Raw genomic sequence first — 224453 nt, forward strand, 5'->3', positions numbered from 1 at the left:
AGCTGCTAGCCCTCTTCAAAGTGCTTAATTGAAACACCACAAGTTGCGGAAGTCTGTGACCGCTGTTCCTAGTATTAACGAAATCATGTTCCTAGTATTAATGACATAAAATACAGCCACGGAATTTACGCGAAAAATCACCTATATAGCTTTTTTGTATTTCTGAATTTGTATCTGACTCAGTCAAACAAGATAAAATAAAATTCGATCGTTAACAAAGCGAAACCAGTAAACAACTTCGTGACCGCAAGCTGTACTTCGAAACACGGCGCAGTGAGAAAAGTGTAACTGCAAGTGAACAACACAGACTGAACTTACGGGTGCTTGTAATCAGCACCAGCACTGTATCTGACATCGTTATGTGCAGCGAAACGTTTTTCGCAACTACTATTTAGGTCGCGTTTACACTTAATTCTGGCATGCCTCACAGGCATTGCATCTGACTTGTAATAGATTTAGCATCGCGCGAATTGAAACATGGTAAATACGGCATTCCACCCATCTTTCTGTCGTTTTATCATCTAATTATCGCCTTATTGGTGGAACAAGTGGTGCAAGTTGTAATTAGCACAAAACAGCCAGATTGAATACCTGCGTTGGATGTAATCGCAAAGTATTTAAGCTATAATTCACCTAATCATACTTGGTATGCTACACACTATGTATCACATAGTTCGGTGCTCCGACAATTTGCGGAAGTGATCAAAACGCAGGAAATAGCTTCTGCATAACACGTCGATTCGTCAGCTGTCGAAACATTGTCAGTAAATTCACGGCGCTGTGTATGAAAAAGCACCGTACTTGGCGTACTGTTAGGCCTAAGATCAGTAGGCTTAAGTCGTGACGTAGCCCTATAAAGAGCCACAGGCAGAACTATACTGCCGCTATCTATTGCTAAGCTTACACCGTATTCAGCACAGAGGTAACTCGAGGACGCTAACATACCTAAACTAACTAGAAATCGCTTGTTATCTCCGCTAAAAAGGCTGTAGTTTTTGCAGTTTGACTATGTCATTTGTACATTCACACTGATAGAAATTGTAGTATCGTTTAAGACTGTTCGTTAATCATAAACGCTTTTACACAGCCTTTTTCGACTACGATGGCAACTGGGCGTGCTTTCTGCATATCACCACATACCGCAGTGCAACGAGCAGTTTACGTTTTTCCAATATGGCTGCGGTACGTTGCCTTGCCCGCGTTTCCTAATGTTGCTGCGTCAGCCGCACTCTGTCCTACAGTAGCTGATGTATATAACTGAATCGCTGGCACCAAACGGCTTGTCATGTGTGTATATAGCGAATCCCCGCACCGAAATGATTACTGGACTGTGTAGGCTTGTCCAGGCATTGTCTACAATGAAACCTGACCATATGTTGTTTTTACCGGTTGCGTCAATATTTACAAATATTTGTGTTGTACGCTGAAAATGCAAATGCACCCAGTAGTGGCATTTCCTATTGTTTACTAAGAAATGTTAATGTAAAAATTGGTATTCATGGGGGTTCAAATAATAAAGTACATAATTTTAAGTCATTCTGTATGCCCTTGACCAATCTAAGGCAATGATTTTTAGACCCACGACACCCATAGACATAGTAAGGTAAAGATTTACAGGTAAAATTTATGATACCTTTTTGGCCATCATGAGCCATTAAGGTACTTAAATAGCAATTAAGCATCATAAGGTGTAACTACGGGAGTGCGGGTGTAATTTAAGCCTCGCTTGTTCCTTTAATTAACATGACTGGCTAGCCTGTCATAATAGAATGGCTACGACACACATTTACAAAAAAAACATCTTAACGCCTATATATTAGGAATTAAACCTTTCTCAAAATAAAGTTCTACAAATATACATGTCAAACGCGAAATATCATTGTATGCGATACTTGCTAAAATTCAGTTTTACTGGGTATCAAGCAGTGTTGTTATGATTTTAGTGAATGACTTCGCTTGTAATGACTTTAGTCAAAGACTTAAAAACAATTTCCTAGCTATCTGCTGCGTTTTTGTTATTTTTTATTGCTCATATTCAGACAAGTATGGTGGCCCATGACTGCCATCCTGTGTTTTTTCAATTGAACAACAAAAAAAATTAAAAAAAAATAAATACATATAAATAAAATAAAAAAATTAAAAAAAAAAATAAATAAATAAAAAAAAAAATAAAAAAAAAATAAAAAAAAATTATTAAAGAAAAAAAAAAAAAAAAAAAAAAATCATAAAAAAAAAAAAAAAAATTCGACGTGGCCCAGGACTGCCATTCCCATATAAAACGCATTACGGTCGGACCATCACTGCCATCATAGAATACTTGAGTATATGCAATTTTCTATTGTGTGCTGTTTAAGTTCCAAGCCAGCGCATGGAGGTTTGCCACTATATTCAGTAATATTCGGCCCTTAAATTAAAATGTGCCCTAAGTGACTTACATAGGGTGATAGCTACGAGTCTACTCTTCAAAATGAGATATGACTCGACCGCCAATTATTCGGGGATAAGTTGTTAATATTCCTTCAAAAATTCATAAACGTCGAAAGTTTCAAATTTTGTCAAAACGTTTATAGGCTGCATCACTTAAGTAACCTGACCGATCCGCCCTATAGCTGACATCACCGCGAATATAGCGATGACAAAAAAACTAAAAGTCGCTAGGTCTTTTATTCTTATCGTTGGTGATAAGACAATCGGTTACTCGATGCGGTCACAATTTAATGCCACTTCTTTTAACTGTTTTCTCTTAATCTTCATCATTTTAACTCTACTCCTCTAAACGTTGTCTTCTACACTCGCCTCTTCTCTAAACTGTTTCTCCAACTCTTCCACAAGCTCTTCAACTCTTCCTTCATATTTCCACAAAGTGTTCCCCCTGCTCTTCCCCCAACTCTTTATCCAACTATTTCTTCAACTCTTTCACCAATCATGACTTCTAATTTTTCTCCAAATTCCAACTCTATAATTACATCAGCTCTGTAACTAATTCTGATTCTTTTGCTAAACTCTACCTCACACATTGTGGATAAAATGATCGCATCCCTGTCTTAAGTGCCGGAAGTAGCCAACAAGCTTGTTTTACGCATGTTACCAGCACGTAACGTGTAATCGGTGGTCGGCGTCAGGGTTTAAGTAAGAAAACAGTTAAAAGAAGTGGCATTACATTGTGACCGCATCGAGTAACCGATACCATCGATAAGAATAAAAGACTTTGGCGAATCGGGGTGTTTAGTTAGGGGTAAGAAGGCTGCTGGCTCTGAAGACGAGAGCCGACGGCTGCCTAGTCTCTTACAAGTTCTTAATCCGACTCCAAAGGAGCAGGCCGCTAGAATACCTGTCCTTAACTTCTTGTACTCTCTAGACAAAGACGCTTCACTCAGTAGATGTTGCCCGTCGAGTATATTAACAAATCTCAGCAGTACATACGATAAACGGAGCGGTGATTCAAGCCGCTATTAGTAAGACGTATAAAATAGAATGAATGCGAAACGTTGAAAACGCACAATTCGGCGTTAGGTCACGCGTCAGTGAACAACGGTCACGTGTATAGTGACGTCAAAGTAGGCTAAATGCTACAAAGACATAGCGACTTTTAGTTTTTTTGTCATCGCTATATTCGCGGTGATGTCAGCTATAGGGCGGACCGCGCAAAACCAACTTAAACCTGATAACAACTTGTCAAGGTTTTGATAAAGCCTGATTAAAAGATCGGCCAGGTTGCTGAAGTGATGCAGCCTATAAACGTTTTGACAAAATTTGAAACTTTCGACGTTTATGAATTTTTGAAGGAACTTATCCCCGAATAATTGGCGGTCGAGTCATATCTCATTTTGAAGAGTAGACTCGTAGCTATCACCCTATGTAAGTCACTTAGGGCACATTTTAATTTAAGGGCCGAATATTACTGAATATTAATATTCATAAATATGAATATTTTTATGTTTTTTTTTTTAAAATCAGATTTCTGGCTAAGTTAGGTTGCTTTGAGTAATGTGTAAAAAATTCTAATCGATATCTTGTTTACTTCCGGAGATATTACGCAAAGAATTTCGAGCTGCCAATTTCCCTTTGGTGAATCCCACCAGAAGGCCTAAAAGACTAAGTGGCAACCTCCATGCGCTGGCTTGGAACTTAAACAGCACACAATAGAAAATTGCATATACTCAAGTATTCTATGATGGCAGTGATGGTCCGACCGTAATGCGTTTTATATGGGAATGGCAGTCCTGGGCCACGTTTTTTTTTTTTTGTTAAATTGAAAAAAAACAGGATGGCAGTCATGGGCCACCATAGACAAGTTTATCAATTTAACTTTACTTTGTATAACAAAGACTTGACATGGAATTGACTTAATTGCTGTAAATTATGACTTGACTTGTTATTTAAAAAACTTGACTCAGACTTAACTTATTTTACAAATGACTTAACTGAGAGGAGTATTGCTTGGGAAGTTTTAAAATCTTTTAAAAATCGCTTAACAAACCTACATTGCAAAATAAGTATTTATCATTACCACACTTTAATTTAACGTGATTTTAATATAAAAACGTACATACAAACGAACAACTTTTGTTAAAATCGTGCTGAAGTTCGGTTAAAATATGAGGCAAAATTAACTCGTCGCAAAACCAATGAGGTTTTAATCGCAAAAACAATTTTAGTTTAAGCTCCATTTTGCAGTGCCACTATGAACGAACGTAGCACACTCTCTCTATCGTAGAAATCTCTCGTGGTATGGAGAGAAGCGGGTTTCCTAAAGGGCGTAAATCATGCGCCGTTGACTAAATTAGGGTTGAAAACTCTGCAACAAGACATACATCTGTAGAGGAGCCATCTAGCATAAAGGGTAATCTAAATGCCAGTTGTGAGTAAGGTATAGTACCAACTATTAGAACGGATTATAACTTATAAGCTTGGACTTGTGCTTAGGTAAAATAAATCGTGAAGAACAATATTTTCTTATAAGCTAAGAAGGTAAAGTGCCCCAGTAGGTATAGCCATAACGAATATCCAGATTCGAAAAAAAATATCTAAAAAGTAGCGTGTTGTGTTCCAATATTATCCACATGGTTTTAGGAGTCAAGGTTAAGAAAAAAAGAAAAGATTCAGGAAAAACAGTGAAGGGTTACGCATCAATTCTTGGAAGCGATCTCGACTCGTCGCTTGTAGTGCAAACGGGCATTTACTCGCATACTACAATTGAGCGAATTTACATTGACAAGACTTTCGATTTAAAGGTGACCAAGGTTCCAAAGACAGCGTCGTTAAAATGAAAATAAATCGTAAAATTGATTCTCGTTTATTGATGCCAAACTGTTGTGATTCAAGGATTGTAATTCAAACTATACCACTCGATAATACTATCATTACTGTGTTAACTGTATTTCTTTATTTATCTGTATTTCTTTATTTATTTGTGAACACCATTCAGGAGCAAAATTTTTGCCTGGCAATTTTATAAACATATAGTAGGACGTTTTTTTTAAAGGTTTTCGGTTGAAATGAGTTTTTATACAATTGTTCAAATTGTAGCTTAACTTTAAGTTCGCGCAACCAACACGCATGACGCATGTGGTTTTCATATTGTATTGTTTTTTAATGTTCAGTGTACATTATTACTAGTCTATATTTATTATTGGGATTAGACACTTCTCTCAATCAGCACTGCATTAAAATAATGGCACCGTATAGTTTACAATTCCGGACGCCAAAACGAAATGTTTTAAAAATGTCAGGACTGTATAAAGATCTTCGCCACATTTTATCACAAAGGTTTACATGAAAAATCTGCGACTGTTTTGCTGTCGACAATCCAAATTATGCGAATTTTTCAAATTCATGCAAAAATGTATTTCCATTTTTCAAAAAAGCATTTTGAATTCACATAAGAAATAATTATTGCGTGTAACAAGGTTCTTCAAAAACGTACATGGCAAAACAAGCAAAAAGTAGCAGTAAGGACAACAAAATACTCTGGACACTCACATGTCGTTCCCTTTATGCAAGAAAAACAAAACACAAAACTGAATTTCTGTAAGCGTTTCTAAAGCACGCGAAGCGCTGCATCTAAGCTACAATTAAACCCAATGTTGTTCGTTGCGCAAAAGCGGTTGATTGGGATAGGTGATGCCGGGAATGAAGTACTCCATCCAATGGGTCGAACCGTAATCGAAGTCGTACGGATCCCACTCCATGGTAATATGTAAAGCAGATCGCTCGGGCCCAGCAATGGTAGCAGGGCGTCGTCTTGGGGACCGGCGCATCAAACTCGGGTGGTGCGCGAGGGGTTGCAACAAAAACGGAGGTTTCCTTGAAATTATTCGACAAGAGGGAAGTATTACAATCTCGGAAATCAGTATTTTTCGTGGCGTTAGGGCAGTCTTTGTCAACCTTTTATAGCTGCATGGCGGCACCCCTCAGAAATAATAAATATATTGCAGCACCCCTATAAGATTTTTTCGTAGGTAATTCACTACAATATCACAATAAACGGATTTGGAACAACGCACATCAACTCAACACAACGTAAGAAGTTATAATTGAGTTTATTCCACTCTAATCTTACACAAAAAGTCTAAGAGTTGAGCTAAAATCAGATTTTTAAAGATTACCAAATATGTCGCGGCACCCTTGAGCATTAGAAATGGCACTCCAGGGTTCCGCGGCACCCCGGTTGAGAACCACTGCGTTAGGGCTTTAAGCAACAGTTTGTTTGGTTGCTCCAAAAAGGGCGACCGTATTCCTACTTTTAAGTCAGTGCCAAGCTACGTTTTTAAAGTTCGGCGGTTTACTTCGCCGCGTGAATATTTGATTGGAGTCTATTTTTTTTACAGGGCGTTAACTTTTCGCAATTACACTATTACAATGTTCCAAGCGACTAAAATAACACTTTGAAAAACTAACTTAGCTTTATGACGGAGGCAAATTCGTATGTAAATAAAAAAAACGAATATCCACGCGTTTTTTTTTATGTCAAAGGATAAAACCGTACAGATAAAACGTAATGAAGCATTACAAACCCAGATGTTTTGCTAGCATCAGCCTGGTTCAGAGAAGCAGCCAGATTAATCCGCGGACTCGGCCTTCTTTTGTTTTTGCCCCTTGTCGATTGACCCCGTGTATTCATCGATCCCGGCAAGGGACCGTCTCCCCTCTTTTTTTGGAAATGGGTGACGTTCATACTCGAGTAGTCAGACGAGACAATTCTCATTTCAACCCCTGCGCTCGCTCCAAAGTCGCTGTCGAAACCGGGCCCGTCACTGACATCACTGTTTAAAAACTTATTTATGAGATATGGTGCAAAACGGCGTATAGCGCTGACCGTTATTTACACAAGAAGCCCATTTTAACTGCGAAACGCCGCAAACTAGACCAGAACCCTTTTGAAGATCTATCGGCATTTTGAATTTTCCTAGAATCCTATACTTATAGACGGTTGTATAAGACATTGCCGAGGTTTAAATGGCACTTATGGCCTTAGCTATCGGGTCTTAAAGCTCTATCTAAACAACAAAAGATCCTTGGCCCCTATTTTTCTATAAATAAAAATACTTTACACAGACAACAACTCGGTGTAGGATACGTTTGCATTGCTTAACAGGAGGCTAACCTTGTTATGAAAAGCGCTCGACGTCACTGAAATATCACAAATGAAATGTACATTTCTAGATTATTATATCAAACTAATACCCGGGAAGCAGCCTGTCGTTGTCGACCACAGTACACGGGATAAGGCTATTGTTGTTTAAAAGCTGGCCGCCCTCGAACTGAGCCAGATACTCAGGCGGACATTGCAAGTAGCCTTCCACTGGTAGCTGCTGGTCGTTACCCAAGAAGACCGAGTCGTCACTTGCGTCGCTGTATTCCGGATGCTCGCGCAGACTTTCCAAGGGCGTTATGCCTAAATAAACAAAATTATTATTGAACCGAGGTTTCATGTGACATTCGTCTATCTACATTGTTATTACGGATTGATAAAGTCAGGACAAATTGTACTGGTAGTTTTTAGGCTTTGCGTAACAGGCAACAAGTATATTTTGCGTAACAGGCAACATAATATACAAAAATGGGTATTTTTTTTATTTTTAGCTATTCCACTGATTCTTGAACTCAGTACCGCGGTACATTTTAGAAAATATATTTTTTGTGTTACAAATAGGCTTACAGGAAACATTCAATGCAACATTAAATACACCCCTCAATATAACCGATGATATTGTGGTTATTACCTCTTGTTCGATTGTCAAGTTATAGTAATATAATTGTTTTATAGATAATGTGCCTCGAAAATTATTTGATTTTCTAAGTGCGCATAAAGCCAAAAAAGATTAACAACCACTGGTCTATACTATTTAGGTAACTATGCACTTGATTTGCTTTTGAAACAAGGAAACTTTTGTAATTTAAGTGTAAAATATTTTAGGTAGCTTACTGCAAAACGTATATGCGGAAAAATATACGAAATTTTGATAATGAAATGAAATAATCTTTACTAATTTGCGTATTATACTGTGTCCAATACCCGCGTCACACGTATACAATTTATGACGATTGATTGCAATATACCCACTACAAGATCTTGTGCGAGATGACATAGTGCGGGTCGTACCAAGGATTCCAACGCAAATTGAAAAAAAGTATATTTATAATTACCTGATAAAAACTGGCTGTTGACCGAATTGGGTGGCGCGTCCAGGGTGGCCATCGTAGCGTCGTTGTGCGTCACAGGTCCCGGCACAGACATTTCGTCGTATAGTTGCTGCTGTTCATGCTGGTGGCCGCTTGTCGCGTGCGGCGCGTCGTACATCGTGTCGCGCGCCACCGAGTCGCACCGACTGGACGCGACAATGCTAATGGGGGCGCTGCGGAGCGAAATGGTGGACATCTCGGGGCAATCGAGGATTTCCACGCTGTTGCTGACGCACTGGAACCCTGAAGGCTTGGGAAATCGTGAAGCATGTAGGCAGTTTAACACAGAATTATCAATCGAATAATAAACTATTAATTATAAATGTTAGTTAAGTACAAATTGAAAATATTTTAAAACCCTTGAAAATTGATAAGAAACAAAGTATTATCATATTAACTTACCTCAAGCTACTTCCTACATAAAAATGGTATTGCAAACCATATGACGGCTCTTATAAAATTAAACCGCCATTCAAGTATCCCTAGAAGTTTTTCCGTGGTCCCTTGTGGGTTAAAGAAGCACAGGTCAAAATTCACCATAAGTACCTCACGTTTTTACGTGTAACGTCCATCAACTAAGTACCGTTATGAAACTATAAATATAGGCCTATATATATACAAACTGTAAATATATAAAAAGTAAAAGCTAAATTTGAACCCCTTCCTTCGATACGCTAGATTTATCTCACAAATACTTTGGTATCAGAAAATTGATATATAAATTCCAGCTACGATTTGCTATTCAAAGCAGTGATTTAGTACTTCAAAGGTTAATTTATCAACACATATAGCCAGTTAACAACTACAGGCAACTAAATTTATTACGACGAAAGCAAATTTTATCATATAAACCTGAAAATATTTTTGAGCACAGTAATGGCATCATTTGGTATCGAATCGGACGACTTTTGTCAAAAGTATCGGTGTCAAAATTAAAAAAAAATGTTCGTATCAGACATTCCTAGTGTTTTTTAAATGCTCGCCTAACACAATTACATGTCACATATTAGCAACCAAACGTACCTTGGTTTCGGTGGCATTTTGTGCGTCGATTGCGAACCGCTCCTTGGAAGCGGTTGACGTGCAAGCAAAAAATGTTGGGTCACTTGCCGCGGTGGCCACTGATCGGCGCTGCTCGTATTGACTTGCTGCATCTGTACAATTATAAAAAAGGTAAGAAAATCATGATTTTTGCTTCACCAAATTCATTTACACATTTAATACAGAACTGAGTTTAAACTTTTTAAACGTATGATAAAGGCTAATTTTATTTGTGTTGTCCTGTCGTTCAGAAATACTTCAAAGTATAAAGTTTTGAAAATTATTGTAAAAAAACACTTTTGAACGGATTTTTAACACATATTTAATAGAGCTAAGTGGGTGATAGTGTTCTTTACCACGACAAGTTCGATTGCCGATGACAAATAAGACCTTTCTAGTATCCAAGCGGCAAGCATTTGACCCACCTGCAGTCGTGCCTTTGTTTAGCGGAGGCAAGGTTGGTCGCATGGAACGTTGCGAGAAGGTTCGAACCGGTTCGATCCGGATTTGTTGCTCGTTGCGTCGTCCACCTCTGCTCATGTACACGATAGGCGGCGCTATGGTTTCGTACATCGATTCTTCAAAATTAAATCTGCAAAACGTATATACGGCATAGGTGTTGCACGGGCTTCGGTAAGGGGTCTGTTTCATAATTTTTTTACGAAAAAGCTGCTTTTGCTTGAGGTATGTAGTCTATAAAAACACGCAATTTCAAGACAGCTATGAGGAATACATTTTTGCCTTATTACCTGTTGGTGAACGATTTTCTGTGTCCTCTTCTTTTGAATTTTTCGCTTTTGCTTTGTGACGAACATTTTGCGCAAGACAGTGAACTCATTTTGCTTCCCATGTTCCTTTGCTACTCGAATTAACTGCATCACTATTTTCTCAGTTACCATTCGCCCTTATCATTGCTTTTTTATCGCAAGTGTGCATCAAAAATTCTGCAAAATATGAAACACCTTCACAGGAAGCCGATATTTCTTTCGCAGTTGTGTTTATTTTGTAACAAAATTTGTTTGACTGTTTACAAAAACAGAGCCTAACTTTTCCCTCTATCAGATGATGGGTGTTTATTGTAAGTTTATAACCCCCAAATATGCGTCAGCAAAATATATCTTAATAATCAATTTGACGGCCATAAAAGCCGCTCATCAAGCTGACTCCAACAGTAAAGTTATACCTCTTCACTACCTTGTTCATCGCTCAAGTTGGCAGCAGAAACTGAACCGCTCTCAGTTCGAAGGTGTAAGTCAATTGCAACGTTGTCTGATAAGAAATCACGAGACACGTTGAAACCTTGGATTTTTGCCCGAAGCCGTCTCTTCTCAATTTAAATCTGCTACCCAATGATATTATGAAAAGTAGTTCTTGTAGACTTAAAAACCGTAAAAAATTTTGACGTAAAGATTTTAGATACACGAAAATCGCATTAAAAGTGACGAAAGGGGCTTGTTGATTGTTTTGACTAACTAAAATAATAAGTGTACCACTAAACCGTTTACATTTTCAATCGCTTTTATTTTTTGCTCGTTCCAGACCTTTGGTGCAAAGTTATTACATTCTACACCCATGTTTATCATATTTATATGACCGGGTTTAGTAAACGGCGACCGTAAAACCTCGAAAAGCCCGTTACAAAATGAAACAAAATGCTAGGTCTGTTTTTTTATTCTGCACAACTTCAAAGTTCGACAAGTCGACGTCTATTACAACACTTTTTTGTAGGTGAGCGAAGATTTTCGTTAAAAGTTTGTGAAACACCAGTTCAGCCCGTAAGTAGCAACCTTGTACCAAGTTCTACGAGACAAATACTTAATGAAAGCGTGTATATGACAGTAACCGAAGCCCTTTGAGGCATACCTTAAGCAAGCGAAACTCGAAAGGTATAAACTATACACAAATGCCAAAAGGGGTGGGTTCAACACAGGTGGGACAGAAAGAGGGCGACGAAATCTCCCACGGTTTGCGTGTCGGCGTGCATGCTCGCCTGCGACCGACATGTCGTCATGTCCCATGTGTCAATCACCGTGACGTAGGACAGATCGCGGAAGACGCGTCGCAGAACGCGATCGGCGCGCAAGTAGTACCACTCGCTTACTATGCCGGGCCACGTGCCATCGAAGCGAATGTTGCCGCGCAGGAAAACGGCGACGTCTGGCCGGCGTCGATTCAGAGCCACGACGGCCGCCTTGATGGCGTTGGCTCGTTGCAGCAGATGGACCGGGTCGTATTCGAGGAAGTGCGCGCCGACGTTGAGCACAACCGCAGCGTCACCGTCGCCGATGCTCGCCAGACTTGCAACAATCGACGGGTGGCTCTCGGGCGGACCCGGGTTGTTGAAGCGGTTGCCGTGGCCCTTGTAAAAGAGTCTTGCAACGCCGCGCGCATCCACGCCAAACCTTGGCATCGACCAAAAGCGTCGCGTCAAAGGCGAGTGGACGTCCCTGAGGTCGAGAGCCTTGGCCAGCCCGGAAACGAACCACTGGCGCATTGTCGAGTCGCCGAGAAAATGGACCGACTTCTCTTTCAGGCAGCGTTTGGCGCCCGAGATGTCCTTCACGGAGTTCTTGCAAAGCAGCGAGTGCCAGACGTTATCTTGGTAAAACCCGGTCGGAAGGTTTCGGTTCTCATTGTTATTTCCCAGAATGCATTTCGGCAATTCCAAATCCTCTGGCTTCTGGCCAACTTCTGACGTAATAACGTGCGAAGCACTGTCCTTAATTGGAACCTTCCAGTTTACCTCGGATGTGAACAGCGGATGACTTCCCAACTCGAACGACGAGAGCGTAAGTCGCGGCAGGTTTGTGACGTCATCGGGGCACGTCACGTTGTCGGGATTGGTGCAAAACCAAGTGATGCCCTTTTCGCGACTCGAGAAGTCGCAAACAGGGCCCGTATAATTTCTGCAACATATTTTTGTTTTAAGCGTTAGTTAAGATCCCCTTATGTAAAGCTACAAGTTGTCATTTTATCGATATAGATTTTAAACAACCTAAAGTAAGGTAATTCGACCTGAGTCTATTTTGCTGCTGAACATTTCTAAAATAATTTAATTTACAGAATCGGAGACAAAGGATTTTAGGTCCATAAAATCCGTTTAAGAGTAACTTATTTTGTTATATAAATTTCGCCATTACACAAGCATCGCTCCAGCAGTTTGACGCGGAACCACGAATAGGTCCTCAAAACGCCTTTTTTAAGGCAATTATATATATATATATGAATATATATACATTAGTTTAACGTCGCAGTCCTGTGCCGGTCCAGTGTCGAACTTGCAGCGAGGACCGTAAACTTGGTTCGTTAGCGTGGCTGTCCTTTCAACCAAATCTACCACAGCTTCGCTCGGGTGAATGAGTGTGACTTCGAAGACACTTCTTCCGATCCAAGGCACCACGGTTCTAAGCTCGTAAACTCCTTCTTGTTCGTAGGAGATGATGCAGGAAACAGAATCATCAGTCGCGCTTTCGTGTTTATCCAGCCTCACAAGTCTTAAAAAGTAATACACCAGTATATAGTTTACACCAGCGCTCCATACACAAACAAATGCTAAAAAACGTCGTCTAGTTAAAAGAAATGTTTTTTGAAAAGCTTTAATGCAATACAAAATTAAAAAAAATTAAATCAGAAATTTAGCTATGGATTGAAAAAAATGATTATCGCTGACCTGTTGGTCAATATCGTTACCAAAGTATAGTCATATCAAAATATGTAGCATTTTTAGATAATTGTAGCATATTCCTACCTTGCTCGAAAATGATCACCGCCGTAGGTTTTCAGTTCGCCCCTGAAGTTTCTGGTTTGAATATATCCGCGAACGTCCTCGCCAACACGATAATTGGTCTTTTCCAAGTGAAGCGTCGTCGACTTGGGGTCGGTCGTTTCGGCAAGCGGAACCGGCCACTTTATTGAACCGTTTTCTATGTTGTCAAGCAAGTCCTTTAGATCAGGAAAGAGCTCTCTCCAAAACGCTGAGCCGAAAGTCGGGTCGACGTCTGGCAGTGGAAAAGGTGGCGCGCTAAACGGATCCGGAATCGTTAAATTTTCTGTCTTCGCGTAAAGCAATACTTCAGCTAGAAACTTTTCATTATTTTCCATAAGCTGCGTATCGTCCAGATGGACTCCATTAGATTTATCTCCATGGCTGATAGAGTAACGATGGGCCACTCTCGGCCAGTGAGTCAGCATGAACAAAGACGCAGCTAATTCCAGCAGGAATATTACAAGCAGTATATTTATTTTTCTCATTCTTTGGCTGTACAGAAAGATGGGCGCTGGTCTAGAATCCTACCACAGTTCTAAAATCAACGCAAAAAATTTGAGTTAGCATGCGGGTTAGCGTTTGGGTGTGGGTGGGTCAAGTATTATTATATTCCAAATTTAATAATAATACTTGACCTACCTTAACCCAAACGCTAACCTGTACCCTAACCCAAATGGTGTTTCGTTGTGGTAGGATTCTAGACCAGCGCCGAAAGATGTGTCAGCTTAATGCTGCTTAATGAAGTTAAGTTCGGTCGAAGAACAACCGCAAATGTTTCCTAAACTGGTTGCCGTGAGAGGGTTAAGTATAGCGAAAGCTTCGATTTCGTTTTGCAAATAGTGGGTTCAAAATAGTCCAGCAACACGCTAAGAAAATTCATGCTTGCCCAGAATAATGTTGCTGATAAGCTGACTTTACCAACTGTTCTGGCTAATTTTAACATAACTTAAACGCGAGGGCTACATCTAAATTCTTAAATCAATATATAGTTATAGCAACTATAAACTCTTTCTCAATTTAATTTCTAAGCCTAACTTTAGGTAAAACAAAAATAGTACGGTACTCGAGAAAAGCAAAAGGTTTAGATTTAATATCAACATTCAATTAACGACTACACTTTTTACACCTAGGCGTTGTGACAAAACAATGGCATTTAAACGAACACAAGCAGCGCAATAAATTACCTTGAAAAAATATTATTTTTGATTTTTGTCGTGAAAAAGAGTACTGAATAGAATATATACCTTAATATAATAACAAGGTCGCTGATTTTACCGAATTGTAGTAGACAAACTTAACGACAGAACATAGGGTAACCTACCAAGAATATCTCGTTAGCACACATTTCAAAACCATTGATTGTCCGCACAGAAAAAAAAATTAAAAAAAGGATTTTATGAGAAGAACAGGGCCTTTGAAGATTTATTAAACCAAAAATCAATTTTGTTTTAGCCAGCCGTGTAATAAACGGAGAGATGTGATTATTGAACGACATAGAAACAAATTTATATATCGTTGGTTTAATTTTATATGTTGTTGGATTAATTAAACTCTTTATATGTTGTTGGTTTAATGGCCTCGCAATTGTACACTGCACAGTGCACAATAATATTTTCCGGTCGTCATTTTTACGAAAACAGGAATTGTTTGGACAACATGTACATCCTTCTATAAGTTTTAACATCAAATACAGCGCAGGCTTTCGAAGCTCTTTACAACTACTAAACAGACCTTATAAAAAGGATTGTTACCTAGGCCTATTTGGAAATCTTGCTTTTAATATTTTTGTTTATTAGCGAACGCGTCGCATGTGCAAACATGTATGGAATTATGGAGCAAGTTCTAGCATAGTGGTTCTCAAAATTTGGGTCGCGGGTCAAAAATGGTGAATCAACCTGCGCAAACTAACTTTTTTCATTTCATTTTTCAAGTATTTTCAATTCAATCATGACTGAAATATTGCATCATACGCATTTCATGTGGCAACCAGGATTATTACATATTAAGTGGTTTTCTGAACGTTTTGATGGCAGCCAGCTTCAGTAGCTGCTAAGGCTGGTGTAAGCGGTAGCCGCACAGTTACTTTATTAATTTTTTTAGAAGATTATTCGGCACTGGTCTAGAATCCTATCACAGCATTCAAACAATTACTAAATTGCCGCACAATGTTTGAGTTAGGGTGAGGGTTAGCGTTTGGGTGTGGATCAAGCATTATTATATTTATTAACCCAAATGCTAACCCGCACCCTAATCCAAATAAAAATGTGCGTTGTGGGAGGATTGTAGACCAGCGCCGATTATTTTGCTAGCTCGAATTACACACATATAGCTCAGAATTCTGTTAGACTAGCGTTTTTATAGTTCTGTTTTAGTCACTGATAAACTTGGAATTATAATTGAAAAATTGTGTAATATTTATTCGCAACTTGAGGTCCTGAGCAGAAACTCATCCGTTTCAGTTCGAGCGATACGGTTTCGGGCTATCGGTTTCGATTCGGGCTATAGGTTCGTTTTTTTAAAGCGATCTATATAGGTTCGTTTCTTTCAATGCGAGCTATAGGTTCGTTTCTTTCAATGCAAGCTATAGTTTCGTTTCTTTCAATGCGAGCTATAGGTTCGTTTCTTTTAATGCGAGCTATAGGTTCGTTTCTTTCGATGCAAGCTATAGTTTCGTTTCTTTCAATGCGAGCTATAGGTTCGTTTCTTTTGATGCAAGCTATAGGTTCGTTTCTTTCAATGCGAGCTATAGGTTCGTTTCTTTTGATGCAAGCTATAGGTTCGTTTCTTTTGACGCGAGCTATAGATTCGTTTCTTTTAATGCAAGCTATAGGTTCGTTTCTTTTAATGTAAGCTATAGGTTCGTTTCTTTCGATGCGAGCTATAGGTTAGTTTCTTTCAATGCGAGCTATAGGTTTGTTTCTTTTGATGCGAGCTATAGGTTCGTTTCTTTCAATGCAAGCTATAGGTTGGTCGTGTTTGATGCAAGCTATAGGTTCGTTTCTTTCGATGCGAGCTATATGTTCGTTTCTTTTGATGCAAGCTATAGGTTAGTTTCTTTCAATGCGAGCTATAGATTCGTTTCTTTTGATGCGAGCTATAGGTTAGTTTCTTTCAATGCGAGCTATAGGTTCGTTTCTTTCAAAGCAAGCTATAGGTTCGTTTCTTTCAATGCGAGCTATAGGTTCGTTTCTTTCAATGCGAGCTATAGGTTCGTTTCTTTCAATGCGAGCTATAGGTTCGTTTCTTTCAATGCGAGCTATAGGTTCGTTTCTTTCAATGCGAGCTATAGGTTCGTTTCTTTTAATGCGAGCTATAGGTTCGTTTCTTTCAATGCGAGCTATAGTTTCGTTTCTTTCGATGCGAGCTATAGGTTCGTTTCTTTCAATGCGAGCTATAGGTTCGTTTCTTTCAATGCGAGCTATAGGTTCGTTTCTTTTGATGCGAGCAATAGTTTCGTTTTTTTCAATGCGAGCTATAGGTTCGTTTCTTTCAATGCGAGCTATAGGTTCGTTTCTTTTAATGCGAGCTATAGGTTCGTTTCTTTCAATGCGAGCTATAGGTTCGTTTCTTTCAATGCGAGCTATAGGTTCGTTTCTTTCAATGCGAGCTATAGGTTCGTTTCTTTCAATGCGAGCTATAGGTTCGTTTCTTTTAATGCGAGCTATAGGTTCGTTTCTTTCAATGCGAGCTATAGTTTCGTTTCTTTCGATGCGAGCTATAGTTTCGTTTCTTTCAATGCGAGCTATAGGTTTGTTTCTTTCAATGCGAGCTATAGGTTCGTTTCTTTTGATGCGAGCAATAGTTTCGTTTTTTTTAATGCGAGCTATAGGTTCGTTTTTTTAAAGCGATCTATATAGGTTCGTTTCTTTCAATGCGAGCTATAGGTTCGTTTCTTTCAATGCGAGCTATAGGTTCGTTTCTTTCAATGCGAGCTATAGGTTCGTTTCTTTTAATGCGAGCTATAGGTTCGTTTCTTTCAATGCGAGCTATAGTTTCGTTTCTTTCGATGCGAGCTATAGTTTCGTTTCTTTCAATGCGAGCTATAGGTTCGTTTCTTTCAATGCGAGCTATAGGTTCGTTTCTTTTGATGCGAGCAATAGGTTCGTTTTTTTCAATGCGAGCTATAGGTTCGTTTTTTTAAAGCGATCTATATAGGTTCGTTTCTTTCAATGCGAGCTATAGGTTCGTTTCTTTCAATGCGAGCTATAGGTTCGTTTCTTTCAATGCGAGCTATAGGTTCGTTTCTTTTAATGTGAGCTATAGGTTCGTTTCTTTCAATGCGAGCTATAGTTTCGTTTCTTTCAATGCGAGCTATAGGTTCGTTTCTTTCAATGCGAGCTATAGGTTCGTTTCTTTCAATGCGAGCTATAGGTTCGTTTCTTTCAATGCGAGCTATAGTTTCGTTTCTTTCGATGCGAGCTATAGTTTCGTTTCTTTCAATGCGAGCTATAGGTTCGTTTCTTTTGATGCGAGCAATAGTTTCGTTTCTTTCAATGCGAGCTATAGGTTCGTTTTTTTAAAGCGATCTATATAGGTTCGTTTCTTTCAATGCGAGCTATAGGTTCGTTTCTTTCAATGCGAGCTATAGGTTCGTTTCTTTCAATGCGAGCTATAGGTTCGTTTCTTTTAATGCGAGCTATAGGTTCGTTTCTTTTAATGCGAGCTATAGGTTCGTTTCTTTCAATGCGAGCTATAGTTTCGTTTCTTTCAATGCGAGCTATAGTTTCGTTTCTTTCAATGCGAGCTATAGGTTCGTTTCTTTCAATGCGAGCTATAGGTTCGTTTCTTTTGATGCGAGCAATAGTTTCGTTTTTTTCAATGCGAGCTATAGGTTCGTTTCTTTTGATGCGATCTATAGGTTCGTTTCTTTCAATGCGAGCTATAGGTTCGTTTCTTTCGATGCGAGCTATAGGTTAGTTTCTTTTAATGTAAGCTATAGATTCGTTTCTTTCGATGCAAGCTATAGTTTCGTTTCTTTCAATGCGAGCTATAGGTTCGTTTCTTTCAATGCGAGCTATAGGTTCGTTTCTTTTGATGCGAGCAATATTTTGTTTTTTTCAATGCGAGCTATAGGTTCGTTTCTTTTGATGCGATTTATAGGTTCATTTCTTTCAATGCGAGCTATAGGTTCGTTTCTTTTGATGCAAGCTATAGGTTCGTTTCTTTTAATGTAAGCTATAGGTTCGTTTCTTTTGATGCAAGCTATAGGTTCGTTTCTTTTGACGCGAGCTATAGATTCGTTTCTTTTGATGCAAGCTATAGGTTCGTTTCTTTTAATGTAAGCTATAGGTTCGTTTCTTTCGATGCGAGCTATAGGTTAGTTTCTTTCAATGCGAGCTATAGGTTTGTTTCTTTTGATGCGAGCTATAGGTTCGTTTCTTTCAATGCAAGCTATAGGTTGGTCGTGTTTGATGCAAGCTATAGGTTCGTTTCTTTCGATGCGAGCTATATGTTCGTTTCTTTTGATGCAAGCTATAGGTTAGTTTCTTTCAATGCGAGCTATAGATTCGTTTCTTTTGATGCGAGCTATAGTTTCGTTTCTTTCAATGCGAGCTATAGTTTCGTTTCTTTCAATGCGAGCTATAGGTTCGTTTCTTTTGATGCGAGCAATAGTTTCGTTTTTTTCAATGCGAGCTATAGGTTCGTTTCTTTTGATGCGAGCAATAGTTTCGTTTCTTTCAATGCGAGCTATAGGTTCGTTTCTTTTGATGCGAGCTATAGTTTCGTTTCTTTCAATGCGAGCTATAGGTTCGTTTCTTTCAATGCGAGCTATAGGTTCGTTTCTTTTGATGCGAGCAATAGTTTCGTTTTTTTCAATGCGAGCTATAGGTTCGTTTCTTTTGATGCGATCTATAGGTTCATTTCTTTCAATGCGAGCTATAGGTTCGTTTCTTTTGATGCAAGCTATAGGTTCGTTTCTTTTGATGCGAGCAATAGTTTCGTTTTTTTCAATGCGAGCTATAGGTTCGTTTCTTATAATGCGAGCTATAGGTTCGTTTCTTTCAATGCGAGCTATAGTTTCGTTTCTTTCGATGCGAGCTATAGTTTCGTTTCTTTCAATGCGAGCTATAGGTTCGTTTCTTTCAATGCGAGCTATAGGTTCGTTTCTTTTGATGCGAGCAATAGTTTCGTTTTTTTCAATGCGAGCTATAGGTTCGTTTCTTTTGATGCGATCTATAGGTTCATTTCTTTCAATGCGAGCTATAGGTTCGTTTCTTTTGATGCAAGCTATAGGTTCGTTTCTTTTGATGCGAGCAATAGTTTCGTTTTTTTCAATGCGAGCTATAGGTTCGTTTCTTTTGATGCGATCTATAGGTTCATTTCTTTCAATGCGAGCTATAGGTTCGTTTCTTTTGATGCAAGCTATAGTTTCGTTTCTTTCAATGCGAGCTATAGGTTCGTTTCTTTCAATGCGAGCTATAGGTTCGTTTCTTTTGATGCGAGCAATAGTTTCGTTTTTTTCAATGCGAGCTATAGGTTCGTTTCTTTTGATGCGATCTATAGGTTCATTTCTTTCAATGCGAGCTATAGGTTCGTTTCTTTTGATGCAAGCTATAGGTTCGTTTCTTTTAATGTAAGCTATAGGTTCGTTTCTTTCGATGCGAGCTATAGGTTAGTTTCTTTTAATGTAAGCTATAGATTCGTTTCTTTCGATGCAAGCTATAGTTTCGTTTCTTTCAATGCGAGCTATAGGTTCGTTTCTTTCAATGCGAGCTATAGGTTCGTTTCTTTTGATGCGAGCAATAGTTTCGTTTTTTTCAATGCGAGCTATAGGTTCGTTTCTTTTGATGCGATCTATAGGTTCATTTCTTTCAATGCGAGCTGTAGGTTCGTTTCTTTCGATGCGAGCTATAGGTTAGTTTCTTTTAATGTAAGCTATAGATTCGTTTCTTTCGATGCAAGCTATAGTTTCGTTTCTTTCAATGCGAGCTATAGGTTCGTTTCTTTCAATGCGAGCTATAGGTTCGTTTCTTTTGATGCGAGCAATATTTTCGTTTTTTTCAATGCGAGCTATAGGTTCGTTTCTTTTGATGCGATCTATAGGTTCATTTCTTTCAATGCGAGCTATAGGTTCGTTTCTTTTGATGCAAGCTATAGGTTCGTTTCTTTTAATGTAAGCTATAGGTTCGTTTCTTTTGATGCAAGCTATAGGTTCGTTTCTTTTGACGCGAGCTATAGATTCGTTTCTTTTGATGCAAGCTATAGGTTCGTTTCTTTTAATGTAAGCTATAGGTTCGTTTCTTTCGATGCGAGCTATAGGTTAGTTTCTTTCAATGCGAGCTATAGGTTTGTTTCTTTTGATGCGAGCTATAGGTTGGTCGTGTTTGATGCAAGCTATAGGTTCGTTTCTTTCGATGCGAGCTATATGTTCGTTTCTTTTGATGCAAGCTATAGGTTAGTTTCTTTCAATGCGAGCTATAGATTCGTTTCTTTTGATGCGAGCTATAGGTTAGTTTCTTTCAATGCGAGCTATAGGTTCGTTTCTTTCAAAGCAAGCTATAGGTTCGTTTCTTTTGATGCGAGCTATAGGTTAGTTTCTTTCAATGCGAGCTATAGGTTTGTTTCTTTTGATGCGAGCTATAGATTCGTTTCTTTCAATGCAAGCTATAGGTTGGTCGTGTTTGATGCAAGCTATAGGTTCGTTTCTTTCGATGCGAGCTATATGTTCGTTTCTTTTGATGCAAGCTATAGGTTAGTTTCTTTCAATGCGAGCTATAGATTCGTTTCTTTTGATGCGAGCTATAGGTTAGTTTCTTTCAATGCGAGCTATAGGTTCGTTTCTTTCAAAGCAAGCTATAGTTTCGTTTCTTTTGATGCGAGCTATAGGTTAGTTTCTTTCAATGCGAGCTATAGGTTCGTTTCTTCTAAAGCGAGCTATAGATTCGTTTCTTTCAAAGCAAGCTATAGGTTGGTCGTGTTTGATGCGAGCTATAGTTTTGTTTCTTTCAATGCGAGCTATAGGTTCGTTTCTTTCAATGCGAGCTATATTTTCGTTTCTTTCAATGCGAGCTATAGGTTCGTTTCTTTTGATGCGAGCTATAGTTTCGTTTCTTTTGATGCGAGCAATAGTTATGTTTCTTTCAATGCGAGCTATATTTTCGTTTCTTTCAATGCAAGCTATAGGTTCGTTTCTTTTGATGCAAGCTATAGGTTCGTTTCTTTTGATGCGAGCTATAGGTTCGTTTCTTTCAATGCAAGCTATAGGTTGGTCGTGTTTGATGCAAGCTATAGGTTCGTTTCTTTTGATGCAAGCTATAGTTTCGTTTCTTTCAATGCGAGCTATAGGTTCGTTTCTTTCAATGCAAGCTATAGGTTCGTTTCTTTCGATGCGAGCTATAGGTTAGTTTCTTTCAATGCGAGCTATAGATTCGTTTCGTTCAATGCAAGCTATAGGTTGGTCGTGTTTGATGCAAGCTATAGGTTCGTTTCTTTCGATGCGAGCTATATGTTCGTTTCTTTTGATGCGAGCTATAGGTTCTTTTCTTTCAATACGAGCTATAGGTTTGTTTCTTTTGATGCGAGCTATAGGTTAGTTTCTTTCAATGCGAGCTATAGATTCGTTTCTTTCAATGCGAGCTATAGGTTCGTTTCTTTTGATGCGAGCTATAGGTTCGTTTCTTTCAATGCGAGCTATAGGTTCGTTTCTTTTGATGCGAGCTATAGGTTCGTTTCTTTCAATGCGAGCTATAGGTTCGTTTCTTTTGATGCGAGCTATAGGTTCGTTTCTTTTGATGCGAGCTATAGGTTCGTTTCTTTTGATGCGAGCTATAGGTTCGTTTCTTTTGATGCGAGCTATAGGTTCGTTTCTTTTGATGCGAGCTATAGGTTCGTTTCTTTTGATGCGAGCAATAGTTTCGTTTCTTTCAATGCGAGCTATAGGTTCGTTTCTTTCGATGCGAGCTATATGTTCGTTTCTTTTGATGCGAGCTATAGGTTCTTTTCTTTCAATACGAGCTATAGGTTTGTTTCTTTTGATGCGAGCTATAGGTTAGTTTCTTTCAATGCGAGCTATAGATTCGTTTCTTTCAATGCGAGCTATAGGTTCGTTTCTTTTGATGCGAGCTATAGGTTCGTTTCTTTCAATGCGAGCTATAGGTTCGTTTCTTTTGATGCGAGCTATAGGTTCGTTTCTTTCAATGCGAGCTATAGGTTCGTTTCTTTTGATGCGAGCTATAGGTTCGTTTCTTTTGATGCGAGCTATAGGTTCGTTTCTTTTGATGCGAGCTATAGGTTCGTTTCTTTTGATGCGAGCTATAGGTTCGTTTCTTTTGATGCGAGCAATAGTTTCGTTTCTTTCAATGCGAGCTATAGGTTCGTTTCTTTCGATTCGGGCTATAGGTTCGTTTCTTTCAATGCGAGCTATAGTTTCGTTTCTTTTGATGCGAGCTATAGTTTCGTTTCTTTTGATGCGAGCTATAGGTTCGTTTCTTTTGATGCGAGCTATAGGTTCCTGCGTTTACGGTCGACCAAACAAGAAACGAAAAACAGTGTTTTGCGCTCGATCGATCTTGGTTTCGCATTAGCTTAAGACTCGTGACCCAATTACATCAAAAAAACACGCAGCTTCGGACAAAAAAACGATATTGTCACTTAAGGGGGTGGGGAGGTTGTGGGCCGGAAGAACTTTATCGGCGGGCCGTAGGTTGCCGACCCCTGAACTAGGACTACGTCATTGTAAGTTGCAGGTAGTATTGTTAAAATCAATCCTTTGTTTGTAATAATAAATCGTTGTTTCATAGAATTGTGTAAACTGCTACATCTGGTTGTCTGTGTCTTTTTCTATTCCATGCATGCCTGAAAAATACATTTTTTGATGTTTGTGAATTTATCTAGAGCGTGGTTCAAGTTTACTTATTCATCAGCACAAACTAATAACCGAAAAGTAATTATGTACCGGTAACCATTTAGGCTAAAGGTTTATTCCAATGTTCCAGATCGTCATGCCAGAATTAGTTACCTCCGTTCTGAAAACCACAAGGCTATGGTAAAATACCACACAGAATTTGGTTCCAAATGGTGAACAGACAATTAATAATTTCAATTACAAATTTTGTTTCAATTGACAACTAAACAAGTATTAAACTATATATTTTAGTGTTGTGTGATTTCGGAGCCAAGAAGTCTTCCCAAAATTATCTGGTTGTAATACAATATGTTAATTGCCTGTTGCTTATTTACAAGTGAACTAATTTCCAAGTTTGTGTGCTTAGGATGAATGTCCAACTTCTCGATAAAAAATGTTTATAACCAGACCACTAAATAAAAAAATGTTGGACAAGTAGAACCGCCTAGCCTAGTACGTTGCTCTAGCGGCGCACATTTATTTTATTTAGCATCATTATACTTTAATTGAACTTAAATTTATAGTGACAAAAGGCGAACAGCTGAATATAAATAACACATAACAACTTAAAATCAGCACAAATTTCTAAAAAATATATTTTAAGAAAATAAAAAGCATTTCACAGCGAAAAGTTAGGAACAACCCTTTTTACAACATTGCAGCTCCACTGAATTGGTTGAAAACATATATTGTAAACAAATTGAAAGTGACTTTTTATAGAAGCGTTTTAATGCAAAATTTCACAATTTATTTAACTTTGTAACAATTAGAACTCTGAGACATTGATCAAATGCAACACAAACGCACAGGCCTAGCTTATCTGGGCTCCAATCAAGGCCACAAATTGGCTGGGTTGAAAGCGTTGAGTTCTGTAGATGTTGCAAGGTGCCAGCCACTCCACTTTCAACTCCTTCTTCGACCTTCTTACGTTTTGCTGGGTATTCATACTTCCATAAGGTTAGCGATCCTGAACCACCTGTTGTCATGAATACATCTCTGTTTTGAGGCAGGTGCTTGGCAAGCCAAACTGTGGATTTGTGGGCGTTTTCTGAGACTGAAGCAAATCCTGTTTTGGGATTTTGTGTTCTAGCGTCAAACACTTTAAACTTGCCCTCAAGTGTTGTGACTACCAACTTGTTCATAGCAATATCCTTGCGGTCAAACTCTACACAGCAGACGCCGTTCTTGACATTGGTCTCCCACCTTATACCCATCGTTCTCAGATCAAACATCTTTACATCTCCGTTGTCATATCCTGCACAGACAGAGCGTTCTTCTGAGTTGTATGAGTCGCCAAAAGCAACAGCCCAGCAATCACGACAATCTGCGCCTTCCTCTGGTTCCATGCAGGCAACAGGTGAACCCTTTTGCCTCACATCCCAAACCTTGACGGTGCCATCACGAGAACCAGTGGCAATTTCAGGCGCTCCTTCTCCAATACCCAGGCCAGCGACACCGTCAATTGCATTTATAATTTCTGAATGTGCATCACAGTTGTAAGTTGATTTCATTTTTTCCAAATCCCACACATCCAATCTCCCTTTGAAATCACCAGTAGCAAGATGGCGATTTTGAAGAGATGATGCAGCAAATGTTCCACACTTAAGTGATGACGGCGTTTCAGTTTGTGTAACATTCTTCAGCTCACCATGAGAAACTTCATAAACTTGCAAAGCACCAGTGCCACGTGGATGACTGCCAATCGTCACAAACTTAGCACTTCTTGGTATCCATTTACAATCATAAAGTGTGTGGTTCATGGACTTCTCAATGTGTGCAATGATTTGTGGTTTATCCATTTTGCAATCAAGAGTTTTTTTTATTAGTTTCTATAAATATTGACACCTGAAATCATAATTGGTTGGTTAATTTAAAATAAATAACCCCAATTGCTTTAAAGAACAACTTGAAATCAGTCAATTTTAAAGTTGCACTGTCAATCAATAACAGCCTTACTTAAAATATAGAAACTTTCTAAAGTGGTTACCATCAGTTGACAAATACATTGTGTGTACACATGGTTTAAGTAGAATGTTTAGGAAGTTGATCAATTGACAGAACAACATCAGTAACACACTGGTTAAAGTAAAATGTTTGAATCTCATACTAGGTTGGACTTTTTACCCATACAGCAATCTGTAAATAATTTTCTAAAGTGCTTAGTTTCTCGAAATGGGTGAAGTTCCTCTTGCTCATTAGACAGATGCAGGCTACAGGTGAGCCATACCTGACCAAAACAAAAAGAAACGATTGTACCAATACGTGGTTATTTATAGATTTGGGTTGGGGTTAGCGTTTCTGTACATGCTTTTTGACTGGATTGCTCTTTGCTTATACCGTTAGTGATTATATGTTGATTTAAACTACTTTGGTGTCTGGGTGAACAGCCTCTTTCAAACAATAATCAAGTGAGTACAAGATATTTAGGCGCTGATCTGGGATTCTTCCACATTTTCGTCTCGTGGGGTTTATTGATAACAACATTTGGGTTAGGGTGAGATTTAGCATTTAAATTTGGGTGGGACAGGTATTATTATTATATTCACTCTTACATATTTATGCCTTCCTTGTATTTTTACTACTTGTTTGGTTAGTGTTAAAATAAATGTGGAAGGATTCTAGATATTTACTGAATAGGGGTAATACTAATTTACGGAATGATGAATGGTCGGAACGCTCACTAATTTAAGTGTTACCCTTTTAAAACAATTATTAAACCAAAGCACAATATTTGGGTTAGGGTGAAGGTGGGTCAAGTGTTATTATATTTAATAATAATACTGTGAACGTTCCGACCATTCAACATTCCGCAAATTAGTGTTACCCCTGAATAGTCTCCAAAACAACATTTATTATACTTTAATATGTGTATCATGTTTTACTTATATAAAAAAAGCTTCATAATCAATTAGTTACTTTTGTTTTGTAGTAAGTATACACCAAATCATAAGCCAAAAACTATAACGTTATCACTGCTAACGGCGCTGGTCTAGAATCCTACCACAACGAAACACCATTTGGGTTAGGGTGCGGGTTAGCGTTTGGGTTAAGGTGGGTCAAGTATTATTATTAAACAAAGAATATAATAATACTTGACCCACCCACACCCGAACGCTAACCCGCACCCTAACTCAAATTTTGTGCGTTGATTTTAGAACTGTGGTAGGATTCTAGACCAGCGCCCTGCTAACTGCTTGATCTGTTGTTATACCGCACGCGCCCCCTTTTATGAAGTACGACTAACGACACTCCGTTAAACTGAAGTTGGTTAAACAAATTGCGCAGCTGGTTTTGAATCCAAACAATGGTGCTGTGAAAATTTACAAAACCACGGATAACTAAATTAACAAGAAATATGTCATATTTAAAAATGTAAACAAACCCAAACAAATCAAGCATGTTGAAATTTAAAAACGTTAGTACTTTGTAGGTCCGGATTAAATTCGCTAAATTATAAAAATATTTATGTTTTTATTTTACGTTGTCAGGTAAAAAAATAAGATAAAGCAGCTTTAGGATTATTGATCATACTTGTGTTTTCTTTTAAACAAGTGAACCGTTGGAACCTTTTCGACTCAAAACAAAGCCCAGATTACAATTACAAAAAACCTAGCTTTTGCATAAAAAATAGATATTTATTATTTTATCTTATGTTATTTCTCGATTATCATCTTCTAAATATCAACAGTTAAGTACTTACATCATTTATTCGACATCACTGCCTTAACATGAAATAGCTTCTGTAAATTAAACTGCAAATTAAACAATACTTCAGTTGACTGACAAAAAATGTCACAAAGTTATCAACAATAGCGCTTAAGATCGCGCAAAAATGTTTTCTCATTCAAAAACGACGTTTTTTATTGTTCAGTGACTAAAATAAGTAACTCCCTTTTTTTATGTGTTACGTCTATGAAACTTAGATTTAACCTGAACTATATCTATTAGTGTAAAATATTTATATCTAACCCGAACTTTTTAAACAGGTTTAATAAAATAGCACTGCTCGATCCGGAGATGAAACGGAACTTTTAAATTTGCTTCAAACCGAAATAGGACCCGAAACAAATTCTGAAAAAACGTAAAATATGGCATTTACATAACTTTAAATTAGTCATTAAACCAATAGTCGTTTCCCAAAAATACGAACTTACGAGATATCTTCTAAGTTGTCTATTGGGAAACCTTTTCGAGAGAAATTCACTTGCGCATTGAATGTATGTTGCACTGTTGCAGTTTTTTTACATCAATATAAATGTACCAAGTTTTATTATAGATTTCAAACAGAATTAGAAATAAGACTAAGTGGATAAATTTTCCGTTAAGTGGCGCTAAATAGCTGTCTGAAAAACTTGCCAATGGGGCTGCCATGTGATTTGGGTCAACCCTTTTGCTGTTAAGAAGTAAAACGGCACTAACCTTGAGTCAAAGACGCAAAACGAGTCAAACCTAACTCCTTTTTGCAATGTTTTGTAAAACTTTTTAGCAACCTTTTGTCATAAACAGACCGACTGCTTTTAAAAAGATTATGTAAAACTGGCGTAACTTCAATTATTGTTCCTTCCAGTTAGACTTATATTGTTTGCAATAATTCTAAGCTACAGCTTTTCGATAGACATTTTGTTATAGCGATTGTGTACGATTTTTTTTAATTATTTGTTGTATTATACCTACGCGTTGACTACCGCCTACTAAACTTTTCTATAAAACAAAGTTTTTAAAGCTGGAGCAGAATTTCTATGAAAAGTGTTTTTTAAGATGCTCTGCGGCAGTCCAAAAAGGCCAAAAATGCATTTGTCTAGAAAATCTATACTGTACTTCTCCTAAAGGCACATTTTTATATCGGAGAGCGCGATAAACCGAGTATGATTAGGCAATACATTTTTACAATTTTAGTTGCTTTTCGTTTATTAAGTTTTGTTTGTTTTTCTTTGATTTAGTTATATTGCTTTGGTCACTGACGGGTCGCAATCAAGGAATTCGACTTTTGTTGTTTGGCGGAGGGACGCCTCTCGCCCTTCGTGTTGCGCAAACCTCTGTAATACAAGCGTTGTAGTCGCGTTACCTTCGAATCGCCGGCGAGTAATAATAATTGCCGGGCGGCACTGGTCGAATTAAATTTCAAGCCACCTCGACGTCTGAGGCTCGCCATTGGCCAACACGGGCTCACAAATCACGTGACCAGCAGTTGTCATGAGGACGGCAACGGTAAAGGTGGGCGTGATTGGGCATGTTAGCCGGAGTACGCTTGTAAGCGACTCGGATAACAAACAGAATCGGAACGCCGGCCATTCAGTGCCTTGTTATTGGCTATTGTCTGGCGCGGCTCGCCTTACTTTTGTGTTGATTCCGCGGCGCGATACGGCTTTGTGTTGTTTCTATCCGCGCAAACGGGAAATAGTTTTGCCGAAGTGCACTGCGGTGACGCGGAAGCTTCAGGCTGCGTCGTGTCGTTAAACATTTATGCGCAAAACGATGAGTCGCTGAGGTGAGGTTTGCAAACATGCCTTTCGACGATTTTCTGATTCGATTTGTGTTGACTTTGTCGTATTAGTTTTTACTTTGGCCTTGGTCGAGTCCGAAGCAAATCAAAAAGCTATGACCGTGTGTGTACTGTATTCTGATACTGCATTGACATGGTAATCACCTTCTATTTGCAATTTGAGCATGGTCTAAAATTGCGTTTTGCCGATGTCGACAAGTGATGGTCTTGAAAGTAAACATCCAAAATAATTCACTGGAATGCCATAGTTTACTCAAAGTTTGATTTTGAAAGCGTTATCCAAACTAAAAACCTAATCATCAATCGCATCACCCAACTTAACGGTTGAAGTATTTTCACGTTTACAGTGCGGCCCAATAAAACGGTACCAGTGCCGAAATGCTACCTATTTCTAAATTTATATAATCATCCATATTTTTATCAATCCATGTTGTTTTAATCGATTACACCCTGCAACGTCTTCTACTTGTAAAACTCAGTTATACAACCCAAAATATATTAAAACAGAAAGGGCAACATTCTATTATAAAACATCGATTGCGATCTGCTGTTGTAGGTGCTTATGTTAAAAAAATTCCATGGGCACATGAAAGAATACACAATAGCAAGTAAAACTGTCTTCGCAATATAGGGCAGGTAACATATGGAAAGCACCTGAAAAGAAGAATTGTCCGACAGACCTAAATTATTGATCATTTTATCCAGACGGCCGGCTTCTCGTCAGCTACATCCGAGCAGCACCGAGCACCCGGCAATGCCGTAAATTAATTACGTCATCGTGACCGGGGAGCCATTTGCGTTGCCCAGAATCCCCCACGCTCCCTCGAGGTTTAAGGGAAATGTGTCGTAATTTATTCGCGATGCAGAGGCGCGCGGAGAAAATCGAAATCTTGTTTGCGACCGGGGGGCAATTTTGCAGTGAGGCATGAGCGTCGAACTGGTTTTTAAGTGGGGCAGGATCGAAACAAATGCATCTGAGACGGCCTGGTGTCGGTTTGGGATGCGCCTCTTACGTGCTTCAATTTACATCGATAAAAAACAATCGATGTTAGAACAACAAGCTACGTCTAGCAGGTTTAAATGATGGATTGTCTGATAGACGGTTCCTAAATAATTTTGGGGAGGGTGTATAATTTTATGTCATAACGTGACGACATAAAATCAAAAAAATTAGAAGCTTACTGTTTGGTCGAACCTCCTGATATGCGACGAAAATGGTGTCTATATTCGTCCAAAACTTCAAGTAGAAAAGCCCAACCGCAAAAAATTTCGTTAATTTGGTGAAAATCAGTCTACAAGTGACGTTCAATTTTTGACATACTCAAAAACGCACATTGGTCGATATAATGTCATTTTGTAAAGATAATTGTGGCAAACATGTTGTGCGCCATATAAAAAAATATAGTTGCACATTAAATGCTTGGTCCCACCAAGCACAAATGGCATACACTGGGTTAAACTTTATAATCTTTCAGGATGGCGAGGTAGTAATTGTGATACAATGACAATCTTCGAATGGTGCAAAGTTCGAAAAACTCAATTCACTGGATTAATTTAGCATAAACTGTATTTGTGCTTTAAAATCCCTAAAGTTCAGTTCATATATAAAACATAAAAATATTAACAGGTATCAGGAAAATGCATTTGTTGAGTTGCCAAAACTTTAATATAAGTATTATTACGCACGGCGCTTTTTGGTTTAAAACTGTTTCCTAAAACGGGCAATAAACAATGCAAAGCTAGATAAGATTCACGTTTTTTTGCGCTATTTAGGCATATTTGTGAAGAATACGTAATTTACGAATAGCAACAACAAAAAAGCCATTAGTAAATTGAATGATTGTTTGTGTGTTGTGAATATTGTTGAACTTACAAGTCTGTTTTTAATGCCTACATTCAACACGTAAGTTATAAATACACTGATTTTAATTCGTATTATGAAAATGTTATTCACTTCCGTCGACCATTGTAGACAGGGGGAAATTTCATTAAAGCTCAAAGGGTACGAGCACTAAAAAGGTTAAGAAACACTGACCTAGACTCATTTCTAGAGCATTCGTAAAGCCACATCCAAAACCGACACGGCGACACATACTCATGTTTCTCTTGTGAGTCGTTATGCTCAGTCATTTAATGTTGATCACAAGTTTGGCAAACTCAAAGGCACAATTTAATTAATATATATTTGTGTGTTGGTTGATAGTGGGCAATTCGGGGTTGTCGCCTTAAATGCTTGCCGGGGTGAAAACATGTGACCATACTTCAATCCAACACTCCACAACACGCACTAAGCAAATACGACCCTTGTATCGTTGGTGAAATACATGACGTAAGGTAGAGGGCAGTGAAATGAATAAACAACCGGCGGATATGGCCTCGTTAGAAAGCAGGCCTCTTGCTTGCTCGGATTCAACAACATACCGTCAAAAATGTTTTGTCAGTCCAGTATCAGGTCTTATATTGTACCTCGAAAGTTGCCATTTACAGATAAAAATGCCCTAATCTTACGCTTACTGTAAATTAACCTATAGTTTTCGTGCTACAGCTCTGCAGTTATGGAATTTTACTATAATTGAAAATCAAAATATTTGTTATCCCGCTGTGTTATATACATGCCATGGCTTATTTATGTCGTATAACAAACTATTAACGACGGTACTGTTGTGATAAAGGTTTTTTCGTCCTTTGTGAGCTCGCTTACACTTTAACACGGGGATTGCGCGTTTGGCGTTAGCAGCAAAGCTGGTGGGAATTGAAAGCTTATTGTTCGTTTTGGAAACCTTGTACCGCGAAAGCAGCTGGTCGGTCCCAAAAGGCCAACTGCTGGCACTGCACATCGATCAAAACAGGCAGACACTTGTTGCCAATGGCCTGCACTCCTTTTAAAACAATTGCTCTCCCGCACTGCGCACTTTCATTAACTGTAAGTCGCAAAAGAAGCGCCATTGGTTAACAGATCGGTGCACATTATTTTAATTAGGTCGTTCAATTAATCCGATAATAACAGCAGAAGCGTTGCCAACCGTTACGATTATCATTACTGGACGCTTGTGTACAACAAGTGCATTGGAAGGCATGTAATACCCAATTATGAACTGATTAGTAAATCACTAATTTACATTTTATAAGGCAGTGTCGTGCACTCTAACAAAAAAATGCACTATGTAACTTCAATGTTAAGTACCCGATGTGGTGGTTGGATGACTTCCAGACATACCAAATTTCCTAATAGATTATGTTTTGTTGCACCAAAACTTTAGTTGCGTTCTTTTTTGCAAAAGCTACACAATACATTGTACAGATAATAATTAAAGTGTTGACTACCGTACACCATATAGGAGATTTCTCTATAATACCACAACAATGTATTGCACATTAAAGCCTTATCAAAAGTACAAAGCTCGAAGCACAATACGAGTTGGAGACGTTCAAACGTTGCCTAAGTGACGCAGGTGCTTTGGCAACTAGGCGAGAGGCGCCCCTTGGCCACAGGTTTCGCAGCAGGGCAAGTTGCGAGACGCCTGCGCTAATCAAATACCGTTATTTAGGCGGTTGCTTAGCGATCTCAAAACTCGTGGAGACGGTGTTCCTCCGCCGAGCCGAAGTAGTACCGCGCGCGCCCAGTTCGATCGCCTCATCGAACCGGCGCGCAAAAAAGGCAGCGCGCCCAGTCAAAGAACAAACAAGAATTACGTCACCGCGCGGCGAGGGCGGCCACCGTTTAAATATTGGCGCTCGCCGGCTTTTCGTCATTCTGTGACTGAGTTCTAGAAACGATTTTTTTCTATATTTGTGCAGTGTTATTTATATCTACCTTTCAAAATGCGCGAAATCGTCCATCTTCAAGCCGGCCAGTGCGGTAACCAAATCGGTGCCAAGGTGAGTTTTGAAACTATGCAGTTAAGGAAACCTTACGGCTAAGCTAGTGGATTACTAATGCGTTTCACTGAAGCCACTGCTTGTTCCAATATATTTGTCGAGCGCTTTTAATGATACACGTCGAAGCGGACGTAGTTTAGTAATTTGGGTTAATAGTTTGTTTATTTCTGTAAATTCGTCAAATCGTTAATAAATTTACTGGCAAGATCCACCCAAGAATTTCCACGGTTTGCCGAAATAGCGGGAACTCAGTAGCACGCGGATGAATACGGAGAAAATTCAAAATGTATGCGTTCACGCGTTGCGCCAGCGCCAGACGAGTCGTTCATTTCAAACGCTTTGTGTTGTACTGATAGTGTCGATTCTGTTTTGTGTTTTAAAATTTTAACGTATTATAATGCGCGAAATCGTCCATCTTCAAGCTGGCCAGTGCGGCAACCAAATTGGTGCTAAGGTTTGTAAATTTATTATGTTTAATAGCAATTGGCAAAGGCTTTATTTAATTCGTTTTATTGATGTAATAAACCATTGGAAAGATTGAAATATTGTGCGTTACATCATAAAAAATATTGCGTTTCAAATTGTGTGGTCAATTAAATGGCGAAGCACCTGCCGCGTTTTTGTAATACATTCGCTCAGCGTACATTTGCTCGGCGAAATTGTAATACATTCACACGGCGAACTTTGCGAATAAATAAGAGAGTTTGACAATTGCGCTTGCTCTCCGTTAGTCATCCCGCGTTTAAGCTGTTCCTAGAGCGGATATGCCAACTAACCGCGTGACTCCTTTCGACCAATCGGAGCTCAATGTGGCGCAATGTGTGTGTGAGCGCGACTCGCTAAACCTAGGCTTAAAAGCGTTCAACGACATGGCGCTTGAAACTGCTGTAAATACCGTACGATTTGATCCTGTACAGTTCCTTCGACGATTGCCCAACTGTGTTGAACACTTGATAAAATTTTCAAACAATGAGATTATTTTTCATAGTTCTGGGAAGTCATTTCCGATGAACACGGCATTGACCCAACCGGTACCTACCACGGTGACAGCGATCTTCAACTCGAGAGGATCAACGTTTACTACAACGAGGCAACCGGTAAGACCCCATCGCACATTTACTCTTAACGTGCAGCACTTTGGCTACTGCAACTAAGTGCAGCCAGTTTGCCACGCCTTTTCCGAAAGCCTAAATTATTCATGTGTGATCTGCGGTATGGCTGGCGTACGTGACTGTGGCCGTCGCCTTAAAAGGCCATATTCGCTGTCGCTGTAGCTACAATCGATTATATCTACTGCTGTTTCCACGCTACAGCTTTAAGCTGCGCGTCTGCCTTAATTTTGCCCTCCTGCATTTAACAAGCAGTGTCGAAAGTTTTACTGTGATACCCATCATACTTTCTCTTAAACCTTTATTTTGTTTTTAAGGTGGCAAATATGTGCCCCGTGCCGTCCTTGTCGATCTCGAGCCAGGTACCATGGACTCAGTCCGATCCGGTCCCTTCGGCCAGATCTTCCGACCAGACAACTTTGTCTTCGGTAAGTTTCAATTACGGCAGTCAACGATCAACCCAAAATTTATGCAAAAGACTTGTTTAAATGTCTAGACAAATCCATAAATTTACATACCGATTTGTCATCGTCAAAGCTATTTAATCGTAAAACCTTAACAGAAACAACGAATCCACTTAATCGTTTACGTGTTTGTTCTGCAGGACAAAGCGGAGCTGGTAACAACTGGGCCAAGGGCCACTACACCGAGGGCGCCGAGCTCGTAGACTCGGTCCTCGACGTTGTGCGCAAGGAAGCCGAGAGCTGTGATTGCCTCCAGGGATTCCAGCTCACTCACTCCCTGGGCGGCGGCACCGGATCCGGCATGGGAACACTGCTTATCAGCAAGATCCGCGAAGAGTACCCAGACAGGTAATTTAGGTCGACTTTGCGACATATGCGAAAAACACCACATACTGCCCGCATTTACGGTGTTGCTCAGTTCCTCTTTTAACTCAATTTTGTTGCTACACATAATTTTATTTAACTGGTAAATACTTAAACGATCTTTTAATCGTGTACTTTTCAGTAGCCACGACGTCAACCAAGATGAAGGTTTCTTTTTATGTATTAACGGTTCCATGGTTTGTTTTCAGAATCATGAACACCTTCAGCGTCGTACCATCACCGAAGGTGTCCGACACCGTTGTCGAGCCCTACAACGCCACCCTCTCCGTCCACCAGCTGGTCGAGAACACCGACGAGACCTACTGCATCGACAACGAGGCCCTCTACGACATCTGCTTCCGCACGTTGAAGCTCACCACACCCACATACGGCGACTTGAACCATCTCGTCTCCGCCACCATGTCCGGCGTCACCACCTGCCTCCGATTCCCAGGTACAATCACGCGTATTTGGTTGCCCCTGTTTGATTTTGTAACTTTCTCTGTACGGTGCACGGTTGCTTTGGGATGACTATTTAACACCCTTTTCTGTTTCCAGGTCAGCTTAATGCCGATCTCCGAAAATTGGCAGTCAACATGGTGCCCTTCCCCCGTCTCCACTTCTTCATGCCCGGCTTCGCCCCGCTCACCAGCAGAGGCAGCCAGCAGTACCGCGCCCTTACCGTGCCCGAGCTCACCCAGCAGATGTTCGACGCCAAGAACATGATGGCCGCCTGCGACCCGCGTCACGGACGCTACCTGACCGTCGCCGCCATGTTCCGCGGACGCATGTCCATGAAGGAGGTCGACGAGCAGATGCTCAACGTGCAGAACAAGAACAGCTCCTACTTCGTCGAGTGGATCCCCAACAACGTGAAGACCGCCGTTTGTGACATCCCACCACGTGGACTCAAGATGTCCGCCACCTTCATCGGAAACAGCACCGCCATCCAGGTAAACTACAGTTTCTTAGTGTTGCTTTTCAAGAGGTTAATCCAGATTTTTAATATGGTGTTTTCTTTCGCTTTTAGGAGCTCTTCAAGCGTATCTCGGAACAGTTCACCGCCATGTTCAGGCGCAAGGCTTTCCTCCATTGGTACACAGGAGAGGGCATGGACGAGATGGAATTCACAGAGGCCGAGAGCAACATGAACGACTTGGTGAGCGAGTACCAGCAATACCAGGACGCCACCGCCGAAGAGGAAGGCGAATTCGACGAGGAAGAGGAAGAAGAGGGCGAAGGCGCTTAAGAAGCTTGTCAACGCGAAATCCCCTTAAAAAATTCGGCCCCAGTTTATAAATTCTCCCCCAAACCGGTATTTCTTTTTCGCGTGTCCATGCATTCTTTTTTCCAGCTTACTTTCACATACCACGTTTTTAAAACATGCCCCACCCTTTTCACTTACTACTTCTGACAACGATATCGGATTGACCTGCACTCTCGCAAGTTCTCTTTTTTTCTATCACACGTTGCAACTCGCACATACCAACGCACCACCATTCTTTCGTTCTGTCTTTCAATTTTTTGATTCCAGTTCCTTAAGCCTCCGCCGTGACGCGATTCTGGCGCTCCAGCGGCTGAAATAAATACAAGCAACAACAACATAAAAGTTGTATTTTGAGACATTAGTGTTAGTGTTGAAATACAAGTGTCCGGTTAAGTTCGCACCCAGCCGCTAAATGCAAGCGTAGTACGTGATTTCAAACGTAAGTGCATCCTTTGAAATTTTGCTAATATGTTGGCCCACGAAGATTTCTTTATTTTGCTTAGCTTATTGGTGGAATCTTTTAGAGAAATTCTAAACATTTTGGAACTCTATACATTCCTGGAGTGACACATCTCTAGTAAAGGCTGTACAAACCACTCTACAAAGCCGAATTCGTTTTGAACTTTCGTTAGATTTTATAAACTTCGTTTGCCAACATCTTCAACTTTTTGGGAGAATTCACGACTTTATTGAGAAATAAGTAAAACACGCATTGGGGCATCCTGTTGTACAGGTGTTCTTGCTAAATCTAATTTGGGATATACAGTTTTACTTTTACGGTGTTAAGATTTTCTATAAGCACATTGACAAGGCAACAATACCTACCCTTAGTATGGTGTTCTCAATACAACGTGGCGAAAAATGCATGGATAGTGTTTGTGGGCCACGGACCCCCAAGGGGTCCGCGAGTGTAATGAAAACTGACACAATTTTTAAGCGTGTAAAATAACTTGTAGGCACTAAAGCAGGGGTGCACAACATGAGGCCACACGGATGCATGTGGGCTTTGACTATACCTTTAGCGGCCGTGCGCAAAAAAAAAAATACAAAGTTTTGGTTGATACAAACTTATGCCCACCTAATGCGTAGATTAGAACTTTGAAAACAGTTCTAAAATTAGGCAGGGTTTTTATGGTATAGGCCAGGCAGACATCAGTCTCCCATTACCCATTACTGGCCAACAGATTCTGTAAGAGCATTTTGAGCACGTTCGGATGCAGTAGGGGGTAACTGGCCATGCCCCCTTTAAAAATATTTTGCGCCAATTTCTACCATATAAATTCGTATCAAAGGCACACAAACAAATATAAACCAGAATAACTTATTTTAGTATAGTATGCCTGGTAACAACAGGATATTTAGGAGATGAGGATGTTCCCAATAAAACAAGCATCAATTAGCGAAGCATAACGTTACCTACATTAGACAATAAAGAATCAATAGGCTACTAGGCTAGCTTATAATTATCAGTTAATCTGAACTAGGAAAGTCGGCATATTTTTAATATTTTGATTGACAGCTCATTTACCTCCTGGGGTCAATTTACCCCAGGTTAAAAAAAGGCTGCTTTAATCCGTTATAAATCGACGCTATCAAAAAGCATTTCACTGCTAAGGATTTAAACATTTTTAATGGTAAACTTACAGCGCTACAAGAAACAAAAAGTTATTCAACGATATTGGTCGCCTATAAGAAAGATCTGCAACCTAAATTGGCGCGACCATTATAATACTACTGGCTACTCGAGAAAAAACAGTCCGACGTGTGCGTGTTGTAATGACTGAAAGTCAATAACTTCACTTAAGTCATTCTTTTCAAATGACTTGACTTGACTTCTTTTTTCGGGCAAAATGACTTGACTTGGACTCAAATCTTTGAGTAAATGACGTAGATAGAAAGTAAGTGTTTTCCTTTAATAAATGTTTTTTTCCCTTTTTAAAACCGTTTTTGTTGTTCGTTAGTTCATTTATTGCTTATATTTGGATGATTTTACTAAGTGTAATAGTTTTATGTTTATGTAAATTACTTGACTTTGAGCTGGGTTGCCCTATTGGTGATTTGATTGGGACATGACTTGGGCAATGGACGACTTGGACGAAGACTTACTTTACTTTTTATTTTGTGGAAACAAACTTGCTTGGACTTACGCTATTTAAAAAAAGCTTCACATGAACTTAATTTATTTCAAAATGATTTTAAAACTGCATGCCATGTATTAGAAAACTCTTTTTTAGCTTCTCACAATCCTAAGGTCAGTTTCAGAGGCCTGCCAAGAAGTTGTGCAAGAATAACATTCAAATTGTTTATACTGGATAACTTGCGCCGTTTATAATTAGTATCTGTGGACTACCGAGAATAATTTGTGGTGATTTAATTCACACTGTGTTACGTCGTTTGGGGCAGGCCTGCGGAGTCGTTTAAATACAACCCTAATCCGACTCCGGCCTTAAAGAGTCCGACTCTTGACAAACGTGCGAGTTTGTCCTGTCCTTTTCCGGCTCCGACTCTACAGCTTGTACTTCACCGATCTGCGTAACTAAATTAAGGTGGATTTTCAGCAATCGACTGATAGAGTCTAATAGAGGGGTCTAATAATTCATCCACTCACAATACACGGTTTGAAAATTTGCTGGAATATGCTATTTCAACTTTGCAATTTACGATTTTAGTTCTTATTAGGTTTAAAATTTGAAAATACAACTACTTAACAACAAATACACGTTTTCAATAACATTTCACTCTTTTAATTGTGAAGTAAGGTCGCCGTAGACATTTCGCTGAAACCGATTGGAAAAATTATCACACTGAATCAAATTATCGCACGAATTAAAAAGCGATCTTAAAATGTTAAACGCGAAAAAGTACGATTGTAAACGTAAACAGGTGTGTAAAAATAACAAAAATGGTGAAGGAAAACATGCATACTGTATAATAATTAAAACGAATACCGAACTGCATTGATACTTGGTAAAACGTAAAAGTAAAGAAACAAATTTGCATTAAAATCAAACGATACAATCAACGACAAGTTTCGCGTACAAATAGTGAATACGGATATATAAAGGTGATAAAACCAAAATATGCATATGCATTTCATTGTGCCTTTCAAAATCGAGAGTATAAGCTTACGAATAAAAAACTGTACATGGTGGCGATAGTGTTAGTCAGCAGCAATGGGATACTTCGTTATATGGGATACTTCGTTTATTTAGAATCTGAAGATTTGTTATTATTAGATTGGCTTTTGTCTTAAATCGTGCGCATAGGTTAATTGCGTCTATAGCTATACGACACGGATTTAAATACGCTTAAACACCCCTGCACTTCATACAACACATAAACAGGCACGGTTGCATATTAATAAAGTAGTAAACAAAAATATGTGTACACCTATAGAACACGCCAATAACCCACGATAACTATTGTCCTAAGCTGAACGGGATGGAGTCACCTGTCAGGACTCTTAGTCAAATACATTTAAAGTCAATACTTGACAAGACTGGAAAAACTCTTTTTATCCTAAATCATATTTTGAGCTTCTTTCTTTTTAAAATGATGTTAACTGTATTTATTTTTTGGAAACCACTCAGTTTTGGAGCAGACAATCAATCACTTCAGCGCGAGTTGCGAGTGACGTCATAGTGACTGTGGAAACTTGGTCGAGGACGATTGGCTTTCGCAAAACAAACGCATAACTTGTGTGACATTTCCAATAGCGCAGGCGTGATTACATGGTTGAAAGGAACCGGCCTTCAACTGTTATCCTATAGATCAGGGGTTTTCAACCTTTTTTACACCGTGGCCCTCTTTGAAAATTAATAAAATGATATAAATACAATATGAATATTATTTATTATTTTTCAAGTTTTAATTGCCCCCCCCCCCCCCCCCCCTGTTAAAAATGCATGTACCTTATCAACACGACATGTCGGCTAATGGTTGGTTTACAATCATCTATGCTAATAATTAAACTCGTGGTGGCCAACCTATAGCACATGCGTTAACAGTGGCGCGTTACATGACTCGGAGTGGAGCAATATTCCCCAGGAATAATACAAAAAATTATACATGTTTGCTTGTAAACAAAGAATAATACGCGGTTTCTAAAAAAAGGTACGTCAGGAATCTATAAGTCAGCCTTTTTACTAAGATTATTTCTAACACGTATCAATTTGTAAGTGTATCGTAGCAGGGTTGTCAGATTTAAATTTTGTTTCAACACGAACAGTACGTAAAACCTAAAAAAGTATTTAAAACACATTTAACTTCGTTCTAATAGCCTACTACTCCATGGTTGTTTGGTATGATAAAAAATGCAAATTAGTTTACAGCTCTCGTGAGGTTCAAAACAACTAGTGTTTCCTGGCCATATGCGTTACATAGATCGTTCACAACATCCATAATGAAAATTGTTATTGCAAAATCTATCGAAAAATGGGCTAAAATATCATGTGATTTAATTTTAAGCGTGCTCAAGTACAATAGAATTTCATGCAAAGAATGTTTATAAACTATGCCCCATATTGAAATAATTTATTATTTTGATATTTAGGCAGGAAAGTTTTCGAAAAAACGTATGTATATTAATTAGGTTTAGCCTGTATAGTTGTAATGTGGACTCTATAAAATGACAAAAAAGTCAAAAGCCTAAAGATTTTTCTGACATCATTCTGGCAAGCCTTGTACATATGTCTATCCCATACTTTTCAGGTGTCGGTCTGTGGTTCCTACGTTTTCCATTATTTTTTTTGTTTTTACAATACATAGGCTAACTATCAAAAGTGTCTTGTAGGGCCTGGTCAAAAATGGGATCATACATTATTATATGTTATACAAAAGTGTGACTTCTTTTGAAAGAATGCTTTAAATATCCTTATTTTGACAAGCTGGTAAGAATATAGGAATTGGCAATAATGGTATACAAGTGTAATTTAAAAAAAAAACGTGAAGGCCTAAAAGTTTTATTGAAATGAGCCGCGGTCTGCGGGTTAAACTAAATTGTTTGGCTGGCCGGATGCCGCCCTGTGGTGTCAGTAAGTTCAATAATTCCTAGATGGGAGAACCTTTTTGCGGCAAAACAAGCATAACGTTCGCATTAAAAGTTGCAATAAATTTCCTTTCCTGAACATTTGTTGTTTTTTAAGGCCGGTCCGCGACAAAATTTTAGTTTTAAACCGGTCCGCAGTGCAAAAAAAGTTGCCGACCCCTGATTTAAACAAAATAATAAACAATAAAACACGTGTACATTCAATGGTACCCTGGAAAAAATTCCTAAAACGGAAAAGGTGTTTTTCAGTATTACGCTTCCACCACTAAGTTCCTGCACAAGAAGTGCAACGCCTCATTTTTAACTGAAGGGTTATTTCTTTGGAGGTCGAACATCCACTGAAATGTTAGTAAAGAAGTGCTCTCGGGTAATCAGGGGCTTCTTGTATTCCACCGAATTGAGACCATCAGTGTAGCTTCGTTCGATGGTTGTCTGCAGCAAGCTAAATCTAAAAATAAATATTCAATTTTCGCTTAAAAAATGTTTATCAGATATATATCGTGATAGTACCATAAGTAGGCTTGACATTTTTTAGAAACGTAAATCCCGGACGCTTATTAAAAACTGCAAATAAACTTAATGTAGACCTAATTTGATGCAAATAATTAACTTAATGGGATTGCGGTTGTTTGTCAGATGCTATTTTTCAGGGCCATATTTTTCAGGGTGGTTTGCCTAACTCTAAGTAATTTAAATTGTAGCCGAAAGTAATGTTCTGTATTGTGAATAAAATGAGTCGAGTAAATACTTTCTACAATTAAAGTAGGATGTGGCCATCGTAAAAGCAGCAACAATATTAGGCCGTACATGTTGGCAAAGGCGCTGTGTCCATAACAAATTGGTATTTCCCGGACCAAATCATTCTCAAGTAGGGGAAGGCGGGGCAAAACGGACCCCTTATGAAAAAATTGATATATTTCGAGTTTCACCAAATGTTTTTGGATCAGTAGGGTATCAACTGAAAAGTATTGCTTTACTCCTATGCTAAAAAAAAACAACTAAAAGAAGCATAATTTCTGAATGAATTACCCTTTGTTGTAGATTTTTATCCGCGTGTTATTTATGCCGATGATTTAAAAAAGTAATTTTACCATGTTACTAAAAAGTAATGTTACGAATAGCGTAATATTCTGGCTTGAGTGGTAAATAGTGTGTCAAATGGTAAACATTTTAATTTTTTCTAAATAAAACAATTTTATTTCTCTAATCGCTAATTGTTATGCAGCATATTTGTTTGCCGTCCCTTGACTATTTTTGGGCTTATTGTACCTGAAATGGGTTAACTAAATGCTTCCCCACAAATGGAGTCACATTCTTTAGCCTGTGTGGAAGCAGCATTTAATCGGATGGCGTGTTATAATTTAACGCATTTATCTGCGTGACTGTGAAATATCTAATTATTCGTCTTCGCAAACTGTTGAAGTAAGATTGCAAATAATGTGTGCTTATTTGAAATGAAACGACTAAGCACCCAACGGCGAAGCACGTCAAACATCTTTTACGTAACGAAAACCAGTGGCATAAATCAATAGGGAACCACTCACTAACGTAAAACCTTAAGTTGTATAGTAGCCATTGTTCGCGTGATTTTCAGCAAATACGTAATCCATGTACCATACTGCGTCCAACGAAAGTAAAATCTCGTTTGAAACTGAAAGTTGGTTACTAGCCTATTAAAACCGCCACACTAAATAGGCCTACGAAATTTTTTGAACGCTACCTAAATTTTGCGCGGCAACAGACATTACGAAGTTGTAAAACGGTTAAGTCTTAAGTTGGAAACATTAAAACTTATTTCTATTAAAGCAATTAGTCTGTTATGACTTCAATTTACTTTGTAATGATGAAAACCCGCGACATTTATCGATCCAGAATTACTAACAAATGTTAAACTTTAAGTTGTAACAACAATTGTTTAGACTTGCGTAATATTCAAGCAAATAATAGTCCGGCACCAAACTGCGTCTAACTTAAAAATCCTTGAAAATAAAAATTGCTTAACGGTCACCGGTTTGCGACGACGCTCGCTTACCTTCCTTAAAACGATATCTCCCAGCACCCGCCGGATAATATCCATTTACATTTTTCTACCCACCACAGACAAAAAAGAAACTAGCCCCAGCAACTTCACCCCAAGAAAAATATTTCTTATTACCACTGGAAAAATAATTAATTGATGATAACAATTTTCCTTGAGAGTCTTACCAAACAAGTAAAAAGTATTAGTTTTGAGAAAGAATTGCTAAATGGCTCAAAAGTAATTCAAAAAAACTCAAAAGTTTTTACATCTTTTAATTTTTTTTTTGTAAATCTTAAATTGAAAAATCCGGGACAAATTGGTTAACAGGGCGGGACACCGGGACAAGGCCTTAAATCCGGGACTGTCCCGGCTAAACCGGAACGTATGGCAAGCCTAACCATAGGACATGCAATAAACTAGAGTACAAAAGTATTGCACTTACAGCATGAAAATGTAAATATAAAACGTTTAGGCAAATTGTGCGTATTGCATGCAATAACTCAGGGATTCCCAAACTTTTTTGGACTGTGGCCTAAATGTATATTTAATAGTGATTCATGGCTCACCACGTGCTCTAAATATGGACACAAACATTTTCTATGAACATTTAACTCAAAAAACAGGCGAAATGGTTTCTATCGATTTATTTTTAATGAGATACCGGTACATGCTCTTGAAATTTGGCTACAAGATTCGGAATTCTTGGCTTTGTTGAATACAGAGCGAATATCTTGCTCAACTTCAAGACCGTTACGCTGCTTGGACTATATATATGTCTTGTTGGCCTAGTACTGGGCCATGGTCCACAGTTTAACTAGATGAGTAAAAATGTGATTGAAAATGATAACAAATAAAACAAAATCAGCGTATTGGGCAAACAGTGCCAAACTCAACAAAAGAGCAATACCGACCTTCCTAAGAACTGTGCTTCTTGCGAGTGATGCTTCACTATTGCCGTGTACCTCCCGTAATTGTTCGGGGGTCGTGAGATGTTGTATCCGTGATGCTTAATTCTGCGATAAATACACAAAAACTTGAATTTACGAAAAGTTCTAAACGAGTGGCGACCAAGCTTTTTGTTTAAAATTTTCCCAAAAATTTGCAGGATTTTTCCCTAAGCTATCTACGACTTACCATAAAATCACCGCAAGTAATGGCCACGTTTGTTATTTTTATTAACCAAGATTATTTGTCTAAATTTAATTATTCATAAACACAGTTTTCAGAGACAACAGTGCTTCATCAGGTCAAATTTTCTACCTGATGAATCACGGTTGTGCGAAAGCTTGTCAAGATTTCAATACAATTTGTCTTTGTATATTGCGACCTGATTACCCTATTCCGAATTATAAACAAATGCGGCCGTTTACAAAGATAGCTAGGATAGTAAACTTTAGCCATCAACAAGTTAATGTTATCGTGAGTCAGTGGGATCCTCAGTTTCTATATAGTGCAAATCATTTGAAATAAATTGATGGCGAAAAAGCCTTTCTGACTTTCTGATATGTCATTTTTAAACTACAAGTGTTACAATTGTTTCCTAATTTATCGACCATACAGTCTCAAATTTTAAGTGGTTGCTATAAAAAATCTTTGATAGCCAGTCAAAGAACATTATTATTCCTACCCACACGATATACTCTAACCCAGTGTTTCCCAACCTTGTTGACACTAGTGCCCCCTCGGGCTCAATATTATTTCATATCGCCCCCTTCATCTTGCTTTAAAGTGAAGTATTATAATAATCATTGTCTAACATCATATTGTTTTCACTTTCGTTTCGATAAGCTGTCAGTCATATTTTAGGTTGTCCATACATTCACTATAGAAATTTATGGATACATTAATTCACCAGGTTAGGTCATAACCAGGAAAAATTCAACTTTCGGCACCAATACTTTAAATCAGGGGTCGGCAACCTTTTCTAGTCACGGGCACTAATCAAACTCTGAAAGGTCTCTGTGGGCCGCACAAAATGTTAACTGAGAATTGTGCTATTTAAATGTTAAGACAACTGTGAATCAGGCGGACCTCGGATTTTTTTTCATCCACACTACTAAAAATATATATGTCTAATATTTTTGAATACGTTTTCCGTTTGTCCGCAACGGTAAAAAGGGCTAATCTATCGCAAAGACAGTATCAAAACGTAAACAAACTGGACGTAGTAAGATCAAAATTTTTGCCCGTACTAAGTTAAAACAGTCAAAAAGTATTTAAAATGGACTCGTGTCTAGTTTTCAAAGAGGTGGCGGGCCGTAAGTTGACGACCCCTGCCTTAAATTTGAAACAGACCCAAAACGCCCCCTTGTAACTCGCCAACGCCCACAAGGGGGCGGTACCGCCCACGTTGGGAACCTTTGCTCTAACCTATCCAATTTTGCGCCTGCGATAGACCCAAAGAATTAAAAGTAAGTGATTACCTTGAATAGAAATCGTCGTCCTCTCCACCCCAGCCCCAGAATTGATTGGAGAAACCGTTCACCTCCTTGAACTGTTCCGCAGAAACTCCGCTCACTCCACCGAAAAAATCTTCGTACTCTAACCTGCATAAAGTAAACAAGCATTCCAACCTTTAGGTACGGCCTACACGTATTTTGAACTTTGAAATTAATGGTTTATTTCATTTTGTCAACTCCAAATTCGACATCAGTCCACTATATCAACATTGTTTACGGTGGCTTTCTACTAGTAACGCTGTTGAGCAATTCAAAAAGATGTGGTTGCAAATAAGGCTTATTTGTTCACTATAGAAGGTTCACTGCCGTGCCTTTTCTTGGGAAAATAAGTGGAAACACATTGTTCGTATAGGTTGTCAGAAATTAGGAAGTAAGTTTGTCAATAAAGTGAAAAAAATATGTTTAATAAAACGTTAAAACTAAAAAGGTTGCATCAAATTGAGAAACTAGTCCAAGCTAATTATACCAGTTTCGATTCGACATGTGATTTCAGACGCACACCCGACTTCTAAAAGGATTTCTCAAAATAGCAAGGGTGGCATCAAAAAAGCAGTTCTTAATATCTAGGCAAAGCGACTCTGCAACAACGAACCGGTATAGATGAATATCAAGCTGCTCGGCGAAGTGCTTTGGCATGTCGGAGCAGCCGTAGTAGATGCGGTTACTCTCCGGGATGTGATCGACGTCGTGAAAGATGAAGCAGTCGAAGCCTCGTCCATCCTTCTCCGCACCCAACTTCTGCGCCTCCAGGAATCCGATGTTAAGGAGCATTGCGCGGTTGAACGGATAATCACCCTCCTATGGGAAAAAAATCGTCCAATGACTATAGTGAGAGATGTGAGAATTTGGTTCAGTTTTACAACGCAGAGTTAAGCTGAACCTATTGCAAGTACACAGGTATAGTCTATCTTCGGCTGCACGGTTCAACAACGCCTATAGTATAAGCGGGAGATAGCAGTTCGTTGCCCTTTTATTATTAATCCCTTATGGTACTAATGCATAAAATTTTAAGCTGCTAAACCAGTGTTTCCCATCCTTTTTTTACACTAGTGCCCCATTGGGCTCCATACTATTTCATATCGAACCCATTATCATGCTTTACAGTAAAGTTTTATATTAAACGTTGTCTAACATTATACTTTCAGTTCGATGAGCTGTCAGTCATGTTTTAGATTGTCTAACACACATTCACTATATAGGAATTTAGTGCGCATGTGTATAAATTGAACTTAATTAATGGCGTAGGTGCATAACTCTAAAAATTAGGGCATGAAGGTAGAAGGACATATAATTTACAAACAAAATAATTGCGTTAAGGTTTAAACACATTTATGCAAACTACTTTGCGCTACTGCAGTTAAAACGGCTGACGATTCAACATATAGTTTCATAGCAATCCAGTTTTGTCGTTAGCTTAACAAAAAGATAATTCGTAATATACGTACATTATTTCACAAAATATGTTATTACCAGGAAAAATTCAACTTTCTACACCAACACTTTAAATCAGGGGTCGGGAACCTTTTTCTAGTCGCAGCCCAAAACCAAACTCAGAAAGATGTTAACTAAGAATTGTGTTATTAAAATGTTAGAACAAGTTCTGTGAATCAGGCGGGCCTCGGATCTTTTTTTGCACCTGAAAACGTTTTAAATTACATTTAAGGAGGCAGTAAAGTGTTGGCACAAAGTGCAAAAAGGCGAGTCCACACGTCGTCATCCGTACTACTAATGAAAAGTGCAATAAACCTTATTTGAGGAAACTCGATAACCTTGATATAGTTCAGTGTTTGTTAGTGTTTTTAAGTAAGGGTGCACCTGGCGAGCGAAGCGGGCCCGATTTTACTCACTGGCATTTCTTTTAAATTAAGTACTTATTACATTGCCGAAAATAAGGAATGAAAAAAAATGTTAAAAAATATATGTCCAATATTTTTAAATACGTTTTCCGTGTCCGCGCACTTGGCAGCCTTTCACGGCGCAACGGTGAAAAACGCTGATTTATTTCAAAAGACAGCATCAAAAATGAAACAAATTGGACGTAGAAATATCATTCGCGCGAACGTTGTTAAAATATTCCAAAAGTATTTGAAATGGACTCTTGTTTGTCAAAGAGGCGGCGAGCCGGGTGAATTACATTGACGGATCCGCGGACCGTAGGTCCCCGATCCTTGCTTTAAATATACAAACATTTGGCAGCGTATAACGCAACAACAACCAACAATATTATATTAGAAACCAATTATTACGCCAGAAACTACTACAAGATCGCATTACAAAAGTTGCCATTTAAGCTTAAATGATACATATTACAGTGATGTTTGTACCATTTTCATTAATAAAAACAACTGCGGAAACGTACTTTTATGTAACGCCCCTTTATGTGCGTTCAGCGCCCCCTAAATGAGAAAGAGGCCCAAAACGTCCCCTTGCAACTCGCTAACGCCCACAAGGGGCCGCCCACGTTGGGAACCTCTGTGCTAAACGCTTGCAAAATCAAATCAGGAAGGAGAGTAGAATCATTTTCTCGCCAGAACGCATGAACAATATCAAATAGTCGTAAAGTTATGTTATAACACGACGTCTAAAAAATAGAAATTCGGAAACCTAAGGTTATCGTTCCCTAAGGTGCGCGAATATGCAACTGAAATCCTAATTTAAATACATTCAAGCATATAGTGGAATGGCCTGGTAAAACAACGACATTTGCCCGGTAATAAAATAACACAAAAAATTTTTAACACAATTGACAACTTTTTTTTTACCTGCAAATGTCTTACTAAAACGCCGCTCTGATTGTTCCGGTTTACTTTACCCACTGATTCAAACCGTCCGCCACTCAAGACTAGACTTGACGTCAAGGACTTAAATTGAACTTAAGTAATTTACGCAAACGAATTCAATAAAACTTATTAAATGTATTTTAGTAAAATCGGGCTATTTTAGTCAGTTGTTAAATGTAAAAAACCTAACTTTTTTATTTATTTCATATTTTATGTTTGCTATGCGCAACATTGCTGACAATTGAACGTGTTTAAGGATGTGATAAGCTTAATATTTTTTGTTAACGATGCGGTGATTTTGATCTAACTTGTTCTTTTTAGTTTTATGTTGTTGTATTTTTTTAAAATGTCAGAAAGTTAGTAAGATTCCATTAAGACCCTAAGAATGCCTTACCAAAAGACAGTTTAGGAGCCAAGTATTTTTATCAACTAAAAGCTTTCATTTGTGTTTCACGTTATTCGTTGTTTAAAATCGCACTAGATGAAACCGTAGATCATCAATATCGCTGTTTGTTATTTTACCAGTAACTGCTGGTGCCCAAGAAATAGCGTGCCCGGTCTAGCATGAAGGCCCTGAAGGTCGTGTTTACACAAAACCACGAAGGGACAAAACACATTTTCCTCAGGCTTTGCCTATCGCCCAATCTTTTAAATATAATTTTATGTAACAAATGCAACTAAAAATTGGATAAAAAATATGATGTCGGGTAAAATGGGTCGGATGACAGAATAAACGTTGGTTTAACCCTTACGCTTTCGTATAAAAATCAAATATTTGTAGACATTTAACAAATAGTAAACGAATTTAGTAACGTTATAGTTGGCGCTGCTAAGCCTCGCAATTTTTTCCTTGACATTATGTGAAATAGTTGTAGTTACATTGCGTTATATTTACTTAAATACCAGAAAACGCAAGTTTGTGCAGTTCACAATTTGCTGGGGCGTTTGGCAAATTTTAGTTGAACCTTGGACAGACAAATTGTTAACCTTTGGGAGGCAAGAAACTTTTTGTTTTAATTCAAATACCGGTGATTCTTTAAGAAGGAAAACTATGTCCATATATAGGTTGTCCTAATGTTTAAAAAGTATAGTCGTTTCTCCATACTAGTAACTCGCGAAAACTACTTATTTTAATGGCTAAATCATGCGCATGGCTCTACAGTTCCGTCAAAACGTCAAAAAGTTGCTTAAGACAAACGATTAAAAGTTGGTGTCGACAACGATTAAATGGGTTATTTACGTCATATCAGTAAGGCATGAAAGCATCTTTGGTAACTGAATTAGCCCACCCGCCAATGTGCATGATTTATACGGTGTTGTAGTATTTATAAACTATTAGATACAAGCTAACATAACTCTAGTTAATGATTTATAAAATGTTATCCCCTGATACAATGTCAAAAAACGCAGCTAAAGTGTTAGTTTATAATTACCTTTAGTTTAAAATTACAACATAATATTGCGAAACCATTTTTAACAAAGCATTTTAACTTTTTTGATTGTACAATATTTATATTCCTAAACATATTTACCCCAATCAGTTTGAGTAGAAATGCCTTATCAACAAAACATAAGGGATCATTAAAACTTTTTTCAGGGGATGAGTAGCCTCCCTAAAATAATGTTTCACTCAAGTTAGGAAAACTCGGCCATTGAACTTTATTCATTTTTTGGTTGTGCTAAAACCCAGTATTGATTGACAAGGTATTGTTTTATTTCAACTTAATTCGGTCACAGTTACTGCTCTATAGAGTTATAGATTAGTGGCGTAGCTTTTTTTGCAAACAATATTTGTCGCTCAACCCTAAACAACGCACCAATAATAATTTCCTGTTCTCTGCATTAAATTTTCCACGAAAATAATTTTGTATAAATTTACACGAACCAGTAAAATAGTTTCCTGTACTACCAAGATTACTTTAATAAAAGCATAGAAATTTTTTGTTAAAGTTCTTATGCCTAGTACGTAAGTTTTTTATTCTGTGAGCAAATTAAATAAAACACTGGACTATCGACCAAATTAAAAAGGACTTCAACGTTGATTTTATATGGCTATAACTTCTTAAAAAGTGAGTCACTTTACCACAAAAAATAATCCTTTTTGTTAACTAATGGAGAATGTTTTGAATGATTAGCCTCTTTGATAGGACAGTTTTACACAAACAGATTGTGCGAACGACAAAATTCCCCAAATGAAAAAAGGTGTACACACCATACTCAAACAAATGTAGATTTTGTATCGACCTAAAGACATTTCTCCTTAATTGAATTGAGAAACCAAAAGGCAAACTTTTATTGGGTTAAAGTTTATTGGCCAACTTATAGCAGGCCTTGAAAGAAACAATGGGCGTCATTTTGACACAACGTCCGGATTTTGCCCAACCCTATACTATAGTGCTTTGTACACGCCCGACTGTCCAACAAAGCCTCAGTTTTTGTGCTCATACAACTTTTGCGTTCGGCGCCTAGGTTAACACAGGTCAAATCCTACGGCCCAATGCTTGCCACCAACGCGCCTGTTTGAATAAATAAAGGGGCGGGTGGGAAGGATGGTTCACTCACGCGGAAAACAGTTAACCAGGCCGTGACGAATAATGGGCACACGTCCCAATGCGACAGATTTATAGAACCCCGATTTCTAAAAAAAATTCGAAACTTAGACAATGGTTTGAATTAGATTTAGAGAAAATTCGTGTTAAGCACATTTTTATTATATCCGAAAACGCCTATGTTAAAGCGTAAATTGCTATGATTTTACTCTATTACAAACTTTACCTGCCGGTATACTTTTATCTAAATTTTCACAACAACGATATAAACGTTAAAACGAGGAATACATCCCTGATAATGATAACCAACAATCGCATTTTACGACTTCAATGTCAAAACCCACAAAACGCAGCGGTGAGTTAAAACAGTCGCTAAAACGAGTATAACTTTTAATAGGAGTTGGTACGTTTCACGCTGTAGTATAAGAGAACATTCCGCAATGCTTGAAAAGCGTGACCGTATTCTGCGTTCGTCATGGTTCGTTTCAAGAGGACAATCTCCTCATATTATTGAGAATATATGTTAAAGGCGTTTTTAAACTGTATCATTTAAAAAACAAAGAGTTTTATATTCGTCGTTGTTTTCGCCTACAATTTTCCACATAACATATTACACCCATAATTCCAGCAAAATTGAAAATAAACAACTCAAAGCGAAGTGAATTATCTTATTTGTTTGAATTTGGAAAGACGCGCCCATTTACGAAAGAATAGCGCGAGGGTACGGCGTGCGATACTCACCAAAATCAATATTTGTTTCCGAATTTCGAATAAAGAACGGCAAATGAACCCTTGTGAAAAATTACACACTTCGTTTGAGTTATTCTACCGCTAACAAAGGGACGCCTGAAACGCCTGAAACGCATATAGTACGGTCATACAGTCATTTCGCGATAAACGTGTGGTTGACGTTTGGCCCAAAGAAACGCATAAAAAATAATAAGCTAAAATCATGCAAATGTAGCGTTCTCTGTAACGTAAACATTAGTGTCATTGCCTCCCTTCAAAATTTGCCGAGTTATATAACTGTTACTTGAATGAAAATACACTATAATAACAATAAAATACTAAATGAATGGCATCAACGGCAGCGTGGAAGATTCAAGGCAGTTGAATAGCCTTTGCCACAACTTCGGTAAATATTGGGAAGAAAAATAGTGTAAAATGGGATGTGACTGTACAGTATGGTGTATGCGTATGACCATTTAATAGTTTGTGTATGACCACAAATACAGTCGGCTCCCTTTTCTTCTTTCTATAGTTTTATTTTCGATTTTACGGTGTAAACTAAAAACTAAACTAAAACCTGACTTGGAAATACCTTTAAGCGATTCAAGTTCATATTTCTAGACATCGCAAATTTTTCCTTAGAATATAAAATAACCAAAGTTTCTACCACAATGTTGTTTAGTATTCGTTTAAATCAGTATACTTTACGTTGCGTTTTGATTTGAATGCTAAGTAACTTAACAAAGCGTGTCCATGCCGTCTATACTGAAAACATAAATGACTTACAAGCTTTGAAAATAAGAAATATTTAAAAAGAGCTGTAATTCCTAAATGATTACTTACAGCTTCGCGGGCGAATCGAGATATTGAGTCGACTAAAAAAGGTGTGTCCCCGAAACAGTACGTTTAATTTCAAAACAAGTGTTTAAGATGTTTTCGTAAATTCGGAAAGTGACGTTGACACTAAAGTACACCTAGCCATACCAGTCCTATCTCGCATGCATTTTCGCATTTATATTTAATACGAAGACATCAGGCTTACCTGGTTTATGATGAAAAACGTAAAATCGACTCGCTGCTTGAAGAGAAGTGGAAGCATGTGACGTAGTAAAATGGGAAGATGTTGGTGCCGATTTCTGAACGGAATCAGGAACGCGACCTAAACATAATAGCAAAGAAATTGTAATATTTTGTTTACACATTCTATTCTAAGTCCGTGTAGAGCTAAAATGGCCTTTTAAAACGAGCTAAAAACGTATATTTATTCACATCTAATTAAGGAAAGTCTCGCCAGAAACTACTATTCACATGACTAAATCGCTGTATTGCGTTTTAATAACGTTGAGATTAACAAAGTTAAAACAACCAAGTCTAAATCAATGTAAGTGTGTTCAGTAAACACTGTTCACGAGTAGTTGATTCATGTCGCGTATGCAAACATTGGCAGAGGGGAAAGAGTACTTTGGTATTTTAAAAAATGCGTCAAGTAACTAGTAAACTTGCTACATCATTTTATTGTGGTAAAAATATTATTGGGAATGTTTTTTGAAACGTTTATTCACCATAAATAAATTACTTTTCAATAATAAGACAGGAAATAATAAATTAATTAAGCGAAAATAAAGCAGCTCATGCGGTAGATTAAAATGCTTTATCGCTATAAAAATAAAGACTTTTTTGAATTGGGATATTTTAAATCGCAGCTCAATTTCGCAAAAAAATCTTTGCTTTTCAACGGTAGAATTTTCCACATATTCGTAAGTGGCATTAGCGAATTTGTTTCATGACCGACGTGGCTTAGCACATACTTAATTTTACGTTTTTCTACTTGATTTTACCCTCGATTTCGCAATACAGTCATGGGGTGTCCAGCTTCCGCCGATTGATACTTGTTCCGTTAGTTCCGACGCCATTTCACTGAGTGTAATCTCGCTTAAATTTACAGCGATTGGACCAGCTGCGGAAAAAGTAAAAACAAATTTAAAACTCCGGCACAAGTTTGTTTCTAACCAAAGGGGTCCAATTATGTAACATGGGATCCTCTTGACTAAGTTTGCGAAGCTTTCACGGTGGAGTTTCTGGTTGGCAATCAATAGAAAAACTCACATAGAAAACTTGCTGCATACCAATGAAAAGAGGAATATCGTTTTTTGCTGGGGCTACACTTTATTTGTATTGGACGAAAAATATTGTTATTTTGTTAAGATGGATATATTTTAAAGTTACTGTGTGTCGAATTGTGATACTATTTGCTAGAAAAACCAGAATATTGGTAGTATAACAAAATAAGTGTAATAGAAAAAGCAAGTTTAATGGTTCGACATGAAGATTGAATTAGGGCCACTAGTGTTGACTTTTCGAGGTTTCCAATGAAATAACGTTTCTATATATCACCAGTAAGAACAACAAATGGACCAATTGTTGTTTAGCGTATATAATCGATTGCTATTTAACCGCGATTCCGTAACACTTCTGCTTTCTCAAACAGCACCTTATTGATGTAAATATCAATTTTGTATGTACGTTTGCGCAATTTACTACGTCTACTATTGATATAAAAGTGTAAAAATTCGTGTTACTTAGGTATTTTTTAGACGTGAAATTTACCTTTACGGAGATAAAACAAGTATTGTGGCTCTTTAAATCGTTGTCTTAAAACTATTAGACAGCTCGATATCTGCATTTAAAGTCCATTTTCTGAGAAGTGTGAATTGCGATTTTTTAAACTCAATTTGTGAGCCAAATAACCTAATCTTATGGTCACCACATGTTATGCGACTTTAAAAGCCAATATACACTCTAAAAGTGCAACTAATTATATACTATTGAAACATTTGTAGCATTAATAAAAATATTTAATTGTTGTCAGACTATTAAGATGGGCTTTTTAATCGAGTGAATATTAATGCTTACTCATTTCCAGGAACTTTTCTGGACAGGTTTCGTTGTGAAGAAAGTGAAAACTTGGAGGAAGGTAAGTTCCATTTTCAACTATCCGGGGAATATAAATTCGCTCTGAAAAAAAATATATATATTTCCCGGGGCATTTATTTTTAACGTAGGCCTATAAACTAAACAAAATAAAGGCGATGCATCTGCTATACTAACCTCGATCTGCCATTGCCATGTGGATTTGTAGTCTGTAGAGGTAGGCATTCGCTAGAAACAAGAAAAAAGGTTTAGTGCAATTCGAAAAAATTATTAAGGGTAAAAGTAGTTTTCTTAAGGTTGTTTGAACGAGAGTTACCCAAACTGAACATGTCAAAGCTCTATGGGGTATCTTACTGGGCTTTACACTGCGCTTATAACAAGTTGGTTTAGCCGATAACATTTACCTGGTACGAATGTAAAGGCTCAGAATGTACGCTATTCGCCTCAGATTGAATTACGTCACGCATGATTCATGTTGTGAAAAGCAGATTATACTTTAATCGTGGTTAAGGCAAATGTAAGTGTGTTACTTACGACCTCAAAGGGTTTAAAGCCTGATTAAACCTATGAAATACGACTGGCGAACAAATAATTTACGAAAAATATTGTCTGGGTATAGTCAGTTACCTGCTCCAGGTGCTGTATAGACGAAATGAACAATAGAGAACAAGGTTAGAAAAGCCGCAGCAAAAAAGACAGTCAAGAAAGCACATCGTAGAGAATATCGGCCATTCGAAGCCAATAAGCGATGAGCAAACATTTTTCTATCAACTTTAATAAAACAACATAGTTTGAAATTACGGATATTAGTATTTGTCTTTAATAAAAGCTAGAATATTCGTATAACGCAATCAAACTATTTTTACTTGCTTATTACATGTAGCCTAGTTTACCAAGCGTTTTTAAAGCTAACTAAAACCTTTGACTATCTTTTTTATTCTCCTGTACAATGTAGTAAAATATCGTCAAAATAATTGCGATGCGTACTTAGTTGCCAGGAAACTACTAAGGAAACGAAAGTTAACCTGCTGCATCGCGCAGCGGCCCATCATCGCAATGTCCTCGATCCTTTCTCTTTTGTGCGGGAAGCAATTTTTTCTCCTTTTTTCTTTTCCGTTTTTTTCTCATTTTGAGTAAATATTACCAGCTTAAACCAATCATTACTTTACCCAACACTTTAAAAATGTAATATGAATGCTTGTGCCATATTACCGTTGTTAAGTTTATAGTTATAGACTTATAGTGATTAAAGATTTTCAGCATATTAGGCCACTACGATTTTGGCATTATTTCTTCTTTTCCGTTTTTTTCTCTTTTTGAGTGAATATTACCAGCTTTAACCAATCATTCTTTTAACCCAGGGGTTCCCAACCATTTTACGTTCTTGTACCACGTGGACGATCTGTACTGCCACGCGTTCCACTTCTTGCAGAACAACTCATTTGCTGGAATCTTATTTTAATGTATTTTTAGCTTACAACTAGCATTATTTACCGCTATTTGTAAATTAAGCTATGCCTATAAGACGTAGTTTATATCTAGCAAGCAATCGTGTGACTGACGCCCACTGTCCCACAGCGTTGTATGGCTTTACAAAACAACTGTGCTCCTTGTCGACAATTGACATGGACTGTATTTTTAAGATCGTAATGGTACGTAACACCAGGGATAGTAACGTAACAATGAATGGGCTCCGCAATTTTTTTGTAAACAAAACCAGATAAACAAAATATAAAGTTGTGAATCCATTTTTTTGTGAAAAAATCTAAAGCTACTCGCGTACCACCTGAACAACCTTCGCAAACCACTAGTGGTACGCGTACCACAGGTTGGGAACCCCTGCTTTAACCAAACCTTTAATAGTGTAATATGAATGCTTGTGCCATATTACCGTGGTTAAGGTTATAGTTAATGGTGATTGAAGATTTTCAGCATATTTAGTCACTAGGTTTTTTTCATATTTCGCAGGCCACCCACATTAGTCTATGAACTTCCTTGCTTATGTTTATTTATTTTGTTGAGGTTTTATAGACTTTTGCGATTTTTTGAAAAATATGGGTGATACACAAACGCTGTACGCAACTTTATTACGCCAATATAGAAGAGTTTAGTCATTCTTAAATAAAACAGTGATTAATTGCTGGCAACCGAATGATATAGACCAGGGTTTAGTACTATCCTGGGTAAAGTTAGGAAATAAAAAACTTTCACCATTATTTTACTCAACGAATTCTACATCACAAAAGAGGCACGATACCTGCGACATAATCGGAATACTGTGAAATAAAAACTAGACGAACTAGTTTAGGTTAACTAACAATTTCCAATGGTCAGGTAAATTTGCTTTGTGGTAAAAAGAAATCAACGGGAAACATTAGGGCAATATTTTGAAGAGTCGAAATGATTAACAAGTTATTCTTCAAAATACATTTTTACAGGGTAAAAATACACGTTATTTTATTTAATCGCAATTAAACTAACATCATGCTAGTAATTTCTTAATGTCGACATATTATTTGCAAATTCCACAAAATTTAAAACATATTTTGAGAGCACAAACCATACTTTGGCATAGCTATCGAATAGTGTCAAGCCTCTACAATCTCGAAACTGCATTATCGTGAAGCCATTCGAAATTGACGAGAAAATGCATACTAAGGAATTTGCTAACGAGCAAACTATTTTCCTTTAACTTTTTGCAGTGCGTTGACTTACATAGCATTTGTTTTTCTTTTCTTTGTCTAAAAAATGTACAAAAGGGTCCATATCTCACCTGAAACAACATTGTCATCAAATGTTTTGGGACAACATTGTCATTTAATGATTGGAAATGTAACAACATCTGGGAGGCGGTAAGAAAGACCAAAGATCAATGTTTAGCGTAACATTTCTTTATTCTTAAATATAAAGTAAACCAGTAAACCATAGGTCGCAACCGTTTGCCAGTCGCCGGCCATATAGCCTGCTCAGATTGGCAAGGGCTCGCCGGCCGTAATAAATATCCACTAACAACTTTTTATGCGAGAAAATGTTTATGTCTTTCATTAAAGTGACCTAATCAGGGAATAACTTTAGCATTCAAAACTAAATATATAAAAGCAGCAATTCAAAAAAATTTGTGAATTTGATTTTATTGGCAAAATGTAATTCATGAAAGCTAGAAATACGCCAGCACATTTACATATTTGCAAGGTTCTTAATAACGCAATTTTGCAACAATGCCTTATTATTTCTTTAGAGACGCATGGGGCACATAAAAATCACGAAAGCATCCGTTAAAAAACTGTTTATAGGTAAACCTTCTGTGCTACGAATAATTGCCAAGTTTCATTTATAATTTAGGCCTACACTTGAAAAGCCTTCATGCAAAATGGCGCCTTTGGGGTAAAAACATAAACCCATACCGTAAATATACTTAAAATGTAATTATTATTCGAGCAAGCGCGGGACGTAGGTTGCCGACTCCTGATCTAAACTTTGCTAAATCAACGAACTTGATTTAGTAAAGACGCTTTTTCGTGCAGCATGAAAATATAAATAAAATCACATTGTCCCGGCTGAACTCCATTTGGTATAGTTTTGCCTCCTAGTGTAAAACGTGAAAAAATCCACATTGGTAAGGATAAATAATTTATGTGTTCAACTTAACCTAATTGTAGGTGTAATTAAACTAAAGATTTAGGAACTGTGTTGTATTTGTTGTTTTTAGCCATTTGGCCGAAAATGAATTTTATAAAAGGGTCATTGGTCGCTAGAAATAACGAAACGTATATGGCCCCGAAAATCTGGGGTAGAAGCAATGCATTGCTGTAAAACTGGTTTACAATGACATTAGTTTATTGTAGCACTAATAACTTTAGAACAATTTTGCCAAAAGCACATGCGTTAAACACATTTTAAATATTAGAAGCGTATAAACGCAGTATACCTTAGGCATTTTTAAATAAGCAATAAAATTTCAGGTTTGACACAAACTGTTATGAAAGAAATTCAAAGACATTTGGAAAATTTAAAGGCTTTTAAAGACCTAAAATTGGATCACTTGATATATCTTAAACTTACCTGCCCTTAACTACTTGAAATTTAGAGGTCACTCAGTTGGTATTGCTTATTGAGTATATATTTACAAATCTCAGTACACACCATAACATAACACGGTGAATTAAGACGGTCGGTCTATAGGACGCATCAAGTCGAACCCTCCGCGAAACGCTGATAACGATCGATTCCGCTCTTGGTCACACCTCAGTGGACACCGGCCACGTGCATTGTGACTTTAAATTAGGCAATGTGAGTAATAATGTTTAATAAAGGCTACAGCAGCGCAGTAACGAATCGTTAATAAATTTGTTTTGCTACAACAGTTTCTAAACCCCTTAAAATTTATTAAAAAAAAAAAACTGAGATTCGCAAAGAAATTCAAAGACATGAAAGATAAAACATTATTAAAATACTTTGTGGCGACATATAGTTACTTTCAAGTCATCAATACATTTCACTACCTTCTGTCAAGAGAAGAAGCCAAAACACATATTGCTAGTTTAGAAAATATAGAATAGAAATATATATCTGTAAAAACAAAACAGAAACAGGGTCATCTACTGTATAATGCAGTTCTCAAGATAACTGCAGTAGACCACTATGATCTCCCTTGGTTAGCAGCACTTAAGGAAGGTAAAAACAAGTATCAAAAAACTTCAGCTCAAGGCCTGAGAACCAACTGGAACAGACGTGACATCTGATGGGGTGACATCATAGCCAAGTTTCTTCATATCTCTTGTCACAATATTAATGCTAACCTAAAAAGACAAAATTGGTTTTAAAAAATAATAGTAAATTTGACATAACAATTAAGTCGGTAAATAACCTTGACATGTCCTTGTGATCTTACTCTTGTTACTTCTCTTCCTTCACCTTGAGACACGACCTTGGGATCAACAAACTCAGGCCTTCGTCCGATAAACCAACTTAAAACAACAATGACACACTGACACAGTGTGGACTAATTTTCTAAATATAGATGGGTGTACAAAAGTATCATACTATAAACCAGGGGTGGGCAAGTTGATTGTATGGACTTTCCGCATCTTATAATAACCACAGTGACAGTTAATCAGGGATAAAACTAGGGTATTTTGCAATTTACAATCGATGGAGGAACAAAATTTTGGCAAAGTGCCAAAAAATATTTGCTTTTTAGTAGTTGAAATAGCCAAAAATAAATGAGAAATGGCCTCGTGCCCAGTTTGTTGAATGGGTCGCGGGCCGGATGATTTGTCTTGGCGGGCCGTAAGTTGCCCACCCCTGCTATAAATTAAAAATATATTGTATATTTTTTTCTCAACACACCTTGTTATTTTTTGAAAGCGAGAAGTCGATACAGGAACATACATGGGAATGTCAAGTTCATGTTTCCCAGGAGTTATGGGCAAGTGAATTGCACCATAGCCCCGGACAATTTCACGGCCAAATGCATCTGGTCCATAGCAGCTTACCACAAGCTGTGGCCCTTAAACATATTAATAAAACATAGTGACAAACAATAATATCATATAGTTATAACTAATATTTTTATAGACATAGCCAGTGTTTTTTTTAAGGTGTTTTGGGGGACCGAAACGGCCCCCCAAATTTCCCCAGCAGTTTCCCGAAATTTGGACTTGCAACTACAGTAGAAAAGTAATGGTTCTCGCTATGTCTTGTTGGTAATACGAATATAGCCGTCTCTTAAAACTACTTAGCGGCCACCCAAACCAAACCTTAAAAAAAAACCTGGACATAGCCTCAATGTGATACATTACTCAACAATTCAACATTATTTGTCAAAATACCAAACTTAGTATTGTGTTGCCAGACCCAACTATAACTGATATTTAATAACTGTGTTTAGATTCAGAAATTAAACAGTAATTTAATATTTTTTTCATAAATGTTGACGATTTGACAAACAAAACTTATTTATATCGGCCGGTTGGGAAAATAGCAAGGGTTTAAATTCTTACATCCGTAGGGATTGGTGCTTTTGTATGTGATGCTTAATGGAAAGTTCCAAACAAAAATTTGCCTCTCGTCACTGCTTTTGCGTGTAAACTGGGAAATTCCTTCCTCTAGTCCACTTGTTACCACCCAATCCTGGCCATGCACAAACATGAAGCGACAGTACAACTCATCGCAGTCTGGAAACTTTATAGAAGAAAACAAATCAACAAGGAAATTGTCAGTTAAAGGTCTAAATTGTATGCTAGAAAACTATTTATTTACAATTTCATGATTTAGGTAAGTTTATTTTTATAATACACTTTCACTATTAGTTGTTAAACCTGTAGCATAGCATAACTGTTGTAGTGAAAACATCTTTAATAAAAACATGAAACCAATTCTATACATTTAAAATTTTCTCCAATAAAATGTTTGGTATAAACCTATTTGTTCTTCCTTCAAGTTGTAATTGCATACACAGACATACAATTATGGCAGCAGTAATGTGTTACATATCAACATAACTTTAAGGTGTTTAGGACGGACAAAGCTATTGACATAAAAAAAGTCCCGAGTATTTTCTGCAAACTTTCGAGTATGCAAAGATCTCATATTTACGCGCTGGTCTATAGAGTGCTACCACTTTTGTTACAATAACGAAACGAGTTGCCAAAATTAAAATTGCAAGAAAAATTGCCCACCCCGGACGAAAATGTGGTATGATTCTAGACCAGCGCTGTGAAGTTTAACAACCTAATCACATGTATACAAGCCATACTACCAGGTCTATTTTTAGAATGCAATAGTTTCTGGCGCTCTTTCACTATTGTACGTGAAAATTAATAAAAAAAATTTTTCTTTCAAATACCGCACCACAACACATATTGTTTGGGTTAGGGTGCGGGTTAGCGTTTGGTTGAGGGTGGGTCAAGTTATTATTAATAATAAACATAATATCACTTGACCCACCCTCACCCAAACGCTAACCCACACCCTAACCCAAACAAAATGTGTTGTGGTATGCGGTATTATTATTATTTTTTTTGCATAACTTTTTACGTACAATAGTGAAAGAGCGCCTAGTTTCTGATTTCGTAAAAAGAAAAAGTAACCATAAAACTTACCTCAGCGGTTTGAATTTGACCATTGACCATTACCAGAAATACAGATGGATTTGGATTTATTCCAGTCATATTACTGGAATGTTGCTATACTATAAAGCCAATAAAATGAATATTAATATTAGCCTCCAAATAAACTATAAAAGTTCGTTGTTTCAAAACATTTCGCGTAACAACAATTGTGCCTTTATCCTCAGCGCTAGAGTTAATAAAATTATTTTTTTATTTTGCGGGGCTAACTGCATTTCTGCATTGTTAAAATTTGACGTAAAATATATGTCTGTTAAAATAATTTAGTACTCTTGTATATTAAAAAAAACTCAAAACGCAATAAAAAAGTTTATAATGTTACAAACGTATCGTCACAGCATCAAAAACATTAGGGTAGTTTGTTTTTAGCGAAGTGTGGTTTCCAACCATTAATCTCTATGAAACCTTAATAGAAATCGGTGTCTCGCCAACACTAACAATGTATGTTCAGATGACATTGGTTTCTTTTTAGGCGAACGACCTAATTTTTTTATTGATTTTTAAATAGTTTTATGTCACACCCATTAAATTATAAACATTGACCTGTTCAGTACCCATAAGTAGCCTAACACTTTTCAGCCTAAAAAGTGTGAGGTGTTTTAGGAACTTAATAAAAACCAAACATAATGTATCGTGTTTTTTTTTAAATGAGTAGCTTTGCTTTAAACTAAAGTAAATTATTTTAGGAACTACATTCATTTTTTGAATAAAATTGCTAACATGACATAACTTGACCCTGTAAAATACAAGCTGTGACGTCACAATATAGTAAACCGCTTTCTTGACTGGTTAGGGTTCGGTTAAGGTTCAGCTTTTTTCAAAATATTCGGTTCAGTTCCAGTCGCTTCCTTAAAATGTTACAAAAAACGGTTTAGCCTCGGTTGCGGCTCGAAAAAATGGTCCAAAACTGGTTAATAAAGTTCCGGATCGGGTCCGGTTCGACTTCGTGATTAAAGCACCACATCGCAAAATACGTGACAGTAAATAAAGACTAGAAGGCAAAACAATTAGATTAGAGAGCGTCAGAACAACTAGCCTATGTCATTCGAGAAACAAACAAAATAAACAACACTTTTATTGCATATTTAAAATAAGTCTGAGTACTTAATGTAAATTTAATGCCCCCTTGCTGGACAAGATGCTGGACTTGCTGGTGCAATCGACAGCCAAACGAATACCCTTTTTGACATTGATTATGCCGAAAGCGCATGAAATGCCTGTTTTTACATAAACTCGTATAATTCCAGACCAATTTATACTCATGTTGGTCGCTTTGATGTTCTATATTATGCCCTATTGAGTTACTGATTACCGCCAACCCCCTCCACGGACCCCCTCACATGCCACTTGCATCTGCTATTGAATGGTATTCAACAACAAATTACAAAAATCACTATGGGTTATCCCCATAGATCTCCATTAAAATCAAACTAATGCCCCATTTAAAATCAAAGTAATGTAGAACAGTGCCTTTGTGGAAACAGTATTTGCGCGTCGTTCAAAACGTAAAAAATCCATAAATGCTTTATTACTGCTCAGTGTTCACCTAATTGTTAAAACACACAATCGGATGATCGTGAGGCAAACTTAGCGAAGATACTGCACAACAAATAATTATGGCGGACATGAAATTAATACACGACGAGACTAAAACAAGTTGATTAAAATATTAAGCATGAAGAATTTATGAAAGCTATCGCAAAATTAGTCCTACTTCGCCCAATCCAGACAACTCATTCATGTAGTTTTGAGACATAAAGCTTGAGACAAAGAACTTTTACATTGAAGAGAAAATATAACTAAACTTGCTCATTTAATAACGAAATTCCACTAGAATTTGCATAAATACAGTCAACTTTAACACTAAAACTTACAGTGATTAATCAATACAAATACGAGCTATTATGTGGAAAGTTTCTTTTAAGTCAGCCTTAAAACTTAAACGTAAGCGGTACGTTTTTGGTTTTGTACGCTATTGACTTTCGCGCGCATTCGACGTGCTTTCAGGTGACTTATGCTTAAAGAAATCGACAAACCGTCCCCTGACCATCTTCCAGTAGTGAAACGAGTATATGAACGGGTTCAAGGCGCTGTTTATCGGCAACAGAGCGAGGGTAATCAATGGCATTACACGCTTCCAGTCGGGGTCGAGGTGATAATCGTCTTTGTAGGTGCTCGACTTGATCATAACGAAAAGGGCTATCACACAGAGCGGGATCCAGCACAAAAAGTCAGTGGCGATCACGAACACAATGCGCATCTGAATGTCACGATTCTCCCGATTCCGAGCGTCAGTCGCGCTGCTACAACTGCTGCGAGACGAAGGTGGCGCGCTGCTGCTCGGCAAGCAGCTCCAGCACTCCAAGTTGTTGTTTCGCGACCTGGACGTGTTGCGCCATATGGCAGTGTACGCCATCAAGATATAAACAAACGAGGCAAGGTTGAACAGCACCACTGTAACGAGGGTGAAGCAGAACGAGCGGTCGGAGAAGGCAACCAGGTACTTGGCGGTGCAAACACCCTGCTGGTTGTAGTAGCCGTAGACGCTTACCCGCGTTTCGTTGATCAGGCCCAGCCTTCTTCCCACATCCTTCCAATTTGTCCGCGTCTCAGCGTCGCCGCAAATCTCGCGCAGAAACGAATGAGACTTGTCGAGGACTTGTTTCAGGTGCTGATAGGGCACAGTTTCCCGGTCGAAACAGGAGGCGTCCTTCAACTTGACCAAGTTGTCGAAACTCAGCATAAGCGCGTCGACGGGCAAAATGGGCAGCGCGGCCAAAACGATCCAGATGGTCCAGGAGGCAAAAGTTACCGAGACGGCGAGCCGAAACTGCTTTCGCTCGTCGTTAAAAGGCGACACGACGCTGACGAGACGAAACGAAGTGATGATCACAAGCATAGTGACCGACATCTGGCTGGATATGAACGAGAGAACGCCCATGACTGTGCAGGACGTGCTGGCCAGCCATTCCTCTTTCCGCTGGCGACCGTACTCGCCGTGGTTGTCCTGATGCGCCAAGCCATACATGCTGATGTAAATTCCCATCAGCAGGTCGGACACCGCCAGGTTGAGCACCAGCCAGCGGTGCACCTTTTCCGCCTTGGCCAGTTTTTTGAAGTCGCGCAGCAAGATCGGCAAACAATGAAGGATCACGCCCACGTTGCCGAAAATGGCGAAAAGCGCGAAAAACCAAATCACCCCCTGCGCAACCATCTTGTGTCCGAGTTCGAAGTCGTGCCCGTTGTCATAGTCCAGACCCTCCTGGAAGTGTTCCAAACCGCCGCAAACTGTTTCATTCATAAAGCTCACGCTGACGGCTCCATCGCCGATTTCCTTCACGCACGCCAGTACGGGCGTGAGGTCTTGCCGCACTTGGTGAACCATGGCGCAGTAGACCGAGAAGTTCTGCTTGGACGTGTTGAAGGATACCCCGTGATGCATGGGGTTGCGATCTATGTCCAAATGAAAAGTTGATGTGTTCTGGGTGGCGTTATCGCTATGGCAGAGTTTGAACTCCATCGTCCTATTATCGCTTCCTAACGTCTGTAAGAGAAAAAAAATATATGTACATTTGGACATTTTTACTTGAGGTTCTCAGTCATTTCTAAGCAATAGTAATGATATATTAACAATACCAGTGATAAGCAGAATACCGTGTCGGATTAAGGGTTAACGAGGCTGGTGGATAAGCTAAACAAGGTTCGTGCTATCCTGAGGCATGTTATTTGAGGTAAAAGGAAAATACAGGTTTTAAACCTTATTGAGGCCAGAGCTTAACCAAACTCGTGGTTACCCTCTGTGATTGCTGTACCGAAGCTAATTGCGAGTGATACTTATATCATGCGTTTTGTGCTGTTCGCCCAGCCGTTGAAAGAAACAATACATGCGCTGCATGTTTAAAAAAATCGAGACGTGACGCAGAGGAAAACCCGATTCCAACGCACCGCGGTATATGCTGTTTCGACAGCCATTTTACACAGTTTACTAAATTTGTTAACATTGTCAATAAACACGGAAACAGGTTGATAACTAAAGCTTAATTAACGTTTCAAATAGATCATACTATTATGCGGCTTAATGCTAATTTGTTGATTCATCCGAACGCTATTAATACAAAGCAACTAGAATAGCTCTTATACGTGTGTACCGGGTTTATTGCCTTTTTTGCTGTTTTACCACATCTATTGGAACATAATAAAATCCTTTTTTTAGTGAATAATAATACTTTTTCGTGTGTCGTTGATGTAAAACACTGGTGCCAATGGGCGGTCCACAATTTTAATTAACTTTTGTCTTCTGCTACATTCCTTTATTACTATTAATTTCTTCTACTCCTTTATTGCATTACTATTATTTTTATTAGTTTCTTCTACTCCTTTATTACATTAACCCGGCTGAAAGGGTGTTCTATACTGAACGAAGATATAGAAAACTGAAAAAAATATAACAGCATCGTGCGAAATATATTGTTGTACTGATGCTTTGCTGCTACGCTGGTGCTTGTTGGCAGTTAACAATATTCATTATACGCTTGAAACATGCCAAACCAGTAAAAAATCTACCGCTTAGCATTGTGGTTGGCCCCAGGGTCTTTTTGCATGACTGAAGCGCTATTCAACTGTTTCGGTTATGTTATAATGCAAAACAAACCCTAGTATTTTCGACCTTTTGAAGCTGACATGCTTTTATGGAGACTAATTGAGTAAATCGATTACAACAAGTTACGCAAGTCGCAGTTCTTTTTTTCGTATTGTTTAAATTTAAATGCAGGCCCGCACAGCTCAAAATGCTGTAAAGTGCGCAAAAAGCAAAAAAATCGCGAGAGGCATTCTGTTGCATGACAATTTGTCTAGAATGACGTTAAAAAGTTACGTTATAACATAACGTCATAACAAAATAAATCTAAAAACACCTGTAGTTTTGCAACTCATGCGCCAATATGCAAATAAAATTAGTCTAATCGCGGCAATCGCAAGAAATGCGCTTATTTTTGGTTTAAAGTGACAAAACTTTCGATTTAAAAGGTGGTGCATTAGACCAGGGTTTCCAAACTTTTTTGGCATTTGCTTGGTTTAAAATTGGAGTCCACACGTTGTTATTCAAATTGAAAAGTGTAATAAAACCACTTTGTGAAAACGCGATAACCTTAATGGTTAATCTAGTTCAGTGTTTGTTAACCTATCTAAGTCCGGGCGCACCTGGCGAGCGAAGCGAGTGCGATTTTTTGGGGGGTATACCAGCATTTCTTTCAAATTTCTTGCAAGTTTTTATTACATTTTGAAAATAAAAATTAAAAATGTATGTCCAATAATTTTGAATACGTTTTCCGTTTGTACGCGACGCACTTTGGCACTTGGCAGTCAGTCTTCCACAGCGCAAGAAGCGCTAATCTAGTTCGAATGACAGCATCATAACGTAAACAAACTTGATGTATAACGATCGTTAACGCAAAGCGAAAACATTTTTCGCACTTACGTAGTTAAAATAGTCAAAAAGTATGTGAAATGGACTGGTGTCTAGTTTGGCAAAAGAGGCTGCGGGTCGGATAAATTACATTCGGGCCGTAGGTTGTCGACCCCTGCTGTACAACGTATAACTTTTTATTTTCTTGACATAACGCCACGGATCACCTGTGTAGTCGTCGCGGACCACCAGTGGTTCGCGGACCACAGTTTGGGAAACCCTGCATTAGACACATAAGATATTCGCATATTGCATGAAATACCATCATTTATAATCTCATTTAACAGAAATTATATGGATAAAACCATAGTAAAAACAACAAAATGTATTTACGGACTGAAATTTAGCAATAAATTTAGGATGTGGACTTTGGCCTGGTGACCCCCTATATAATGTCTGGATCCGCCTTTGATTGTGACCATGATTTTACAAACTCACTGTTCCACTCCAGCTACTCTTGTGCGCAAAAAAGTCTGTACACGTCAAACACTCTATGCGACTCTTTATTAAACCACTGATTTTTTAATGCGACTCGCGAGCTAAAACGTTTGCCCACCCTTGGATTCATCTATTTCACTAAACCTATTTTATAGGCCTACAGTGACTTCAACTAATATACGCATAACTAAACTATGCGCATTGTTGCCTTCACCAATCATTGCAAATTATGTATGACTATATGTAATTCACATTTAAGTCCGCACTGATTCAAAATAGAAGCAATTTAAACCGAAATATGTTATTAAATCGTGGGTCGCCGTTTAGCCGCATAGTAAAAAGGTTGGGCGGACCACTCTATGTTTTAAACGTATACGATCTAACCACATAATCAACAACTCAAGCATTACATATTAGTGTTCCTCTGATTACGCTAATGCAACACATGTGGAAAGATGCAATATACAAAATATTTTTTTTGTGGTAAAGCCAAACCCAGCCTATAATTTACCAATAGTTAAACAAACTCAAAGTAAAACAAATACCATAGATGTTCGATAAAACCGGATCCTTCGCCCTTTATAATGCTTAGTTTAAACTAAACTGGATACTCTTGGATACAATAATTAAAAGCGTTATTTTTTTAAATATAATAAAACACAGTTTTTCGGATAATAAAGTGGTATTAAATACAGTTTACTGTACAACAAAACTAAATTTCGTTACTGAATAGCTAGGAGCTCTAACTATATCTTTCGTGAAAGTACAATACACAATTAAAACGATAGCGGAAAACTGAAAAGGTTATCGGTGATTGATACAACCTTGGATTGCATTATCATTTAATAAATGATGCACTAACAAATACAACGTATCATCACCGTCATAATCGCTTTCATGTAATTGCCTTTATAATTCCAGGTAAAAAGCTGAAGCGACATTGATTATGCATCTGCTCGTTGTGCATTTTGTCTGCGCCTGCCATTTAATTATGCATAGTTAAGGCGCACCAACTGGCCGAATGCATTGATCCCCAACGCAAGGTCTAACTGATATGAAAACTCCATATTTGGTTTATATAAGACCGAAATGATTTTTCGTCTAATATATGACCGAAATTGAGTTTAACGACAGGAGTGATAATTTCGTGGAACAGTCTTTGTACCTACAGCTGCTATATTTTTAAGTAAATTACCTTCAGTCGTAAAATTTGCGATAAACCTGCATGGTTTCACTTTACGCCCATATAACTAACTGACTCAGTTTGTCTGGCGTTGAAATAAATGGGAGTTTTGCAATTAAACTGTAAATCATAGTCACTATAATTGCTACAATTAAGCGTATTAATAATTCTGAACTACCATCCGATATGGTTTTCTACAATATTATGTTGGTCAGCCTTACTATCTTTAACTTAAACAAAAAATGCAATCCATACGTTTTCACTTGAAGCATTTTTAAGTCGCACCACGCAAACAAAATCTAACACCTATTTTCCACATACACAGTTTAATTACTCATTCATAACAAACAAATAGTTATTAAATCATACGCTTGATTCCCAATGGAATGCAGTTAGCACCATAATGATTTAGGCCAGGGCTTGGATTTCCGCCATTGCAAAATATGCGTCATGAATATAGTCAGTTTAATCATATTGCAAAAGGAATACACCATGTATTAATCATGGCATGCCTTTAACTTTAACTATCTATTTAACAAAATATTGCGCCTATTTAACACATACAGTATTATTAATTATTATCATTATATTACTTTTGTTCTTAAGAATTGTTTTATTATCAGTGCAAGAATTTCCAGGATGTACGTAAAACAGTCATGAAGAATGTCTATTTTTATAAACCTAACCACACAAGGGGCGGAACCAGTAAAGGTTGGCACCACGTTTTTTCAACTCTAACCACTGTTTTATGACGTAACTTTCTAAAGTGTTCTCGCTAACAAAACCGTGGATCCACCCATCGTATATAGCCTGCCACATTATCACCAAAATGGGGTGCGTTTTCTGAAATACATAATAGGACTACTACTATAAACGAGGTAAAATAATACTTTGTCACATGCTGTGACCAAGGTTTAAAAGTCCGATTTGCTCAGTTTAAATTTGTGCAGTACGTAAAATTCGAAGTAACGCTGATTGAAAGACAATTGCCGACATTTTTCTACCTCTTTAACTAACTGTGGTGTTCCTAAGGATCTCATCAATCACTTAAATTGGATCAATTTTAGTAAATGGATCTTTTATAGGGTAACTAAACAGACAAAGCATACTTGGACTGTTACGCTACACATTTAGGTGGTTTGAGAATTCAGCCTTACTTGCACTGACGCCTAAACGTTTCCAATAAATAATAGTGCAGGTACCTGCTGGCGATTTATAATGAGTTTCCAAAGAACCAATTGTGTAGTCACAGCAGCTTGACGCTATTGTAAGGACTTCGGCCATTATGACCTTTTTCAATTATGAATTGGGCCATTGTCATGGCAAGATTGGAACGCTTTACGTAATAAATGAATAAAGTTGATACAGGTTTTTTTTTAAATAAATAATGCAGTACCAAATATAAATAACCTTTCTAACTTTCAATATAAAGTTTTGTTTAAACAGAATAAATGTTAGGTCAAATTATCAAGTTTAAGAACTCCTGCTTTAAATAGAGTAGTTTGTAAATTTAATGTCGTAGTGTTAAATAATATGTTTTTATTTACCTTTCCGTCAAGCCATAACACCATGAAACGTCAGTTTTGAACGTCAAAATGATAAAAAACGACTTTGTCACTTAGGCAAATCGTACCTTTCCGGTTTAATAATGCTATAATGTAAACCGTACAGACTCTGCACAAATAAAAACACTATTTATGTTTAAGTTGGCAATATGGATATTTATTAGGTTGTTATTATTATTATGATTTTAATTGTAGTGTTACCACATAAAGTACACATCGGAAAGCATCCCATAACCGCCTCAGGCAGTAATGTCTTAGGTTTTAGCGATCGTACCTGCACAAGTGCACAACGTTGGATATGAAAAACACGAGGCGGTAAATACCCTATCGTTCGGCGATTCGGCCTAAATACCTTTTTAAATGATAGCTACCCAGTTGTAAATACGCTGAAAAAAGAATCAAATATGGTAACTTCTCACCCTATTTTAAATGAAATGCTGTATCTTAATTAACTTTTAAGTATGCAAGCATGTGATGCAATCTTCTTGCGCTGGTTCATCTGTCACCGAACTACGACCCGCGGGTTGTGGGGTAATTCTTCTGTCCGCTAACTGTTGCCTTTAATGAGGTTAATTGCTCTTATTAATAGTTTTTAACGAAAGTATAGTTCGGATAAAAATTTAACAACTCAAGTGACAAAAAAGAGTTTTAGCCACAATTTTGGTGAACACAAGGACTACCCGGCAACTCATGCGAAACAACTGGGGATAATGACTGTTTTAATTACTCGTTATCGTACTCCAAATGGACACTACTTTCACTATATGTCAAAGGTTATGATGAGTGGCGCTTTGGACCACAACACGCTGGATGCCATTACGTATTCGTCCAATTATAAGGGATGCAAAAATCGTTTTAATCCCCAGATTAAACAGAAAATCTGTGTCGAGGGACTTAGTGCCCACGAACTGCGGTTCGCACGTGCCCATAATGATTAGTCTTGCAACAATTTACACTGGGCGGAAATCGATAAAGCTTTGCATCCAGGTTTATTTGTACCGTGAAGACCAAAAAATAAGCCCATGGCTCTTTGATAACGTTATAGTTTACCGCTAATAAAAATCATAAGGATACAAGCTTTTTTGTTATGCTTTTGAAAAATGTTTTGATTTTGAGAACTTCGAACTATACCACAGTTTGGAATAACGTGTTATATTGGGATTCCTTATGCGTATGAAGAATTGTATTGTTGCTTTCAAGAAAAAATTTAAACTAAAAAAACCGACATGTCCAGTTCTAATTTGAATTGAATTTGGGAAATATATTTTCATATTTAACACGAAAAACGTGTTTAGTTGTTCAGTAAATTACGTTTAGTCCGTAAGTGTTTACCTAATCAAGGGAAATGTTTTTTAAACAATGATACTTATATATTTGCTAATGTAGTATAGGAACGGGCAAAATGAACGAATGGATAAAAATATTCTTGAACTACGAACACAACTCAAACAAGCACGATGCTTAGAAATAAGCACATACGTTTTTTTCTAAGCCCCAGTTACTAGAAAATAAGCACGAATCGTAGAAATACGCACGATATGGCATCACTTTTTATATGGGTTACTGATACGATTTTAACAAAAAAGTATCATGTGTGCGAAATAGCATTATATATAAGTAGTTTTGCTAATACGAATAAGCGTTCGCCGCCGGCACTAACCCCAAATCAGTAGTAGGCCTACTTAAATTGTGATGTGCCGTTAACGCTCAGCTGTTTTGGCACTGGATTGTTTGCCCATTTTATGGGTTAGAAAAGGGTAACGGAAGTAGGGTAGAGTTGAGATTATTAGGGGAGACAGTGATTAACTTGGGCGTGTAGTTTGGAGTTAGTTAAAAGTTTGTATATATCCTGTTCTGGACAATTAGGTCTTATTTCGAATTTCAAATTAGTCCTAGTTTTCTCTTATTACAAACGTTTTACTCCGACGATGATGTTGTTCTAATTTTGGCCTTAAGGCTGCAGTCCGTAAGTTTAAGTGAGACCAAAGTTGATTGTTGAAACTGAAGAAAGACCGTGGTTTCGTTATACACTGATCACCGCGTTTTTACACTATGTGCAGTTGATTTTTAATTTCAGGTTATTTGCAGCTTTACATTCCAGTCGTTTGCATGGTAAACTAGATTACAGAGAAATACGACTTATGACTTTAACCATACATGCAGCCCTACAAGGCATTGGCGTAATTGTTCCTGAATTGGCTGTTGTTGACGTAAATGGTCCTGAATTGGCTGTATCAGTCCACTGTGCCAAAACAATTTTAATATTCTAAATACTACGCGTCTTTGGCCGTTTTGCAAAACTATAATGGCCCATACAAATAACGGCTCCCGTCAGACCTTATCGGACTATCTATTAGAAAACTCTAAAAAGGCTCATTCTGTGTTTTCTCTAGGGCAAGAATTAACAATGATTTCATGCATTGACTCATTTACAGCTAACTCTCCTTTAAATCTGCATAAAATAATTTAGCTTTGCGCGAACTGGTACATAGCTGAAAAGCGAAAATTTAACAAATATTCCACTACATTTACAAACTCTGCTTACAGCACTTTACAAACCTGCTGTACACTCCATGTGCACCTGACCGTAACAGAGCAGTCTTTTGAATAGGTGCGATTGTGGAAAAGCTAACCACAATTCGCCGTTGAGGGATGCTTTTTAGGTTCTTACAGAGTTCAACGAAAAATCTCGCAAACTAGATAACCATATTTTCTTATATAGCTATGCTTGATTGTCGCAAAAGCTTCTAAGTGCCTAAATACAGCAAACATTATGTCTTGTGATATTATCCCATACGTAAATCAAATTAAACTTGTAAAATAAAAGCGTTAGACACGTAAAATATAACAAAACTGGATTTTAATCTTTTCAAGGTACAGCCGACGTAACCGACTGACAAACGAACTTATACAAATGCACAAAGTGCTTTGAAGCACATCGATCTGTCCAGTTGTAATCACGGCTGCTTAATGTCAAGTGCTGGGCGCTGTAAACGACATCGATGCAAGCTTGCATAGCGAAAGCATCACGAACGGTAGGAGAATAAGCAAGAAGTGAGTTTGATGGAAGAGTTTGACCATCAGGCTGACGTCTAACAGGGTGTAGGCCACGACCAAAAAGGCAATAACGAATGTTTTGAACATCCAGTGACACCTGGAAGCACCATAAATAAAACTTAACTACGTTGCTTTTTGTTTGTTAATTGTACAAATAAATCGCTCTCGCATTATACATAGCTCAAAACAAAACAGGGGAAATTACAATTAAATTTCAGTTCAGGTATATTACGACGTTACGCATTAACCTAATAGGGCTAAGCAGCAGTTTACCAATATTTGAAAGGTTATCGCGCTGGAGAATCGCGAATAACTATTTTTTCGGGACAAATGTAAAAGGGTTTACGACAATTTATTTGCCAAACTGCAGTTAAACGAAACGGGGTTCAAGTTGTTGAACTATTGTACACCAAGAACGACGGGAAGAAAAATCGTTTAACACTTACACCACGTAGAGTTGAGCGATCCAATTTCCGTTGAGCTGGTTGCCCAGCAGGCGCCTACAGTATTTGTCCATTGGTACTATCAACGCTGTTGGTATCGCCACAGCGATGTAGGTCAGCTCGATGCCGTGCCAAATCGCGCTCACCAAAAACACCAAACCCATCCTAAACAGTTTTGGAAATACATTATTTTGTTTGTCGAACTATGCTGGACAATAAAAACACAAAGCATGACTGACTTTTCTGTTTCAGTTACTACCGAATATACGTAAAGAATGTTATTACGTCAGGCAACACGTCACCCACCTTGCCGACCTCATGGTTTTCGGGATTACCTCAGCCTTGTATACGAAGCTCACCAGCCACCACTGTACGGTGCGGTTCCAATCTTGAAAGGTAGTGCTGTACCAGGGAGTTCCAAGGAAGTGCGCAATGTTCATTGTTCTCAGTGTGTTGCCGTCACACTCTGGCTCCTTGGCGGCGTCATCGGTGCGGTGCGAGCTTCAAATTGCAATTCGATTAAAAATTCGCTTTACCTTGGCTGCCGCCTTCGCGCAATTAAAGACGACCGGGATGTCGCTAAAATAGAGCAACTTGACAAAATATTATTGACTGTTAGAGCAGCGAAGTATGCGATGCTATATATGTATACAGTTTTGTTGACTGGATTACGAACATTCGACTAACATGGTTCTGAAAAAATATATATTTAACCGGTCAAAAAAAAGCGAACAATGAGATATTTCTTAACAATTACTCTGAGTATGGGTATCGTAAAACTCATGCGACTTATGTCCTAGTCAAGTCATTTGTGAAATAACTTAAATCCAAATTAAGTCTTTTTAAATAATAACAAGTCGAATCCCAGTAAAGTCAGTTTAACAAGTCAATTCCTAGTCAAGACCGCCCTACCAAAATTGACCGCAAGTATTACAATTAGTAAACTTGTTCAATGATGTGCAATAATTCAACTTATTAACAACGAAAACGCAACACATAGCAAGTAAATTGTGTATGTGCCAAAATTAGAATAAATAAGACAATTTAATAAATTATTTCTTAATTGAAACACTTTCTCAACTGAAGTGATTTGATCAAGTCATCAATTTAAAAACAAATTTAAGTCAAGTAAGAAAACAGTGATTTAAGTTTCAAGTCATTACAACACTGGTGATTTCAACCTTTTTCTAAGTAAACTTATCAAAAATAAACTATAGATAAACAACCGGAGTTAAAAGTCCTAACACAATAGCAAATTTTTTCCAAGGGACCTGTAAAAATTAATAATTGTATATAGACAAAAAAACATACCTATCATGGTGCTTGGCCACTGGTCCCTGACCAGGGTTGGACTTACACTCAACTGGATAGACGCCAAGTCCAAAAAACAGACCAGTTGTATCACTGAAAAGCCAAACGGATGTATACCTGCACACATGATGTGTTGCGATCAAGTGAAGGTAGAATAGCCTGTGTGGAGGAGAAAGGAGTTAAGCGGTCATTTCAGTGGCTTGGGTAAAAATGCGGTGGCCATTGGGGCATTGCTCCTAAAAATATTTTTCCACAACTTCCACTATATAAAGGCAAACATTTTTCGCGCTTCGATTGAACTTTTTCCCTTTCTAGTATGTTTTGGACCGTTTTAGGGAAGCCTTTTCAGCCCAAGGGAGCCATGAAAAATAAACACTGGTACGATGGGCCTTGTTAGCTCATAAACTCTACAGCAGTGATTCTCAAGTGGGTAACCTTTTGTTATTTAAAAAAATAACTTATTTGTATCTCCCTTGCACTATTTTTTGGCTTGCTTTTGTGATTGCTTTTATGCTGTCCTACAATATACTTCAAACAACCGCATGTAGAGTTAAGTTGTCTCTACCCCAAGGAAAAGCACAATGCAAATGTCGCAAATCTTTATAAGGTTCGTCAGATGTACTGTATCGCAGAGGTCGGCAACCCCTGCCACGCGTGCACCAAAGAAATTAGTTCCATATAGTTTATTTTAGCTATATTTTTATAAAATTAAAGATCTAGTATGTCATTAAATTAAATATTTTTAAATATTTAGTTTCGAGTGTGGGCAAATTTTATATATACCAACACTTTTGCGTCTAGAACAAAATTAGCAATCTAGGTCTCGGCGTTTCGAATTCTTACCAGATATACCAAGCATCGTTTTGTATGTCATTTCTCCTGAAATAGTTTATGTCAAAGAAATGTGATGTAGCTAAAAAGATCGACATGAAGGTAATAATCTTTGACAATTGCCAATTCAGCAGAGTTTTTGTAGGCTTGTAAGGTTTTTCGATCATGTCGCTGTACGTTCGATATTTATAGATTGGCCCTGTTAACAAAAATAAATCGAATATTATAACAATAAATCAAAGAAAAGTGTAGGTTTGTAAAGAATTAACACTAAAAGATGACAAGAGGATCATCCATACTACTCCATAGCTTGACATCGGCTACTCATCTTGCGTACCGCTAACCTTTGAAGTGTCAAATGCGAACCTCAACTATGATTGTACACTGTAATGTCCAATTCAATCTCAATAAATGACTAAGTACTAGAGCAACAAAGAAGCATACATATCCACAAGCTGATTAAAAAAACAATCGCCCTGTTCCTTTAAGGTTTTCAAACTGGGGTAAGCTACGTGAAAGAGAGTTCGGGGGTACGAGAGCAAGGTCATTTTACTGGTACGAACTTTATGTGACGAGCGAGCAAATATGTTAAGCCAACTTATTGCAGCGTTTAAGATAAAACCAAGCTTGGAACGGTGATTTGCTGTTGGACAAACCAGTGCCATTAAACTGCTGACATATGTAGCAAACTATCTCACAAACATAATTAAATCTCACAAACATAACGTCTAAAATATATCTATACTAAGTTTTTACTTTTATTACAGATAGACAAAATTCATTATTTTTAATTCATTATTTTTAACAAGTAAAGAATTAATTAATTACAGAATTTTAAATATTACTTACTTAAGAATTTTTCCATTTAATTGACATTTTTAAGTAATTTGCTTTAAGAAAATAATGTTTTAGTTTTGAATCTACATTACGTTTGCTAGTATCGAGTAAAATATAACGCGTCGTTTAGTTACGCAATCGTTAATTGCTGAACACGAACCATTTTTTTAACAGGCACTGTCACACCATCGTAATTTGCTAATATCAAGGGGATCTAAGTTTTTTTAATGAAATATGCAGCAAAAATCCGGTTTAATCGCGTAAAATGCAAACAAAATGCATTTCATTTGAAAAATTGTACATTTACATTTAAATTAGTTAGCTGTTAGCACAAATTAGTTAGCTGTTAGCACAAGAGCGTTCTTCACTAAAACAAGGAAATTTTAGCTAGGCAAAACTCAGCATGAAATTAAAGGCGTTTCAAAAATGGGACGCTGCTTTGGAGAATATACCATTTCAATTGATTGATATGATGCTTATAGGTTTAATACTTTGTAATTGGTGCGAAGTTATTTAAAATTTAAAAAAACAATTGGTCCATTGGTTTGTGATTCAATAGATGTGTATTTTAACAATTTCGATGTTTTTTAGTTGTCATTTACCACTAAACAAGTTTGGTTACCCCTAGTAGCAATAATAAAAAAATATTTAACCGCATTATTTCATTAGACTAAAGAAAAATGTCAAGGCTTATTTCGTACAAACCTTTGCTAAAACTATAGTTGAGTAGCCCTGGTCTAGGATTTTCGATCGTCGGTTTTATAATACAACTTAAATATTATAAGTTTTAAGTTCGAACCTATACTCATAATAATTGTTATACTTTACCGTTAAAATAGCGGCACGAAATCCAACTGGGTGATTTTGAGCTGTTTCGGCTGTCAGACTAGTTTAACAACAAAACTATACTGAGCGAAATACTTTACGAATTACGAAAGTCACCTGTTACTAGTCCAACGCAACAAGTCATGTAGCAGGCAATGTCAAGCACACTTGGCTCTTTTTCCAGTTTCAGAACTCCAAACGTGCATTTGCTTGGTTCCTCGCTTTCCTTACTTTTTGTTCTAAATTCTGCAACCTCATAAGCAAGAATGACAACCTGCGTCAACCAATAGACGTCACTATAAGAGTAATATAATTTCCTTTAACTGCTTTGTTTTATTTCAGACTCGACATCACATACCTTCATTGTAGTAGTAAATATGAGGCAGCCAATAAGCATGTTTGTTGGATCGTTGGTGCGAAGTCCATAATAGGATAAAATATTAAACACAACTTGGAAAGCAGCTACGAACCCAAATGCAAACCGCGGCCTGTTAAAAAATAAAAACAATTGATGCCACGATGATCTTCATAACTTAAATGAAAGTTTTTTAGAGAGACGTCGACATCTTATACAAAATTTTGACAGTGTAAGGTTTGATGCATCCACACTTTTGATACTAAATATTTTTAAACAAAATTCTTATATTGGTGATCAGGAAGTCGGAGTCGTAGTAAAACTCAGGTCTCGACGGAGTCGGTTTATTTAGCTGGGGTAGGACTATCCGAGTCCCGAGTCGAACGTGCAAGGTTTCGAAACCACAGTTATTGGACAACACTATGAATGGATTACCGTATATCAAACTTTTCTTATACGTAAAAGGGTGTAATACAAACTATAGAGTCGAGCCGGAATAGGGAACAGCCGGAGAAATTTGGCCGGAGTAGGACTCGGCGTCCTTGCTAGGAAATATGAAAAAACTTGTCGAGTTAAAAACACGATAGGGTTTGGTGTTTGATTATAAACTTTACCACGCGCAACTCGTGAACAATTAGGAAACATATACATCAGTCTCAAGTTTTTTTGCGGTGATGCTTTGGCAACGCAATTCTCCCTCGATTTTTTGCAAGCTTAAAGTGAACAAAAGACAATATAAAAATAGCATAAATAATTTTAAATTAATCAATATTAGCCTTATCTTCGTATTGTTTCCGCAGCTATTTCCTAAATTTTGTATAAAACCTGGCTCAGAACTAGTCCATACATCGGCATGTACGATTGGAAAAAGATGGAATGACCAAATTACGCAATGCTCGCGGATCACAGACAACGATGTTGTGGGTCTCAAGTTGTCTGAAAGATCTTGGTGTAGCACACAGTGTTTCTCAACCTTTCATGAATGTTTAGCCCCTACTATAAGCAGATTTTTTTCGCTTTGTGGCTTTCTTGTTCATGTTTCGTTTAACTGCCTAATAATTAAAATTTGACAGACTCGTTGCCATGAATGATGGCTCCGCAGCCCCCAACGCGGCCGAAAACCACGGCTGAGAAACCCTGCTCTAGCATATAAATTTTGCTGCACTAAAATATATTTTTCAAGTTGTCCACTTTAACTATGAATTCAAAAAATGAGCCGTAGTTGTTACTCACCAGGGTCAAATCCAGCGCAATAAACCAGGCCACGGATCCTTAACCTATATTTTTTTGTTTTAAGAAAATATATCCAACCCCAAAACGCCATTCATACTATATGGCGTGTTACGCTGTGTAAACTTACAAACTCGGTTATCTCGAGTTTTAGGCGAATTTGTATTACGAGTTCGTGTAAAGCACCCTTTTAAATTGAAAGTTTTATCTTAACGAAACAATAGCATTTCGTCGCGCTAGCGGCATTAGACCGGATTCAGCTGGAACTTACACACGAGTTCGCTCGAGAACATGTTGATTGACGCCTCGCCAAGAATTAACTTTGTGACGTCATTCCTAAAAAATTTCATGGCTCTCTACCCCAAACAAAAATACTGGATTATTCCCTGTTACTTACCCTACAGAGCTTTTGATGAGAAAAATTCCGCCGACCAGCAAAGCAACAAAAAAGAGCGCATCGAATTTGCCGAAGAACACAATCAGAATTGTTCCAATGATGGACGTCGACGCTTGAACGTATTTTTTTATCTCAAGTAATCTGTAGACGATTCCAACGGCAAAACTGCCGAATATACTCACCGCCATGTCCATTATGAATCGCGACTATAGATTAAAGCGGTCCACACTTTACGCTGACTGCCCAAAACTGTAGCCTGAACAAAATTTACTGCCTTTACGAACAGCTTACAGGCGTGATTCAACCAGTATTTTGAACATATGAGTCAAGTCGGCTTCTCAATGTTTAGCAGTATATAGCCTATAGTAGGCCAGCAAACTAACCGCATCACAACAGCCTGTTTTAATATTACGCAGTATGGCTTCCGTTTAGCGAAGCCTTTCCTTCCGACAGTAAATACCCGTATGCTCATCGTAAACAGCATACAAATTTCGCCGACTGAACTGCAGCAAATGAAGCATTCTATAGTCAAAAAGGCACGAAATTATTTGCTCGTACACCAAGCTTACATTTCCGCATTGCGATACAAATAAGGACTCGATAAGTTTTTAGCTATGCTTAAAATACAACGTTCCCACAAACAAAATTTAGGCTTTGGTAAACTGTATAGTTCTACGAACTCTTCGCTTGTATTATTTACCAAGGTTTTCCAAATTACCACAAAGGATTTTTTTACGTTTTTGCTGTTGGCTTGCATTTTGAGTTTTAATCCGGTTGAAGCCTTTTAGATACTGTAAAGGTAAAAATGCCTGAACTTTATTTTTCAGACAAATCTGTCAATGTTTAAGGTAGGTGTCCAAATAAGTCACTTAATTGACAAACGTGACTCATTTTATCAAAGCTTCGTTAATGGTACCTTATTTTCGTTTTTACCAACCCATGCGCTTTAACTTTAAAACTTTTTTCTGTTACAAAATGCCGAGCATCTTATACACTCTATTCATGCTACAATTGTACAACGCTGAGTTTAACTTTAAACTGGCAAACTAAGGACCGGAAGGTGTCGATTTTATTTTATATCTGCTCTTGCGTAATTTATGAACTGCATGAATTTAACTTGTGTTAAACTGCTTAGTTCAATCGATGAAACTGCCTTCAGGGACTGGAAAATATTTCCCAAAAACAATTCCTCAGTTGTGGAACAAAATAGTTTAAAAATGTTTTTCCAAGACGTTTTTAAAGGGCCTTATAAGGTATTGTTGATTCAGTTTTGTTGTTTTAAATACGGACGTTTTAGTGACCTTGCATCCAGTGTTGTAATTACTAAGACAATAACTTAAGTCACTGTTTGTAAAAGACTTGACTTTCATTAGTTTTTTGAGCAAAACTACTTGCAATGACTTAATTTTTTTGAATAAATGACTTAGCTTTGACTGTGTCATTATGTCAATTGTCTTGGTTTTAGATTAAGTGCCTATAAATTTAACAATTTTTTACCAAATTGGCTAATTAATTTTCATATTTACACATAAAACAATTTGATTGCTTGATGTTGTGCTTTTGTTATTTTTTAATTAAGTTTTTGCTAAAAATCAGACGAGTTGAACTAGTTTAAAAATTGTTTTTTGCTGGTATAATTTGTAGTCTGATATAGTTTTGAGACGCATTCGTTACGCGAGTTTTCAATTAGGTCTCATCGCAACATCATAAATGAAAGTTTTTACAACATTAACAATAGATTCTAAATGTATTTTTCGCTTTAAGCGGTTTCATGACATCTTTGTAACATATGGATTTTGTATTAAATACAAGACCTCTCCAGCCTAAAACAAAATAAACGAACTTCGTGGCGTTCTTAATGTCACTTCTTAATGTCCCGTTTAGATAAGGTTTTATGCATATTCTAAAATAAATCATGATTCCGCGCATGTATCCTGGTGTGCATAGTTCATATAGTTTCTGCGTGCTTTAAGGCTAAGATGTTTCAACGTGAGAATCGTTTATAGAAAATTTTGGTGATCACATCCAGGACTCATGTCACTTCAATTTATTTCGGTCGAAGTAGAACTTTCACCCATCTTCTATGTAGCGTTGACTAATAAAATCAATATTTTTTATACATCAGAATGGTCTTGTGTCTTGCTTCTTTCCGCGGCTCCTTTGTATTGTTTACAATCTCCCGAGCTGATTTTAAATACACTAAAAAATTTTTTTTTATATAAATTAAATATATTTGCCTTGTTTTTTATACCGTTTGTCCACTTAAATCTTGTTGTGTGTTACACAAAATCTTGTTGTAACACTTTTAACCAGGGACGTGCAGTCAGGGGAGGCAAGTGAGGCACTGCCTTTATTTTTTCTTCTATTTCTGTTGTGTCATTCATATCAAGCGTTCACGCAGTCAAAATCATTGAAATACGCAAAGTGAGGCAGCGCCAAGCTATGCCTCTCTTCAGATGACAGAAGTGCTATACACTGCATTATGCGTGCCTTTTTCTTTCGCTAATTCTCTCGGAAAACATGATAAACGATTTAGCTATGATTTGAGGCAGTGGTTCTCAACCGCCGGTCCGCGGACCGGTGCCGGTCCGGTGCCGGTCCGGTGCCGTGACCAGCCATGAAACCTTTTTCGTCCAGCTTGAATGCATGGTTGCCAGCATAGCACGTGTACTTCTTGTAGTGTAAAGTTCTAAAGTTGAAGTCATAAATAAAGGCAGACCTGTTGCAAATTTTAAACTTTTGTATCAGACGACTGGACAGTAAAATAACACGCAACTTTAAAAGAGATTGGTTGAAAAGGAGTATATGTGTAGCTGTCATAGGCGTAGCCAGGGGGGCCATGGCCACCCAAAAATTTATAAATATTGTACTCTTAATAATAATTTTTTTTGTAGCTTTTATGAGCAGTAACCTCCACAACAGTCGATCACAGGCAAGCCACACCTTCATTGGTCATGCACTGTTACGTCATAAACGATGTACCGGTAGTCATTAATACGTTTGCTACATTAATGTACTTTTTAGTCGTTTTGTTTATGATCTCTGCATGGTTTTTGAGTTTATTTATTTTTTATTATTACGATACCGTTTTTTGAGTTAAATATAAACGTGACTCGAAAAAATTTGTGCCTCACCATCTAGGAACCTCACCGCACGTCACTCCTTTTAACATATATGACGATGGAAAATTACGTCATAAAACTTGTATCAAGTTTAAATAAGTCGGGCGCGTCACTTATTTCGCGCGTAGAAATAAAAGCTTTAGGCCTAGCTTAAATACAGAAATATTTTAGTTTCTAAACACATTAAAAAATGAAAGCGAACTAAAACATATGCTACCAAAAAGCCAAACAAGATTAGCACATGACAAAAGTGTATTTAGATTTAGTGTAAAATTGACAAAAAATAAACGTTTTAAGGTGAGCTTGTCTGTAATTTAGTATTGATGATGATTATTATGGGTTAATAAATATATTTAAAAAAACAAAGTAATAATTAGGGGCAAATAAAGACTAATACCATTACAATTTACAAAGTAAAGCTTAGTCGTATAATTTTAACTAAAGTTAATGTACTTTTTGTTGTTTAAAATTGTTGAAATTTAAAAATTATAACAGTGTAATAATTTCTCCACCCTCCCCTATTGTGAAAATATTACATGTGACGCATGGTTGCGCATCGTGATACTATATCACTTCGTTTCGTCATTTTTGTAGGCTGTTTCAGATGAATTCGTTAAAAGTTATTTTGCTTGTTGTTGACTGGTAAATGTATACGCAATACCTAAAGGTGTTTAAGTAAAAGTAAACCATCAAGATAAGTTTATTTAAGTATCTGTATTTGTATACTGCAGATGTACAATATGTAAATTGTGGCTGTAAATGCAGTGAAGTGTTATGCCTGAAACTGTCGATAACTCGGTAAGATAGTTTGCATTTTTTACAAATTCTTGGTTGCTACATAAGTGACTTAGTTAAACTGAATTTGTGATTTATTTCCAGTTTGAAGTTTTGTTGACCAAACTCTTGGTACTGTTTGGTTATTTTCCTTCCACGTTTTTGGTGAGTTGAATTGCACACTGTGACGTCAGTGTTGCGTTGTGCTAATGATAATTATGTTTTCACAGCTTGTTACGCTGCCACTGTGGGCTATACGTCACGGTTTTGAAACTGTTGGTGATTACTTCACTGAAAATAAAGTAATTCGTTTGAGGTTTTACGTTTTCCGTGGAAACTTCGATCACGATTGGTATTAAACCATGAAAGCAGAGGCAGCGTGTGGCGCAGCTAGGAACCTAGCCACTTCCAATACAGGCCGCGTTACAAACAGTGATCCAGTTGGTTGTTTTTTCAATATTATTTGAAATCAATTGCTTTTTTTGCTGGAATCGCTGATGATCCAACACCATAAACCAGAACTCAACATAGATACAACCTCGGCACCTTTATACCTTTTTAACACCTAGCAGTATGAACTGACCCATACATCGCCTTTTTTCGCTGATATTTTTTGTCCTTTTTTCCTTTCTTTTTACGTTTTATCGCTTTTATCTTCACTTGATTTTTACACTGATGATGGCATGAGTTATTGCTGAAACGTCTGTAAATTGCGAAATGTCGCTTTTATCAAATATTATGGCTTTTATATTTTTATTGAACTTACTTTCTTTCTAATCACAAACAAGTGAGAGCAATGATTTCTATGTATGCCTTTTGTGGACATGTCGGTGCCCAATGCATAATAGAATCGCAAATTCTACATCTGGTTGGACGTCCAGATTTATCAAGAGGATTTTGCTTATTTTTGTTACTATTTCTTGAAGTATTTTGCTTTACAAAAAACTTTGAGCCACCAATATAGGACTCTTCTTTAATAGACGGAAAATATTCTGCATTATAAAAAACTCTTTTTAAAGCAGACTTCATTGTTACAAATTGCAAGTCACTACCCACTGTGAGAGCCAACTGTCTTTCACTTGGTTCTAGATTAGCACCATCAAGTGCAGACCCTAATAAAAATATTCTTTCCAGCAATAACTGCAGGAATCACAGCTTGTTTTAACGAAATGACTTTTTTTCCATCTCCAAATTTGAAGATCGATCTCTGTTTATACATTTTAATTTTATTTCGGAGTTACACCTTTAGTGGTCACGGCGCAGTACAACTTTCCAAAGTCGTTGCCAATTTATTATGCGCAGCTAGTGACAGTTAACAAAGTACGTAAGGGTGGAAATAACACACTTGGTCTTTTGCTAGTTGGCTACCCCGACAAACAGGCTTAAACAATACGTTTCATAATAATACTTGTAGGCTAACAGGAGTTCTGTAAACAGAAAACAAACTTCAAATGAAGCTTGTTAGTTCGTGATACGATAAAATGTTAAGAAGGCCCCCTTTTGTGGCTTTTGCGACCCCCCAAATCCAGAAAAGACTTACGAAGCCACCTGTAACTCATAAACATTCGCAAGGGGGCGGCACCGCCCACGTAAGGAAACACTGCACTAGAGATGCATGCATCAAAGGAGTCATACTTTCTTTTGGAAAAATTCCGTGGAAAAAACGTTTGCGACTGTGCGAATGTAGATGTATGTAAAGTGACGGCGTTTGACCAAGATGCCTTAAACAAGTTAAAAAGTTGAAGGTACCCCTTTTCAAGCAGGGTATACCTTATTGACAGTTCTCCGATCAAGAAACTAAGTATAGGCTACGAAAAGTAAAAACCATTTGACCATCATAAGTAAAAATATGTTTACCACGTTTTGCGTGATGTTGGCTCCGAAATAATCTAAAATCTCAGTTAAGTGATTCTTTTCGACATGACAACCACAAAGTATACATTTCAAACAAAAAATACAACGATAAAAAGGTAGAAACCTGATATTAGGTCAAATATTCAAATAATGCACAACATTGAAGGCGTCATTTAAAGGTTTTAAATCGAACTTTTTGTATGCACATTACGCATACGAATCGGATATGCAACCAACCAATGGTAAAATTGATTTTATCCAAGTCAAGAAATCAGTCAGATTTTCGAAGGGGTGCAGCTTGAAAGAAGCAAAATACCTTACACAACACCCCGATCGCTACCGGGAAAATGTACGCTGCAAAGTAGGTCTGTCGCAAAATATTCCAGACCAGTCTATAGTCGTGCAAGACGAATGAAGTAAGGACGAAAGAGACGCCGAACAGCTTTAAAAACGCCCAGTGGAACCTGAAAAAAAATTGGGTTTATCGTGGTAAGTTGCGGCACGTACATCTAAATTAGTTATTGTATAAAAACATTTATAGGGTGCCAAGGCCAAGAATGAAACAGGAAAATTTTAAATTTGTAAAGCCGCATTCGAACTAGTTTTATTTTAAAAGTCACATTCAAAATTAGTTTTATTTTAAACTTTAGTTATTACCGCAAGGGGTTATCCCGTCAAAACTTTTTTAATTTAAGCCTAAGCGTTTATAACAGTTTGTACAGGAGGGCATTCCCTTATAGTCCAGCGGTCGTCAACCGGTTACCATCTACTATTGGGTAATAGAAAACGAACAAGTAAAGATACAAAATATGCTTAAACAGTTAGGCTACAGAACGCAGGGCAAAAGCATTTGCCAGTCTAACAATGGCTTTGTGACGTTACCTTCAGAGTACCAATCGCGTTTGTCACTACTGCGCTTGTTTTCAATTTATAGCCAAAGCTCGGCTTCGGCCATATATTAACAACAGGACTGCAACCTTAAACGGGTAAAAGGGCCGCAACAGGTAAATAAAATTTCGCGGGCCGCGTTCTGAAGTTGATATACCCACTGTAATGTGCATATCATGTTTCGGAGCAAACTCGTACGCCAATATGTGGCTGATAATCTTTGTAGTCGGGCGAAGCGAAAAAAAAAACTGGTCGCATCAGGATTAGGCCACGAAAGAAATTCGAATATTGTTCGTATTCGTATTCTAATTTAACAGACATTGCGGATCCATTTCTGACAAAAACTAATCTCAGTTCACAACTGGTAAACATGGTATTCATATTTGGCGTCATATGCATCCATTTTGTGCCCTCTAAGCCAAGGCAATATAGACTAAAAACAGTGGGCTTTTAAGCTTCTAAACGTGAGCTAATGCTTAAAACATACATACAAACACTTACGCAAGGTATAGTTTTTTGATTCTATCGCTCTGGATGTTGCGATCAATTAGCTGCATACAATATTTGTCGACGGTCAATCCTAGCACAATTCCAGGGACCAGCAGAAAATTGTCCAGCTCTATTCCGTGCCAGAGGGCACTCATTAAAAACACGGCCATAATTCTGAAACAAAATTACGCTTTTTTTCTACACGAACTTGTACGGGCAAAATTAAGCATAACTGAAAGTACAATCTAAGAAATATAGATACAGTTTTAAAATTTTGTAAACAATTATTTTTTAAAAGAACCCAGTCAAGTCATTTGGCAAATAACTTAAGTTAAGTTCAAGTCCCCAAAGTAAATCAAATCCATTAAAATAAATGTGAAACCTTTAAAATCTGTTAAATCGTCCGTTTTAAGGAAGTATTTTGAAAGGCAAATAACCAAACCAAAACATAAAATAAGCAAACAACTTCCGTGCAGCAATTCAGAAAGTGCAGCAATTCAAAAGGTATTATAACCAAGTCAAAGTCAAGGTGTTTGTCCAAAAGATTTAAGTCAATTTAACTATACCTAAAATTCATTACAAAACATTTTTCTTGCATAGGTTGCCAGTACGTTATAAAAATAGTCAACCTTAAGGCTCTCATTCTCCTCGGCAGCAAGTCGCTTCTGTAAATAAAGTGAACGAGCCACCACTGTACGGCGCGGTTCCAAGCGGCAAACGTGGCGCTGAACGACGGACTACAAAGGAAGTCGTACGCGTCCATGCTGTTCATTGTCTTGATGTCGTACTTCTGCTCTGCCTTGTCAGAGCCTTTAGTGGAGCTTAAAACATTTAATTTCCCTTTTAACTTAAAGGTCTTGAAAGAGACAGGTTACAGGTTTATATAGAGACGCAACAGAAAAAACATGATTCACGAAGACGAATAGTCTTTTGGGGAAAATAAATTGCTCATATTTTCCCAAAGGTTTTTTCCACACAATTTTTTAAAAACTGATTAGACCTTATCAAGCAATAAGGTAAACTCAGAAAATATAGTGGGACACAAAAAACTTTGTTTGCTGAAGATTTCATTTCATTTAAAAAAAGATTAATTTCATTAAAAAAAACTATACGTTTCGAGAAACACATTATAAAAACGAGTAGTTTACTGCAAAATGGCTGTAGATCCTTACTCAATAGGTAGCTCGACAGTGGGTCCCTGGCAACAGTTGGATTTGCATTCCACAGGGTACATTCCAAGTCCGAGCAGCAAGCAACTTGCTTCCGAGATCAGCCAAGCGAACGTAAACCTGAACACTTGATGAAGCGTGACTAGATACACGTACAAAAACCTGTAGAAAATAAACTCAGAGTTCAGTTACTTTTGAAACGAATAGTTGACAAACGCTTTAAATCAGCCTTTCTTAACCTGGGGTAAATTTCCTCACTTTAGGGGGTAAACTAACTATCAATCAAAATGCTGACGAGACAGAAAAATATTGCTGACGAGACAGAAAAAATATTGCCAGCTGTAGGTATTGGTAGCACAGTTTCCTAGAACTGCTTTTTTGAAGCTATAGTACCCTATTGATTTTTATCGCCTTGTATCGATAACGTTATGCTTCGCTAATTGATCATTTTTTTAGTTTCTTGGCAATATCCTTATCTTTCAGTTACTTCATTAATACGCCATTTACTGTTTTAATAAATCAGGTTATTCGGCAGTCATGGCATAGATTAAGGCAGTGGTCTCCAACCTGTGGGCCGCGACCTCAAGTGAGGTCGCCTAAAATGTTTGTGGGGTCGCCGTAACTCACCATATTCGTAATGTTTTAGTACGATTTATGTATTTAGTTTTCTTTACAATGAGGTCCCACTAATAAATGTGACTGAGTGCATTTTCAACATAAAATGGCTGATTTTAGCTCTTAAAGAGCTGCTATATCAGTTAACGTACATTTGACAAAATTTGTGTTTTTTGATTTAGCGCAGCAGTAGACGGAGATGTTTAAAATCGTCCCTCATTTGTAACATCATAACAAATGCTGTTGATTTCTAGTAAAACATCCGCGTTTTCTGAGGTTGCATTCCACAGGGCAAATTAGAAAGCATATCCACTTAGAAACACAAACAGGCGAAGAGGCTTATCGCTAAAAACATTTTTCACTTGTCATTATGAATACATCCCCGGCGAAGTAGGTGCCCGTCTGCTGCTTTCTAGCACTTGTTTTAACATTGCCTATAATTGTCTAAAATTATTTTAATTTTAGATTTACATATTTTATTGAGAATGGTCTTTAAGTTCCTCAGTGTGTCTCGTGCGTGGAAACATTTTTAAACAGTACCATGAAACCGGCTCCTTTAAAAAGGCACCTAGCAAATTCTCATCCAATTATGATGAGCAAAAACTGGCGTTTTTTAGTCAAAACTGTCCATTCTGAAATGAAAAAAAATAGACCAAACTGGAATGTTTTGACAACAACTCGTTGCCAAACGCAAGGGAACCCGTCCCATTGATTATACCTGATGTAATTTGTTACTTTCCTTTTTCTAATAGATGAGAACTATTTTATATAATGGGGGGTAAATCTGATATTTATCGTTGTTAAAGGGGTAAAACATACAAAAAAGGTTAAGAACCCCTGCTTTAAGTGCTTGCATTTTTTTAGTTTACAAACCGGGACGAATGAACTCGAAAATGCATATTTATAAAAATAATTCTTTTGTAAACTATCGTAGCGAAAGAATACTGTAAAGCTAACTACAATAGTATCTCACTGATTTCTACCAAGGCCAAGTAGAAATCTGAAATTTAAAATGCGCATCAATGTTTGAAACGTTTTGTATAGTTGTTCTCGGGACAAATTTAACTGCAAATCGGGTCGTCTGCGGGCCGCAGTTTGCCCATAACCGCTTTAAAATGGATGGTAAAGTAATTAAACAGTAATTTTGATGGGTCAACGTCTTTTCGTATATATTGGTGGAATGATAGAGTTTTAGGACTTTCAAATTATCTTACAGTTTTCGTTTCAAGTAAATAAAAAAAACCTTGGCGTATGGCGCTAACAATTTTTTAGGGGCCAAAAGTTAGTTAAACAAAACGCTAACCTCTTTATTACAAACATGTTTTTTTTTGACAAATATATTGCAAGGCAAAATAACGGAACGCTAATTCTACTCTGGTCGCATTTCTGGTAGTACACAAGTAAACAGAACACAGTGTTCTAGACCAAGTAGGTAACAATCAACAAAGCACCTACAGTGGTGCAACATTTAAAATTTAAAGAAAAGTTTCTTATCTCGAATATGATTTTTGCATATGTCGCTTACCGAATATGCAGCGCATCGTTCTCAATGTCATTTCGTCTAAAATATTCAACATCGTAAGATTTCATAGTAATCCACCAGAGAAAACCAAACAGCGCGGTTTTTGCTAAATGCGGAACCAAGAGAGCCTTTATTGGCTTGTAGGGTTCTTTGATCATGTCGCTGTAAGTTCGATATTTGTAGAACGGTCCTGTAAAAGAACGGATGAGGTAATATCCCATCATGGCTTGCATTTGATGTACTAAGTAAGTGTATAATTATACAAACTTTTTAGCAACAAAGCAACGCAAAAACTAAATAGGCAATCGCGTGATTTATGTGGTTTGTAAGTTACTAGATGAAATAACCGGCGTTGTCTAGGTTAAATGGAGTAATTACAAGTTTAATTCTAACTGAAAAACGACTTATGTAGTGTACCGGCTATGTCAATTAATTACACCTGCAATAAGCGAGATAATTTGCGAAATAAACTGAATTTTGTGTGGTTAAACAAAATGAAATAATCCATTATGCCGTGAAGTTGTCATCACTATTGTATATTACGTTACTCTAGTCTAGACTAGGGCTATCATATTTTCAGCACCTTAAAAGAGGACATTTTCTTGTCTGCAAGTAAAACGAAAGTAGAATTGTTACGTTTAAGAAAAACGTGCCATATCTAAGTATTGCATTCAGCTTCGAAATTAACACGTCCTTTTCTGAAACACGGATACTTCTGGCGTAGCTCATCAGTAAACAGAGTTTTCCTTTTTAGCATTATAATGTATAGCTTATATTTTGCTTTATTGTTGTCTAAATTTAAAGAAAACGTCTGCTGAGAACCACCTGATGCCATAGACAAGTGGTTCCTAATCTTTTTCAGCCGTGTCCCCCTTGGTAATTTTCTCATGCCTTGCGCCCCCTCTCTCTACGAAAAGCACTTCGGCATTTTTAATTAAATATCATTGAGACAACTTGAAAATAGAAACATTTGTCGTCGATCGCGAAAACGCGAAAAAAATTGGGTTTAATTGGCGCTAAACTGTAAATTGAGGAGGATTTTAGCATTGGACACACAATAAATTGCTCGTGCACGAGATGATTTTGACAAACGTGTCGTGAGGTCATTTACTCCAGAGTTGTACGGCTGCGATGTCAGCGCAAATAAAAATTTAAGCGCAAAAATTAAACTTTGCGTTATCGTGTTTCAATAGATGTAATAACACACAACAACAGCACAAATAGTGCAAAAACATTATCGATTCGCGCGAAAAAGTTGGAGTCCCCTGTTGCTAGCCTGTTATCCAATTAAATAAAACATGGATAAAAACAGTTCTAGCGGTGGATGAATTTTATCGTTTATTTACTGAATATACACGTTATATTTTCACACTGTCTTGAAATCACTGGGCATCAATGACTTAACTTCACTAAGGAGTTGCCTTTAAATTGATTTTTACCGTCACGCAAAAGCTGCGGCCAACGTCATACAAACCCGTAACCCGTTTGAAATAAAAATTGAAAATTGCTTTCTTTTAAAACTGCCGCAATAAACCAGTTAATTCTACCTGGCAAAGGACTATAGGCTTTCTTTCGGCGATGTTAATTTATTACAACTGCAATGCGCAAAAGTTTGCGAAATCTATTTCAATTTTGCGTAATTATACAAAATGAAACAGTTCATTATGCTGTAAGTGTAAGTTCTTTATCACCTTACGTTGTATCATACGTGTAAATTTGCTAGCCCCATGAAAAAAAACAGGTCTATGAAAGATAAATGTGGCAAATCACATGAAACCCGAACGAGACGTTACAGATTCGTCAGAGGGCTAAATAATGCGAAAATATATTTTTAAATGACATAACAGTTTTACTTCGATACAACGTGCTAGAAAAGTATATTACCAAACCCGCCTCTATTCTCTATGTAAGTGAAGTGTTTATGTGCTTTTATCTCTGCCGATAAGCCCTCGAGCTACAAGTGTGTCAGGTTAAAAACACCTTCACCTGTTACAAGTCCAGCGAAGCTAGTCATGTAACAAACGATGTCCAGCGTACTGGGTTCGCTTTCAAGCCTGAGAACTCCAAACGAGCATCTATTTGGAGATTCACTTTCCTTTAGCTTGGTTCGAATCTCGTGAATCTCGTAAGAAACGATAACGAGCTGAAATAGAACACAAGTGCGCGCTTAGTATGCACAATGACGTCATCGTCACGTTTCTAACGCATTTTTCATTCACCTTCATTGTAGACAGAAATATCAGGCAGTCGATTGAGTTGTTGCTAACATCGTTGGCGCGTATTCTCAAATAAGTTAGAGTATTGAAGAAGACTTGGTACGCAGTTGCAAACGCAAAAACATACCGCGGATTTTCACTGTAAGTATAGAAATAACGTGCAATTTAGATTAAAAAATTGTACGTTGAACTGACTGGTCTTCTGTGGCGAGAAGTTTTAAGACTTCTTTGTTACTGAGGGTCGAACTTAAAACTTTACATTTATAGTTTAGCATTCGGAAGCGTAATGGAAACACAATTAACATACTTTTGAACAAGATTTCCCAAATTTTAGGCTGCGATACTTTTTCATTTCCTAAACTTTTAGCCATCCTTAACGGTTTACACATGTAAGCCATATACATTATAGTTCTTTGGTTTTCGGTACGCATTTTATAAGCACAGTTAACGAAGGCCTACGCGACCCCTGAAATACTTTCGCACGACTTCCAGTTTGCGAAACCCTGCTTTAAACAGTTGCGCTATAAAGGCCTATTAAAATGTGGCGAAACATGTATTTAATCCTTAAATGTCTGATTATGTTTCGTAAGAGAAAAATAGGCACGTCATTAAAAACCTGTAATGTGTCACTTTATGACCCGCGGGCCGCCAATGTTCGCCATCCCTGGTGTAGGCTATTTCTGGCATTTTTTATAGTATAGAGGCCAAGCAAGGTAATTTGAAACTTGCAAGAGCCTAACATTTTAAAACAGTGACCCTTTTTAGTTAATTTGACTTAGACCATATTGCACAATCCAGATATATATTAAAAATACTTACAGTTTTCGACTTTTTATTAGTAAACAACCACCGATTAACAATACAACGAAGAAAATAGCGTCGGTTTTTCCAATCAGCAATATGAGGGTTGAACCAATAATTGACGTCGACTCTCGCACATATGTCTTTATATTAAAGTATCTGTACACAATTCCACACGCAAAGGCTACCAGTATACTTGCAACAAGCTCCATCCTAACAACTCTGCATGCAGTTTGAATATTTGTTAACAGTCAGACAAAAAACGTCTTAATGGCCGACAGGAAATCAAAGGACAGTGCCAGACTACTCGCGCGAGAAAAAAAAACGTTCAACATTATTTCTAAATTAGCTACAAACGTAAACATGCCGGACAATTTCCGCTTACCTTTTGAAACGCCACAGTATTTGGACGGTTTTAAAACTAACTGTACAAAATTGTATGTAAGCAACTACTGTTATATCCGAACTATATTAGTGGTAGTTGTTATAAAATGAAAACAATCAACATGACCTTGCGTTTCTTCAAATGTTTTAGGAAATTAAAAACGTAATTTCCGCCTGAATAATCCTGCACAAAAGCAAACAGCATATAGCCTACTGCCATTGCATTTAAGTTGTGATAGAACTGTACAAAATACTCCCTTTGCTTCTGTTTGTTTACGTACAATAGCGACTCCGTCAACTACAGAACCGCAAATAATGCCACACCAAGTACAGTACATGAGTCTACAAAGTCGAATGCCGCCGGGCAGACTAGACTTACACCTTTCACAAGCCCTTGGGCCTTCTTGTGGTATGATGTGGACATTTTTATTCATTGGCAAAAGCAAAAATTGTACTGGATAAAAAACTAAAATATTGTGTGGCGCATACGTTTGCTGACCCTAATGTTGGAATTCAGAGCTTGTCAGCTGTCTTTACTTTGCTGACGCGACCAGAGCGAAATGCTTACGACAGCAACTACCATCAGTGTTGTAAACAAGTCATTTTGACAATACCTCAAGTTCGAGTCAAGTCATTTGCAAAAATAACAAGACAAGTCCCAGTCCAAGTCATTAATTGCCCAAGTCAAGTCCTAGTCATGTCAATATTAGAACAATTCATTTCATTACTACTAAAAATAAACGTTAACCGGTTAAAATTAGTAAACTCGTCCGTGTATAAGCAACTATTCAAATAAAAATAACAAAAGCGCAACATAAAGAACGCATATTGTTTAAGGTGGAAAAATTTAGATAAATAACCTAATTTGATTGAAAAACTTTTAATCAAACACTCAAGTTGAACCAAAGTTATTTGATAATGCCTGAAGTCGAAGTCAAGGAAAGTCTTGCCAAGTCATTTAAAAATGGTGACTTCAATATACCCATGTCAAGTCATTGACTTGTCATTATAAAATGAGTATTATTTACATGAAAAACATCGTGTGTCTGTTTATTAGGCTAATAACTCTGGCGAACGCTTTTGTTAATTCATTTTCCTACCTCGGTTTATTGAACTGTACTGAATGTATATCTTATACTCTTCACCTGACTGCCCTCCCTCATTCGATGTTGCATACATTTATCGTTAAGCATGCAATATATACGACAGGCTATAAAACTCACAAAAGCGTTACACTAGAGTCTAGACTAGACTAACTTTCAAACCAGTTTACAGCTACAATTGTAATTGATTATAATTATCTTTGCGTGACAAATTGTTCGGCAAATGTTTACGGAAGTATCCACTTCAGCAAGCGGCATATTTGGCGCTACTGTTGGAAACGCAAACTCAAAACATTTCAACAACCATCAAGTCAATCTTAAAAGCAAGGTAAGCACGTAGCGGATTTAAAATATTTGTATAGATTATAAATATATTTTATTACAGTTTTTTCGACCCGCACATATAACTGGGCATATACGTTTTTGTTTTCACGTACACAAATAGCTATAACTTTTAAACCGTGGGTAACTAACATAGTGACACACTCCCCTAATCGTAAACCAACGAGCTAAGCCGAGAGCAAAGTAAATATAATTGATAAACATATATGTCCAATATTTTTTCACTGGCCACGGAGCACCTTTTTACTGGCCACGGCGCACCAAAGTGCACTAGTGTAATGAAGACACCAAAGCAATGTTACCTTATAAACTACATTTTAGAACAATAGAGACAATAAAAAATACAACAGATCTGATATAAATATTAGAAACACTGCTTTATGAAACGAAAAACATGCAAGACTATATTTTCCAATTAGTTTGCATTAGGGCTTTTTAAATAAAATGTCTAATTATGAGTTGGATTTAACATAAAAGGCAATACACACAGTAAGTAGAATCGCATGTGATCATGCTGCTTTGCGGTCCGCGTCTTTTACATGATCCACGCCGAAGATAAAGGAGACAAGTGCACACGGGATCATAAACGCCAGTGGGAAAAGGAAAATGGCGAAGTGAGTTTGCACGAACATGTTGGTGACAAGCTCGTAGTCCAACAATGGGAACGACGCCATTATAAACGAAACGACGAACATTTTGACCAACGCCCAGTAGACACTGCGAAAACAAAACGATATAATTCGCTATACGTCTATATACAGTGGTTCTCAACCTCATACTTTTGCTTGCTGCGTATCACCTAGTTTAAAACCAACATTTTGCTCAAATTGACCTACGTTTATTAATACCTACAAAATAAAAGTAAACAAAATCTCGCTCCCGGCACTTGCGAGATTAAAGGTCAATTTTGCGGTTAATAGATAGTGTAAATTCCGCCATACATCAAACTGTCCTTAAATTATAGCACGCGTATTGCGAGCTAACAATACTTATAGTTTCCATTACATGTATTGATAGTTAATTTCCTTTTTATTTCCAACCATTTGCTTTCTTTTTGAGTTTCGGTTTACTGTAATTTATGTAGCCAGTATGGGTTCTACACATATTGCGGCAGCAGCAAAATAGTCTAAAGACTCGCGTAATTTAGTTCAGGCTATTTTTACATATGTCACTAATAGGGATACTTTTTAATCCGATACAAATTACCTACATTTTTGACAAACAATGTCGTAATCCGATCCGATACCAAAGACGTCATTACTAAGCTTAAACAAACTAAATAGATTAAATTCAAACGCTCAAAGGTAACTTTTATTATGTTATGAGACCGAAATTCGCTTTAGTCTGAAGAAGTTCAATTACCTCCAGTTGTTAACCTACTATATTTTGATGAATTTACCTTAAACGGTAGAAATAACTGTATTGCGTGACAAATCGTGACTAATATACTCATATTTGTTTAGTATCGGATCGGCACCGATACCACCTTAGTATCGGACGAGGACCGATACAACCAATTGGCATCGGGTTATCGGCTCTGATCCGATATTATTAGACATCCCTATAGATACCAGTCCAATTTATTGGGACAGGTGTAAGTAATAACAGCCATGCAATTTTTCTCGTAAAAAGTACAATGTTTAAACAAATTGAACACATGAGATCGTCCCAAAGTTGGCTTTGTTTTCGCAAACTCGCAACCGTAAAGGATTTATAAAAAAAAGGTTGCTTTGCCAGTTAACAGATTTAATTGCATTATGGTGACATAGAGATCTGTTGTTTGTATCACCAGTGTTTGGAAGGGTGTGCTTTTATATGTATTTAATTGAGATAACTAAACAACTCACATTAGAAATACTCTCTTAGCCCAATTCACTTTAATACATTCACGTCCAAATCGTATGCAATAGTCGTCCATGGGCAGTACAAAGGCGAATGAACATATCACCATGAAGTAGCTCAGGTCCACCCCGTGCCACAATGCACTCACGAAAAACACGATCAAGGTTCTAGAAATAAAACAAATATATAGCAGAAAGAAGCGATTGCCTTTCGTCAGAAAATAAATCTAAGGGTAAAATGCCTGTTTTAACAACAATTTTAAGACCTTTAAAACCGAGCGTTGATTTTATGGCATTCGCGAGGTACCTCAAAAATTTCATGCGCCTCGGCACCAGGTCGCTTCGATAGACAAACTGCACAAGCCACCATTGGACGCTGCGGTTCCAGCAAAGTATCCCACGAGACACCGACGAATCGAAGTAGCCGTTAACAAAGTCCACATTCTGAATGGTTTCGAAGTCGTACTCTTGCTTAGGCTTGTCAGTTTGGTCCCTGTAAACTCAAGGGTTAAAAAAAATTAAAGAACGTGCTCTCCGCAAGCATAAACGCTCCGCTAAAAATCTGATAGCGCTCCAACACCGCGTCTAACCTAAATCCAAAAGTATGTTAACGGTATTAAACAAAAATCGACCGAGAGTATTTTTATCCTTATAGCAGATAGGCGACTCTCTTGGAGTTAAATTATAGTAGTTTTGATACGTACAGAGTATATATACCTTGGTTGGGCAGCCGCGATGATGGGACCTTGAACGATCTTTGATTGACATTCGCTGGGGTACATGCCCAGGCCCACTAGAACCATGGATATCTGGGCAATTGACCACACAGCGGCGTACTTGTACACTACAGCTAAGCCGATCGGATATATGTGAAGTAACCTATTGCAATTGTTAAATATAGCGTCGAAGGAAAATGTTTGTAACGTTTTTGTTACAATTAAACGAAATTCATTTTTAGTGTTATTATTTACATCATGCAATCCAGCGAAATGTGACGGTTTGCAATAGAAATGCCGATTATATCTAATCTGAGCCGATACTTGATTCGAAGTGATAGCGTCGGACCGGTGTCGATACCAAACTAATTCGTGCATAGAGCCATGAATAGCGAACCAATATTACTTTAAAAAATAGTAGATGGATATGCTTCTTAGTACAACACCGAATTTCAGGCTAATATCGTGAAAATACATTGTGCTCAAAATACAAAAGTTAGTTATGTCCAGTTTATTATTCCGAAATTTGCTTATTCCTTAGAAAGTTATCTCAAGTTGTTAACGTACTATTTTTTTGATAAATTTACGCTTTAGGTAGAATGGCTGCGGTCGATAGCAAGTTATGTCTGAAGTTTCTATATTGGTATGGTATGGGATTGACTCAGATACCAGTCTTATACTGAACGAGTACCGATATTACAGTTAGCATCGGGTATCGGCTCCGATCCGCTATTATCAGACACTCCTAGTGACAACTAATGTAGACTAAATATATACATTATAAATTATAGGTATACTACGCCAAATTTGACAAACTATCAGTTACTGGTAACAGTCTGCAATAGATTTGTTTGTATCTTTGTGGATGAACATTGTACACTATAGTTATACAATACTTTTACCTTATGTAAATAGGATCCGAATTATATTCGAATGATCCAAAGTACTTCGTATCAACCGATACTTCAGTAACTAAGTAGGCAACGAGAAATCCGACAGCTTGCAATATTTGACGGCGAAGTGCGAGACTTATCGGTTTGTAAGTATTTCTTAGCATATCATCATATGTGCGATACTTGCAAAATGGTCCTGAAACATCCAAAAACACGCATTACACATGAATAGTTTGGATCACTTTTGATTTGAGTAAATAGAAGCTTTCATCTGTTGGACCATAACACATAATCGTTTTAGAATTGGCATTGACAGATTTCTTTGATTTTTATTATACTGGCGCTAGCAGGAAAATGTTACCTTTTTTCAGAAAGCTACTAAAGCCGATAATTAATTTAGATTTTTAATTTTACGTCATCATAGTGGTCGGGATATAAGTGTGTTTTAGTCAATTTTGTATATTAGCGGTTCTCAAGCTTAAAACCTGACGGGCCCATTTTGCTTCATTAAAGTTAAGGCGTCCCTATTTATTTAAAAACAAAGTAAGGTGAAAAAAATAACGGAAAAATAATTATTGTTTAATTAAAATGGATACTCATACAGGTTAATTGCTTTACACGTGTTGTCAAATAATATATTTAAAAGATGTTCTGCGGACCCTTCTTTCCACAGACCCTAGGTCAAAAGCTACAGCTGAATATTAATAATACCTTTGTTGGCATACTGTATGTTACTATGTACCAGTTTTGTATTAAAGTGAATTGCACATGATGTGTGGTTTTGTTTAATCTTGTAGGCTTTGGTTTAACCTGTTGTTAAACGGGGGCCTGTTGCCAAAAACATTGGATTTGCTGAGATAGATATGCGCTTTGCTGAGAATTCCCACAGATTGCGTTATTAGTTTTTGCAAGGCGGAATCAAAAATAAAACTAACATTAATGGCAACAAGAGATACAGGGCTTATGAAAATATTTCTTTTATACATTTGCTTATAGATTCCACAACCTGTAATCAGTCCAATAATGCAAGTCATATAGCAGCAGATGTCCAGAATACTTGGCTCCTTGTCCAACGTAAGAACGCCAAAGGGGTGCTTCTCGGCAAAATTACGTTCAGTTTTGCTTGTCCGCAAGTCGAAGATTTCGTTAGCTACGATGACGATCTTCAAGAAAAATAGTTAGTTTTGTTAGGCGCTTTGGCCAAAAAGCTTCGTTACAACTTGTAGTTTTAAGTACTTTAGGCCATTTACCATGATTCACGTCTTACACCAATAAATTTACCACTAGACCAACGTCAAACAATACAAGATTGTTGGTAACAACAAAATATTTGTTTTGTTTTACGTACCTTCATGGTAGCCACGAATATTAAAGCGTCAGCAACGTTGGTTTCGCTGTAGCGAAGACCAAAATAGGGCGATGCTGTGAAGAAAACTTGAAACGATATTGCAAACAGAAAAACCGCTCGAGGATTTGCCCTGCGCATAAGTAGTATAAGATGTAATAAAACGTATCAGCAACATCAGATTTCCTGAATGAAGGTTTATGAAATATAATGTACTAATAAGTATTTCGTGAAGAAATGTCTTCTAAATAGATTCTAATAGAAGTTTTGTATGTATAGCACAAGAAGGTTGATCAAAACTATGTCTGTTTTCAACAAGAGTATGTTTTATTTACTAACTCGCCGTCTGTAGCCAATATACAAAGGGACTTACAACATGAATTTACTCTTTATAATAATGCACCCGCCGATGAGCAAAGCTGCGAAGTAAATTGAATCCACGCTGCAGAGCAAGAGAATCACGGCTACGCCAGCCAATGATAAAATGTATCGCAGGTGACGTTTAATTTCGAAGAGCCTGCAAATCGAAGCGACAAGCAGTACGCAAATGAGGTTGATAACATGGAGAAGTTCCTTCATCGCACTTCTTTTTTCGTGTAAGCGTTTTTAGAAATTGTTGTAAAATCAGCTTCGCAGTACCTGCAGGTCAAAGAACGAAAAAAATAGTACTTGGTGTTTCTGTGGTTTTAGCAACATATTTGTGGCTCTTCTAGTAAAGACGATGCCCGCTCGGCAGATAACTTATAATTTGCAACACCTTCCCTTGATGTAACTAAGAATCCTAAAATACATAGGATCAGAATAAACTACATTGCCTATTAAACTTCAGTAAACCACATGGAAATAATCTTTACTTCGTGCAGCATGCTTGCAAGTGTACAGTAGGGTTAAAACAATAACACAAGCGCATATGTGAGTAAGTATTCCGATCACTACTTTAACATGCCTTTGACCTGTACGGTTGGTTAAGTATTGCTACGATTTGAATTTAAACCAGGGGTCCGCATTTAGCGATACCATTTATTTGGAGTCGAAAACCTTAATTTATACTCCTACCAACACTATAACTTAAACCTGAACACGCAATTGCCTAAAGTTTTTCGTTTTTGACAATTTTTGTAACATTATGTCGTAAAATGTCTTGCCAACATTGTTCTCAAAACTTCTATTTGACTTTCTCGCAATTATACATCAGTATCGCCCGTATTTGACATCATAAACAATTAATCTTTAACTACATGTTGCTTTTTTAACTAACTCCTCCGCCAATAGTGAGACGAAATCCAATTTAATGACGCGCTAAGTAGATAAAAAAATTATTTACTTTTGCATGAAAAGCTTGGCAAAATATAGTATGGCCTAAGCCTAAGGCACCGCCCTACCCTAGACCCGCCCTAAATCACAGTAAGTCGTGTTACTTTAACAAGATTAACGACCTTGCTGATCTTTGATACCAATTTTTTTATTATTTAAGCTATTTTACGCAGGTATAATCGCAATTTTACCCCATTTAATAAAGCAATGGCGTTACGGCTAAAATGTTTTTAAGGTGAGGATATAATATTTTTCGAGTAAGCGCTATCGCTCCCCTATTTCCACGCCAAGATTTTCGCCCCCATTAAATATTTTTTAACAAAAACATTAAGCGTTTACATTTTTTTAGAATACTTTGTGGTATAAATTACTCTTGTAAGGCCTCCTCACCTATTTCCGTAATCTTGTAAAATCAAGGATATTTACAGTTGTTTTTTTTAAAGGCAGTTGTTTTTTGAAAGCACATTTTTTATGTGTATATTTTCAGATCCTACCTTTGACCAGGCCCCAAAATATTTTCTGTTTTTCATGCGCCACTATGTTTACCCTGCCTTGACTGAATTAGCCTTCAGATGGTCAGAATGCTAGTCAAACGAACTACAGACAATCGAGGCTGAAGTTGTCATTGTTCGTCTGGTGCTTAAACCGTTACTTTCTGCATCACCTAAAACGGTTGTTTTGTTATCTGATAGCCAACTGGCCTGGCCTGACTTAACTTAACATGCAGGACTGAATGTAGCCTCTTCGATTTAAAACTCACTAACCACCATACGGGGTGTATGCTATGATGTAAAGGTATTTCTGTATGCTGGCGTCAACCTTAAACTTCCGGCGCAATTTGCAATCAATTCATATAGGAAATCTTAAACAATTGAATGTACGAACAACCATTAGCAACAGTTCATGGATTTTTGTGGTAACAACACATTGCAACAAGTATAAGAGTTATCTTCTATATCAAGAGATAAACATGAACTTAAGGCTAGTAAAACATACAAAAGCCGTAGGTATCAACGGATCTTAAGCAAGAAAGAATCCCACTACATTGTGCAGCGTCAAAGGCAAATTTAAAAAATCAAAACGTATAATATCACTACCCTACCCGAGAATCAACGCTGCTAAACCTCACAATTTCTTTAAAACGCCTTGTTTAACTGAATGTGTTGTCTGGAGTACGAGACAACACCAAACAAAATCACCCATGCGAAAAAATTGGACTGTAAAAGCCTTGGTCATGTTTTATAAATATAAAATTCAAAGAAGGTAAATTTAGGTACAAACTTATGCTAAAAAATAATGCATAGATAAAGTATAAAGCATTTCCTTTTGTAGGTTAGTAAATATGGCAACTCTAATTGGCCACTTTGTATGAGGATACGTTTGTACTATCAGTGCTCTGACGCTCTGTGTAACGCGATTGCAGAACATAAAAAAGCCTGGCGTCTAACTGTCTGCGGCATTGTATACCGGTATGTGTCTTTTCAGTTATAGCTTCGTTAAAATAATATAAAAAAATCCTCAATGTAAAACATACCGCCTTTTTCAATAACTTAACAATGAAATATGTGTGTGCAAAATTTAATGAATACGGCAAATGGTTTAATAAGACACACTTACCTAATAGCTGCTTGAATTTGATAAATTGTTTGAAGTGGTTCTGGATTTAGCAATTTCCCATTATAAACCTTTGCTGGGTGGCGTTGTCATTTCCTGAAAAGTCTCTCTTCAATCCATATTATAGCGGCTATAGTAGGCTATATACGGATGTCGGATAGTATAGGGTCGGAGTCGATACCCCAATGTTAAGTAACAGTACATACTGTTATCGTTTTCCGAGTGTTATCGCTTCCAATCCGACATAAAATTAATTTGTGCTTTTCAGCCATAATTTCGGATCTGACGTAGAGTTTTCGACCACGAAAAGTAACTTTTAAGTTAAATAACCTTGTTAACGCTAAAGCCAATTCGGCATAATGCCTTAAAGGTATTCTTATTGCACTTATCATCTTATCAATATTTTTTATTTAACTGAAGTCATTATGTGCGTTTTATCTAAAATATAGGGGCGCGGACACCCTTGTAAAATAGTTTGTTTTTTTGGGCATTTTTCCCGATATAGCGAACCTGAACGGATTTCGTTTGAAGTGTTTTAAGTCTCAGAGCAGGTATTTTTGCAAACTTCTGTTTTGTTTAAACGAACCTGACAAATATCAAGTCACTTGCCATTTTCGCCAACTGGTTGTCAGATCTCTGATAACCTGAAACAAGGTAATGGAATGTAACACCTATAAATTACTGGCTACTAAGGGAGTTGAATTTATTAGCCACCAAAATTTGTTTAAAGATTTTTTATCCTTGAAGGACACTATAGCTGATGATAACAATTTTCTGTGTAAGCAACGTTAATGGTTAATATACAGTTTTTTTCGGGTAAAAAATATCCTTATAATATAAAACATGCGATTTTGAAAGAGAAAATTATAGAGTTTGGCAGCCTTGCGCCTCATAGAGTAATTTTATGTTCTTTTTACTAACAACTTTCTACGTGTGTTTCTAAAGAGTGGCTTGTGAAATTGTTTAAATTTAAAGCGAGTACCATTACATGTCACAAAACACCATTCAAAAAAACTTGATTAAATAGCAAAGAGACTATTTAACATCTGTTTTTTCATTAAAAATCGTAAATATTAATGGTTCAATGAAAGTTTGTGATGCACCCTTATAAACCTTTTCGTACTGGTGCACCCGATGCATATTTTGGTGCACCGTGCACAACGGTTGGAGAGCACTGGTTTAACCATATGAATCACTTCGTTTATGGTAAATGAAAAAAAGTGTAGCAGTTAGGGATAGTTTTGCTTTTTGCTTTTTAGGTGCTACTGTAGAGAGCATCGGTATTTATATTAGTAACTATAAACGTTGTGGTATATTTCCTTTACCCTATAGCAGGGATGGCGAACCACTGACCCGCGGGTCATGAAGTGACCCACCACAGATATTTAATGACCCACTTGTCTCTCTAAAAAAAACGATATGTTTTCAATCATTTTCAGGAAAGGATAAATGAAAGAAAAATTCTTCGTTAGATAGCATTATACTTGTAAATCACGGCTGCCTATTCTGTTGATTGTGCAAAACTGTTTTGGGGGTAATGAGTAGGCCTATTAACTGCACTTCAACAAATGCGTCCAGAAAAGCAGACAAATAAAAAATGTTGTTTATCGCTGTAAAACGTAAAGTCGATCGTTTAAGGAAACTTAAGAGCACGCGGACTAAAATCCGTGTTAAACCATGCCGAAAAGATTTCTACTCAACTCCTGCAAACCCAGTAAAAATTTAGAAGCAGCAGCATTTGTTTACTATTAGGTTCCTAATATTCGCGGGAATCCTGTTTGGAAATCGCCCAAAAACCTTACTAACCCAGACAATAAGATTTAAAACAATGCAGCAGCAAAGTTTCGCATAAAATTAGCATCTAAGTTAAGTATATGACCCACTTGAATTTTGTTAGGAAAAAGGTCGTGTTTGTGACCCGCGCTATAAAAAGGTTCGCCATCCCTGCCCTATAGTATCCATCCGGCCTACCGAGGTACATAGCTTACCAGCATATCCGTAACGCGATATTGGTTTAAACCAAATTCTACTGTAACACACATATAACTAAACGCCATGCTTGCCAGATGTGTTTTTGCTGCTCTGTTATAAATTATATATTCATCAAAAGCGCATTTATGCCGATTTTTGGAATGCAAAGTTACCTATCAATCTGACGATATGCACTTTAAATTTTCAAGGCAGTTTGTTTAGTTTCGATTTAGTGGAGTTAGAAAGTACGGTGATCAATGTGTCCCTTGTTAAAACCACTCGCCCAATAATATGCCTACTATTCGCATAGTTATCTTGAAATAATCTTAAAAAACGCTTGTTATGCCTTGTCTAACATTTTGTTTGAGTGTGCCATTTTCTCTTGGTAAAACAACGCTGAACAAGCCTATTGCCGAATTATTTTAAGGGGATGTCCCATATAAGCCCGTGTTTAATAATGAATACGTGTTCTAAACGTAGAATGATCGGATAGAGCGCATGACTGTAACCTCTTAAGCACAAAACTGATTTCCATTATTTTGCTGTTCATGAAAGGAATTAAGAAAATCTAGTTTGTAAAATCCTTATGTATGCAGGACTGTAGGTTTATTAGACGCGCACATGTAATAAGATGGCTGAGTGCTGTCTGTATCAAGCTACGTGCTGGAAGCGTAAATGTTTGGTATTACGCAGCATTTGCCCTGCTTGTCATTACAAATTGCACAAAGATCGCCATGAATGTAACCTCAGAATTTCCGTTTAGAAGTAATTGCTTATTCAAGCCAGTCGAACTTTGCACTGGCTGGCAGTTCTACTCACATGACAAACTGGAGTTTGTTTCCAATCGTTTTGCAACGACACCCGGCGTACTTCCGCAGAAAATTTGTGCCTGCCCTGAGTGTGACTAAATCGTGTCGCTCAGCTTGCTATGCCCGGCGTAAAAGCTAGGGATAACAAGCAGAATCAGCAACTTCTATTGAACAAGTTACCGCGTTTGCCGGGGTTACAACGGAGGTTATTATAGCCTCAGCGGATGTATCCGTTCGAAATCGTGATATATCGTTGCGTAGACAAGTCGACAAAGTAGTGCCACTCCGTGGTTTATTTTGGATTAGTGCTCGCTACCATAATATGCTGTAAAACTAGGTTATTATTTGCAAAAGTGCTGGCAGTGCAAGAAGCCTTTACTATAAATCAGGTTTGGTTGTAGGAGGATTTAAGTTAATTTTGAAATGTGGCGGCTGGCGGGTTATGTTGTGATACGTTTCTAGTACTGTTGTGTTGTTACATTTTTCTCGTAATAGTTTTTGTCTTGTGGTTTGTTGAATTTTCCAGCGTTGTGTATGACGGTTAAAGTTGCAAGCCTATGACATTTGAGGTATAAGTTATTATGTCATAAAAATAGTAATTTGATATCTTGTCCAAGGCTATGTGGGGTTTAAACTGAAAACCAACTAAGTTAGTCTTGTTGCAGATAACGTTTCATCAGCTGAAATGCCCCAAAAAATAAATCAAACTAATAAAACAGTTTTAAGGCAAGCTGAGTACATAAATGTTGCTCTGCAAAGCTATTCGACCGGTTATATAGTGCAGGCTATTTGCACTGATAAGGTAATCTGCTCGCTTACTTTAAACCGGATGAAGTTAGGAAATACGATTATTGGTTGATAATTATAATTTAACCTGCAATATAAAACCTTTCCGGTCGAAAGGTTTTACTGAGAATAAATTGTGCAGACTTAATTTGTTTTCATTTTTAATAATATGAAAATGAAAAGAAATTAGGCCAAGAGTAACAAGACAATCAGACTCTTACAACGCGCCATTTTTTTATTTGATATAATTAGTATAGGCTACACGAATTTAGGAAGGTATTGTCATGTGCACAAACCCATACACTAAATACTGAATCCGAAATAAGGGGTGGGTTTTTTTTTACGCCAACGGCTTCTTTACCCGCGGCTTGCAAACCTCATGCAAAACGTGCAGTGTACAGTATAAGTCTCTTTCTTGTCTAAGTTAATTATTTTTCGCCACCCTCAAACCTATACCAACAGCTTTAGTGTCAGGTTAAATAGGCAAATCAGAATTGGCTGTTTGCCTGCGTCTTATAGTTTACGTTTACTCGTTGTAAGCATATTGTATATTTCAAAGCATTCACTTCTCATCAGAAAGTTTTTTTTAATGGGAATTCAAAAATGTTATTCAAAGTATTACATGACTTCAGCAATAAGACTGAAATTTAGGGAATAACACATAGTCCCAACAGACTAAACACTATTTAACCTAACCCACAACCCAATCCCTATAACTTCACCACTAACTCCCCTAATGACTTCAACCCTAACCCAAATTGTAGCCCGACCAATTACCCACTCCTGACCCCAAACAGGGGCAAACAAAGCAGTACCGAAAAAGCGGCCGATGACCGGTGTCCCATAAAATGCAAGCAATCGCCCTACAGTTTTAGGTATTATTTTTGAATTTAAGACTTTTTTAATCCGACAGTTTTAGGTGTTATTCAGACGATTTTTTACTCCCCTTTTTGAAAGTAATATTATCGTTTTTAACAAACTGTTTGAAGCGGCGTGCTTTTTAAGTAATTGGGTCACGCGTCTTAATCTAATGCGAAACCAAAATCGAGCGCAAAACGCCGTTTTCGTCTTTTGTTTGGTCGACCGTAAAGCAGCTAGTAGTTTTTTTCTTTCGTTATTTGTTTAGGTTGACTGATTAGAAAGCGTGTATTTGACAATTGACAACGCTAAGTCAAAGCTTCTTTCTTTTTTTCTCGCTACAAAACGTCGAGTTAGTACGTCGAGCGCAGTATGTTCTTCGCTGTTCGGTCTCTGCGCTAATATCCAATGTTGGTGTAACAACCGCATTTGTTTAACTGAAGCAGATTCTTAAAAGGAGGTATAATGGTGACTAAGTAATGATAGGTAACGCAAAATTGTGCTCTTTAAGCATACTTTAAGACCACGTGCTAAGTGTAAAATTGACACAACTTATTTCCCCTCAACCGCAGCTCGTAATTTTGCTTACTTGGCACATTGTTTGGCGCAGATGTTGCTGCGCTAATCGTTGTAACACCCTAGAAAAAGTTCTTTGTTTAGTATTGCAGTTGGCGAAAGGCGTGCTTGTAATTTAGCGCACATATTTCACGGTCTTGGTTTATTTTTTCGCCTGAAGTTAACGATTGCACACTTTGGTTTCGCAGCTGGCGCCTGACAGGATTGTCGACAACGCACGTGTTCCCTTTTGCTGGGCGTATTTGACTTAGGGTTCCTATCCGGGAATGTTTCGACGGGAAATTCCCGGGATTTCCCGCGAATTAACAATCCCGAATCCCGGGAAATTTTTTTTATAATTCCGGGAATTCGGCAACCTAACAAAACTTTAAAAATATTACCGTTTTTGACTAATATAATAAAAAAAATATTACCAACCTTGTTAACGTCGTTGCCTGAGTTGTTTTATTTGCGCTTACCAACGGAAAAACCTAATTAAATTTATTCTAACAAAAAAATGCGTCATGCATGCGCTTTTTTCAAATAAAAACAAATAAGGGTACTGACTCGTATTAGAGAAGGTTTGGCGCTCCTTCGGTTAAGAACGTATAAATTAATAAAAAATCCCGGGAAGTTTCATTTTTCAATCCCGTTTCCCGGGAGTGAAAAAATCCGGGAAAAAGAGGAACCCTAATTTGACTGTTTCTGATTAATTTTTATGACGTCTTGCAAATTGCAATTACCATTCTATGACGTCATACTGTCACTGTTTTTGACGTCAGTATTCATTAATGTCAGACGAAAAATAGGGGAATTCCCTAAGTTGAAAATTCAGGACCTCCTTTTTTGATTTTCTGGTTACGCCCCTGATTGCCCCCCCCTGGAAAAATTTCTGCGGGCGCCCCTGTTACTGGGTATTTAGCTTAATTAGGCCTATGTCTTTAGTTGTGTTAGGCTACTATGGTTGGCCTAATTTAGATTATTCCGCTTTAAATATTGCTGCTTTATAGGTATTAATATGTGTTTCCATCTAATAATCGTTACCTATAGCATCCTGTAGCATATTTAGAAATATTTTTTTAGGTTAGTTTCATAATTAAATATTTTACAGGTGTAAGTTATATTTTTTAGTCTCAAAGTCTTATAGGATGTTAGAAACATCTGAGTTGCAGCATCTCTTTACACTTGCATTTTGCTGTCTTGTTGGACTCGGGTTCAGACTAGTGGGTACTAAACGACACATGAAAATTACCCTATTTTTTGTTGGATGTGTTTTGATTTTTTCTTGTTGCGGTTATGAATCAATGTGGTATATCTCCATGGTCGCTGGTGGATGTTTTCTTATTAAAAGTTCCTTCGTGTAAGTTTTAACAACCAAAGTGGCATTTCTCTATTTTTTAAGTACATTCAGGTCTAATTAAAAAATATGTAGAAGTTTACTTATTTAGGTTTATTATAAAGATAAAAATGACACAAGGGGCGTAGTTTTATGAACATTTATTTACACAGGAAAAGTCCAAGGGTAATATTTGTTTTTTGCGCGATTTTACGGATCTCCTTTCGCTCGGCGCCATATCTGGGTTTCCCTCTGAGGAACGACATCACCAACGAGCTTTTGATGCTCGGAGTTATCAGGGTAAATATGTTTTTAGTGGAAATTGCCTGCTTTTTCAAAGTTATTCAGAGCCTTTGAAGGTTCACATCAACAGAATTTATACCCTTTTACAAGTTGGAATGTTAAATTGGTCGATTTATGTCGCACTGAATATGTGATAATGGAAATCACCTTGACCCTTGCTAGATAAATGTCGACCTTAATTTTCTGATGAGTAACTGCAGAATAATCTAGCAAAGCTAGCAATTCAGGTCAGACACTACTAAAAAATCTTAAAAGATAAATATATTTCGCCAGCAAAGTTATCGTATTATACTGACGATGCCTATATATATATATATATATATATGATATCTTTATATCATTTTTTAGACGGATACTGATACACTACTTTTTTTCACCCGATACCGATTGTTTTCTATACCTGGGTTATGGTAATTATTTAAATTAGCTAGAAGTGAAATCAAAATAGCACTCAGTTTAAATACGTAGAACTCTTACTTGACATATTAAATTTGCATGATGCTAAACGCCACAAACCAAGTTCTATCATTGCAATTAACCCTTGGACAAATTTGCAAGTTAAAAAAATAGATATATCAGTCTTTTTTCTTTTTTTTTAATTGTTTTTAAATAAATACGGATGCATGAGGACTAATAACTGGTTCAAAAAAACTGAATGATTGATTTGGTCAAAACACCTAAATATTGAACAGGCAAATATTATGATCTTACAGTTTCCTACGTTAATGCATTATTATCACTAAATAATAACTCAAAACCTTTCATACCAATTTATTTTGTTATCAAGTTTTAGTGTGGTGGTCTATAATGACTCGGTAATCCGTTACACAAGACACTAATACACTTGCCATTTTTAGATGATCACAGTAACTTATGAAATCTTCGAATTTCGATCGGGGAAAAAAGACAGTGAATCAGGCGAAAAATGCACTTTTGGCGCACTAATGTTGGAATCTGAACCCAGTGCATTTGACATAGTTTGTTACATGACACTTCCTATAGGAATATTTACAGGTGAGCGATTACTTATTTTTTAATTTTCTTACAATATTAAAGGCACATACCCAAGGAATAAATCAAACAAGTTTTACAGGTCAGGGTTGTTAAAAATGCCAATAATTTCCACCGTTTATGGTGATGTTGTGCTACATGGCAGAAGTAAACTGCTTAGTTTGTTGTTAACTGTTTTTGTCATTACCATAGGCATTATAATAGGTAAATTGGATCGTTTGTAAAAGAGGGCTGCTCGGTTAAAAGAACGTTCGAAACAGTATGTTTTACGCTAACGGCTTCTTTACTATATATTAAATTATGCCTGACAAAACATTACAGGGCCGATTTGCAAATTTCGGACTTATTCTGACCTGCTTAAACACCCGTACAAGCCGGCGAGCAACTTCATCCAAGAACGCTTTTGGCAGTTCGTGCTTAGTCTGGTGGTTTTTGGTGTTTTGATGATCAACGGAGGTTACTTTAAGAGCGCGAAATATCTGATTGATCCACTACATTATAGGTAACGTTGGTCGAAGAAGGCGTCTTTATCCTTTAGTCATCGTATTGTTTCGATGTGACCAATCATTGACGGATGCATGTAGGCTAAATCAAAGTATTTCTTTAGTCTTTGCTTCCTTGATCAGTCGACCAGGTCCTAGTTAACGCGCTAAAAACGTTAGAATTTTACATTGAAAAACAAGGTTCTTGAATAACATAGATTTTGATAAAAAATTGAATTGTCTACTATTCGAAACGAATCTGTCCTTGTCAGGAAATATAATACCTGTATTGTAGAAAGACAATTGAGTTCCTTGGGCAAAATGGTCCGATTTTCTTTCAGACTAGGATACGTTTATTTGGTTGGATGGTACCACCAGATGACGTATGTACAAGCTTGGTTGTTTGCCGAACTTGCTTGCACATTGATTGGATTGGGAATGTACCCGGTGGAATGCAAATCCCATCCGACTCAAGGTCCTACTGTCGCTTTCGAACAAAGGTAAGATTAAAAACTGTTGAGTTTTTAAAGATTAAAAAAAACGATTTACTTTCGTCTGATTTATCAAAAAAATGCGCCATTATTTTTTTATCTTATCATTTACTGTAGCAAACAATGTGCCATAGAAGCAAACAATGTGCCATGGCGTCACATTTACGAAAAAGTATGTGTTCGTGCTATCGTTGACTTTTAAACGATGATAGCCTACCGTCCGAAAGTAAAGTTGGACATTTAAGGAAAAGTTGGACAATTCTATCCTTAATCTCACAAGGGTTAGGCCAACCGATAGTAATAATAGGTCGTGTAAAACTCTACACGGATCTACATAGCATGGTTGCCATTCACTTTTATCGTATATTGCATAATATAGCGCTGTCGCGAATCAAAATGAGACCAAGCGATACAACTACGATGATAAAGACGCGGAGTCTTCCGATTTCGACGTCAACTGCGTTAAAATTGTCTACATTTCGAAACTCGTGCGGAGTTCCACATTCGGTCGCACTATACCCAACTGGAACTGTGGCGTGCAATGGTGGCTGGTGCACTTCATCTACCGATGCAACATAATACCGCGCAACTTGAAACTTCTAAGGTATTATCAGTACCCAGTCTAACGATTTTACTAAAAGAATGAATTTTTTGATCTTTTTTTCTTTTTTTCATTTATCCGTTAAAACATCGATCTAAATTTCGTAGCCTACTTTAATCCGCCGACCCGTCTTGGCCTAAGCCACAAGTTTAATCACTAAAATAAATGAAATAGTAAACAAAAGTATATATTTGTTCTTGTTCCACAGAGGTATTTCTGTTTTTGCCGTAAGCGCAATCTGGCATGGAGTAAATCCCGGCTACTTTATGGTGATTCTTCCGTTTCCACTGGTTATCGCTTTGGAAGAAACGTGTATTGCCGTTGAACGGGACAATATCAACGGATATTGGGCAAAGAAAATTTATTTGTTGTAAGTTGCTTTTCTGACTTTTTGAATTATATTTATCTTTCTGTTAAACATAGCACACAATACAAAAGCTAGCCCTGTGAGGTAAATTAAAGTAGAATTGTGCGAGCAATTAATTCTGCCATTGTCAAATCTTCCTAAGTTCTCCGACTTCTACTTATTTAATTATTAAAACCTTCAGCAAACCTCTATATTTGACAGCGTTACGAGCATTTCTCGTACTCTGCTTCAGCACTCATTCTTACAATCTAAACTCACTTGGGAATTGCGCTTTGTAGCCTATTAGTTTTTTCGTAGCCTAGCCTATTAGAAATTTTAGTATAAAATATAGAAAATTACATTATATATGTAGGGATGCAACACTTCGTGTTATTTTATGTTGGCCTTATCGCGACCCTTAAAACTGGTTGGTTTTCAATCCCAGTAGGATCGAAACCACATTTTTAAAAGCGAAACCACATTTAAAAAAAAGTGTATTTATAGGCTCTTTTTAGTTTTTTATTGGTAATATTATCCTATGTCGAAAAACTTTAAGACGCAAACAACAGACCGTTTGCTTATAGACATCTAAACAGTGTTTTTCGTCAATCATTATTTTGTTTAGCTTTCACTGGACTTTTGTGAAAATGTTTTGCCACTTGTATTTCATCACGGCATTCAAGTTGCTGGACTACCAGTTGGTGTGGAACTTTTACAAGCTCACCTATTTCGCTGGCTTTGTCTTTCCGATTGTCATGTTTCTCATATGCAAACTTATTCGTCGAATCAACCCGGTCCATCTACAAAAAGATAAACAGCAATAGGACTTGATGGACGCATTATTCATCAGTTTATCTACCGACTAGGCAATATTTAATATTTATAATTTATTGACCTGTATAATTTGTTTCAATGCGACACAAATTAACTGATATGACGTAATTTATTTAGCTATTGTTTTAACTGGTGACAGTATTTTTGTTCATTTATCAATGCTTATTTTTTCCGTTTTGTTTTTAAGAAAACCAAGGACGCTAATACCCATAGAAAAACTAAATAACTAACAATTTCTGCAGTTGCTATGTGGAATAAAGAACATAGTTACAGTTGTATTTCTTAGACAGGCACATTCAACCTATTCTACAGCAAATACTCTGACAAACTTTTGATTACAGCGATAGAATAAACTGGTGGTTCTCAAATTGAGGTGCACGAAAAAGGTTACGGTTGAGTGCTTTGAATAAGACAGAATATGTTTTTATATGAAAAGCAATAGTAATTGAAGGGTAGTACGTTTTAGTATCTAATAAATCTAGTTTGTAATTTACGAATGGTTAATAATTATAAATATAATCGTGGTTTTGCGCAATAAATTGGTCGACAGGCATATCTAAGCCATTTTACTCTACTAAATGTAACATTCCACAAATGGTAAGCCAGAATAAAAAAATAACTAATTAGCAGCACGGGAAGGTTGCTAGCTTAATACCAGTCTGAAGTTTTTAACCCCAACAACAGCACGTTGATAGAAAGTAAAATACCTTTCCTAAATTGAATTTTATTATATTTTTTTACAACAGGAATTTTGTTTCCTTATGTGTTGGTGTTAGGAGATTCCCTTCAAAATCGTCCAGACTTAACAAGGAAACGTCATAAAACAAGTTAAACCACTAAAACCAGAATATTATTTGCGGTTTGCTGCAAGCATAGAATAGGCTGTAAACTCAAATACTAACTTTTTCTCCTAATTATTTTGCTGAACCCACAAGCACCTTTTTGGACTCTTGGAAGTGTTACGCGATGCCTGTATAGAAAACTTTAGGGCCAGTGTTTGTTGTAGCACCCGAATGTAAAAAACCTTCTGGCGCGAACTCGTCTAAGTCATATTCATGTTGCTAAAATACTTTACGGTATATTTTTAACTTGGATGTTTAAAAAACATGTCTTTCATGGTATGAAATGTTTTATAAAAAGCAAATGTCCTTACAAACAGACAACAAAAAAACAACGGATCGGTCGTGCACAAATTCCCATTTATAAGGTGGTGGCGAAGAAAGAACTTTCAAAACAAGCAGCAACAAAATTAACAAAATAGTTTTTTTAAAGTCGATTTCAATGCTGCATTGCTTCCCCGTCTCCGGACTCGTGTGAGGCATGTCGAGGGGGGTAATTCGCCCCCTGCTGATACTGTGGGGCACCGGGGGCCGGCATGTTGGCAGTGGGTGGCGGGGGTGGGCCCTGGGGCATCGAAGTAGGGGGCTGCTGATAGGGTTGATTGGGGTAATAGTTGGGATGCCCTGCTGGCGGAGCCCCCGCTGGGTACATGGGTCCACTTCGGGAGTTTGGCGGCACTTGCTGGCCTGAGGCGATAAAGGTTTGTATAATTAATTATCAATAAGGTAACATGAAAAATGAAACACCTCTAGATAGTTGGTGTTTTTCAGGTTAAAAAGGCAAACAGAAACATAAAAGACAAAAAATAAAACACGAATAAGAACGTTTTGGTCCAATTAGGTTTGAAATAGAAATAGTAGTAAAAAAACATGACAGACAAGACCAAACATCATCAAATATAAGAGTGTTAAAAGAGCAAACTCAACTTTTTAAAGCATTTTACCTTGTGGATAGTGGTAGTACTGCTGCTGTGGTGCTTGTTGCTGCTGCTGCTGCTGCTGCTGCTGCTGTTGTTGGGTAGGCATGGCGGACGATGGGTTAGGGGCGTTGCCGTACACGTATTGAGGGGCGACTGAAACGTGGGGCGGGGGAGCATGCACTGGGGCCCCAGACACCGAATGGGGTAACTGCTGCTGGGGTGGCGGCTGGGGTTGGGACGTTGGCGCTGCTGCCGGAACTTGGGCGGGTGGCAATTGGGGTGAAGGAACTGCGTGGGGCTGCTGAGGTGGCACTCCTGTGGCTGGGGCTTGCTGGGGTGGCATCGCGGGAGGCTGCTGCTGGGTTACCTGGGGTTGCATTGGTGGGGTAGTCTGCGCTTGGGGAACTGTTGGCAGGGGCTGTGATTGGGGAACACTTGCGCTTGTGAGTGGGGCCGTGGTCGGGGGTGCGGCGGCCGGGCTCGGGACGCTTGTAAGTTGGGGCTGTGAAGCTTGGGGTTGAGGGGCAGAAGCGGACGGGGTGCCATGTTGCTGCTGTGGGTGTTGTTGGGGCGGCGCCTGAGCGGCTGGCTGCGTTGTCATTATCTGAAGAAAAATACCTTCTGCATAAATGGTTTAATTTGTAATGCAATTTCCATGAATGTTTGGATCGTGATGTTCCGAATTTTGCAAAAAAATTAATTCCGGGGATGCTTTTTGAGACGGAAAAAATATATAAATGTTGCATGTTTTTCCAGCTAAAACGCATAATTCAGCCGTCGGCGTGTGTTAAACGTGTGGCTACTTTACAGATTAATATGAAAGATAATTGTAATATATGGAAGAAAAAAATTAACGAAGTTTATTTTATTGTTTTGCGTATAGCGAATAAGAAGTAGTTTAAAAGATCTAGTGAACTTTTGGAGCCACGTGGTATTGATATCTAACAGATAGTGATACATCGCACGAAATAAAGTTGTTTGAGGTGCTGGTAGCCGACAAATTTTTAGTTTCTGAAAAAATAAAAAAATATTATAACATTATGAGAAACAAACCTAAGCTTTTAAGGCTATGCTTACATGTGGGGATAGGTGTGAGTTCGAACTGGGGGCAGGGCTGGACGCTTCGCGATTCTGCATCAAAACCTGATAAAAACAAGAAGTGAATTGTGACTAGGAATGTTTAAAACACGCCCGAAGCAAAGGTTTTAAATGTAGAAAAAAAATCCTGCTATATGTTTAAGTTATCATTTTAACTTTTTTGGAGGAAATATTGAATTTAATCAACCTTTTTAGTGACAAAACAGCAACTTATCAAAATAATTTTCTAATATATATTTGCTGTAAAAATTAAAAACTTGCACATGGATAACTTTCTAAACAACTGCCATTTGAAGCAGTTGGTATAACTATATAAAAACAAAAAACAAACATGAGGCATGACAAATATGTTGTTGGTAAAGCTTAATTTTGCCCATATAGTGAGTGCAATGGAAGACAGTACTCTTCAAATGCAGCCAAATTAATAAAACATTTTTTCCTCAGCCCTCAAGTTATATCAGTCCCATGTTGACCTTGAAACATCTCTTTATATTAGCTTGAAGTTGAGCCTGAGTAGCCAAGTAGCGGCTGTAGCCTATTAGTGGAGGCCAAGCGTTTTCCTATAAAACTTCTACTTTTGCAACTTTAAACGCATTTAAAGGAAATCTTTCGCTTAAAACGTGTCACTTGCGTGCGTATATAGAATTCAGCGCAACCTGTCTTTAAACATTTCTTATTGTTAATGGTGACCACAGAACAGTGAGCGTTAAGGTATACGGCAAGCTGGACGGTAGGGCGTTAACATATATTTTCCATAAATTCTGCACCAACCTGTTGTACTGGCTTATGATGGTTGATCATAGGAGGTCCAGGAGAAATGCCAGGGTTCGGGGCAGAAGGGTGAGGGGACCCCATCATTGGATGATGCGCTACATTGTGTTTAGCCTACGCAAAACATATACAGTGTTTTGCAAAGCAACAAAGTACTGTATTTTTTTTATTTTTTTTTTTATTTTTTCATGTATCTTTAGAATAACTTTCAGGTTAATAGCGGATCATAATATAATTTGAAACAACACCTATTTCATCTAATTTTGTAAAAGTAACCATGACTGTATTTGCACATTTTTAAAACATCATTGTGAAAAATCAAAGGTCTGTTTTGGTCTGTTTTAAGACAGCTCATAACTACTGCATTAAAGATTCAGTGTTTTGACATGTCTACCTGATAGACCTGGCGTGCCCGCACTTCTGCGTAGCGAATCTGCTCGTGAAGAAATGCTTGGCGTTCCTGCAAAAGTTGTTGACGTTGGTATTCCAGCTGTTCCTTCTCACGTTCCATAATGGTTTCCAGTTCTTCAAAGTGCCTGGTACAAAATGTAATACAATGTAAATTTAAAACTTGCTCAGTTTGTTTGTCAAATTGAACCATAAAATTTGAGTTTATTAAATATGACTTACATAGTGTTAAACAACTTACAGATTTACCCCAAACCAAATATGCTATACAAATATAAAATAAAGTCAAAAATATTTTTATTAGTTCTTACTTTGCTGCCTTGATAAGGAAATCTTGCCTTTCTTCCACTAAACGCTGGGCTTCCCGTACTGACCAAAGTCTTTCATATTCAACAATCTGTCCTAACTCACTCATGTGCCTAGCAAAATAAATCTGTTCAACAAAAACTGAACTATTTTGTTCTTATTTTCTGAACACTTCTCTTAGCTAACCGGAGTGCACTTATATATAACTGTGTTTTTTTTCACTAAACTTAATTTAGTTAACCTGAAAATTGGCTTGAATGATTTAATCACGAACCTTACAACTAGTTAAAAATATTACACAATAAATTGTTGTCAGAAAGTTCTAGTGAAATGCTCAGTTTAAGCTTAGAATGTGTTCTCTCCAACAAAACCTGACCTTGATATCTTACGTTTTAAAAAATATAAATATCGTAAAATATGTTTTTCAAAATACAAACAAAAACAGAGCCTCCAGAAACACTTAGCAACCTAAAAAATTACCTCAACTTTATTTCCAGCTTTTTCATTTGTGTCTCAACAAGCAAAGCAACTAAACTCTTGATTTTGCGTTCCTCGATTTGTGCCAGGTACTTTGCCTTGACAGCAGCGGCTGATAAAGCTGCTGCGGCCGCTGTTGCCAGGTTACCTTCAGGAATTTCTCGATCCAGAACCTTCTTTTGTTCAGGCGACTAAAACGAAGAAGAAGGAATTCAAGTAATGGGTTTTTATGATTTAGTCTTTTGATTCTTAACATAACTCAGTTGAACATAATTAAGACTACGAAAATGTTGAAGACGTAATACTGCAGTATTTCACTATATGCTCTTTTCATAAAAAATATAAAAAACAAAAGCTTGAAATGTAAATTACACTGACGCATTAAAATTAACAGGTAAAAAAAATTATAAAAATAAAATACCAAATAAAATAAAAAAGAAGCCTTTTTTCATAGCACAAAATCGAAAGCCTTACTGTGATGTCAGTTTCAGTTTTCATATCAGTCTTTTCTTTTGCCACTTCTCCCGAAGTTTCCGTCTTTTCCTCTGTTGTTGCATCCTGGACCTCATTTGTTTCCATCTTTTGCTCTTCCTGTTTGTTTTCCTCAGTTTTTTCGGGGGCAGTGCCGGCGATTCCACTTTTATCCAGGCCATATTCCGGGTCAATAACACCTTGCTTACTTTGCTCCATGACCTTTACAGTGAAAAAAATTGTTTTACTGATACGACAAAATTACTATAACAGGGTTGTTCCTAAGCAAAAATTTACATTCGCCAGGCGGGCGAGCGGCTATCAATCAGCACTCGCCCGGACGAAATAACACTCGCCAAAAATGTGGGCACGCATTCGGTAAATTTACGTCCTAGCGCGGTCATTTTGTGGGTTATCGTTTACCTGTCTTTTAGTTTCGACACGCAAACGTTAGTATATCTTTACATGATATGTCCGTATCCTGATGAAGACGTTGTGTATAGCACGCCCAAACGTCGATCAATTTTATTATACTGCTGGATGAACAACACTTTGTTATATATTTGCATTTAAACTTAAATTGTTACAAAAAACTGCAGCAATTGCTCTTAATTTCGTAATACAAACAATTAAATAAATACAAAAAAGTAGAATTCTTATCCTGGGTACATCGCAAGTCCAATAAACTTTTCCAAAGGCGTCAACAACTAGGTTAAACATTTAAAAATTAACAACTATTTGCCACTGCCGCAATGACGTATTTGATTGTTTGCAGTTAAACTTTTTTTTTCAAAAAACGGCACAAAGAGTCTTTATCACTATCATACAGCGGGACAAAGAGTCTTTATTACAAGCTTCGAACGTGACTTCGATTAACCTTATTATTTGTGTAGTGTTGAATGTATTTGCGTCTTAGTGTTTAGGGAAATAACTGGCGCTAAGTAATATTTCGCTTAGTAGTGGTGCTTAACACAAGTTGTCCTACACCAACTAATTAAATTTCTCGCCGAAGCCACTCGCCAGTCGGGCGAGTGGGTGTCAATCAGCACTTGCCAGGAGCGATTTGCACTCGCATTGGCGAGTGCTTAAGCCCAACCCTGTATAAAGAGGCATAAAGGCGTTTAAATATTTTTTGGCAATTTTTTTAACAAATAAAGGTAACCCAAAATACAGTAACAGGTTTTATCTAGTTTAAAACTTTAGTAGTTAAGTTACCAAAAAGCAGGTTTAGCTGGTATGGTTGGAGTTTAAACTATATGTCTGATGGGTAAGCTTACATTAGTACAGCTCTTTGTCAATTTATAGCCCCAATTTATATATAAAACTTTCCACCAGTTTGACTGAAATGTAACTTTTCCAATAATACATACATCATATTTACATTTAAGTTATTACCTTGCTGACATGTGCATCAATCACATTTTGCGGAACCTCGTCTTTTATCTGAGAAAACTCCTCAACAGCAGCTTTGGCAGCAGCAGCAGCCACACGTGGACTTACAACTGAAGCAAGAAATGCAACTGTGGACATTATAGGGTTTCCTGCTTTAGAAAATGGGACAGGTTGTTCCAAGACAATAGGCGGCTTGTCTTCCGGAGATTCAGAGTTTGCTACAGCAGCTAAAGTACCTAAAAATGTAATTTCCCTTGTTAATTGACAAAATAGACTTACTATATGAAAGGGAAACCAAGAAATGTGTGAAACAGGTAATTTAAGCTAAAATACCATACCTTCAATGTAGGGATCTTCAATCGGTAACCGCAGAAACTGCAAAATACATTCATCCTGTGTTCTACTGCCAACATGCTCAGAAACTTTGTTCCAGTCATCCTGCAAGGATAGATATTTTTACATAGGAATCTAAGTAGGAAACAAGTTATTGTTTAAGCAGAATAAATTTAAAAGCTATTTACAAACTTTTACACAAACTTGAAACATTTGAGTTTAATTATCAGTTTGGAAATTATTTGTATAAAAGTGGACTCTCAGATGAAACATTCAAATCATGGCGAGTTATTGCCAACAAAGTGCAATTGTTAATGACTAGTGGAGCAAAAAACTTGCTTAACCAAAAACCAACAATTGCAAAGCAAAAACAGTGCCAGTCAGTCCAAATGCCTACAGTTAACATCACCGAGTCAAATTTATTGAAGTACTATTTTTGCCAAGGCTGTCATTAAGTTACCTAATTTTAATCAAAAATTGGTACCGAATTGAATTAAAAATATGTAAAATGACCTTTGAACTGCTATTAGGTAACCTATAAATAAACATAGATAAGTGGATTGGTAATCGCTATCAAATCAAAATTTAACAAAATTATTAGTTTTAAAGGTGGGTTTAAAGATAATATTAGCAGACTGATTAGGTTAGGGGCTCTTGAGATAAGTAACCTTGTACATTTCCAGTCCTTCCAATAGCAGCAGAACCTCCTGATCAGTCCATGGTTTGGCCACAGCAGCAGCTGCCGCAGTTTTAGCTTTGCCCATGGCAGACTTGTGCTGTGTGGCGTAAACATCAGTTCGCAAACCAAAGTTGGAGCCAATACCACTGTCGAGAGATGGTGGCTTATCGTCACTAGACTTTTCATCCTACAGAAATATAATATATGCTTTGTTTGAAGAATTCCAACAGGATCACATAATTTATTTTGATATATACTCGAGACCTCACTTATGTACAGTTTATAATAAATTTAATGTTAATAGAATCTGTTTGTGTTTCTGTCTGCAACTCTCAGAAATAAAGTAAAATCATTCTGTTTTCAGTTGCACCAATAATCAGCATGAATTTCTATTTGAAAAGCAAAAAACTTGCTCTTAAAATAAATGCATGCTTCAGTAGAGGGGCAAACTTGAAAACAGATCAGTCCAAATGCCTAGTAACATCATTGAGCATACAGACTTTTCACAAAATAAACCTATATAAGCTGAGTGCAAGAATTAAAGTTTTCTGCAAAGAACAGACTTACAAACATAGGTTAATCAAAATTAAATTTATATTATTACGCTGAAACAGATTAATTGTTTTTACATTCAGCACTTCTTGCATATTGAAATCAAATGTAATGCCAATTTTATTTTTTTCAGATCAAAATCTTTTAAATTGCACTTAGATGTTTAAATTAAATTGCATTGTGTTGCAATTGTTTAAAATTCCACCACGGTCAAGAACTTTACCTTGTCCATTTTTGCAAGAGCCTGTGAGGGGTTTGTAGGTTTCGCAGGTGCAATGGGCTGCAGGCCGGATGGGGTGTCAGCAATGATGTGAAAGTGGGATGTTGGTGGTGGACCCATCACCGAGGGACGAGAGTCGGGGTCCACTTGGTAGTTAAGCAAGCCCCACTGCTCCAAGAATGCATGAACCCTGTATTGAAATTAAAAACAGTTTTCAAAGTTGACTTTAAAATTTAAAAAAGCTTATTATCAGTAAAAACAAAAATTATTTAATTTAATACAATTTATAAATGTTAACAATTAGATTCAGTAAAACAGGTGTGTGCAATCTGCAGCGCACTTGCCAATTAAATGCTGCCCACTTTAAATGTGATGAAGTATACAAACCAGCTATACAAAATAAAAAAATCATGTAGAAGTACAAGCAGTCCCACAAGACTTGGTAAATTATCACAACATTTCCCATTGAACTTTGTAATACCGTCAAACATTCTTTTGAACTGCCACAAACACTTGCTAGTTATGTTATTTATGAAGCAGACTTGCAGACTAAGTAGTAAGTAGGTGTCCCACCCCTGAAGTAAGAGCATATAACTGACTGAGATCAAGCACATAAATTGCTAACCTGATTATTGCACAAACATCACCAGCCAGGTTTCGTCGACAACCTGTTGCGCTTAAGTACTCCATCGGATTGAGGCGGTAAGTGTCAACCATGAAGTTGCGATAGGCAAGATAGATTTCTGGAGTTTTTGACCGATTCTTACCATTGAAGAATTCTGGCAATGCCCTGAAGCCAAATAAGCAAGTGATAAATCAATGTGCTCGGTCCGTTCGGCAAACACCAGCATAACATTATTGGTTTGAACTTTTACAAATTTAAAATTAAATTAAAAGGTAGAAATCAAACTTCTCCACTAATATATGTCAATCAAAACACAGGCATACCTTTATTTTTTTGGTCACAAAAAATACTAAATAACATAGGTGATAACAGAAAAAAAACCTAAAGAAATTCATTTCAAAAGCCTAGAATTTATAACTATCTTTACTTTACATGGAAAATCATGGCTACATATAATTACTTTGGAACAAAATGTTTCTTGGTGTGTTTGACTCCTCGGGGCTAATTATGAGTAATCGATATAACTTAACAAAAAAGCAAACACAATATATTTACCTTCTTTCTATTGAATGAATAGCATTGTAATCAAACCAAGCAGTGTAGCTTGGAATGACAATATGATGGGTTTGCTCGGTGACAGTTTCTTCTGGGGTGACACCTGAAATAGAAATTACGAATTGTATCTTCCCGAAAACACAAGAGTAATTTACTAGATCATTACAATGAAAAAAGAAGGAAAAGTAGGCCATATAAACACACCGTTTCTCCAAGCTGTTTTCATTTTTATTTTTTTTAATCTAAATGACTCTCAGATTATGAATACAAATCATGGAAAGTTGTAGCAACACAAGTGCAATTGTCGGTACAGCAGTTAAGCAAAAAACTTGCCTAAAAGAATACTGACAATCACAGTGCCACAACTGAACCATTCAGACAAATGCCTTCTTTGGCATCATTGAGTCTGGGTATTATACACAACAAAATTCAAGCTAAAAGGTTACTTTGCGGTGCTGATTCCGATGTGGACATTTCTATGTCATTTGTGTCCTGGTCATCAGTTTCACCAATGTCCTGAAGCGAGCCACCTTTGATTGGCTGGGTGTCAATGTCTTTTTTAGAGTACATCTGTTGTAGCATAGTACACATATTATAAGAACAATGCAAACATTGAATGGCTGTAAATAACACATTACATTTAAACTTTAAATTATCATCCAACTATATGTCCAAGTAAAAAGGCAAAATATAAAACTTTAATAAGAATTGTTGCGAGTAAAGGGGTGCCTACATGCTTTGGAACAGATATTTCTTCAACCACAGGGACTGCAACAGGGGCCTCCATTTCCTTTGTCAGGTCTTCCTCTTCTTCCTTTTTCTTTTTCATTGATGCAGGAGTTCCGGGGCGGCCTAAACGATGTTTAATCAAAACAGTAACATGTAAAATATCTTTAATGTTAACCACATAGGAATAGTAACTTAAGGCAGTTACCAAAATTACAGAGAATGTGCAACAAGCCAACATATGTACATAGAGAAACATGTGCAAAAAAAGTGTTGGTGCAACCAAAAACAATGACTGAAAACTGTTTACTCTCAGTAGTAAATTTAAAATCAGACACCCCTTTATCCACAGCTGTTTAAACGCCAGTGCGATTTCATTTGGGTGCAAAAAACTTGCAGCAAAATGTACACAGGAGTCGCAACAGACAAAAGATAAAGGAAATCAGTCCAAATGCCTAGTAACATCATTGAGTAAATTCAATTGTTGTCTTTTTACAGAAGACATTGTCTTTTTACAGAAAATGTAAATAGAGCAATCTTGACTGAAGCACATTTAATCACTTAAAAGTTGTAATATTTTCAGTAATATTTTAAATGATCAGAAAATTCAAGATAAATTTAAATTTATGAATTTTTTTAGCATTTCACTATGTCCATAATTTTATTATAAATTGTTGTATTTTTACCTTTTTTGTTTTTCTTCTTTGGTTCAGGTGAAGGTGACTTTTGCTTTGAGCGTTTTTTTGACAACGACTTTCTGCGATCAACATCAGAACTTGTTGGACTGTCAGCTTTTCCCGATTTGCTAATAAAACCTAAAAAAATATATTCAGATAGTGTTTTTGAGGACGCATTTTAAATCACAATTCTTTGTTTGCTTAAAACATCGGTATAAAAGCCACCTAATCTAATCAACATTTATTATAGAGATTTTAAAGACTGTTGTTGTTGCTTTATGTTTGCCAGCAACAAAATAAACTTTCAAAAACTTTTCTGAAGTTATATTTCCTAAAAAATAACAAACCATTTAAATTATTAAAATTGTAATATTTTGTAATTTTAGAAGTTTTTTTATGTTTCTAGTCATAAATATTTAATGGACAGCAGCAGCAGTGGCTGTCAACTCGAAATAAACAGTAAAAACCATATATACATATCTGTAAATGGAATACTTACTCATTTTAACACAGCTTTATATCCATTTCAGATTATGGAATGTTTTAGGTACTAAAGCAACATACACTAAAAAGCAGCTGGTCCATAAAATAAAATTAGTAAACACATAAAAAACGCAATAGATTGGTCAAATTTACAAAGGTTCTTAAAGCAGTGAAACGTTTTCACTTTAAAATCGACTTGCGGCAAGTTAAAGTCGCACACGAAACAACAGCCGGATAATGGCTGAAAAATGTCTAGGATAAGTAAAACCAGCGCCAATTGCTTAAAAATTACCTAAAACTCCACCAAACACACTATTCGATTTCAAACTAAAAACTACATTACGTGTAACATCTCGCTGCCGGCCTGTCATTTTCTTTTAGCGTGGCAAGCACTAGTCGTCCGCCTGAGCATACTGAACGAACACGCACGCTATTCCGATGGATGGCTGACGCGAGCCGCCCTAGGCAGAGGAAGCATTGCATGCACACACGTGTGGGTCACGTGGGCTGTTTGTTCAATCACACGCACGACGTCGCGCTATTGGTTTGGTCACTTGGGCGTGACCGCCATGCTGTGCGCTTCGATTTTTTGGGTTTAGTTCTTCTGTAGCCTTTGCTTCGCTCGTCGCCATTCGTGTGCGCTTTTTATTTTGTTTCGTTTCCCGGGTCGATTTTGGCGCGTTGATGTTTGTGACTGATTTTTTGAGTGCCCGACTGTGAACCGTTTTGGTATAACAAGAACCATAAGACACTGTCCAACCCAGTGGTTCTTAAAGTTTTTTCTTTATATTCACAAAACCACGTGGCAACACTCCACAGAAAAAAACACGTATTTTACTTTTTTATTTATTCCTTCGATGCATCCTGCTGACAAAAATCAAACCTACAGGGAAATGTTGACAAAATAAAAAACATGTAAAACTGCAATAGACAGATCTGTGCCAAAAGAACAATTTCGATGTGCTAATCGTCTGAAAGTTGAGTTTGTTTGAACGTTTGGCGTAGGTATTGATTTTATACCTATATAAAAATGCCTGCATTGGTGTATATTTTTAAATGTCTGTAACTGTAAAGATCAATAGACTTAGAGTATGGGCCTAAAATAGTCTTTACAATACCATCATTACAGTTAAATCAGCTATCTATTGCATATAACTCATTAGTGATTATGTAACTTATTTTTTCTCAATTTAAAAATTTCAAGTGGCTCCATTGGATAACCCAGCGTTTCTCAACCGTTGCGCTGCGGCGCAGTGGTGCGCCGCGAGCAAAAGGAAAAAATAATTTAGGTCCTATTATATAAAACATATATTTTTTTACTTTCCAATTAAGCTTAGCTAATTGATTCTACAAGCCTTTCTAGTAGAAATCGCAATAAGACCTACAAAGCAACAATATCTAAATCAGATAAAGAATCTATAATAGGCTACCATAGTAGGCCTTTTAAGAACACCGACATAATAACGCCTTATTCACAGTAATAACCACGATAGAATAAGATCTAAAATAGTCTAGATAAGACCTAAAAGTGTTGAAATAAGTTCAAAATTATCGAAATAAGACATAAATGGACAAAATAATGTTTTTAGTCTTAAAGGCTGCGAGTCCCTTTAAAGATATGGAACTATAAAACTATATAATAAAAGAATTGCAGGTAATTTAAGAGAAATAACGGTACACCTAAAAAAATTTGCGGTTGCTTTGCTCGCAAGGCGCCGTCACGCTTTCATACGTTTCTAGGTGCGCACCCAAGTAAAAGAGGTTAAGAAACACTGGGATAACCACTGGTCTAACCCTTTAACCAGTTAGTCTTAATATGGAAATCACTTGCATGTAAACAACAGCTGCTTTACTTGCTTAGTTTCCTTAACATAGTGATATTTCTTATACTTTTTAGTAAAAAACAAGGTGACTTCTGTTATTTATTCAAAACCAAAACCAATTTGTTAAAAAATACAAAAATCTAGCACATTTTTATTCATTATAGAATTTGGCTGTGAATTTATTGGTACACTGCTGGGAATATTGTTAGGTGTTTATTACTTACATATCTAACTATCTATCCTTCGATTGGCATATATAATCGTTTATAAAGTGTACCTACTACCTTAAAAATTGTAAAAAGAAGAAACACAAAAGTCATAAACTTAAACACAAAAGACATAAATTGTAAAAATAAATAACAAATTACCTTTTCTGTTTGCGTCAGCAGGATGAATAAACTGTCCTGAGCTTGATACCTAAATTCAATGTAGAAGAAGTAAGATCTGGCTTTAATCAAAGGTTAATCCTAAGCTATTCATAAAATGCATGAATCAACTCCAACACTCTAACAAACAATGTGACTGAAAGAAGTAACAAATAGCACCAGAGTAACAATTCCAACCTGGTAATCAAGTTCATTCATCCACTCATTATAAACTTTGAGGTCTAATAACCACTTTGCATGAACGTGGTACAACGGTTCACTCTTTTTTGTTTCAAAAGTTTCATCACAAGGTAATTCTGTTGCTGCAAGAAAAATAAATAGTTGTCAATGCAATGCAATAACTTGTCAATCTGAAAGTCAGAGAGGGTCCACAATTAAAGTTACTACTTAATGTTATCAGTGAACCTAAAGTTTATCACTCAGCACACTGTTTAAATTAGTCTGCTCACAATCAGTTTAATTAAGGAGATATAGAACTATTGCGCATAAGCAAGTTGCTAAAGCCAGTGGGCACGGGATTCCCCAGACCTGGTATCCATGAGTCATAACTGTCGGGAAATCCCCAGAAGTGAACCAGACAGAGCTTGTCACGCTTCTGCACTGGAGTCATGTACTCGTCTTCATTGCTGAAACTGAGTGGTGTTGGGTAAACAAAATGAGTACAATTTTCACTTTGGCTTGTAACAGAACCCTGGTGATCTTGAACTATTTCTGTCATGCGACTGACAAGCTTCTCGCAAATATCTGAACAAAAGATATATAGCTTAAACTTTTTTACTTTGTTTTAAAATAAAAGGCAGACACATTGACAAAATCTGAAATTTAAAAACAAAGTTATTTCCCACCTGGTGAGAAAAACACAGTGGGTCGAACAAGTACACCGGTTTGCACCAGAGTTTTTTCAATCATCATGAAAATTTCAACATTTCTGTCCATCCGTGATGGATTTTGGAAGTCAAAGCGACGAAGTCCCTGCTCTGTTTTGTACTTGAGAAGTGCACCCAAAATGTGACAGAGACCGCCGCCTATGAGACATGCATATTGAAAAACAACAATCATAAAAACTTTTTGTGCTTATGACAGAATGATGTATACATAGGCTATGATAAAATTACCATTATAAGATGGTTGATTTAAGGTCCTGATCAATTAGGATAGATCTATTTTAATCATCTGCAAAACCAAACAGAACTTCTATTTAAACAAGTTTATTTACCAGGCGAAAAGTCATTGCAACACTTCAAAGGAATTTTAGTCAATGCTGGCGATTTTTGATTTTTGCCAAAAGCATCCTCTTGAAATTGAAGAAGTTGGTAGCAAAGGTTACTTAGGTATTTGTTGGTTGGCACATCAACCTAAAAGTGGAGAAAACAGTAAAGTGGAAATACCACAGACTCTATGATGTGAAACTACATTATTTTCTAAATTATTATTGGAACATAAATTACCTGTGGATATTTCTTAGTATTTTTAGTTAACCATAGTCTTACTGGTTCAAACAACTGTATAGTGTCAGATGCTTCATAAAACTTTGCATTTGGCAAACCATCCTTTTTACGAAAATATGTCATTTTGTTTTATTAAAAATGTCTGAATATACAAGAAAGGTTCATCTATTTAAGAAATAGTATATATCAAACAAAATAAAATTTAAGACAGCAAAATAATTCCATAATGAACAAAATCTTATATGAAGCTTTAAAACAGTCAAACTGAAATAACTCATATACGCTGTGTAAATCATTACATTTGGGTGTGCAGATATTTTTTTTTGGCGCTGATCTAGAATCCTACAACTTTTCATCCGTGGGTTTATATTGCGAAAATTATTAGGGTTAAGGCGTGAGTTAGGGTCAAGTAATGTTATTATTATATTCTCCAATATTTATGACTTACTTGCAATTTAAATTTTTACAACTCGTTTTCATTTACCATAAAAAATGTGGTAGGATTCTAGACCAGCTCCATTTTTTTAAATACAAACTATGCATTACAATTGATTTGCATATTAAAAAAGTTTAATTATTTATTTAGTGTACAATGGTATACAAATATATAGCTTAAAATTAGCTTATAGACATAATCTAGGATTCTAGATTAGAACGTTTACACAATCTATTTCTCAAACTTTTCATACACAATTTATAAGAAAAGGCTTCGGTTTACCTTTATCGAATAACATTATTTTGAGTAATTGCGCTTCCTACAATAAGCATACCGAAAATAGTTTGCTTAAGCAATTAGTATTGTGCTCGTTGTTCGTATCATTAAAAGTTAGATATTTTAACAGCTCTACGCTTTAACTAGTAGAATTTTGTGCACATCTGCACTGGACAAGACCTACCACTAACGTATTACAAACTACTTACAATCACAATTTTGACACAAATTTTCACTACGAAATAGAGTTCAGTTAACAACAAACAAAAGCTGCAGCTGCGAAATACAATTTTAACCGCTTTTATCATTCAATACTCCGATCCGATGCACCAGGGAGTCAACGTAATTTTTCATATATCTTAATGGTCAAGCAATAGGGCAAACCGGATGTAAAATTCATTCCAAGTGCGTAAATTAACCATTCTTGTGTATTTTAATTTAATTAGTAAAGAACAGTTAAAACCTCTATGGCAATTTACTAACTGTAGCCAAGCAACGCAGGGAACAAGTATTTCACATTTCCACTCATAAGGGTAAATTCATATGTACAAATTGTTTAACCTATTCCGAGATATAACATTTACTTCAAAATTCGCCTGACTGGTTTTGCGTTTTACAGATCCTATTTACAACAGTTACCTAATTTTAAGACCTCACTTTTGGTGAATGTGTAGCGTCATTAATGTGTAGTCACGTGTAGTGGAATATTTATTGTACATGCACAACTTTTAGCGTTCTATTGCCCTTGTCAAGAATAATCTATAAAAAAAACTTTTAGCGACATGGCTTACCAAAGCTTCCGTTTTTCACCTGTGAAACAGCCACCGCACAGTTCACACGATAGATGTGCTGTTTCGCCATATACTGTAAACCAGGGGTCGGCAACCCCTGGCACGCGAGATGATTTTACAGGGCACGCCAAATGATTTAACGCGCTCGTTATATCACCTTAAAAATTGCAACCATTACATCAATATCACATCATTAACATTGTTATTACATGACTAACACTACCTAACTAAATTATTGCACACATTTCTAGTTCGATATGCAGCGTTTGTGTCACAAATTAGTGTCTTAAATGTTGTACCGGTATTTAATATTATTTTTTGGGGGGCGTTATACTTGTTGTCTACCACTCACCGTTTGTGTTAAGTCACAATGCCCTAAAATTGGCGCGATGTTTACTGCGGTAAAGCAGGGCATTTTACATTAAAGTACGCACGTGTGTTTTTGTGCGACTGAGCAACCTAGCTTAAAGCGAAACTGATAGTTAACACTTCTAGCTACCGGCTGAAAAACGTTGAAGTGTATTCCAAAATAGCGGTCACAGTATTGTTTTCGTGACAGTGTGTTTTTTCAGCAGGGTTAAGGTATCTTTACAGAATTTAACTTATGAATTTAGGTTTAATGGCGTCTCCCAAGATACGTAAAGATCACAGCAGGGTTGCGGAGTCGGACTCGAGTAAGACTAGGTAAAACCGTAAAACTACCCGAGCTCGACATGTGCGCATGCGCTTAAACCAGTGTTTTTTTAAGGTGTTTTGGTGGACCGTTTCGGTTTCTCCAGCGGTTTCCAAATTTTGGACTTGCAACTTTTTGGTATTTAAATGAAACACTTGCGGTCCAACTACTTAGCGGTCAACCAAACCAAACCTTAAAAAAAAACCCTGCGCAAAACCAAATTTCGAAACTATTTTCCATGAGCCCTACGAAGGATTGCGGATTATCCATCTTGTTTTAGTTGCGTAAATCGTTGAAGTACAGGCTGTTGAGTCTGAGTCGGACTCGGGTTGTTTTGAACCGACTCCGCAGTCCTGGTTGCCAGTGCAAAACCAAACATAGAAAAAAGTTTGGCACGCGAGTTGTTGATATTTTAAAATTATTCATAATTTGGCACACTGTATACGAAAGGTTGCCGACCCCTGCTGTAAATAAACGATATGAGTAATCGCCAGGTAAAACATCCGCACCTTTTGAGAAATAGGCCGCTGTAAAATGTCGCATTTTTTCATGCAATTTTTCACCTTGTATAAGCTGCGCGTTATATCAATATAATCAGTTTGTGTTCAGCCAATACACTGAGCGGTTGTTGCTTGCTGGCTTCCATGCTGGCTTGCTCAACACCAGCCAACAAAAACTGTGTGGATTTGTAATCAGACTACAGCAACACCCATTGTAGAAGTAGAGATTGATCGGGGCAAGAGTAGGCCTACATTTAATTGAGACTCATTAATCTACCCACTTGCTACAAATGTCAAATCAAATTTTAAGTACGTCCCGGCTCTCTTGTAGTCGGAATTTTTCTCATGGTTAAGTCACTATAGCAGACCTGGGCAACATACGGCCCGCGGGCCGGAGCCGGCCCGTCAGGTAATTTAACCGACCCGCGGCTTAGTTTTCTTAAAATACATAAGCCGAGCGAAAACAAGGGGGAACTTCCACATTTGGTTGTATCGTTAACACTATTTCTAGGGACGGATCCAAACTCTATTTTAAGTCTGTTTTAAAGAATAAAATGATTTTTTTTTTCGCGCTTCGCGCGAATCTTTTCTGTCTTTTTCGTATCTTCCACGAATTATTTGGCCATATTTACAGATTAAAAGCGTCCTCTGCACTGGGGCACTCTCTCCAACAAAAGTTTAACAAACTTAACCCTAATATATATAAATATATTGCGCTGCTTTCGAATGTATTCCGACTTTAAAATATGAACGAAATACATGCCGTTTTCTAAACTCTGAAACATACAAACTCACGTTTGTCAGCCTAATTTAGTTAATGCCATGTTGTGTATTTCTCCCGATTTATACCTTCTTTGCAAGATGACCATTGTACCAAAGTATAACACATCGGTAACTTAAAGCCTAAAAAGCCAGAAAACATTGTAAGTTTTTTGTTGGAATTTTTTACGTATTTAATCTTAACTTTTTAGTCAACTCGACCAACAACTTGATAAACGCCAATGTATCAAGCAATGTACATTTTTTATCTGTGCTGAATGCTTGACGTTCCCCTTTATGTCTAAATTAAAATTTTTGTTTTAACAAATAGCCCAGCGTTTCTCAATCGGTGCGCCGCGGCGCAGAAGGCTGCCATAGTAGACCTATTGAGACCACCGACATAATAACGCCATACTCGCAGTAATAACCACGACAGAATAAGATCTAAAATAGTCTAAATAAGACCTAAACACAAAATAAGTCCAAAATTAATCGGAACAAGACTTAAATGGACAAAATAAGGTTTTTAGTCTTAAAGGCTGGAGTCCCTTTAAAGATATGCAACTATGTAAAACCTTTATAATAAAAAAATGCAGGCAATTTAAGAGAAATACCGGTACTCGGTACACCCAAAAAAAATTCGCGCTTGCTTCGCTCGCAAGGTGCGCCGCCCTGTTTGCATATCTCTCTAGGTGCGCCTCAAGTAAAAAAGGTTAAGAAACACTGAAATAGCCTATAGGCCTAGTCACATTTTTTTCCTTTGTGTTAAATTCGACGTAAATTGAACATTTGCGCACAACTCCTAACGTAATAACAAGTTCGTTAGCTAATTTATTTTTTTAGCGTCGTAGTATGACGTCATATTACGTGCATTTGAGATCCTCTTTTTGTACCGGCCCGTGACAACATTTTAAGTTTCTCATGTGGCCCGCGGTTAAAAATAATTGCCCACCCCTGCACTATAGTCTATAACTTTGTCTCGCAGCTGCATCTGTCAAACTAACGGTACGGTATACTGCGTAGTCGGCAATACCGTGCCTGGAATGCCCTACAGTGGCCTATGCTGTTTAAAAATAAAAAAAATAACTTTCTATGTTATTTAAGGACGCTTTTTTGCAAACGAATTATTATTGCGCCCATTATAAACTTGGTATTAGCAAATTTAATGTCAAAACACGATAATTCCAATAAGCAGAGGTGGCCAAATAGCAACCAGCGAGCCGCATGCGACTATCTGTAACCAGTTTTATGCCACTCTTTTGTTCAGGTTATAGGCTGCCGGTATTTGTCAAATGTCAATTATCCTGTGATTTTTTTGCATATTTTTACTGCTTAAACTTAAATTTTTTCATTTACTTTTACACTTTTCTGATAAATTTGGTCAGCATATAACGCAGTGATTCCCAAACTGTGTGCCGCGGCACACTAGTGTACGACGAGAGATTGCCAAGTGTGCCGCGAAACTTAGTAATTTTAGGTTATTGACATTAACAATAGCATACACGCATCAATTTTTAAATACGCACTGACCATTACAAATAAACAATATTGAGACATTTACATTTAGTTTGTCGTGTGTTAAGGGCGATTGTAAAATTACTCATTGTTTAGTATGCCGCGAGCCAAAAAAGTTTGGGAACCACTAATATAACGCCATGCGTCTTATGGCAGCTTTTATTTCAAAAAAATATGTTAATTTAGCTGCAATTGTCTTTCTGTTTGAAATATGGTTTTGCACTGAGTATTGAGAAAAAAATGAATTGTAGTTTGTTGTTTAAACCCTTTTGGGGGTGTTTAAATTTTGTAATAACTTATGCATCTAAGCTCTATAAGGCAGTGGTCGACAAACTTTTTTCGTCACGGCCCAAAGTACTCTTTTCGAAGCTCTTTAAGGCCCACTACGTAAAACCACCACAAAAACAGTGTCAGGATATTTGTTTTAAGTTAGGGGTATTAGAATGACGTTATAAAGTTAGAAACGCTCGTGCGCATATATGAAGCTAAAGTCCAGTTTAATCAATTGGATTAATAAATAAAAAAATAAAAAAACATACTAAGGTTGATTCGTTTTTCATTGGCAAAACTTCAAGTAAAAGGATATGTGACGCACAAGTCACATAAAAGAATTCAAATTTTTGGTCCAAACAACGACATTTATAGTAACACTAGACGAAATACCCGGCGTTTCCCAGGTTAAATAGAATATTTACCAGTTATTTTAACTTGGTAAAAGTTAATTACACCACAACAATCACAATAATGTACGAAGTCTACCTGAATTTTATCTGGTTAAACAAAATGAAACTATCCAACATATACTGTGGGCTCTTTATCACTATTGCACGTCACTATTGAACACTTGAACAGTATGCAAGAAATTATAGATTATGTGCTTTTGGGCTGAATAGATTAAAGTATATAACTTATAAAAGTACATAAAAATCCCTACATTTGACGTCACAAGTAACGTCGTAGCTCAAGTAATTTAAGATAGGTGCATGTTGTTTCAAACCAACTATAGTGTGGTATTATGTAACTAAAGCAAGTTTATTGCGCGAAACGCAAAAAAATGCGTCTAATTGTTTTTAGTTGGCGAATCTTTTACCATAGGCGTGTACTTAAATGCATAAAAGGTTAACACTGTATCAATTACAAAGCTGAATGGCGGCACCCGCAATCACGTAAAACGTTCTCACGAAACACGTAAACGAAATCCATTACGTTAGTATTGTTTTAAAATTTGGATAAATGTTACTCATGATACAATAGCCATATTAATTTAATAGAAAATTATATCCAACTACATATATTTTGGTAGAAATTGCATTTTGCAGGGAGTCTAACTAAGTTCACACAGCGTTAGGCTGTTGACACCAAAAAAATGTGAAATACTACACGGTGCCTTGATGCCGAAAACACTGCCGTACCATAATGTAAAACATACCATCAAATATATATAGCCTATATACGTGCGAAGCGCAAAAAATTTTGTGGGCAGGCACTCTCAGGGCCACATTTGGCCAGCGGGCCTGAACCACGCTGAGACAACATAAAAATTCTTAGCCACACCAACTTTAAAATACAGTGTAATTAATGTACGGCTATCACGCACCACACAACTACATGATAACCCTAAAGGCCTAAACTATCCAAAATAACTCGCGGCATACCAAAAATAGCTCTGCGGCCCACAGTTTGCCGACCACTGAGCTTAGAGCACTCTAAGGTGTAAGTTTGGTTGTTTTAGGCCAGGGTCTCCTGTGATTAAGAGACAGTAAGATGAATAAAGTTTCTAGTGCCAGGTTCAAAGTTTTCCATCTATAAATGATTTTATATCTTTCATGGCGAGGAATTTTCCCTATTAAAGACAGGATATTTTAAAAGCCGAATGCATTCTGGTTTTATGATCCCAAACTGTCGAGCACTCCTGCTGTGTTCAGCACTCTTTTGAACTCATTCTCTCCTTTAAGCTTGTTTTTCCTGTGTAGACATTTAATTCTATACGAGATGAAAAAATACACAGCATGGATGATGAAAACTCATTATGCTATAAGTAATTTACAACAGAGACATACAATATGTCACAATCGACAAGGCGGTTTTGATCTGTTGACTTGAATTTAGCTACAAGCATCAATGATAGAATGGCCAATGCGAAATGCTCAAAGCTGTTGTGGCCAAAAATGTAAAGATTTTTTAGTTTTAATTTGATTATGAAGTAAGTGCGCAAAAGGCAAACATCACTGCGCAAATTGTTTGACATGGTTGCACTGAATATATTAAAAATGGAAATCGTTTCCTTACGTCTCTACTCCATTTTTTCTTTTTGCCCTGCCGTTTTGTGCCGTTGTTTTTGCGTTGCCGCGTTTCTCTCGACCCGTTCTTATTGTTTCTGTACAGGGGTTGTACAACTTGGATGTCATTACTATTTAATAGCTTTTATATTTTAGTTATTTTACTTTGTTTTATTTAATCTTTAATGTTTCTGACTCTTTCTTATACTGTTGCGTTTGGTTTTATTCAGATATACTGACGATGCCTTAGTTGGCGAAATATATATATATCTTTTAAGATTTGGTTAATGTGTCTGACCTGAATTGCTAGCTTTGCTAGATTATTTTGCTGTTGTTTGACATGGCTGCGCAATTGCGAACCTTAGAGGGACACTGATCGTGTCTCGAACTAATCTGCGATAATTACTCTATCCTAAAGTTTTTCTTTCTTCTCACGTTTCCAGTGTTGACTATGAAGTAATTACTTCATTTTTTGGTCATCACTGGATTCAAATATACCCTATTAGCTTCACACAACTGCGTCTTGATGTGATTGTATGTAGGCCTAGTACTACACTGTTTTTGTTTTTTTCTTTAACTAAGCCTTTTTAGTGTTCTTGCGAAACCAATTTTGGTTAGCAAAAAATAATATATTGAACACAGTTGGACAATCAGAATCTTCAGCTCAGAAGTATAAAAGATAATTATAAAGAAACTAGTTAAATATTCATCTTACATTTTAACTTGGCAAAATATTTAAAATGTGGTAACTTCTTTTTCACATGTATTTTAAAATCTAATATTCTATACTTATTCTATAGATACAAAGCTATTATAAATTATCAAAAAACCTAGATTTATTTTAAATAAAAAACACATAGAAACCTAGATGAACTTCAAAAAAACCCGATCTAGAATTCCAGGTGGAAAACCTAGCGCTGCCTTCCCTGTGTAAAACGTTAACTTACTAACGCAGTATACGTAATTCTAAGAATCGTCATTATTGCTTATTGTTACGGAGATTGTTTTCTGCTCATTGTTTTACAGCGATTGTTTTCAACAATAACTAGCTTGATTATAGCCTAATGTTATAATTACAGTATGACTTCGTAACTACCCAAATTTAATTGAAGATCTTGGCCAGGGGCGGATTAAGGCGGGGGCTGAGGGGGCTGCAGCCCCAGGCCCACCAACAAAATAGGCCCACCGCTAACAATTTAATAAGACCAACCGATGTTATCTTTGTATAAAAAAATATATTCTAGAGCAGCGGTTCCCTAACTGGGGTCCGTACAGCAGTTTCAGAGGGTCTTCAAGGAGAATTAGTCTTTCAGTTTTTAAACATTAGTCTATGTTTTAAACATTTATCTGTCATCACTATTGTCTTTAGTTATACTTTATTATTCGATCATATAGCGTGTTTTATTATGTCTCTTGTAACATCACAAATCGTCTATTATACTGTACTACCCGTTGTAAGCGAATCGATCGCCTTAGTTAGAAAGTTGTTACTTTAGAAAGAATCGTGACTGCACTAGTGTACTACAAGAAAAATAGGTCAACTAACCCTTACATTTTTATAGGGCCGCGAAATATCAAAATAATTGCAACGGGTCCACCAAGCAAAATTTTTAGAAAAGTTTGGAAACCGCTGTTTTAGAGATATCACCACGGACTCCAGCCATAAGGCTACATCACTAACTTCCCTAATAACCCTAAACCATTTTATATTCCCAGCTTTGCCCACCATTAACCCAAAACAAAAACAAAATTCCTGTGCTAAAACAGCAAAGCTCTAACGGCACCGGTCAAACTAGGGCGTCCAAACCAAAACGGCGGATGCCTGACCGACGGCCCGTCCCATACCCTCCTTTACCCACAGTTTCAGGAAATTTTGGATATTTAGGCCTATTCGAATGAATTTAGGATGTATTCCGACAGATTTACGTATTATTCAGAAGATTTCGATCTTATTCTGTACGCGATTTGCTGTGCTATTCACCTTCATCAAAAATCGCAATGGAACGGTCTCATAGGCCTAGAACTAGTCCGGCACTGCAGTAGCAAAATGACAATAAATAAGGCGACAAATTTGCTTCAGGATCTAACGGTTTTGTTTAGACATCAAAGTCCCGATATCAAGAATTTGATAAAGAGGTACAATTTTAAGTGTCTGTCATTACTGAGGAAATTTCAAGAAATGACCTTGCTTCAGTATTACCCAGATGATCAGGAAGAATACATGCCTAAAATATTGATTCATTTATCTGCACTGCTATAAGAACGCCAATTTTACGTCGAAAGTAGCAAAGGAGCTCAAATGTTTAGATTTATTAATAAAAATAAGTTCATGTATGCGTTTTCTAACGTATCTGTGGTATTAAGGATGCATCTTTGTCTGATGATTACTAATTGTTCAGGCGAACGCTCTTTCCGTCCTTAAAAGAGTACTGAATCAAATGCATTCGTCTATGGACCAAAATAGGTTGCATTACTTAGCTCTACTCGAGATTTTGGAATTAAATAGAGAGCAATAAAGTTTTTCACGGCTTCGCTTTATATAAAGTTAGAAAACAACTTAAATGAATCTGTTTGACAAGTGAATCAAAAATCGTATTTCATGTTAATTCTGGTTGAAACAATACGCATAATAAAAATAGACCAATAGGCCTCTGAATGCCCTACAGCCCCAGGTTCACGAAAACCTTAATACGGTCCTGATCTCGGCAGAAACGTTTTGGTTAGACTTGTACTATTTTGTTATTTGCTGTTGTAAAATGCATATGTAATATGTCGGTTCCCTAATTTTAGAATTTTTCGTGCTTTGTGCGATTTTTTGGGATTTGGCACTACGAAAATTTAAACGCGATTCATTAGTCTGGGACCAACGCCGGCTTTTGATGTTACGTTACAACACATCAACTATTTAATTAAGTGTGAAATCGACCAAATCCAAAACTCTTTGAAAAATAAAATTATTGTGATTTGACAAAACACTGATAAGTAGGGCGTTTATTTTTGGACTTGTCAAAATTTTGTCAAATTTACACGTTAGGTCAAAATTTGTCAAAAATTTCCTAAAAAAATAGAATGAAAATGCACATAAATCGCTTGCAAAATTAAAAAAAACTATAGTCAGCTTTTTGAAATTCTCAGTTCAGCTGTTTTGAAATTTATCGTTCAATTTAAAAAAAAAATAGTTTAGATTTATGTTTAAAGTCATTTTAACCGTATTATATCTTCATTAGAGCAATATACGGTATAAAAAACGAGTGATTAACGACGCCTAGGTTGTATAAATCAATGTATTTCTAACAGGTCAAAATTTTGTCAAAATAAATTATTTTAGGTCACAATTTGTCAAAATTTTAATTTTTCAGGTCAAAATTTCCTATTTTTTAGGTTAAAAAATATTCGCCCTACTGATAAACTAACTTTAAAACAATTCGCTTCATTACCAGTTACGCAGTTGCTTTGCTGATTTAATATCGTTGCAAAAGTTTATTACCCACCACCACCAGTGCCAGATTCACTTGGTCATGGGTCAGCGTCTTTATTGCACAAAAAGACTTGTGCAAAGCTCGTTTATTCGGTTGCGCTGTTTGATGTCAGAAGCGGAGGTGCAGCGTTTTGTATCAGCCATACACAGTAGTGTGGTGCGATTTAGTACGCGTTGCTTGGGCTTCAAGCAACTGAAATACATTAGACATTTGGGCTGGTTTTGGTTTAAATAGGTCAAAAAGTATGTGGGTTGCTCTTTGTACCGTTGGCTATTTTGTTGACATTACTGACCTGTCATCGGTGTGTGGTCATAGCAAACAGCGATAGCACTTTTATACGGCGATTCGCTTGCATAGCCTTCTTATTCGCCGAAAAAACAGCAGCTATAGATTTCGCAGTACATTTCCCTTCCAGCATTTGGACAAGCAGGAATTCGATAACTCAAGCAATGAAAGGATTTCTTACGGAAAGTTATTTCGTCAACAACACTTGGACGAAAGCTTCTTCGAATTTTCCGGTGTACAACCCATATACCGGCAAGAAACTCTCCGACGCTGCGAACTGCACAGCACAGGACACTGAAGCAGCAATCGACGCGGCGTCCGACGCGTTTAAGCAGTGGCAACATACTTGTGCCAGGGTAATGAAAAAATGTAGTTGCCCGAAACTAATTGTCGCTTTAAACGTTTTTACCTTGTGCATTCTAGGAAAGGTCGCAGATTTTGAAAAAATGGGGAGAACTGATCATTGCGAACAAGCAGCCATTGGCAGAACTGATCACTGAAGAAAATGTGAGATATTTTTGGAAAGGTCTACTTTTAAAACTTTACTTATGATCAAAAAATGTAGAATTATAGTTTCTTATTAGAAATGCTGTCCAAGAAAAATCACTTTTAATTGATTAAGAGCAGGGGCGTATCCAGAAATCCAAAAAAGGGGTCCATAATTTTTAACTAAGGGAAATCCCCTATGTTTCATCTGACGTTAATAAATAATGACGTTATAAAATAGTGACGGGTATGACGCCATGATTACAAAAAACTAATCAGAAAGAGTCAATTGACGTCCAGCAAAAGCGAGCACCTGCGTCGTCGACACTTCTGTCCGGCGCCAGCTGCATAACCGCTTAGTGTGCAATCGTTAACTCTATAGGTGAAAAACTAAACCAAGACAGTAAAATATGTGATTCATTTTAGTAGTGGGCCTATCATGAATCATGATTCAATTCAACAGCGCAGTTTACTAAGTTCCGTGTACGGGACTACGCTAAATTACAAACACGTCTTTCGCCATCTGCAATACTAAACGAAGATCGTTTTTCCCGGGTGTTATTATGCCAAGATTAGCGTAACATCTGCGCGACTGTGTGCCAAGCCAGCTAAAATACAGGCTGCGGTTGAGGGAAAATAAGTTACGAATTGCATACTATGCACGCCTTCTTAGTATAATTTTGGGTAACCCTTATTACATAATATGAAGACTTTACACGCGCAAGACAGTCGCGGTTATCTTTAAGAGAGCCTGATTCAGTTATAAAAATGCCATTGCGTAGGAAATTTGCGAATACAGCAAACAAAGAGCAACATTAGTTCAGCCGAACTTGACGTCTTACGAAGAATTACATTAAAATGTGCCGTGTCGGACAGGGTGTAAAACCCTGACAACAACCAACACCCCGAACCCAGGGAATCAATTTTTTGTCAGCAGGTGTTATCAGAAAAGTTATATTTTTTAGCCGAGTCTGTTACAAAATGTCTTGGCAATTAAACTGATATTTTTTGGCAAATAGACTGAGCATCGAGCATACATTAACACTGTGTCATACAAGGGAATGATAGGAAGAACTAAAATAAAAAAGTCAAGTAAACTAAAACTAAAGGATGAAACTATCCGATTTTTTCCATTAAAATTAGGCTGTACAACATGGTAGAAATGGCGCGAACCGGCTGAATCCAATCACTGCTAACAGCCACAGTAAAAAGCAGCAGTCGTCTCATAACTTTTACTTATGAAGCAACAATTCAATTTTCAGAAAAACAATCACAAAAGGAAAATTACTAAAATTACAACAATGTGTAACTGTGTCGTGCGAACTTGACCATTGCACATAAAAAAAAACACTTGAGCTATATCTCAAAATCGGCGTATCGGATAATATGCAAAAATCCATTGACAGTAACCAGAAATGCTAATTCCGGTTCGCTGATCTCATAAAATTTCGTGAGACGGTTTTATAGAACCGTTGCGAACCGGCTGAATCCCGCCACTGCGAAACCCCTGAATACGCCACTGACATAGGCTTAGCCAGAAGGAGGGCTAAGGGGCCATGTCCCCCAAAAAGATTATAAATAATTTACTCTTATATAATTTCTTTTGTAGCATGTATGAGTACCACAACAGTCGATCACAGGCATGGCATAATTTCGATTGTCATGCACTTTTACGTCACAAACGATATAGTTGTAGACATCACACAATTCATGCGTCCTTTCTCTACATCAGGGGTCGGCAACCTTTTTCTAGTCGCGGGCCAAAACCAAACTCATAAAGGTCTCTGCGGGCCGCACAAAATGTTAACTAAGAGAAACGTGTTATCAAAATGTTAGAACAACTGTAAATCAGGCGGGTCTCGGCATTTTTTGCACTTAAAAACGTGTGTAATGACATTTAAAGAGGCAGTAAATTGTTTGCGCAAAGCGCGAAAAAAAAGCGCTTGTTTGGTTTAAAATTCGAGTTCACACGTCATTCATACTACTAACGAAAAGTGTAATAAAACGACTTTGAGAAAACGCGATAACCTTAATAGTTTATCTAGTTATGTCCGGGCGCACTTGGCGATTTTTTGGTATACTGGTATTATTTCTAGCAAGTGTTATTACATTGCCGAAAATAAAAATTAAAAAAATGTTAAAAAATATATGCCCAATATTTTTGAATACGTTTTCCGTTTGTCCGCGACGTACTTGGCAGCCTTCCACGAAGCAACGGTAAAGAAGCTCTGATCTAGTTCAAAAGACAACCTCACAACGTAAAAGAACCGGACGTAGAAAGATTATTTTTTGCACTTACGTAGTTAAAATAGTAAAAAAGTATTTGAAATAGGCTCATGTATAGTTTGTCAAGAGGCGGGCGGCGGGCCGGATGAATTACATCGGCGGGCCGATCCGGCCCGCGGGCCGTAGGTTGCCGACCCCTGCTCTACATAGTTAATATTACGTTTGGTATACATTAATCTAGTTTTACTACTTTTAGTCAGTTTTTGCTCTTTAAATGTTTTTTAAAAATTGCGTTAACAGTCAGTTATAGTTGCTGCTCGAAACGGTTTGCTAGCATATTTATTTGTGTTCGATACGGCAGTTAATACAATGGCAAAAGCCAAACAAAAACTTTTAGCCCTCCTCCCCAAATTTTCGGCTGGCTAAGCCACTGGCCACTGATTAGGAGGATTGACGAATTTTATAAGAGCCTATAATTTAATTACACCTTTAGATACATTTTAATAAGAATCTAACCTTAATGATTCCCTTTTTAATAAACTTAAATTAGAGAAAATAATTAATATTTTAACTGGTTAAGATTTGTTCAAAACAAAACAGGGCAAACCGATTAAGGAGTCTATTGGAGAAATTCAATATGCCGCCAGTTTCCTTGAATGGTGTGCTGAGGAGGCTAAAAGGTCTTATGGCATGACTATTCCCCAAACTCAAGCAAACAAAAGAATGATGTCAATTAAGCAGCCTGTTGGAGTTACGGCGATGATCACTCCAGTATGTGCCGTTTATTTTTTTCAGATTTTTGATGTGTTACAATTAATCACGGCAATCAAAAATCCAACAAAATGGTTTAACTTTCAACACTTCAGTCGGGTGAACGGGCAAAAAAGTTTTTTTGAGTATTTTAAATTTGTTGTTTTAAAACAAAACTTTGCGTTCAGTCGATTGAATGTAATGTAGAAGAAATGTTTAACCTCAAAATACTAACATTGTCCTATTTTTTTGTCAAAATTTGAAACCTATAGTAAACATTTTGGATTTAAGAATGTACTTGAATTACATAGGCCTAAACTTTTTTGTTCTGCAAGCAATGACAGTTTCTATGCTTAATGTTGTGTTTTAGTGGAATTTTCCAGCGGCCATGATAACAAGAAAGGCATGTGCGGCTATTGCTGCTGGATGTACAGTTGTTCTGAAACCTTCAGAAGACACGCCCTTCTCAGCCCTGGCTCTTGCTAAAGTAAGTAAAAATATTCCTTAAAGCTGATCTCATAGTTTTACTAAAGTAAAGCATTTGGAAAAAAGTTTGTTTGCTTGATTTGTGATTTGTAAACCCTTACAGCTATCTGTTGAAGCTGGTTTGCCTGCTGGAGTGTACAATGTGCTGCCATCATCAAGGGAAAATGCCCAACAGATTGGACAAGTATTGTGCGAAAGCCCAAAAGTTGCGGCTATGTCATTTACGGGATCAACAGCAACTGGCAAGGCAAGTTGATATAGATATGTTAATAATACTAAACTTAAAAAGTCACAGGATGCGTTGTGAGTTGACATATGTCGAACAAAAATCTATACCTTTCACTCTGCTTATTGTGAGTGGGAGTATTTTTTAACCCAAGAGCTGGCCATGCTTTTTTCCGGATTACATTAAAATAGCATTTAACAGAATAACAGATAATTTATAAATGAACCGTTATTCATTACCTTAACATCAATGAATTGATCAAAAATGGTAAAAATAAAGTTATCTTTCCATTATCGTAACCATCCGTAGGTATTAGGTTTTAACAATGAAAGACTTCTAATTTTCTAGATTCTTCTGCGACAGTCGGCAAGCACTGTGAAAAAAGTTGGTTTAGAACTTGGTGGTTTGGCACCTTTCATCGTCTTTGACAGCGCCGATGTGGCTAAGGCCGTGAAAAACGCAATGGCCTGCAAATTTCTCCGCGTTATGGGACAGGTAACTGGCTAAGCCACTGGCCACTGATTAGGACTGCATTTGCAAAGTGGACCTGCAATGTTGTGGTGTTAAAACGAAAAATAAGGGTTCCGTCGCGCAACGAGCAGGAACCTATATAGATTCCATAAATTGAGTTAGATTATGCTGAACTTATCGCATTTTACCCGTATCTAATTCGTATGTTGAGTACATTCGCGTTTTGAGAATCGTTTCAGCCTAACCCCCCCGGCCCTATTAAAGTTACACCATAAACTAGAATACCGATTCAATATATATTTGTTTTCCCTATAGTAAGTATTTTTATTACAACTTGTCATTATAGTTATAGGTGACGCCGTGAAGGCTTCAATTTTAAACAAAAGTTTTTCCAACGTTTTTTGCATTCGTTTTAATTTTTTAACAAAAAAATCAATTAAAATCTATTAAGGCCTGGTAAGACCTTTTGGAGTTTGGATTTGGCCCGCGACAAGGAAAATGTTGCCGACGCCTGAGCTAGTCTGTGAGTGAGCTGCAGTTTACTATTCGCTTTCAGCAATTTAACACGGTTGTTTCAATGTAGGCTACCAGAAATCCACTTGCCCCTGGGTTTATCCAGGTTTAGTTTTATGTATTTTTGTCTGCATTGCAGAGTTGCGTGTGCGCGAACCGGTTCTACGTACAAGAGGATATCCACGACGAGTTTGTGAGATGCTTTCAGCGCAGCATTGAAGCCGAATTAAAACTTGGCGATCCTATGGACCAGACAGTGACGCTTGGTCCACTCATAAACGGAAAAGCAGTGGAGAAGGTTTGTCGCGAAAAATGGAATTTGAAAAACAAAATTTCTTCATTTAATGTAGAAACATTCTTTTAAACAGGACAAAAAATAGATTGTAACTATACTTCAAATGTGTTTTTGGTGTGTTAAACCGAAAAAGGCCAGAGCTTGACCACTCCGTTGTTTGTTTTAAGGTCATTATACCAAACACGCTTATCACTCGTTTGTCGATAAAAGTCGAACATGTCAATCATTAATTACCATTATCTGATAATATAAGTAAAGCGAAGAACTCAAGTGGCACAACAAACAAGGTATCTATGTCCCTAGAGAATGGCATACTTTTTGGGTCGCCTTTAATTTTAATTGGAAAATGGAACGAACTACTTGATAATATCAATTTTGCTTTTCATTTTATTTCTCTAATTTTTAGATCAAAACAATTTCTAATTAGGCGTAACTATTCCGTTTCGATCGCTTTTCGAGTAAATAGTTCTGAAAAGGAAGAATTATCGAACTTATGTCTCCTAAAGGTCGAAGATCAGCTGAAAGACGCGCTCAAACATGGTGCCAAGCTGGTCTTGGGGGGTAAGCGCTCGTCACTAGGCAACAACTTCTACGACCCGACGTTGATCACTGACGTCACGTGTTCGATGAAGTGCACTCGCGAGGAAACCTTCGGGCCGATTGCGCCCATTATTAAGTACGTGCTAACTGTATAAACTTGCTTTATTTTCAATATGAAATTAATTGCCACCTCTAATGTAGGGGTTCTAAACTGGTTGCTGCGCCACTGGGTGAAAAGCTAGCAGGGGTTGAGGGAGGTAGTGAGATGGCCCTTTTAGGTGCATCTTTCACATTTGTCTTCGCGACACACCTTATGTCTAATTTATAACTGTTATTTTTTATGCCTTACAGGTATTATTTATGCCTTACAGGTTTAAAACAGAAGAAGAGGTAGTCGAATTGGCTAACGACTCGAGAGTTGGACTTGCAGGTAAAGGACTTGACTTCAAATAAAGCTTTATGGTAAATTGGCGTTAAACATATTTGGAGCTGAACCAGAAACACGCAGAATATAACAAGCAGATTTGGAAATCGCTAAACTGCTAAAACAAACGGAGCAACTTAATTTATTTCTTACCTTTGCTATCCTCAACTTTACATTTGTAGGGGGGTGTTGAGTAAGAATCCTGATGCGAGGTGCAAATACCGTAAGCTAAAAGTGTTGGACCGAATGTTTTGGATACAACTTTATGTTTAAACCTGTTTTCACTGTTTCATCGACGTTTTAACTGAATGCGTGTGTTTAATATTGACTGCAAAACATTAGCTTAGCACAGTGCTTCTTAAACTTTTTAGTTTTGTTCACACCCAGCATCTATCTCCAGATTTAATTTACCCTTGTCTCATGATATGATAAATAACAGCACAAAATGACTTAGGTTGTATCGATTTTGGTTAGCTTGATCATTGATCAACTCAAGCTAAGTTTTACCATTGCAAATCTACAATTTCTCGAGTCCACAGATATAAAGCTACAAAAGCACAAAACACAGTCACAAAGTTTAGAAAAACAATGGACTATCACCATTTCGGACGGTTCACCTTTATTCAGCCCTGCAAAAATTTTATTCATCCTGGGGTGAACCATTCACCTGATTAAGAAACACTGGCTTAGCACAACTGAAAGAATTTTTTCCAGGCTACCTTTTCTCCAACGATGTGTCCCAGTGCTGGAGAGTAGCCGAAAGCCTTCAAGTTGGAATGGTTGGAATCAACGAGGGGTTGCTCAGCGCGGCCGAAGCCCCATTCGGAGGGGTGAAGGAGTCGGGTCTGGGGCGCGAGGGGGGTTCCTATGCCCTCGAAGAGTATATGGAAACGAAATACCTATGCTGGGGAATTTAAAAATACAAGTGTTGCAACTTATGATAATCGTCTTTAATACAATTATGTCTTCCCGTGTAACACGTGGTTTAATTACCGGTACGTATAGTTTGTCTACAAATCAGCATCTATAGTAATAAACATATAGGCCTACAATTCGGTGACAGAACAAGTCGTTCGGTAGCCTTATTTATGTAAACTTACCGGCGTGTCATTACAAGTCTAAAGATTGAAACTGTGCAAGATCTTGCAGAAGGCGATCTTTATTTCAAGCAGAGCAAGCCTTTTTTTAATGCAGAATGGTTGGAAAACCATTGGATCGATTTTAGTCATGTCTTCCATTCTAAAGAAATAAACTTCTGGTTAAACGCTTATAAACCTATAACAGATTAAAAATTTTTGCTTAAAAATTATAATTTTTGATTTTAATAAGCCACTTTGTCATTACATACATTGGTGGCTTAAAAACGAATGGCTCACCCCAGTATTCTACCGTGGTTTAAACCATACACCGGTATATTTATCATGGGGGCCCTTTGGAATATGAAGTCCCGTTTCTGACAGGGTAATGCGAGTTAAAAAAATTACATGTAAGAAATAAAGCGAATAGTCTTACCTGGAAGGCAAGCCATATAGACGCAGTGATTGTTAATTCACTGGTTAAAAAAACTCCATGTCATTTTTTCATCCTCCTATACCCAGAGAGGCCTATCCGCGTTACGGCGGTTTTGGTTTGGCGAAGCATTAGTTGGTCAAGTTCCGATTTAAGTTTTTTGACAATTTTTCGTGTTGAAGGGCCTAGTAATTTTTCAGATTTTTTTTAAATAGCGTCTTGCGTCTGCTCAATTAGTTTTTCCAAATCGTTTTGCTTGATATTCAGCATTCGTTTTAGTTCGGCGCATTCTAATAATTTCTTATCGATTAAAAAAATCTAAGCGCGACGATGCCGCTGGTAGTTTTTGAAGCCTTGAAAACTTTTTAACCGATGGAAATTTGTGGCAAAAAATGTCTGTAGGTTTGTAATTTAATGCGACATGTATTGTAAGCGACTTTCTCTTCCTGTAAAGAGGCAGCGTGGCTCCCCATTCCATAGCCCATAACTTTTCGTTCGTGGCACTATTGTGGGTTTCCTGCAAGAAGGCAACGTGGCACTTTTTACGACGTAAACAATTAAAAATCGATTTCCTTTTCATTGCAATGTTCAAACTTTAAACGTTGTTGTAAAACAATATTTAAAGATAACAGTATTTAAACGTGTTCAACACCAATATATCACATCTAAACGCTTTATTGGGGCCCATATAAGGCCGGAATGCTTTTTCCCGCACCTGCGAAGGGTTACTAGAAATAAAATTTCAACAGAGTTCCTTAACCTTTGGCACTGTATGCACTCAAACACATTTTCTTTCGTCTTGTATTCTAGCTGATGGAGCTACCCGCAGCACTACGCTATATAAAAAACATTGCTCCTTTTTTCCACATGTCGTTAAATATCTAATATTCTATAATTATTCTAGATACGAATTAAGGTATTGTAAAAGATTTATATATCAAAATAACTAGATTTTCTTTATTTTGAACAAAAAGCACCTATAGAAACCTAGATGAACGGGTAACACTAATTTACGGAATGATGAATGGTCGGAATGTTCGGAACGCTCACAGTATTATTATTAAATATAATAACACTTGACCCACCTTCACCCAAACGCTAACCCCCACCCTAACTCAAATATTGAGCGTTGGTTTAATAATTGTTTTAACGCGGTAACACTTAAATTAGTGAGCGTTCCGACCATTCCGACCAATCATCATTCCGTAAATTAGTATTACCCAGATGAACTTCAAAAGTCTTGGAACTAGATCTAGGTCAGGTTTGGGCAATTATTATTTAACGCGGGCCGCATGAGCAACTTGAATTGTTGTGGCGACCCGGGTCAAAAATTAGATCTTAATGTCACGCAATATGACGTCATTATAATCTCTTTGGTTGCAGCTTAAGCGATCTGTTTTATATCGGTTAAGAGTTAAGACTGGCGGTTTTAATAGAAAAAATTTTTCATTGTTATTTCACAAATAGGGAAAATTAAAGGTTGCGAACTTAGTGGCCTTGTTTCGTGCGGATAAAAATTTTCCGAAATTAAACAGGACGGACAGTTCTGTTAAAGGTTAAAAAGCACTGACCTAGGTAATTAAAAAATTAGGTCAAAAAAACGCACAATGCATTTTTTTGCTTTTTGGAGCTTAAAATTAATCGGAAGATACACAAAACATGGTATTGACTAAATTAGGCAAACAAAATGTAAATTAGGATGTTCATAAATTGGAAGACGGTCAATATACTATTTTTCGTTCATAATTTAAAGACGGAATACACTTGACCGAAGCGCAGTGGAACATAAAAGCAGAGACTGAAAAGATTAGCGCGAGCCTGAAAACATTTTCCATTTTAGTCTATAAAACAGGCTAAAAATAGAGTTTGGCGGGGTCATGACTAGATCCATCCTTAAAAAGTGTGTTTACGATAAAACCAAACATGTCGAAACGTCGTTCTTGTTTTCACTAAGCTTTTGCATATTAAGGAAACTAGGCCGCGGGCACCTAGTTTGCCCAGGTCTGTTCTAAGTGGAAAAACCTAGCGCTGGCGTCCCTGTGTACAACGTTAGCGCAGTATACAATAAATTTAAGAATAATCATCATTGCTCATTGTTACGGCGATTGTTTTTATTGTGCCAACAATGACTAGACTGAATATAATGTTACAATTACAGTATGACTTCGTACTACACAAATTTTAAATAAAGATCCAGGCACAAACGTTTCGGTGAGACTTGTACTATTTTGTTATTTGCTGTTGTAAAATATATAATATGCCCATTCGAAAACTTAAAAAACCTCTCACTCCAGCGCCGTTCTGTGTGGGTTATCACCATAAAATGTTCTTCTTACGCTTTCGGTTGCGGAAAAGTTTAAATAGTTCAACTTTGACGTTTTCGGTTAGAAGCGAGGAAATTTGCCGTTAACGCTGGCAACGCGTTATGTGTGAACTGGACGACGTTAGCCGTTAGACGCCAGACGCTAACTCTAGTTAGACGTTAAAGGCTGGTTCACACTAGACGCGTCTAGCGTTAACGTAAAACGATTTTAGACGCCAGACGCTAAGTGTGAACCAGCCTTTACACATTTCAGTTGATTATAACCAATTTAGACAGAACTGCAAGAAGTGAGCCAAAGAATATTTTCAAAACAAAAGTTGGCTAAGACCATAAAAAGGTTAAGAACCACTTCTTTGCTGATTGAATGTCGTTGAAAAAGCTGTAGTCTGCGCTGTTCACTATCGACCAGTGCGAGATTCATGTGGTCACGGGTCAGCGCCTTCAGTGAACAAACAGGCATTGTGCAAAGCTTGCTTATTCGGTTACACTACACTGTTTGATGTCCGTAGCGGAGGTGTAGCGTTTTGTAGACAGTAGTGTGGTGCGATTTTGTTCGCGTTGCTTGCACTTCAAGCAACCGAAATAATTTGGGTTGGTTTTAGGTTTAAATTGGTCGAGTATTTGGGTTGCTCTTTGTACAACTCATCTACCTATATGCCATGGCTGTTTCGTTGACATTACTGCGCTGTCATCGGTGTGTGGTCTTAGCAAACAGCCATAGCACTTTTATACGGCGCTTCGCTTGCATAGCCTTCTTTTCCGCCAAAAAGTTACCAACTTCAACAGCCAGATTCGGAATACATTATCCTTCCAGCATTTCGACGAACAGGAATTTGGTAACTCACGCAATGGAAGGATTTCTTACGGAAAGTTATTTCGTCAACAACACTTGGACGAAAGCGTCTGGAAATTTTCCGGTGTACAACCCATATACCTGCAAGAAACTCTCAGATGCCGCGAACTGCACAGCACAGGACACTGAAGCAGCAATTGACGCAGCGTCCGACGCGTTTAAGCAGTGGCAACATACTTGTGCCAGGGTAATGAAAAAATGTAGTTGCCCGAAACTAATTGTCGCTTTAAACGTTTTTACCTTGTGCATTCTAGGAAAGGTCGCAGATTTTGAAAAAATGGGGAGAACTAATCATAGCGAACAAGCAGCCATTGGCAGAACTCATCACTGTAGAAAATGTGAGATATTTTTGGAAAGTTCTACTTTGCAAACTTAACTTAAGCTACTAAAATGTAGAATTATAGTTCCTTATTAGAAATGCTACCTCAGAAAATACATTTTTAATTGATTAGAAAGATTGACAACTGTTGTAATAGACTTTTACAATATTAGATCAATTGTAAATAAAAATCTAACCATAATGATTACTTTTTGAATAAAAAAAATTCTCATCATAAACTAAAATAACCCCTTAACTAGAGTCTTGTAAGGCAATTAATGTTTTAACTGGTTACGGTTTGTTATAACAGGGCAAACCTATCAAGGAATCTATTGGAGAAATTCAATATGCCGCCAGTTTTCTTGAATGGTGTGCTGAGGAAGCTAAAAGGTCTTATGGCATGACTATTCCCCAAACTCAAGCAAACAAAAGAATGATGTCAATTAAGCAACCTGTTGGAGTTGCGGCAATGATCACTCCAGTATGTGCAGTTCATCTGATTCATTTTTTTGATGTGTGACAATTAAAAATGCCAAGCCAAAATCCAACAAAACGGACTAACATTGGGCCTGGTGATCAGAGAAAAAAGTTTTGAGTATTTTAAAATCTGTTGTCACCTGTTTTAAAACTTTGCTTTCAGTCAAATAAATTTAATGTAGAAGAAATGGTTAACCTCAAAATAGTAACATTGTGTTATTTTAACCAAAGGTAAAACCTAGTAAACATTTTGTATCTAAGAATGTACTAAATTTACATACATTTTTGTTTCTACAAGCAATGCTAATTTCTATGCTTAATATTGTATTTTAGTGGAATTTCCCATCGGCCATGATAACAAGAAAGGCATGTGCAGCTATTGCTGCTGGATGTACAGTTGTTCTGAAACCTTCAGAAGACACGCCCTTCTCAGCCCTGGCTCTTGCTAAAGTAAGTAAAAATATTCCTTGAACCTGTATGTCATAGTCCAATCAGGTATATAAAGCATTTTAAAAAGTTTGTGTGCTTGTGATTTGTAAAAATATAAAGCATTTTAAAAAGTTTGTGTGCTTGTGATTTGTAAAAATATAAAGCATTTTAAAAAGTTTGTGTGCTTGTGATTTGTAAAAATATAAAGCATTTTAAAAAGTTTGTGTGCTTGTGATTTGTAAAAATATAAAGCATTTTAAAAAGTTTGTGTGATTTGTGATTTGTAAACCCTTACAGCTATCTGTTGAAGCTGGTTTGCCTGCTGGAGTGTACAATGTGCTGCCATCATCAAGGGAAAATGCCCAACAGGTTGGACAAGTATTGTGCGAAAGCCCAAAAGTTGCGGCCATCTCATTCACAGGATCAACAGCAACTGGCAAGGCAAGTTGATATAAATATGGTAATAATAATGAACTTAATAAGTCACAGAAAGCATTGTGAGTGGACATATGTTGAATAAAAATTGATCTCTTTCACTCTGCTTATGTAGAATTGGTATTTGTGAAAAGTATTTTTCAATCCACCACCTCCCTATGATTTATCTTATCTTGGATTACTTTGAAACCGCATTTTGCATTATAAGAGTTATATTTTATAAATGAACCGTTAGTGATTAACTTTACATCAATGAATTGATCAAAATAGTAAAAATTAGGTTCTCTCTCCATAATCCTACCTATCCATCATTACCAGGCCTTAACACTTCCAATTTTCTAGATTCTTCTGCGACAGTCGGCAAGCACTGTGAAAAAAGTTGGTTTAGAACTTGGTGGTTTGGCACCCTTTATCGTGTTCGACAGCGCCGATGTGTCGAGGGCCGTGAAAAACGCAATGGCCTGCAAATTTCGCTATATGGGACAGGTAACTTACTGTGCAAAGTCGGCCTACCATGTTGTGGTGTTTAAACGGAAATGAACCTGCGGTCGTGTATACATTGCTTTGCATGCAACCGGAGTATAACTTCCAGTAATCGCGTCTTGCTGGTTGGGCCGTAGCACAACGAGCAGGCACTAATGGACTCCCAAGGGGTAGACTACGAGGCTGTTTTTTGATATTTTTTGTTTTTTATTTCTACGTAAATGAAAATTTGTTTTGCATCTAATTTATATGTTGAGTACGTTCTCGTTTTGAAAATACCTTTACTTTTTTGGACGAAAGTGATTATCCTCCTATCCGCTTTACAGACTTGCGTGTGCGCGAACCGATTTTACGTACAAGAGGGTATCCACGACGAGTTTGTGAGATGCTTTCAGCGCAGCATTGAAGCCGAATTGAAACTTGGCGATCCGATGGACCAGACAGTAACGTTTGGACCACTCATAAACGAAAAAGCAGTGGACAAGGTTTGTCTCGCAATCTGACGCTTGGATTTTAAAAATATATTTAATATTTATGCATTTAATGTAGGAAGATTCGTTTAAACAGGATAAAGTGGATCGCTACTAGATTCTAAATGTGTTTGACCTGCTAAACCGAAAAGGCCTGAGCTGGACGACACAGTTATTTGTTTTAAGGTTTCGTAATCCCAAACACGCTTTTTACCAAATTCACGATGAAAGTCGAACATGTCAATCATTAATTATAATTATTATCTCATAATGTAAATAAAGACAGGGACTCAAGTGGCACGCCAAACGAGGCATCTATTTCCCCAGAGAATTCTAATACTTTTTGGTTCGACATTGAAATTTAATTTGAAAATCGAAAGAGGTACTTGATTTTATTTTAATTTATTATTTTTTGCCTCAGACAGATGTGGTATTAACTTTTTTCATCCCTCCTTGATCGGAATTTACTATTTTCGGTGGAAAACAGGCCTTTGGATAGTTATTAGGCTTTTCCAATGTGATCGATTAGATCGATCGTTTTTCGTGCAATTAGTTCTGAAAAGCACCAATTATCGAACTTATGTCTCTGAAGGTCGAAGATCAGCTGAAAGACGCGCTCAAACATGGTGCCAAGCTGGTCTTGGGGGGCAAGCGCTCGTCACTAGGCAACAACTTCTACGATCCGACATTGATCACTGACGTCACGTGTTCGATGAAGTGCACTTGCGAGGAAACCTTCGGGCCGATTGCGCCCATTATTAAGTACGTGCTAACTGTATAAACTTGCTTTATTTTCAATATACGCTTTAAAGTTAGTAGGGGTGGGGAGAGGTAGTGAGACGACCGAACAAGCACCCTTTTACATTTCAGGTGCATCTTTCACATTTGTCTTCGCGACATAATTTGTGTCTAATTTATGACTGTTTATTTGTGCCTTCACAGGTTTAAAACAGAAGAAGAGGTGCTCGCATTGGCTAACGACGCGAGAGTTGGACTTGCAGGTAAATGGCTTGCTAAACTTTATCGTAAATTGGCGTTTAACATATTGGGAGCTGAAACAGAAACACGCAGAATACCACAAGCAGATACGGAAATTGCTAAACTACTACAAACAGACGGGAAAATTCAATTTGTTTCATCACTGTTTCTATTTCATCGACGGTTTCACTAAAAGCGCCCGTTTAATATTGACTGCCAAACATTAGCATATTCTAACCGGGCTACTTTTTCTCCAATCCAGGCTACTTTTTCTCCAACGATGTGTCCCAGTGCTGGAGAGTAGCCGAAAGCCTTCAAGTTGGAATGGTTGGAATCAACGAAGGGTTGCTCAGCGCGGCCGAGGCCCCATTCGGAGGGGTGAAGGAGTCGGGTCTGGGGCGCGAGGGGGGTTCCTATGCCCTCGAAGAGTATATGGAAACGAAATACGTATGCTGGGGCATTTAAAATACAACTGCTTCGTGTGAAATACAACTGCTGCGTGTAACGCAACTTATGTTAATTGTCTTTATTGCAATTATGTCTTCCCGTGTAACACGTGTTTTAATTACGCTGTTTCTCTACACTTAGTAACGCGCAATACAAAAAGAATTATTACTTTCGCGCAACTGCTTTCAAGTAAAATAGATCCTTCGGTCTCATTGCCCCTTGGAATGTCATTTCCAGAGGAGGTCTCTGCAAAGAAAATAAACGAATCGGCATATATTTATAAACTATACAATTCGGCGAAAGAACTAGTCGCCTTATTTATGTAAGCTTACCGGCGTGTCATCACAAGTCTGAAGAGAGAAACTGTGCAAGATCTTGCAGAAGGCGATCTTTATTTCAAGTAGAGCAAGCCTCATTCCAATGCAGTTTCGGGGACCAGCTCCGAATGGTTGGAAAACCATTGGATCGATTTTAGTCATATCTTCCATTCTAAAGAAATAAAACTTTTGGTTGAATACTTATATAACCGATTCGTACCATGAGGCTTAAAAACTTTTTGCTTAGAAAATAATTATTGAGTTTAATTAACCACTTTGTCATTGCCTACCTTTCTGGTTTAAAAACGAATGGCTCATCCCAGTATTCTTCATCGTGGTTTAAACCATATACCGGTATATTTATCATGAGGCCCTTTGGGATATGAAGTCCATCAATGGTAATATCTCTTTCAGCATGCCTTGCGTTTCTGACAGGGTAATGCGAGTTAAGAAAATAACATGTAAGAAATAAAGCGAACAGTCTCACCTGGGAAGCAAGCCATATAAACGCAGTGACTCGTTGATGCACTGGTTAAAAAACTTCATGTCATTGACAGCTTCATATGTGAAATCTCCCTGCAATTTATGAATGAACATAGCTGTTAAGCATTTCTATATAAAAACTATGCTCAGTTTTAATTTTTTGTAAACAGTTACATATTCTTTCCAAGTCTTTTCAATTTCTTCGTGCAATTGCTCCTGTGCAGATTGGTAGGTGGCCAAGTTGTAGGCAAGAAACATCATTGAGTTTCCGGTTGTTTCAAAGCCAGCCAACATCATCAGGAGACTGTTTCCAACCACTTCTGTCCTTGTCATGCCTACCCATTAATAAGTTTTATTTAATTTTAAATAAATGGAAGACCGGAAACCGATCCATTTAAAATTTCAAACTGATTCAACATGGCATACCGTGAGTAGAATCAATGTTTATACTTCCTTCTGGCACTTTTGCTTGAAGCATCAATTGAAGCAAGTCAGTTCTCTAATAAATAAATAAAGTGGGCTTACTTTCAGTGAAAATACATTTAAACAAGTGTATAACTGAGCACTTTACCGTTAATCAGAAAAAAATATATACAGAATAATATATTTAAGGAACATGTGATGGAATTTGTTTTTAAAGCTATGATACCACTAAAAATGAAAACTAAATGCCTACCGATGGTTCTTTGCTGTTTTCCCTTCGTTGTATAACAGTGTCAACAAGTACAGAAAAATAATTTACAACTTCTTTTGGGAAAAGGGAGAAATTGAGCTTTCCAGCGATAGTCTCGGTCCAGGGAAACATGTCTTAAATTTATACAAAAAGCATATTAGAATGCTGATAATTATCGTTTTGCAAATAAGTTTGGCTTCAAGGTTGGTATTTTCAAACACACTGTGAGGATAATAACATTACAAATTTTGCAAAAAAAAGTATGAGTCCCCCTTTACTAGCCTGTTGTTGTATATATAAAAATAGTGGAAGAGGAATCACTCTTATTGTTTATCTAAGTCGTCAAAACTGTAATTTTAATATTGCTAGCAGTTTCTTTTTTTCTTTTGAATCTGAATCAGTGTTCTTGTTTATAAGTAAAATATAATTAGGAAACTTATAATTAGGAAAAGTCTTAATAATAAATAAAACATATTCCCAACTAGTTTCTACTTCAAGTTTTCCCAAAAATATTTTTTTTAGTACAGATGGTATGAAAGTGAGATCAACGTCAACATTACATTTCAAAAAGATTTATTTAAAATTTAATACAAGATATGAAAGAAAACTATACATGATTAATTTTGCATTACAACAGATATTAATTATTACAAAGCCGACTTTACATACTTGCAGAAAGTTATTTCAAAGTCCTACTTACAAAATAACATAAATGCTGGGCTTCCATATACTGTTATGTCAAACATTTTTGTTGCCATTTCCTTTACTTTCGCAGAATGCTTTTCATCCTAGGCATTTAAAAATATTCTAATGACAAGTGTTTATTAATTACAAGTTTTTATGTTTAAAATATATTATGTAAGGTAAGTATATTGCTTTAAAGTAAAATAAATGTGTGCAGATGTACTGATTTGTGGATTTTATCAGTTTTTCTTCATTTATTTTGGTTACCATTTTTAAATATTAGCTTATGTAACCCTTTATAGAAAATTCTGTACAACTGATTTTTATGTTACCAACTTTACAGTGTTTAGACAGAGAAAAATAATAAACTGCACTTTCTCACTTTAAGAGATCAAATGGGTGTATACTGAAATAACTTCTCATACATTACCATACATGTAACTTGAACCACATTATTTTAAAGAAACAATTGCTATGATTTCAACAAATATATTGCCACATTGTTACAATTAATTAGATTACCTCGCCATAGACATTGGTACTGAAGGCAGTTGCACAAATCACATCAAGTGACATGGATGTAAACAACCTAAAAATAACGGATTTGTATATTTTCACTAACGGGACATGCATGCAGGTTAAACAAAAAGAATAAGTTTGACATAGGCACACTATCCAGGTCTATAAACATTTTTAAAGCACAACCTACTCTTTCGCTTGAAATCTTCCATCGTCGACTTTTACAATGTCCTTTAATTTGTCAACAGTTTTGTCTACACAATTTTCAACCACACCCATCATCTCTTTAAGTTTGGAAGAAGAAAAACTTGGTGACAGTGTGTTCCTGAAAAACAAATCATTAATTGGCACCAAATATAATATTTCGCACTAATAAAACAAACATGGTTCTTTACCTAATTCTCTTCCATTGCATGCCTTGAACAAGATTGAGGCCTGTGTTCATTTCCTGTCCCTGAACTTTGGTAAACGCTTTCTAAAGTGGTATTTCAAGATTAAAACCTTAAAAATGATTTAAAAACAAATAAACAACCTACTTGTCGACAAGGAAAAGTATCAAATTCTTTTATGAAAATCTTTTTCAAAATTTGTGGATCACTGATAGTTATTTGTGGTTTCAGCCCATTATAAAATCTAGAAAAATAGTGTTATTTTAACGTTATCAAAATCAAACAACACAGTTAGACAAATTATTTTTTGAAACAATATTAGTAATAAAAAATATTATTTAACTAATAAATATTATATGTGTAGTTGTGCACACTATAATCACACTTTTTGTTACCCATAAATATATCCAAACTTCTTCTTGTAATCAAGATCACACTTAAAGATCTAAACACACTTAAAGATCTAAGAGTTTTGATTATGATACAATATATGTAATTTAAAAAGGAGTTAGAAATTAGGATACTTACATTATCCTTATCTTCCATAAGTTTAGCCATATTTCCAAGACCCCTAATACTAGGTGGATCATGTGGAACACCTAATTTTTTGAAAAACTGCCACTGTTGATTGATGTAATATCTATAAAAAAAAAACTTGAACATTGTTTTGGAACATATGATTACAAAAACGAAAAGACAAGTTGCTTGAATTATGTTATTAGCAAGCTTACAAGAAACTTAAATCAAAACAAAATTACAACATAATATTATTGCAAGCATACCTCAAAAGCAAAATTGTTGCCAACAGTAGTATAATGGTCTCTACCAACATATTGGTTATTATATTTTTTAGCAATAGGCAACAACCTAAAAAGAAACGAGGACAACATATATGAATTGTGAAACAGTTAGTTATATATACAATATCACTGATTTTTGGTTTGGAAACAATCTATTTCCTAAAAAGATTTTAAAATCTCTTAAAAAATAGCACAGTTTAAAGTAGTACATTAAATATGCATATTTTATATGAATATATACAAATACTTTTGGCGCTGGTCTATAATCCTACCACAGTTCTAAAATCAACGCACAAAATTTGAGTTAGCATGCGGGTTAGCGTTTGGGTGTGGGTGGGTCAAGTATTATTATATTCCAAATTTAATAATAATACTTGACCCACCTTAACCCAAACGCTAACCTGTACCCTAACCCAAATAGTGTTTCGTTGTGGTAGGATTCTAGACCAGCGCCATACTTTTTACTAACACTAATAAAAAAACAGGGGGGCTTTTATTTAACAACAAAATTTATTTAATTGTTATGCAAAGCTAATTTCCACAAACCCACTGGCAGTTAAATTTCTAAACAAGTAAATACTAAATTTAAACAAGTAAATACTGAATACCGGTTCTCAGTTAACACAAATTTAAGCGCTGGTCTAGAATCTTATCACAACGAACATTATTAAATAATATTACTACCCTCACCGAAATCTTGTGCATTGCTTTAATAATTGTTTCAACACTGTGTAGGATTCTAGACCAGCGCCCAAATTTATACTCAACTTATTGCACAACACTTCTGAAATCGCATTCTTTACAGCCAAAGTACTGTAAAAATAGAACTGGTTAAGCAAAGAGAGATATTGATTTAACCACAAAACATTGCTCGAATACCGCTAAACCAAATTAAATGACAATTTAAATACCATCCTTTTCCTGCTTTGTTTTGAAAAATATATATAACTTTTTCATAAAAAGTAATATAATTGACAACAAGCAGGGGATTTTCCCTAAATCGTTAAATAATTGTGGCCAGAAAAACAAAATCAAAACGTTCCACAAAAAATGCTGCGAATAATGGTAAATGCGAGCAAATGAAAACGGAATAGAGCTAGCACTACTTACAGCAAAACGTCTTTCCTACCGCAAAACGCCTTACTTCGTGTTAGCTTTATTTTTTTTTATATATAGATAACCTTAAGAGTTTACAAAAGTAAGTCTGTTCTTATCTGAATATATTTACGTAGGGATATTCTGCGTTTAACTGTTTTAAATTGGATGAACTTAAATGAACAGACACGTTACGCATTAGGCACTTAAATCAGATTCTTACTTTGCTCGAAAATAACGTTTTCTTGACAGCTGTGCAATATTGCCACTTTGTTGTGAGTAACACACCATCTCACTTTTGGGATTTTTTTAATAGTTTCTGCTATTTGATGCAACAATAAGCCAAAAGAAACACTTTTTGTCCAGGCCGACTTTTAAAATGGGTATACATTGAATGTACGGCTATCACGCGGCCCACAACTACAGAATAAAACTCAAAAAAAATAAACTCACTAAAAATGGCTAAATTAATAGGCACACATTTGGGCCGCGGCTAATAGTTTGCCGTTTACTGTCCACACTGTGATAGATTGAGTGGATATGTTTGTTGAATAGTTGCAGTTAAAAAAAACAAAAACAGTAGATATTTAGTGAAACACTTTTTATCAACAATAGAAGCGTGCTAAAAAGAAAGGAGTAACCGATCGGAATCGTAAAATCAGCACACTATGGCAACTGGAATTTATTATCAACTCTTGTATTAAGCTGCAGGGGTGGACCAACGAATGCACACTACGATATCACGGCTATTAAACGACAAGAAAACGCCGCACACAGCGATTAGAGTTTAGCAAAAATTGAAGCACCTATATATTTCTTCAAAGACTGTACGAGAAAAAAATTTGTTGCGAAATGGCTTAAAAGAAACCGGCGTGTGTCTCTGATGAAGAGGCAGTTTTAAATCGACGTTATTACTCAAATATATGAACTACATGTAGGGCATACAGCTTCGATACAAAAACAGGGTTTTGAAGAAATACTTTACAAAAAAATATATATAGGCTTAAAGCGTTGACGAAATGAAAAGGGGGTACTAGGCGATACGGGGGGCGTTTTTGCCTCGTCGGTCACTTGTTTAGTTGGGTTAAAAGTGGGGCGACGACATTGGGTGAACTTTACCACGACGACGGACAACGAAAGCAAAGCGGCGCGGGGGAATTATGTCGATCGCAAAGCAACGCGCCAAACAAAAGCAACATCAGAAACATGACAGAAAAGTTGCAGTGGGTGGGGTTCTTAGCACCGAAATAAGTCTTTCTTAAAATGTAGGCCGGTTGGCTTTGCAAATTTCGTGGATTTAGCCATACGAGATTGTTGTTTTTGTACCATTTTTTAGTCACCAGGCGGCAAATTGCGCTCACGCTAAAGCCAAGCTTACGCAAATGAAACACACTCGCGCGCGCGCGAGCAAAAATGCGCACGGCACATAAAATTTAAGCTCTTCGGCTCATTTCGAGAAATCACGAGGAGAAAACTATATCACGCCACAAAGTACAGAAATAGGAGTAACATTCACATTTTAAATTATTCGCTGATGCAAAGTAGCAAAATTACGTTCTCTCTTCACAGCAACACGACGGGCCTGTCATGCGTTCAAAACTAGCGACAAAGTAATCTGGACTTGCGTGCTATATACAGGAAATCACCGTTGTTAAAACCGTCCAATGTCTCTTTTTTGTGGTGGTTGGATTAGTGACGAAGGGAGGCGCGTTACACAGTGCTCTATCGACATCGTGACGGCGCTAAAGACCTTGAAAAATGCTCTCCGTGAAGTCGAAAACAAACTGAAGCAGATTTCAGAAATGATTGAGTACTTTAAACACACAAAGCTGCGTTGCTGTTTTTTTTTTCTAAAAAGCGAAAAACTTTGTCTTCGTTCGGTCGGTGGCCACACAAGCGCCACTCGATGAAAACATCGCTAAAACTGTCCTTGTTTTGAATTTACATTCTCGTGCGGACGTGTTCCGTTGTTACTTCTTCTTGCCGGCTTTCAAAAAGCTGCGCCGCTTCTTGGACTTGGGGCTGGAGTCGTTCAAGATCTGCAATCAAACACACGATTAGCGTCTTGCGCGTAATGGCTGAACTTTAAGTGGGTTAACTTGTGGCGAAATGAAAAAAAATATTTATCAACTAAATCGGGAGGATTTGTGCAAATCTTCTCTGCGGTCAACAACGTTTGGAGTTGTTTAATGCGTAACACATGTCCAGTTAAATCACTGTTAAAAAACAAAAGATAAGCAAGTTAAAAATGTATGAAAAATTTCATAATCTGTTATAAGGCAAACCGCAGTGAGCAGATTTAAACTTTTGTATCTAGCGTTTGCTAAACCTAGTTAAGAAGCAAATATTACATGAAGCATCTCAAACACCAAGTTCCCAGACATTTAGGTCAAACTGCTTTTACTGCCAAATTGCTATAAGTTTACACTTCAGTAAAATGGTATATTTGTCACCTGCGACGTCCGCGAAGGAGTGTGAACTCCGCTGCTCACGGAAGCGTTCAGGTTTTGAAGCCGCTGCATCCAGGTATTCATTTCCTCCTGCGATTGGGATTAGAGACACACAAATTAGTTACAAAACAAATCCACAGAAGGCTTTATGCACGTTTCGCCCGACAAAGCAACAACTCGTCCAGTTTTCTGGAAATAACCACCACAGAAATCCTTTTCACCACAGAAATCCCACATCGAGATAAAACTGACAGGGCCAAAATATACCAAACACGATAAAGTGAAAACTCACGTCATCCTTGGCTTGTAGTAGGTATTCGGTTCCCGATTCAAGCTTGACGCGGAAGACGTGCTTGCGTTTCTTGTAGTCGATTGCCACCTCACACCTGAAAAAGGTAATAAAGTTAAGTTTAATTAAGGTGCAAAGTGAGGTCTGGTATTAGGTACGTCACTAGTCAAATAAAAATTAATGTTGGGCTGTTTACTTCAGATAAACAAGAAATGTGTATGAGCGTTTCACAATACATAAATGTAAGCGTTCAACGCTTCTTCTTTCTTTTGGACGTTTTTTTTATCTTCAACGCGTCACAGCGGACTTATAAAATAATAAAACTACAATAACGAAAAGGATGCTAGAGGCAAATAGAAGGTCGGGTCCGCACGCGTGAATTTTTAGCCGAACGGAGCATTTATGGTAAAACTTACGACAGATCGTCAACGCTGATTGGTGGTTCGCCGTGAAAGGACATACGGGAAGTAGCTGCCTTGGCGTCCTTGTAGAAGGCCAGCTGCTTCTCGTGCAAGACACAGAACACAGAGTTCCAAGACCTGGACAGTTATTTTAGTGTTAATTCGATACCTAACTTTATGGTACAAATGCTTTACTAAAATTAGGATATTAGCGATAATTACATGAACGACTTCCCTGTTTAGAAAGGAATCTAAAACTGCAAATTACTAATGTAGAAGCGCAGCACAGTTTAAAACAGTGGTTCTTAACCTATGGGTAATTACCCACATGTGTTTAAAGTTAGTGTTGAGACGAAAGAGCTATAATTTGTTGAATAACGCTGTTTTATATTTTTAGTATGGTAAAATAGAAAAATAGGTAAAATTTGATTTTGGGCAATGGCATTTTGATCTGGACAGAAACAGGTAGTAAGGGAAAAAAGATTAAGAACCCCTGGTCTAAAATGTAACCGAAGAGGTCAGGCGCTTGCTTTGCATGCATATTTCACCAAAACAGCATAATTACAAGAGCTTCAGTTTTCATAGCAGAGTTAAGTGATATATTACGGAAAGGAACAAATATTCTAAATCACAATTACTACGAAAACTTATTAGTCAATGTTAAAGGTAAAATAGCTCATCATAAAAACATATGTGATTAAGTGTCAGCCATAGTTAAAAAAGCGTTAGATGTAGTGGTTAGTGAGATCAAAATTAATTACGTAGCAACAATTAGAAACAGTCATAAGAACGCAACAGCGGTGAAATCATTCAACATGCAGCCGATTGTAAAATTACAAGCAAAGAAAGCAGAAAGACAGATCGGTTAATTGGTGCAAGACAACAGAAAAATACAAAGCTCGAATTAAGAGTGACAACAATTTGCTGAGATGAAATCAATTTCCAGAGAAGATCAATAGAAAAGGCGAACGAATTAGTACTGAAGCCTCAAACAGGGCGGCCAAACTACACAACCTTCTCCAGCCTTAAAAAAAACCTGTTAGGGGCCTTCTTGCTGGGGCTGGCCATGACAGACTTGCGGTGCAAGAAACCCTGCGCTGATTTTGGGCTCGAGGGGTCGGAAGGCCCGGGCGACTCGTCAGCGGCGCGCCGGGGTCTCATCACAACCTTGGGCGTGCTTGTGCCCGAATCGGCGCCTTTGGCGGGACTTGGCTGCGCAAAGTCCGGCTGATGCGGCGCCTTGATCGGGGTCTTATCCTGCTTGGCTTTTTTGTTTTTCTTCTTTTCGGGCGTCTTGGCTGGTTTGTCGTCGGCCCTTGACTTTCGCTTGGCCTTTTTGTCCTCCTTGTCCTTTTTGGCTGACTTGGCCGGGCGTGCTTGCTGTTGGGGCGGCGCCGACGAAGTGCTGCTGCTACTCACGCTTCCGCGCGGGCTACAACACGGGAGGATGTAAAATGAGGAGGACACAAAATGCTCACACAGCGAAAAGTCACGTGCTACATACTTGGTGAAAATCTTATACGAGGCTATATGGCGACAAGTTGAGATGAAAGCGCTTGTTGACAGTCTATATTGTTGAGACAACGCGAAACTTAAGAGCGCGATTTATGTAGTTAACTTAAATAGGAAATCTCGGGTACCCAACGCCTGATCTGCAGAAGTGATATTACTTATATCAGACAAAAAATAATTTTACGATTGGGGTGATACTAAAATTGGGGTGGAACACAAAAGTTATACAAACGCATTGAAAGGCAATAGCTATGAGTTGGGACAGGTAGACAGGTACTTGCATTGCAACAAAAATTTCACCTATATATGACAAAAATCAGTGATAACCGAACATTCAGCACACGTGTTTCTTTCCGACCAGTAAAGAAGCAACAAAGGCACATCGTGTTTTTTTTTTGATTGAAATTTTGCAATGTCGTCCTCTGCTCCAGCCGCAAAAAAGCAATCACAAAAGCGACAACGTTAACCGAGAGGACACCCAGCGGTCGTTTTACGGTCAGTCAGTCCACAGCGGCAAACAAGTTAGTCCATCGCCTCATGCTCGTAAGTTATCGGCCTGAGACCGTCAGTAGTAAGTCTGATTTTTGTTTGGATTAGCGGGTATGGTTGTATTGGTAGTAGTAGTAGTGGAGTTCTGAGATGGCCACAAAGCGCTTACACAATTCATGCTAGCCTCCTTTAACGACAACATTCCAACCTTTTGCTTCGCATTTTTAGCGTGCCTTCGTGCGGGACTGCCGGTCGATGGTAGCCACTGCTCCTGTAAGCCGGGGAAAGCGTGATGGGTGATGGGGGCCAGGGCCCCAACCCGAGGGGCGACTTGTTGGGGGTGATGGGCGAGGGGTGCCTAATCGGCGCCTCGCCGAAAGCGCTTTTCGGCAGCCCTAGAGTGTTGGGCCTCGCGAGCGGAATAAAGCGTTCCGTAGATCGAATTTCAGGGGCGCGTTCGCCGCCGAGCCGTGGCAAAAAGCGCGCGGTCAGGTTCTGCTCGCGACCGGAGCGCGACACGAGACGCGGCAGCAGCTTTCGCGTGTCGCGCTGCGCGACGCAACTCTCGCTGCCGTAGCGCTTGCTGTTGTCGGCGGAAACGCGCAGGTGCTCGTGCGAGGCGGACGGGATGGAGCGATTTCGCGTCCTTTGGTACATTGCCAGTCGCCTGGTGTGTGCTGGCGAACGCACAAGGGTGTCGATTGACTCGAGCGCCTCGTCTTTGCTTTTCTTGATTAACATTTTCCGATGTACTTCGCCGCTTCCGCGTCTTTCGTTCGTAATGCTAGATAACGGCGGGCGCTCCCGTCGTATCGTGCGTGTAATCGCCGATATCTCACTGCACGTGCTCTCAGCACTTCTCCTGCGACGTGGGCGCACACTTTGATGATGGACATGCACGGAATCATCGAGAACAGGGCAAGTTAAAATCTCCTTCGCCTTGTATGCGGCTTCAGGGTCTCGAAGCAACCACAGGTCGTTTGCCGAACGGATCAGAGAGGAAGCCTCTACTCTACTCGTGGGATGATCGTTTGCTGTGAGCCTGGTCTTGACGAAATCCAACTCCAGCAGCAATCGCTGGTCGGCGAACTCGCTAATGCTTTCAGCGCAAATATCATCCGCGTGTTTTGTTTTAAGCCGCGGCAGTGGGACCCGTGGTATCCTATTAGGGTCTCGGGCGTTAAGTCCAGTTTTCAAGCTTGATATTGACGTCATTCCGAGTCGGTTTGGCTGACGTATGTCGTCGGCGTGGACAAAGTCGCGCACTTCTTCCGGCGAACGTCCAGCCGACTTGGAGCGACGCCTGCGGGGTTTCGGACAATCCAAGTCTCGCCGTTTCGCTTTCGACAAACGGATGGGGGCAGCAGGTGTTGGTTTGATGCTTCCTTGTTGTGCTAGACGCTTACGCTCCGGTATGTTGTGCGTGCTAGAGCGATCCAGGTCGAAACACGTGCGTTGGTTAGATGCAGGGATGTCCGATAGTATTGGTGGGAAAAAAATTTAGGGTCCAGCTTAGGGGTTTAGGAAGGTAAATTTTTCAGAAAATAATACTTCGATTAAAAATCGAAGATAAAAATAAGCTTTCTGATTTCAAAGGAAATTGTGGTTTAAAAACCGAGAAAAAAACTTGTTTTTTGGAAAATCATTTTTGTTATCGTGCTAATGACGTGATAAGGTATCAGGTCGGACTGCTGTGCTACCCCAAAAATCGGGTTTGGGTATGAAATAAAACTTCAAAAATCGGACATCCCTAGTTAGATGACAGTGACGTAAATAAAAAAAATGACGACGAAGCGTGCTTTACTGCTTACACAATACTAACAAAACCATGCCCGAAAAAACAACAACGACGTATGCGATGGACTATTACACTACCAAGTAACACACAAACGCAGGCGAGGAAACATTTCTTCGTCCAAACAAAACTAAAAACACTACTGACAGTTTAAACAATGGGTAAGCCTGCAAGTTCGCAAAGTTACATGTTACAATTACATCTAAAGCTACCTGGTACCGTGCTATGTTTTCCAGCTCTTAAATCAACAAATGTTAGATTTAAGACAATGGCAACTAAGTACCTTTTTACATGGCGCAACTAAAAAAATTAACGCTCGCTTTGCCGAACTAAACGGCACCTGAAAAAAAAAACACGGTTAACACGATTTCCAGCAACGCACCTCTTGGACGCCTTGTTGCCCTCATTGTCCTTGACCTGCTTCATCTTGATCATTCCTTCCTGGCGCGGCTCGTTGTCGACGGAGGCTGTGCTATCGTCGTTTATGTGTGAGGCTTCTTCCTCGTCGACGCCGTTCACCATCTGGAAAGAACCGGCCGTTAAAGGAAGTATACGAGGTGTGCTATCTGCGCCGTTTTATAAAGGTTTTTCGGTTTGCGCTTTTAAAGTACTACGGCTTTGTGGTGGCATGGCGAAACGCTTTAATGGGCGATTTTGTGAGCCTGAAATTTGGTAGCGATCCTAACCGCACGGGCACGTTTAACAAGAAGAAATTCAAAAAAACGCATAGTAAACAGTACGGCAAAGCCGAACATTTTTTATGCGTTGAGTGAGGAGTACAATTTGCGGTCTTAGGATTTTAAGAATGTTCTAGTAGCGCGCCCTTCCATTGCGAAAGCATTTGTGTTTGAAGTCAAAACTTGATTTACGATATCAAAACGCATTGCGACCTGACACAGAAGACAATACAGCTGCTTATGTGAACGCTAACCAGCTTTGCAACTGCTACACTACGAAGGAAATGGCATTTAAAAAGCGTTTCTGATTGACTTTAGTTTACAAATTTGTTACCCAGCTAACCCGCTTGTCACACGACGTTTAAAAAGGTGGAAAACGTTTCTGTTGACGACGCTAAACGCTAAACCACATCAAAACTAATTAAAACCTAAAGGAACTCTTAAAAAACGAAATTATTTTCTCGCGTTCGTTTCAGGCCCGCAACACGATGACTCTGACGAGTAGTTTTATGCTTTCTTTAAATAACACACGTAAATCGCGCAGTTAATTTGTAAAGCTTTTTGTCGGCAAAACTACCGAGACTAACAGCTTTAATTATGTTTGATATGTTGTGGCCTACTTAAAATTGCTGCACTACCTGGCCATAGCAAATCCCATGTGAGCAAAATTAGCAATAACGGGCGTGTCTGGGATTATTTTCCAACCTGAGTGAACGAAGTTCGCCAAACGTGTTGCATGGTCCTTAGTTTTCCAGCACTTTAGTTAAGCTAAATATGGTCGACGAGAAATGCGTTTGGCACACGGAATAATCTGCATACAAATACTTGGCCCGTCGGTTTATAAGGTTGGACACCATAGTCTTATAGACTAACCTGCTCAGATTCGACGTTGACTTTAGGAATAACAGCTTCAGCATCCACCATGGCCTCAACCTCTTCACGTGCTCTCTTTCTTAACTCCGCCGCCTCCTCCTCCTCTTTCTCCCTCCTCTCCTGCTCCTCCTTCTCTCGCTTTTTTCGTTCCTCTTCCTCTTGCTCGGCGCGCTTCCGAGCTTCGTCTTCTCGGATCTCCATCTGGGAGTCGAGTTATGGGTTATAGTCCGATTTCAAAAAAATGGTGAAGGTTATTGAAGTATGAAAAAGTAGGAAAACAATTTTCGAAAGAAACAAAAATGGAAACAGCAAAAAGTTTGATATAGTAATATAATATTTTTTTCATAATATATAGATAGTGGTATACCGGATGCCTTCGGAGAGGCTTACGGAGATCAATCATCCTAATCTAATCAGGATTGTAGTGCAAGCAAGGCTATAGGATAGAAATACAATTAGCCTGCGGTGAGGTTCGAACTCACGACCTACCACCATAATGCGACCTTCGCACTTCCAACTGGGCTACACTGGCTCAGAGGAGCAAGTCGAGAATATACCACGATCCTGTTCGCAAATAAAACCTCAATGGAAGGATCACAGGCCGTATTAAGCAACTGAAACTTTCATATACACAATGTAATGTGATTCCAATGTGTATATGAACGTTTCAATTATAGATAAGGGTTAGCTTTTATGTTTGATAAATGCAACTAATCGTCGCAGTGTTTATACTGGAAACAGAGTTATATTTGCCACATGTAGTATTCTAAAGAAATTTAGAATCTTAAAAACATGAAGCAGATTTTAACGCATAATCATTAATCAGTAATTGCAAAAACACAGGTCATTTACGTTCCACAGATAACATGTACACTATGTACAGTGTACACCTAGAGCGCTACAGTATAACTTAAGTTAGTTATCACAACGCATCAAATCCCAGAACATATACGTCCACGCCCGGGCCCTTCTGTTTATCCGACACAGGCAATAGTTATTGCACTCTCTTCTTACCTCGGTGAGCTTTTCCAGCTCGGCGAAGCGGCTTTCCCACGGAATGGTTCCCTTCTCGAGGCTGTCCAGCTTACGCAGCAGCTGTTCGACCTCGACGGCAGTCTCGCACTCGTCGACGCTCATGTCACGCATGACTGCCTGCTGTTGCTGCAGCCACGCGTCGCAGGTGGCGGCGTCGTGCGCAAACTGGTAGACCTCCATTACTGCAAAAAGGAATGGAGGGATTATTTTAGGCGTTGTGGTCGGTTGTTTTTTGTTCGGATGGCGATACACATCAATGAACGAGCTTGCATTGTCACTTAAGAGGCGACCTTGCTCGATTTTTTTAGATAATGTTGCAACGGCTAGTTGGTAGATTGAGAAGGAAGCTAAAACAGGTTCAAGCCTCGTTTAAGTTTTGCAAAATAAGTGAGTACTACAATCGTAGATGCAATTAAAAACCGATGTGTTCCAAGAAAAACACCAACCCTAACAAAATCCAGTAAGGGTTCTCTCGGAAATGGATCCTTTGAAGAATTATCAAAACAAATATATCTATGGGATGATCAGGGTTTTACGACCATTATACCGGATCAAAACAACAGCCGTAACACCACTTATCCGCCAAAACGAGTCACTTTAAAACACAAATCACAACTTACATAGCGTCAGATAGTCCCACTTGTCCTGCCAGCGGTCGACCACGTGGTTGCGCTTCTCAGTGAGCGCGGCGAGTTTTTCCTTAATTTCCTCACTGGCGTAATGTCCGTCGGCCACCAGCTGGTTGCCTAGCGACGTGCACGCTTCGAAGCTGTCGTCACGCGCGTCGATCTCGGCCTTGGTGCCCTGGTGGACGCTCATGGCGGTCTCCACGCCCGACACGTCCCTGCGACGGACAAAGTTAAGTTTTTAAACTGTTTTTGAGGTTATTGGCAGCTCGTTAGAATTGGTAGTTCAGTTTAATCGGCAGCTGAAGAGTTTGATATTTACCAAAGCAAATTATACGCCACCAGTAACTACTAGTGTAGTAATGACCTGACTTAAATGCACTTGTTTTTTAAATGACTTGACTTGGCGCAAGTCTTTTGGGCAAAATGACTTTACTTAACTTAAGTATTCTGAGCTAACGACCTGACCTAAACTTGTCTTTTGGACGAAATGACTTGGACTGGGACTTGACTTGTTATTTATTTAAAAATACTTGACTTCCACTTAAATTGTTTTACGAAAGACTTCACAGGGACTTAAGTAATTTCAAAATGACTTGTTTACATTACTGGTAATTAAACATGTTAAAAATGTCGAGGATGCCAGACGCTTCAGTAACGTTCGGATTGGGAAATTGCCTAAACACCTATAGTTAACTAACGCCCAAAGCAATTATCCGCAAAACTACCCCGTTGGGTTTTGATTTCATACGGATTTACAAGATAATCGTGAGCGTTGAAGACATGTTAGTTACCAGACATAACAAGGTAACATTTTGTGTTTATTTAGCGTTTTCCTTATGCTTATGGCTATATTTGTAGCTTCACTTGGCAACAGCATTGGACGCATCACTTGTCTGTGAACTACAACCATACAACCACTATACGACCCGAAAGCCAACAGCGGACGACATACTTTGGTTTCTCCTGCAGGTCCATCTGTCGCACGGTGCCCTCCATCCAGGCCATGAGGTCGCGCACCAGATTGAAGAAGCGGAATTTGCTGAGCGCGTCTGAAAGCAGGGCGGCCCGCTTGCGGATAAGATCAAGCAGCTCACGCCACTCGTCAGCTACTGCCTTGTCCGTGTCGCGGATCTTGTTCAGGTCGTCGCCGGCGTACGAAGGCTCCAGCTCACGACCGGCGCCACGCACGATCTCCACCTAAGAAGCGTTGTACGGTTGGGTTAGGAATAGAACTTAATTGAAACTCAAGAGTCAAACTAAACACTATATCGATTTCTATCTATTAATGTTGCCTGGTGGAGCTAACTCTCCTATTCATTTGGCTGGTTTGTCTACTGAAGTAGTATAGATGGTTTGTCCTATCGATTGTTTTTGACTGTTTACCATGCCTTTTTAATCGTTATTTTTTTCCAGTGGTGCTGTTATGTACATTGTAAATCAAGGAATTTATAATGTGTCGCTAAGCAATTTTAAACCAAGGCTTTAAAAGCAGGTTGGCGTTGCAGAGAACTAAACATTATTTGAACCGATCCCAAAGAGTTGTAACTGTTCTTCAGCTCATATTTCGAATCAGTTATCAAATCCATAAAATAATTTTTGATTTGTTATAAAGAATAATGTGCACGGCATAGAAAAAAAAACAGAACCAAAAATACAAAAGTAGAAACTTTAAATTTAGAAGAAGCACATTAACTGATGATGTTACAAAATACATATCGAAATGTATTTTTGAAAATGATGTCGGTTTACTCGGCCATTTTAGATTTCAGATTCATTATTATGAAGCTACATTACAGGCCGTGATAATTTAACTAGAAGGAAAACATTTACCCAATATACTACAAACTTGATCCGTACAGGTAAATAAAAACCAAAATATGAATAAAAGACACCATTTTTATAAAGCACTTGGTAAAGATGTTCACCTGAGCCCCGATGGCCTTGACGTCCTGCGCGAAGATGTCGTGCTTCCTCTTGAAGTCCTCCACGGCGCTGTAATCCCTGCCAAGCTCCTCTGGGATCTGGTTTCTCTTCTCCTGGATGCGCGCCCGCACCTCCGCCGCGTCGTAGTGGAACTTGTGCAGTTCGTAGGAGGCGGCAAGCATCTGTAAACAGGGACGTTTTTCATTGTGCTGCTGGTTTGAATTATCTAAAACAGTGTTTTTCAACCTGTGGGTCGCGACACAAATTTGGGTTGCCGCTTGATTTGGCTGGGCCGCCGAGTGCAGTAGTTTGTATGGTAAGGTTTATTGAGATTGGTTGTGAGTGTTAAGCTATCTGAATTGTGTATTAATTGTTTAAGTATTCTCTGTTTTTCGTTTCTCTCATGCGATTTATGTGTTGGGCTCATGTAACTTTAATCTTAGTTTGTCCTTCCATTTATATTTGTCATTCAAGCAGTAAGGAGCTCCAGCCTTTGTATTATAGCTTGTTGGTGTTTAAGTTGCAGTTGCTTACTATGCTAATATGTTTATTATTATCATTATTATATTTACTTGTTTTATATAACATTGTTGTTTTATTCATTCGAATTAAGGTACACATGTTACTGTGGTATAAGTTTATGTAAATTGTAACAGATAAAGACTTCTGTTGTTTCTGATTAAACTGGATTAACAGTGAGAATTTTTTTTTCTAAAACTAGAGAAAATTGCTATAGCAATACGAAGATACAGATGATATTAAATAAATTTGAACTGAATAATGCTAATTCTCAATCTTTAATTATTAAAGTTCAGTGTAGAAGATTGGGTTATCACAGCTTGGCTGTTATACTTACGCTTGGTATTTTGGTCACCGCGAAAAAAGTTTGAGAAACTCTGATCTAAATCTAAAAGAATAAACTGCCTTTGCGATTGTTTTTTGCTGCCATTTCAACTTAATAAATGTTCCAAGAAAAAACATTGCAATTAATTTTTCCAATTACAACTTTTACTTATCGTAATAGTGTGGTGTAAAAAAGTAATCTTGTTACTTGTTAGGTGAGGACTTCCATAGGCAAGTTAGTAAAATAGGTTATTCGAAAAGGTGTTTACAAGAGAAGCCGTTCACTTAAAATAAGGTGTGAATAGAACGCAAAAACGTTGAATTACGGAGTATCGCGTATTTTGTCCTAATACATATTTTACTTAAATGCAACGCCCAGTTAATTTTGTGTACTAAACTACAATACTATTATCCGCTCGGCGGCATTTCCTAACCAATAATAAACCAAATCAACAACCCGAGCAGAATTCCAAACTAAGCATTCAATCAGGTTAATCTGCGAATCCATCTAACGTCGACCAACCTGTTCTCTCGTGTCCATGATCTCGAGCAGGTCGGCCCACGCCTCGTTCACGTTGTCCTTCCACGCGGCGATTTCCGGCGCGTCCGAGTGTCCGGCGTTGATCAGCTGATCGGACATCCGGTTCGCGTCGGCAACCCGCTCCTCGCCAGTCTTGGTCGTGTCCGAGCGGAACTCGACGAACTGCTCCTGGAGCATCTGCGGGAGCGCGGAGTGGGAGCATTAGGAGGTTACGGTTTTAAGCGCAAACCAAGAGCAAGTATATTTTTCAAGTGAAAAAGCGCGTTTGGGCGCACGTTTAAAGTTTTTTTTTTCTTTTCTTTAAAGTTATAAAAATTGTTTGAAATGTGAAACCATGACGTTAAATTAAGCCAATCCTTACATCAACGACTGGTAGAAAGCAGTCATTTTTAACGCATTGCAAGAGTGAGGCGTTTTTTACAAACGACACTTGTTCATTACAAAAGTACTCGCCCTCAAACACATATCATCAATTTAAATCACGTGTGACGCACTACTCACAATCTTTCTTTATTTGCCTATTAATCAAGCTATTTTAGACGCCAAGCTCGTCTGTTTAAGATAGCGGAATCAGACGTAGATTCGCTTCACCGAAAATGATCATTAAGCCGAAATTAAAGTTTATACACTAAAATCCCTCTTCGGATCAACTTACGGTGACGTGCTCAAAATCCTGTCCGAGCTCCTGCGAAGCGGCGACGGCCTCGCGTTGAGCGATCCACTGTTCGAGGTCGTCGATCTCGCGCGACAGTCGGAAGAGTTCGCAGCGCTCGCGCAGCTTCATCCTGCGTTCCTCGGCCAAGTCCTTGAGCGCGGCGTAGGTTCGGTCGACCTGCTGCTGTCGGGACGCCACTTGCTCGCTGCCGGGAAAGAAGTAGGTTTAAGATATTGGAGCGGGTCGGGAGAATAGCGCCCATACTGGTAAGGCATGTTGAAGTGTGTGATCAAGACAAGGTTGCCGCACAATATAATTAAAAAGATGAAAAGAAATTTAAAGAAAAACCTAAAATTGGATTTTTTTTTCGAAAATAAAACAGTGTAAGTGCCGTGGTCAACTCACTTAAAAATGCTTTTGTACATTGTTAAGGACGCTTTCTAAATACATAACTTCAGCTGGACATTAAATAAATAAAAATACTTTTGGAAAAGCGTTTTTATAAAAACGGGACTTCTCAATAATATATCATTTCAGAGACAATTAAAGGCTTTTAAAAATGCGAAGAAATAGTGGTAACCCTGTAATAGGTCTACGTATTGTCGGTTCCCAAAGTTTAAAATTATAGGCAACGGCCAAGTGAGTTGCCCCTAAATCCCAGTGATTAACAGTACGATTTCTATTCACACTTTTTTATGGAAGACTTGTAGGTTTTTTAGAGAATATACAAGTTTGTTAAACATGATAGTTTCTATCCCGTCGCAAGTCTAGGTGTTCGACTGACAGCAAGAACACACCTTTAAAGTGGTAAAGAGCCCGGCATTAACTTAATGTAATGTTATAAACGTTTTATAAAAAATGTTCGAAGAACCAGAAAAATTAGTTTTTCCTGCTCGGCTAGCACTTATTCAAGTAAATCAAAACGTTTGGTTTCAAACTGTTTACAGGAATATTTTTGCTAAATAACAGCAATGTATTTTATCGGATTATTCGCTGCAGGTTCGAAGCGCACCTCTCGGGGTGATCTTCGGCCACCAGGGCGCGGCATGTCTCCGACAGCTGCTGGATTTCCTCGGCAAAGTCGTCGATGCTCTGCTCCTGGGCTTGGTGCTTCTTTAACATCTTGTTGGCGCCTTGGGCGTCCTGCGAAAAGAGACGCGTGGTTGTCAAAAGAATACTCTAGCAAAGCTAGCAATTCAGGTCAGAATGTCCTGAGTATTCTGCTGGTACTGATTAGGAATTAAGGTCGACATTTATCTTACAAGGGTCAAAAAGCTTTCTCAGACTGACCTGAATTGCTAGCTTTGCTAGAGTATTATGCTGTTACTGGTCGGGAATTAAGGCCGACATTTATCTTAAGGGTTAATTTAGGGTTAATGCAAGGGTTAACGAGATTTCCATTGTCACGTATTAAGTGCTACGTTGGTTAACAAAAGGTTACGTGTTTTTTTATTTTTAGCCTGTGTTGTGAAATTCTGAGCAGGTGCTGCGTGTTGGTCTTGATTGATACTATATTTTTAAATAAATACCACGGTTTACGAAATATAAAAGCTAAAAGATGGCCTCAAAAGATTCACGAACCGCGGAAAGTCCAAAGGATAGCTTAATACAACAGTGAGCGGTCTTACAATACTGGGTTAAAAATATGACAAATTTGGTGAGTGAGAAACAGTGCCATACCTCGGAGCATAATGGGTATAGTCGTAGTAAGGCATAGTAAGCCAATAGAGAAGTAGAACATAGCCAATATCTCTTTATTATTTTCAACATGTTGGGAGGTATTCGCTACGTTAAAAATGTTACCTATTACTAAGTGCCGCATTTTTTATAAGTTGAAGTTTGTTGTGAACAACAAAGACGTCCAAATTCGCTATTTTTCCTTCGGTGCTTTTTAAGCTCCAAAATTATTTTTAAGAGCGCCATGCAACAGGTTCAAATCACCACAGGCTTTTGCCGTTACCTTTGCTTTCTCGTCGGACATCATGTAGAGTTCCTGCTCGCCCATCCAAGACACCGCCTCGTTGGCGTCGAAGAAGTACTGCTGGGCGCGTTCGGCTTCGGCCAGTCGATCCTTGCGTGTAGCGGCCTCTTCCTGAAGCCTGTGAGAAGTGAACGTTGAAACGTTACTCTACAGACAACTGGGTAGCAATTGCCTATACCAGTGGTTCTCGACCGGGGTGCCGCGGCGCCCTAGTGTGCCATTACTAATGCTCAATAAAGGGTGCCAAAAGTTAATTGAGAATCTTCAAGAATCTGAATTTTTGCTTCATTGGTAAGCTTCTTAAAACAATTACTTGTGTACGATTAGTACCATTATATTAAATGACATTTTCCTACATGTTATAAGTTGACTGTATTGTTCAAGTTTCACTTATAGTTACATTGCAGTAAAATACCTAACGAAATTTCTAGTCGGGGTGCCGCAAATCTATTTATTTATAAGGAGTGCTGCCGTAAGCCATAAATTTGACTGGCCTATACAGTTATGCATTCTAAATTCCCTTGCCCAATTAATGACGGGCGCTTTAGCCGTTTTAAAAGTAGGACGTTTTTTAAAGTAGGAAGTGATCCATTGGATTTAGAATCAGTGACTTAGGTCGAACCGCATTGAGCAGTGGATTACAGCGTTTGTCCTGGCTAGTAAGAGGCTGTATGTAAGTGATGTTTTTTGTACTATTAAATTCTTAATGTAGCATTGTCGATCCAAACATCTCGTTTTTTGCCACAAAAAGCGCTTTCCAACCGAATCAATGATATCAAAAGACAATTCACATATGCCAACGTTCACTTACTGATTCCACTTCTCCTGAAGCTCGTGGCATCGGTCGTTGATCTTGTCCTCGTAAGGACTGTCCTCGGTCGCCATTGCCATCCCACGCGCGCAAACCGTGCCAATGGTGGGCTCGTGTGCGCTCAACTCACTTTGCAAGGCCTGTGTAAAAAAAGTTAAATTATATTATTTTCTACCAAGTAACATTGGCTGGATTTCGGATCGATATGTTAGCACAGTGCTTCTTTAACTTTTTTAGTTTTGTTCACCCCCAGCATCTATCTCCAAATTTCAACCTTGTCTCATGATATGACAAACCTATCTCGTCTATATATAACAGCACAAAATGTGACTTAGACTTTTTCGCAAGCTATCATCCATTTCTGACGGTTCACCCTTAATCACCCATTTTGGTTGGTTCATCCCTGCAAAAAATGTATTCACCCTGGGGTGAACTATTCACCTGATTAAGAAACACTGTGCTAGTGTATGACGAAAAAGCGTAGAAAGTAGTTTTCTTGTTTATGTTGGTAGAAGTAGTTTTCTTGTTAATTTTTCAAAACAGTGCAGCTAAAATCCGTATGGTAGGCCGGAGTTTTTTTTTACAAATTTTACAGTTAGGTTTTGGCATTTTGCCTGGTTTCGGTGTTATTGCAAAAGCGTGACTCTTTAGAGACTAGTACCTGATTCCCCTCCCCCTAATGCATTTTGTACAAGCATCAGGGTAAAGAAAATTAAACGGGGTTAAGTTAGCAGTTGTTTCGAATATTTTAATTAAACCAAAATATGTCATATACCTCAATTGCGACGCTCAATATTATGGCGTCGTACAAAGCAAAGCGACTAAAGCCCGAATAACGAACTGGCACAGAAGGGTCAAAAAGTTTCGAACGCCTTGTTTTGACACATTAAACACTGTGAACAACTACATGCTTTTTAAGTCCATCTTTCCACTACTTACGTTGTGCTTTTTCTGCAGCGCTTGAACGCCCTGAAGGCTGTTCCCGTGTTCGACTGAAGAGGCTTGAGGAAGCTTCTCGACGATCCAAAGCTTTTCATCTTCGACGTCCCTGAAGAGGAAACCACAACATTGCAACGCGACCACAAGCAAGAAAGAAAAGTTCTATAGACTAGCTAATAATTATAAAATAATTAATGCCGGCGTTTTGATATTTCTTGTTAATTTTCTTCCTCTTAATATGCTTTCTTTTATTAAACACTGCTCCTGGTGGCGCGCTTTGCCTAGCGAGCAAAAACGTCTCTTGCTCGTCCTTCATTTCAAGCGTGACTTTGTTGTTGTTAACAACCACTTGGTGTGTAAGGGGTTTTACATTTAAGTTTTGATGATTATCAGAACTGTTAACCTTTAATTATTGTTATTACTTGGAATTAAGGAACTAAGTTGTAGTAACTATCATGGAGTTTATCAACATCTAACTAACTGATGAAACTTTACTCGTTAACGTATTTTTTGTACATTTGGTAAAAAAAAAGGTCGAGTAGATCGACATTATCTATGCTTAAATTACTTGACATAAGTTGATACAAGCTCGTTAACGTCTTAATCAAGATGATGTCGATCTACTCGACCTTTTTCACTTTGTAATTCAATAATTATCAATCTCCATTGTAAACAGTATTCCTATAATCTTTTACCTGAAAAACTGATGCAGACGCTTGCTGGCGTCCAGCTTTTCCTTCCTCTTGGCCAGTAGATCGTCCAGGTGGTCGATCTTCTGCTTGATGTCTGTTCGCTTACCGTCGATGTCGTCCACATCGCTGTCGCCTTCCGACTGGAGGGTATTACCTGTCGTGGAACGCGCAGCAACATTTAAGAATTGTAGTTTTTTTGCAGCAATGTTTGCGTGGCAGAGTGCATGGTTTCAGTGATTATACAATACCCATGTTTTGAATGAGTACTTTGATTAGACATCCTTAAACTGGGTGTTTAAGGTTGTTAGTTATATTAAAAATATTATTAAAAGCGTATAAAGAAATAACCTCTAGCAGCTTTTTAATGTTTTTTTATGTAGATCACATATATTTATGTAGTTTACATATATTAAGTATTTAAACAGGTTGATTCAACGCAAAGAAGAAATCCTAATTATGTCATGACAGATAAAAATCCACAGTGAAGACAAAAGCACATCTTAAAAGTACAAATGTTTTACTGTTTCAATTGTAGGTAAATAAAGCGTATAAACCTCTAGCAGCTTGTGATTTCAATGTTATGTTTTTGTAGTTGACACCTATTTAGCGTAGTTATTTAAACACCTATATAGCATATTAACCAGGTTTAATCAGGAAAAAGAATAAATCTTAATTATGTCATGACAGATAAAATGGCAAAGAGCAGACGTAAGTAGATCCTAAAAGTTTGTACAAATGTTTTACTGTTTCAATCGTAGTCAAGAGCTACCTTGATTCTCGAGTTCGGCAACTTCCTGCTTGCGAACGTCGATCTCATCCTTGTGCGCGGAGTGGTTCTTGAGTAGCACGTTAACACTGGCGAGGTCTTTGCCCACGTCGTCGCTGCTCAGCTGCTGCTCCATCTGGCCCACGAACTTGTCAAGGTTGTCGCAAGTCTGAAGTGAACAGAAGGGTTGTTTAACGCCGGAGGCGCTATGACGTTGGGGCTTCTCGCCAGAGAACAAAGTTAAAAATTAAGACCCACGATATGAAAACTAAGACGAGCGATCGCGTGTTGGGAACCAACATTTAGATCGAAGATCCAACGATTCAGATATGTGCGATGTTTATGCGCGAATTAAATAAAGCAAAGGTATATTTGTAACGAATTCCAGACAAGATTTTGGATATCATCGAAACCGGGTAGCTTTGGCACTTTTTTTTGTAGGAACAGCCGTCCTCTCCAAATGCCCAAAGGGTTTTACTGTATTTTTTTTATATTTTTATTAACCACTCGTTTGGGTAAACAGTTAAATATACTTTTTACGAGACGATTTATCCTCAAAACGGTATTTATCGGGTATTACAACTTTGCAATGCATCCCATACAGCAAAGCCAAATGTGCACACAAAACAATCTTTTTGTGCTTTTCTTACAAGGCGGCTATACTTATCCAAACAAGCTATCGCCCTTATCTAGAGCCGATGCCTACACCCAAAACACTTAGCTTGTCCCACCTGGGTAAATAGTTCCGCCTTGTGGGCCTCGAAGAGCGTCTTTTCCTTCTGCTTGGTGCAGCTCTCCAGCTCCGACCAGTAGCGCCTCAGCTCCTCCAGCTTTTCTTCGATGTCGTCCTTGCGTTCGGGCTTGGCGCTCGCCAGTGCGTTTCCGTCGTCCTCGAGTCGTACCAGGCGGTCCTTGTTCGAGTCGAGCTCGGCCGTAAAAGCCTGCGCGAAGAAAGGGTTCGAATCAGGGCTGGAATTCCATTAAGGCAGGGTACATTTTCGTGGGCGATTCTTCCTGCCTACTTGATCGCGTCTGTGTACCATGATAGAGTAGGTTTTTTGTTAATTTTTCAACACAGCGCTGCTAAAATACCCGTACGGTGGGCTGGCATTTTTCTAACAATTTTAAATTTAAGAATTGGCATTTTTGTGAGTAAGGTGTGACTGCAAAAGCGTCGATCTCTAGTGACTTAAATTTCTAGAGTACCTGATTTCCCTTCTCTTAATGGCAAACATAAAATATCTATGCAAAAAAATAGACCAGTCCAAACAATGGGCGTAAGTTGTTCGTTTAATGTAAAATTCCGAGTGCTAAGCATACACTGTGAAGCCCTGCATCAATATAATATTACGTTCAGGCGGTTAAAAAAGTTTGCTTAAAATACAAACAGACAGGGCTAAGTGACCTGGTGTTTCTGCCACTTTGTGTGTAGGTTCCTGGCGTCGTTGTAGGTGGCGTCCTGAGCGGTGAGCATCTTCTCGTTTATCCACTCCTTTAGCTCGGCGCAGTCGGCGAAGAAGCGCTGCATCGCCAGGGTTTCCTGCGAAGTTAAAAATCAAAGGATTGAAAAAACAGGGTCGAAGAAAAAGAATACTCTTTTGCTGCCAGGCATTGTTTCCATTGTAAAATTGTTCTTCCGGCAATTTTTTTTAAAAGTCACAACGTTATAATTACCTATTCGAGCACCTTCTTCAGGGCAATATAGTTGGAAATATAGGCATATGCTTTTCGCCTATAATTGCAATTATATTGCCCTGAAGAAGATTGCCCGAATAGGTAATCGAAACGTTGGCACTTTAATAAAATTTTGTTGGTCAGAGCAACAGTTCCTAGATATTCCAAATCAAATTTGTTTTAAATTGTAAAAAATTCTAAAAAAATGAAGAATTTGAACACATGATGCAATAAAGTTTTTTTTTTTGCGGATATAAACATAAACGCAATCGTAGGCTTGTGAAAGGTCCCCGGTTTATATCCGTGCGGAAACAATTTCTTGTTCTATAAAGTGACTTCCTGGTGGCTTGATAATATTTTCTACCCAATTGTTCCTTTTCGCCATATGACTGATTTATTATCCATTTTTAAATGACAAATTGTTTTATTAACGTTTCAGCGTTTTGCAGATATGTCAAACCGCGAATGTTTATTCAAGAACTTAGCTGTTTCAAATAAGTAAAAACTGCTGAAACAATGAACATAGTGTAATGGAAAAAAGCTTATTCTCACCCTGAGAAGACCCTGAAAAAAAAAAAAAATTTAAGAATGCTGTGATAAAGTCATTTTACAGATATAAATATAACAGCAAAGTAGGCTTCTACTCCTCAAGAACTTAGCTGTTTCAAATAAGTAAAAACTACCTAAACATAGTGGAATAGAAAACAGCTTAATCTCACCCTGAGAAGACCGGACACCTCCTGCGCATCCTCCTTGTTGTGTGTCCTCCTCTCGGCGATCTTGTCCGCGCGATCCCGGACCTTCTCGGCTGCGTGATGATGCAGATCGGGATCACACAGGTGCTCCGCCTCCTTGAGAACTGTCTCGATCCTCTCGTCGGCTCCGGCCATGGTTGCCACGAACGACTCGTGCTTCTTAAGGACCTCGGCGGCGTTGTCGGGCGACGTGGAGGCGGCGGCGCTCCTCCGCGATCCCTCCAGGGCGTACTCCTGGTTGCTGAGGAGCTGTTCCGCCTGGAGGAAGATGGGGGTGTTTTGAATTGATGGGAGAATGTGAATATCGGGCAATAACTGTTTATAGTTTGTGCTATACGAGTTTACGCATAAATATAAAAAGGTTTATAACGTAAACCTGTATAACCTTTGTTGCGCAGTCGATAAGGTGAGATTTCTAGGGAACGTGACCACACTTACCTGAATGTGTATAAAGATATGTAACAATGTTATATTCATGGTTCTTTGACAGCTGACCAAGCTCAATCGGACATTTAACGAAAATTGAGCGGCGTACCAACTTTTTTCACAAGTAGCATTTCTTTCCGACGAGGAACCATTGGTAGGCACAATGACCGCCAGACTGGCAAGCTGTTGTCCCACATTCGCCGATGAATGCAACGTGCTTAAATTCTTTGCACAGAATATGAACACAAAAATCAAAGGAAGCCCTTACCTGTTTGCAGTCGCGCAGGAAGGTCTGATACTCGAGCGCCTCCTTGAGAAAGGCGTTACGGTTTTCCCACATCTTATTCAAGTCGTCCCAGCCCTGGTCGAGGGCCTGTAAACGCTGGCCAAGGAACATGTACTGGGGGTCGTCCTCGCGGCCTGCGGTCACCTGGGCGCCAGTTTCCTTCATCAGTTCGTAGTCGTCCTTTGCGTATAATTTTTTGTTGATCAATGTTAAGGGTTTGGGAGCATAATGGTTGGAGGTTGTAGTAAGACGTAATAAGAATATCAAAGCCAATACAGAAGTAGCTAGCATTTTGAACGTTTCGAATAAATCTTTATTCATTTTCAACATCTTGCTTACCAACTTTTTTTACCAGTAAATCACAAAGCGGTTAAGGGTATTTTTTTTAATGTTTAAGGGTATTTCGTTCAGCGATCGATATGAGGGAAATGGTAGATAAACAGGTTGCACACCGTCGCAAGAAGGGAGGTTGAGAGATTTCTTATCTAGATAAATACTGGGTGATATTTTGGTGAGATTAATGACAATTGGCAAATTGTAGATGTCGTACAGGGGACTGCAGTGTAACCTTTATTAAGCAAATGAAACAGTTTGTTAACATTTTTTTGACATGATAAAACATAATGGTTGAATATATTTCTAATATGTCTAATTCAGCCATTGTAGGACCAAACATAGGCTAATAAGATGCATACTGGTTAAATAATTTTACACAAAATTATGACTAATTTTAGGCCATCAAACACAAGCTATAGAAAACATGTCCAGTCGCAGACAAACTTTGTCAAATAAACACCGCGCACCTGATAATTGTCGATTTCCAGTTTGATGGCTTGATGTTGTTGAAGCAGTTTCTCAGCTTCGGGAAGAGATTCGGGCATGTCTTCGGAAGCGATGGTCGTCTGTGTGGTGGACAGCCAAGCCTAGTACACAACGCAATTATACCACTGATTTCTTTTCATATAGTCGACACATTGCACCGTTAAACGCTTATTTATAAATAAATTTTAATTGAGACAAAAGGTAAAAGTTTGAAGAAGTTTACCAGAAATGACGCATTATCCAGAAGGCAGAAATATACATCTGGAAATTCTACCGTTTTATGAAAACGCCAGGACATTTCTTTTTAGTTTACAATGGCACCAAAAAACTGTTAACATTGTCACAACTATTAAAAAAAACTACGCTTTTACATACTAAAAATGCGATTTACAGCTTCATTGTGTTTTTTTTTCAATATTTTCTCTTTAACGTTTTAAATCTATCCAATTCCAAGACAGTAAGACAGTTCGCACTATCAAACTATTTTAAACCTATATAGTAGGTTACTTTATAAGAAGCTAAAAAAATAAGCTCTTAGATTTTACTAATGCAATTTGCAGCCCTTCTTTATGTTTTTTTAAATTATTTCTCTTGAATGTTTTTCACTCGATCGCATTCCGACCAATTTATTTCAGAATAGCAATGACCAACTCCTACCTGGAAGCGATCGAGATCCCTGAGGAACTTCTGTAGGTTGCCAGCCTCCCCGAGCGAGTCCTCCCGCTGTCGGAGCATGTCGCGGAGCTCGGTCCAGACGCGCTCCATCTGCTCGAACTTCTTCTTGATGTCGTCAGCCTCATCAGGATGCTCCTGTGAGAGTCGGTCCGCCTCGTCACGGAGGTCGTCGAGTTTTGCCTGCGGATGCATATCACGGGAATAAACAGGGGTCGTTTCATTGAGGATTTGGCGATAGCAGGCCGGATATTAATATTAGCTTAAACGACTCGATTATTTATATTCAACTACTGTTTGCATCCAACAAACATTTCTGTTATTACTACTTTGAACTGAGTTTTAGGAAATATGGGTGTGAAAACCTAACCCAGTGGGCCATAGTTTGGCGACCTCTGTTAGGAAATATCACGAAAAAAACTTTCGAGTTTTTAAAAAGAAACAGACGATATGTGACAAAAAAAATTTCGTACATTATTGCCCTCACGTCCAAGCAAAATATACAAGTTTGCTTACCAACGTTTTTTATCAGTAAAAGACAAATTTGCAGCTGTTAACGGCAATAACCATTATTAAACTTCATTGCAGCTTCTATTTTTAGAAGTAAAACATAAATTCAGCCTTTTAATAATGCAGCAAAAATACTAGTTGCTCAAACATTACTTTGCATTTTGTTTGAAATCTCTGTGATAATGAAGCTGTAATAAAGTTTTATTCCCTTTCAAATCAATCCAAACGTTTTTTACACACCAGCAACTTCTTCGTCAAGCACTTACTAAAAACACTTAAACGACCAACAACGTTAGAAACATACCTGGATAGCGGCCAAGTCGCGTTCCATGCTCGAGAGTTTGCGCTGCAGAGCCAAAACACCAGCAAGGTCACGGTCGTTGATCGGCTCATCCGGACCACCAGCGCCCGCCAGCACACGGGCCTTCTCTCGGATCCAACCCTCGGTTTCGTCGCACTCGAGCTTGAAGCCCTGTAGGCCCTTGGCGTGCTGAAGCACCTCGCGTCGCTCCTCCAGCAAAGCTCTCAGCTCGGACCATCTGTTCGAGGGCAAGGTCGTTTCGTGTGGGTTCAGCTTTATAAGTCTACTGCTACGGCCTGGCGTTTTGCTACTAGTACTCAGTGTGGATGTGCCGTTGGTCGCCGTGAAAATATGTGTTAGGTTAATGAGCAAGGACATTACCAAGGGTTTTATTAGGTTCGAAATAAAAAAAAAAGTGGTACACCATATACAATTATACATACGGTAATTTTTCGTCAGCTGGTCTACTGAAATCGCTTGAATTTTAATATGATCTGTTAAGTCATTTTAAATGTCTAAGTGTTCTATGTTTTCCTATCTCTCATGTGGTCTAATTCATATTTGGGCTCGTGAGATTTAAATCATGGTTTATCCTTCACTCTGTGTTTGTTCTTTAAGCAGTAAAGAGCTCTAACCTTTGTACTATAGCGTGTTGGTCTTTCAGCTGCAGTTGCTTATAGTGCCAATATGTTTATTACTATTATTCTTATATATACTTGTTTTATATAACATTGTTGTTTTATTCTAAGTTGCAGATGTTATTGTGGTATAAGGTAATGTAATTACAACAGACAATGACTTCTGTTTGTTTTAAACCGGATCAATCTGGTGGTATGGAGTCATAATTTGCTCGAGTAAAAATTGATAAACAACCATCATATGCGAACATGTAACTTAAAATTCATACTAATGACAATGGGCGAGTTAAGATATTGCAATCTGACATCAGGCTTCAGATGCGACTTAGTAACTTTTTAACATCTTAACACACAATATAGACCTTTAGCCAACCGTGGCATGCCTAAATCTTGAAAATAATTAAACTTATCCTTACCTAGTGTTGAGATGGTTCTGCCTGGCAGACACGTCGTCGGCGTTGGGGTGTTCACAGTGGACAAGCTGTCGCGCCAATTGGTTGACGACGGCTACCTCGGGAGCGTGCTTGTTGATCTCCTTCTCATAACCTGCAAAATATTTGTTATTTCTTAGGAACACTAAACAGTTAAACACGGATCTGTTCATAATCTTCAGTACAAAAAGAGTGGCCCAACAGCACTGACAATGGCATAAGCTTTTGCCGGAACGTATGCAAATAAAATAATGAATCTTTTATCATTATTTAGGCCACTCTTTTTCTACTGAAGATTTTAATTCCTTTAATGTAATTTCATTAAAAAAAATCACGGTTTTAAAAGAGCGATGTCATTTTCAAAATGGGAATACCACAATTCAGCGATATATTGTTTGAGTATGACGAACCTTGGAACCTGTGCTGAACGAGCTCCATGTCCTCGATATTGTCAGGGATTATCATCGTGCGTAGAACCTGCTCCTTCTCATCGATCCATGCCAGGACGGTGTCCGCCTCGCTCGAGAACTTGTACAGCGACCTTTGGGCACAAACAGTTTTTGCAACGATTAAAATAATGCGAGAATAGCTGTTATCACGACCACATCAAAAGAGATGGTCGAGATTCTAAAATAATTTGCAGGAAACAAGTGGATGGCGTTTATGCGCTCCGATCCAGTCACATACACCGTTTATCTGTCTTGTGAAATACGTCTTCATAAATGCAAGAAAAAAACTAGAAAACTTGGTGCTATTTCGCGGTCTGTTAAACTTCCCACTTAAAATTGTCGCAATTGTACATACATAACACATGTTAAATGTCGCATATATAATCCCATTTTGTTTCGTAATTAGAACATTTAATTATAACTATAGAGATCGACCGACATCACTTTTTTGGACTGATACCCGAATATTACTTCTTTGCTAACCGATGCCCGATATCGATACCGATGTTTAAATTTTAATCTACTTGTAATTCAGTCAACTTAAACTAATCGAATAGAAATCAAAAAAACATTTCAGTTTCTTTACTATCCTATACGTATAAAAATTATTTTGCATATTAGATAGACAAAAATAATGTTTGCCAAAAAAAACTTGCCCCACAAAAATGTGCCACTTATTTGATTCTAATACCGGCCTACATTATCGGTAAACCGATATATGAGTCTATTTCTATTTATGAATAAAAAAAGCGCAATACACTTGTTCCAACCGCGAGTTACCTGGCGTCAATGAGCTTCTCCCGCCGCTGTTTGGCGAACTCGAGCAGCTCCTTGTATCTGCTGTCGATGCTTCGCAGTCGCTCCTGTACCTCGGCCGACTCACGGTCTTCTTCTGGTAAAGCTTCAGCCTAGCAAAAACAGCTTGACATTTAAAAGCCGCAAGTGTTTTTTGAGTTGCTTAGAAGGCCCTGGCATCAGTTTTTATTAATCCAGTATTGGACTGCGGTACAATTAAACTTAGCACAACCGCATGAAAACGTAGACTTTATTAGCCAAATTATGAATGAGTATCAAGCATAAATTCAGTTTTCGTTTCGGGGAGACTGGCTGATGATAATATAAAATAAAATAAATTTATTACTTTTAAAACGACTGAAATGACCACGCAGCTTATCGCAATACACTAAGAAGGTTTCACACTTAAGGTTTTGCATATACACAAGGTAACCAAAAAGACAAAAAACGCAAAAAAATCCATCTGGGAGTGCTTGCCAATTTAGGCAGCTTGACGTGTGCAAACAGGGTCATTTGATCGCACTCCTTTAAACTCCCCAAAATATGTTAATGATCACAGCCGACCTAAATCACCTGCTCGTGTAGCGCCTTGATGCTCTGCTCGTATTCCTTGAGCTCTTCACGCACAAGATCGTGTTTCTTGAGGAGCGATTGGACGGAGTTCTCATCGCGGCCACAATCCTCGTTGGACACAATTCGAAGCATGTCCACAAGCCATGTGTCCACGTCGTCTGCGTCGGCGTAAAACTGAATAAAAGAGGGTTTGTTTGGTTAAAATTTGTCTGTGCTGGTTACAGGTGCTTTTTCTTGTTCTTGTAGCCGCATTATTGGTAGGATAGGTGAAAATCCATATCAAAAATCTGTACAATTTGAGGCAATATTCATTCAACCGGAACACAGTGAACTTGGGTTTGCAGTAAAAATCCACATGAGTACCAATTGATTTGTATTGTTTAATGAAACACCCATGTTAACAACTGTGATCTGGTCCTTCTGAAGCAGCTTTTCGACCAACGATTAGGTCGAGAAACAACCATACGCCAATGCATGCTTCATTTATGCTGCAAAGTGGCAAGCATTGCCGTATGGTTGTTTCTCGACTCGCTCCTCTCTGAGCCTGTGTTGCTAAGTTGGTAGAGCCACGGTCCCGGTATGACCGTAGGTCGTGAGTTCGAATCTCACCGCACGCTTTATTTGTTTTTCAAGCCTGTCGTACTTGCAACAATGGTGTACAGATTCGGTGAGTCTGCGATGGCTTTCGGTGTATTGATTTGTACTGTTAATCTTTTCAGCGTGCTCGAAGATAAAAGGGCGGCTTACTTGATAGAGGTCCTTGGCATGGTCAAGTCTCTTCCTGCGGTCGGATGTTGCGTTCTCCAGGTTCTCCCACTCGGCGTAAACCTCACGGATGCGCGCGCTTACGTCATCGGCTGCGAAGTGCTCCTGGGCGATCAGTTCCTCCCCAGTGGCGACCGTGTTGGCTAGAAGCTCCTTGCGAGCGGCCATCTCGTCTTCCAACGCCTGTCGGTGATTTTAATGGTTTACGTTTGGCGGCGAACTAACGTTTTGACTTTGAGTTCGAGCGTTTTAGTTTTTTTTTTAAGCATTAAAGTGCAAAATATACATTGCGAAAAATGAATTTAACGGTAAAATTATATGGATTCGGCGATAATTAATTTAGCCTTGTTTGTTTTAAAGAGGGTTCTCTTGTAACAATTCGCTGACTTAAACTTCAAATTACAATTAGTCACACACAAAAACCAAGTTTTATATATATTCATTATTCTAACAAGCTTGGCCTTCATGAGTTGTATCAAGAACCGATAGACCGAGACCGAAAGATCTCCCCTATTTTCAAAAAATAAAAATAGAAAGTATTTTATAAAAACAAGTACCATTTTTTTTTAAATGGCGGCATGATGCGATTGTTTTTCCTAAAAGCTTAAGTGGCCATCAAAATTATCTTTTCGATCATAAAAAATGGGCATAAAAATTAGCTTTTTGATCATAGAAATCCATTTTAAGTTTCATTCATGTAAGGTTGGGGTTAGCTTGGAGGTTGCCAGATGCCAGCCCCATACATTGTACTGAGAAATTAAGCATTTCGGTCCATTTTACAACACAACCCTGCACCATCCCTAAAGCGCATATAAACACACAAACTCTGACCTTCTGTTTGGTGAGAAGCGACAGCACGCTGGTGAGGTCTCGACCGAAGTCGTCCGACGCCATAAGTTGCTCCTTCTCGCGTGCCCAGGCCAGCTCGTCGGCGGCTGTCGCGAAGAAGAGATGCATGCGACGCGACTCCTCTAGCTTGTCGCGTCGCGCGCGCGCCATGCGACACAAGCTGTCGTAGGCGTTACGTACGCGGTCGACGCGGTCCTGGACGATGGGCGGATCGCAAGCGAGGTAATCTGACAAGAGGTTAAAATGTATTTTTAAAACGAAAATAGATTTGGGACAAAAAAGGATTGGGAAACTGGGTTCGAGGAATATCTAATGATAACAGAATCGACTGGATACAAGGCCGAGGTAGCGCACCGTACTTTAGTATCGGCATCGATCTAATATCTAACACTAAGCTTGGTTAGAAAGTACGTGTAACAAAATTAATTATATCAGAACACAGCAAAAGCAGCGTTATATTTTTCGGGATGACATTTCATTCGGAGAACAATACGTTTTCCACCGAAGGAAATAGTTAATTTTATTAAATCAAACTATTGCCTCGAATTTTAATTGTTGTACGTCCAATGGGTTGTATAACAAAGGTTTTCACAGAATGCCTTTTTTTGAAAAACTACTGTCGGTTTTTAATTTGTTGCAGTTTTCGAAAATGTTACAATAAGGAATGAAGAAAACTTGCCAAAAAAATCACTTTCTGCTCGGGTTTGCTTATTTCGTTCAACGAAATAAACATGATTACAAAGTTATTGATGTTTTCTGATTTTCGTTTTACGAAATAAACATCATTACAAAGTTATTGTTAGAAAGGTCATCAAAACGATTTCCAATTTCCAATCCCGCCTTTCTAGCTAAATTTTAAATTAAACAAGATGTGAACCATACACTAGGCAAAATAACATCGAGCAGATTGAACCCACAGTCAAACACGAAAACAGGTCCGAAACAAAGAACAAATCAACGCAATAGTAGGTCGCACTGCTCTTACCGTCTTCGCTGGGTTCGACAAATTCCTTGCTCTGTTGCTCGATCGCCTGCACTCGGTCGGCGTGAACAGAGATGTCCTGCTCGATGAGCGAGTGCTTCTGCAGAATGTCCTCGACGCCCATCAGATGCTGGCCCACGTCCTCTTTCGCCAGCTGGTTCTGGAAGGGAGAAAAAGGAAGGGACATGTCACTTTAGACAGAATTTTTTTCTCCATTAGAGTGGGTAAGCATAGCCGAGGAAATTCTCGACTTAAGAAACGATAGTTTTACTAAATTTACTTTACTTTGGCAAGAAAGATTAACGAGAAATGACTCAAGTGATAGAATGACGTAACAACGTCATAAGACTCTTTGCAAGACAGCTGGCGATGCCAACAGGCCTAATTTGTTTTTTTTTCTTAATACGTGAATACGTTAAACACCGAAAATGTGATTGACAACTGTATTAACCAAATAAAAAATAAATTACTTTTTAGGAGATACTTTATATGAAGGTCTGAAGCAATTTTACATAGTTAGTTTTTAGGAGTCGCTCAATCGTCATCCAGGTTACAAAAAATGTGAAGGTCGTGCAATACGAATAGTTTTTTTTGCCAGCCATGTGTGATGGACAATCACTGCGGTTGAGCCATGTGATTTGACACAAAAGGACGCACATAATGACCCGAAAAGCACCGCCAAACCGATAATATCGGATCGAAGCCGATACTGGATGCCAATCAGTGCACGTCCGATACTACAATCAGTGCACGTCCGATACTACTACTAGGATGGTATTGGTGCCGACCCGACAAAAATTACAACAGGAATTTTAGGCGATATTTTTGGCCAATCAAGCGATTCTAACTTAAATGTAAAATTTTCTGAAAACAGTATAGGTGGTAATTGTTTTTAACGCTGATGCTAATGCAAAAGCCAAAAAAAAAATAATGTTAGCTGAACATCCTGAAAAAAATAACTAGGAAGATTTGAATGGTATATTTTATTTTGAGCATAGTAATGACACAATTTGGTATCGAAACAGGATACTTTTGGTCCAAAATATCGGGTATCGTTATGTGAATAAAATGTCAAGTATCGGACATCTGTGATGGAAATGTATCAGTACAAGCAGTAGCGGGTTTCACTCAACATTACCTGTACGTCATCCTTCCAGTCCAGTAGCGTTATCATTTCCTGGAACATGAGTTGCAAGCGATGGTTGAGCTCGAGGCGGCTTCGTCGCTTCTTTAGAAGCTCGAGTAGGTAATCCCACAGCTGGAGCACGTTGTCCTTGCTGCAAAGCACACGTAAAACGATGGACGTTAAAAAATCTTAATCAGTATGTGGTTATTTGGTAAGTGGAGTATACGTTATAACGTTTGACATTAAACCTCAAAATATCCGACGTGGTGGCAGAAAACAGACCGGAATACCAGTTTATGACAGTTTACTTACGACCTTTAGACCGTTACACAATGACATAATCAAATTTGACCGAGGTAGGTTTGCATTATAGGGCGTGTTGTTCAATCAGTACAGGGCTCGAAATAACCTAGGTAAAAATGAGCAATATTTATACAGAGCATAATTTTACCAGCGCTGAGGAGGTGTATCGTCATACTGCAGGACAGCTTAATTATATCTAAAGCAAGTAAATTTTTTTCAGGAAATTGGCAAAGTTAACACAAATATTATCTCCAACAGCATTCTGACTCTATAGCAGTGGTTTTTAACCGGGGTGCCGCGGCACCCTAGGGTGCCATTTCTAATGCTCAAGGGTACCTCCGAGAGATATTTGAGAATCTTCAAAATCTGATTTTTGTTCAACTCTTACAACTTTTTGTGAAAGATTTTAGTAGTAGAATAAATCTAATTTTATTTTAGTAGAATAAATCTAATTATAACTTTCTATGTAGTGTAGAGTTGATATGTGTTGTTCCAGTTCCATTTATTGTGACATTCTAGTGAATTACCTACGAATTTTTTTTTAAAGGTGCCGCATATATTTATAATTTCTGACGGTTGAGCTCTGCTCTATAGCAATTTCAAGCCCTGTATATCGGCAATTTATGCCCAAGTGACTTTGAGCTTTGACGGCGCGACAAGAAACCGCGCAGCGTCCTTTCTCCGTCGAACTAAAAATTGGACTTTGGCTCGGCGGGAAAAAGACGACGACTCACCGCTCGTTTATCCGTTCGAGGTCGTGGTAGTTCTCGCGCTGTAGCTCGTTGGCGACTGACACGACCGCCTGGACGCGTTCCTCGCACGCACGAACGTCCGTCTCCACGCCCTCGTGACGTTTCACCGCCGCCTCGACCGCCACCAGGTCAGCGCCGAAGTTGTCCTGGGGTCAAAGGTAACTTAAGTTCAGGACACAGGATGTTTCTATCTCTACCACTAACCTGGGAATTTACTCTTAACTACGTCGTAAGTGATTACGTGCAATATAACTCAGGTTCGAAAAGTGTATATAACTCAGGTTCGAAAAGTGTAAATTTTAAATGGTTGGGGCACAGGAATTTTAAATGGTTATTGCGTGGAACATAAAAAATAAAGGTTTTTCTAACGGTTAATTTGAGCCGTCGCACAATAGTGGATATTGAAAAAGAAAACTGTTTTCGGTAAATTTGCAGGAAGAATCAAGTATATAGAAGTCAAGTTTTAAAACGCTAACGCTTCGGTGATTTAAAGTGCGTATGCGTATCAATGGAAACAAATAATGCTGTCCCTGAATACAAATAGTACACAAAAATATTGCCTAAAAATACAAGAAAGCTGTTCACAATAATTGAAATTCCCTCCATATTGGTCAAAATACTTGAAAATTAGGCAGAATTTTGAGAAGAAAAAGGCTTAATTTTGAACTGCCTGTTCGTTAACGACTAGATGACCTCTGCTGTTACAACGACAAACAAGAGGCGGATCCCGAGGAGCGTCTATGCCCAACTCTGTTTGCCGCCAAACATTAACGTCGCTGCCGGGGTCAGTTTACTTTTGCACAAGCAACAGCAACAGCAGTGGCTTGGGAACACGATGTGAGATCGATAAGGACGACCGAAAACAAGGCCGCCACACATGGTTACGCGGCCGACATACGAAAATCAATAAGGCGTTGGCATAGTGCGAATTTTATTGCGGGCCAAAGTTAGTGATTGCCGCTGACCGCACACAGCTCTACACGTCTACAGTGCAGAGTCACGTGGGCCATGAAAGTAGCTTTCTTCGATTTTAAAATCGAAACAACAATCCGATAAATAATAAACACCGTGACTTCACGCCATAAATAATTCAATCAGAGCGACCTCGGGTTTTTAGACTTTATTTATTTCTTTATATGACTACTGGATGTTATGTTGGTGTTAAAATAAGGCGAATTGTTTTTCTGTCACAGCGTACCCTGTTTTGATTGTTTGTGGAAAGTAAAAGTAAAATATCAATCATAAATTAAAACTAAAAAAATCACGCGCGAAAAGTTATAATTATTGTGACACACAATTTCAAAGACATGATATGTGTTCCAGAGCCATTCTGCAATGATAAGTGTACCAATTACACAACCTCAGTTAAAAAACTGCGTATCTCGCAGTTAGATAAAAAATAATCGAATGCCAACAAATAGTCGTAAAACATGACATTTGTTACAGCAGAATATGACTAAGACATACAGGGCAACAAAATGACGAAAACTTAAAAATATTAAACAAAATTAAAAGATTTGTTTTAGTAAAAACATTACAATTGTTTCAATTTCGGCGAATTCAACTAAACGTGAAGTGCAACCATTCAACCGCTTCCCAACCTGCGACACCAGCTTCAAGTTCTCGCCCAGCCAGGTTTCACGCATGGCCGCCTTCTGATCAAATTTCTTGGCCAGGTGGTCCAGCCGCTCCTGACGTATGAGCTCGTTGCGCAGCGCCAGCTCGCGGCCGTGTTCGGCCTTGTCCAGTAATTCCCACGCCTGAACACCAGATGGAGATTTGTAAAGTACAGTTATTCTGCAATGCCATTTTAATTATTCACTTATAGTTACTTACGTTTGTGTTAAGAATTGAAAAAGCGGATGATTGACTCGAAATTCTCGAAATTTTTAAGGAGTGGGGGTGGTAATATGAATATAATATACACATAACGGCATAACTGAAATATTACACATATAAATAATCGCATTTTGAAATTACAGAGGGAGCATGGAATTAAATAAATTAAATTATTTGTAGGCCTAATTTCCACTATTTTAAACTTTCTGGATGCAAGTATAGCACCAAAAAATAAATGGGGACTAAAATAAAACTTTGGTAAAAACGAGGCAAACACTCATCAAATGATTCAACAGAACTAAAAGCACGTTAATTTTTTAACGTTAACGTCTTTTTCCAGCAAGTCAGTAATTTTTCACCAAACAACACTGTACCCATAAGAATTTTGAACGTTTCGAATAACTCTTCATTCATTTTTAACATCATGTTGAGAGATTCAACATCATGTTGAGACTTACTACAACCTCCAACCATTATGCTCCAAAACACTGTACCAATTACATTTTAGACAATATTGCCACCAAAAAAACAACTAGATTCTTTGTAACTATCACAAGTCGTGTAATTCCACAAGCATAACGCGTCAAACCTGGCGAAGGCCTAAACGCACCTTGTTGATGTCGGACACCAGCTTTCCCTCCTTGGGAGTGTAGGACTTCTGATTGTTGGCGCGCATCTTGCTCTGTAGGGTGAAGAGCAGAACCTCCAGGTTGCCCTTTTCCTCGAACTTTCCCGGCTTTTCGACGGTGCGGTAATTGTTGAAGGCGGCCAGCTGAGCGCTCACGCCTGCCGCAAAGAGAAGAGGTTAAGGCAGGGGTTCTTAAACTGGGGTCCTTGAACCCCTTGGGGGTCCGTGAATTAGTCACTTTCACAGTTTTTGCACCGAAATCAACAGATTTATGACGATTATTTGTATTGTGACGTCAATTTATAAGGTACTTTTTTTAATTTTCTTCATTACTGCGGTCCACGCGAAGCAGAAAAACATTTTAGGGGTCCGCGGTGAAAAAAGTTTAAGAACCTCTGGGTTAAGGTTTGCTTTTGCGAGGCAAAGTATAGGAGCAAATTGGGCCAACAACGGCCCGTGTTACCAGGTCTGGCCTGGTAAGAAATTTAATCGGTACCTTATAGCTTTACATAAACCTTTTTCAAGTTAAAATAATGGTTTTTTTTTATTTGATTTTGGAATCGATTGCGCTTGCAACGCAGCCTTATCCCTTATCTAACCGGTATGTCAGAACAATGCTGTACATATTTCTGTAAAACAAATTACACTTGACATTATGTGTTTTTCTGATCCCCTATTTAGTACTTCGAAACCTTCCCGGAATTTGGTGCCTTACCCTATCGAAAAAAATGCTTGCCACCGCAGATAAGTAGGAATGGCTCTTTTGGCACAAACAAAACAGAATAGTGACGGACACTCGCGATTTCGTGAGTGAGAATGTTACGCGAAGTATTGCCAAATCGTTACTTTAACTTGCAGTGTTTGCAGGAGTACTGGGAATAAATTTAAGGAACCTATTAAATGTGCCAAGAAGGTTAAAAAAGCATATATGTCCTTGCATTGGAGAACACATAAAACTTATTAAAAACTCACAGTGTTGCCTTAAACATATACAAAAAACAACTCGGTCGATTGAACCAGTGGTTTATCAGACTCTTAAGTCGCACCTGCAAGCGAGTTGGCGAATGTCCTGTCGTTTAGGATCTCGATGGTTTGTTCGATCCACTCCAAAAGGTCCGAGGCAAGTGTCTCGTATTTGTCCACCATCTTGTTGCTCTCAAGCGCGTTGTCCAGCACCTGACGGTCAAGATAACGAGATTGGGTCAGTCCCAGGCTGTCATTGATTGTAAGCGAACTTTAACCTGGCCACTTTTGTCGGCCCTGTTGTTTGGAGTTTACTACAACTTTGCATTAAAATTTATCGAAACGAATACTAAGCATGTGGATGGAAAAAGGACCATCTTAAAAAAATAGACTACAGATTGCTTTAAGTGCGCTATAAAAATGTTAAAAAAAATATTTTTGTTAAAAAGTCAATGAAAAACTCAGTGGGTTTTTACTACAAAATTGTAATAAAGAAACTTTTCCCTTACAATAAGACTGTCAGTAAATATAAACTTAATATAAAACAACCTTTATCTTTAATTACCTTTCCTATCCTCTTGCCTTCCACGGCGATGGCTTTCATCTTGGAAAAGTAGTGGTAGTACGTCACAACGTACGTTATAATGGACTTCTCGTCGGGACGCTCAACCACAATGTCTGGAGATTGATAAGAGTGATTAAAATATAACTGCTTTAAAGTTTTAAAATTCTCAGAATTTTGTGCTCTCTATAAACATCGGGCTAGTGACGGTACTCAAAAAGGGCACTTTAAGATATTTAAGCTAAAAATTGCATTTTAACATCACAAATGGGCGCTCTCAATGCCAGACAAACACGCATGGCAGAACTGCATTAGGGCTGCACAAGCATATGATTGTGATCAATGAGTTTTTAATGGCACACCGCAAACACATAGTATAGCAATTTCGACAAACATACTCGCCGTTAAACGGGGCAGATACACACCACAGGTGTGCAATACAATATTAGTGTCGGTAAAATAAACTTTGAGCACAAATTTACTTCTTATAAACAGTTCGTTCTTTGTAACACATTTTTTCAAAATCACGTCTTGTCCATGTTTAACAGGCACATTGAGCTTTACGGAAGAGTTTTGTGGATAAATAATAATTGTTTGAGCGGCTCATATAATTATCTTCTTTACGACTGCAAAATAAAAAACATTTTTTGTGCATCGGACGCCTAATTATCATTAAGCTTATATTGCCTGGTTCTCTGTTAAGGTAGTAAAAAGCTAAATCAATTCGAAAGGTTAAATAAACGTCACTCCGAAATACCAACGTAAAAAATATGAATAAAACAGAAACTTTAATGTGGCAAAGTTTATTGAAACGGCTTCACTTGCGCCGCTTAGTTTCATGCCCCTATTTTGGTTGGATATGACGAAAAATGGCCCTTATAAAACAGCTGCACGTAACCCCGTTGGTCGGCATACGTAACTTTGCACTCCTCGACACGGCGGAAAAATTGGCAAATTCTGACGGGTACGCGGTCAAAAACTTCGGAACCACTGCCTTATGGTACTTCATTTGTTTAATAGAAAAGCATTTCACAAAATGTCACGTAATCGAAAAAGTCTTTTTGGTTAAAAAAAAACAGCAAATAACACGAGCACACGAGTACACGAGCACACGAGCACACGAGCACACGAGCACACGAGTAGGTTACCTTCTGGGTCGAGAAGTTTGGTAAGGCCGAGCTGCTGCTCTGCAACGTTGAAAGCGTTTTGCAAGTTGTGCATCGCGTTGGACTTCTTCAGGGAATCGTAGTCGATAAGGTCTGGCCTGAAAATTGTTAATACACACGTCAACATCGACCTTAACGCTTGGTAAAGCAAAACATGGACGCACAATAAAATGTGACCTGAAAAAAAAAATGTTCGCCATCGTGGATAAGAACGCATAACGTATTGTGATAGCCAAAGCTTTTTTGTGATAAACGATACAACTTGTTAGTACACACCAGTGTTGTAAACCAGTCATTTTGAAATGACTTCAGCCCCAGTCAGTCATTTAAAAAAACACATGTCCACCAAGTCAAATCTTTTGCTAAAATAACAAGTCAAGTCCCAAGTCAAGTCATGTCACTGACATAAAAGTTAACTGTTAAACAATTAAAATTGATAAAACCGTCAATTTAACTAAAAATAACACAAACGCCATATACAGCAATCCCAAGATGTTTGAAATAATGACTTGGGCAAAATACTTCAGTCAAGTCAATGACTCAAGTCATTACAACACTGGTACACATTACAAAAACATTTGTATGTAATCCTTCACAGAACGGCTTTAGTGAAGAAGTACTTGCAATTTAATTTCTATTTTGTTCTATTTGTTTTGCCCAGTCCTACAATACTCACGAAGGATAAACAAGGAAGCATAGCAAAAAAAGTGTTGAAACCATGTTTAAAGAAAAAACAACAAAACACGATTTGCGATTTGGAATGCATCATGATGGTAAAACTAATGGTTGTAACTGCCACTAAAACCGCGTGAACCGTAAATGGACAACGTGTCATGTATGTAAAATACATCGATTAGGCATAGTTCGTTGCGAAAAAGTGGAACACATGGGGACAATAAATAAAATAGTAAAATATATAAGCAAAAATGAAGTTTTCGTGCATGCATACAATTGGGCCTATTGAATTATTTATTTCTTGCCGCGGCGAGTCCAGAATAGTGTAACGTTAAAAAAAAAAGCGCTGCGGAGACACGAGTAGATAAACATTCTACAGCCCGAGGACACTATCGCATGTTTATTGTTGAGCGGGGTAGCTTGGGTTACTGCAACGGTATGTCATTCCATTTTATTACTAAATCATTTTGTTTACGTCTTTAATACAGTATTTGATAAATTACCTTACAGAGCTTACAAATCGAGATGCATAGTGAAAAATGTATTTTAACTATAAACGAATACTTTTGTTCAATAGGCATTTTAACGGTAAACGTTAACCATGGCCGACTTTATCCACTAAGTTACATTCAGCTACATATAAGTTTGTGCTTTATCTCTGTTAATCAGTCAGTGTATATTTTGTCTAAACTGGACGAATATTTGTATTCTTTCTTAACTTGACAAAGTTTTTTTTTTTATACAAACTCTGCAAAATTATCCTTGGAATCAATAAATTAGTCGTTACTTGTTCCATTTAAGCTTTCATTTTGATGAGGATGTTGATTTACCACTTAACTGGGATGACCAGGCTTTTTATTTAAGGTTTGGCTTTGATGAGCGCTAAGAAATGTTAAACCGCAACGCGCGCTTACGAAGACTGACTGCTGATATACTCTGCTGTTTAGTAGTCTATATTTCGAGAGGCAGTTGGATAAATTTGAGACAACAATTTATCATGAAATCTTACCAAAAGGCGAAAAATCACACCTTACCCAAACACAATAAGTCACTACGTGAGGCTTTGGGGCAAGCGCGAAGCCCTACCAGGGAAAAAAACAACATTAGCAAACCGCGCGCTCACGACCGCACGTGCTAGCGTGTTCGCGCCCTGATGACGCAACAACTCAACCGTGGCGTTGAACGTTGCCATAAGCTGTATTGTATATTGTATGCTGTATATCGCACGCGGCTAGACAAGCACACAGCTAGCTGCTAACCAGCATTGTTGGCTGCCTAGTAGATATCCTAATCAATGCTGACTTACTGCCTTATGTCAGCCAGTTACACTAAACTAGAGCAATGCCTTGTGGCGTTATAAATAGCTGACTCTAATTATTTTTGTTATATAAGTTTAATATTAAAACAAATAATATTAAACAGTGGAAGGCGAGCGTATTTTCGGGACCTAGGGTGGGAAAGGAACTCTTTTTACCACAAATTTGGTATGGCATATCTATATGCTTAGTTTCCTTTTCGTGACTTGAATATAATACAACATGCAGAAATACAGTCAGGCTGGTATTTTGGAAAAATTAGAAGTGGGCTAGTGAATCGATTTTGGATAGTCCACTTAACATTCATCAATAATGTCTTTTTGGAAGGATCAGATGAATCCTTTTTAGGTCATAGTACCTTCTAAAAAAAAGTTCCCAGAAAATAAACCCTGACAAAAGTCAAAATCACCACATTACAAAATAAACCCCTTGCAATTCTGATTTCGCTTGCAAACTGTCCGTGCTTTTTTTAACAGGCGTCTACAAATTCAAATTAACAAGAGATTTTACTGTCGCACAACCCTTAGCTTAGCATAACAGCGGCATTGCAACAATCACATACCGGTGTTTGTGAATAATGGCGTTGAAGGCTAGGCCGTCCCGCCAACTGGTAGTGAAGTTATGCACGTTGACATTTGGGTAACCGGCCGTTTTCATCTGGCACCAAAGGAGCAGGGCATCCTTGGCCGACCTCGTTTCGCGGTTATCCTCTGTTTCAACGCTGATGTCTTGGATCTAGATATACGGAGGAAAGGTTTAAGTTGGACAATGGACATGTTACAATCGGGTTTTAGTATATTTTCCACATTTTGGTTAGGATACATGGCTCATGGCTGTTTCAAAAACTTCGCCAAACCTAGTATTAACTTATCATTTGCACGAGTAGGGGAAGACTAAACTATGTATCTCGAAGGAAAAACATTATTCTATTTTGATAATAGAATACAACGAATAGTCTGGAATAGGTCTGCTAGCAATAAAATATGGAATACACTACCTTAGATTAAACTGTGGTATGCCGACTACTGTGCCACTTAAAATTGAAGTTTAATTGAAGCCAAAAATATGTATCTGGACGAGATCTAGTATCTACTGACGTTACAATTATAGCTCGTTTTAACCTAATGTGGAAACTGATATATCCCAAAAGGTAGTTGTATTCATGAAACAAGAGTTTTTAAACCTGGAATCTAAGAATTGTTGTCCAAATGAGGCCCAATATAAGTCTGTGATTGCCGTCGACAATATCATGAGATCCCATGTTTTCTAGATGAACTTTCTTGCTCTTCAGAAAGTCCAATGCCTTTCCTACGTTTTCCAGACAGTGAATCCTCATCTTGCCTCTGGTTGGTTTTGGCTGTAACAAGTTTGGATCTTGGTTGATAGCCACAAGTTAGAAAGTATTGCTAAAAGTAGCTTGATAACGAATTGCAAAGCCAAAAGGTCGACTAGATCGTCGAAAGACGATTCAAGTTCGTATATAAACGTCTTAATCACAAGGTGATGTCGATCTACTAGATTTTTTGGGCTTTGCAATTAATTATCAAGCTACATTACAGATCCGTGCATAGTGTACCCATCGCTAAAAATGAAGCTGTCAAACAAGTATTTTTTTTAAACTAGTCTTCACTCAGCATTAATTTAAATAACATTTACCAAACACAATTTTTTACATAAAAATTTTCACATACAAAACGATGTATAAACTATTTCCAAAAAGTAACATCGTACAGTTAATAATAGCGCCCAGTAAAAGAAACTAGTTTATTTTTAAACCTATTTATATATCAATCTAAACAAATAGAGAAAGAATAATAGTAGACGGAGCAATGAACTGTAACAATACATTAATCAATATCTGGAATCCGCACTCATAATGCAATACAATAACATAATTGAACATTGCTAATCAGATAACAAGCATTGTCATCATGATAAGTAACCCTGTTGTAACTAGAACAGGAATGTCCAATCAGTTCTCAGTCATTACACAAACTTACTGTGTTTTCAAGAGTAAACCATATATATAATACACATGGCACATAACATGGGCTCCAGTACGTGACGTTTGTTGCGCATATAACCTACCAGCCTTTCTCCAGACAGGATTTCAAGCAGTTTTATGAGCATCCTTCCATCTCTGAGGTCCATGTAAAGATCCTGGATGCGGCAAGATACTCTGACCAAGTGTGAGTTGACCCACTTTGTAAATGTCTTCTTCTGCACTCCTTCGCGCTCATCTATAAATACAAGATATAAATTGCTAGAAACTTTTTTCTTTAAGAAACTCAATCCACAAGCCAGCAGATATTTTTCGGATATTTATGTTGTAATCAAAATCAGTCATTTTATAAGTGGCAAAAAGAACATATTTCACCAAAAAGGCATCATCAGTACAGTTTCTTTATTAGAAAAGATCATTATAAGAGACTGAAGAAGCCATATTGCCGAATTATATTTCTCACTACATCTTATAAAATTATATAAAGGATTTGACTGTAATTGACTGAGGAATGGATTTTATAGCGTTAAACAGCATTAATGGATATACCACTACAAGAATCACTTAATAAATCACTCGATTTGTGGTAATTTAATTCAACAGACAGTTAGTAGTTTCAATGAATAGAAACACTGACAAAAATAAAGGAGATTTTAAATTCTGGTTGCACCCAACCGTGGGCGAGACCATGCATGAAGATACTCCAAGGCATGAGGAATATTTTCATAGTTGACAAATACACAATGTTTGGAGGAATGCTAGTCATTTGACATGGTCAAAAGGTAATGGCGGCATTACACCTTAAAAATGTTGGTCTATATAACTATTGAAATGGTAGTAACAATCACACTTGTTTTTAATTATTCATGGGTTAATGTTAAAAGCACGTTGTACCCTGACAACGTGTCTGAAAACTATGAATGACCGGTACGACTTTAAAACATTACACCAACATTTGTACGAAAGTGTGAATGCCGGTGGCAGTGGGAAACACAAAACAAGAACTTCGATTTCCAGCGCCCCACATGTCACAAACTGAACGGAGCCCGTCCAATGCAAAGCCGCTTAGCTAAAGGTCGGCAAAGGTGCGTCATAACAGCTTGAAACGCGTTTGCGCGCCAAAAGCGTCCAAGTCACAAAACATGCGACGTCATCCCTCCAAGCCTAGCTAGAGGGATAGGGGCTGGGGCGTAAGGCAAACAGAGCGTTCATTGGCAGGTAATCGGGCGGCAAAGATAAGAATGGTGAAATATTAACCAGTAGGCCCGGGGCACGTAATAGCAGACATGGTATCCGAAATGGCCCGCGTTGGCTTTTGCTTTTTATGAAGCAGCTTTTTAATTTACCCCTGACGGAGTTTTAACTACCTGTATGAAGTGAATGGAAATCGATTTGGCGAACTGTTTGAATGTCCTTATTAGGTAAGTTTAAAAGTCGTTTTTACAACGACGACGAAATGTCAACATTCAATACCCATTACTTATCCTACACAACACATACGTACAGATTATTAAAACACTCTTTAAATGTCAGTTTTTTAAATCGTTCAAAACTTTCTGTTTACTTTTTTGAGTCGAGACAACTCATTCATGTGAAAATGCAACTGCAAAACACTTAGGACCGACTACGCAAAGCAATAGGAAGCAATACTGTCAACGATATCCCATTGATGCATGAGAGCTATTCTGCTATTAAACCGGTCAGTGAAGGATTCACGAATAGTCTTGTGGCATTAACTGGGGCCAAAGCCAGAGAACAGTGTAACCATTAACAACTGTGACGCAACGTCTGCACTCAGGTGCACTTTGGTGTTTTCTTCTTCACTTACTAAAGTAAGAAACAAGTTATCTTTAATCCCTAGTGGGTTTAGATATGGCAAGTAACTATTGAACATCAAGTAAAAATTAAATTCGCCTTAACAATGTGAGGAATTCATTGTTTAAAATCCTGAAGCCAGGTTTTTTCTATGTAGCCTGTGTTAATTAAGGGAAAACCAAAGAAACTTCGAAATCGTGACACACCAAAATATATGAATAGTCTTACACCTGGATATTATATATACGAAAACTTTATCGTACATATAACTTATTCCCAAATAGGTATGTTACGAAATAAACGCAACAAATCAGGTGGGTGGGGGCAAACTTTGGGATTGAAAATGTTCCGGACTCAACAAACCTTGCAACTGTCGAATGCGACCATCTGCGGCGGTGGCGCGCAGATTTGCGTAACTGTTCTGCGGATCGTCGAAAACAAAACTACCACCACGTGACCTCCTCCCCTTGGCGGACGGTATGACGTCATCTACACCGTCGATTGAAGTCGATCGGCTACTTTTGGTTTGCGTCGTCATAGCTCTTAGCAAGTCTTGCGCTCGTATCCGGTCAAAGCTCTTTTCGCTTTGTGAGAAGTGATATCCGATGTTTTGCTTTTGTTCTTCTTGGTTTGGTGATGTATAAATCCACTAGAGTTGCGGTAAGTGCATCCCGCGTCACACCAGAACGCGTACTAACACACAACACGGGCTTTCCTACGCCTCTTAGGTTGACTGCATCACGAGTACAAGGTTTAGCTTGTGCAAGTCAAATAGCATTTAACTATACAGCTATACAAGCTAAAGACGACTTCCTAAAACCTCTGGGAGAGCTAAATTTGATCGACTGACTAACTAACAAATGCTGAGTCGCGTTTTACAACAACACAACAAAACCAAAGACCGCGCTTTTAACCTCTGGATGACCATACTCCAAGTAGAACAATCTCAGTCCTATTTGTTTGAATATTCCACGGCAAATTTACCTTATTCGCATGTGCCTCTATTCTCCAGCTTTCAACGTTTTTATTTTTACTTGACAAACCATCGTTGTGCTAAAAAGCTCGTTCAAAATGACAACAACAGTCAATTCTAAATTTATGCTTTCTACTTATAAGTATATTCGAATCCCTCCCCAATCTAAAGACAAACATTCCTAAAAACCTCCAACAGTTTTAAGTTGAAATCGTTTGCACACATGACTACTCTTACGGAATTCACTCGTTCGCACCTGATCAACACTGGCACATAGACAACACGTTCGGCCAGTCGTATCGCGCAATTCGACATGCCCATTGTCCTATTGAAATCATCGGCAAAGCGCAGGCCGCAGAGTGGCCTATACAAGCAACTCGTCGCATGAGCGCACAGCCAACAGGTGACCGCGCGGACGAGGGCCGCCCATTCGACTAAACAACTTTCCGACGACCGGCCGAAGTTTACGGTTCGGATCGGCAACGGGCTTCGAGTGACTACAAGTTTCGACAATCGTTCCAAGTAGTTCCAACAGCGCCAAAGTTAAGCCGCGCCGTGTGTAGTTAACGCGCAATTGCGAAGAAGATCTACCCTGCGTCCGGGACACTCGAGCGCTCGCCTGAGCACCCACTCGGTGCAGAAAGCCGCGTTCAACAAACGGGCTGGAACGCTGAAGCCGAGTACAATTATTATGAGCTTCGGCCGCTTTTAGATGAAGACCTGCGGCGTTGTTTGCATTTTAGAGCCGTTATTTTTAGACACAGCGGTTAACGGTTTCGCTAAAGGACTCAACAAAATCAGACATTAAAAACTTTAAAATTGTAAAGCCCTTATTGTTATTGCTTCCAAATTTTTAATTAAAAAGAAAACTTCTCTGCATCACACTCGGCAATGTAAACTGTAAAGCATCATCTTTCTGGATTAATCTTACAACCCTATGCGAAGATATTTTTCAACTACAGTTCAAAAATCTTACACAGCAATATTTATGGGGAAGGCGTAAGAACGTGGCATTCAGGTGACAAAAAATGCCATTTCAGATATCAACGCGCACGCACACACACACACTTAACTGCTCGCACGCGCAACAACCAGACGAGGCTGGAGCACAGGCGAAAAGGCGGCTACGTGTATTGGGCCCGCAAAAGCGGCAGCGGCAGCTCCGGCAAGTGTACGAACAATGCGTGTGGGAGCGCGCACAAAAGGCAGGCCAACAATGGGCCAGGGCAATACAAAACAAATAGAGGCACTACGGGCCGATCGAGGTTTATCGAGGGCTGCGTGACGAGCCATACAAGGCAGGCGGCGACTGGCAGTTCATATCGTGTTGTAAGTAACAAGCGATAAAACCCCGGTCGAGTCCCGCCATTGCGCGATTGGTGGCTGCAGAGTAATTCGCGTCGCCAGCAGATTTTTGGGGGCAATTTTGCGTCAAAAAGCGACCCGCCAAGTAGCGGGCATTGTGCGCGAGAAAGGTAACACCGAGATGCGCGCCTTGTACTCCTGGGATTGCTGATGGAGGCACAAGGAGACGCGGTTTAGCCCGGGCGAGTAACTGAAATGCAGATAAATTGATGACCCTGCAACACTGTATACCTATTGAAGGCTGATGGGCTCGAATGGGTTATTGAAATTTGCTATCACTCTGCTAAATAATTTAAAAAAAGCTAAACGCGCTACATGGCCTTATTTAAATCTAATAAAATCTAAAATTAGTCTCAAATTACGTAAAAAAATTTTAACAATGCTCAAAGATTAGTACCAGAAGCGCACAACGATTTTAAAATTTGATAGAAAAATTATTCTTGCTAACAAGGGTCTATTTTTTAAATCGCCATCATTTGGTGCAACATTCAGCATTTTGTACAACCGCAAGTTAAGTCTGTGTTTCACGAAGTATTTATAAATATTCCCTTACAACTGCTGTGAAAGGTTCACATGTATGACACACACTCATAACAACACACCTGCTGCTCGCAACTTAAACTGCTGGGCGTGGACAAAGGACTTTTCGACACTCAATGAAAGCAGCGGAAACTGATTGGGGCGGGTATTTAATCCGGCCCAACGTGGCGCAACTGTATCGTTTTCGTGGCTAGGAATACGACCAAAGAAAGTCATTTAGGCGAAACGAGAAGAAGACCATTGCTTTTGAATCGGCGTAGTATTGGAACAGTGCGATGTACAAAATTGCCTGTTGCGGATGTCTTTTTAAACGCGAAAGTCAACGAAACACGAATTCAAACAACATGCTTTTACTTCATCCTGTTTTAACTTCAACAATAATTCTACAGTAGCCATCAGTGTTGCTTATTTTACGTTTTAAATTTTAGTAGTGTAAAATGCGCTTTTCAAAAAGTAGACATATAAACGTCACATATATGTTGCTATTAATGTATGAAAAAGGGCAATTACTGCAATGTTACTCTTCAATTTCCCTAAGGTAAACCTAAATTCCTAATCAAATGCTTAAAAAGGCAGTGTGTAAAACACTAGCATAATGTGAAAAACATTCTTACTTAAAACGTACATACATAGACCCAAGTAGCACACATCTAAAAAAAAATAGCATGGCAGTAAATAACAAAGCGTGCCGTTCGTCGGCCAATTACAAATCGAGCGCCGTAAACCTATTTTTATTTTTTGTGACAAGGGCAATTTGATGTATCGTTAAACGAAGCAAGCGTGTGTTGATTTAATGCAGCGCACAGACGAAGTAGCTGGAGATCAGTGAGACGAACACATGCATTGAGACGTTGTAGCTCAACAGGTTAGTAAATGATTGATGTTCATTGTGCACACACACAAAGCGGAGCTAGACCTCGGCCTATTACGACATGCTGAAAAACGAGGCGAGCGATCTTATTTTAATTAGCTGCACCGTAATGGCGCTCAAGAGATTCACGCGCGACAAATTAAGATATGTACAATAAATACAGATTAGGATAAGCGCGCGATAATTGGCGCATTCTACGCGGATAAACGTTCAGGAATTACGACGATTTTATTGCTCACAGATTGTCACTAGAAACAACCGTTAGTGAGATATACCAACTCTAACCCAGGTTTTTCAAACCGGGCCCAAGGCAAACTTAGAGGGGCACGAAGCGGGCCTCCGAGGCAATAATAATATAATATTTTCTTTATTTGCTAATGAAACTCAAATTTGGGTTTCATTACGACTAAAAACACCTTCTTTGTGACGTTCTGAGACGTGTCTTTTCTGAAACGTGGGTAGTGGTGAACAAAATGCTAAGAGCCCGTGGAAGAGAGCCACCACTTATAATAGGTTGACAACCACTGACTAAAGCTTTAAATCTGTTTTTTTTTTCAGGTCTACCACTTTTTTAGTTTGCACTGCACCTAGCAGAATACCACTAAAGCAATGTAATTTCAAAGATGTCCTACGCTTGTCTAATCTAGTCATCAGCCCACTACGACAGCACAATTGCGGCCTTGTAAAAATAAACAGCCACTCGTTGTTCGATTGCCAGTGCGTCTATCAATATTTAGGTGGACAGTGTCAGCTTTCCGCGTCAAATCGTTTAACAAAACTAAATAGTTTGACCGTCGGTCACTGGCGTATGTTTCTGCTACTGGCCTACCATACATTTACAGCACATCAACCCTTATTTTACAAGTCCGTTTTTTGTTACGACCTGCAACCCTTAATTTCTTATAACGTAGGAAGGCCAGCACGCACTATCACAACGTAAAGCAAATAGGTAGCCAGCCTCGTTCGAATAAGCAAAGTGACAATCGCCCACGAAAAACTGCGAACAATACACGCAGCGTGGCTGAAAAATAAGAGTCCGGGTCAGAATAAATGATTAACCAGAATCCATCGAGGCTAAGCAGCTCCAGGTTGTGATAAAGCGTCCAGCTAGTGTCAATGCGACGCGTTCGGGCCAGGGCGTCGGTTGGCCAAGTGCAAATATTGCCAAAGGCGGGCAATAAATTAACAATTAACTTTGATATGTAACGGGAAGATGACGACACCCTTTGCCGTCTTCAAATACGCTTTCTTCAAAAAATGTTTGAAGATTTTAAATTAGCATGCTTGTGATTAACGGTCAACAACAAATCAAGTTGCTTCTGCAAATAAAACAGTTCATTCACGAGAAATATAGAAACAACAACTCCTTTCAAAAAGGGTTATTCCCTGGTGCATAAATCTGTGGTTGTGAGGTTATACGTTTCGTAATTCATCATTTATGGTCTACTACGCTTGTGACAAATTTAGATTAAGTGTCTGGCTTATGGCGTAACGTAGCTGTAAAATTAAATAACATGTAAAGTTGTGTGCGTTTTAGTAGATAAATTTGAATTGCAACATTGAACAAAACAAGCTGCAAATGGGTAAATCTGTAAAGTGCAACTACTGCGTCAATAGATTAACAACCGGTCAATATCGCCATCGCTTTTATATTAAGTGTTGTATAAGAGTGTTGGTCCGGGTTTGAGAAAGGTCGTCAACGTGGACAAACGTACACTCCACATCGATTTACTCTAATACAATGCGCGGTTCAATACAAATCCGCTCGCTTGAAAGCAACGCGACAGTTGCGTCGCGCTCGAGTCGCGTGCGCGCCCGAATAGGGTTATTCAGGTGCACTCGAAACGAGCTTTCACAGCACACACACATCAGGGATCAAAACAGCGCCACCTATCGAGCGATGGGCGTGTCAGCCCCGGACAAATCGTAACTTGGAACACACTACTCGTTCGCACAGTGCGTTTAGGGGCGCTGGAGTGCCATCGCTGAGCGTTGGAGCCAAGGGGCAGAGTCAAGTGCGCGACAAGTGACATTCGACAGAGGTCGAAGCCTCTCTTTCTCACTCTCCACCGAGCAACAAACCGGCCGGCTGCTCGCGCCGAGTCGGTAGCGTGATAACGCCGTGTTCGTCGAGGATTTTGCTGAGCCATGCATGCAGCAGGCCTAATCAAATAGCTGGTAACAGGGCTCGAAACGTATTGTTTGGCAACGGGTAACATTGAATTATTGAATGCAATGAATCTGATGTTTAACCAATTCCTCATCGAGCCTCCCAACGGGTAAACAGTAACATTTGTTTACTGTAAAAGTTGCAAGTTTTTCTAAATGTTTTGTAGAGAGTGTTCCAGCCTCTAAATTTTGGTTGTGATTTGTGACTGGTTAGCCGTAGTTAAGCACATGTTAAAATGTTGGTGGAAACATGTGAGCTTTTTAGTTAACAAAAAAATAATTCATAATATTTGTTCCTGTAAAATGGTTGATATTCATCTGACTTCCACGTTGATCAGATTTTATGAGTCAACGTTAGCCTCACTCCACGTGAAACAACCCGTCAGAATGCTACCTGTGCGGCGCTGCGCTTTGGCAACGTATCATCTACTAGTTTGTTCGTGCTATACAGCCACAGGGTTACAGATCATAGCGTGTGTCCATGTTCTGAGAGACTGACACATTTTTTCAAATTTTTGATGAGAGATTTAAACGATGGTGCTTTATGGAGATGCGATCTTCACTTAAGAGAAATAAAGATATGGCAATTTGCACGAGCAAGACTTGGAAATGCCAAAAATCAAATAAATAATAAACACGATGGACGCCATAAAATTGAATGAAATATTATTTATTATAATATATTGCAACATTCCTATTATGCAATCACCCATACAGTGTATTGATGACCTGAAGTAGTATGAACATATGGCAATTTTGTAGTAATTGTAACAAGTTGATCAAAATGCTAACTGTCCCTAAATTGAAGACGAACTTACTTAAGGCAATTCAGATGCCCTTGTGAAATCAATGAAATATTAATATGCAAGTAACCACAGAGCGGACTGGTATTCTTCTGCTGGATAGCTTAACTCTACAAAAACAACATTCCGCGCTACAATTCCAGAAGGTTTTAATCATTTCCTTGTATAAAAAAATATGTTTCGGTCTACAAAGGCTAGAACAGTCACGTGTCATCGTTTTATTGTCAGTCATAACTCATAAACGTACCAAATGCAGATTGAATGGCAATGTAAAATATTGTTGAACACATGCCAGCAATGTTTAGTCTGTTACAACGTCAACAGATCCTAATAGGCAATTAACTAAAACACCATCTTTCAAGTAAGTACAATAGTACATATATCGTCCAGCCAAGGAAACATTTTCATTCACACTAGTCGACAACAAACTAGTTCACATTTCACCGAAAATAAAAAAGTGTTTGGTCTTAGTCATGATCTTTTTTGTTAACTTTATCACCTACCTCTTAAAATTAATGGCGGCAATCTTGTGTTATTTGACAGTGCCGTATTTCATATATAAAAAACAAAAAAAAAGTATTCAGTTAGAAAAAGCAAAAAAAAAACGGAGAATATAATCCATGTGCTTGGAATGTCCCACAGTCTAACCGCACATTACAAAATCTGGACCCTGTATGTTGCACGTATAGTTACGTCCATAGAATAGATCGCATGTCGTATTATTTTGCTTTGACGAGGCACGTATTGGGCAAAATGCAAGACTCAAAATATCGATGTCTCTACGGCAATCCGAATTTCGTGGTTGACAACGATATAACCAGAAAGCCTTCCTAAAGGTTAAAACATATCTATCGCACCTGCAAGGGCCTTGATGCGGGTTTGCTCGAACTGCCGCGCTGAGCTATTGTCGAGGTCTGCTTCCTCGTCCTCGTATTCTGGTTTGTCCCATCTCTTGTCGATGTACTCCTCCATGTCGTACTTTAGGTCTTCGTTGCCGTTGTCGGTCGTCGCCCGTTGGTTTTGAGAACTTGAAAAAATATTTTTTTTGGTTATTTAGGGCAGAATTTGCAAGTAGATTTTTTATAAATTTTCGGAAATGATATCAGTGAACAAAATTTCCTTGGGAAGTAGCCTATTTCGTTGAGAAGTAGCCTATTTCATTAAGAAGTGTTTTAAATTTTCTTGAAAAATTACGATTTTTTTTAGTATATCCAGACGCTAAAAGTTTTTGTGTTGTACGGTTGATCATAAAATACAATTTCTTTGAAAGTATTTTGCAGTTATAGAATTAAGGTTTAAAATATCTATTTCTAAAATGTCATAAATAATTTTACATCAACTAAAGAAATCACAACTAAAGAAATAATATCGCAAATCGCTACTAAAGAAGCAAGACTTATACATAAACCATTACGTTTTAAGCCGATTAGTGATTCTAAGACAATAAGAAGAGGGGAATTAAGAAAGCACATCCGTTTATCTTACAGAGATAAGTACTAAAGTACATTGTGCGAAGGATATGGCCGACATTGACGCAGTTGAATCGAAAGATGAGCTGCAATTGCCCATGCACTCTCTATCAAGGGGTTATTGTCAACTTTGATAACTATTTAAATAAAATTCCATTTTTTTAACTAAGGCTGATTACCATTTTCTGAGAACAACAATTATAGTTGAATGTGCTTAATCGTATTTTTTGTTGAGCTACCTTCTGATTTTTTTTTGTTGTTGTTGAAACTACCTTCTGAAAAAGATATAACGCATATTTTTGTGAAAAAAACGTATAGTTGTTGTTTGGAGTCAAAACTAGTACAATTTTAATCCTGATACAACAATAAACTTACCGAGGCGCACAGCCTATATAATGCACGTAGCCCGAGGCTGGCTATTAGAGATGTAGAACTTACTGTTATACCAATGGCTGTCACACTTGCTACAGTTATAACGCTCCCTTCCACGGCGGGAAACTTGTGTCTGTACCAAACAAGTAAACGACTTGCCAACTATTGGAAAAGGGCTTTTATTGTGAAGTGACGAAAACCGAGACAGTGTTGTTTCATTCCAATACAAGACGGTTTCGGAGTGAAGCAAAGACACGGTTTCGTGGCATGTTTAATAATACAAGGAACCGTTGGTCGAGATTAGCTTAGGCCAGTGAATTTTTTCTATATTACAACTAAAAAAAATTCGTTATCCAGAATTTTTCCTAAATCACTGAATGCACACTAAACTTTTTTAAACAAATAAATGCTTTAAATAGTCACAAAATAGATTAGTCGAGTTACCATTAGCAACACCATTTTGGCATCTGTGCAAATATTTATAACCCAAAATGAATGTTTTACCTTTATTAACGGCTCTTTAAAATTTAGGCCAATAAAAAAGAAAAACATATCTCATTGTATCCTAAGTTTTCTTTTCCAAATAACTTGTTTTCAAACACAAGCCATAAACCAATATCGAAATTGGTTCTGATTTAGAAGCTTATGCACCCCCAGAAAAAACAAAAATTACACCTCGTACTACTGCATCTGTTTCTACATATGTGCAGCGATAAAAGCTGCGGTTCCACTTGAAATTGGGAAGGCGCGCAGTCGCATGTTTCAGTAGAGCACCGTTCAACACGAATAAGCACTCGACGGTGCGGCACAATATGCACTTACGTGGGGGCGTTCGACGCCGAGTTGATCTCGAACTTTCTGCCTTGCTGAAGCTCGCTGGCCATCGCCATTGAAGAAGGGCTTGCCTGTGATCCCGGAGAAACGAGGTTGTTTAGTTCGTCCCTGGGCTCTTGCGCCCTGTTATTGTTATCGTTGTAAGCCGGTCGGTTGCTGTTGCTATCTTCGACAAGCTGCTGGTTGTCAACTAGTCCGTGGTGAAACTGCGGGAGACAAAGGAGACCTTGCAAAACGCTGGTAGTTTTATAACTTGTACGATTCACACACAACGATGACCCCCGCCCTTTTACACCATGTTAACACGGTGAAAGCATCTCGCGGTGGAGTGACACAGTTGAGCGAATATGGTAAATCAATAAAAACGTGTTAGACAGAACTAAGAACAGGCAGAGGTAGTTTATACGACAAAATGCACTTTTATATAAATGAAGTATTCGCACAACTAAATTTAGCGTTGAAGTGTTTTGTTCCCAATCAAACAAACTGACTTTAACCTTTCTATTGCTAAAAACGGGTACCTTTACCTTCATAAAAACGTTTGCTCTAATCCACATATAAAACAGGGAATCAGATATAATCTGAACCAAAACGTAAAAATCTACGCCTTTTTACATGTTGTAAAAAACAAAGAGTCGTGAACATTGAACTAGCAAAAACAGAAATAAGCATGTGACATAGTTCGCCCGTTAAAAGAAGCAGATTGATTTTGTCGTAACTTGTATCCCCACATTGCCGTGTCCGAACCGAACGAAACAACAGTATGCCACCATGCAAACTTTATTTACACATAACAGTACATTTATATGCATCGTCAAAATAGCTGAAAAGCTCTTTAGTTGTATGCCGCTATCAAAATGACCCACAAAATTGGTGGAACGAGTCTGATACCATCATGATATATTTGCATGTGATAAATCAAAATATCACGTCTTGTGGACAATTTAAGCAACTACCGCAATGGTTATATCCCGTGATAAAAGTATGGTTGCAAACGAGCAATGCCTGTTCTAGCTTGTATTTGTAAGCGTTATCTATGTATGTAATAAATATCCAGATTCTAAAATATTATTCTTATTGCCTTTGACAAGCCGAAATGTCAGGCAACGCGATGAAAATTGAAAAATTAGAAATGAAGGGCCACTGCTAAGGCCAATAGCTTTAATGAGAACATTATTAAAGCCGGCTTGTTATAGCTTTGCATTGCAAATTTATCGAAAAACAACACTTGTTGCAGATCTATTCACTTTTAAAGGAAATATGTTCTACTAGAATAAATGCAGAGTTCGAATCGGGATTTCAGGGTCGAATTTTTGTGGCCAAAAAGTCATTCACAGTAACTTGGCTAAGTGAAAAAGTAACCTCGACGACCACAACTTTGGAAAGCCAAGTGTATAAAAAAAACAGCTTACTGAATGCTTTTCACGCCCGAGCACCTCACAAAAGAAAAAACAATCTCGGGGCAATGTCTCAACGTTGAATGTCGATGGTTTACCTCGGTTTGGTTTCGCTGGTGTGCGGCGTACTGGCTCACTCCGTCGGAAGAGGTGCGGACCTTGTAGTGGACAGTGGACTTATCGCCGCAGGACGTGAGTATCTCGGAACTACTGCGACTCCGACTTACAGTAGTATTCGACACCGAGGTGCTGTGGTAACGCTGGATTGACGACCGGGTCTCGATCACCTGATTGGTCAGTTCGACCTGGGGTTAAAGGTTAGAGTTTTGAGCGACGAGGTTCTAGGTCTGCTGATTGTCAAACTGGCGGTGGTTTGGATATGGTTCACACTGAAATCTGTGGCAAGGACCGAAGTATATAACTTTTGTTTTCAAATGATTCGACTTAATTTGCTTAAGAGCCATATGTTTTGCTTTTGTCGTTTGTCAATCTAAAACTTTTCAGTATGATTTACTATTCTTCTATTAGCTTGTTTTTTTTCGTGATTTGGAATGGAAGTTGACTTAATTTTTTTGCAAATGACTTAAACTTGAAGTGATTTTAAAATATCTCGTCTACAAAAATACTTCTTTCAATGTTTTGTACGATTATTTGCGAACGTGTTTTTATTGTATCAGAAATAGGATTGCTAAGTAATGAACATTTATTTAAGAATCGTATGTACTTAACAATGTAAATAGCGACAAATCGAAGTTGTATCGCTGTAAAGTAGTTAAATAGGCCAAACTATATATTGTAAAACAACCGAAGCGTAACGAAATAACACTACATTAACGTGCGCATAGAAGCATACCGTGTGATAAATGGGATTCAGTGGCTGTATCTCTTCAAATGCTGGTGTTACATCGTAATTCCCATGAGGATTTCCTTCGTTATCCAGCGGCCTGTGCTGCACTTGTTCCTGCAAGGAAGCGCGAACAACAGGTGTTACTGGAAGGGTAAATCGAATTCCAGCGAGTTTGACCCTCCCTTGAGCCTGTGAGCTTGCCTATTCAGACGCATGGAATGTTTATATTTATTTTCTATATCCAACGAAAAACCGAATAAGTAAATTTAAACTGCCCACAATGTAATGCTCATTGTGCTGTTTGCAGTACTAAAGTGTTTTTTCTTGTTGTTGTTACGGCAATGTATTCTCTGCCGCATATCTACCTATACTTGCCAGTCTAGAAGTAATTCCAAAATGTGCGCGAACACCTATTGACTGTGGCAACATGGGGATGCAGACATTCATGCCCGACAAGGCGTACAACAGGAAACGCTTTGTTAGTTTTATTTTACAACTACAAAAATTGGGAAGAAATACATATTTGCTGTTTTTTGCGCCTTATTTTCGACACGTAAAATAGGTGAGGTTAGTTAGGCTTTTTATAATGGCAACTAATGTTATGCGCTACACGAAATCCAATAACTTTTATAAAAAACGTGTAAACAACCTAAAAAAATTAACAAAAGCTTTTTTGAACTTTGCCCTTGATCTGACATCTATAAGAGAAGCCAGATTAAAGCATCAATGAGCGCATCTATTAAGCGCAATTGTTGCCAATGGGAGCTTCTAGGCATTTACAACAAGAATCGAGGTTAATATCGCGTTTGGTTGGAGCGCCGCGCCACGCAAATCCGTCACAATCAGATCGGCGGCGCGTGACGAAATAGGGCCTTGAGACGCTCGGGACCGCGTTGGCAAGGCTTTTGTCGGCAAACCGCCATAACCAGCAGGCAAACATTGTGAACGCCCCGTAGAACAAGCGCGCACAAGATTTATACTTTTTGAGTATGGACGGCAGTTGTTTAACACCCTTGCAGAATACTGGCCTGAATACCCGACTTTTAATGCTAGATAAGGGAAAGAGTCATTTTAGTGTTAATGGTAAGATGTCATTACAACACATAACAAAACAATAACCATTATCGAAAAGGTGTTCGGTTTGCTGGTCGCGTTACTTGAGGCGCCACTTACAATCTTTGCGTGCGCCTCGACGTCAAACAAGTTGTGCCTTTACAAATGGGCCAATCAACCTATTGTCTGGATTGTATCAGTTTAGGCGGGACAACACGCGCAACATAGCAATGTTACAGTGAAATGCCGTGGGAAGTGAATGACAAAAGAAAATACACATTTAGGGTGAGGCGGGAGAAACTTGGTTCGAGCTATATATACTGTAAAAAAAAGTCTAGTTATATACACAAAAGAGTGGTTTACTGCAATTCCTGCTGAAAACCAGGTAACGCTCTCCCTGCTAAACAATCGCTACAAACCGACGTAACAGCTTGGGTGAATAGTTTTGCCTTGTCGTGCCGACTAAATTATATACGAAGATATGTCTATTAATTGAACAACCTTAAAACGTGAAACACGACAATTAGTAGTCACACACGTCGATTACAGCCAATGCGCGCCGGGACCCAATCAGTCGTTCTATATTTGCCCCAGAACGAGGGCCACTTGAATGGATTGGAACGGCACGAGATATTTCCCGAGCGACGAACTGAGCTGCGTTGTAAATTCTAACTCAAGGGGGAGCAGTTTGGAAAATTAGCCCTTATTGGATAACAGTTGGTAATCACAAGTCGCGCAAAGACCGATTGGTGACCCAATTTTTGGTCCACAGCTTCTGTGTTGCTTTGTAAATGGGTTGCCGAAACCTTTTGACCAGTTAAAAATCGGTACAATAAAATACGAATAGATTACGTGATGTAAAGTTACGCGAGGTTATTTTCAGCTACATACAAACCATTTTTAGTTTTTATAAATCGTTTGTCAGCAGCATTTTTAACTTCTATTCCTAGAGTGAATGGGGATTATAGATAAATGAAGAATGCCTAATAGAAGGCATTTAAGAAACGTTTCTTAAATGCCTTCTATTGAACAAAAGTATAAGATGGATTTTAATAGGCAGTAATATGCCAGCTAAAGGGAATGCTTATCAAAACGGATTTTTGCATTTTAGCGCATTGACATTATCAATATTATTTCCTTCATATAAAATGTTGAGAGCGGTGAAGGTAATTTGTTTCGCTCTTCCAGTAACGACAAAACAAACTAGATCTACTAATTGGTGACGTAACAAAAAGCGAGAGTTTAACAGAGGTCAAGAAGGGACACGAGCAATTCCTTGGCAGATTGTTGCAACAACTGTTCGGGGATACGCGAAGGGTGTATCACTGTAATAAGGGAATCGTCCCAAGCTCGTCGTGTCACACTTTAACTCAAAAAGCAAATAAAAAAGCTTAGAAGGTGGAAAAGCCGAATTTTCAGCGACAAATGAAGTCAGTTTACTGAACGTCTACAACGGCGAAAAAATCTATTAGCATATTGCGGTGCTACGTTGCTTTTAGGTTGAAGGCTAGTAGCGCAGGCATCTAAAATTATTTTTAATGCTAGCGTCGCAATCGACCAGTTAAAACCAAAGGTGATGTTTTATTAAACCCGGATTCCATTTTTTTGTCGAATAGCACGTTATTAACTTTTAATTGGCTTTAAAAAACGATAGTAATAAGCCAAAAACTTGGAAAAGCAAAAGAATGTGCCCTTTGTAGGTGGTTCGTTTGCCTGCCCGAGTTTGACAATGTATTTTCTTAGTTGCGTTGACGAGTCACGCAATTGGACAAGCAGGGCGAAAACGCATTAGGAAAACTAGGCTACTTCTTCCTATCGATCAAAAGGGAAATCATGCCCAAGTACTGCGCGAAGTGTGTTGGCTGCTGAGCCATGGCTGGGATGCGCTGCATTAATTATTTAGTCAGCAAATGCCCGAGACTACAGAGAAACTAAAACTGTATATACAGTACCTGCCTCTGTATGTTGGTGCTAGTGTTCCACAGTTATGTTTAATAAGCTTTAATTCCCTCTATGCTATGAATTTAATGCCAAATCAAATGCTTTTCTATATAAATATTTGCACACAAGCTGGTTTATTTAAAAAGACTGGCCCCGTTGAAATAAATTTGGACATTTTAAGAAAAATGTTTTCCCAATATAAGCCTTCTACAGCCTTACATTAGTAATACCTAGCTTTTATAGATAAAAGGTTTGGCTTTTCTATCCTGTCAATGAGATATTTCATAATTTACCATGCCAAACTACTAATGGTCGTTTTTATCCGGTTTATTTCATGGTTACAAAAAGTTAATCTTGCCATACCAGGATAGTATTGGTGCATTTGAAAATGTAAAAAATGGATACTCAATCTTAAGACAAACATTATTCTGGCCAACATTTTTTAACCTTGCAATTCATATAACCTTATCTCCAGAAATTAAAATTATACCATGCGGGTTACAACAAAACAAACAACAAGAAAAAAACATCCTGTTGGCAGTTATATGGCCCACAGCATTTTCTGTACTACTGCAATGGATACGAACAATATATTTTTTATGTGACTTGACATTTAAAAGCATCTGCATGTTACTACATTAAGCATCAAGCAATTACTTACAATTTTGGCGCTACAAGGATCCATTGTTACCGACAGGAGGTCTAGACATTAACTAAATGGTTCACACACAGTATCACAGTATTTATGCTAATATATACTTTCATATTATGTTACTTTCAACACAAATAAAAAGTGGTTTTATTCAAAGCTTATAAATACAGATAATAATCTATTTTACAGTTACCACCTGTGTATAAAAGTTTTTTTTTAAATCAAAATACTTACCTTTTAATTGTGTTATTACGATGTCAATCACAAATAGAGTGGTGTTTTATATTTGAAAATAATTGCTCTAAAAAAATAAAAAACTATCCATCACCAACACATACAGTGTATATAGGTAAAATTAATATTGTTTTTTAGAATTATGCAGCTATTACAATTATTAAATTTGGTATTAAAAGCAGCAAAAAATGGACCATTGTAATATTATAAACAAAATTTTAAAACAATTAGACATGACATACAATTCTCGCAATCTCCTAGGCAAGTTTGAAAATACGGTACTGGCTAAAGCAAACACTATTTTACCATTTGCTAAGTATGTACATTAACCACAATTCAAACAAGAGAAGGCGGCACTTTAAAAAGAAAGCGGCTGCTTTACAGGCAAGATGTTTGTATAGTCTGATTCATATCTAAGTTGCTCAGGGACTTTAACAATGTAATGTAATTAGTGATAAAAATTGTGAATGTTCACCAGTAAAATAATACTGCAAAAATTGTTGGTTTATTTTACAACTGACAACGTTTTTTTTGTCAAAAACACCACTTGACATTTTTACAAATACACAAAAAAACTCAATTATCACAAAACTTCAATCGTTTAATTTAAATGAGCTGAAACACAACCTAAGTTTTTGATCACTGCTCTTGGGAGGCTATTTTTGCAATTGCAGTAAAACATTAATTTATCTTCTTTTGTGAAATACGTAAATGTCCTTAAAATGTACTGCAGCCTAAGTACAACTTTAGCAAATGTCTAGCAGGAAGTTATAATATAAAAATAACTATTTTGTTCCCATGTTAAACATTGACACATTATAGAAAATCAAGTTCATCTTTAAACCGTTCCAGATTAAAATTAATGTAGTTTGTAAGTCGTCTAACTTTACATTTAAATAACAAATCATGCTATACTAAAGTTTTAAACTTTCTTTTGCGGACTCATAAATTACTTTTGAATGAGCCAAATCTTAACCACTTTTAAAACCTTCTCTTAGCACGCCGAAGTTTCGCTTCATGGATTGGAAGAACATCAGGGCATTCGAGGCACAAAACCGTCGCACAATGTTGGTAGTGGCTTTTGTACGATAGCGACCACTACCGGAAAACTTAATTCTAAACACATGTTAAGCTCTTTAATTTATTTCAAGTTTTTGCAAGTTTCATTGTGGTCTCATGTAAACCGACCGACCGTTAACATATAATCGACCCTGGTAATACGCTTCTTAGTTTTTAAACGGTGTCCAAATAATAAATTTTATCATGGGAACACACAATGAAACCTAAAAGGCAATAATACCTAAATAAAGCAGAAAAATCTATAAAACCATAGTTTTAAGAACGACTTAATAAAGCCAAATACGTCGTATTATCCGCGACAGAATAAGAACTTAATCGTCTAAATAAGACATAAACCTGTCGGAATAAGTCCTAGATTCATCGGAATTAGGCCTAAAGGGCCAAAATAACGCCGTTTTTTTGGTCCGGTTTGTGGTTGTTGGTGAGTATAATGTGTGGGGTTATAATGTGTGGGGTTATTATAAAATCACTAACGGTTGAAATTATTAAGGGAGTTAGTTATGTACTTAGGGGTAAGGGTTTGGGTTAGGTAAAATGTTAAATAGGCCTGATTCGGGCCATTTGGTGTTATTCCGACAGGTTTAGGATTTATTCCGATTTCGATGGTACCGTATTACGACTATTAGGTATTAGTCTTATTTTGGTCTTATTCTGAACTATGTATTTTATTCCGAATTTGATTTTGTTCTTTTTTCGGTCTTATGGCTGGAATCCATTATCATCTTATCCACTACTGTTGATGAATTTTAGTTTTGAAACATGTCGTTACGTAAATATCTCACAGTCACAACGCAATATCATACAAAACTAATCCGTTTGCTTTATTTATGGTTTTAATCCAAATATTCAAGTAACCCAGTTGTTTGCAACTTGTAAGCATATTCGCGAGTATTTGTTTTATTAAAACAATGATTGCTTGCGCATAAGGCATAAACAAAATTCGGCGATTTTAATTTAATTTAGTAAAACTGTCAAGTAAATATGAGTTATCGTCGGAATACGCGACTTTTATCGTTATGAATAAAATGAATCTCCGCAAATATATTATCCAAATTAAGTTCGAAAAAAAATATTTCTTTTCAATTTCATTACAATGGGCGTTGGGCCTACTATTTTTTTAGTAACTTTTGCATCACCTTTACGTGGTATTTACGTAAATCATATAATGGGCCGAGATGGATCCAGGGAACAGTGTTAAATCTACGTCATAATAGACTCTGTTTGGTCTACAATATCTATTGTTTCGTCACAGTAAGTAAAGTTCACTAGCATCAGGTGTCTGTTTTATACTGTTTGTTTGTTTTAGCATGGTTTTAAAACCATGGTAAAAGTAATACGTAAAAGTAAAGTAAAAAAAGGGTAAAACATAACATTGCCCAAATTCAGTATATATTTTAAATTCTGTAAAATGCCAAAGCAAATGCTCGAGAGCCAATTTTTTCAAATCAATGAATATACTGTTGCTGCCAGGCATTATATTAATTATAAAGAGGGTTCTTCCGACACTTATTTATTCTGTACCGACGTTTCGATAACCTATCCAGGTAATCTTCATCAGGGCATACAAACTTGTAACCTTGCAGAGGTATATATACAGTGAAGAAAAAACGACGAAAAAACAAGGTGGCAAAACGAGGCGAAAAAAGGGAAACAAGGCGCGAATAACGAATCATTCATTTAAAAAACATGTGGTTGCATCCACAAGTTTGTGCTAAGTATGCCAAATTAAATGTTGCAGAGCAAACACTTCTTCAATTTCCGACTACATATTAAGTTAACGCTTTGTACCCTACTTGTTCACTGTTATCTCTGAGATGAATGAAAAACGCACCTTGCACATCATATCCATATACCAGTGTTGTAATGACTTAAGTCAATGACTTGACTTAAGTCACTGTTTTTTAATGACTTGACTTGACTTCAGTCTTTTGGGCAAAATGACTTGACTTGACTTAAGTCTTTTGGGCAAATGACTTGACTTGACTTAAGTCATTTGGTCTAATCACTTGGGTTAAAATAAATTATTTTAATTAGGCAATTATTTATAAAATTGCGTTATTTATCCCAATCTTTGCATATAAAACAATTTGCTTGTAATATGTTGCTTTTGTGTTATTTTTTTGCTTGAGTTGCTCATACTCTGAAGAGTTTGTCGGTTTTCATAATTTAAAGTTTTATTTTTTTTGACAAGGGCTGGACTTGAAGATGACTTGCTCTAACTATGACTTGACTGGGACTTGACTTGGGCAACCGATGACTTGGACTGGGACTTGACTTGTTATTTATGCAAAAAGACTTGACTTGGACTTAAGTTATTTTACGAATGACTTGACTGGGACTTAAGTCATTTCAAAATGACTTGTTTACAACACTGCCATATACTGTGAAATTTTGGCAATATTCCTTTTGGGATTTTTTGGGGAGGAATAAGCATTGTTTAAGTCTTTAAGGGAGGATGCCAAAAACACTTTGAGAACCACTGCCATAGAGTGTCGTTAAATTTGCAATGCTGTTTATTCATCGGTTTGCAACATAACAATTTTTGTCAGTTTAAATTCTAGCAAAAGGCTCGGCATTGTGGCTCAGAGAACAATAGTGATCCTCTCCGTGGGCCACGATAGCCACCTCTACCCTAATGTGGTCTGTACATTCAAACGTCGCTCAGCGTTTCAACCAAACGCGCTTTAATGTCATCACGTTGATAGAATCCCTTGCGGTTGAGATAAGATAAATAGAAACAATGCAGAACATTTTTTTAACATATAAGCAAAGGTCGCTTGGTCAAATTTAAATACGATTATATCAAAATAAATAGAATAGCCGATAAAAATGCGGTTTAGGCCTCCTGTCTGTATAACCACCGTAAACACGCACACACACACACACACACACACACACACACACACACACACACACACACACACACACACACACACACATGCCAGGTGCCCAGCAATTGTCATCCTTATCTTATAAAAAAGATTGTTTATTTAAATCAGATTGATATGGGACAACTGAAATTTATATTTGAAATTTAGCAAATTTTTGCATAATATACAGCAACTATACAAGTTTATTTAGCTTTAATGTGTATTTTATTCACCTTGGAAACGAGAACAAACGATATAGACAAAATAACGCGTTATACCGTAGGTAGCGGTTATTAACAATTGGGGTCCTTAGGTCTAGCATCGGCCGTTTTATTGGTGTCGACGTTACGATATCCTAGTTTAACCGGCGCGTTTGGCACCGGATTTTTTGCCCCTGTTCGGGGTTAGTGGAGGGTATTGTGTAGGGTTAGAAATTGGGTTGGGCTTAAAATTATTAGGGGAGTAGTTGATATATTTTACGGATGGGGTTGGTAAAATGTTGTATAGGCCTTATTCTGACAATTTAGGTATTATTTCGACGGGTTTTGCACTTATATCGATTTATACGTTAAAACGACTATATTAGGCATTAGTCCTGTTTTGGTCCTATTTCGAAATGTCTTTGATTCCGACATTTATTTCGTTCTTATTTCGGTCTTATGGCTGGAGTCCCTACAGAACTAAACCTTATGTTCACCAAAGTGTTTATTAAAATTGTTTTTTTTTGTTTTTTAATCAAAAAGCAATTCTTTTAAAAATAAAAGTGTTGGTTTTTTATTAGATAAAAGGGAAATTATTTTCCATAATGTTAAGACTCGGCACTCTCATTAACTCGTTAAAATGTAGGCTACTTTAGCAAATGGCCTCATGGCATACAGACACAATCGTCATTTGTGTTCAAGCCTGCAGATCGGAAATTCGTATTTTATTACCTTATCAGACTTCCCTATTTAGACGATTAAAGTTTTTCATACCAGGTGAGTTCCTTAAAAGTAAATTACAAAGGTTTTATATTTTTAAGTTCACTTTAATTGACTTAACGTTAATAAATCAAAGTGGCATAAATTCTACTGTGCAATTATATACATTATCTTGCAAGTCTAGAGCAAAGACAACCTTTCTTTTCTTAAGGTCTTTGTATATACAAAATAGCGATATAAAAAAATCTAAGATTTAACGTAAACCAAAATTAAATTACCTGTTTCAAAATTAAATTACCCTGACACCAAACGGCCCGCATTGTGCGAAAGAATATTTATTATTTAGTATACATAAGAAAATGTTAGTACTCTGCGCTAATGTAGGGGTGACCAAACTTTTTGACAAATGGACAGATAACTGTAAGAACTGGTGATCGCTGACCCTGCGGATTAAGCCCGGCTGGCGTTTGGTGGCCACTGCCCTATAATGACAAGGTGTTCATTTTTACTAAAAAATACCAGGTTACCAAAATTAGTGAAATGTTTTGTCAACTATTTACCAACTACCGTTACAAAGTATTCTACTGGCATTTAAGTCATTACTATGATAAATCTGGACACATATAAAGGCCATACACAATATTTGTTCAGCTTTAATGGCATTTCGCTGAATGTAACAGGATGAAAATCGATATTGATTAGGCTTACTTGCTACATGGATTTCCGCTAAAGACTGCTTTGACTTGCCAAGAATAATTAGAAATAAAATACTGGAATAATACTTCTTGAAAATAACTCTTTAAATAATATTTTATATGGAACGATTAATTAAAGAAATTATATTAAAAACGAAAAGACGTATTGCAACTATATGCCCAAAATAGGATTCTTTATTTATAGACACTTAAAATCGTAATGTTTTAACGGCTGGTATTCAAGATTTGATACATTTACGTATTGAGAAGTGGTTTCAGTAAATCATTTCGTTGGTTACCGGCATAAGATTAAAAATGATTGGGATCATAATTTTTACGGTGAAAATTCTGCTTTAACATATTCCCTTTTTTTCACTTTTTGTTAAAACCCTGCCGTTTCGTATGGCTGTACACAATTTTAAAGGTTCCAAATGGCCTGGGATTCGGTATAGCAGCATTTCTCGCCCTCGGTTGTTGTTCGACGTAAACACTATAAGACTTTTCCTAAGACTTTCAATTTATGCCAACAAGTCAAACTGCAGCACACGATTGACTTTGACACACATACAAAAAGTTCGGACACCCATATTGCCATTTTGAGGTATTTGTAGTGCTGATTATAAGATTTTCCGAAGATTTTTGGACAAAGACCAAAAAGTATGTAATGCAGATGGAACACCTGAGTCGCCCTACCTACACCAACTTCTCCCTGAGCGCCATTGATTGTGCTGTGTAGCCTACGCGCACATTCTTATCCCTTTTTATGCCTTCAAAAACTATTCAGCCCGGGTCCAGTGGCCCACTATATAACGCGATGCAACAA

The 224453-nt window shown here is 37.9% G+C and overlaps 17 protein-coding genes across 19 annotated transcripts; 4 read left to right on the forward strand and 13 right to left on the reverse strand.

The window, feature by feature from the left end:
* Positions 1–6074: 6074 nt before the first annotated feature.
* On the reverse strand, positions 6075–10576 carry LOC146161051 (uncharacterized). The gene is made up of 7 exons (XM_083385074.1): positions 10476–10576; positions 10152–10318; positions 9709–9839; positions 8650–8935; positions 7699–7897; positions 7017–7313; positions 6075–6306 (listed from the first exon to the last, which is right to left on the reverse strand). Exons 1-7 carry the CDS (start codon positions 10574–10576, stop codon positions 6075–6077), a joined length of 1413 nt encoding a protein of 470 aa, XP_083241200.1.
* A 1071-nt stretch (positions 10577–11647) lies between these two features.
* On the reverse strand, positions 11648–13977 carry LOC146161052 (NXPE family member 3-like). The gene is made up of 3 exons (XM_083385075.1): positions 13475–13977; positions 12963–13220; positions 11648–12632 (listed from the first exon to the last, which is right to left on the reverse strand). Exons 1-3 carry the CDS (start codon positions 13975–13977, stop codon positions 11648–11650), a joined length of 1746 nt encoding a protein of 581 aa, XP_083241201.1.
* Positions 13978–23808: 9831 nt separating this feature from the next.
* On the reverse strand, positions 23809–25176 carry LOC146161053 (dynein axonemal assembly factor 10-like). Its single transcript, XM_083384485.1, has one exon. It carries the CDS (start codon positions 25133–25135, stop codon positions 24077–24079), a length of 1059 nt encoding a protein of 352 aa, XP_083240611.1. The 5' UTR covers positions 25136–25176; the 3' UTR covers positions 23809–24076.
* Positions 25177–32598: 7422 nt separating this feature from the next.
* On the forward strand, positions 32599–36275 carry LOC146161054 (tubulin beta-4B chain-like). 2 transcript variants are annotated; one of them, XM_083385408.1, is made up of 7 exons: positions 32599–32718; positions 33707–33815; positions 34145–34255; positions 34432–34639; positions 34864–35108; positions 35213–35607; positions 35685–36275. In XM_083385408.1, exons 1-7 carry the CDS (start codon positions 32662–32664, stop codon positions 35901–35903), a joined length of 1344 nt encoding a protein of 447 aa, XP_083241534.1. In that variant the 5' UTR covers positions 32599–32661; the 3' UTR covers positions 35904–36275. The 2 variants fall into 2 exon arrangements, with proteins under 2 accessions (XP_083241534.1, XP_083241535.1); XM_083385409.1 differs by lacking the exon at positions 32599–32718 and adding an exon at positions 33045–33172.
* A 4073-nt stretch (positions 36276–40348) lies between these two features.
* LOC146161055 (beta-1,4-galactosyltransferase 6-like) lies at positions 40349–55202 on the reverse strand. Its single transcript, XM_083383917.1, has 9 exons — positions 55064–55202; positions 54614–54664; positions 54419–54520; positions 53344–53462; positions 52548–52664; positions 46040–46245; positions 45412–45534; positions 43900–44001; positions 40349–41416 (listed from the first exon to the last, which is right to left on the reverse strand). The coding sequence occupies exons 1-9, from the start codon at positions 55194–55196 to the stop codon at positions 41281–41283; spliced, it is 1089 nt and encodes a 362-aa protein (XP_083240043.1). The 5' UTR covers positions 55197–55202; the 3' UTR covers positions 40349–41280.
* A 3113-nt stretch (positions 55203–58315) lies between these two features.
* Positions 58316–61690, reverse strand: LOC146161056 (B9 domain-containing protein 1-like). Its single transcript, XM_083384288.1, has 5 exons — positions 61540–61690; positions 60439–60619; positions 59786–59945; positions 59304–59403; positions 58316–59235 (listed from the first exon to the last, which is right to left on the reverse strand). The coding sequence occupies exons 1-5, from the start codon at positions 61606–61608 to the stop codon at positions 59134–59136; spliced, it is 612 nt and encodes a 203-aa protein (XP_083240414.1). The 5' UTR covers positions 61609–61690; the 3' UTR covers positions 58316–59133.
* Positions 61691–63107: 1417 nt separating this feature from the next.
* LOC146161057 (G-protein coupled receptor GRL101-like) lies at positions 63108–70334 on the reverse strand. Its single transcript, XM_083385578.1, has 2 exons — positions 70199–70334; positions 63108–65110 (listed from the first exon to the last, which is right to left on the reverse strand). The coding sequence occupies exons 1-2, from the start codon at positions 70220–70222 to the stop codon at positions 63539–63541; spliced, it is 1596 nt and encodes a 531-aa protein (XP_083241704.1). The 5' UTR covers positions 70223–70334; the 3' UTR covers positions 63108–63538.
* Positions 70335–73189: 2855 nt separating this feature from the next.
* LOC146161058 (membrane-bound acylglycerophosphatidylinositol O-acyltransferase mboat7-like) lies at positions 73190–79696 on the reverse strand. The gene is made up of 8 exons (XM_083385076.1): positions 79503–79696; positions 77879–78008; positions 77638–77794; positions 75871–76057; positions 75028–75144; positions 74023–74217; positions 73720–73881; positions 73190–73370 (listed from the first exon to the last, which is right to left on the reverse strand). The coding sequence occupies exons 1-8, from the start codon at positions 79694–79696 to the stop codon at positions 73190–73192; spliced, it is 1323 nt and encodes a 440-aa protein (XP_083241202.1).
* A 5514-nt stretch (positions 79697–85210) lies between these two features.
* On the reverse strand, positions 85211–93153 carry LOC146161059 (membrane-bound acylglycerophosphatidylinositol O-acyltransferase mboat7-like). Its single transcript, XM_083385760.1, has 8 exons — positions 92971–93153; positions 92155–92290; positions 91922–92078; positions 89939–90125; positions 87802–87960; positions 87259–87450; positions 86642–86803; positions 85211–85716 (listed from the first exon to the last, which is right to left on the reverse strand). The coding sequence occupies exons 2-8, from the start codon at positions 92158–92160 to the stop codon at positions 85524–85526; spliced, it is 1056 nt and encodes a 351-aa protein (XP_083241886.1). The 5' UTR covers positions 92161–92290; positions 92971–93153; the 3' UTR covers positions 85211–85523.
* Positions 93154–94730: 1577 nt separating this feature from the next.
* Positions 94731–100671, reverse strand: LOC146161060 (membrane-bound acylglycerophosphatidylinositol O-acyltransferase mboat7-like). The gene is made up of 9 exons (XM_083385077.1): positions 99950–100671; positions 99580–99709; positions 99238–99394; positions 98241–98427; positions 98155–98174; positions 97340–97703; positions 96930–97115; positions 96629–96790; positions 94731–95498 (listed from the first exon to the last, which is right to left on the reverse strand). Exons 1-9 carry the CDS (start codon positions 100153–100155, stop codon positions 95291–95293), a joined length of 1620 nt encoding a protein of 539 aa, XP_083241203.1. The 5' UTR covers positions 100156–100671; the 3' UTR covers positions 94731–95290.
* Positions 100672–110066: 9395 nt separating this feature from the next.
* On the forward strand, positions 110067–112081 carry LOC146161061 (membrane-bound acylglycerophosphatidylinositol O-acyltransferase mboat7-like). The gene is made up of 5 exons (XM_083385078.1): positions 110067–110136; positions 110455–110635; positions 110957–111115; positions 111486–111710; positions 111916–112081. The coding sequence occupies exons 1-5, from the start codon at positions 110067–110069 to the stop codon at positions 112079–112081; spliced, it is 801 nt and encodes a 266-aa protein (XP_083241204.1).
* Positions 112082–113973: 1892 nt separating this feature from the next.
* Positions 113974–128217, reverse strand: LOC146161062 (SWI/SNF complex subunit SMARCC2-like). The gene is made up of 22 exons (XM_083385079.1): positions 128077–128217; positions 127845–127983; positions 127474–127653; positions 127157–127372; positions 126806–126930; positions 126611–126659; positions 123946–124074; positions 123267–123385; positions 122980–123103; positions 122534–122636; positions 121979–122143; positions 121357–121543; positions 120571–120768; positions 119908–120007; positions 119573–119805; positions 118181–118399; positions 117710–117897; positions 116910–117051; positions 116516–116629; positions 115724–115789; positions 114671–115250; positions 113974–114413 (listed from the first exon to the last, which is right to left on the reverse strand). The coding sequence occupies exons 1-22, from the start codon at positions 128197–128199 to the stop codon at positions 114166–114168; spliced, it is 3747 nt and encodes a 1248-aa protein (XP_083241205.1). The 5' UTR covers positions 128200–128217; the 3' UTR covers positions 113974–114165.
* Positions 128218–139233: 11016 nt separating this feature from the next.
* Positions 139234–146403, forward strand: LOC146161063 (succinate-semialdehyde dehydrogenase, mitochondrial-like). Its single transcript, XM_083384486.1, has 10 exons — positions 139234–139425; positions 139493–139576; positions 142382–142552; positions 142902–143018; positions 143121–143264; positions 143592–143738; positions 144367–144525; positions 145029–145198; positions 145434–145492; positions 146201–146403. Exons 1-10 carry the CDS (start codon positions 139234–139236, stop codon positions 146401–146403), a joined length of 1446 nt encoding a protein of 481 aa, XP_083240612.1.
* A 3267-nt stretch (positions 146404–149670) lies between these two features.
* On the forward strand, positions 149671–154239 carry LOC146161064 (succinate-semialdehyde dehydrogenase, mitochondrial-like). Its single transcript, XM_083385770.1, has 10 exons — positions 149671–150358; positions 150426–150509; positions 150801–150971; positions 151301–151417; positions 151694–151837; positions 152174–152317; positions 152641–152799; positions 153377–153546; positions 153727–153785; positions 154025–154239. The coding sequence occupies exons 1-10, from the start codon at positions 149978–149980 to the stop codon at positions 154225–154227; spliced, it is 1632 nt and encodes a 543-aa protein (XP_083241896.1). The 5' UTR covers positions 149671–149977; the 3' UTR covers positions 154228–154239.
* Positions 154240–154252: 13 nt separating this feature from the next.
* Positions 154253–158889, reverse strand: LOC146161065 (cytochrome P450 3A5-like). The gene is made up of 16 exons (XM_083385771.1): positions 158765–158889; positions 158057–158141; positions 157803–157914; positions 157670–157719; positions 157422–157518; positions 157281–157360; positions 157076–157210; positions 156889–156955; positions 156383–156470; positions 155686–155816; positions 155436–155508; positions 155184–155344; positions 155014–155102; positions 154817–154954; positions 154542–154698; positions 154253–154455 (listed from the first exon to the last, which is right to left on the reverse strand). The coding sequence occupies exons 2-16, from the start codon at positions 158104–158106 to the stop codon at positions 154375–154377; spliced, it is 1509 nt and encodes a 502-aa protein (XP_083241897.1). The 5' UTR covers positions 158107–158141; positions 158765–158889; the 3' UTR covers positions 154253–154374.
* A 1057-nt stretch (positions 158890–159946) lies between these two features.
* On the reverse strand, positions 159947–187750 carry LOC146161066 (spectrin beta chain, non-erythrocytic 1-like). Of its 2 annotated transcripts, XM_083384169.1 has the most exons (31): positions 187550–187750; positions 186803–186976; positions 186215–186342; positions 185396–185526; positions 184971–185100; positions 183920–184154; positions 183091–183288; positions 182415–182534; positions 181594–181791; positions 180864–181157; positions 179876–180010; positions 179202–179411; positions 178474–178639; positions 177708–177858; positions 177013–177121; positions 176074–176213; positions 175242–175380; positions 174294–174424; positions 173282–173486; positions 172609–172803; positions 171245–171424; positions 170272–170516; positions 169311–169534; positions 168670–168872; positions 167656–167856; positions 166488–166627; positions 163346–163741; positions 162325–162447; positions 161912–162005; positions 161623–161709; positions 159947–161208 (listed from the first exon to the last, which is right to left on the reverse strand). In XM_083384169.1, the coding sequence occupies exons 1-31, from the start codon at positions 187733–187735 to the stop codon at positions 161140–161142; spliced, it is 5337 nt and encodes a 1778-aa protein (XP_083240295.1). In that variant the 5' UTR covers positions 187736–187750; the 3' UTR covers positions 159947–161139. The 2 variants fall into 2 exon arrangements, with proteins under 2 accessions (XP_083240295.1, XP_083240296.1); XM_083384170.1 differs by lacking the exon at positions 163346–163741.
* Positions 187751–188014: 264 nt separating this feature from the next.
* Positions 188015–203083, reverse strand: LOC146161067 (spectrin beta chain, non-erythrocytic 1-like). The gene is made up of 14 exons (XM_083385080.1): positions 202909–203083; positions 200817–200968; positions 199912–200085; positions 199291–199463; positions 196720–196835; positions 195575–195687; positions 195093–195222; positions 194029–194204; positions 193181–193339; positions 191562–191725; positions 190537–190675; positions 189402–189558; positions 188399–188643; positions 188015–188077 (listed from the first exon to the last, which is right to left on the reverse strand). The coding sequence occupies exons 1-14, from the start codon at positions 203081–203083 to the stop codon at positions 188015–188017; spliced, it is 2136 nt and encodes a 711-aa protein (XP_083241206.1).
* Positions 203084–224453: the final 21370 nt, after the last annotated feature.

Source organism: Ascidiella aspersa, chromosome 3 (assembly GCF_963924565.1).
Source record: "Ascidiella aspersa chromosome 3, kaAscAspe10.2, whole genome shotgun sequence".
NCBI classification, from domain to species: domain Eukaryota; kingdom Metazoa; phylum Chordata; class Ascidiacea; order Phlebobranchia; family Ascidiidae; genus Ascidiella; species Ascidiella aspersa.

What these genes read in the sequence shown, in the direction of transcription:
- LOC146161051 (XM_083385074.1), bottom strand. Translation starts at nt 10,576, where the DNA reads ATGGGAAGCAAAATGAGTTCACTGTCTTGCGCAAAATGTTCGTCACAA. An exon ending in AAACAAAGGCACGACTGCAG is followed by an intron (nt 9,840 to 10,151) that starts GTGGGTCAAATG and finishes ATAATTGTACAG; the next exon opens with ATGCAGCAAGTCAATACGAG. An exon ending in AAAATGCCACCGAAACCAAG is followed by an intron (nt 8,936 to 9,708) that starts GTACGTTTGGTT and finishes CGATTTCCCAAG; the next exon opens with CCTTCAGGGTTCCAGTGCGT.
- LOC146161052 (XM_083385075.1), bottom strand. Translation starts at nt 13,977, where the DNA reads ATGAGAAAAATAAATATACTGCTTGTAATATTCCTGCTGGAATTAGCT. An exon ending in GGTGATCATTTTCGAGCAAG is followed by an intron (nt 13,221 to 13,474) that starts GTAGGAATATGC and finishes TTACTTTTTAAG; the next exon opens with ACTTGTGAGGCTGGATAAAC. An exon ending in GACTGCGACGTTAAACTAAT is followed by an intron (nt 12,633 to 12,962) that starts GTATATATATTC and finishes AATATGTTGCAG; the next exon opens with AAATTATACGGGCCCTGTTT.
- LOC146161053 (XM_083384485.1), bottom strand. Translation starts at nt 25,135, where the DNA reads ATGGATAAACCACAAATCATTGCACACATTGAGAAGTCCATGAACCAC.
- LOC146161054 (XM_083385408.1), top strand. Translation starts at nt 32,662, where the DNA reads ATGCGCGAAATCGTCCATCTTCAAGCCGGCCAGTGCGGTAACCAAATC. An exon ending in GTAACCAAATCGGTGCCAAG is followed by an intron (nt 32,719 to 33,706) that starts GTGAGTTTTGAA and finishes TATTTTTCATAG; the next exon opens with TTCTGGGAAGTCATTTCCGA. An exon ending in TTACTACAACGAGGCAACCG is followed by an intron (nt 33,816 to 34,144) that starts GTAAGACCCCAT and finishes TTTGTTTTTAAG; the next exon opens with GTGGCAAATATGTGCCCCGT.
- LOC146161055 (XM_083383917.1), bottom strand. Translation starts at nt 55,196, where the DNA reads ATGTTTGCTCATCGCTTATTGGCTTCGAATGGCCGATATTCTCTACGA. An exon ending in AGAAAAGTTCCTGGAAATGA is followed by an intron (nt 53,463 to 54,418) that starts GTAAGCATTAAT and finishes CTTTTTCCGCAG; the next exon opens with CTGGTCCAATCGCTGTAAAT. An exon ending in CGTTTTTCATCATAAACCAG is followed by an intron (nt 46,246 to 52,547) that starts GTAAGCCTGATG and finishes TTTTTCCCATAG; the next exon opens with GAGGGTGATTATCCGTTCAA.
- LOC146161056 (XM_083384288.1), bottom strand. Translation starts at nt 61,608, where the DNA reads ATGACTGGAATAAATCCAAATCCATCTGTATTTCTGGTAATGGTCAAT. An exon ending in CGCTTTCAAAAAATAACAAG is followed by an intron (nt 59,404 to 59,785) that starts GTGTGTTGAGAA and finishes TGTTGTTTTAAG; the next exon opens with TTGGTTTATCGGACGAAGGC. An exon ending in GATCACAAGGACATGTCAAG is followed by an intron (nt 59,236 to 59,303) that starts GTTATTTACCGA and finishes TTGTCTTTTTAG; the next exon opens with GTTAGCATTAATATTGTGAC.
- LOC146161057 (XM_083385578.1), bottom strand. Translation starts at nt 70,222, where the DNA reads ATGGTGTTATGGCTTGACGGAAAG. An exon ending in TGTTATGGCTTGACGGAAAG is followed by an intron (nt 65,111 to 70,198) that starts GTAAATAAAAAC and finishes TTTCTCTTACAG; the next exon opens with ACGTTAGGAAGCGATAATAG.
- LOC146161058 (XM_083385076.1), bottom strand. Translation starts at nt 79,696, where the DNA reads ATGGACATGGCGGTGAGTATATTCGGCAGTTTTGCCGTTGGAATCGTC. An exon ending in GTGGCCAAGCACCATGATAG is followed by an intron (nt 74,218 to 75,027) that starts GTATGTTTTTTT and finishes TGCAATTTGAAG; the next exon opens with CTCGCACCGCACCGATGACG. An exon ending in AAAACCATGAGGTCGGCAAG is followed by an intron (nt 73,882 to 74,022) that starts GTGGGTGACGTG and finishes AAAACTGTTTAG; the next exon opens with GATGGGTTTGGTGTTTTTGG.
- LOC146161059 (XM_083385760.1), bottom strand. An exon ending in CTTCGCTGGACTTGTAACAG is followed by an intron (nt 90,126 to 91,921) that starts GTGAAGGTGTTT and finishes GTTCTTTTACAG; the next exon opens with GACCGTTCTACAAATATCGA. An exon ending in AACGATGCGCTGCATATTCG is followed by an intron (nt 87,961 to 89,938) that starts GTAAGCGACATA and finishes TATTTTCTACAG; the next exon opens with GTTTTTGTACGTGTATCTAG.
- LOC146161060 (XM_083385077.1), bottom strand. Translation starts at nt 100,155, where the DNA reads ATGAAGGAACTTCTCCATGTTATCAACCTCATTTGCGTACTGCTTGTC. An exon ending in ATAAAGAGTAAATTCATGTT is followed by an intron (nt 99,710 to 99,949) that starts GTAAGTCCCTTT and finishes ACTTATGCGCAG; the next exon opens with GGCAAATCCTCGAGCGGTTT. An exon ending in ACTGTTACCAGTAACTGATA is followed by an intron (nt 97,704 to 98,154) that starts GTTTGTCAAATT and finishes TGCACGAATTAG; the next exon opens with TTTGGTATCGACACCGGTCC.
- LOC146161061 (XM_083385078.1), top strand. Translation starts at nt 110,067, where the DNA reads ATGTTGGAATCTGAACCCAGTGCATTTGACATAGTTTGTTACATGACA. An exon ending in ATTGATCCACTACATTATAG is followed by an intron (nt 110,636 to 110,956) that starts GTAACGTTGGTC and finishes ATTTTCTTTCAG; the next exon opens with ACTAGGATACGTTTATTTGG. An exon ending in ACTGTCGCTTTCGAACAAAG is followed by an intron (nt 111,116 to 111,485) that starts GTAAGATTAAAA and finishes TGCATAATATAG; the next exon opens with CGCTGTCGCGAATCAAAATG.
- LOC146161062 (XM_083385079.1), bottom strand. Translation starts at nt 128,199, where the DNA reads ATGACATATTTTCGTAAAAAGGATGGTTTGCCAAATGCAAAGTTTTAT. An exon ending in ATTCATTCAATAGAAAGAAG is followed by an intron (nt 122,144 to 122,533) that starts GTAAATATATTG and finishes ATTTGGCTTCAG; the next exon opens with GGCATTGCCAGAATTCTTCA. An exon ending in ACTCACACCTATCCCCACAT is followed by an intron (nt 115,251 to 115,723) that starts GTAAGCATAGCC and finishes ATTTTTCTTCAG; the next exon opens with ATAATGACAACGCAGCCAGC.
- LOC146161063 (XM_083384486.1), top strand. Translation starts at nt 139,234, where the DNA reads ATGAAAGGATTTCTTACGGAAAGTTATTTCGTCAACAACACTTGGACG. An exon ending in GGCAACATACTTGTGCCAGG is followed by an intron (nt 139,426 to 139,492) that starts GTAATGAAAAAA and finishes TGTGCATTCTAG; the next exon opens with GAAAGGTCGCAGATTTTGAA. An exon ending in GATCAACAGCAACTGGCAAG is followed by an intron (nt 143,265 to 143,591) that starts GCAAGTTGATAT and finishes CTAATTTTCTAG; the next exon opens with ATTCTTCTGCGACAGTCGGC.
- LOC146161064 (XM_083385770.1), top strand. Translation starts at nt 149,978, where the DNA reads ATGGCTGTTTCGTTGACATTACTGCGCTGTCATCGGTGTGTGGTCTTA. An exon ending in CAGCCCTGGCTCTTGCTAAA is followed by an intron (nt 151,418 to 151,693) that starts GTAAGTAAAAAT and finishes AAACCCTTACAG; the next exon opens with CTATCTGTTGAAGCTGGTTT. An exon ending in CGCGAGAGTTGGACTTGCAG is followed by an intron (nt 153,786 to 154,024) that starts GTAAATGGCTTG and finishes TCTCCAATCCAG; the next exon opens with GCTACTTTTTCTCCAACGAT.
- LOC146161065 (XM_083385771.1), bottom strand. Translation starts at nt 158,106, where the DNA reads ATGTTGGTAGAGACCATTATACTACTGTTGGCAACAATTTTGCTTTTG. An exon ending in AAGTTTGGATATATTTATGG is followed by an intron (nt 157,519 to 157,669) that starts GTAACAAAAAGT and finishes CTATTTTTCTAG; the next exon opens with ATTTTATAATGGGCTGAAAC. An exon ending in GGAAGATTTCAAGCGAAAGA is followed by an intron (nt 156,956 to 157,075) that starts GTAGGTTGTGCT and finishes CGTTATTTTTAG; the next exon opens with GTTGTTTACATCCATGTCAC.
- LOC146161066 (XM_083384169.1), bottom strand. Translation starts at nt 187,735, where the DNA reads ATGGCCGCTCGCAAGGAGCTTCTAGCCAACACGGTCGCCACTGGGGAG. An exon ending in TCAAGGCCATCGGGGCTCAG is followed by an intron (nt 170,517 to 171,244) that starts GTGAACATCTTT and finishes AACGCTTCTTAG; the next exon opens with GTGGAGATCGTGCGTGGCGC. An exon ending in TCAACGTCGAATCTGAGCAG is followed by an intron (nt 166,628 to 167,655) that starts GTTAGTCTATAA and finishes GGTTCTTTCCAG; the next exon opens with ATGGTGAACGGCGTCGACGA.
- LOC146161067 (XM_083385080.1), bottom strand. Translation starts at nt 203,083, where the DNA reads ATGACGACGCAAACCAAAAGTAGCCGATCGACTTCAATCGACGGTGTA. An exon ending in TCGCATTCGACAGTTGCAAG is followed by an intron (nt 200,969 to 202,908) that starts GTTTGTTGAGTC and finishes TTGTATTTATAG; the next exon opens with ATGAGCGCGAAGGAGTGCAG. An exon ending in TGTCGAACCCAGCGAAGACG is followed by an intron (nt 188,644 to 189,401) that starts GTAAGAGCAGTG and finishes ACCTCTTGTCAG; the next exon opens with ATTACCTCGCTTGCGATCCG.